This window comes from Oncorhynchus clarkii, chromosome 28 (assembly GCF_045791955.1).
Source record: "Oncorhynchus clarkii lewisi isolate Uvic-CL-2024 chromosome 28, UVic_Ocla_1.0, whole genome shotgun sequence".
NCBI lineage: Eukaryota > Metazoa > Chordata > Actinopteri > Salmoniformes > Salmonidae > Oncorhynchus > Oncorhynchus clarkii.
Genome location: NC_092174.1, coordinates 10,556,690 through 10,845,047, shown reverse-complemented (window position 1 = coordinate 10,845,047; position 288,358 = coordinate 10,556,690). Strand labels below are relative to the sequence as shown.

Here is a 288,358-nt window from a genome sequence, read left to right as displayed (position 1 = left end):
GCGATATTCCCCTGGCTGTGCCCAGGGTCCTCTCCCGTCTAGGATTTCCTCCCAAGTCCATTTCTCTAAATAGTGCTGCCTCTCCTGCTGCTGCTGCCTCTCCTGCTGCTGCCTGTTACCACACCGCTTGGTCCTACTGTGGTGGGTGGTTCTGTAATGGTTTTCTTCTGTAAACGAAGGATCGGACCAAAGCGCAGCAAGGTTAGAGTTCAACATGTTTAATAAAGACCATAAACGGGAACACTACAAAATACCAAAACAACAAATGTGAAAAACCGAAACAGTCCTATCTGGTGCATAGACACAAAGACAGAAGACAACCACCCACAAAACCCAACACAAAACATGCTACCTAAATATGATTACCAATCAGAGACAATGACTAACACCTGCCTCTGATTGAGAACCATATGAGGCCAAACATAGAAATGGGAAAACTAGACACACAACATAGAATGCCCACTCAGCTCATGTCCTGACCAACACTAAAACAAAGAAAACACAAAAGAACTATGGTTGGAACGTGACAGTCGCATTCTATGAGCGAAAATAATATCCTCTCAAAGCGCACTCAAATTGCGAGTGCCGCACAGAACAGAATTCATGCCCAGTCATTGTACAACATTCTTAATGCAGTTGCGGGAAAACACACCTCTGAAAAGAGGAAGATTACAGAGCTATTTAGTGTTACTACACTTATTTCTCAAATCCCCAAAATATGCAAACTGCACCATTTTAGAATCAGTGTTTTCTCTGGTATAATGGCGTTCACAAACATTGAATGTGCATTCCGCCACCTACTGTATGGGTAGTAAACTGTATAGAACCAGAGTTTATAGCAGCAGCAGCTGCAGCATTGGCACAATGGCGTTGAATGCGTAGTGGAGACCGGGGCTGAATGTACCAGGTAGGCCTACATAATATTCACGCTACATGATTCTTGGCTGAGTGCTGACTGGGAATACAGATATGCATCTGTTGGTCACAGATACCTTTAAAAAACTAAAGGTAGGGGTGTGGATCAGAAAAATAGTCTTGTGTGACCACCATTTGTCAGGCAGCGCGACACTTCTTTACATAGAGTTGATCAGGCTGTGCGAAGTTGCTGGATATTGGCCGGCACTGGAACACACTGTCGTACACGTCAATCCAGAGCATCCCAAACATGCTTAATGGCTGACATGTCTGGTGAGTATGAAAGCCATGGAAGAACTGGGACATTTTCAGCTACCAGGAATTGTGTTCAAATCCTTGCTACATGGGGCCGTGCATTATCATGCTGAAACATGAGGTGATGGCGGCGGCTGAATGGCATGACAATGGGCCTCAAGATCTCATCACAGTATCTCTGTGCATTCAAATTTCCATCTATAAAATGCAATTGTGTTCGTTGTCCATAGCTTAAACCTGCCCATACCATAACCCCACTGCCACCATGGGGCACTCTGTTCACAACGTTGACATCAGCCAACCGCTCGCCCACACGACACCATACACACTGTCTGCCATCTGCCAGGTACAATTGAAACCGGGATTCATCCGGGAAGAGCACACTTCTCCAGGTGCCAGTGGCGATCCAAGGTGAACATTTTTCCATTGAGGTCAGTTACTACGCTGAACTGCAGTCAGGTCCCTGGTGAGGACGACGAGCTGGCAGATGAGCTTCCCTAAGTGTTTCTGACAGTTTGTGCAGAAATTCTTCAGTTGTGCAAACCCACAGTTTCATCAGCTGCCCTGGTGGCTGGTCTCAAATGATCCCATAGGTGAAGAAGCCGGATGTGGAGGTCCTGGGCTGGTGTGGTTACACGTGGCCTGCGGTTGTGAGGCTGGTTTGACGTACTGCCAAATTCTCTAAAATTACATTGGAGGCAGCTTATAGTAGAGAAATAAACATTAAATTCTCTGGCGACAGCTCTGGTGCACATTCCTACAGTCAGCATGCTAATTGCACACTCCCTCAACTTGAAACATGTGATGCATTGTGTTGTGTGACAAAATTGCACATTTTAGAGTGGCCTTGTATTGTCCCCGGCCCAAGGTGTACCATAGTAATGATCAAACTGTTTAATCAGCTTGTTTATATGCCACACCTGTCAGGTGGATGGATTATCTTGGAAAAGGAGAAACGCTCACTGACAGGGATGTAAACAAATGTGTGCACAACATTTGAGAGAAATACTATTTTTGAGTTTATGGAACATTTCTGGGATTTTTTAAATTCAGCTGATGAAACACGAGACCAACATTTTACATGTTGCGTTTATATTGTGTTCAGTGTATGTAAGTATAGCCACTATGCTGCATCAGTTGAGCTGCAACAAGTGATAATGCTTATTGTTAAATATTACACCTGCCTGATAATATGGACCAATATGTTATTGGGCTCATTCCTTCATTTTGTCCTTTTTAAAAAAGTCACAGGAATTCACCTTCTCACAGTTATAATCTCCACAGACCGCCTGCCTGTATGCTGTGATATGTGCTTTTAGTATATTATATCAGTAACACTTTACTTAACCATGTCATTCCAGCTAACATAATTTGTCATAACCTGTCAGAATATGGTCACACCACCGTCATGACCCATATATTTACACCTGTTGAGACATATATTGTGTTATTTTATGGCAGAATATGACACCCGCAAAAAAAAGTGTCAAAACCCACATTTATTCAAATGTATTTTTTCACTACCAAGAAGTTTCCTTTCTTTCGAAAGTTTGTTTCTTAAATCCTTCGTTGTTGTAATGAATTCTCTAAAGTCATGTTTTTACACTTTATGACACTGTCAAGAAGCATTATGACCATCAGAATCGTATAAGCCAGATAGGCCTATCACGTACATGCCCTTATGTCAGTCATCCGTCAAAAAGAGGGTGTCTTGTCCTGCTCCTGAAATCTGCTCCTGTATTCATCCCAGTCATCAGCAACAGAGAATTGGTGTAGGTGCATGTCTGACATAACGTGTGCGCAATTACAATGACTATTTAATATGGTACATTTCAGAAAATGTTATATAACTTAAAAATACTGTTGACAAGTAGACTACGGTGTAATGGAATGTTGGTTTCTTTGGGAGGGGGGATAGTTTTTGGGGGGAGCAACTAAAGCTCATTCCCTGCGTTTCTAGCCATCTCTATTTAGAACAAAAAGTAAGCAAAAATGGCCACTGTCATCAAGCTAGGTAAGAGACCATTATTCAGTATGTTTAAGTGATTGATAAGACTGAACTAGATCAATGATAATTCAATAATCAACATTGGTGTTGGACCTTTAACAAATAGCCTTACAAATGAACAACTCTTACAAATAAGGTACAAAGACCTATGTGTTGATTATCTTTATTAAGACATCCTTTATATCAAATTTTAGCCACACCGCCCAGCCAGCCAGACCCGCATGCACGCCCGAACCCCACCAGTCTAGTCAAAAACTCAACTCTGTCCCCAAAAATGTCCTTCCCATTGTTTTTTTATGTCTCAAGAGAAAGGTTTGAAAAACAGAAGTTTAATAAAAACACACAAAAACAGTACATTCTCCATATAATTAATATCATATAGTGCTGTAAAGCTCTTTTTACTTACAAACAATGTAGCTGGGTCACCCCGTCCTGCCCCTAGGGGTCTACGGCCCTGCAGCGCCCCAACCCAACACACCCCACTCAACTTTAGGATATTGGTGTGTTAGGCCAAGGCCAGAGTGACAACCAACAGTACGGCAGACCCCCAGGGCCAGGACTGAGCAGCCCAGCAGGTAGGGATTGCCTAAATAGGTAATCAAATCTAGCGATACATAACTTGGCGGGTATGAGCATTGTGCCAGTAACCGAAAGGTTGCTGGATCGAATTCCCGAGCTGACAATGTAAAAATCTGTCATTCTGCCCCTGAGCAAGGCAGTTAACCCACTGTTCCCCGGGCGCCGAAGACGTGGATGCCGATAAAGGCAGCCCTCTGCACTTCTCTGATTCAGAGGAGTTGGATTGAATGCAGAAGACACATTTCAGTTGATTGAATTCAGTTGTACAACTGACTAGTTATCCCCCATTCCCCTTTCCCCCTTGACATTTATGCAGTCCATTGTGGGAGGATAACCAACCTTCCAGTTAATGGCAAAGCATTTCTTAGCTGTTATAAATACTACGTTACACAGTTTCTTCTGATAACAGTCTCCAGTATCAACATTTCCAAGCAAACAAAAACAGGGAGAAGGGTGAATCTGTAGACATGCTGAGATAAAACATACTCTTTGCCAGAATTCAGCCAGCCTTCACAAGATCATAACATACAAATATGTCCTCTTTTGTGTTTTACACTTCCAGCAGAATAACACAATGTCTGAGTGCAGGATTTCACTGGTTTCACTGGCATATGGTACATTCTATGGTCTTAAACTGCAGTAATTTATGTCTTATATCTTATATGAACATGATTGGGCATTCTATCATAGAGTATCTTTTCTTTCACTCAAGTATGACAATGATGTACTTTTCCCACCACTGCTGTATCATGTGTCAAGTAAAGTGGTACCATTATATGTCTTGGTAAATGTAATTGTACCGGCTTACATTTACCAAGACACCAGCAGAGAGCAGCAGCAACCCATTTCAATGTACAGTAAGTAGCCCTACAGTTTGTGATCTCAGAATAAGGCATTTGAGCCACTCCCTAGGCTACATGCTAAACATGTAGCTATACATAGTGAACTAGGCAGTTGTGACAGTACCCCCCCTTGACGCGTGGCTCCAGCCGGGGGGGCGACCCGGAGGACCTCGGGACGACCCGGAGGGAGAGGCGCAGGGCGATCCGGACGAAGACGGTGGAACTCCTGCAGCATTAAAGGGTCCAACACGTCCTCGACCGGAACCCAGCACCTCTCCTCCGGACCGTACCCCTCCCACTCCACGAGATACTGAAGGCGACGCCTCGAATCCAGTATGGAGCGGAGTACACCGAACAGAGTACACCGGGGCCCTCTCATCTCCAGAGGAGGTGGAGGAACCTCTCGCACCTCACTCCTGGAGTGGACCAGCCACCACCGGCCTGAGGAGAGACACATGGATCAAGGGGTTGATACGCTAATCGGGGGGAGGCTGTAACCTATAACAAACCTCAGTCACTCCTCAGGACTTTAAATGGCCCCACAAACCGTGGACCCAGCTTCCGGCAGGGCAGGCAAAGGGGCAGGTTTCAGGTCGAGAGCCAGACCCGGGCCTCACTGCGGTGGCGGTCCGCGTTCTCTTTTTGGCACAGCACGACCCGCTGAAGATGAACACGGACAGCTTCCCGTGTCTCCTCTGCATACCTGAACCAGTCGAGCAGGGGCCTCGGTCTGACTCTGATGCCACGGTGCCAGAACCGGCTGGTAGCCCAGTACGCACTGGAAGGGAGAGACATTAGTGGAGGAGTGGCAAAGCGAGTTCTGTGCCATCTCGGCCCAGGGCACGAACACCGCCCACTCCCCCTGCCGGTCCCCACTCCCACATCCTGGTTTACTCTCTCCACCTGCCCATTACTCTCGGGTGAAACCCTGAAGTAAGGCTGATCGAGACCCCCAGATGTTCCATGAATGCCTTCCAGACCCTAGACATGAATTGGGGACCTCTATCAAACACTATATCCTCAGGCACCCCGTAGTGCAGGAAGACGTGCGTAAACAAGGCCTCCGCAGTCTGTAGGGCCGTAGGGAGACCGGGCAGAGGGAGGAGAAGACAGGACTTCGAGAACCTATCCACAATGACCAGGATCACGGTGTTACCATGTGAGGGAGGGAGATCGGTTAGAAAATCCACCGACAGGTGCGACCAAGGCCGTTGTGAAACGGGTAAGGGGTGTAGCTTCCCTCTGGGCAGGTGCCTAGGAGCCTTACACTGGGCGCACACTGGGCAGGCGGAAACATAAACCCTCACGTCCTTAGCCAAGGTAGGCCACCAGTACCTCCCGCTCAAACAGCGCACTGTCCGACCGATCCCAGGATGACCAGACAAGGGTGAAGTGTGGGACCAATAGATCAACCGGTCACGAACAGCAGACTACAGATGCCCTGTGCATTGACTCAATCTCTGTGGCTATGAGTGGTAGCGGGTAACTATAACTCACATTGATCTGGTTCAGACCCAGATAGTCAATACACGGGCGCAGATCTCCCTCCTTCTCCTTCACAAAAAAATAATTTGAGGAGGCGTGTGAAGTGGATGACCGAATGTACCCCTGACGCAGTGATTCGGAGACATATGTTTCCATAGCCTCTGTCTCCGCCTGTGAGAGGGGATACATGTGACTCCTGGGAAGTGCAGCGTCTACCAGGAGATTTATCGCGCAATCGCCTCGTCGATGAGGTGATAATTGAGTCGCCTTCTTTTTGGAGAAGGCAAGAGCCAAATCGGCATATTCAGGGGGAATGCGCACAGTGGAGACCAGGTCTGGACTCTCCACTGTAGTGGCACCAACGGAAACCCCTAAATACCTCCCTGTGCACTCTCGCGACCACCCCGTGAGAGCCCTCTGTGGCCAAGAAACAGTGGGGTCATGACAAACTAACCAGGGTAGGCCTACCACTGGATACACAGGAGAGTCAATAAAGAAGAGACCAATTCTCTCCTTGTGACCCCCCTGCGTCACCATGCCCAGAGGAGTGGTGGCCTCCCTGATCAACCCTGACCCTAATGGTTGACTATCTAAGGCGTGAACGGGGAAAGGCACAGCCACGGGAACAATGGGGATCCCTAAACTATGGGCGAATTATCTATCTATAAAATTCCCAGCCACGCCTGAATCTACGAGCGCCTTATGCTGGGAATGCGGGGGAAAAAAGTTACATACACAAACATATGTGCGACAGAGGGCTCTGGGTGAGAATGGTGCCGGCTCACCTGGGGTGACGCCAGAGCGCCTTGCCCGATGCCCAGAGGAACCAACCCTGCACCGACCGGCAGTGTGACCTCTGCGGCCACAGATGGTGCACGAGTTGAAACCCCCTCCGGTCTCCCTGCGCACCGCCCCTCCCAGCTCCATGGGTATCGGAGAGGGGGTGCGGGGGGATGGAACCAACAGACCCCGATCTGAACGTCTGTAGGCAGCCAGCAGGTTATCCAGCCGGATGGACAGGTCCACCACCTGGTCAAACGTGAGTGTGGTGTCTCTGCAGGCCAACTCCCGTTGGATGTCCTCTCGCAGACTACAGCGATAATGGTCGATTAGGGCCCAGTCGTTCCATCCAGCGCCCGGCAGCCAGGGTCCAAAACTCCAGGGCGAACTCCTGGGCGCTCCTCGTCCCCTGCCTCAGATGGAATAGGCGTTCACCCGCTGCTCTACCCTCGGGCAGGTGGTCCTCAAACTGGTCCAACGCCGCAACTCCCTCTCTCCACACAGCGTTGGCCCACTCCAGGGCTTTCCCGGTGAGGCATGAGACGAGGTCCAGCTGCAAGAGGAACCCCTGGCAGTTTGCAGCTGTCCCATTGTATTCCTGGGGTAGGGAGAGACGAATCCCACTGGGACCAGGAGAAGGAGGGGCGCGTAGTGGAGACCCCGGCTGTGCTGGTGGAGGTGCTGGGAGAACTCCCTGTCTCTCCCAGCGGTCCATTGTCTGGACAACGCGGTCCATGGCGGTGCCAAGATGGTGGAGCATTGCTGCGTGCTCCCGGGTGCGCTCCTCCAACCCTATACCCGGGGTACCTGCTCATGCTACCTCTATAAATTTGGTCCAGTATTCTGTAAGGGGTGCGTACTGGCGGCAGAGAAGTCAGATGCATTCGAGCAAAAACGGTGTTTCCAACGGCTCAGTTTAATCATTTAAAATACACTGGAAAACAAAACAATCAAGAAATGGGAACATAACCTGACCCACACCAGCCATAACGTGCACAAGCACTTACAATAAACAATACCGAACAAGGACATGGGGGGAACAGAGGGTTAAATACACAACATGTAATTGATGGGATTGAAACCAGGTGTGTGGGAAGACAAGACAAAACAAATGGAAAATGAAAGGTGGATCAGCGATGGCTATAAGACCGGTGACGTTGACTGCTGTACGTCGCCCGAACAAGGAGGGGGACCGACTTCGGAGGAAGTCATGACAGCTAAGCTGTATATTACCTTAATTATTACATGTTTTGTCTTTACACGGTCAAATAACTCAAGCATAGATTGGTAACTTTTTCTAATTTCGACATACAGAAACTGGCCATGAGTAACTTGGTCAAAAAGAATGGCACTAATTGGCCAGTAGGGGGTTCTGTTATAAGCAGTCTCACTTAAACCCTCATATCCGTCACCCCGTTTTAATCTAGAGACCTGAAACTTTGTATGTAGGTGGTTTTCCTCATGGTGAAAAAATGTCCCTCAAGGACCCATAAGGTCCATCAGCATAGATTTTCCTCCACCTTGGAAATTTTGGAAAACGTTTCCGCTCATGAGCAATGAGTCCAAATGACACCAACTTCGGTATTAATTAAGTTTTAGAAAAACTAAGGGATTGGTTAAGAGATGGCTGAATTATTGATAAATCAGGAAATAATTTAAATCCTTTGTAAATCCACTCCACAATGGCCTATCAACTTGAAAAGTTTAGGATAATCACAGACATTACCACAATGAACCTTGTTAAGTTTGGCATTGATATCTTAAATTCACAATTCACTTTTTTGACGATGTAATGTTACTATGTAACGCTAATGCTTAAAATAATCCATAAAATATCTTCTTCTCATAGACTAAAAGTCAGATTCACTCCAAACATACAGGAACTCAAATCCTTCTGTTCACCTGATTTAGAATTCCTCACAATCAAATGTAGACCGCATTATCTACCAAGAGAATTCTCTTCGATTATAATCACAGCCGTATATATCCCCCCCCAAGCAGACACATCGTTGGCTCTGAATGAACTTTATTTGACTCTTTGCAAACTGGAAACCATTTATCCGGAGGCTGCATTCATTGTAGCTGGGGATTTTAACAAGGCTAATCTGAAAACAAGACTCCCCAAATTTTATCAGCATATCGATTGCGCAACCAGGGGTGGAAAGACCTTGGATCATTGTTACTCTAACTTCCGCGACGCATATAAGGCCCTGCCCCGCCCCCCTTTCGGAAAAGCTGACCACGACTCCATTTTGTTGATCCCTGCCTACAGACAGAAACTAAAACAAGAGGCTCCCACGCTGAGGTCTGTCCAACGCTGGTCCGACCAAGCTGACTCCACACTCCAAGACTGCTTCCATCACGTGGACTGGGACATGTTTCGTATTGCGTCAGACAACAACATTGACGAATACGCTGATTCGGTGTGCGAGTTCATTAGAACGTGCGTTGAAGATGTCGTTCCCATAGCAACGATTAAAACATTCCCTAACCAGAAACCGTGGATTGATGGCAGCATTCGTGTGAAACTGAAAGCGCGAACCACTGCTTTTAATCAGGGCAAGGTGTCTGGTAACATGACCGAATACAAACAGTGCAGCTATTCCCTCCGCAAGGCTATCAAACAAGCTAAGCGTCAGTACAGAGACAAAGTAGAATCTCAATTCAACGGCTCAGACACAAGAGGCATGTGGCAGGGTCTACAGTCAATCACGGACTACAGGAAGAAATCCAGCCCAGTCACGGACCAGGATGTCCTGCTCCCAGGCAGACTAAATAACTTTTTTGCCCGCTTTGAGGACAATACAGTGCCACTGACACGGCCTGCAACGAAAACTTGCGGTCTCTCCTTCACTGCAGCCGAGGTGAGTAAGACATTTAAACGTGTTAACCCTCGCAAGGCTGCAGGCCCAGACGGCATCCCCAGCCGCGCCCTCAGAGCATGCGCAGACCAGCTGGCCGGTGTGTTTACGGACATATTCAATCAATCCCTATACCAGTCTGCTGTTCCCACATGCTTCAAGAGGGCCACCATTGTTCCTGTTCCCAAGAAAGCTAAGGTAACTGAGCTAAACGACTACCGCCCCGTAGCACTCACTTCCGTCATCATGAAGTGCTTTGAGAGACTAGTCAAGGACCATATCACCTCCACCCTACCTGACACCCTAGACCCACTCCAATTTGCTTACCGCCCAAATAGGTCCACAGACGATGCAATCTCAACCACACTGCACACTGCCCTAACCCATCTGGACAAGAGGAATACCTATGTGAGAATGCTGTTCATTGACTACAGCTCGGCATTCAACACCATAGTACCCTCCAAGCTCGTCATCAAGCTCGAGACCCTGGGTCTCGACCCCGCCCTGTGCAACTGGGTACTGGACTTCCTGACGGGCCGCCCCCAGGTGGTGAGGGTAGGCAACAACATCTCCTCCCCGCTGATCCTCAACACTGGGGCCCCACAAGGGTGCGTTCTGAGCCCTCTCCTGTACTCCCTGTTCACCCACGACTGCGTGGCCACGCACGCCTCCAACTCAATCATCAAGTTTGCGGACGACACAACAGTGGTAGGCTTGATTACCAACAACGACGAGACGGCCTACAGGGAGGAGGTGAGGGCCCCTCGGAGTGTGGTGTCAGGAAAATAACCTCACACTCAACGTCAACAAAACTAAGGAGATGATTGTGGACTTCAGGAAACAGCAGAGGGAACACCCCCCTATCCACATCGATGGAACAGTAGTGGAGAGGGTAGCAAGTTTTAAGTTCCTCGGCATACACATCACAGACAAACTGAATTGGTCCACTCACACAGACAGCATTGTGAAGAAGGCGCAGCAGCGCCTCTTCAACCTCAGGAGGCTGAAGAAATTCGGCTTGTCACCAAAAGCACTCACAAACTTCTACAGATGCACAATCGAGAGCATCCTGGCGGGCTGTATCACCGCCTGGTACGGCAACTGCTCCGCCCTCAACCGTAAGGCTCTCCAGAGGGTAGTGAGGTCTGCACAACGCATCACCGGGGGCAAACTACCTGCCCTCCAGGACACCTACACCACCCGATGTCACAGGAAGGCCATAAAGATCATCAAGGACATCAACCACCCGAGCCACTGCCTGTTCACCCCGCTATCATCCAGAAGGCGAGGTCAGTACAGGTGCATCAAAGCTGGGACCGAGAGACTGAAAAACAGCTTCTATCTCAAGGCTATCAGACTGTTAAACAGCCACCACTAACATTGAGTGGCTGCTGCCAACACACTGACACTGACTCAACTCCAGCCACTTTAATAATGGGAATTGATGGGAAATGATGTAAATATATCACTAGCCACTTTAAACAATGCTACCTTATATAATGTTACTTACCCTACATTATTCATCTCATAGGCATACGTATATACTGTACTCTATATCATCGACTGTATCCTTATGTAATACATGTATCACTAGCCACTTTAACTATGCCACTTTGTTTACATACTCATCTCATATGTATATACTGTACTCGATACAATCTACTGTATCTGCCTATGCTGCTCTGTACCATCACTCATTCATATATCCTTATGTACATATTCTTTATCCCCTCACACTGTGTACAAGACAGTAGTTTTGGAATTGTTAGTTAGATTACTTGTTGGTTATTACTGCATTGTCGGAACTAGAAGCACAAGCATTTCGCTACACTCGCATTAACATCTGCTAACCATGTGTATGTGACAAATAAAAATTTGATTTGAAATTTGATTTGATTTGATTTGAAATTTGGTCTTTAGACTCATCACAATAGTCCTTAAAGAGTTTGAGAAAATAACGTTGATGCATTGAAAGATGGCCACACGATACCAGTAGATGCATATTAGCACACATGCTAATGTAACACTGGTGCTCAAAATCATCTGCAATCATCTTCACCTCATTAACCCTACATGAGATTCACTCCAGATATTGTGTTTAGACATTACATCAGTCTTTAATGGTTTTGAGAAAAAAGTAGCTGCATTCAAAAATGTCCACACTGTACCTATAAGTGCACATTAGCACATATGCTAATGTACAATTATTAAAAATGTTAACCATAATCCAGATTGACTCCAGATTTGGTATATACCCTACCGGTCAAACGTTTTAGAACATCTACTCATTCAAGGCTTTTTCTTTATTTTTTTACCATTTTCAACATTCTAGAGTAATTGTGAAGACATCAAAACTATGAAATAACACATATGGAATCATGCACTAACCAAAAAAGTGTTAAACAAATCAAAATATATTTGAGATTTGAGATTTTTCAAATAGCCACCCTTTGCCTTGATGACAGCATTGCACACGCTTGGCATTCTCTCAACCAGCTCATGAGGTGCACAGGCGTGCCTTCTTAAATGTTTATTTGTGGAATTTCTTTCCTTAATGCGTTTGAGACAATCAGTTGTGTTGTGACAAGGTGTGGGGGGGGGGGGGGGGGTATACAGAAGATAGCCTTATTTGGTAAAAGACCAAGTCCATATTATGTGAAGAACACCTCAAATAAGCAAAGAGAAATGACAGACCATCATTACTTTAAGACATGAATGTCAGTCAATCCGGAAAATTTCAAGAACTTCGAACGTTTCTTCAAGTGCAGTCGCAAAAACCATCAAAAGCTATGACGAAACTGGCTCTCATGAGGAACGCCACAGGAATGGAAGACCCAGAGTTACCTCTGCTGCAGATGATACATTTATTAGAGTTTCCAGCCTCAGAAATTGCAGCCCAAATAAATGCTTCACAGAGTTCAAATAACGGACACATCTCAACATCAACTGTTCAGAGGAGACTGTGTGAATCAGGCCTTCATAGTCCAATTGCTGCAAAGTTACCACTACTAAAGGACACCAATAAGAAAAAGAGACTTGATTGGGCCAAGAAACACGAGCAATGGACATTAGACTGGTGGAAATCTGTCCTTTGGTCTGATGAGTCAAAATTTGCGATTTTAGGCTCCAACCACTGTGTCTTTCTGAGACACAAAGTAGGTGAACGGATGATCTCAGCATGTGTGGTTCCCACCGTGAAGCATGGAGGAGGAGGTGTGATGGTGTGGGTTTGCTGGTGACACTGTCTGTGATTTATTTAGAATTCAAAACACACTTAACCAGCATGGCTACCACTGCATTCTGCAGCGATACACCATCCCATCTGGTTTGCACTTAGTGGGACTATCATTTGTTTTTCAACAGGACAATGACCCAACACACCTCCAGACTGTGTAAGGGCTATTTGACCAAGAACCAGAGTGATGGAGTGCTACATCAGATGACCTGGCCTCCACAATCCCCGGACCTCAACCCAATTGAGATGGTTTGGAATGAGTTGGACTGCAGAGTGAAGGAGAAGCAGCCAACAAGTTCTCAGCATCAAGACTGTTTGAAAAGCATTCCTCGTGAAGCTGGTTGAGAGAATGCCAAGAGTGTGCAAAGTTGTCATCAAGGAAATGGTGGCTACTTTGAAGAATCTAAAATCCAAAATATATTTTGATTTGTTTAACACTTTTTTGGTTGCTACATGATTCCATATGTGCCATTTTATTGTTTTGATGTCTTCACTATTATTCTACAATGTAGAAAATAGTAAAAATAAAGAAATACCCTTGAATTATTAGGTGTGTCCAAACTTTTGACTGGTACTTTATATATATGTTTTTTTTTTAAAGAAATCACCATCTCACAAACTGCATTGTGAAATATCTTCAGACTCATGAGAATGTTGAGTTGAATTTAAGAACGCTTAATGTCCAAATAATCAGTCAGTTCCTCATTGGTGGATGGAGACAGAATTTCCAACAAATCTGTGAACTCTATTTGACCTTTTTTTTTTTTTTACAGCAGCAGCCACCTATTATGAGTGAATTTAAAAGTAACTTCTGCCCACAGGTCTGAGTCAACATATGAGTCTATTTCCACTGATCAGAGTGTGAGCCATTGTGAATATATTAAGCTGCGTCATCATAAGAGGTTGTGTCAATATAACATGTCTTGGATGTACACACCCTGCTGGACGTACACACCCTGGCTACTGAACCATTGTTCCACTTGGTTGCCCATGTATATCTGCTACTCTGTGGCTTCAAAGTCCTGCAGTGATGGCAGGGACAGCCACACCCAGTTCAGCTAGAGTGACTATATTTTTTAGAACCTAACATAAGAAATTTGTTTTGCCAAAACGAGTTCACTATTGGAATCGGGTTCTTAAAAAAAAAAAAACATCCACGTTCCAATACCCTTACTAAGTATAACATTTAGAACACATTCATGCTAGTGTGAATTTCTTGGGTCAGAGTCAATGACTCCCTTGTCGTTGAAGCAGCTATGCCCAGTGAAGTGTCCACTCTGCTGATCCTGCTCCTCCCTGGCAGTGCCAGTTGGTGATGTGTAGAGATCATTGACCTATATGTGAAGACTCACCCAATGAGCACTCTACTGTGATTAATCAGTGCAGTGTCATGCTGCAGTCAAGCCTCCAGGAGGCCTTACTCCACGGGTCACAGGGGTCAACTATAGGACAGGGTGCTTGAAACGTTGATTTAAAAGAAGTCATTACTGTGTGTGTACCTCAGGGCCAGCCTTACCCTCCAAATGAAATATTAAAATATTGATCATTTATTTGATCGAGACGCACGCCCAAAGAAAGTTGCATCAATCTCAGATAAAGCTTCCGAGCGAGCGAAACAGCGCCCCTCTGTTTCTGTATGTGTAGACCATGTATCTAATGCTGTCTGGACCAAAAGAGCATGGCATGTCATAGTATTTCTGACCAGACAGCATCAGATACATGGGCTAACTATAGAGGCACTGTTTTGCTCACTCGGATGCTTTCTCATGGTGACATACAGTAGTTTCAGCAGAGAGCAAGAGGCGAAGTGAGAGGGTTCACTCTCAGCTAAATCTGATCTCTAGTGTCAGCCTCTTGCGAATTGGAAAGGAAGTTGGAGGATGCTTGCTTGCCCTGAAGTAAATGGATGTTTTTGCCAAAATTATATTTACTCTTGTCTAAATAAAAACAATCAAAGTACTTCACCAGAGAGCATGACTTAGCCACAGAGGATCATTGGTTTATTTATTTTTTAATTGCTGTGGTTTCTTTCAAATTACATGCGTATGCATATGCCTATTTGTGAATCCCGCAATTTGGGCAGCGCGCGTGGCAATTTGTCTAGCTGATTGAGTTGCGGCTGTGAGTGAAAAGCATCTAAAATATGAGTGAAGATAATGTGTCTTGAGCGTAATTAAAAATGTAGCAATAAGAAGGGGAGGGCTGTGTGGCGAAGAAATTGTGTCTCTCTCAAGAATGCACGCACCCAGCTCTCCAAAATGCGCTCAGCTGTCTCCCGCCAATTCTTGCCCATTCATTGTTTCATTGTGTGAATTGTTTGCCCTTTGATGGTTTCGTTTGTATCAATTCCCTATTATATATGTCACCAGTAGGCCTAGTAAATGTACCATTTAATAATGTTTTTATTTGGTTACATACATGTGTGTTAATGAATGTATTATTTACAGTCATATACCGTTCTCAATCTCATAGTGGAAACGTTGATTGCAGAGTTCACAACCTGCTACACGCGTGAGAAACAGGTTTTAGTTCATTTCATAACCATTAAGAGTTTTGTCAATCTTTTCGATGTCTTTTGTTTGGAGTGCTCCATGATCAATGAGCATGCTTCTGGTTTCTCTGTCCTGGTAACATTGAGGGAGCAAGCGGTCTGAGCATGCATAGAAGTAGACCTACCTGGCCTCCTGCATGCAAATGTGAGAAAGTGACCATTTGGAAATGTCTGATTGTCGTAACTCACCACGTCCACCACTAATAAAGTGAGCTTCCCAGTCATTTTTTCTTCACCTCACACATTGCTAACGAAGTCTGTTTTTTTAACATCCATTGCAAATGATATTTCCTCAGTATTTAAAAAAAAAACGTTCAAACACTCGGGGCCTCAATAATCACCAAGCCTCAGTATGAAAGAGCAAACTATTATAATCTAATGATCCCATATATCCAGTGGAAACATAAAAAAACAGCTGTCTGTCCCAAGCTTACTGGCAAAAGAAAATGAGGGCCCGGAACAGGCTAGTTGATACAATGTTGGAAGTTCGCTAGAGACAGTTTGGAGCTGGATCCAGCTGATGATTTGATACAATGTTGCACTTCACTAGCAATAACTCAAGTCAAGAAAGATAGAAAGAGACAGGCAGAGTGGAGAGATTGGCAGGCAGAGTGGAGAGAGTGGAGAGATTAATTAGATTGAAAGAACTGGAATTTTCATCAGGATATTCTCAACTGTTTTAATTGTCGGCTTTATGTATTTTACTTAGTTGACGATGGAAGTTATATGCCTACTGTTGCATTGGCCTATAGGCTATATTTGAGTTATGTGCGTTCATAGGCGGTCCAAGTGAAAAAACGTCCCTGCCTATGGATATCAAAGGCCCATCCAACTGATTTGTTCTGGCGCAGGCCCTTGTTCTGGCGCAGGCCCTGGTCTACCTAATATTGATATCTATTTGATAATAAAAACAAAAAAATTACCAGACATATTGAAGTTTTCTTTATATTCAAATCCCATTACCCGGCCATCCACAATAAGTAAACATTTTCCACCTCCTTGTCATGTATGTGAAAAGGCTTTTGAGATAAGATGCAAAAGGTCAACAGTTCAGTTGAAGAACATTCAAAACATTTTGGAACATTAAGGATTTCGTAAAAATTTCTCAAAAATTTTAGAAAAAGCTGTTGCGCAGCAACTCACTGCCTTCCTGAAGACAAACAATGTATACGAAACGCTTCAGTCTGGTTTTTCAACCCCATCATAGCACTGCACTTGTGAAGGTGGTAAATTACCTTTTAATTGCGTCAGACCGAGGCTCTGCATCTGTCCTCGTGCTCCTAGACCTTAGTGCTGCTTTTGATATCACCAATCACCACATTCTTTTGGAGGGATTGGAAACCCTGGTTTAGATCTTATCTGTCGGAAAGATATCAGTTTGTCTCTGTGGATGGTTTGGCCTCTGACAAATCAACTGTACATTTCGGTGTTCCTCAAGGCTCTGTTTTAGGACCACTATTGTTTTCACTATATATTTTACCTCTTGGTGATGTCATTCGGAAACATAATGTTAACTTTCACTGCTATGCGGACGACACCCAGCTGCACATTTAGATGAAAAATGGTGAAGCCCCAAAATTGCCCTCCCTGGAAGCCTGTGTTTCAGACATGAGGAAATGGATGGCGGCAAAATGTCTACTTTTAAACTCGGTCAAAACAGAGATGCTTGTTCTAGATCCCAAGAAACAAAGAGATCTTCTGTTGAATCTGACAATTAATCTTGTCAGGCCTGACCATAGAAAGCTGTTTATTCTCTATGTTGGTTGGGGCGTGATAGTGACTAGGGAGGGTCATCTAGGTGAATTGTATTTCTATGGTGGTCTGATATGGTTCCCAATCAGAGGCAGCTGTTTATCGTTGTCTCTGATTGGGGATCATATTTAGGTAGCCATTTCCGCTTCCGGCGACAGTTTCCAGTCCAGAGCTTCCGGTGACAGTTTCCAGTCCAGAGCTTCCGGCAACGTTTCACAGTCAGGAACCTCCAACGACGGTCTACAGTCCGGAACCTCCTGAGACGGTCTACGGTCCAGAACCTCCTGAGATGGTCTACGGTCTGGAGCCTTCAGCGACGGCCTGGGATCCTGACGTTCTGCGGTCCGAAGCATCCAGCGACGGTCTGTGGTCCGGAGCCTCCGGACTCCTTCAGCAGGGGTTCTCAGTCCAGATTCTCCTGCGACAATCCAGATTCTTCGGCGACGACCCACGGTCCGGACCTTCAGCCGACGACCCACAGTCCGGAGCTTCCTGCAACAATCCCCGCACCAGAGCCGCCATGGATAAAGACGTATCTGCGAGCGGAGTGGGTACTTCGCCCCGCACCGGAACTTTCTGTCCAAAAATGATGCAGAAAAATGTATCCATGTTTTTGTCACTTCTAGGTTAGACTACTGCAATGCTCTACTTTCCGGATACACGGATAAAACACTAAATGTACTACAGTTAGTGCTAAACACGGCTGCAGAATCTTGACTAGAACCAAAAATGTTATCATATTACTCCAGTGCTAGCCTCTCTATACTGGCTTCCTGTTAAGGCAAGGGCTGATTTCAAGGCTTTACTGCTAACCTACAAAGCATTACATGGGCTTGCTCCTACCTATCTTTCCGATTTGGTCCTGCAGTACATACCTACACATATGCTACGGTCACAAGACACAGGACTTCTTACTGTCCCTAGAATTTCTAAGCATACAGCTGGAGGCAGGGCTTTCTCCTATAGAGGTCCATTTTTATGGTATGGTCTGCCTATCCATGTGAGAGACGCAGACTCTGTCTCAACCTTTAAGTCTTTATTGAAGACTCATCTCTTCAGTAGGTCCTATGATTGAGTGTAGTCTGGCCCAGGAGTGTGAAGGTGAATGGAAAGGCACTGGAGCAACAAACCGCCCTTGCTGTCTCTGCCTGGCTTGTTCCCCTCTCTCCACTAGGATTCTCTGCCTCTAACCCTATTACAGGGGCTGAGTCACTGGCTTACTGGTGCTTTTCCATACCGTCCCTAGGAGGGGTGCGTCACTTGAGTGGGCTGAGTCACTGACGTGATCTTTCTGTCCGAGTTGGCGCCACCCCTTAGGTTGTGCCGTGAGGGAGATCTTCGTGGGCTATACTCTGCCTTGTCTCAGGATGGTAAATTGGTGGTTGAAGATATCCCTTTAGTGGTGTGGGGGCTGTGCTTTGGTAAAGTGGAGGGGGTTATATCCTGCCTGTTTGACCTTGTCTGGGGTATTGTCGGAGGGGGCCACAGTGTCACCGTGCTTCTACACCTGCATTGCTTGCTGTTTGGGGTTTTAGGCTGGGTTTCTGTACAGCACTTTGAGATATCAGCTGATGTACGAAGGGCTATATAAATAACATTTATTTGATTTGTCTCCCGACCCCTCCTGTCTCAGCCTTCAGTATTTATGCTGCAGTAGTTTTTGTGTCGGGGGGCTAAGGTTAGTCTGTTATATCTGGAGTATTTCTCCTGTCTTATCCGGTGTCCTGTGTGAATTGAATTATGCTCTCTCTAATTCTCTCTCTCTTTTTCTCTCTTTCTTTTTCTCTTTCTTTCTTTCTCTCAGAGGACCTGAGCCCTAGGACCATGCCTCAGGACTACCTGGCCTGACGACTCCTTGCTGTCCCCAGTCCACCTGGTCGTGCTGCTGCTCCAGTTTCAACTGTTCTGCCTGAAACCTTGATTAGCCAAATGATGTTCTCTTGGCACAATAAAGGCAAGCATTACAGTGTTTCTCATTTGTAATGGTATACACTGAGTACACCAAACATTAGAAACACCTTCCTAATATTGAGTTGCACCCAAAGAGCCAAAACAACAAAACATGTGCCACTGTATACTTTTTGAGCTCACTGTAGATGATAAAACACTAGCACATCAATGAAGGATCAACTATTAAGTAACATTTTCCAGAGTTTGATAAGTCTATTCAAGGTACATAACCAACAACCGCCTGGCCGGGTTTACTCAAACCCTTGTCTCACAATAGAAAGATAAAAACATTCCCGATTTCTTCATCGCGCTATGAGTTTGTTCAAATAATCCCTATTTATAGATCACGTAACCCCAAAAAGGAACCAGGGTCTTCTCCTTTTCTGGCTAAAATGACAGACAAGATTGTTCTCTCTCACTCTCAGTGAGAACATCACTGCTGTTGTTCAGTTACATTGGGTAACTGAACATCAGCCTCTGTTCCGAAGCTCTGTTCTGCAGAACTGATTTCGCAAGAGAGTGCAGCCATGGGAGTGGTACAGTCCAGTCATCTAATAATGGCTGTAATAGGCCTATTGGTAGTTGAGTTACAAGCAGTCCATGGTCAGCTGGTGCTGCAACAGAATGGTTTTATGTGGGCCTAAGTACAATAAATGGCTGTACAAATATAAGTACATTTGAAAGAAAAAATAGGACTTGCCAAATACATCGGAAATAGCTGAGACGGTGTCGCGATCAAGCAAAACCTAGATCTTTGTGACACATTGACCAGACTTTTTACACCTACTTGCAGAATGACGAGCGGAGAGACATAATTTATTCTCAGAGCAAACCTCCTTGCCAAAACAAAGATTTGAGTGCATCAGTGAATGTATTCCTATTAGTGTATTCGTGCATGTCCTTGTATGTCCATGTTTTTGTATGGTAAAGAAAAAAGTTTTTTATTGCTATCCAAACAAGTAAAAGATCTCATCAATGTCAACAACAAGCAAAAGGTCCTGATGTCCTGTTGAGAATGCTTTTAATGATGGAGACCACCTCTAACATTGTCAATACCAAGAGGACAGCCAAGTGCACCAGAAAACCAAGCTGAGAGTGTGGTTGAACCCTGACCTCTAAGCAACAAAATCCAGCATGCTCCTAAACAGGGGCACAATAACTAGGAAATTCTGAGTAGATTTCCACACGTCTGCTTCCATGATTCCTAGTACTTGCCCATTTTGGATCATTTACACCCAGAAGCTGTCCTGGCGTCTTGCTAAAGAGGGGTCTTGTTGATCAGTAAGATCGATGAGGGTCTCCTTTTCTGAGGTGGAGATTTGTAAAATTGTTTATGGCATTCAACAAGTCCAGGAGAGAGCATTTTTGTGTTGTCAAGGACTCAAACACTAAAAATGTTGCCGTAAAATTGACAAATAGGACTACTGTAGCTTTATACCTGTACAGCCTAAGGAAAATATACACAAGTTATTTTATTTTGAAAGCCACATTTGACCACTTTCTTGACTTAATCGGTCTTGCTTCGTAGTCTTTTAACAGTGAATATGGGGAAACCTCAACAAAAGAAGAAGGGTGAGTTGTTGATAGAGAAACTGTAAAGATACACACTGATTCAAAGAAATGACAGTCGGAGAATAAACTAGACACGGTGTGGACAGAAGGGGCCTGTAAGGGTATTTTGTTTATCCTCATAGCCACTCAGTTAATAGTTTTGATGACAAAATGTGAAAGAAAAACAAGATGTTAACCCTGAAAGAAGAACTGTCTTGCTGTTTTGTTTTGACTGGAACACAGTAAGTCATGCATTGTGCTGGCATTTTGGGGGTTCGGTCAGATTTGGCTTGCCGTTTCCATTGGGCTGTGGTTGAACGAGGGGAGCCTGTGGGTGAAGTTAAAGTAAGATCAGATTTTGTGTGTGTGTGTGTTTGTGTGTGTGTGTGTGTGTGTGTGTGTGTGTGTGTGTGTGTGTGTGTGTGTGTGTGTGTGTGTGTGTGTGTGTGTGTGTGTGTGTGTGTGTGTGTGTGTGTGTGTGTGTGTGTGTCTTTAGCCATTCACATTTGTGTGTGTGTGTGTGTGTGTGTGTTTCTTTAGCCATTCACATTTGTGTGGTTTGTGTGAGTGGGCCAGAGGAGGAACTTGTGATAGTGCCATGTTGTTTTTATAGAGATGTCTCAACACTGTGGAGGCTTCACAACAGGCTCCGCTCACTGGAGGATTCCAACCCCCCTGATCTACCTTTGTCTGCTTGATTTAGGGAGACTATTTTGATATACTGAATATAGCTAAATATTCTATGGTAAATTGGACAAGAATCCAAACTTGCTTAAGTTAAGTTAAGTTGCATGAGATTCAAAATGGACTGTGGGGGCTCACAGTCAAGAAGATTCTCTTGAAAACTTTCAATGCCGGATTCCCAGCCAAGATTAAGCCTAGTCCTGGATTTAACAGCACTTTCAATGGAGAATCTCCATTTAGCTTGCTTTTTAGTCTAGGAGTAGCAGGCTTAATCTGCGTCTGAGAAACCAAACCATCAAATAACTAACATATTGAACAGTAAAGTTTTTTTGAATAGGCTCTTTTGAACTGAAACACTGTCTTCTTGAAGATTCACATGTAGGGCATATGTGGTGTTGAAGCGACAGCCTTGCGCACGAAAAATACTATATTAATACATAGGAACAGCAGTCACATACTTTCTCACTATGCACATATGGGTTGAAGAACTTTAGCTTGAGCAGCAGAAATAGACTGGTGTTTCAGAGACGCAAGCCAAAGCCTACGTTTATTTCTATAGCATGTTTGAGAAAGTTGAAAGGAAAAAAAAAACACAAGCTGTTATCACAGCGATTCTTTGCAGCTATTTCAATCACGTGTTTTGCTAAGAGACTGTAGCGTATACCGTCAAGATCTCTGTATGGTGAAAAAAATGAAATACAAAAGAGCTTGGCTGACCTGCCACAGCAGCACTGATGGCGCTTGCTCGGCACTGTTGCTGGTTTCCTGTTCTGTCTCAAGAGAGTTTACACTCTCCAATTCCAAGGATAGATACACTACATCATCAAAAGTATGTGGACACCTGCTCGTCGAACATCTAATTCCAAAATCATGGCCATTAATGTGGAGTTGGTCCCCCCATTGCTGCTATAACAGCCTACACTCTTCTGGGAAGGCTTTCCACTAGATATTGGAACATTGCTGCGGGACCTGCTTCCATTCAGCCACAAAATCATTCATGAGGTTGGTAACCGATGTTGAGCGATTAGGCCTGGCTCGCAGTCGCCGTTCCAATTCATCCCAAAGATGTTCGATGGGGTTGAGGTTAGGGCCCTGTGCTGGCCAGTCCAGTTCTTCTCGACAAACCATTTCTGTATGGACCTTGCTTTGTTCACCGGCCCATTGTCAAGCTGAAACAGGAAAGTGCCTTCCCCAAACTGTTGCCACAAAGTTGGAAGCACAGAATCGTCTACAATGTCATTGTATGCTGTAGCGTTAAGATGATCCTTCACTGGAACTAAGGGGTCTAGCCCGAACCATGAAAATCAGCCCCAGACCATTATTCCTCCTCCACCAAACTTTACAGTTGGCACTATGCATTCGGGCAGGAAGCGTTCTGCTGGCATCCGCCAAACCCAGATTAGTCCGTCAAACTGCCAGATGGTGAAGCGTGATTCATCACTCCAAAGAACACATTTTCACTGTTCCAGAGTCCAATGGCAGCGAGTTTTACCCCACTCCAGCCAACGCTTGGCGTTGCGCATATGGTGATCTTAGTCTTGTGAAATGGAAACCCATTTCATGAAGCTCCCGACGAACAGTTATTTTGCTGAATTCGGTAGTGAGTGTTGGAACCGAGGACAGACCATTTTTACACGCTTCAGCACTAGTAGGTCCTGTGTGGCCTACCACTTCGTGGCTGAGCCGTTGTTACTCCTAGACGTTTCCACTTCACAATAACAGCCCTTACAGTTGACCATGACAGCTCTAGCAGGGCAGAAATTTGACGAACTGAGTTGTTGGAAAGCTGGAATGACGGTGCCATGTTGAAAGTCACTGAGCTCTTCAGTATGGGCCACTTTACTGCCAATATTTGTCTATGGAGATTGCATGGCTGTGTGTTCGATTTCCTACACCTGTCAGCAACGAGTGTGGCTGAAATAGCCGAATCCACTAATTTGATGGGCTTTCCACATACCTTAGGTAGTGTATCACTCTGCAACACTTTCTGTCAGTCTACTCTGTGTTTTCGTCAATGTAGTGTGATTCATATTGACTGTTAATAAGGACAGAAAGAGATTTGCGAAATTGTGCCCATTTCATTTTTTATATGGCTGACATGGTTGTTATTATAGACTAGACAGAGTGTGGGGCTTAGTGTATTTGATGCTCTGATCTTGTGTATTTTTTGTGCAATGCAGACACACCATGTTAAGTCTGCGCAAAAACAAAAAAAACTCTTTAGATTAAACAGATTTCACAGACCCGGGTTCAAATAGTAGTTGATATGTTTTCTTTCAAGTCTTTTGAGTGTTTGATTAAGTCTGTCTGGAGCGCCAGATGGGCGAGGTTTGCACCCGGGTCTATTCCGTTGGTTCCATTTCACCAGGCAAGCTCAATCAAGCCAACTAAATGATTTGAACCTAGGTCTGATATCAAATCCATAAAGGGAAACAATGAAGGCCACAATTGCCCTGCTCTGTGTGTAAGAGTAGGCATGGGTGGAACAAGTGACAGTCCTTCTGGCTCTAACAGTGGAAGCCCTCATGCACGTGAACTGGCACCTGTAGGAAGAGTGAAAAACAGGAGAGAAGACAACAATGGGCTATTCATTTCAGTCAAGATGCCTGGTCAATTAAGTACACAAATAGTACAGATAATGAATGGATATGAGATCCATTTAAAGGAATGTGTAGGACCTGTCTGAAATGACACAGCTTCTGTGTGGGCAGTGGCACTGTCACGGCTAAGGACGAGTCTAGCCAGGCTAGGTCTAATATTGGAAACATAATTACAAACGCACAGCCCCACCTTGAGCTGTAAATAGACAAACAGAGTCAAATTGGGATATGACTTGGAGCATGGTTTCTCTGTGGGAATTTTTAAATTATGATTCATTGGGAGTTGTTGGTAATGAAAGAGGATTTATAACCTTGCTATAGCACTAAATCAAATTGGTTAAAGCCATTTTATATGACTTGATTTTCAAACAAGGTAGGCCAATTGAAATAGGTGTACAAATGATTACAATAGACTTTGTGTCATGGCTATTAGCGATAAGGCCAAATAATCCATGTCTATCTGCTGAAAGTTGTGAAAAAAAATTGGACTTTCAGGAAGTTCTCAGTTAATTAAGGGTCATGACAGCCGCTATGTTCAGATGAGAGAGGAGGGGCGCTGTGAGCTGAGTCTATGTGAATAGTGTGTACAGTAAGGTCTCCATGCATTAGACATGAAATAACACATATTATATATGTTGGAAATGTGACTGAAGTCGTTTTGTTTCTTGACAAGTTTAATAATATAATAACTGTTAATGCCTCTATGTGTACGTGGTTGAGTGTCAAATGTTTTAGGGTAAAGAATGAAATTACTTTTTGTGGAGGAAATATGGTACGCAGAAGAGATGATCAATCAATTAAAGTTGCAATGTAGGCTGTGTGTCACGTTCTGACCATAGTTCTTTTGTGTTTTCCTTGCTTTAGTGTTGGTCAGGACGTGAGCTGGGTGGGCATTCTATGTTGTGTGTCTAGTTTGTCTATTTATATGTTTGGCCTGATATGGTTCTCAATCAGGGCAGGTGTTAGTCATTGTCTCTGATTGGGAACCATATTTAGGTAGCCTGTTTTGTGTTGGGTTTTGTGGGTGGTTGTTCCCTGTCTTTGTGTTTTATGCACCAGATAGGGCTGTTTCGGTTTTGCCACGTTTTGCAGTTTGTTCATGTTAAGTGTCTCTTATTAAAGAACCATGAACTTCAACCACGCTGCGTTTTGGTCCTCCTCTCCTTCCCAGGAAGAAAGCTGTTACAGAACCACCCACCAACACAGGACCAAGCGGTGTGGTGAAAAGCAGCAACAGCAGGAGAGGCAGCAGCAGCAACAGCAAGAGAGGCAGCACTATTTGGAAAAATGGACTTGGGAGGAGATCCTAGACGAGAAAGGACCCTGGGCACAGCCAAGAGAATATCGCCACCCTAAAGAAGAGCTGGAGGCAGCGAAGGCGGAGAGGCACTGGTATGAGGAGGCAGCACGGCGGCGTGGATGGAAGCCCGAGAGTCATCCCCAAAAATGTCTTGGGGGGGGCACACAGGAAGTGTGGCGAAGCCAGGTAGGAGGCCTGCGCCAACTTCCTGTGCTTACCGGAGGGCGAGAGAGACCGGGCAGGCACGGTGTTATGCTGTGGAGCGCACGGTGTCCCCAGTGCGGGTGCATAGCCCGGTGCGGTACATACCAGCTCCTCGGATCAGCCAGGCTAGAGTGGGCATCGAGCCAGGTGCCATGAAGCCGGCTCTACGCATCTGGTCTCCAGTGCGTCTCCTTGGGCCGGCGTACATGGCACCAGCCTTGCGCATGGTGTCCCCGGTTCGCCTGCACAGCCCAGACAAACAGAGTCAAATCAATATTCCACCTCGCCGCACTGGCAGGGCGACCGGGAGCATTCAACCAGGTAAGGTTGGGCAGGCTCGGTGCTCAAGCGCTCCAGTGCGCCTGCACGGTCCAGTCTATCCAGTACCACCTCCACATATCAGCCCTGCGGTGGCAGCTCCCCGCACTCGCCCTGAGGTGCATGTCCTCGTCCCAGTACCACCAGTGCCGGCACCACGCACCAGGCCTACAGTGCGCCTCGCCTGTCCAGAGCTGCTAGAGTCTCCCGCCTGTCCAGAGCTGCTAGAGTCTCCCGCCTGTCCAGAGCTGCTAGAGTCTCTGCCTGTCCAGAGCTGCTAGAGTCTCCCTCCTGTCCAGAGCTGCTAGAGTCTCCCGCCAGTCTGCAGGGAGCCGCCAGAGCCGCCAGTCTGCAGGGAGCCGCCAGAGCCGCCAGTCTGCAGGGAGCCGCCAGAGCCGCCAGTCTGCAGGGAGCCGCCAGAGCCGCCAGTCTGCAGGGAGCCGCCAGAGCTGCCAGTCAGCCAGGATCTTCCAGAGCTGCCAGTCAGCCAGGATCTTCCAGAGCCGCCAGTCAGCCAGGATCTTCCAGAGCCACCAGGATCTTCCAGAGCCGCCAGGATCCGCCAGAACCGCCAGTCAGCCAGGATCCGCCAGAGCCGCCAGCCAGCCAGGATCCGCCAGAGCCGCCAGCCAGCCAGGATCCGCCAGAGCCGCCAGTCAGCCAGGATCCGCCAGAGCCGCCAGTCAGCCAGGATCCGCCAGAGCCGCCAGTCAGCCACGATCCGCCAGAGCCGCCAGTCAGCCACGATCCGCCAGAGCCGCCATTCAGCAAGGATCCGCCAGAGTCGTCAGCCAGTCCGGAGCTGCCCTTCAGTCCAGAGCTGCCCTTCAGTCCAGAGCTGCCCCTCAGACCAGAGCTGCCCCTCAGTCCGGAGCTGCCCCTCAGTCCGGAGCTGCCCCTCAGTCCGGAGCTGCCCCTCAGTCCAGTGGGGCCATTTAGCAGGGTCGCCGTGTTTAGGAGGCGGACAATGAGGTGGACAAAGACTATGATGGAGTGGGGTCCACGTCCAGCACCAGAGCCACCACCGCGGACAGATGCCCACCCAGACCCTCCCCTATAGGTTTAGGTTGTGCGGTTGGAGTCCGCACCTTGGGGGGGGGGGGGGGGGGGGTACTGTCACGTTCTGACCATAGTTCTTTTGTGTTTTGCTTGTTTTAGTGTTGGTCAGGCCGTGAGCTGGGTGGGCATTCTATGTTGTGTGTCTAGTTTGTCTATTTCTATGTTTGGCCTGATATGGTTCTCAATCAGAGGCAGGTGTTAGTCATTGTCTCTGATTGTGAACCATATTTAGGTAGCCTGTTTTGTGTTGGGTTTTGTGGGTGGTTGTTCCCTGTCTTTGTGTTTTATGCACCAGATAGGGCTGTTTCGGTTTTGCCATGTTCATTGTTTTGTAGTTTGTTCATGTTGTGTCTCTTATTAAAGAACCATGAACTTCAACCACGCTGCGTTTTGGTCCTCCTCTCCTTCCCAGGAAGAAACCCGTTACACTGTGGGAAATCTTAGTTGTAACTCAAATTGCCCTGTCAAAATAAATATAATAATCTAAGAGCGGTTAAGCAATTTACCTTTCTCAAGTTGTTCTACAGGTACAACCAACAACGTTATTTCATGGCCGAGAAATCGATATCACTTTGCTTTCAGGCAATCTTGAACACAAAATTCCTCGTAATGGTTTCATTTGAAGCGTTCTGATGTCTGAAATAGGCAAAATTACAACATCTCAGTTCACTCCGACATTTGTTTCATCAGGGAGATCCTACTGAAATCATATTTGGGCCTCACCATACATTGGCATTTGAATATTAAGAGCTTGAGAGGAAATTTAGTTATTGACGTAGCCTTTTTCTGTTCAATGTTCTCTACCTATATAATACTCTAAATACGCCAATTTAATGTTAAATAATACAAGATAAAAAAAATAGCTCACACTATTCAAACCAATGAGGTTTCGGGAACTTTAAAGTCAATCTCAGAGTCATCTTTTTGCAGACAGAACCTTATATTTCCAAACTTTCGATATGATACATTTGGACGAAGTTATTGGATCAATCTGGATGAATGAGCCAGCACCTTAACTGACGAAGGCTCTTGTAAGGGATACCTCATGTCCGCTGCTACATGGAGTGCGTCATTAACGGGATATCATCGCCGGTGAGCTCTGATTGGAGGAGGTACCACAGGATCCGTTTACATCGACATGAGCCTTGTTGCATGGGCCATGCGGAAGGGAGGGTTGGGGGCTTAAAAGTCACAAATAGTCTAAATATTCCACATTATAGCCTAGTCAAGGGAAAGTTCCAGTAAGTTTATACCCATTTTAACCCGTCAACCACGGTAAAATATAAACCAAATACGATCATGTCATCTGATTCTGAACTAACGCAAATGTCACCTGCCATTAAAGGAAATAACTATGTGTTCTCTAAATGATATTTTAGAAAATATAATAAATTGTGGTTTACAATCACAAACGGAGACCGTGGGGGGCAGTGGTCCCTTTGGCCACCTGCCTCACATGCTCACAAAACCTTGTAAACGCGCATGTGCCTTTTCAACCAATGGTGTTCAAATCTTTCTGGAGATAAAATAGGCGGTGTGGACGGAGAGGATGTCATCACAAGTGACCAGGGACCTTGAGAGTCACGCAGCGAATAGTAACCATGCCGAGGTCATTTTTGGTGAAGAGTAAACGGGCACATAGCTACCACCAACCCCGATACCTGGATGATGAGTACATACAACTGGATACTAATGTATCCCTTATATGCGCAGGTGCGTCCATTTATGATGTTGCAGTGCTTTGAATAAATGTCATGCGTAATTGTTATCCATGAGCCTTTACGCACACAAGGAATAATTAGCCTACGTTTGTTTAAAAAAAAACGTACCTGTAATGATACGTTTCTCATTTCGCTAAATTCGCGTGGAATCTATTATGTTTCACTTTAGAATTCACAACTACAATATAAATCTGAGACGGATATTATGAGCTTGAATTAAGTTCTAATCTTTGCTTTCTCTGAGACTGTAGAGCGCAAACCGCAGGTTGAGGGGAGCTGTGACGCGCAGGATGCTCATAACCATGGCAAGCGCTCCCCCGAGTCCTATCTAGTGCGCACGGCTGACCGGTTATCCACCTCCCCGCTGAGCCACGAGGGCAACGTGTGCGACCGCTTCCCGGACTATGACTACTACTGGCGCCCTCCATCTCCATCTGCATCACAAAGTCTGTATTTACAATTTGTTCTGATGTCTATCTTTGCTCTGTCCTTGGTCACCATTACGCATGTGCGCAATGCATCTCCAAACATGGTTATCTGAGAATGTCCCTCAGCTTTTAATATTTATCACTTTTCATTCTGCCCCAATGGGTTTTACCTGCATATTAAAAGGGTGTATTATTGAGTCATTATTGGCTATTTTTTGTAAACAGTATATGGAAACGTGACGACTCATATAGTCCAAATATTTTCCAGATTCGGAACCATGTTTCACTCCGTCAGTAGACAACGCTCAACCTTTCGCCATTCCATTCCGTCCTTATGCATGGACTACCTACTCTGGTTCCAAGCTCAGGCACCTTGTGCAGCGAACATACCAACAGAATCTCTCCACAACTCTGGAGCCTGACACACAGATGGGTATCGATGGATCCGAGGATGGTGCCTCCAACTCCCCCATTTACGCACAGCGGGGCCCGCACACAGGATTTTACCGGGACTTTGGGTCTACGGTGTTCCCTACCTATAAAATGTGGGACTCCGACCAATTATACTCGGACCTCAAGGTCTCTAAGATCAAGTCTGAATCCGATCTCATCTGTTCCCGTATAGAGCCAAGCAGATCGTACAAATGCATTAAGTGTTGCAAGGTAAGCCTATCCATACTCCTCCACCATAATGCATACTAAGGTAAATTGTTCGATTTGAATGAGATGGTTTCCACTAATAAACACATTCGGCATCAATATGGTAGGCTATTAACTATGATCGCTTTCATCTTCTCCAAAAGGTCTTCTCGACACCGCACGGGTTGGAAGTTCACGTCCGTCGGTCGCACAGCGGAGCACGACCCTTCACCTGTGGAATGTGTTGGAAAACATTTGGGCACGCAGTGAGCTTGGAACAACATAAAGCCGTTCACTCACAGGTAATTAGGGCTCAAATGCCTCCGTATTTGCTAAAAAAAAAACAACGTGAACGAAACCTAAATTGTAGATGGCAACAAGTCGCACTCACATATACTTGACTTTCTCACATTTTACCCGATTCTCAGGAGAGGAGCTTCGACTGCAAAATCTGTTGCAAAAGCTTCAAGCGATCGTCCACGCTGTCCACGCACCTGCTCATCCACTCGGACACGCGCCCCTACCCCTGTCAGTACTGTGGTAAGAGATTCCATCAGAAGTCGGACATGAAGAAACACACCTTCATCCATACAGGTGAGAGATTACGCTCCCACCACACGTTCATTATTTAAAAAAATGATATACACGGTTTTGTATTAGCCAATTATTCAAAAGTAGTCAACCAAACAAAAAGTAAGTTAAGATATTAAGTTTCTAAGTCAGACAATTACGAGAAGAATAACAGCACATCAATATGGAGTGCTCAAATGGACACTTTCATAATGAAACTTGTTTGTTTACATTATCAGGTGAGAAACCGCACAAGTGCCAGGTATGCGGGAAGGCCTTCAGTCAGAGCTCCAACCTCATCACGCACAGCCGCAAGCACACGGGCTATAAACCGTTCTGCTGCGACCTCTGCGTCAAGGGATTCCAACGGAAAGTGGATCTGAGGAGGCACAAAGACACACAACATGGATTTAAATGAAAAACCGCGAACAGCAAAAATTGTGCTGGAGGATTGAGAAGAAACTAGGCTAATATGGAAGTAAATATGTCAAATTTCAGAGGAAGGATTAACGAATTAATTTTAATAGTATATGCAATTATGTCAATTTCAAAATACATTTATGCAATACTAGTTTTGTTATAGGCCAAATTGTCTTTAACATTTTACACAACACAAAATACATGATTTAGAAGTGTTGGTTGTGATGCCCAACTAGGCATATTTATATTTGTGCTTAATCTTTTGTTTTTTTCCCTGGCAGAAGAAAACGATTAAATGCAATACTACTCAGCAATTTCATGCTTAGTAGGCTATTTTTGAAAATGTCACGTTCTGACCATATTTCTTTTGTGTTTTCCTTGTTTTAGTGTTGGTGAGCTGGGTGGGCATTCTATGTTGTTTGTCTATTTCTATGTTTGGCCTGATATGGTTCTCAATCAGGGGCAGGTGTTAGTTATTGTCTCTGATTGGGAACCATATTTAGGTAGCCTGTTTTGTGGGTGGTTGTTCCCTGTCTTTTATGCACCAGATAGGGCTGTTTCGGTTTTGCCATGTTTATTGTTTTGTAGTTTGTTCATGTTGTGTCTCTTATTAAAGAACCATGAACTTCAACCACGCTGCGTTTTGGTCCTCCTCTCCTTCCCAGGAAGAAACCCGTTACACTGTGGGAAATCTTAGTTGTAACTCAAATTGCCCTGTCAAAAGAAATATAATAATCTAAGAGCGGTTAAGCAATTTCGGCTGTTGGGTATCGAGCATATGTTCCAACTTTACCTTTCTCAAGTTGTTCTACAGGTACAACCAACAACGTTATTTCATGGCCGAGAAATCGATATCACTTTGGTTTCAGGCAATCTTGAACACGAAATTCCTCGCAATGGTTTCATTTGAAGCGTTCTGATGTCTGAAATAGGCAAAATGACAACATCTCAGTTCACTCCGACATTTGTTTCATCAGGGAGATCCTACTGAAATCATATTTGGGCCTTGCCATACATTGGCATTTGAATATTAAGAGCTTGAGAGGACATTTAGTTATTGACTTAGCCTTTTTCTGTTCAATGTTCTCTACCTATATAATACTCTAAATACGCCAATTTAATGTTAAGTTAAAAAATAATACAAGATTAAAAAAAATAGCACACACTATTCAAACCAATGAGGTTTCGGGAACTTTAAAGTCAATCTGAGTCATCTTTTTGCAGATAGAACCTTATATTTCCAAGCTTTCGATATGATACATTTGGACGAAGTTATTGGATCAATCTGGATGAATGAGCCAGCACGTTAACTGACGAAGGCTCTTGTAAGGGATACCTCATGTCCGAATCTACAGGCTGCTACATGGAGTGCGTCATTAACGGGATATCATCGCCGGTGAGCTCTGATTGGAGGAGGTACCACAGGATCCGTTTACATCGACATGAGCCTTGTTGCGTGGGCCATGATGAAGGGAGGGTTGGGGCTTAAAAGTCACAAATAGTCTAAATATTCCACATGATAGCCTAGTCAAGGGAAAGTTCCAGTAAGTTTATACCCATTTTAACCCGTCAACCACGGTAAAATATAAACCAAATACGATCATGTCATCTGATTCTGAACTAACGCAAATGTCACCTGCCATTAAAGGAAATAACTATGTGTTCTCTCAATGATATTTTAGAAAATATAATAAATTGTGGTTTACAATCACAAACGGAGACCGTGGGGGGCAGTGGTCCCTTTGGCCACCTGCCTCACATGCTCACAAAACCTTGTAAACGCGCATGTGCCTTTTCAACCAATGGTGTTCAAATCTTTCTGGAGATAAAATAGGCGGTGTGGACGGAGAGGATGTCATCACAAGTGACCAGGGACCTTGAGAGTCACGCAGCGAATAGTAACCATGCCGAGGTCATTTTTGGTGAAGAGTAAACGGGCACATAGCTACCACCAACCCCGATACCTGGATGATGATTACATAAAACTGGATACTAATGTATCCCTTATATGCGCAGGTGCGTCCATTTATGATGTTGCAGTGCTTTGAATAAATGTCATGCGTAATTGTTATCCATGAGCCTTTACGCACACAAGGAATAATTAGCCTACGTTTGTTTAAAAAAAAAACGTACCTGTAATGATACGTTTCTCATTTCGCTAAATTCGCGTGGAATCTATTATGTTTCACTTTAGAATTCACAACTACAATAAATCTGAGACGGATATTATGAGCTTGAATTAAGTGCTAATCTTTGCTTTCTCTGAGACTGTAGAGCGCAAACCGCAGGTTGAGGGGAGCTGTGACGCGCAGGATGCTCATAACCATGGCAAGCGCTCCCCCGAGTCCTATCTAGTGCGCACGGCTGACCGGTTATCCACCTCCCCGCTGAGCCACGAGGGCAACGTGTGCGACCGCTTCCCGGACTATGACTACTACTGGCGCCCTCCATCTCCATCTGCATCACAAGGTCTGTATTTACAGTTTGTTGCGCAATGCATCTCCAAACATGGTTATCTGAGAATGTCCCTCAGCTTTTAATATTTATCACTTTTCATCCTGCCCCATGGGGTTTTACCTGCATATTAAAAGGGTGTATTATTGAGTCATTATTGGCTATTTTTTGTAAACAGTATATGGAAACGTGACGACTCATATAGTCCAAATATTTTCCAGATTCGGAACCATGTTTCACTCCGTCAGTAGACAACGCTCAACCTTTCGCCATTCCATTCCGTCCTTATGCATGGACTACCTACTCTGGTTCCAAGCTCAGGCACCTTGTGCAGCGAACATACCAACAGAATCTCTCCACAACTCTGGAGCCTGACACACAGATGGGTATCGATGGATCCGAGGATGGTGCCTCCAACTCCCCCATTTACGCACAGCGGGGCCCGCACACAGGATTTTACCGGGACTTTGGGTCTACGGTGTTCCCTACCTATAAAATGTGGGACTCCGACCAATTATACTCGGACCTCAAGGTCTCTAAGATCAAGTCTGAATCCGATCTCATCTGTTCCCGTATAGAGCCAAGCAGATCGTACAAATGCATTAAGTGTTGCAAGGTAAGCCTATCCATACTCCTCCACCATAATGCATACTAAGGTAAATTGTTCGATTTGAATGAGATGGTTTCCACTAATAAACACATTCGGCATCAATATGGTAGGCTATTAACTATGATCGCTTTCATCTTCTCCAAAAGGTCTTCTCGACACCGCACGGGTTGGAAGTTCACGTCCGTCGGTCGCACAGCGGAGCACGACCCTTCACCTGTGGAATGTGTTGGAAAACATTTGGGCACGCAGTGAGCTTGGAACAACATAAAGCCGTTCACTCACACGTAATTAGGGCTCAAATGCCTCCGTATTTGCTAAAAAAAAAAACAACGTGAACGAAACCTAAATTGTAGATGGCAACAAGTCGCACTCACATATACTTGACTTTCTCACATTTTACCCGATTCTCAGGAGAGGAGCTTCGACTGCAAAATCTGTTGCAAAAGCTTCAAGCGATCGTCCACGCTGTCCACGCACCTGCTCATCCACTCGGACACGCGCCCCTACCCCTGTCAGTACTGCGGTAAGAGATTCCATCAGAAGTCGGACATGAAGAAACACACCTTCATCCATACAGGTGAGAGATTACGCTCCCACCACACGTTCATTATTAAAAAAAAATGATATACACGGTTTTGTATTAGCCAATTATTCAAAAGTGGTCAACCAAACAAAAAGTAAGTTAAGATATTAAGTTTCTAAGTCAGACAATTACGAGAAGAATAACAGCACATCAATATGGAGAGCTCAAATGGACACTTGCATAATGAAACTTGTTTGTTTACATTATCAGGTGAGAAACCGCACAAGTGCCAGGTATGCGGGAAGGCCTTCAGTCAGAGCTCCAACCTCATCACGCACAGCCGCAAGCACACGGGCTATAAACCGTTCTGCTGCGACCTCTGCGTCAAGGGATTCCAACGGAAAGTGGATCTGAGGAGGCACAAAGACACACAACATGGATTTAAATGAAAAACCGCGAACAGCAAAAATTGTGCTGGAGGATTGAGAAGAAACCAGGCTAATATGGAAGTAAATGTCAAATTTCAGAGGAATGATTAACGAATACATTTTAATAGTATGTGCAATTATGTCAATTTCAAAATACATTTATGCAATACTAGTATTGTTATAGGCCAAATTGTCTTTAACATTTTACACAACACAAAATACATGATTTAGAAGTGTTGGTTGTGATGCCCAACTAGGCATATTTATATTTGTGCTTAATCTTTTGTTTTTTTCCCTGGCAGAAGAAAACGATTAAATGCAATACTACTCAGCAATTTCATGCTTAGTAGGCTATTTGTGAAAATGTCATATTAATCAATGCCCATTCTATTCCAGCTTAAATTATAACACTGTCACACTATTTTTAATGGCCCCTTATCTTTTGTAAAACATAAAGGCTTAAGTTCTAAAGTGCAGGATTCTAAACCAAACATGCTAAAATATATTCTTAATGAATAGTAGGCCTGTCAGTGAGTTGAATGAAGGTGGTGCAGTGGAATTGTCAATTGTTTAAACACATTCTTGAAATGAGCAAGGGGAAAAAAAATGAATATACTCACACCAACAAAATGAAAATTTTTACTCAAGGCCTACAAGCAAAATGCTTCAGAACTACTAGGCTTTATCTGTATGATCCTAAAATGTTTGAATCAAATACAATTATTCACGTTCATTTCCCATTCGTGTGCGCTACCTGGTCCAAACCAAATATTATCAGACACATGCTTTAACACACTTGGAACAAATGACATTTACACTGCCGTTAAGGAAGTTGGGAGAAACAGCATCACTTTTATTGCACCATCCTCTTACAGTTAGGCAACATAGTCGACAACACATGACGTTTTTAGACAGTAAAACCTGAGTGATTTTATTTGGTTGTATAGAGGCACAGGGTTAAACATTGGAGGCTTGTAAACTTTAAAGATTTGATTTAGACATTTACAGCATCAGATTCACTGTATCAAAAGATTCACTCAACTATGCACTAGTGTACGAATTTATGTTTGAAAACAAGCCTTGTCAGTGATACGGTATGCCTACACGGTCTTCATTTTAGGGAACTACAACATCAAGCACTGTACATTGCCCGAGAGAAGACAAGTCATTATTTGACTCTTAATTTTCAATAACAGAACACAATCAACCAACAAATAGAAAACCGAAAAAGCAACCAAAATAAATAAAAAGGATAACCGGACTGACTCCTCTTCCCCCACAGTTCTTATAATAGGGGACAATGTTGTCCAGAAGAAGAAGACTTTCATTGATTTGTCTGTCGTTTCTCTGTGTGCTCGTGTGGACAGAGCTCTGCGGTTCTGAGTAGCTGGACCAGGCTCTGCAGGTCCCGGTCCAGCAGTGGGAGCTCCTGCATCAGAGTAGAGAGGTAATCGACTGAGGCCGGCCTCTCCAGGGCCTCCCGCACCACTGGGGATACCTCTGATAACCTGCAAAACAAACAACACGGTCAGGGAAAAAAAACGAAGGCCTCTGTAGTAAAGAAGTAATAAGTACAAGAATTCTAGATGGCAGTAACGGCTAACTTGACCATTTTCAGAAATCTCATCAACAGCGAAATGCACGTTTTTCAAAGTTTAAGGGCACATTGACCAGAATTTGGGAGCGACTGGAAATCCACCGCATTGCCTTGTGAACAGGTATAATGCTTTACGGTGAGCTTATAGCGCAACGCAAGATGTGTTCATAAGAGTCTCTCTCGTAGGCGTCTTATTACGACCGCGTCTGAATGCTCAGGGCTAAGTAACAGAGATTGTGAGTCAGTCGAAACCAAACTGCGCCTGAGAGCAGCGCCACTTTCAAATCGTTGTGAGAGCCGTCAGTTTCGTCAGCATCTTACTCGATAGAGTGTGTTGCTTTACTAGTCAGCGACTACAGGACTGGATCAAGACCACTTTAGTAGATCAGGTAATATTAGATCGAGACGGCATATAAATCGAGACCTCTATAAAATCAAGGCTATAAAATCTCTCATCTCTGGGGGGGTGCACACAGTGGGTCTGCTAGGGATGGGGTGGAATGTTTCCCAGGGCTGGGGGGGGGGGGGGGGGGGGGGAATCAGGTGGATGAGGTAAGGCAGAGAGGTGTCTGTGTGTACACAAACGGGAGCAGCATGGAACTGTCCCAAACAGCGCCTGCTAACGCCCTGCCCGGGGAAGTGGCGCACACACACACACACACGCCATCTGGCACAGGGCACACAACGCAAGGGAACGCAAACACTGTAGATTGGAGATGCCACACACACAAACCATATACTGTATACCGTACTGTGTGTGTGTAAATATCAAAGACCACCATAAACATGCAGGCGCACACACGTAAACCTTTGCATTGCTGCATCTATGAGGGCCTGTGTATGCGTTTTTCAGAATAATGTACACATTCTCTGCATATGTTGATAAATGAAATCATACTTTTTAACAGGTTGACTTCCAGTTTGTTTGCGATCTATCAAAGAGGACATCCAAAATAACACACACACACACTTCTCTGCAGTGCACCCTGGGCACACACACACAGAGATAAATCCCTCTAGGTAGAGTTTGTTGAGAGGGTGTTCCTCCAGGGATTTCTCTCTCCCTCCCTGGTTTCCTCTGTACTGATCCTAGGCTCTCCAGCTGTTCCTGCAACAGGACAAACACGGAAGAAGCACTTACAAATGGAGGAGCACCACTGCAATCAGGGTCCACTCTGGGCCTTTGTGGATGATGTTGGTGTTTGTAAACCTGCCATGGAAATAAAAGAGACAATATAGTAAAATAAATAATCTATAAAACAGCACAGGTTTTGAGAAGCTGAAAGAAATGAGTACTGCCATTAGGCCTGACAACACTATGATTCTCCATTAAATAAAATAAAAACAAAGTCGAGAAATATCTGGCCTTTCCTTCAACTTGGCAGTCCAAATCACCAGTCCAACCATATGTCAGAGACAAAATCATACAGACAAAACAATTATAGTTGTTCGATATGACAGTTTGTTGTTGGAGCTCAGGGGGCCTGCAGGACTCAGGAGCTAGTGGTGAATTCCTGGAAACAGGCATCTCACTAAAGGTGTGACAAGTGGTATGCTATTCAAAAAGACAAAAACCTCTGAGCTAGAGGAAGTCAATAGCACTCGGCCAATCACTGCTTCCTGTTGACTGCAACTAAAAATCAGCCAATCCGACCCTAGTTAGTGCCCACGACAGGAACGGAGTTCATTTCTGGCCCGTTTGGAGCTCCCCAGAAAGTCCACGCAGTTCGTGGAAGCCTTGATACCACATAACTTCTCCATAAATACCATACTTACAGTGTCTCATAGTAGGAGTGCTGATCTAGGAACAGCCCCCCCCCCCCCTCCACCTGTCACATCATCTTATTCATTATGATCTAAAAGAGCAAAACTGATCCTAGATCAGCACTTCTACTTTGTTACGGTTTATGAATACATGCCCAGGTAAAATACTGACTGTACAACGTTCCAGTCTCCCAGACGCAGTCTGGGGACGTTGTAGAAGGTGTGTTAAAAAGGTCACACTGGCGCTGACCTGAAGGTTCTGACCAGCCTGTTGAGGTCACTGGAGACGTCAGTCATGGTGAGACGCAGAGGACCCACGATGTCTCTCAGGCTTCGGACCGCAAAGAGAAACAGACAGAACAACTTTGTTTACTTTCTTCATATGAGAAGACGCTAAGTTAAATTCGGCAAGTTTAAAGACTGAGCCAGTCCTCTTCAATGCTTCTGTAATATTGCTGTTTGTCAATTGTCAGCACATCGGGTGACCATATATTCATCGCAGAAACCCAGTTCTTTGCACTTTGAAAACCGTTGCAGTGTTTTTACACACACAAACACACACACACACACCCTTTAGTGAGCTTCTCCACTGTAATCCGTTTCTGGATGAGGTGCTGGGCATGGGAGTCAACCAACGGGAGTGCCCCACCCTGGTTCTGGAGAGGACAGGAATACAATGAGTGAGTGAGACAGACAGACACACAGAGACAGGGAGAGAGACAGGGCAACAGACAGGAGATAGTTTCATGTCACATCTCTCCAATGCTTATACAGAGTGCCCCCATCTGGACACTGGCAGTTGCTACAATACACTCCTGCCCCACTCACCTCTGAGTCTCCGCCTCTGGCATGTTGTTTCCCTGACACCCGCTGGACTTCCTTCGTCCCTTCGTAGAACTCCCTCACCCTCAGCCCCATCTCCTCTGTCTCCCTGCGTAGGGTGTCGTAGTCTGGGGCCGGGGCCAAGGGCCTTCCTGGACCCCCTTGGGAGTCAGTCTCACGTCCCTCCCCACCATCCTTCACAATGTCCTCCAAGTCATCTTCATCTAGCTCCTCTTCCTCCTCCTTCTTTGTTTCTATCAGTGTTTTACTAAAGTGGTCTGGGCCATATAGGAACTTCATAGTCTCCTCAGTCATCCATTCAGTGAAGGTCCTCCTTAGGCCTTCTAGAAGGTTCAGCCGGACCGAGACAGGTTTAGTCCCGGCTTCGTGGCCCTTGAGGAGCCCCCGGAGCCCCTGGGCTCCCCTTCTGCTCATGCCCACCTGGGTGATGTTGATGCCAGGCTGGGTGGGCTGTGCTGGGTCCCCCTGTGGACTGGGGTTTGGAGCTGGTGCTTGATTCTGTACACTGTAGGCTGTTAGTGCAGAAGACGTAGCTGTGGCTGGGTCTCGATCCTGTATTGTAACTTGGCTCAATAGCTCTGTAGCTTCCTCCATAGACTGGCCCTCTGGCGACCCTCTCTCTCCCAGGAAAGATTGCTGCTCACTCTGGTGGTTCGTATCTGTGGTGTGCTGTTGGCGTCCATCTGTCCCATTGCTTGGCTTCCTTTGTGCTTTCTGTGATTCTTCTGTATTCTCCTCCTTGTCTTCCGCCTCATTTGTTTGCATTTGCTTGGGCACCGTTGTGTCCTTCCCTCCCGACCTTCTCTCCCCGTCTTTCCCCTCTCCAGGTTCCCTACCCTCCCCTTCGGCGGTGCGCTTGGGCAGATCGCCCCAGTGCACCCTGGGTCCCCGTCGCTGGGAGACCACGCTTGAGACAAAGTCGTGTTCTGCGTCGCTGTCGTCGCTGTGGCCGGCTGTAGGGGAGCGCCTGGGGTCCTCTGGGGCCTCGGGGGACACGGAGTCCAAGGGAAGGGGGTTCTCCACATCATCCTCTCTGAGACGCCTCTCAGCCAGCCTCACCTCCTCTCCGGTGCTACCGCTAAACAGAGGGGGAGGGAATCCGGGGGAAGTCAGTCAGTCAAGCAAATCACTCAATCGATATATCAATGGTTCCGTAGTTAAAAAAAAAATTATGTTCACAGTCTGCGAATTACTGCATTTTTATGCACTAAATGATTGAGGAATGGATTTGATAAATAGATCGATACCTATCCATCCATCCAAACCTTCTAAATCAGTTGAATGACAGCTCCACATCGTATCAATTCATCCAGACTGAATGACATTGTGGGAAAAAGTTGTGTACTTACCCATCTCCTTTCTTCATTAATTTCACATCTGGGGGGCTGAAAATGACGAGAGGAGTTAACATTTAGGTCAAATTTGGACCTAAAGAAAAATGGCTGCCTACCTCAGCATATATACAGTGCCTTGCGAAAGTATTCGGCCCCCTTGAACTTTGCGACCTTTTGCCACATTTCAGGCTTCAAACATAAAGATATAAAACTGTATTTTTTTGTGAAGAATCAACAACAAGTGGGACACAATCATGAAGTGGAACGACATTTATTGGATATTTCAAACTTTTTTAACAAATCAAAAACTGAAAAATTGGGTGTGCAAAATTATTCAGCCCCCTTAAGTTAATACTTTGTAGCGCCACCTTTTGCTGCGATTACAGCTGTAAGTCGCTTGGGGTATGTCTATCAGTTTTGCACATCGAGAGACTGAAAATTTTTCCCATTCCTCCTTGCAAAACAGCTCGAGCTCAGTGAGGTTGGATGGAGAGCATTTGTGAACAGCAGTTTTCAGTTCTTTCCACAGATTCTCGATTGGATTCAGGTCTGGACTTTGACTTGGCCATTCTAACACCTGGATATGTTTATTTTTGAACCATTCCATTGTAGATTTTGCTTTATGTTTTGGATCATTGTCTTGTTGGAAGAGAAATCTCCGTCCCAGTCTCAGGTCTTTTGCAGACTCCATCAGGTTTTCTTCCAGAATGGTCCTGTATTTGGCTCCATCCATCTTCCCATCAATTTTAACCATCTTCCCTGTCCCTGCTGAAGAAAAGCAGGCCCAAACCATGATGCTGCCACCACCATGTTTGACAGTGGGGATGGTGTGTTCAGCTGTGTTGCTTTTACGCCAAACATACGTTTTGCATTGTTGCCAAAAAGTTCAATTTTGGTTTCATCTGACCAGAGCACCTTCTTCCACATGTTTGGTGTGTCTCCCAGGTGGCTTGTGGCAAACTTTAAACAACACTTTTTATGGATATCTTTAAGAAATGGCTTTCTTCTTGCCACTCTTCCATAAAGGCCAGATTTGTGCAATATACGACTGATTGTTGTCCTATGGACAGAGTCTCCCACCTCAGCTGTAGATCTCTGCAGTTCATCCAGAGTGATCATGGGCCTCTTGGCTGCATCTCTGATCAGTCTTCTCCTTGTATGAGCTGAAAGTTTAGAGGGACGGCCAGGTCTTGGAAGATTTGCAGTGGTCTGATTCTCCTTCCATTTCAATATTATCGCTTGCACAGTGCTCCTTGGGATGTTTAAAGCTTGGGAAATCCTTTTGTATCCAAATCTGGCTTTAAACTTCTTCACAACAGTATCTCAGACCTGCCTGGTGTGTTCCTTGTTCTTCATGATGCTCTCTGCGCTTTTAACAGACCTCTGAGACTATCACAGTGCATGTGCATTTATACGGAGACTTGATTACACACAGGTGGATTGTATTTATCATCATTAGTCATTTAGGTCAACATTGGATCATTCAGGGATCCTCACTGAACTTCTGGAGGGAGTTTGCTGCACTGAAAGTAAAGGGGCTGAATAATTTTGCACGCCCAATTTTTCAGTTTTTGATTTGTTAAAAAAGTTTGAAATATCCAATAAATGTCGTTCCACTTCATGATTGTGTCCCACTTGTTGTTGATTCTTCACAAAAAATACAGTTTTATATCTTTATGTTTGAAGCCTGAAATGTGGCAAAAGGTCGCAAAGTTCAAGGGGGCCGAATACTTTTGCAAGGCACTGTATATATATATATATATATATCAGTGCTGAAGTAAAACAGTGCAGGCTTACCTCTCGTGCTGCCTCAGCCACAGAGGGCTCTTTGATATCTGCAGCTCAAAGGACTTGGAGGCTTTGTAGCAGAAGTTACTGCAGAAGCTCTGGGTCAGAGGGGGAAAGGGCCGCGTTTCGGTCTTACGTCAGTCACGTTCTTTCGCAGTGCTGGGCACAACACAGCAAAGTATCTGACTCTGTGTCTGACTGAGCACTTACCTTGCGTTCCGTGATGTCATAGACTTTATTGGTTTTGGTGGAAATTTTGAACTGTTGAGTGGAGACCTAGTAAAAAAAACAAAACAATTATACCTTTTGACCAATCATGAACTGGAAGGCAAGTAAAAAGGTAAAGCCCTTTAGAAATACACAAATCCTTACCTTGCCCAGTTTGTTTGAACAGACAGGATAACCGCACAGCTTCACAATGGACCTCTCCTCAACTGTGTCTTTGTAATTGGCAGCAGTGATCAACCTTGCCTGCAAATCAGACATTGAAAGGAACATCATGAACACATGGCAGATGCCCCACACCACCTCAAAATAACAATGCCGTGCTCCTCCACCAACTGATATCTATGGACAGTGACTGAATCTTTTCACGAGGTCACAGATCCTCTTCTAATTTACAAGACTGGAACCGCTCCAACTCTGCGTGCTTCATTCATTCGCGGTCACCGTCTTACCCACGGCTCGCCCTGCAGCATTGACCATAGGAGGTAGACAGCGTATTGACCTCCATGGTACTCACACAGTCAACCAGGAAGTCGTCTGCTACGCTGTCCTCCAAGAGACGCTCCACCACCTGCAGAGCCCTCTTCTCCAGATCCAGCTTCTCTCTCAGGGTCTCCCTCACTGCCTCTCTCCTGGGGTTAGGGAGACAGGGGTTCTACGCGGTCAGCGCCACAGTCAGAGAGACGCATTGGGGGGGGGGGGGGGGTATGACCATATCAGAGACAAACACTGCTCACAAATGGGAGTCTAGCAACACTGGTAATGGTATTCAACCCCCAAAAATATGAAGACAACAGCAACCTTCATATGTTTGGGAACCACTGTCACATTGGCCTGAAATCCAGACCTGTTTTGCGCTAACATTCCACTCCTTGTACTCGTGTCATATTGACAAATTGCTTGGCATGACAAGGCGTGGTTTGTTCAGTGTCTTCATAAAGTACTCACACGCCCCCCCCCCCATGTTTTGTTGTGTTACAGCCTAAACGTAAAATAAGTACAATTGTGATTGTGTCCTGTCAAAGTGAAAATATGTTTTTAGAAATGTTTACAAATTAAAAGATGAAAATGTCTTGAGTCAATAAGTATTCCACCCCTTTGTTATCACAAGCCTAAATAAGTTCAGGAGTAAACATTTGCATAATAAATTAGATGGACTAACTGTGCAATAATAGTGTTTAACATGCTTTTTGAATGACTACCTCATCTCAGTACCCCAAACATACAATAATCTGTAAGGTCCCTCATTAGAGCAGTTCATTTCAAACACAGATTCAACCACAAAGACCAGGGAGGTTTTCCAATGCATCCACAAAAAAGGCACCTACTGGTTAATGGTTAAAAATTTAAAAAAGCAGACATTAAATATCTCTTTGAACACGGTGAAGTTATTAATTACACTTTGGATGGTGTATCAATACACCCAGTCACTACAAAGATACAGGCGTCCTTCCTAACTCAGTTGCCTGAGAGGAAGGAAACCGCTCAGGGATTTCACCATGAGGCCAATGGTGACTTTAAAACAGTTACAGAGTTTAATGGCTGTGAGAGGAGAGAACGGATGAACAACATTGTAGTTACTTCACAATACTAACCTAATTGACAGAGTGAAAAGGAAGCCTGTACAGAATAAAAATATTCCAAAACATGCAACCTGTTTGCAACAAGGCACTAAAGTAATACTGCAAAAAATGTGACAAAGCAATTAAGTTCTTGTCCTGAATACAAAGTGTTATGTTTGGGGCAAATCCAATACAACACATTACAGAGTACCACTTCATATTTTCAAGCATAGTGGTGGATGTATCATGTTATCGGTATGCTTGTCATCGGCAAGGACTAGGGACATTGCTGGATCTAGGGAATGATACCAAAACATGTCTGCATCATTGAAGGTCCCCAAGAACACAGTGGCCTCCATCATTCTTACATGGAAGAAGTTTGGAAGCACCAAGACTCTTCCTAGAGCTGTCAGCCCAGCCAAACTGAGCAATCGGGGAGAAGGGCCTTGGTCAGGGAGGTGACCAAGAACCCGATGGCCACTCTGACAGAGCTCCAGAGATCCTCTGTGGAGATGGGAGAACCTTCCAGAAGGACAACCATCTCTGCAGCACCCCACCAATCAGACATGTATGGTAAAGTGGCCAGACAGAAGCCACTCCTCAGTAAAAGGCACATGACAGCTCACTTGGAGTTTGCCAAAAGGCACCTAAAGGACTCTCAGACCATGTGAAACAAGACTCACTGGTCTGATGAAACCAAGATTGAACTCTTTGGCCTGAAAGCCAAGCCTCACGTCTGGAGGAAACCTGGCACCATCCCTACGGTGAAGCATGTTGGTGGAAGCATTATGCCGTGGGGATGTTTTTCAGGGACTGTGAGACTAGTCAGTATCGAGAGAAAGATTAACGCAGCAATGTACAGAGAGATCCTTGATGAAAACCTGATCCAGAGCGTACAGGACTTCAGACTGGGACGAAGGTTCAACTTCCAACAGGACAACGACCCTAAGCACACAGCAAAGACAACGCAGGAGTGACTTCGGGACAAGTCTCTGAAAGTCCTTGAGTGGCCCAGCCAGAGCCCGGACTTGAACCCGATCGAACATCTCTGGAGACCTGAAAATAGCTGTGCAGTGACAGACCTTGAGAGGATCTGCAGAGAAGAATATGAGAAACTCTCCAAATACAGGTGTGCCAAGCTTGTAGCATCATACCCAATAAGACTTGAGGCTGTAATCACTGCCAAAAGTGCCTCAACAAAGTACTGAGTAAAGGGTCTGAAAATGTATGTATGTGAATGTGATATTTCAGATGTGCAAACATTTCTAAAAAACTGTTTAACCATTATGGGGTATTGTGTGTAGATTGACGAGGGAAAAAAACAATTTAATACATTTTAGATTAAGGCTGTAACGTAACAAAATGTGGAAAAAGTCAAGGGGTCTGAATACTTTCTGAATGCACTGTAAATAACGAAAAGCAAAACATACAACAATCTCATGCTCACCCCTGATTGGAGGACCTCAACATTTTTTACACGTGTATATCAATTCCACCCGTCAGACAGCCACAGATCAACCCATCTTTCCCAGTAAATCATCATTCTACCATTTCCTTCTGCAATACATCCCTCCATTATATCACGGTGTCTCATTAGGGACTAGAACCTCCCCATCTGCAACATGTCTGCCCGAAATTGCCCCAAAAATCTATATTTTTTTTACCCAAGAGCACAATATCTCTTGTTGACTGACTGTGGTCGTTCAACTCCCCCAGCAATACAGTTTGCAGGTCCAACCACACCCTGATATTATGGCATAACAACCATTCCTGGACCTGACTCCAAAAACAAGCCAGCGATGGACAGTACCAAAAGAGATGCTCTATTGATTCTGGTTCCACAAGGCAGACTCTGCACCGGTCTGACTGTTGAACACCCCATATACTGAGCATTATTTTTGTAGTGAAAATGTCATATAATAGCTTAAAATGAAAAGAGTGAATTGATTCATCGGTTGTTGCTTTGTATATCAGTTCATAAACCTGATGCCATGGTATTGGGGCAACTATCTTGAATTTTATGTGGCAAAGTTGTTAACCCTCTAGACCGTAAGTGAAACTGATACATTTTACGATTTATATTAGTCATTTTAAGCCATTTATTTAAAAAAATATTGGTTGCAGACAAACTAATTAATTCCTTTTTCTAAGTAATTGCTTTTTCCATTTTTGTGGCAGCGATCAGTTGGTTATAATTTTGAATTGAGCATACATTTCCATACACCTGAATGAATTGGTTGCATGACATAATTCTACCCTAGTTGTTTACAATGTCATTCATAAACATGATACCTTTTTTATACATTCTCTCCAAGACAATTGGTTTATCCTTTATCCGTACATCGGAGTTTAGCCATATTATTTGCTGTAATACAGATTAGAGGTCGACCGATTAATCGGAATGGCCGATTAATTAGGTCCGATTTCAAGTTTTCATAACAATCGGAAATCAGGCAATAATAACCAGAGGTCGACCGATTATGATTTTTCAACGCCGATACCGATACCGATTATTGGAGGACCAAAAAAAGCTGATACCGATTAATCGGCCGATTTAAAAAATGTATATGTAATAATGACAATTACAACAATACTGAATGAACACTTATTTTAACTTAATATAATACATCAATAAAATCAATTTAGCCTCAAGTAAATAATGAAACATGTTCAATTTGGTTTAAATAATGCAAAAACAAAGTGTTGGAGAAGAAAGTAAAAGTGCAAAATGTTCTATGCAAGAAAGCTAACGTTTCAGTTCCTTGCTCAGAACATGAGAACTTATGAAAGCTGGTGGTTCCTTTTAACATGAGTCTTCAATATTCCCAGGTAAGAAGTTTTAGGTTGTAGTTATTATAGTGATTATAGGACTATTTCCCTCTATACCATTTGTATTTCATATACCTTTGACTATTAGATGTTCTTATAGGCACTTTAATATTGCCAGTGTAACAGTATAGCTTCCGTCCCTCTCCTCGCTCCTCCCTGGGCTCGAACGAGCAACACAACGACAACAGCCATCATCGAAGCAGTGTTACCCATGCAGAGCAAGGGGAACAACTACTAGAAGGCTCAGAGCGAGTGACGTTTAAAACGCTATTAGCACGCACTAACTAGCTAGCCATTTCACTTCGGTTACACCAGCCTCATCTCGGGAGTTGATAGGCTTGAAGTCATAAACAGAGCAATGCTTGACGCACAACGAAGAGCTGCTGGCAAAATGCATGAAAGTGCTGTTTGAATGAATGTTTACGCGCCTGCTTCTGCCTACCACAGCTCAGTCAGATACTTAGATACTTGTATGCTTGAATGCTCAGTCAGATTATATGCAACGCAGGACACGCTAGATAATATCTAGTAATATCAACAACCATGTGTAGTTAACTATTGATTATGATTGATTGTTTTTTATAAGATAAGTTTAATGCTAGCTAGCAACTTACCTTGGCTTACTGCATTTGCGTAACAGGCAGTCTCCTTGTGGAGTGCAATGAGAGAGAGGCAGTTCGTTATTGCGTTGGAGTAGTTAACTGTAAGGTTACAAGATTGGATCCCCCGAGCCGACAAGGTGAAAATCTGTCGTTCTGTCCCTGAACGAGGCAGTTAACCCACCGTTCCTAGGCCGTCATTGAAAATAATAATGTGTTCTTAACTGACTTGCCTAGTTAAATAAAGGTATAATTTTTTTATTTTTAAATAAATAAAATCGGCGCCCAAAAATACAGATTTCGGATTGTTATGAAAACTTGAAATCGGCCCTAATTAATCGGCCATTCCGATTAATCGGTCGACCTCTAATATTAACCAGGTGAAATTGTGTCACTTTTCTTGCGTTCATTGCACGCAGAGTCAGGGTATGTGCAACAGTTTGGGCCGCTTAGCTCATTGCGAACTAATTTGCCAGAATTTTACGTAATTATGACATAACATTGAAGGTTGTGCAATGTAATAGCAATATTTAGACTTAGGGATGCCATCCGTTAGATAAAATACGTAACGGTTCCGTATTTCACTGAAAGAATAAACGTTTTGTTTTCGAAATTATAGTTTCCGGATTCGACCATATTAATGACCCAAGGCTCGTATTTCTGTGTGTTATTATGTTATAATTAAGTCTATTTGATAGAGCAGTCTGACTGAGCGATGGTAGGCACCAGCATGCTCGTAAGCATTCATTCAAACAGCACTTTTGTGCGTTTTGCCAGCAGCTCTTCGCAATTTTTCACGCATTGAGCTGTTTATGACTTCAAGCCTATCAACTCCCAAGATTAGGCTGGTGTAACCAATGTGAAATGGCGGGGTGCGTGCTAATAGCGTTTCAAACGTCACTCACTCTGAGACTTGGAGCAGTTGTTCCCCTTGCTCTGCATGGGAAACGCTGCTTCGAGGGTGGCTGTTGTCGATGTGTTTCTGGTTCGAGCCCAGGCGAGGAGAGGGATGGAAGCTATACTGTTACACTGGCAATACTAAAGTGCCTATAAGAACATCCAATAGTCAAAGATATATGAAATACAAATCGTAGAGAGAGAAATAGTCCTATAATTCCTATAATAACTACAACCTAAAACTTCTTACCTGGGAATATTGAAGACTCAAGGAACTTAAACGTTAGCTTTCTTACATGGCACATATTGCACTTTTACTTTCTTCTCCAACACTTTGTTTTTGCATTATTTAAACCAAATTGAAAATGTTTCATTATTTATTGGAGGCTAAATTGATTTTATTGATGTATTATATTAAGGTAAAATAAGTGTTCATTCAGTATTGTTGTAATTGTATTGTTGTAAATTAATCGGTAGCGGCTTTTTTTTGGTCCTCCAATAAATCGCTATCGCCGTTGAAAAATCATAATTGGTCGACCTCTAATACAGATGCTGCCTCTTCTGGGAGTATAAAATTGGAATTCTAACCAACTCTGTATAGCTTCAATTCAAAATAAGGACAAACTGCCTCCTGAGTGGCGCAGCGGTCTAAGACCGGCCGGGCACCTGCAAGCTGACTTCGGTCACCAGCTGGACGGTGTTTCCTCCAACACATTGGTGCACATTGGTCTTCTGGGTTAAGTGATTAGTGTGTCAAGAAGCAGTGCGGCTTGGCAGGGTCGTGTTGCGGAGGACGCATGGCTCTCGACCTTCGCATCTCCCGAGTCCATAGAGGAGTTGCAGCGATGGGACAAGACTGTATCTACCAATTGGATATCACGAAAATTGGGGAGAAAAAGGGGTAAAAAGTACAAAAATAAAATCAAGAAGGGGAATTGCAATAGTGCTAAGCACAGGCAAAATCCTAAAGGAAAACCTGGTTCAGTCTACTTTCTAGCAGACACTGGGAACAAATTCACCTTCCAGATGGACTTTAACCTAAAACACAAGGTCAAATACACGCTGGAACACTTACCAAGATGACATTGAATGTCCTTCAGTGGCCTAGTTACAGTTTACATAAATCTGCTTGAAAATTGTTGTTTAGCAATTATCAACAACCAACTTGACAGAGCTTGAACAATTTTTTAAAGAATAATGTGCAAATATCATACAATCCAGGTGTGCAAAGCTCTTAGAGACTTACCCAGAAAGACTCACAGCTGTAATCGTTGCCAAAGGTGATTCTAATGTGTATTGACTCGGGGGTGGGAATACTTATATACAGATATTTCTGTATTTAACAATTGATAAAAATGTCAAAAAACAAACATGTTTTGACTTTGTCATTATGCAGTAGTGTGTAGATGATTTATAAGAAAAACATATTTAAATCAATTTTAAATTTAGGCTGTAACACAACAAAATGTGGAATAAGTCAAGGGGTATGAATACTTTCTGAAGGCACTGTAACTAGCATAAGAGACTGGTACTCAGGCTCACGTTAAATACCTTCTTGCTTCCTCTGCAGCGGCCTGTGCTTCTTTGACACTCTTCCCATCTGTCAAATAAGTAAAATTAGGTGTCAGTGCTCATATGAGGAAGTTGGCTGTATACTGTAATTTACCCATAAAAGTAACGTTAGCCAGTTAACGTTATGCTATGGTTGCATTTGCAGCTTGCTAGCTAAATTAGCTATAGCTACGTAAACACAACCGAAACGTTAGTTGAAAGAACGATAGCTTCGTTTCCATCACTTTTTGAGGACCCACAGAGACCCAACAATATCTAAACAGTGTTAATACCGGTCTGATGATATCTTATAAAAACAAACCCCTTTTGCCTGGTTTTGAAGAGCGAGCGACTCTTTTTCGTGGCTCGTTCTCCATGCTGGTAAAATGTTTTGTCACAGATAGAACAATGAGACAGATATTTCTCTGGATGTATAAATGTGAAGCATCCGGTTGGCGTTTCTACTAACTACCAAATATGGTAGTGAGTGGAAGTCCACTGGTGGGCAGTGGGAGACGATGGAACGAGATGGATTTTGGCCGGCATTCTGCAAATCTTCTCATCAACTAAACATTTGGTGTCAATACAGTTTTCGGTTCCCAAAACTAAAATCTGTTATGAACAGAACGGACTAAGTTTTGTAGACTTCACCCTTTGCAAAAGTGTTTTTTATTAAATCGCGCTGTTTAGGAGTGCAAAGGCGAATTGAGTTATTGCACACGCGCACTTCGGAGTAGGCGTTCCCTAACGGAAATATGCAGCTGTCACTAAAACATGCCGATTGGATATCGCTAGAGCGTGCTTGGCTCTGCCCTCCTCCTTGCTTGTTCTAGTATGCCCACTATGACTCATTTGTTCCCGTTGGAATCGACAAGCTGTGGTCTATCTTGGTTTAGTTATACAAATATTTGGTTTTGTGCTAATATTTACAATAAACCGACAGCAAGCATCAGAGTCAACGCAGCAAAAACACATGCGATTTATTCAGTCTCCGATTATTGAAATGCAAGTAACAATTCCCCAAATTAATTAAATCGAGTAATACTTTACCATGGAAATAAGCCTGTAGATCCTTTGTAGCTTTATGAAGCATTACAATAATTGAGGGATTTTACCATTCCTTCCTTGTTAATTTAGGATCTAAGACACTGTATCTCAGTCTCTTTCCCCATCACATGAGTGTTTAGCGATGTTGTCCAGAGATGTGTAAATCATGACTCTTGAGTCCCCGCTCAGGCAAATTAGTTCCAGTCGAGCGTTGTGTAAAATGACTTGTCTCACGCACCAGACTTCCTCCCCAGGCACGGATTCTCGGTATTGCCTATGTGCTCTGTGCAATAGCTTGAGGAAGAGATTAGTAAAGGACAAACCAACCTAACCCCCTTGCCATCGCTTTTTTTCTATTTTTCCTCTCTCTCTCTCTTTCCCTATCCATCTGCAAGCCATCCAGGATGACAACTATACGATTGAGGATTATGACGTTTTCCAGGTGGCTGGACGTACCTGTATAGAAAGGGGAGATAATGTTCAGGTTCTGAGTAGTAAAGCTGAAGAACACATCCAGGTACTTTCCGCAGGAGTTGGAGGCAAACTCATGGAAAACAGAACGGAAAACGCCGCACACTGCTGCATCATGCTCCCAGGTGATATTTATTTATAACACCGTTTCGACCCGTCGGTCTTGTTGAATTCCATGCTTATGTAAACTCTATAAATGAACCCCTTGGTGCTGTCTATCTTGGCCAGGACGCTCTTGAAAACGAGATTTTAAATCTCAATGAGCCCTTCCTGGTTAAATAAAATAATAATATTGTGAAACTGTTATACATTCTTTACCTCCTGTTTCAGGAAGTGATGTCACAGAGTATTGCCCCTATATATAGGACCTTCCACACCCACCTGGGAAACCTGGTGAAACAGGATGCCTGATGAAGACCTATGGGTCAAAACGTTGTTATAAATAAATATCACCTGGGAGCATGAGAAGCAGTGTGCAGCGTTTTCCTTTCTGTGTTCCAGGTTTTGCGTATTGTCATAGATGAGGAAAATAAGGTGAGCTGAAGATTGAACCAGACATCCATACCAGGTGTACACAAGATCAATACCAGGTGTATTTATTTGGATGTATTGTGCCGCTTCTCTGGTTGTGGAAAATCTTATAGTTTGGGCCCTGAGGTTTTCCTGACCACATGATTTGACCAGGGAAAACTCTGGGCCACAATTATGGTATGGGCTGGAACCTGCTGGGTCCTCTGTTTTAAGATTTTGTTGAAGAAAGAGGACAAGAATCTTAATCACGTCTCGCCATCCTCACACACCTACTGGAAGCCTGTCTACATGTTATAACCATTATAAGTTATTACTCCAAACACTGGTCTAATATTGTTTTTTAGGAAATAACATGTAAATGTTTGCTAGCCTGGCCCCAGATCTACTGTATTTGTGATGTATTCCCACCATAGGAGTTGGCAAGACAGTACAAACAGATCTGGGATACATGGCTTAAGATTTGAATAACTGCTTCATTATTGTCTGTGATTGGTCAGGTTTGCAGTCCCAATGAGCTGCTGGTTGGCTTGCTTGAGCAGGTGGAGAAGACCCTGACTCCGTCGCCGAGACAAGTCTTCCTCCTGCTGCAGCCTACTACAGAAAGGTGAGGAACGGGATGGATTGTCTGAATGGAACATCCTCCATGTTGTTTGATATTCTTGATGATCCTCTCCCATACCTTATTTCCTACCACTCTTTTAATCCACACATCCCTTACCCTACCCACTTTCTTACCTCTTTCCTACTGCAGCTATAATACCTTCCTCCTCACGTCCTCTCCTCTCTGACCAACCATCCTACCCTTTGCCCCTCTTCACACTTCCCTGTCTACTCCATCACTCTCTCCCACCCATTCCCCACCCTGACCCCTCTCTCTTACTGTCCCCACCTCTTCACCCTCCCCCTCTTCATTGTTTCGGCTGGGCAGCCCGGAAGGCCTCCTCGGTGGGCGTGGCTCTCGCCACCCTGCTGGGCCAGGTGGCCAGGCTGCCTGGGCCCCAGACCAAGGAACAGGAGGAAGACGACATGTTCGGCCCGTGCAGCTGCTGGTCGGCCCTCCTGGTCTTCTTCAGACCCTTTACGGGAGGCCGGGCCGAGCCGGCAGGCCGGTATTACCAACAGGACGCCCACGGTCAAAGAGGATGAGCTGAGGACAGAGACGCGTTCTATCTCCTAGAGATTAATGTACTTTGGTGTGAAAACTACAACTCAATCGCAGAACAACAGCGAAGGACCTTGTGAAGATGCTGGAGGAAACGGGTACAAAAGTATCTATATCCCCAGTAAAACGAGTCCTATATCGACATAACCTGAAAGGCTGCTCAGCAAGGAAGAAGCCACTGCTCCAAAACCGCCATAAAAAAGCCAGACCACGGTTTGCAACTGCACATGGGGACAAAGATCATACTTTTTGGAGAAATGTCCTCTGGTCTGATGAAACAAAAATAGAACTGTTTGGCCATAATAACCATTGTTATGTTTGGAGTAAAAAGGGTGAGGCTTGCAAGCCGAAGAACACCATCCCAACCGTGAAGCACGGGGGTGGCAGCATCATGTTGTGGGGGTGCTTTGCTGCAGGAGATCCTGGTGCACTTCACAAAATAGATGGCATCATGAGGCAGGAAATTTATGTGGATATATTGAAGCAACATCTCAAGACATCAGTTAAAGCTTGGTTGCAAATGAGTCTTCAAAATGGACAATGACCCCAAGCATACTTCCAAAGTTGTGACAAAATGGCTTAAGGACAACAAAGTCAAGGTATTGGAGTGGCCATCACAAAGCCCTGACCTCAATCCTATAGAAAATTTGTGGGCAGAACTGAAAAGGCATGTGCAAGCAAGGAGGCCTACAAACCTGACTCAGTTACACCAGCTCTGTCAGAAGGAATGGGCCAAAATTCACCCAACTTATTGTGGGAAGCTTGTGGAAGGCTACCTGAAACGTTTGACCCAAGTGAAACAATTGAAAGGCAATGCTACCAAATACTAATTGAGTGTATGTAAACTTCTGACCCACTGGGAATGTGATGAAATAAATAAATGCTGAAATAAATAATTCTCTCTTATATTATTCTGACATTTCACATTCTTAAAATAAAGTGGTGATCCTAACTGATCTAATACAGGGAATTTTTACTAGCATTAAATGTCAGGAATTGTGAAAAACTGAGTTTAAATGTATTTGGCTGAGGTGTATACTTCCGACTTCAACTGTATTTATGGCCTTGTGTTTTAGGTTATTGTCCTACTGAAAGGTGAATTTGTCTCGCAGTGTCGGTTGGAAAGCAGACTGAACCAGGTTTTCCTCTGTGCTTAGCTCCCTTTCCTTGTTATCCTAAAAAACTCCCTAGTCCTTGCCGATGACTCATAACATGATGAAGCAATCACCATGCTTGAAAATAGGAAGTGGTACTCAGTGATATGTTGTTGGATTTGTCCCAAACATAACGCTTTGTATTCAGGACCAAATTCAGTTCTTTGCCACATTTTTGGCCGTATTTTTAGTGCCTTATTGCAAACAGGATGCATATTCTGGAATATTGTTATTCTGTACAGGCTTCCTTCTTTTCACTCTGTCAGCTAGGTTAGCAATGTTGCTTCATCTTCAGCTTTCAATCACCACCATTAAACTCTAACTGTTTTAAAGTCACCATTGGCCTCATGGTGAGATCCCTGAGCGGTTTCCTTCCTCTCCGGCAACTGAGCTAGAAGGGACGCCTTTATCTTTGTAGTGACAGGGTGTGTTGATACGCCATCAAAAGTGTAATTAGTAAGTTCACCATGTTCAAAGGCATATTCCATGTCTGCTTTTTAAATGTTTTACCCATCTACCAATAAGTGCCCTTTCTTGTCGAGGCATTGAAATCTCCCTAGTCTTTGTGGTTGAATCTGTTTTAAAATGAACTGCTCAACTAAGGGACTTTACAGCTAATTCTGTGTGTGGGGTACAGAGATGTGAGAGTCATTCAAAAATCATGTTAAACACTTATTGCACACAGAGTGAGTCCATGTAACTTGTTAAGCATATTTTTTACTCCTGAACTTATGCTTTCCATAACAAAGGGGTTGAATAATTAGACTCGAGACATTTCAGCTTTTCATTACTAATTAACTTGTACAAATTTGAATATAAATATTCTCTGAAGACACTGTATGTATAAATCACAAGTCTGTCTTTCACTGTTTCTTAGATTCACATGGATGACATAGCTAAATAATTATTGTGGACAATAATATGCATTGACTTTACTAAATAACTATGGTGGATAATATTGTGAACAGTATACTTTGGGAAACAAGATGCATTATGACTATAAAAACAACTTTTTGTCAAAATGGAACTAAAAATAAGCTGGACTCAAACCTTCCACTATTAAATCATGTTATGTAATTATGAACTCAAACGTATTGATGTGAAAGTTGAATTGTATTTATGTTAACTATTTATGATTGTAAAATGTGAAAAATGTCAGATTTATTTGAAATAAATACAATTTAAGCAGGACGATGACAACTGGAATAAACCCATCAAACCAACTCTTGAAGTTTGTTGTCTATAAAAAAAAAAAGTTTCTCAAAATATTTTGCTCTATTTTTACTCTTAAGTGTAGAAACTATAAACGCAACATGGAACAATTTCAAATATTTTACTGAACAACAGTTCATAGAAGGAAATCAGTCTATTTAAATAAATTCATTAGGCCCTAATCTATGGATTTCACATGACCGGGTGGTCCACCCACTTGGGAGCCAGACGATCCCGCAGGTGAAGAAGCCGGATGTGGAGGTCCTGGGCTGGCGTGGTTACACATGGTCTGCGGTTGTGACGTCGGTTGGACATACTGACAAAATCTCTAAAATGATGTTGGAGGTGGCTTATAATAAAGAAATTAACATTTAATTCTCTGGCAACAGTTCTGTTGGATATTCCTGCAGTCAGCATGCCAATTGCATGCTCCCTCAAGTTGAGACATTTGTGGCGTTGCGTGACAAAACGGCACATTTTAGAGTGGCCTTTTTATTGTCCCCAGCACAAGGTGCACCTGTGTAATGATTATGCTGTTTAATCAGCTTCTGGATATGCCACACCTGTCAGGTGGATGGATTATCTTGGCAATGGAGAAACGCTTGGGATCGTAAGAGACCAGCCACCCGGACAGCTGATCAAACTGAGGAGTATATCTGTCTGTAACAAAGCTTGTTGTGGGGAAATACTCAATTTGATCGGGTGGGGCCTTGCTCCCATGTGGCTGGGCCTATGCCCTCTCAGGCCCACCATGGCCGCACCACTGCCCATTCATGTGAAATCCATAGATTAGGGCCTAATGAATTTATTTCAATTGACTGATTTCCTTATATGAACTGTAAAATAGTTGAAATTGTTGCATGATGAGCTTATACTTTTGTTCAGTATAGATTGGTAAGTTAGCGGCCAGCTACCTAAACTTGTAATTATGGACAGGGGACCCCCATTGATTTTCACTCAGATGTTTTGAGCCCCACCTGTTTAGCTAAAAAAAAAATATATATATATTTGCATGTTATTTTGACATTAATACGTGTCACATATAAGTTTGCAAACGATGTTTTAAAAAAAATGTTTTAATTTGTTAATAAAGTCATATACACACATGGTTTCTTTGTTGCTTTCTTTAGTGATAGAGCTCCAAAATGCAGGTGTTTCAGCATAGCTCAGTGCGTTTTGTGGTGGTGGGGCAGCCAACAGACAATACGGAGCGTAGGGGTTGGTAATGTTCTCTAGTTGCACCGCGATTGGCTCAGTGTTCTGTCACTCATGGGGATACTACGTCACTGCAAAATCTACGGGTAGAGCTCGAAAATTCATGCCCCTTGGGTGCTGCCATAGATTTACATTACAAGTGCCCATCCAAGAAGGCTCAAGGTCATTGGCCACAGATAAAATGTCAACATCATACTTTCAAAATCTTAGCTAGAGAGCTAGACAAGCAGTCATCATCATGAACCACGTCGACAATCTACTGGCAAATCCTTTTCATATCAAGAGAAATCATAGATTTGTTTTTTATTTTGTACCTTTATTGTACTAGGGAAGTCAGTTAAGAACAAAATCCTATTTACAATGACAGCCTAGGAACAGTGGGTGAACCGCCTTGTTCAGGGGCAGAACGACATATTTTTACTTTGTCAGCTTGAGGATTTGATCTAGCAACCTTTCAGTTACTGGCCCAACACTCTAACCACTCGGCTACCTGCGCCCCGTATCGGTTCTCATTGGCCATTGGAAATCAGAAATTCAACAATGAGTGGTTTGGAAGGAATCAGTGGATAACTGTAAGCGTTGCAAAGCAATCACTAGCCTGCTATTCAGTGAAGTCTGGGTTTAAGAGTCTATTTTCCAAGCTTAAAAGGATAAACATTCACATGCAACACCATGGGCCAGAAAATGTTAAATACATTTGCCATGCTGTCAATCCTGCATGACTTCTGCCATGTTCAAAACAACTGAAAAAATAGGAACAGGAAAATCTCAGACTTCAGTGAGTTCAAGACAACTGGGAACCCGGAAAAAACAAGCTCTGACTGGGAAAATAAGTTTTGAACAGTCATCCAACTCGGAATTCCAAGGGATATTGGGCTTCTTTTTAGAGCAACCTTTTCCCGGTTCCCAGTTGTCTTGAAAGCACCATAAATCCAGAGAATGCCGGACTTTTATTACAAAATTTGACCACAAGAATAACTGCCGCACCACTGCCCTGTTCAAGTGGGCACTGCACAACAAGGTGAGTCCAAAAATGTCTTATATGCTGCTGCAGAAATGATGTAATATGTGAAGGGGATATGTATACTGTGGTTAAGAAAGTAATACTAAGTATATGTTGTGTAGTAAGCTGTTAGTAGCCCATGTGCCTCACCCTAATAATTTGGTCCCTTTCCCCCTCATAACTTAGCCTACTGTTCTGACTTGGTGGTGCACATGTATCATATAGCCTGTTTTAGAGAAATGTCATCATCGAATATTGTAAGAGCTTTCACTGTCTTCTTATATGCCCCCTTTACTTATCCTACGGTTCTGACTTGGTGTACAGTGATAATTCTGTAAGAACGCCCCATGTTCTGAATTTTGCCACTGTATATTTCAAAGGTGCTGAAAGAATAGTTCTATTGACAACATCTGTCTTAGCTTGCTCATTAAAGTCTTCATTTAAATTACGTATAGCCTCTTATCGTTCCCTTATGCCATAGTTTGTACATCTCAATTGTCCGTAGAAACCACACTTGTTGCAAGTCAGCCATATCAGCTATGTTTTAAAAAAAGGCAGTAAATGAGAATGAATTAACTGTTTCGCTGCCAGACAAGGCTCCGCTGATGACCAGGTGTAGCAGTGGTAAGGATTCACTCCATTGTGCTGGAAAGAAAGCTCTGCTGTTGGGACAGGTTTATGTAGGCCTTAACAGTTTGTGGGCACCGTGTGTCACCGTCATAGTGCAATTAATGTATTGTTTAGTGTTGTGTAGTGGCTTTGCTGGCATGCATCAACAACAACAAAAAATAACATTTGAGTTTTCCCCACCAAGACTTATATGCTAAAATCACCACTGTGTACGAACAATCATGATCTGCCCAATTCTATACAACCATGAAAATAAAATTCAAAACCAAATAATTCCTTACTAACTTCTACCCCCCCAAAAAACAAAATACCACTCGCCAGCCCCCCTACCACATTAAACTTTACCCATATCATGTGGAAACACTCCACCCATAGGATTGTCCACGCACACGCGTTTTTAAGGTTTGATACTTTCCTAGATGTCAATATAAAAATGATAATATTTAGATATAATCCCCTCAGACTTCCTCTGAATAAATATTGTGTTTATTCAATTAAGTACATAGATATATAATACTTTTTTGACCACCTGCTAATGATGATTGAATGTTCTTACTCCTGAATGATAGAAACATTTTCAAATAGGATCAACAGTAAATCTAACAGTTCATCTCAAACAGCAAACAGTATAAATAAAGTATAACATACACAGTAACATGAAACATTGTCATGGAACCCGTCCATACAACTATAAACACTTCTAAAATAGTCCATCAAATATACCCATGAATGCATCCACTTCCTTGCTGTTGTCCTCTCCCTGGAGCCTGCAATGATGAGGAATCATGCTATCTATCAATGATATAAAGTTAATGCATAATCTGCTTACAAGTTGTATTGATAAAAAGTAAAGGAAATGAACTATTCTTTCGCTATAGTTCCTCCTTACCTTTTGCCAGTCGCATTGCCATTGTTTGGGGTAGTCGTCTTTGAGAAGAAATCAAACTGTCCTCCCAGCGGAGCCATGCTTTTATCAGTCTGTTTTGGGAAGGAGGGTGCTTTCACAGAGGGTTCACTGAATGTCCTCTGCAGATGGAAAATATTACTTTTCAAATGTGTTTGGAAACAAATGGGCTAAAACATTTAAAATCATGTGATTTGTGTAAAAAAAAAAAAAAAAATCATTCAATATCATAACAGAAGCCTTGGCTTTGTCGTCAGTTTAATTTTGATGTCAGATTCAGCATTGAGATGAAGTCAACTGAGTTGCTAGGGGTAGTTAGTAACTCACTGTGGCCTTGTTGTCAGAGTGGCTCCAGGGAGCAGAAGCCTGGAGGTTATGTGGTCTGACTGAGAGACTAGTAACTGCTATCTGAGGAATAACTGGGGAGGTTGACCTGGGACACACAAATAAAACATGACATTTTACATTGATAATAATTTGGTTTAGGACACATTTATCAAGTATTTACAGATATAGGATCTTAATTTGATCGCTGTGTTGCAGGAGAACTTTCCTGCAATGCAGGAAATGTAAAACTAGTAGTGTATTTGAGGATTAAAAAAGGCTTCCAAAGTTAGTCATTTCACTTTGAAATTTCAGATTTGATTTCCCCTTATGAAAAATGTATCAACTCTCCAAAAAAAATGCATTCATTATAAATCACATAATTCACATTTCCTGTTGCTGCAGGATTATTTTCCTGCTGTAGCAAACTGGCTCAAATTAAAATCCTACATCTGTACAACAGTACCAAGTTTCTACTTGCTGACATCTCTATAACCAGAAACTAGTTGGCATACAACCGGGAAATAACATCACTATCACATCCCATGCCAAATATAGCCTGCTGGCAAAGATCATATTTAATTCAGTGTAATGACAGTGGTTTGACATCTTGTGACACAGTGAAGTTTGGTACAAGTAGAACTCACCTGAGTGGGGCACTGGACACAGTGAAGCGGGGTTTGGGTTGTACATAAGTGGATGGTAGTGGTGTTGAGTGACCTGAAAACACGTGTCCATCATTTCATGATTAATTGAAGATCAGATCAAAATTACCAATCAAACTGTAATTGATGAACAGAGGGTTGGGGTCAATTCTATTTCAATTCGGTTAGTTCAGGAAGTAAAGTGAAATTCTGATTTCAATTCCAATTTTTCTTAATTCTTTTCAATGAGGAAGAATTGGAATGAATGTTTACTTCCTGAATTGACAGAATTTTAATTAAATTGACTCCAACCCTGGATGTTCTGTAGTAGAATACCTTTCAGCTTGTCACGGTCAATCCCCTGAGTGTTAGCTACAGTGGTGCATGATGTCTCACTGGCGTGAACTAAGTTGTCGTCGTCAAAATCATCCCATTCGTCTCCCAGGTCAAAGGTCACGCTGGGGGCGTGTGACGACGAGAGGAAGCCACTGTCATCGGTCAAGTCTACGATGGGACTCGGAGAGTAACTCCTGCTCTGGCTTTGGGGAGTGCTGTAACCGCTAGTCTGGCTTTGGGGGTTATTGTGACTCTGGGTTTCCTCCCTACTCTGGTTTTGAAGGGGAAAATGACTTTGGGGGTAACCCATGCTATGAGTTTGGTGGGTGCTGTGGCTCTGTGGGTAACCCGTGCTCTGGCTTTGAGTAGTGCTGTGGCTTTGGGAGTAACCCATGCCCTGGCTTTGGGGGGTGCTGTGGCTGAGTGACCCTCCGTTGTAGGCACTGGGTTTCCTCCACATTGAAGTGCCTGAAAACATAGATGTTGATTAATGTTGAGAGATGAGATGTTGATGTAAAATGTATGTCTGTTTGCAGTGTTTGAAGTAAGTAGTCTACTGGAAAATAATATGTGCATACAGTATTGAATCTACAAGGGAGTACGACTTGGAATCATAGGATATGATTGTAAAAATGTTTAAATATAGTATGACATAGTTTTAGTAACTGAGAAGTCCTACTTTGTGACTTTGTAGGGGTTTGAATAGGTGGTGGTTCCTCTTCTCCCATTGTCTGATATATGTCTTCCAGGTAGTCATTATACTCTGTAGAGAGATATCTTTTGAGTTACTCCTCTCAAGGGTCCATTAACTACCATTACTTTTCCACACTGCTGTATACTGGCAGCCCGCATGGCCCCTTTTTTGTCGATCAAGCCCCCCCCCCCCCCCCCAAAATGAATAATTAATAGAAATATGTTGAGAGTTAGAATACTAGAATACTAGTGGTGGAAAAGTACCCAATTGTCATACTTGAGTAAAAGTAAAGATCTCTTAAAATAAAATGACTCAATTAAAAGTGAAAGTCACCCAGTAAAATACTACTTGAGTAAAAGTCTAAAAGTATTTGGTTTTACATATACATGTACTTAAGTATCAAAAGTAAATGTAATTGCAAAAATATACTTAAGTATCAAAAGTAAAAGTATAAATCATTTCAAATTGCTTATATTAAGCAAGCCAGCTGGCACCATTATCACATGTTTTAATTGTACAGATAGCCAGGGGCACAATACAACACGCAGACATAAATTACAAACAAAGTTTAGTGAGTCGACCAGATCAGAGGCAGTGGTGATGACCAGGGATGTTCTCTTGATAACTGCGTGAATTGGACCATTTTCCTGTCCAGCTAAGCATTCATAATGTAATGACTGAGTACTTTTGGGTGTCAGGGAAATTGTATGTAGTAAAAAGTACATTCTTTTCATTAGGTATGTAGTGAAGTAAAAGTAGTCAAATATAAATAGTAAAGAGTTACAATAGTAGAATACACAAGGTGCAATTTTCGAAATTTGGTTGTGCATCAGCATCTTTTCTCTTGTTATGTCAGTCACTGAAAGCAAAGAAAATGTATACTGAACAAAAATATAAACACAACATGTAAATTGTTAGTTGCATTTTTCGTGAGCTGAAATAAAAGATCCCAGAAATGTTTCTCACATTTTGTGTGCACATTTTTTTAAACATCCCTGTTAGTGAGCATTTCTCCTTTGCCAAGATAATCCATCCACCTGACACTTGTGGCATATCAACAAGCTGATTAAACAGCATGATCATTACACAGGTGCAACTTGTGCTGGGGACAATAAAAGGCCACTAAAATGTGCAGTTTTGTCACAACACAATGCCACAGATGTCTCAAGTTTTGAGGGAGTGTGCAATTGGCATGCTGACTGCAGGAATGTCCACCAGAGCTGTTGGTAGAGAATTGAATGTTAATTTCTCTACCATAAGCCACCTTAAATGTTGTTTTACAGAATTTGGCAGTACGTCCAACTGGCCTCACAACCGCAGACCACCTGTAACCACGCCAGCCCAGGACCTCCATGGCAAAATGTGTAGGATTGCAGGAAATGAACTGTAAAACATATATTTTTTTATCTCACTGTCGAGTTGGGGGGCCACTAAAAAGCTAGGGCCAGCTCTGACTGCATGTGTGGGTATGGATGAGGGTACGCAGACACACGAGCCACTGCGGCCCCTTATGATGAGTTCAGATTTTTTGTGGCCCCCACTCCATCAAAGTTGCCCATCTCTTCTCTAGAGGGATTCTGATACTAAACCTACCATGGTCATAGTTCTCAAGATATGCCATCTCTTGGGGCGTTGCAAAGTCCTCAGCTGATTCCACACTCTGTTGTATTGTTGAAGCGCCATAATGATTACCTACAAACCTTCAAAACATTTTAAGAAAAGATGAGGAAAGTGTCAGATACAGTTTGCATTGGTAATCAATTAACTCTGGGCGGCAGGGTAGCCTAGTGGTTAGAGCGTTGGTTGCAAGTTCAAATCCCCAAGCTGACAAGGTACAAATCTGTTGTTCTGCCCCTGAACAAGGCAGTTAACCCACTGTTCCTAGGCCGTCATTGAAAATAAGAATTTGTTCTTAACTGACTTGCCTAGTTAAATAAGGTAAACACTTAAAAAATAAAAAAAACTCCAACCTGATGAACTGTATGTTTTGGATGTGGAAAAAGAGTGTATGTACCTGCAAGCAGCAGGTGTATAAGAAAATTGCTGAATGTTCGTAGCCCCAGTCCTACCACTCATTCTCATCTAAAGGAACAAGCAACAGGCAGACAAAACACAAATTCAGTTGACACATAAAACATTTAAAAAAGCTAAAACATGTCACGCCTTTGATTTCAATGCATGATTTATGCCAAAGTATGAATGAGTCTTGTGTGAGTCTCTTAAGTTAGAATTCAGCCCAAAGAGGTTATATTTTAAAGGACTGCTGCAGTTCTTGTCAGGTGTTCTCTCACTTTGAGGCGTTTGACTGGAGTCTCCGTCAGTGTATCACTCCTGGTCTTCAGGTCTTGGAGGTAGGAGGAGAAACTCGAATGCTGATTCATAGGTCTCTTCAGAACCACCGGCACTCCATTTTGACCTGGGAAACATAATTAGGATATGAAAATACAGCGTCTTCAGGAAGTTGACCCCTTGACCTTTTCTACATTGTGTGTTACAGCATGAATAAAAAAATTATTCATTTTACATTCTTTGTCACTGGCCTACACATAATAGCCCGTTATATCAAAGTGGAATAACTGTGTGTTTTTAGAAAAGTTTACTCAATACGTCAATAAGTATTAAACCCCTTTGTTACGGTAAGCCTAAACAAGTTCAGGTGTAAAAATGTGCTTAACAAGTCACATAATAAGTTGCATGGACTCACTCTGTGTGCAGTACGTGTTTAACATGACTGCTAAATGACTACCTCATCTCTGTACCCCACACATACAATTATGTGTAAGGTCCCTCAGTAGAGCAGTGAATTTAAAAAACAGATTCAACCACAAAGACCAGGAATGTTTTCCAATGCCTCACAAAGAAGGGCACCTATTGGTAGATGGGTAAAAATTGAAAAAAAGCAGACATTGAATATCCCTTTGAACATGGTGAAGTTATTATTTACACTTTGGATGGTGTATCAATACACCCAGTCACTACAAAGATACAGGCATCCTTCCTAACTCAGTTGCCGGAGAGGAAGGAAACCGCTCAGGGATTTCACCATGAGGCCAATGGTGACTTTTAAACAGTTACAGAGTTTAATGGCAGTGATAAGAGAGAACTGAGGATGGATCAACAATGTTGTAGTTTCTCTACAAAACTAACCTAATTGACAGAGTGAAAATAAGTAATCCTGTACAGAATACAAATATTCCAAAACATGCATTCTGTTTATGGCAAAGCAATTAAGTTCTTGTCCAGAATACAAAGTGTTATGTTTGGGGCAAAACCAATACAACACATTAGGGAGTACCTCTCTCCACATTTTCAAGCACAGTGGTGGCTGCATCATGTTATGGGTATGCTTGTAATCGTTAAGGACTAAGCACAGGCAAAATCCTAGAGGAAAACCTGGTTCAGTCTGCATTCCACTAGACACTGGGAGATTAATTTACCTTTCAGCAGGACAATAACCTACAACACAAGGCCAAATCTACACTGGAGCTGCTTACCAAGAAGACAGTGAATGTTCCTGAGTGGGCGAGTTGAAAATCTATGGCAATTTGACAGAGCTTGAAGAATTTTGAAAATAATACATGGGTAAATGTTGCACAATCCAGGTGTGAAAAGCTCTTAGAACTCACCCAGAAAGACCCACAGCTGTAATTTCCACCAAATGTGCTTCTACAAAGTATTAACTCAGCGGTGTGAACACTTCTGTATTTAACTTTAAATAAATTTGCAAAGATGTCTAAAAACATATTTTCACTGTCATTATGGGGTAGTGTGTGTAAATCGATGAGAAAAGTGTTTAAAAAAAATGAATGTAATCAATTTTGAATTCAGGCTGTAAAACAACAAAATGTGGAAAAAGTCATGGGGTATGAATACTTTCTGAAGGCACTGTACACTATAATACATTAATCAAACATTTTAACTATTCTAAGTGTCAATTGAGGAATGGAATGGACAGTTTTTGAGGACTAAAAACTTGACTCACAGCAGTCGTGGCCACACTGATCCTTGTTTTTGCAGAAGTGGTTACATTGTCTTTTGCCTGGAACTGGTTGTGAGGAACCGGAATTTCAGCGGGAAAAAAAAGATATTGCACATTTTATTTCAAAACAAAAACAAAAACAGTCCTGTGAGTCTGCAAGTACAACTTAGTAATAGCTCAAAGCATTCTAATGTTTGGTGTAAAATCAGCCTACCCTTTTCTGCGGATGTGGAGTTTCTCTTCTGTGCCGTAGCCTGTGTTTGCTGACCTGTTGGCTGTGTTCTCTGTGTTGCACCCTGTGATCTCTGAGCGTTAGCCTGTGCTATGTGCATCGTGTCATGTTGCTCAGGTGTGAATGATTCACCTCCGTACCTCTTTGGTCCAGAGTAGAAGGCACTAAACTTCTGCTGAATGTCCAACCCCACTGCAGAGAGGAAGATCTCAGAGTAGTTAATAGAAGGAGGTGTACAGTGCCTTGCGAAAGTATTCGGCCCCCTTGAACTTTGCGACCTTTTGCCACATTTCAGGCTTCAAACATAAAGATATAAAACTGTATTTTTTTGTGAAGAATCAACAACAAGTGGGACACAATCATGAAGTGGAACAACATTTATTGGATATTTCAAACTTTTTTAACAAATCAAAAATTATTCAGCCCCCTTAAGTTAATACTTTGTAGTGCCACCTTTTGCTGCGATTACAGCTGTAAGTCGCTTGGGGTATGTCTCTATCAGTTTTGCACATCGAGAGACTGAATTTTTTTTCCCATTCCTCCTTGCAAAACAGCTCGAGCTCAGTGAGGTTGGATGGAGAGCATTTGTGAACAGCAGTTTTCAGTTCTTTCCACAGATTCTCGATTGGATTCAGGTCTGGACTTTGACTTGGCCATTCTAACACCTGGATATGTTTATTTTTGAACCATTCCATTGTAGATTTTGCTTTATGTTTTGGATCATTGTCTTGTTGGAAGACAAATCTCCGTCCCAGTCTCAGGTCTTTTGCAGACTCCATCAGGTTTTCTTCCAGAATGGTCCTGTATTTGGCTCCATCCATCTTCCCATCAATTTTAACCATCTTCCCTGTCCCTGCTGAAGAAAAGCAGGCCCAAACCATGATGCTGCCACCACCATGTTTTTTTTTTTTTTTTTTTTTTTTGAATTTCACCCCTTTTTCTCCCCAATTTCGTAGTATCCAATTGTTGTAGTAGCTACTATCTTGTCTCATCGCTACAACTCCCGTACGGGCTCGGGAGAGACGAAGGTTGAAAGTCATGCGTCCTCCGATACACAACCAACCAAGCCGCTGCTTCTTTAACACAGCGCACATCCAACCCGGAAGCCAGCCGCACCAATGCGCCGGAGGAAACACCGTGCACCTGGCCACCTTGGCTAGCGTACACTGCGCCCAGCCCGCCACAGGAGTCGCTGGTGCGCAATGAGACAAGGACACCCCTACCGACCAAGCCCTCCCTAACCCGGGCGACGCTAGGCCAATTGTGCGTCGCCCCACGGACCTCCCGGTCGCGGCCGGTTACGACAGAGCCTGGGCGCGAACCCAGGACTCTGATGGCACAGCTGGCGCTGCAGTACAGCGCCCTTAACCACTGCGCCACCCGGGAGGCCGCCACCACCATGTTTGACAGTGGGGATGGTGTGTTCAGTGTGATGAGCTGTGTTGCTTTTACGCCAAACATAACGTTTTGCATTGTTGCCAAAAAGTTCAATTTTGGTTTCATCTGACCAGAGCACCTTCTTCCACATGTTTGGTGTGTCTCCCAGGTGGCTTGTGGCAAACTTTAAATGACACTTTTTATGGATTTCTTTAAGAAATGGCTTTCTTCTTGCCACTCTTCCATAAAGGCCAGATTTGTGCAATATACGACTGATTGTTGTCCTATGGACAGAGTCTCCCACCTCAGCTGTAGATCTCTGCAGTTCATCCAGAGTGATCATGGGCCTCTTGGCTGCATCTCTGATCAGTCTTCTCCTTGTATGAGCTGAAAGTTTAGAGGGACGGCCAGGTCTTGGTAGATTTGCAGTGGTCTGATACTCCTTCCATTTCAATATTATCGCTTGCACAGTGCTCCTTGGGATGTTTAAAGCTTGGGAAATCTTTTTGTATCCAAATCCGGCTTTAAACTTCTTCACAACAGTATCTCGGACCTGCCTGGTGTGCGCTTTTAACGGACCTCTGAGACTATCACAGTGCAGGTGCATTTATACGGAGACTTGATTACACACAGGTGGATTGTATTTATCATCATTAGTCATTTAGGTCAACATTGGATCATTCAGAGATCCTCACTGAACTTCTGGAGAGAGTTTGCTGCACTGAAAGTAAAGGGGCTGAATAATTTTGCACGCCCAATTTTTCATTTTTTGATTTGTTAAAAAAGTTTGAAATATCCAATAAATGTTGTTCCACTTCATGATTGTGTCCCACTTGTTGTTGATTCTTCACAAAAAAATACCGTTTTATATCTTTATGTTTGAAGCCTGAAACGTGGCAAAAGGACGCAAAGTTCAAGGGGGCCGAATACTTTCGCAAGGCACTGTATATTCTTACTTTTTACAATTATCACTGAAACAATTTAATTAGACTTAAACTGCCTTTTAGAAGTTTTATGTAGTTTGTACAAGTGTATTTTGAACAATAACAAACGTAAAATCCTGACAGTTAACTGCCTGACCGTATTCTGAGCTGATTAGATTCACGCTGATCTCCTCTCCTTTGAAGGCTTTCGCCACTTCGATCTTCTTTGACCAGTTTCCCGACTTCAACAGCATCAAGTCTCTGGATGAACACACAATACAGTCGCTCTCCCTTACATATTTCTTTCCCTTTCATGTTCTCCCTCTCTTCTGCTCTCTTTCCTTCACTGTTTTCCTTCTATAAGTGTATGACAGTAACATTTTACTTAAAGCCTGCAGGTACAATGCTTTATAACTTGTTATAAGCATGTATGACCCTTTAAAATGTTTTATAATACACGTTTAATATGTTCTGTCTCCACCTACAAGCTTTAGGTAAAGTGTGCCTCTATGCATGTGTGTATCAGGTCGTGTCTGTGTGTGACGACATTTCTGGAAATGCCAGTCCTAATCTTTACGTGAGTTTTTGCAGGAAGACCACGTTGTTGTCACAGTCCCCGATGATCATTGTGACATAGTGGTGGTCATGAGTGGTTCTCTTTGACAGTAGCTGTTCGTGGTTTTTCACATTCACGGTCACGACAATCTCTGCGGTGGCGATGTTGTATCTTGGAAGCTAAAACGTGAAAAATAAAAACGAAATTAAAGCTTGTGGGGAGATGTATTCATTGATGTTAAATGATACAAGTATGGAAAATATTCTGCTACGTCCTGCTACCAAATATTTCTACAACGATTCACCTTGATGACCATTTCCGTTCAAACTACAATTCCACCAAAGCAAAACATTTTTACCTGCTCCAAACTAACTTCATACTTGGGTAGATTGATGACAGCGTCTCTGATTTGGTTTCCAAACGGAGGATGTCTGTTGACAATCTAGAAAACATAAACGGACAACAAATATTTGCTTTTATTGTACGTGAAAGCACATTGTGACAACTGTCGATGTAAAAAGGTCTTTTAACTGACTGATTTGATCGAAAGCCGTGACACTGCATGTTGGTCTCAATGTCAATAAACCATTTGGAGATATCGAGACAACAGTGTTGTTTAATGACTTTTCTAGTTACAGTCATTCTCAGTTGATGCTATTCTCACCAGCTCCAGTTCCCTGGCGTTGGTCTGCTCTATCTTGTTGAAGGTGGTGAGCCCAGCGTTCACCATGGCCGTCGACAGAGACAACCCTGGATCAGATATCTGTGTTACCTGTGTTGTTACAGCCATATATATATAAAATGATATTATAAATAAAATCTCTGTTTTTAGCATCTCAATCTCAGTGTCATATGTCTATGGTTACAGCAATTTTCATGACTTTGATTTGTCTGGGAACAAAATCAGTTGGTCAATGGGTTTTTAAAAGGCTGCAGATGCGGCATCTGCATACCGACCATTTGATCTCAATCAGTTTGATGGCGATACGCATTTAGATCTTCTTGAGATACACCGTGTTGCTTCGAAGTAGCCTACAGTGTCGTTGCGAAGGATGTACAGTGAGCGAATTCCGGAGCAGATGGCGTTAACAAACTGTAGCTTAGCCGACCTGTGTATTTTCCTAGTATTGGCGCGCTTTTGAGTATTGGCCACATGAGAGAAAATGCTTACAGTGAAATGCTTCCAGTCTTCCAGTAATGTTACACTATGCTATTATGTTGGGTTCTGTTATGTAGAATACTATCTTTATGTGACCTTGCAGACATTGATTCGGCTTTGATCTAGCTTGACTAAACAAGCCCCATTCGCCTGAGTAGCCTGTTCTCTGTGCGTGAAGTAGAGAATATATAAATGTGCAGGAGGAGAAAAAAAAATGTCGGAACTGCAGCCACTCCATTTGTAAAAGGGGTGTCTGACAGTGGAGGCTGGTGAGGGGAGGAAAACTCAATGTCTGGAGCAGAGCGAAAGGACTGGCATCACACACGTGGAAACCGTGCGTTTGCTGTATTTGATACCATTCCATTATTCCGCGTCCAGCCATTACCACGAGCCCGTCCTCCCCAATTAAGGTGTCACCAACCTCCTGTGGTCTCGTAGCAACAGTAGGATAACCTACTACTGTTCTACAAGCATTGACAGTATTTTGCACACAGGTTCTGTATTCATTGACAGTATTCTATGTCTCCTTACCTATTTTCTCCAGCTGCTTTGAGACGTAAGGAGAGTCCTCCCACAGCTTGGCCCTGAAGCACTTGGCCAGTATCAGGGAGTTGAGTAGAGCAGAGAAGCCTGTCTTGGAGCGCTGGTTCAGGAACTCTGCCAAGCCTAATGTAGTTCAAAACACAGACATTATCTTACTGAAGAGTGTTTTTCAAGCGTTGTCTATCAAGGTTGTCTATCAAATGAGGCTCAATGCTAATCATCTATTGTTAATGTGAAGTGATTGATTACTTACATCTGCTGATTCGGACTCCATTTCTGAAGATTCTCCCTGTGTCCTGTGCAAGTCCAAACTCTTGGATTGGAATGGAGCCAAACTGGGCTTGAATCAAACTGAGGGGGAAGACCGGTAGAGAGACAGAAGGGATGAATCTCAAAGGTCTTTCCTTGATTCCTCATGTGCCTAATTCCTCGTCTCCGCCTCAAGACGCAAGGGAGGAAAAGACCCAAGGTTCAAGGAAAGACTTTTGAGATTCACCCAAAGAGAATACATGGCCTTCTCCAATGTCACCCTCCATTTTCTCATGCTGGTACACTGTAGGGGTCTCTGCTTGACCTACCAGTTCACCTTCATCTCTTTGTTTTTGATCTTTCCCTCCATGGGATACCTGGATAAACAAAAGCCCAGATATCAGCATTTACACCATCTTCAGGGCATTTGATTGGAATATCATGTATTGAATTCCACTAAAACCTGATAGTGATCCTGTTCTTGTCCTTGTTCAACGTGTTCAGGGTTCTCTTCTCGTTCACTCTCAGCTGCACGTCAGTGAACTCTCTGCCCTTCACCATCAATTCTATCTGTGTGAAGAAGACCCAGCTTCCATTTGAGTGGAATACAGAATCTACTCAACTCATCTATTCAAATTTCCTGTGTAACAAACAACACAAACGGCACAAACAACACAATACAGACACTCAATATAAACAGTGTATGTGCATAATTAGAGACTACTCAACTCATCTATTCATCTAGTGGTACTGTATACCTACCAGCTCAGGTAAGGTCTCAGTGCCTGTCACCTTGCTGAACTGCTTCATGGTGTCAAACGCAACACAGTACCTTGCCATCAGCCTGCCTGCCTCTGTACGGGATGAACACAATTACATGTCAAGGATATAACAGATTTCAGTTAATGGCTTTGGGATGCTGGAAAGCACATGCAAGTCTATGGGTCAAATGTCCCCTTCCCCTGACAAAATTCGAAATATGCCAAGATTAAGGAGACATCTATCTGTATCATTGAATAACACCAAACATGTACAGGGTTTGCACGTTGTTTTACACTTCTGACGATAAACAATGTAACAAACAGTAAATGGCCATAGTAGCCTCTTGAACCAAAATGGTCAGCCGCTCTCAACCTGTAGCTTTGATGTTAACATCCTCATCCATGGAGATCAGACCAATGGAGGCCAGGGAATTCAAGTTCTTCAGACAGAGCTCTGAAGCAGGATGGGGAGAGAGATTCTTCAGTCACACAAATGCTATCGTGATGGAGATATTCTGTCTTCTCAGATAAGAAGTCCATACAACAAAGACAAAAACAGCAATGCCACACCTTGCAATTTGGCTTCGATTCCACATCGGTCCAAGTCAGTGGAAAAGCCTGCATAAAAACGCACGGACAGTAAGTTGTTTTCTCCTCATGTACAGTACCAGTCAAGAGTGTGAAAAGCTGTCATCAAAGCAAAGGGTGGCTACTTAGGAATCACAAATATACAAAATATTTTCATTTGTTTAACACATTTTTTGGTTACTACATGATTCCATTTGTGTTATTTCATAGTGTTGATGTCTTCACTATTATTCTACAATGTAGAAAATAGTAAAAATAAAGAAAAACCCTTGAATGAGTAGGTGTGTCCAAACTTTTGACTGGTACTGTATATGTCCTCAGGTCTTTTGAGCAACTGTTTGACACTATGTTGTGAGATGTAAGCACAGGCTAATAACTGTAATGTAATAGACTAGCACCCATGCTAATGCTGTATCCATGCTGTACATTTGCTGGCTAATACTAATAGAGACCGGGGTCTGTCCAGTGTCTCTCCTTTTCCCTGACCATAGTGTCTGGGGTTCTTCAGAGCTCGGATGTAGAGGAAGCTGGAGCGGATCCAGTCCAGGGCCATGTTGACGTCTGAAATGGTGTGGAGGACAATCTCAGCGTTCAGGTGCTCCACCAGGTGGGTATGCAGGCTGAGTGGTCAAACAATAGGACATCACCATCACCATCCTCTACACAAGTATCATATACAGTTGAAGTCGGAAGTTTAGATACACCTTAGCCAAATACATCAGTTTTTCACAATTCCTGACATTTAATCTTAGTAAGAATTCCCTGTCTTAGGTCAGTTACGGTCACCACTTTATTTTAAGAATGTGAAATGTCAGAATAATAGTAGAGAGAATTATTTCTTTCAGCTTTTCTTTCTTTCATCACATTCTCAGTGGGTTAGAAGTTTACATACACTCAATTAGTGTTTGGTAGCATTGCCTTTAAATTGTTTAACTTGGGTCAAACATTTTGGGTAGCCCTCCACAAGCTTCCCACAATAAGTTTAGTGAATTTTGGCCCATTCCTCCTGACAGAGCTGATATAACTGAGTCAGGTTTGTAGGCCTCCTTGCTCGCACACGCTTTTTCAGTTCTGCCCACAAATTTTCTATGGGATTGAGGTCAGTGCTTTGTGATGGCCACTCCAATACCCTGACTTTGTTGTCCTTAAGCCATTTTTCCACAACTTTGGAAGTATGCTTGGGGTCATTGTCCATTTGGAAGAGCCATTTGCAACCAAGCTTGAACTTCCTGTCTGATGTCTTGAGATGTTGCTTCAAAATATCCACATAATTTTCCATCCTCATGATGCCATCGCTTTTTGTGAAGTGCACCAGTCCCTCCTGCAGCAAAGCACCCTCACAACATTATGCTATCACCCCCGTGCTTCATGGATGGGATGGTGTTCTTCGGCTTGCAAGCCTCCCCTTTTAATTCCAAACATAACGATGGTCATTATGGTCAAACAGTTCTATTTTTGTTTCATCAGACCAGAGGACATTTCTCCAAAAAGTATGATCTTTCTCCCCATGTGCAGTTGCAAACCCTAGTCTGGCTCTTTTATGGCGGTTTTGGAGCAGTGGCTTCTTCCTTGCTGAGTAGCCTTTCAAGTTATGTCGACATAGGACTCGTTTTACTGTGGATATAGATATTTTTTTACCCGTTTCCTCCAACATCTTCACAAGGTCCTTTGCTGTTGTTCTGGGATTGATTTGCACTTTTCGCACCAAAGTACATTCATCTCTAGGAGAACGCGTTTCCTTCCTGAGCAGTATGACGGCTGCGTGGTCCATGGTGTTTATACTTGCATACCATTGTTTGTACAGATGAACGTGGTACCTTCAGGCGTTTGGAAATAGCTCCCAAGGATGAACCAGACTTGTGGAGGTCTACAAATTTTTTTCTGAGGTCTTGTGTCACGACCGTCATATGAATAATTGGACCAAGGCGCAGCGTGAGTAGAGATCCACATTTTAATGATAGTGAAATTTCCAAAACAACAAAGATATAACGATCATACAAAACAATATCCCACATAGCAGGTGGGAAAAAGGACACACTAAGTATGATCCCCAATTAGAGGTAACGATATTCAGCTGCCTCTAATTGGGAACCATACACACACACACACCAACATAGAAATAGAATACCTAGTCACGCCCTGACCTAAAACACCATAGAGAACCCAGAGGGCTCTCCCAAAGGTGCGGACTCCGACCACAAAACCTGAAACTAGATGGGGAGGGTTAGGGTGGACAACTAGCGTCGGTGGCGGCTCGGGTGCGGGACGTAGCACCCGCTCAGACCGAGGATCCGGCCATAGAGCGGGACTGGACACCGTGCCCGGACTGGGCACCGGCGCAGAGGAAGACTCCGGCCATGGAGCGGGACTGGACGGGCACCGGCGCAGAGGAAGGCTCCGGCCATGGAGCGGGACTGGATGCCGTGCCTGGACTAAGCACCAGTGCAGAGGAAAGCTCCGGCCATGGAGCGGGACTGAACGCCATGCATGGACTGGGCATTGGCGCAGTGGAAGGCTCCGGCCATGGACCGTCACTGGAAGCTACGGGCCGTGAACTGTCGCTGGAAGCTCTGGACTGTGAACCGTCGCTGGAAGCTCTGGACTGTGAATCGTCGTTGGAAGCTCTGGACTGTGAACCGTCGTTGGAAGCTCTGGACTGTGAACCGTCGTTGGAAGCTCTGGACTGTGAACCGTCGTTGGAAGCTCTGGACTGTGAACCGTCGTTGGAAGCTCTGGACTGTGAACCGTTGCTGGAAGCTCTGGACTGTGAACCGTCGTTGGAAGCTCTGGACTGTGAACCGTCGTTGGAAGCTCTGGACTGTGAACCGTCGTTGGAAGTTCTGGACTGTGAACTGTCGCTGGAAGCTCTGGACTGTGAACCGTCGCTGGAAGCTCTGGACTGTGAACCATCGTTGGAAGCTCTGGACTGTGAACCGTCGTTGGAAGCTCTGGAGACTCCGGACTGTACACACGCACTGGTGGACGAGTGCGGGGAGCCGGCACAGGACATACCGGGCTGGGGAGGCGCACTGGAGGCCTGGTGCGTGGAGCTGGCACAGGTTGCACCGGACTGATGACACGCTCCTCAAAACACCTGCGCTGCAGCATAGTCCTAACCAACATCTCTCTCCGATATCCCTCCTCAAACTGCTCCATCGACTCCCAGACGGTCTCTGGCTCTCTCCTCGGCTCGGCCGACCGCACCTTGTGCCCCCCCAAAACAAATCTTGGGGTTGCCCTTGGGTTGTTTATGGCTGCGGACCCCGGCGTCGTCGCTGTCCTCCTTTACTCCTCGGCGACTCCCGCCAAGGAAGAGTCTCGCATCCACCTAATATCTCTTCCCATGACCAACTCTCCTTCACCTTCTGGGCAAGCTGCTTGGTCCTGTTTAGGTTGGATATTCTGTCACAACCGTCGTATGAATAATTGGACCAAGGCGAAGCATGAGTAGAGTTCCACATTTTAACGATAGTGAAACTTCCAAAACATCAAAGATATAACGATCGTGAAATACGTAGCGCACATAGGCACTCATACAAAACAATATCCCACATAGCAGGTGGGAAAAAGGACAGCTGCCTCTAATTGGGAACCATACACACACCAACATAGAAATATAATACCTAGAAACCCCCCTGACCTAAAACACCATAGAGAACCCTGAGGGCTCTCTATGGTCAGGGCATGACATCTTGGCTGATTTCTTTTGATTTTCCCATGACGTTAAGCAAAGAGGCACCGAGTTTGAAGGCAGGCCTTGAAATACATCCACAGGTAAACCTCCAATTGACTCAAATAATGTCAATTAGCCTATCAGAAGCTTCTAAAGCCATGATATTATTTTCCGGAATTTTCCAAGCTGTTTAAAGGCACCGTCAACTTAGTATATGTAAACCTCTGTTCCACTGGAATTGTGATACAGTGAATCATAAGTGAAATAATCTGTCTGTAAACAATTGTTGGAAAAATTACTTTTGTCATGCACAAAGTAGATGTCTTAACCGACTTGCCAAAACTATAGTTTGTTAACAAGAAATTTGTGGAGTGGTTGAAAAACGAGGTTTAATGACTCCAACCTAAGTGTATGCAAACTTTCGACTTCACCTGTAAATTCATTTAAAACAAAATTAAGTCAAATTAGGTTTTGGTGGTCTGTAAAAAGTAATGTCCCCATACCTGCTTTCGATGATTTCCGCTCCATTCATGAACTGCATGTACTTGTCTTTGGTTTGAGTCTTGGTCATGATCACTGCGGTCGCTGATGTATCAAACTAGAGAGGAGACATCGAAGGCAAAGCTGGAGATAGAGGTTATGCTTTTTGCGAGCGGTAGACAAACAGTTCACAAAGCAAATGAAAAGATGCTAAAAGGGCTGTTTTAAAACTGGGCACTTGTACAGTACACTGACGAGCTAAGCATGCTGGGAGTCTGGGGCTACTTGAGGGTTTGTCTGTGCTCCGTACCTGTGGCCGGCCTGCTCGGCCAATCATCTGCAGCATGTCGGCCTCGCTGTACTCCTCACAGGCGCCCCCGATGTAGTGCGTGGTGGACTTGATTACCACCAGGTGGGCTGGCAGGTTCACCCCCATCGCCAGAGTACTAGTTGTAACTGAGACATTTCCCCAATAACTTCACACAATATTTATTTGGTATTTCATATTACATAAACATGTGCCATGACAATGTTAAGGTCAATAATGTTTCTGATCCTGAAGTATGGAGGAAGATTGTCGGTGAAGGATGCACTAAATATAGGCTGAGATAACGAAAAGCTTTTCTATATTTAGCCACATCCACAGTATATTTTGACACTAATCTTTATTAAACCCACTCTACTGGCATGACTGTGACTGGTAACACATACGGTTGGCCTGTAATGGAGGATAGAAGGGTCGTTCCACAAATAGAGTACATTTTAAGTAGTGTAACTTCATATAAAAATAAAAAAAACTATTAATTTAATCTCATTTTAACATTCTCTCATAAAGAGCAGATGTTCAACTTCATAAAAAACATGCTTTCCCGTCTCAAGGGGTTAAATAAAAGGACTTCAGTAAGTGCCATGAAACTAACTGGGTTGACCGTAAACAGGGTTACAGTTTTCATCTTAAACCAGCCATAATCCCCTTGTGAAGCTTGTTGCGTGTAACAGTTAAACAAACAAAACAATCATTTTTAAAACTTTCTAGCCTATGGGAAGTGTTATTCTCTTATTCTCAGTTTTCCACCACAAAACACCAGAAAATTGCCAAAAAGAGTAGAACCAGCTTTGACTTATTCCACATTTTCCTGTGTTAAAGCCTGAATTCAAAATGGATTAAATATATGTTTTTTCCTCACCCATCTACACACAATACCCCATAATGAGAAAGTAAAACGTTTTTGAAATGTATGCAAATGTATTGAAAATTACATACATAAATATCTCATTTACATCATTATTTACAGCGCTGAGTGACTCACCTGTGACTCATTCTGGACAAGTCTCTAATAAGAGCTTTGCACACATGAATCTCCCAATGTCTGGCTAACAGCAATTCAACTCTGTAACTGTTTTAGCGTGGACTCTACTCATGGAACGACGCAGATACTCACACAGCACAGGCAGGTCTCCCATGTTGAAGGCCTCCTCGATTCGCTTCCTGTCTGACACGTCAACTCCGGCGTGGTGGAAACCAACTCCAAACAACACCAAGTCTGGAAAAGAGAAAACACTGGGCTAGTAATTTCACATTTCTAATGCAAAAATAGCTATATTCAAATCAATGAGCAATGTTTGCCTACATGGTACAGAAGAGAAGGAATATAAATGATTATAAATTCTCCACCGACCTCTGAGTTTTGAGTCCAGGAGAGAGTTTGCATAATTCACCAACCTGCAAACAGAGGATTCCATCAGATCAAACTAAACAGCAGGAAATGTGTATTGAATACCTGTACATCTCTAAATAATGAAAAGGGAAGTAGCTCAACCTTTGTTTGTGCTCAATACTCATGATGAACCTGGCATCCTTGGCCAGAACAGTGGCCGACTGCTGGACTCCTTTCCTTGTTGAACAAAACTGTTTAAAAAAATATTTTTTAAAATCCTATGTGTGAAATATTAACAATGACAATACTTACTGAAACGTATAAATATGGTACTGGTCAAGTCTACATTTCAGAGACCCAAAGAGAGTTCCTCACAACAAGTGTTGGTTTCTGGTCCGAGTAGGTCTGGATGATGTTGGCCATCTTGTAGTTGAGTGACAGGTCAAACTTGAACTCAGTCTGGTTGCTGTTGCAGGGGAAACCCAGCACTACTTTCCTCAGTTTCACCGGTCTGTGACTCTCATCCATCTCCAGACAAGTAGCAGGGTCTCTGTCGTCACACAGCCAGTCTGCTATCTGCCATGCCAAACCATTGAACCAGTAAGGAGAAGTAATTTCTTCAAATAAATGCTCCGTTTAATGATAATCAGTAACTAGCAATACTATTGAGCTCCCGCCTTTCCTATTTCCTTACTCTTTCTGAAGGAGACAGGACTGCGGACATAATAACAACATAACAAGACACGGAGATGCATGTGTCAGAATGGCAAATGATGAACAGAAAGGGAAAGAATGACTATAGTGAAGGAAGTCTCTTTAGAGTATTTGCATATGGCCAAAGTGTGACATCACCCCTCTTTGACCCTCAGCCACTTACATCTTTGGTATTGGGGATGGTGGCGGAGACGGCCACAAATCTCATGGATACATCCTCCTGAGGGTTCTCTGCTGCACGGTAGGCATGGACCGCCTTCATCCTGCTCACCACCACCTCTAGTGTGGCTCCGCGCATAGGGTCCTTCACCACGTGCACCTGGAAACACAGAGCCAAGATGGATTATATTTAGTTGTCAATCTAACACATGTATGACACAATAATAGACAGATATTAGAGGGCTTGCAGTTGACATACGATGCCTCCTGGCGGCCATTATTGGAAGACCACCGAATTAATTCCGTCAACAGACGAGTTGCTACCTCAATCTGCACGACAACAGTGCCTAAAACTAGTTGATTCATCACCACGGTCATTTTCTGTGGATTCGTTGGCTGCTCTAACAAGGCAGGAAAGACAACGGGGGAAAAATATGTTCCCCGCAATCATGAAACACAATTGGTTACGCCAATGAGATAAGACTCGAGAGCTGTCAGAAATGCGAAGAAACCTTTTTGCCCGTCAATACCTGAATCCAGACAGCTCTCAGTACAGGGTCTGCTACGATCATTTCATCACTGGTAAATCAAGTCTGACCAATTTCGAATTTAGTTTAGCTGTTATGCTATCCAGGTGTTAACAACACTAAGTTACCCAAAAGTAGCTAACTAGATAGCTTGTAGTCTAGCTATTAGCATGTGTAGAGTGAGTTTCACATTTTGGGGAAGCAATTTTTTCACCATAGAAAGGCAGCTTTATAACAAGGGATTGCATGCCTCTATCATTGCATTTGCAGACTATTGTAAGTATTCTATTCCTAATGTGATGAGTAGATTGGATAGTGATAATTTAGGCTATAAATAAACGCTTAGCACCGGGAAAAAATGTGGCCTTTGATATACATTTGATGCAATTCTTCTACACTTTATAGGACTGGAGACATTAGCAGAATAGTATTTGATACGATGGCCTACTCTACTGACAACAGATCAAGAAAAACGACCTTGTCTCGAATGCAACCATGTAATCTAGAATATGACACTAATTTGACAAAAGCTTGATCCCTTCTAGCCATGACCATGAAAAGGGGAGATGCAAATTGTAACACATATAGCTTGGAGGACAATTATTGACCAAAATAACTCCAAAATATTAATATGATAAACCAATGATATTTTGTTGAGAACTTTATTCATAAGAGGGAAAATGTGTGGACATTACATCATAGGACAGAGGCAGGCCTCAATGGGATAGGACAACCTGCCTTGTTGACTATTCGTTGTTCCATCCCAACAATAGATTTAATCTTTATGTGACACTAAAACACCTGAATGAATTAAACACAATCGAACAATTAAGAGCCTTGGTGGTATAGTTGACCTAAATAAGTGCTATTCTAACATCAGGGGTGCTTTTAATTGGTTTATGTACTACTGTAGGTTCACCAGCTGACCTCTTATCAAGACACCCACGTCGACTGGATTCCCACTGTGAAGATGAGCGGTGCTGCAGCAGCATCAGCGTCTACTACTTTAGGAAACATCGCTCAGTTATACGAGATGGTTGCCATATGCTGTGCTTTGGACAATTTCAATTAATCCTGTTGTGTCATTTGAGTAGAGCGCCTTCTCCTTGTCTTCATGACAAAAGTGCCTCCTTAGACCATGTGGATATATAAAATGTCCTTTGGAGCGTGTAAAATACTATTGTTTATGATATTGTAAACATACTGTACTTTAATAATAGGCTGTATTGTTGTATGGGTGAAATGAAAAGTGTTGTCATCTATGCTTTGACTAGCCCCATTGAATAAAAAATATTTCTTATAGCCCAACTATTTTCTTTCTTTTACAATTTAAACACATTTAGCAGCGACAATGCAATTGCTGTGTAGCCACTCAGACCTTCTGGGAGAAAAGTATCTGGTATTGAACTTGGTGGTAGTAGTTGTGTGTGTTTGAAGTGAAGGATCCCATTATCTGCTTCCACCGAGATTACAAGGGTTGGATTTGCACAATGGTTGGATTTGCACAGCACAAGGCATGTACAAAATTTAGTATAACTGATTAGCTTCATTCTTTGTCTACTGGTATTGTTTTTAAATTGAGAACAAAGAGCTGAACAATATGTAAACAATGTGTGAGTTAAGCTATTCTCTGCTTCAGATGCACAATGTCAAGGGGTGCATTACAAATGCCCATAAGGCTAATGCCATCATACTGTAGGCCAGTGGTTCCCAATTCCGGTCCTCGAGTACCCCCAACAGTAGTTTTTTGTTGCCCCGGACAAACACACCTATTTCAACTAATCATCAGGCCCTATGAATTTAATCAGGTAATTTTGTCCAGGATTAAAGCAAACATATGTGCCATTGGGGGTACTCAAGGACTGGAGTTGGGAAACCACTACTGTAGGCATATGGCTGCATTGGCACTGCATGCCATTATCAGCTAAAAAATGGGTTCACATATCCTGAAAAAATTATGACAATCAAATACAACTAATTGGAGAGCTTATGACTGAACAAAAAGGTACTGTTAATTTGAGAATACAACACAAACAACACAAATTAGAGACATAGTCCCCTCTTTATTGCAGGATTGGGATCTGTGATTAATCAACATCGACACTAGTTATTCTTGAATAATAGTTAACTTAACAATTAAAACTTTAAACACTTCAAAGAATCAATACTATTTAATATAATTTCAAAGTGTACAAGTAAGCTAACTCATATGTAAAGGTTTGACATTTTAGTAACACGCAGGCTATTGCTATTAAAGCATAATTTCAAGGGAACAAAAAAAAGTCAATACCAGAAGTGGCTAACCTCACTCAACTGACCCCTGATTTACTGGGTGAGCAGACTTGTTCCAGGCCAGCAATAGCACACTTGATTATTAACTAATTATGTTCGATACATTGATGCTGTGTTTATCGCTCTCTATCCTAGGCTGTTGTCCCCATATGCGTCAAGATGGCTACCATTGTCCCTGTACCAAAGGCAAAGATAACTGAACTAAATGACTACTCCCCCGTAGCACTCACTTCTATCATCATGAAGTGTTTTGAGAGACTAGTCAAGGATCATATCACCTCCACCTTACCTGTCACACTAGACCCACTTCAGTTTGCATACCGCCCCAACAGGTCCACAGACGACGCAATCGCCATCACACTGCCCTATCCCATCTGGACAAAAGGAATGGCTATGTAAGAATGCTGTTCATCGACAACAGCTCAACATTCAACACCATAGTACCCTCCAAGCTCATTATCAAGCTGGAGGCCCTGGGTCTCAACACCGCCCTGTGAATTGGATCCTGGACGTTCTGAGGGGCCGCCCCCAAGTGGGGAAAGTAGGAAACAACATCTCCACTTTGCTGACCCTCAACACTGGGGCCTCACAAGGGTGCGTGCTCAGCCCCCTCCTGTACTCCTTGTTCACCCACAACTGCGTGGACATGCACGCCTCCAACTCAATCATCAAGTTTGCAGACGACACAACAGTAGTGGGCTTGATCACCAACAACGAGACAGGCTACAGGGAGGAAGGAGGTGAAGGCACTCGGAGTGTGGTGTCAGGAAAACAACCTCTCACTCAACGTCAACAAAACAAAGGAGATGATCGTGGACTTCAGGAAACAGCAGAGGGAGGACCCCCCGATCCACATCGAAGGGACAGCAGTGAAGGTGGAAAGTTAAGTTCCTCGGCATATACATCACAGACAATCTGAAATGGTCCACCCACACAGACAATGTGGTGAAGAAGGCGCAAAAACGCTTCTTCAACCTCAGGAGGCTGAATAAATTTGGCTCGTCACCCAAAACCCTGACAAACTTTGACAGATGCACAATTGAGAGCATCCTGTCGGGCTGTATCACAACTGCACTGCCCTCAACCGCAAGGCTGTCCAGAGGGTGGTGCGGTCTGCATAACGCATCACCGGGGGCAAACTACCCGCCCTCCATGACACCTATAGGAAGGCCGAAAAGATCACCAAGGAAAACAACCACCCGAGCCACTGCCTGTTCACACCGCTACCCTCCGGAAGGCGAGGTCAGTACAGGTGCATCAAAGCTGGGACCGAGAGACTGAAAAACAGGTTCTATCTCAAGGCCATCAGACTGGTAAACAGCAATCACTACCTCAGAGAGGCTGCTGTCTACATCACTGACCACTTTAATAAATGGATCACTAGTCACTTCATACAATGCCACTTTAATAATGTTTACATATCTTACATTACTCATATCACATGTACACTACCGTTCAAAAGTTTGGGGTCACTTAGAAATGTCCTTGTTTTTGAAAGAAAAGCAAATTTTTTGTCCTTTAACATAACATCAAATTGATCAGAAATACAGTGTAGACATTGTTCATGTCAAAACAGAAGAAAGTTATTTGTTTCTAGCCATTTTGAGCCTGTAATCGAACCCACAAATGCTGATGCTCCAGATACTCAAGTAGTATTAGAGAAGGCCAGTTTTATTTATTCTTTAATCAAAAATTAGCCGTTTCCAGCTACAATAGTCATTTACAACATTAACAATGTCTACACTATTTCTGATCAATTTTAACAGACAAATGTGCTTTTCTTTAAAAACAAGGATATTTCTACGTGACCCCAAACTTTTGAACGGTAGTGTATATACTGTATTTTATACCGTCTATTGCACCTTGCCTATGCCGCTAGGCCACCGCTCATCCATATACTTACATGTACATATTCTCGTTCACCCTTTTAGATTTGTGTGTATTAGGTACTTGTTGGAGAATTGTTAACATCTGCTAACCATGTGTATGTGACAAATAAAATTGAATTTGAATCAGGTGTGTCAGTGTTGGGCTGAAACAGAAGCCTGCACACCCAGCAGGGTTGGCCTGCTCCAGTTGTAATAGGTTTATACATTGTGTGACAAATACTGTATTTTTGTTCACTAAATTTGCGAACATAGGTACACATATAATCCATGGTATACAAGAATGGCCCCTTATTCTCTTGGGACCATCTGCAGACAGGGTTTCACAGCTCTTTGTACCTGAGGACAGAAAACATTACAAAGTAACAGGGCGCATTATCCTCAAATTAGACAGCACTGAATATTATGTAGATATATCTATCTGTACTTAGTTTTTTTTAAGCTGGGGACTGGAACTGGAGAATACGTTCAAAAATGTCCTCCCACAAAGGTACCTGCCCTATCCAGAGTAGCCTACTCTCCATTCTCTGACAGCAGCGACAGATAGCTAATCCTATTCCATGGCTGTTGGCTAGTTACCTCGCTACAAATACATTTAGAGTTACAACAATAAATACATCACAATAGCTAGCTAACTAGATAATATGAAGTTAGCAAGCTGGTGACATTTAATTTTACTTAGCTAGCTATACAGTATGTCAACTTTTCTAACTAGCAAACATTACGTTAGCAGCTCAATTGAGTGACCCTGCACACTAAGTTTCTGGTGCAAGCTAGCTAATGATACATCGTTTTCGATCATTTTCAAAATAGATTTACTTACTTGAATAGGTTCTCCCACTGCCTCCGTTTTCTGGGTCCTTAGACAAACTAAATAATGGGCAATATTCCCAAAGTTTCCGGTGGTAGCAAAACGCAGCCAGCCATGTGGACGATTGGAGGACTTCCATCAGACTGACTTTGGTCTTCCAACATGACGCATCTGCAAGCCCTCTATAGATCACAATCTGTTAATAAAGAATGTTTCACTCTATCCAAGCTGTTTCAGAGTGTTATTTGGCCAAGTACTGAAAATAGTTGCAGTCCTACCGGAGGGAATTTTGAACCGAACATCAAATACTAAAAACGTATCTACTTGACCTCATCAATAAGGAAAAGCCGGACCAACTGCAGCAGGCAGTTATCCCTCCACTTCCTCGTCATGCTGTCCCATTTTTCCTGCGAGAAACAGAGAAATGTGTCTGTGCTTTATCATGAACTGGTTAATAAAGTGTTAACCTTTTCCTGCAGTGGGTTAAATCTAGGTCACACAGAGTCTTTCTTGGTAGCCTTAAACAAATCTACTTTGAAACAAAAGTATACACATCACACACATGGTTGTGGGCTTAAACAAACAAACACCTGTACCATGTCAGATATTGAGTTGAAATGTATTCCATTTTGAGCTCCCATCCCAATATTACACTTTAAATATACATCACAGAAGGACTGAAATATAACAAAACCATTTGACATAGAAACATCAGATTTGTATCTGTTTTTTTTTTTTTTTGACTAATTATGAAATTATGAAAAATATTAATAAGAATCCACCCATGAGGCCACTAGGTAATTTGACTGCAGGTCGTGAATTGTCTCGATACAACTGAATTTATCCATCCTCACATCACTAACAAACCCCTATTGCAACATGGAAATCACATCTGCTATGGTCATAGGATCAGCCACTTCATTGCGCTACATATTACACACAAATAAAAATGTCCGCAGTGACAGGCTATACTACATACAGTATACTGTACACTGGGATACGGTGTCACTCACAGGTGTGGTCATGATGATATTGGCGTCTTGAATCTCAAAGAAGTCATCGATCTCTGTGTCTCCAGTCAGCTCCTTGCAGCTCAGGCCCAGAGGCCCAAATTTGTTCTTCCAGTCCTCAAAGCGCTGGCTGCATAGAGCTTTGATGGGGGCCACTGAAGACGACAGAAGCATTCTCAATCAATGCAGCTCATCATACAGTTTTCATTTTATAAAATGTTATCAATTTACATTTTTAACACGTAGAATGTATTGGTGTAGTCAGGTCATAAATTACTTACATGTAAGCAACAAACCAGATATCAAGACTGCATTCAGGCTGTAGCATGAATCAGCTCTTAATGTGCTTTTTACCTAGTGCTTTTGAGAAGGATACTAAGTACTGTAATTGGAGGGCCTTACTGTACACAGCTTTGACGTTTCTCCAGGGCTCTGTGGTCTCCATCAGTAGGCGGATGATGGCCAACTCGAAAAGCACAGTCTTACCAGAGCCCGTAGGAGCACAAGCCACAAAGTTCTTACCCGTGTATAGAACCTGCAAAACATACATGGCTCATAAAAATGTCTCAAGGATACTGTTTTGCTGTTCTTAATTGGATGACAATTCGGAATGCTTACGTCATCTAGGGCTTTTGATTGAACGTAGTTGAAGTAAGGGAACTCTTTGAAGACCGATCTAAATTTAGCAGCTGTGTTCATTTGATTAAGGACACCCAACAAACAGCCCACAATTGTTCCTTAGATTTCATGTAGTCATCATCAAGCATGCATCAATCAAGTATTCATTAACTTTTCATTCCTTGTGTTATTACTGATGATAAAACAGATGCAAAAGGATACGGATTTCAGAGATTGGTCGGAGTATCCCAGGCCCAGAAGTACCTAATATGAAAACAAATCCATAGACATCTCATTTTACATTCGCACTGACAGTGGTAACCCAACCCCAGTCAAAATGGCAGATATTGTCCACCCCCTAGTGGTATTTTTCTGTCATTACAGCAAAGAGGGCATTGGGTAGCGCTCACCTCGTTTCACCTCATCAAGCTCTAACGAACAGTGACAGGCTGCAGCCATGACCATTACATCTGAGTACATTCTTCAGCTACAACACCTCATCATAGCAATATGTATATGATTTATATATATATAAACACAGACATGGTGTTGGGTTCAGTCTGTGCAGTACTACTTTGTATGTGAAGGGGTTGGGGTGTCATGGGGAGAACATGAGCCCTCTTGGTGCCCTTGTCCTGTGTCTTCTGTGGTGGTCCCAGGGCTGTAGGCGGGCCCAGATCGGTGAGGGGGCCGGAGCCTGCTGCCAACTGCTTTGCCAGCCGAGGCTCTGTCGCCATAGAAACCTGGTCGAAGGTTTGCTGCACTCTGGGTCGTGCCTGGTTGAGGCCTCTGATTGAGTTTGCACTGCTGTTCAACACCTGACCACTGGGAGGTTTGAACAAACTGTAACAACAAAGAGATTATTTAATTTATAGGTAGAGAGATCATAAGTGCTTACAGTGATATCCCACATATCATGATGTAACTAGTACAGCCATGTATTTGATAAAGAAGGTGCCATTTCAGAAGGGCTCTGACAGACGCCATTACATTTCAAAACAATAGTATCTGATGAAGACACATGATGGGGGACACTGACATTTACTATGTATTCTGAATGCACAGTATGCACCCTCATTAGTTTCACTTGAACGGCTTACCTTCTCCGTAGAGGTGGGCTTTGGCTGAACTCCAAAGGGAAATGTTTCTGCTCCAGTGCATGACCAGACTCATGTGGGGTTTTAGTTCGACCTCTAACCTTTGTGGTATCCTGGGATTTATTCATGAAGTCTTCCCGAGACCAAAGGGCACACCCGCCCTGTGCCTCAGGTTCTTTTCTTCCATCACTGGTATTCTGATTTAATTTGTTGTTCTTGGGAGTGAAACCATCACCGTCAGCTGCTCTTTTCAAAGGGGGAAGGAATTTGTTGGACTTCTGAGAGAAACCTGCATTGGAGATGGTCAGAAAGGGATTTGATAGACGACATGATAATGCAATGATTGACAGGAAGGGACATGACTTAAAACAAGACCCAGTTTAAGCCTAGTCTTGAACTAAAATTCATTTTCAAAATATAATTTTCATTGAAAGTGCATTTTAGTCCAGGACTCGGCTTAGTCCGGGTCCGGGAAACTGGCGCTTACAGTATTGACTGAATTTACTCAAATGATTTAATCACTTCAAATGCCACTTACTGAATGATGAAAGATCCTCTGCCTTTTTCTGGATGTCCTGAGTGTCTGGGATCTGGGAGAGGGACAGAGGGGGTTCCAACTGCCAAGAACTCTGCTCTTGACAAAGTGGCTTTCTGGAGACGGGAGGAGGGCAGGAAAAGGGTTCAGCTTAACATGGCTAGGAACTTTGCTCTTGCTAAATACAAATCTAGTGGGGCATGACTGTGGGATGCAGGTTGTTTCTTACGACTCACACTTTGTGGACAACTGGCCTCTCAAAGAAGAGGTTATCCAGGGACAAAGTGCAGTCTTCTGAGTCCAACATCTCATTAGGTCATGTAGGCCTATGCAACAGTCATCTGTAGAATTACAAAGTTAGACATAATCATGGTATACAGTGCAATCGGAAAGTATTCAGAGCAAAGGGTCTGAATATTTATGGGAATAAGGTATTTCTGCTTTTTCTAAAAATCTGTTTTCGCTTTGGCATTATGGGGTATTTAATCTGTTTTAGAATAAGGCTGTGATGGAACAAAATGTGGGAAAAGTCAAGGGGTCTGAACACTTTCTGAACACGCTGTATGCAGCAGACACCGACAGGCATTTCAGGGCACCAAGGAGACAGACAATGTTGCCACAACAGGAAAGTCTTTATAGGTACTGCCTAGGTTTGAAGCAACTGGGAGAGATTGTAAGAAAGGTAAAAAAAAAAAAATGCCAGTAGCCTGACTAGACCTCATAAAATATCTTAATTGTAAACATACTGTAAAGCCTAAATGTTTTTTGTGCAAAGGCCTACCCCAGATCAACGCAAGATGGCAGTCTATTGGTCAGGACTAGCAAATATCGTTACTAGTTACCACAGCCACAAAGTCATAAACCCCGCCTATTTCTACAATTTATCTTCTTAAAATTAGACTTTAAACCTAACCACACTGCGTTTGCTAATCCCTTATAAGGATATAAGACCAAAAAGCACATTTTTGTTTTCATTAATTTTTACTTTATTTGTACTTTGTGGCTGTGGTAACTAATGGAAAACCCCTAGCAAGCTAACGTTAGCTAACTAGGCAGGCAAGTTGGCTCACTTTCATGTCGTTAAGCGACTTATTTGACAAAATATAAATGTGTATTATATGACCATAAGAATGACAGCCTGTTAATTCGTATTATATTTCAAACTGACGGGTGGCGTGTAAATAGATAATTCAAGTAAGTAAAATCATTTTTAGCCTACCTGTTTCGGTGGGGGTACTACTACTAAGAACTAGTCTCGAGCCTAGACGCTGATGATACCCGCTCGAGGGAGAGCAATTATTTATATAACTAAACCAAGATAGACCACAGCCTGTCGTTTCCAACGGGAACTAATGAGTGATTGTGGGCAGAACAAGAAACGAGGTGGGCAGAGCAAAGCACGAGCTAGCGAGATCCTATTGGCGCGTTCTAGCTCATCTGCATATTTCCGTTAGGGACTCTTCCTCTGTGAAGTGCGCGTGTGCAATAATTCACCTCGCCTTTGCACCCCTTATAAACAGCGCGATTTTTAAAAACGTAATCCACCTTGTTCATAACATATTCTTGTTTTGGGAACAGAAAACTGTATTGAGATAAAATGTTTCATCGATGAGAAAATGTGCAGAATGTCGGCCAAAATGGGCTTCCTCTCACTACCATATTTGGTAAAGAGTGGAAACGCCAAGCGGACGCTTCACATTTATACATCCGGTGAAATATCTGTCTTATTGTTATATCTGTGGAGATAGGTTTGCCAGCTCAGATTGATCGGCAACTTAAAACATTATTACCATTTTTTCGTTTTAACACAAAAATAATGTATTGTAAAAATGTATTTCGAATCAAGCTGCTCGATAGACCGTTCGTTTATGTATTTGACAACCAGCTAAATATCTAAGCCATAGGCCTGCTGATCAATTGGTGTGCCGCGCGTTGCGGCTGCCTCTTGACACCAAAACGACTGGCAGGTTTCAAAACAACATGCATTGAGTGTTGGCTATACAAAGGTACATGAAGATTTTATGCGTTATTTGAATATCCTATATGACGATGAGTGAGGGAGGGGGGTAGAATTAGTGGAAATATTACAACGTTTAACAGGTAAGAGCTCACAACCGTAGCCTAGCTGACACGTTACTACACAGCGAGGATAAAGAGGCTGTGTAATTTGTCTTGATTGCCAGTCATCTTGTGCTACTATGACTGTTGGCTATAACTGTATCCTATCCGCAAGGTGTTCACAAACCCAAATGTGATCCAGACAGAGAAAAAAATATACACATTGAATGGAAATTACCATCTAACATGTCAATGTATTCGATTTTAATAAAATAACCATTTCAAACCGGCTATCAGTAGCGTCCACCCAATCTTCTACCTATAATAAACTAGGTAGATGATCATCAACTCGGGATTTTTCATGCCGCCTATCTGGGACAAACCACTTTCACTTGCGGGGGAAGCTTATCACGGTGACAAAAGGTTTATGAAAGATCACGGAAGTATAATGAAATGATTACTTACATTGTGAATGTTATATTATATCCCTAGTTCTACACTGGAAAAATGTTGTGCAATTAAAAGGTGCACTCATTAATGCATTTGTGTCGTTCTTGTATTCCCTCTCAAAAAAATGGTTTAACCTACGTAGACCAAGGAAAATGGCGACTGTGAAATGGATGGAAGACGAAAGTGAGCAATAATTCAATGCAACGATTAAAGTGCATATCGTTTGCATTTACACCGTTCAAAGGTAACGTTTCAAGTCTTCTCTAACAATATTGTCACCTCTCGGTATTGCTCAAAAATGTCCGGCGTTTTTTGTGTGGTTTTGGTGGAGGTTTTTGTTTTGGTATGGACTGGGTAAGGTTAGGGTATAACAAGCGTCCAACAACAGGAAGATTTAAAGAGAAGTAAAGCACATTTGGATCTTTATGGGGCTCGAGGAAGACCACGATTAGTTCGCTATGTTGGTGCTCGAGTGTAAAGGTTACGCTTTGCTTTGGCATAGCTGGGCTACAGTTCTGCAACGCATAGCTAGAAAGTTTACTATAGAATGCATAACTGTCAACTGCTCATCAACAACGTTACCCATCGGTCTTGAGTAAGGGGTGATCGATTAGCATTTTATTATAAGATATGTATTTTGACATTCATGCATTTATGGCTTACTTGACAGGTGTCCTTAAATAGGCATATTTAGCCCACTCATCGCTCACCTTGCTGTCGTTATGTACATGAAAAATTATATTTTTTTCTATTGAAAATGTATCTGTATAGATTGTTGTGGGGATTCAAACCCTCATGGGATGCTTACCAGGGGTGTATAGAGCCCCACAGTGTATAGAGCCCCATAAAACCTAGCGGGCAAAGAGGGAAATTGTTTTTCCACCTTTCATGGGGGATTTTAGAAACACTTAAAATAAGGTCTGTGTTTCGTGTAGGCTTACACTGGCGTGATGTTTTGATAACCATCTAAATCTCTCATGGACAAGGTGACTTATCAATATATTTGGGTCTATTTACTCTCAGATTCAAAATGCTCATTAGCATCAAAGAAGACATCATGCAAGACTACAGATCCCCTGCAAGCTCCTAGCTGAATCATTTCTCGCTGAAACCTTTGCTAAACAGGTATTGTGTCAAACTTGCACAAGACAATTCACAGCATTGTCAGTTTAAAGAAATCTTGCAAATGTATGAATTACTACTGTTACCAACCGGCTCGTAACCCTTAACATGGAGGGAGACAATGCGGAGGTAAAACTATATACAAGTAACAATGGTGTGTGTGTGTGTAGTCGGTAGTGTAAGTGAGTAGATGCGTACAACGATGGTGATAATGAGGGGTGCCAAAACAAACTAACACGAAGAAGCCCTAAAATGCTGCAACCAAAAATAAGCGTGTCTCCTCGGTGTATGGGGGGGAAAGGTGTATTTATCCCCGGGACACACCCGAGCCCAGAGGTGTTCCATTTCGCTGATGACCCTCCCAGCTCCGCACACCGACATCCTATTAAGAAAAATGACCAGAGAGAAAGAATTCGTCACTCCTCATAAAACCGGGGACCACCAATGACACTGGAACACCACACCAATCAAAAAACTAGAAATGTAAATATTCAACAACAAATATATATATATATATATATATATATATATATATATATATATATATATATATATATATATATATATATATATATATATATACCAACAAAATACTGCTCTAGTTAACCCTAACCCATCTGCCACAGCCAACCTTGTCCTCCCCAGACCTCAGCAACCTTTGTGCACAGGAAGCAACCTTAAAGAGGGGGAGGGGAAACGAGGACAACACAAAATAAGCAGTAGCTGGTCACGTAAATTACACGCATACGTCACAACTCTGGGACCACACGCAAAAGAAAATGCATGTCCACTGATCAATAGGACCAGACGCGTTCAGGAACAGTTTTGCACGAGAGAGAGCGTCAGCAACGGCATTATCAGACCCCCTGCTGTGCCACACATCGAGATGGAATTCCTGTAAATACAAACACCATCTCATTACCTCTGGTTAGGACACATCATAGACCTCAAGGTGAGAAGGTTATGGTCGGCGTAGACCACATTAGGTACAACACCCGACCTGATGTACACCTCAAAGTGTTGTAGCGCCCAAATGAGTGCTAGCACTTCTTTTTCCGCCACGGAGTAGTTCAACTGATAACAGTTAAACTTCTTAGTTTATTTTCAAACGGGCCTCTTAACACCGGACAAATCTGCTTGCAGCAGGACATGTGATTTGCAGAGGAATGAGAAATCCATGCGAGGAGTAACTAGCACTGGAGTTGGGGTAAGCAACCTCTGCGTCATCAAAAGCCTGCGACAGAGAGGAGACTATACTTAAACCCACTTAGCTTTCAGCAAATCTGTCAGGGGAGTGACTATGGTAGAAAAGTTCCTACTGAAACTATGATAATAACCAATCATTCCCAAGAAACGCATCAGTTGTAGAGGTTGGCGGTGGAAAGGCATCAATAGCTACCACTTTAGCCCGAACAGGACGCACCTCACCCTGTCCAATCACCTTACCAAGGAACGTAACTGTCACCTGAGCAAACTCCCACTTTGCCAAGTTGATAGTGAGGCGACCCACAGCCAGGCGGTCGAACAAGGCTTGAATACGGGACAGATGCTCCTAAAGTATCTGCATAAACCAATACATTGTCCAGATAAACAGTGCCCCCAACCAGACCGGAGACAACCCTATTCATAAGGCGCTGTAAAGTGGCAGGTGCGTTCCGCAGGCCGAAACTCATAACCAAATACGAGTACAGACCGAAGGGTGTAATAAAGGTAGAGATTTTGTGTGCCTTACGCGTCAGTGGCACCTGCTCACAAACTTTGCTACTCCGACCTGATCAACGCAGTCCTCCATCCGAGGAAGAGGAAATTAATTTTGCTTAGTGACACTATTTACCTTACGGTAGTCCGTACAAAATCTGTTTGTCCCATCCGGTTTACTGACCAAGATACAGGGAGAAGCTCAGCTGGAGAAGGAAGGCTCTGCAATATCACTCTCCAGCATGTACCTGATCTCAGCATCCAGACAACACTGTTTCTCTGAAGAAACTCTATAGAACCGCTGACGGATGAGGTCAGCATCCCCAATGCCAATATCGTGTTCTATCAAGTTTGTACGTGTCAGCGTTTTCAGAAAACAAAACTGGAAAACTCAGAATCAGACCGACCAACTCGTCTCGCCTATCAGCAGGTAGATGAGCGAGAAGGCTATCTAAAACATCCAGTTACTGAATTTTTCAATCTACCCTGCAGTATGCAATCGTAGAGACCAGGGACGACATCCTCACCATGCAAGGACATAGCATGACAAAAAGAAGAACCTAGCGATGTAAACGTACCGAACAAAAGCTTGCCACCGTTGGACTCTGGATCAGTGGAAAAACTTTCTCTGGAATGCTGTATCATGCTTCACGATGTGGCAGTCCAGTGGAAGAATCTGGGTTTGGCAGATGCCAGGAGAATGCTACCTGCCCCAATGCATAGTGCCAACTGTAAAGTTTGGCGGAGGAGGAATAATGGTCTGGGTCTGTTTTTCATGGTTCGTGCTGGGCCCCTTAGCTCCAGTAAAGGGAAATTTTAACGCCACAGCATACAATGACATTCTAGACGGTTCTGTGCTTCCAGCTTTGTGGCAACAGTTTGGGGAAGGCCATTTCCTGTTTCAGCATAACAATGCCCCTGTGCAGAAAGCGAGGTCCATACAGAAATGGTTTGTCTATAGGTGTGGAAGAACTTGACTGGCCAGCACAGAGCCCTGACCTCATCCCCATTGAATACCTTTGGGATGAATTGGAACTCTGATTGCTAGCCAGGCTTAATCGTCCAACATCAGTGCCCGACCTCACTAATGCTCTTGTGGCTGAACGGATCAAGCAAAGTTCCAACATCTGGTTGAAAACCTTCCCAGAAGAGTGGAGGCTGTTATAGCAGCAGAGGGGACCAACTCCATATTAATGCCCCTGATTTTGTTATGAGATGTGTGATGAGCAGGTGTCCACATACATTTGGTCATGTAGTGTATTATGAGAGTTGTTAAGCATATGTTTACTCCTGAATTTATTTAGGCTTGCCATAACAAAGGGGTTGAATACTTGGTCACTAAAGACATTTCAGATTTTAATTTTTAATTAAATTAATTTGTAAAAGTTTAGAAAAACATAATTCCACTTTAACATCATGGGGTATTTTGTGTAGGCCAGTGACGACGAAGTGCATTTTAATACATTTTTTTAAATTCACGCTGTAACACAACAAAATGTTGGAAAAGTCGAGGTTGAAAATACTTTCAGAAGGCACTATATATGAAATGTAATCCAACAAAATATCAAAAATTTCTGTAAACCAGTTATTTTATTTACAGCTAGGCTAAATAACAGTATATTTCTTCTCCATTGTGAAAGTGTTTACAAATGCAAAAGTGAGCCTTACCTACAAAAATATAAACTCAACATGCATCATATAAGGAAGTCAGCCAATTGAAATAAATTCATTAGGCCCTAATCTATGGATTTCACATGACTGGGAATACAGATATGGATCTGTTGGTCAAAGATACCTTTTTTTTAAAGGTAGTTGCGTGGATCAGAAAACCAGTCAGTATCTAGGTTGACCACCATTTACCTCATGCAACACGACCCATCTCCTTCACAGAGTTGATCAGGCTGTTGGTTGTGGCCTGTGGAATGTTGTCCCACTCCTCTTCAATGGCTGTTCGAAGTTGCTGGATATTGGCAGGAACTGGAACACGCTGTTGTACACGTTGATCCAGAGCATCCCAAATTTGCTCAATGGGTGACATGTCTGGTGAGTATACAGGCCATGGAAGAACTGGGACATTTTCAGCTTCTAGGAATTGTGTACAGATCCTTGCGACATGGGGCCATGCTGAAATATGAGGCGGATGAATGGCACGACAATGGGCCTCGTGATCTTGTCACGGCATCTGTGCATTTAAATTGCCATAGATAAAATGCAATTGTGTTTGTTGTCATTAGCTTATGCCTGCGCATACCGTAACCCCACTGCCACCATGGGGCACTCTGACATCAGCAAACGGCTCGCCTACCTGACGCCATACACTTGGTCTGCGGTTGTGAGGCCGGTTGGACGTACTGCCAAATTTTCTAACACGACATTGGAGGTGGCTTATGGTAGAGAAATTAACATTAAATTCTCTGGCAACAGCTCTGGTGGACATTCCTGCAATCTACATGCCAATTCCACACTCCTTTAAAGCTTGAGACATACGTGGCATTGTGTTTTGTGGCCTTTTATTGTCCCAAGCACAAGGTGCACCTATGTAATGATCATGCTGTTTAATAATTTTCTTGATATGCCACACTTGTCAGGTGGATGGATAATTTTGGCAAAGGAAAATTGCTCACTAACAGGGATGTAAACATTTTAGAGAAATAAGCTGTTTGTGTATATGGAACATTTCTGGGATATTTTATTTCAGCTCATTAAACACGGGACCAATAGTTTACATGTTACATTTTATACTTCTGTCAAAAGTCAAACGTTTGGGGACACCTACTAATTCAAGGGTTTTTCGTTATTACAATTTTCAAAAAATTTCTACGAATAATGAAATAACACATGAAATCATGTAGTAACCAAAAAAGTGTTAAACAAATCAAAATATATTTTAGATTCTTCAAAGTTGCCACCCTTTGTCTTGATGATAGCTTTGCACACTCTCTCAATGAAGCTGGTCTCTCAACCAGCTTCATGAGGAATGCTTTTCCAACAGTCTTGAAGGAGTTCCCACATATGCTGAGCACTTGTTGGCTGCTTTCCCTTCACTCTGCGGTCCAATTCATCCCAAACCATCTCAATTGGGTTGAGGCTGGGTGATTGTGGAGGCCAGGTCATTTGATACAGCACTCCATAACTCTCCTTCTTGGTCAAATAGCCCTTACACTGCCTGGAGGTATGTATTGGGTCATTTTCCTGTTGAAAAATAAATGATTGTGCAAACCAGTTGGGATGGCTTATTGCTGTAGAATGATGTGGTAGCCATGCTGGTTAAGTGTGCCATGAATTCTAAATAAATCACAGACAGTGTCACCAGCAAAGCACCATCACACCACCACCTCATGCCCCACGGTGTCCTTTAGTAGTGGCTTCTTTGCAGCAATTCGACCATGCCAAGTCTAGGTCTAAGAGGCTTTTAAACAGCTTCTACCCCCAAGCCATAAGACTCTTGAACATCTAATCAAATGGCTACCCAGACTATTTGCGTTGCCCCCCACCCCCTATTTTACGCTGCTGCCTCTCTGTTTATTATCTATTTATAGTCACTTTAACCCTACCTACATGTACATATTACCTCAATTACCTCGACTAACCGCTGCCCCCGCTAATTGACTTTGTACCGGTATCCCCTGTATATAGCCTCACTTGTTATTTTACTGCTGCTCTTTAATTATTTGTTTCATTTCTTATCTTTTTGGGGTATTTTTCTTACAAGCCGTTAACCAACAATGCAGTTGACCTGTCTAGAACCCTGTTCCACTAGCGGAACCCCTCGCAAACAGCCAATGAAATTGCAGGGCGCCAAATACAAATCAACAGAAATCTCATCAATCAAATTTCTCAAACATGCAAGTATTAGACACCATTTTAAAGATACAATTCTCGTTAATCCAGCCACAGTGTCTGATTTAAAAAATGCTTTACAGCGAAAGCTCCACAAACGATTGTTAGGTGACCACCAACTCACAGAAAAACCCAGCCATATTTCCAGCCAAAGAGAGGAGTCACAAAAAGCACAAATAGAGAGAAAATTCATCACTAACCTTTGATGATCTTCATCAGATGACACTCATAGGACTTCATGTTACACAATACATGTATGTTTTGTTCGGTAAAGTTCATATTTCTATCCAAAAATCTTATTTTACATTGGCGTGTTACGTTCAGTAATTCCAAAACATGCAGTGATATTGCAGAGAGCCACATGAATTCACAGAAATACTCATTATAAATGTTGATAAATTCAAGTGTTATGCATGGAACTTTAGATAAACTTCTCCTTAATGCAACCGCTGTGTCAGATTTCAAAAAAACTTTACGAAAAAAGCACAATCTGAGAACGGCGCTCAGAGCCTAAACCAGCCAGAGAAATATCCGCCATGTTGGGTAGTCAACATTATTCATAAATAGCATTATAAATATTTAATCAGAATGCACTCCCAGGAATCGCAGTTCCACAATAAATGCTTGTTTTGTTCGATAATGTCCATAATTTATGTCAATTTATGTCCAATAGCTTCTTTTGTTAGGGCGTTTGGTAAACAAATCCAAAATCGCGTTCAGGTCCAGTTGGACGAAAAGTTAAAAAAGTTATACTACAGGTCGAAGAAACTTGACAAACTAAGTATAGAATCAATCTTTAGGATGTTTTATCATAAATGTCCAATAATGTTCCAACCGGAGAAATCCGTTGTCTGTAGAAAAGCAATGTAACGAGAGATGCCTCTCATGTGAAAGCGCGTGACTGAGAACGCGGCTGCAGGCAGGCCCCTTAGTCAAACAGCTCCCATCCGGCCCCCCTTCACAGGAGCAGCCTGAACCATAGTTCTAAAGAAGGTTGACATCTAGTGGAAGCCAAAATAACCCATATCCCACTGTGTATTTGATAGGGGTGAGTTCAAAAACTACAAACCTCAGATTTCCCACTTCCTGTTTGGATTTTTTCTCAGGTGTTTGCCTGCCATATGAGTTATGTTATACTCACAGACATCATTCAAACAGTTTTAGAACTTCAGAGAGTTTTCTATCCAATACTAATAATAATATGCATATATTAGCATCTGGGACTGGGTAGGAGGCAGTTTACTCTGGGAACGCTATTCATCCAAAAGTGAAAATGCTGCCCCCTATCCCAAAGAAGTTTTAAGTAAGCAGTTCACTGTAATGTTTTCACCTGTTGTTTTCAGTGCATGTGACAATTTGATTTGATGAAAGACTGATTCACACAGTCTCCTCTGAACAGTTGATGTTGATGTGTCTGTTATTTGAACTCTGAAGCATTTATTGGGGCTGCAATCTGACACGGAACCCAAACCAGCTGCGCGCGTGCGCCATCGTGCATAAATTAATTTTGTCCCCCCCACACCAAACGCGATCACGACACACAGGTTAAAATATAAAAACTCTGAACCAATTATATTAATTTGGGGACAGGTTGAAATGCATTAAACATTTATGGCAATTTAGCTAGTTAGCTTGCACTTGCTAGCTAATTTGTCCTATTTAGCTAGCTTGCAGTTGCTAGCTAATTTGTCCTGGGATATAAACATTGAGTTATTGTACCTGAAATGCACAAGGTCCTCTACTCCGCCAATGAATCCACACATAAAACGGTCAACCGAATCGTCTCTAGTCATCTCTCTTCCTTCCAAGCTTTTTCTTCTCTTGACTTTATTGCGATTGGCAACTTTCATAAATTAGGTGCGTTACCGCCACCGACCTCGTTCATCTTTCAGTCACCCACGTGGGTATAACCAATGAGGAGATGGCACGTGGGTACCTGCTTCTATAAACCAATGAGGAGATTGGAGAGGCAGGACTTGCAGCGTGATCAAGGTCAGAAATAGAACTGATTTCTATTTTAGCCCTTGGCAACGCAGACTCTCGCGAGCAGTGTGGGTGCAATAATTGAATAACATAGATTTCTAAATGTATTTTGCAACGCTCGCCCACGCGACGCAGGCGGTTTGGTCAGCCTATGAGGTGCAGTTAACTCTAATGAACTTATCCTATGCAGCAGAGTGATCTCTGGGTCTCCCTTTCCTGTGGTGTTCCTCATGAGAGCCAGTTTCATCATAGCACTTGTTTGTTTTTGCAAAATTTGCTGGATTGACTGACAATGTCTTAAAGTAATGACGGACTGTAATTTCTCTTTGCTTATTTGAGCTGTTCTTGCCATAATATGGACTTGGTCTTTTACAAAATAGGGCTATCTTCTGTATACCACCCCTACCTTGTCACAACACAACTGATTGGTTCAAACGCATTAAGAAGGAAAGAAATTCCACAAATTAACTTTTAACATGGCACACCTGTTAATTGAAATGCATTCCAGGTGACTTCCTCATCAAATCAAATTGTATTGGTCACAAACACGTTTAGTAGATGTTATTGTAGGTGAACCAAAATGCTTGTGTTTCTATCTCCAAATGTGCAGTAATATCTAACAATTCACAACAATACACACAAATCTAAAAGTAAAACAATGGAATTAAGGAATATATAAATATTAGGATGAGCAATGTCGAGTGGCATTGACTAACATACAGTAGAATAGAATATAGTATATACATAGATGAGTAAAGCACATATGTAAACACTATTAAAGTGAATAGTGTTCCATTATTAAAGTAGCCAGTGATGTATATAGGGAAGAAGCTGGTTGAGAGAATGCAAAGTGTGCAACGCTGTCATCAATGCAAAGGGTGGCTACTTTGAAGAATCTTAAATATATTTTGATTGTTTAATACTGTTTTTGGTTACTACATGATTCCATATGTGTTATTTCATAGTTTTGATGTCTTCACTATCATTCTACAATGTAGAAAATAGTACAAATAAAGAACATCCCTTGAATGAGTTGGTGTGTCCAAAATGTTGACTGGTACTGTACATAAATACAATTGATCATATTTTGCAGCAGCTCTCAGAAGTAATGTTTTTTTTTGTTGCTGTGCACCAATAGCAGGCACCACTGGTGGTGGTAGAGAGTTCTTAAAGGAGAGGTACCATATTTGGCAAGTGTAGCCAGCTAGATGATTGATGGGCAAAGTAAACAACTTTCTGCTCTTTTTTCTTTTTTTTCTTTCCTAGAGTTCAGCTGCAGAAATGTCTGATCTGACTGGTATTGATGAAGAAGAGAAAGATGTGATTGACCCTTTAGATCTCTTTCAAGATCTAATGACAAATCAGACGCCCTTGTTTATAGAAACGTTGGACAGACCTCCGACTTCTCCTCTGAGAGAAAATAGTGTCCTTGATGATCTCTCAAACACAAATGTGTTGTCTGTGAATGGACCTTCTTCACACCAGGCCTTCGAATCAGATGAATTTAACAGCTTGGAGGAGGAAAAGAGTATTACTCAGTTGAAGACTGTGCAGGACATTGACACTACAGGGATATGGGGTTTCGATGTAGAATCTTCAGAGAACTCAATGGATAATTATGAGGATCCCCTGTGCTGGGACCCTCAGAGAGAATTCATGCAGTTTCTGTGGGACGACCACGATGATTCTCCTGTGGAGGAGCCACCAACGGCAGATCCTCCCCCAAACAGCCAAAGGAGGAGGAAACGCAAAATGGACATGGTGGTCATGGTAGATCCCTCAGAGGAACTGTTCTCTGATTTGAGCCTCAAGTCAACAAAGGACGTATTTGATGAGGATCTAGAAGACCCTGTTCCCATCAACAAAGTCCAATCCTTGAGAGAACGCTGCAAACCTCAATCACTGACAAGGAAGAAAGCACCGTATCCCAATGGAACTGTAGAGGCCATCAAGCAACTTATCTTCAACGCGCCTGCAAGAAATCCACATGAGACAAGAGTGGCTCACAGGCTTAAAACGCTGAAAGGGAAACCGCTCACTGACTCTTGTTCAGAGGAGGAGCCATTGTTTTTTCCTTGCACAAAGTGCAACATCAATTTCAAGGAGAAGAATCATTTGCACCGGCACATGAGGACTCACACAGATCCGCCCAGTCTGATCAACATTCCAAAGCCTTTTATATGCAGAGAGTGTGGACAGTCGTTCCGCTTTCGTAATTCTCTCCTTCGTCACATGACCATTCACCAGGAGAGAAGAGAGAGACTCATGGAGGAGATCAAGGGCATGAATGAATTGAAGGATGAGGGCACAGATGCAAGGCTACAGTGCCCCCAGTGCACTTTTGGAACAAATTGTCCAAATACATTTGTTCAACATGCCAAGACTCATGAGAAGGACAAGAGGTACTACGACTGTAAGAATTGTAACTATATGGCTGTGACTGTGTTGGAACTTGAGAGACACATGAACAAAGAACACAGTCTCTGTAAAAACCTCGACGAGCCAGATAAACCCAGAGTGTTTAGGTCAAAGGAAGATGATAAAACACCTCATTCCTACTCCTGTAACCATTGTTCTTATGGCACATCAAGCAAAAACATCTTCAAAAATCATCTTGAGATTCGTCATAATCAGACATACGAGGAGCATGACGTTTTCCAGAGTAGAGAAAGAAATGAGGATGCACAATCACCTTCTGAGAAGCACTTCCCCATTAGGAAACCCACAGTAGTAAATTCATTTGCTTCAGAGCTGACATCAAAATTATCTGTGAAAAAACTGGCTTTCAGAAAAAGAACAGATTTGCCTTGTGATTCAAATGACATTTCGGATCTTTTCAAAAAGGATAAGGTAGTTCACAGAGCGCAAAGAGGCTTCAAGTCTCAAACCACAGAGTCAAAACTTGACAAGTCAATAAATCATCTATTGTCTCGACAAAGACGTGCGAAGCAGAGGAATGAAAAAAATGATGTCACCACAGGTTTTTTTTTTGTCGAGGGCACAAATGGTGATCATGATTTAGGACGAACATTGTCAGGAATTTCAGAAAATCCAAATTCTTCTTCAAATGGCCACAAACATTTATTGGCATCTAAGTTGGAGAATAATATCTTAAATTCTGGCTGTGATTCCAGTTTAAGGGAAGGTAATAGTGCAGACCTCAACCGCAAGCATGTCTCTAAACTTGTCGTAGAAATGCCAGTTAGGAAAAAATCACCTTCCAAAAGAAAAATGTCCACCCCTTATCGCAATACCGTTGACCAGGATTCTTACTTCATTTTACCAAAACATTTGCAAAGCCAGAAAATGCAAAATATGGTGGAGGTGATGGAAGACGGTGATAATAATGATGTCTTCCAGTATAGTGATGGCACAGATGTCAACAATAAAATTCTCGCTAAAAGTGAAATCAAGCAAGAGAAACCGTACATTGGTAATTCCTTTAGCAGAGGAATGTCTATGAAAGGAGTCCTTGGAACCTCTGAAGACCTGTCTGATAAAGGTCAAGACAGGAATTATCGGCAGAAGCCTGTTGTCAAGGAAGAGTGCATAGAAACACAGGTTTTTGGAGAGAACCTTGCGCCCAACTCAGGGCCAGTAAGTGAACCCTTTTTAGATGCTGATTTGGAAGGGGGTGGGGAGCGGAAGACCTGTCCTTACTGTCCTGCAGAGTTCGAGTCGGGTGTGGGATTATCCAATCACGTGAGAGGGCATCTGCATAGAGTTGGACTGAATTACAATGCACGCCATGTGGTATCACGAGAGCAGGTGGCTTCTCAAGACAGGAAACCTCGCATCCGTCGAAAGATGGGTGCAATACGACTGAAAAAAGGTACTATTTTCCATTATCTTTTTCCTTTATTTTCCTAGATCTAAATAAATGTAGCATTGGGGAAAAAAATCCATAAATCCAGCCATAGAGAATAACATATCACCATCAAAAAAAAGTGGTTTATAACATGCACAATTAGAAGCATCAATCTATATAGATCAAGCGTGACTAAATTCGAGCCCAGTAACTTTGCTCACCGCATCCTCCTTCGATTGTCTCGTCTCGGGTGCCACGAAAAGCCCCCACCTGCTGATCTGCACGAAGTGTGTACGTGCCACTGGCAATGTACTTTGCTGGACATGCTAGCTGTTCTTGGTGGCGCATCATCACTTCAAACGCATTCCGTCGTGGTGTTATCGGTTGGCCTACTACTACTGGTAGTACCGGTAAAATGTAAGGTAAAATGTAAGTTATGAATCGCAAATAAACGTACAGCTGACACACTTTGATTTCATCAATAACATTTTACTATCAGCTTGCACTGCGTCTTTGCTGATGAATGCCCTGATCTCTGGCCAGTCAATTCATAAAATTACATTGTTCTATTAATCACTTCTAATAGATCTGAAAATGATGCAATAACCATGAATTTAACCGACTGTTTATAATGAGGGACGTCCCACGTTTAACCTGGACACATAAATAAACTCAGCAAAAAAAGAAACGTCCTCTCACTGTCAACTGTGTTTATTTTAAGCAAACTTAACCTGTGTAAATATTTGTATGAACACAACAAGATTCAACAACTGAGACATAAACTGAACAAGTTCCACAGACATGTGACTTACAGAAATAGAATGTGTCCCTGAACAAAGGTGAGTCAAAATCAAAAGTAACAGTCAGTATCTGGTGCAGCCAGCTGCATTAAGTACTGCAGTGCATCTCATCCTCATGGACTGCACCAGATTTGCCCATAGGCAACGTTGTTGCCAGTGATGTCTGGTGAGGACCTGCCTTAAATCAGGCCAACAAGCCCTCAGTCCAGCCTCTCTCAGCCTATTGCGGACAGTCTGAGCACTGATGGAGGGATTGTGCATTCCTGGTGTAACTCGGGCAGTTGTTGCCATCCTGTACCTGTCCCGCAGGTGTGATGTTCGGATGTACCGATCCTGTGCAGGTGTTACACGTGGTCTGCCACTGCGAGGACGATCAGCTGTCCGTCCTGTCTCCCTGTAGCTCTGTCTTAGGCGTCTCACAGTAGGGACATTGCAATTTATTGCCCTGGCCACATCTGCAGTCCTCATGCCTCCTTGCAGCATGCCTAAGGCACGTTCATGCAGATGAGCAGGGACCCTGGGCATCTTTCTTTTGGTGTTTTTCAGAGTCAGTAGAAAGGCCTCTAGTGTCCTAGGTTTTCATAAGTGTGACCTTAATTGCCTACCGTCTGTCAGCTGTTAGTGTCTTAACGACTGTTCCCTAGGTGCATGTTGATTAATTATTAATGGTTCATTGAACAAGCATGGGAAACAGTGTGTAAACCCTTTACAATGAAGATCTGAAGTTATTTGGATTTTTACGAATTATCTTTGAAAGACAGGGTCCTGAAAAAGGGAAGTTTCTTTTTTCTTTTTTTTTGCTGAGTTTATTTTCAGAGTAGCTTCCCCAACACCGCTAAATGTATTATTTTGCCCAAGTTTATCATAGGACATGAACAGAATGCATGAGTGATTCGTATTTCCTGCAACTTTCTGAAGAGGCAACGAGAATGCTCCTGTGTGTGTGTGTGTGTGTGTGTGCGCGCGCGCAGTACGCATGTCTAACACTTTGTATAGCCATTAGCGATGATGCTAATGAAGACAGTCTTCTGGTAGATTGATAGGCTTTCCCAAAAACCTTCTCAATTAAATGTTAACTACAAAGTAGCCTATGTTTACCTGGCAGATTTATATCAGGATTATTTTCATCAATCTAGTGGCTATTTGTTTTTCAAACTATCATCACATGTGCACTATAAAAACACAGCTTAAAAACAGTCTCTTGTTCATTGCACGCTTGAATTAAAGGGTAACTACACCCAAAAATACATTTCTACGATTTTTTGCAGCCCTCGAAAGTGGACTCCAATTTTGTTGTTTTTCTAGTAAAGTGTGATTTTGAGAGCGAAAACCTGAAAAAATGGGAAAACAGAAACCTGTAAAAACAAGAAATGGAATCGGACAAAAAATAAATAAGATTTTATAGGGCCCTACCTAATAATAATTTTAAATACAGTTAGGCTATGTTAAATCAGAAAGATATAATACTTAAGACTGATATAACCCTTTTTATTTGTTCATTTGAACCTTTAATACATTTTTCAAGATAATGTGGGCTATTTTCTTATTTTTTCATTTTTAATAAAATACATAATTTGAAGAACAAACATTGTGGCAATGCATATATTGCAGTAAAACTGTAAATAAGTGAATTTAAAGAGATTTTTTGAGGATTTTACATTTTGTGGTTGTGTCTTCCAAGTTGTTTCCGTGGGTCGCAAATAGCAAATTTAGCATGACACAAGCTGAATTAAATGTAAAAGGCATTGAAAATAAAAAGCGTGGGGTACACACGTTAACATTTCACAGAGATACACTTGTTTTTGTGAGATGTCTTTGAAAAATAACAGGAACATTGCATTAATATGAAAATACCACATCTTGTTTCAAAATCATCATCTAGCTTACCTTTTTATATATTGTTTTATGTCCTCCGGATTTGAGAAGAAAGATGATGAGTTCAACGGTGAACCTGTCTGTAGCCTTAATTCTCACACAGCATCCAGCCTAGCTGATGCCATGCTATTTTCCTGATATATGACCTCTTTTTTTCTCTGTTTTCCATTGATTTAAGCACCCTAATTTTGACCCTTCTATAAGGGTAAAAACTCCAATAAGTTTTTAATGGATTATGATAAGAGACATGAGGTTTGGACCATTTGTTTTCTTAGAGGATTATCTACACAATTAACATGTTATTTGAACCATTGTTCAAAAGATGCGTTTTTGATTGGACACCCTACACTACACTGAACAAAGAAATACATTTTGCTGTGTATTTTGGATGGAATCAAGACATTAGAATGTACCAGAGGCCACCAAAATAGAGCTCCTCCGGCAAAAACTCCTCGCCTCCCGGCACAGGGAACCTGGCTGGTTACTTATCACATTTGGCTAGCTACTCTATGTACTTGTGGAAAACATTACTCAATAATTTGTTTTTTTAATTTTGAATTGGGATGGGAACTAATTTCCTTGGCATACAAAGAATGTTTTGACCAATTATTTCTGTTGTTGCTATGTTTTCAGCACCCAAGTTTGGGTCTGAGGGCGCTCCTGTCCGATGGCACTCCTGTCCACTATGTGGGGACTCTTTTGATAATAAGACTGGGCTATCTAACCATGTTCGGGGCCATCTGAAACGGCTCGGAAAATCCATTGCCACGAAGTCCAAGTCCCCAATGTTGTTGCTCCGGGAGCTGATGCGTGACAAGAGAGAGTTCCAGAGAGCTCTGCAGATTCTGGGCAAGAAACGGATCCCCTCCCATTCCAGAATCCCCTCAAAGCAGGTCACCTCTAATCACCTGACACCCTCTAAACGGAATCCCATTCAGAACCTCTACAACAATGCCAAACCACTGGTGCCCATGTATATTCTATCAGGGGAAACATTGGATAAACAGGCAGAGACTAAGTTGGAGGTAAAGGGTTCACTCTCGAGTGCCTTGATAGGAATTCTGAAGAAGAGGAAGTGTCAGGAGGACTCAAAGTTGAGGACTTCATCTCAAACGGCAAGAAGCGCCCTGGCAGTTTCCTCCACCAGCGAGTACGGTAGAGGAGCACAAGTCAACTCAACACTCTCAAACTCTACATCGGGTGAGACCAAGGCTAAATGTAAAGTTTGGGATAAAGGGCTGTTAACCAAAGACAAAATGTTAGCATGAAAGATGTGAATGCCAAATGGATTACGTTTGCGTGCAAAACCATTCCTGATGTGGTCAAAAATGTGACCGATTTTCATTCAATATTGTTTCACAGAGAAAGGTGAATTCAACAGGAAGGTGTGTGTCCATTGCAAGGCAACCTTCCATAGCGGTGTTAGTCTGTCCAATCACTTGCGGGCATACGCAAAACGAAAGAGCACTGCCTTGCTGGAGGGAACAAGTAAGTGCCTTCGCATCATCAGCGGCACATGTTCACAAAGTAACATCACTACTGCACATTTCTTACAGCCTTACTACTGTACAGTGAACACAATGATTTCCTTAATGTCACTGCCTCACACAGACTCCCTGGTAAGTGCACACATGGTCACCAGTCAAGACTGAACTTACCTGAGCCTATTGCTCTTGCCCTGTTCTTAATGTTTCAGCGTATGACTGTAAACAAAGGAGGCAGAGATCAAGGCCTGGTTCCAAGAAGAAGATGTCCCCCACTATGCCACACGCACCTGAGGAGATGTATAGGCTAACCTGCAGGTACTCTGTACCTCATCTTATATGCCACAAAGTTTGACCACATACTGTATGCCATTGGTGGAAATGATTGTATTATTCATTTACATTTTTACTACTCAGATTTTAAATTGGGGCGAAGCTCTATTCAATGCATTATTTGTTGTGATGCTTTAAAAGGAATGTTAAGCTGACCAAAGATATTTGATTTCAAAGAGTTGGTTGAAGCTTCTACTGTCTTTGATGCCCACTTCTGAATGAGGGGGTCTTACTATGTTTGGATCCTCTGCAGATTCTGTGACCTGGTCTTCCAGGGCCCCTTGTCGGTCCAGGAGGACTGGATAAAGCATCTACAAAGGCACATTATGAACGCCAGTGTCCCCCACACAGGAGCAGGCATGAGGGAGGTCACCTCACTGCCCAGGAACCCGTCCTACCCCACCTCTGACAGACAGACCCCGTCACTGGCAACTCACACTGCCTCCTAAGCCAAGGTTTTTAAAAAGTATATATTTTGGTTCAGCTGAGTGTATGTGTTTGAACATTGGATGTTCCTTCAGTTTTATACAATTGAAGAAAAAAATGGCCACTATTACAACACACAATTTCAGGAGTTTGACTACCTAATCTCTTAAAACACATTTTTATTTTTTGGTATATTGTTACATTTTATCAGCATTTTAAATGTCCCATGTTAGGAATATGATTCCATGTGGGCTGACTGTTTTCTTTGTTTATGCAGTAATGTAGTGTGGAAGCCATTTCCAATAGAGACAACTCTTACCTCAGATTACTGAATTCTCTGTCCATTTGGTCCAGTTTGGGAGCACCCTTTCTCTGTATAATAATATATTGACATTTATGCTACACACGAAAATGGGACAAATACAATCCTCTTCTGTATTCAAATCATATTGCTACCATTTGTTTATGCGTGGAGGGGGTTCTGGGTAAAGAAAAATGGATAGTCATCAACTAATCCTCAGGCAGATTTCCTATCAATATCGGTAAGTATGGCGTGTGAGTTAATCACAGAACATAAGGTTCAAAACATGGATGGATTTTTTTTTTGGGGGGGGGGGGGGGGGTGAGAGTCACAAACAGCAGTTATCTGCATATTAACTCAAACTCCTAAATTAATAGGGTTTATCAGTCACAGTTTGTGTTCTCGATAATGCAGTCACAGTGTGGATTGTTGCTGCCTTCCATGAGTAACTCACCTGTATTTAATGTTTTGAAATAATTTGTTTAAATGTATATCATACCGATATTATGCTGAATTTTTTTTTGATGTTCTAAATAAAACTATGGTTTTGTCATCTGGATTGACCTGTTGGTGTTTTCTTTAGCAGTTGCCAACTGTTGTACTGAACAAAAATATAAATGCGTGTTGGTCCCATGTTTCATGAGCTGAATAAAAGATCCCACAAGTGTTCCATACACCAGCGGTGTGAAGTGCTTAAGTATAAACTACTTTAAAAAGTACTACTTAAGCAGACTCACTAAACACAAATGCTTCGTTTGTAAATTGGGAGTGTGCCTCTGGCTATATACGTCTGGTTTGCTTAATATAAAGAATGAAATGATTTATACTTTTACTTTTGGTACTTAAGTATATTTTAGCAATTACATTTACTTTTGATACTTACTGTAAGTATATTTAAAACCCAATACTTTGACTTTTACTCGAGTTGTATTTTACTGGTTGACTTTCACTTGCATCATTTACTATTATGATTAAACATCATTACACAGGTGCACCTAAAAGGCCACTGCAGTTTAACACACCACAATGCCATGGATGCCTCAAGTTTTGAGGGAGAATGAAATTGGCATGTTGACTGCAGGAATGTCCACCAGAGCTGTTGCCAGATATTTGAATGTTCATTTCTCTACCATAAGCTGTTTTAGAAAATTTGCCAGTACATTCAACCTGCCTCACAACCTCAGACCATGTGTAACCACGCCAGCCCAGGACCTCCACATCTGGCTTCTTCCCCTGCTGGATTGTCTGAGGGGACGGGGTGCTGAGGACTATTTCTGTCTGTAATAAAGCCCTTTTTGTTGGGAAAACTCATTCTGATTGGCTGGGCCTGTCCCTCCAGTGGGTGGGACTATGCCCTCCCAAGCTCACCCATGGCTGCGCCCCTGCCCAGTCATAGATTAGGGCCTAATTTATTTATTTAAACTGACTGATTATCCTATATGAACTGTAATTCAGCAAAATCTTTGAAATTGTTGCATGCTGAGTTTACATTTTTTCAGTGTAGTTTGTCTATGGCTGCGTTACAGGTAGACTTGGCTATGTGACATAGATGCAGAAAGTGAACAGCATAGTGGGTCGATTTCTGCAACAGCTAAGAGCGTTGAGGCTCAACTTCTCAGCTGCTTTTGTCCCATGCACAGAAGTCTTGCATTTCACTCATCTCAATAGCTGCGATGCTAGTCGTGGCAATTTCGCTGTCTACATTCAACACAGGCAGCCCTATTCTTTTGCCCAATTATTGGATAAGTATCTGATTGGTCAAAATACCAATTAGTGCAGCGTTTTGGTTTTAGCCCTAACACTACACAGCTGATTGAAATGATCCAATTTTGATGATTAGTTGATTATTTGAATCAGCTGTGTAGTGCTAGGGCAAAAACCAAGGACCAAGTTACTCAGATGTTTTTTTTTTGTCAAGTTTAAGGAGCTCCTTTAGCACCTCGGACTCAATGACCGCCTGCAGGGAGAAACTTTGTAGTGGGGGAAAAAGAGAGAGGAGCATCGGGGCTAGTCGCATTAGAAGGGGTGGGAGGTGAAAACGTTGGATGGGCAAGGAGGCATGGTTGAGTCAAATAGGAATCCTGACTTTATGAAGTGGTGATTATAAAGCTCAGTCATGTGCTTCTTGTCAGTAACAACCACATCATCAACTTTAAGGGACATGGGCAGCTGTGAGGAGGAGGGTTTATTCTCCAGGTCTTTAACCGTTTTCCAGAACTTCTTGGGGTTAGACCCAGAGAGAGAGAACTGCTCCTTAAAGTAACTAACTTTGGCCTTCCGGATAGCCCAAGTGCACTTATTTGTCATTTGTCTGAACAAGAGCCAGTCAGCCTGAGTATGTGTGTGCTGAGCCTTTCGCCAAATGCAATTCTTGAGGTGGAGTAACTCTGCAAGACCACGGTCGAACCTGGGACTGAACCTGTTTTTAATTCTCATTTTCTTTATGGGGGTGTGTTTGTTAACAATATCACTGAAAATATAAAAAAAGAAGGTCCAAGCCTCCTCGACAGAGGAGATCAAGCTGATTCTATACCAATTTACAGAAGCCAGGTCATGAAGAAAGGCTTGCTCATGAAAGTCTTTTAGCAAGCGTCTATGACAAATCAGGACAAGTCGTTTCACTGAGTAGTCATTACGTACACAGGCTATAAAACAGTAATCATTAAGGTCATTACAGAAAACACCAGACTGATACCTATCAGGATTATTTGTGAGGATAACATTGAGGAGAGTAGACTTTTCTGGGGTTTTGGAATCATACCTTGTGGGATTGGTAATAATCTGAGAAAGATTGATAGAGTCCCATTGCTTTAGGACTTGTTAAGGTGGTTTAAGCATGTCCCAGCTTAGGTCACCTAGCAGGACAAATTCAGATTTAGTTTAAGGGGCCAGGAGAGAGTTTAGCGCAGGTACAGGTCGGTGCTGATTATAGTTTACGTTAGCTAACTGGCCATTCATAATAATACAGTGCCTTGCGAAAGTATTCGGCCCCCTTGAACTTTGCGACCTTTTGCCACATTTCAGGCTTCAAACATAAAGATATAAAACTGTATTTTTTTGTGAAGAATCAACAACAAGTGGGACACAATCATGAAGTGGAACGACATTTATTGGATATTTCAAACTTTTTTAACAAATCAAAAACTGAAAAATTGGGCGTGCAAAATTATTCAGCCCCCTTAAGTTAATACTTTGTAGCGCCACCTTTTTCTGCGATTACAGCTGTAAGTCGCTTGGAGTATGTCTCTATCAGTTTTGCACATCGAGAGACTTACATTTTGTCCCATTTCTCCTTGCAAAACAGCTCGAGCTCAGTGAGGTTGGATGGAGAGCATTTGTGAACAGCAGTTTTCAGTTCTTTCCACAGATTCTCGATTGGATTCAGGTCTGGACTTTGACTTGGCCATTCTAACACCTGGATATGTTTATTTTTGAACCATTCCATTGTAGATTTTGCTTTATGTTTTGGATCATTGTCTTGTTGGAAGACAAATCTCCGTCCCAGTCTCAGGTCTTTTGCAGACTCCATCAGGTTTTCTTCCAGAATGGTCCTGTATTTGGCTCCATCCATCTTCCCATCAATTTTAACCATCTTCCCTGTCCCTGCAGAAGAAAAGCAGGCCCAAACCATGATGCTGCCACCAACATGTTTGATAGTGGGGATGGTGTGTTCAGCTGTGTTGCTTTTACGCCAAACATAACGTTTTGCATTGTTGCCAAAAAGTTCAATTTTGGTTTCATCTGACCAGAGCACCTTCTTCCACATGTTTGGTGTGTCTCCCAGGTGGCTTGTGGCAAACTTTAAACAACACTTTTTATGGATATCTTTAAGAAATGGCTTTCTTCTTGCCACTCTTCCATAAAGGCCAGGTTTGTGCAATATACTTATTGCACACTTATGTTACAATATCAAACTCAGGGTTTATTTGATAAACACACGGTAATGGGGGGAGCAAGAAAAGGGGCTGAGCTGGACCCAAGGAAAGAAACAAATATGCAAAAACACCCCTAAGCTAGACTAACTAACCAACCAAAAAATATTGTGTTTTTAAAAAAGTTTACCTACGGGTAGTGTATGCCCATGGGCGACACACTTACTGAAATCTATGAAGAACAGCGATCTACCAACATGGCATTACAAAGTTACATTACAAAGAGATTGAGCTCTAGAATGGGGAAGGAACTGTGATAGGGTAGGAAACCTGATTGGGGAGTGATGATTTTCTGTGAGGGGAGAAGGAGAGAAAAGAAACACACACACACAGGATTTGGCCCGACAGTCTGTGTTCCCCGCTTGTGCTGTCACTCGTGCTCAGGCACTACAAGAGGGTGACGTGATAGATTTGTCGAACACTGTTCTGTTCAAAGAGGTTGATCAAGAGGATGGATTGTGTGATACCTCTGAGAAGGATCACCTCTGGGGATGGTAATGAGACCCGTAACATAACTCATGTAAATTATAATTGTGACGAAGTAAAAGTGTGAACGTAATAACCAGGACAACTGAAATCTACCGTCAAACTCAAGGTTTATTTGATAAACACACGGTAATGGGGGGAGTGTTAGGATACAGGTATCCTGGGGCTGTGCTGGACCCAAGGTCCCTACCCTATCACAGTTCCTTCCCCATGGTTTAAAAACCCCATCATTTGTTTGCTCTAGAGCTCAATCTCTTTGTAATGCCATGGTGGTAGATCTCTGTTTTTTATAGATTTCAGGAGCTCAATCTCTTTGTAATGCCATGTTGGTAGATCGTTGTTCTTCATAGATTTCAGTAGCTCAATCTCTCTGTAAATGCCATGTATGTAATCTAACCTCTTGTTGTGTCTTAACCTCTTTTGTTTGAGCACCTCCATATCACTTTGTCATCTCCTGTGAGTATTGTTTTTGCTTATGGTGTTTGCTGGTGGGAAAAGGGGAAACCAAGACAAGTCGCCCATGGGCATACACTACCCGTAGGTAAACTTTGTTAAAGACACTAGTTAGAACTGAGCGGACCACCCACTGTATTTTTTGGTTGGTTAGTTAGCTGTTGTTAAAGTAGGCTAGTCTAGCTTAGGGGTGTTTTTGCATATTTATTGTTTCTTTCCTTGGGTCCAGCTCAGCCCCTTTTCCTGCTCCCCCCATTACCGTGTGTTTATAAATAAACCCTGAGTTTGACGGTATTATTTCAGTTGTCGTGGTTATTTCGTTCACTTTTACTTTGTCACTATTATAATTTACATGAGTTATGTTACGGGTCTCATTACCATCCCCCCTAGACTGTCGGGCCAAAAGGGATTCGTAACATAAGTGTGTTGCTTGTTGTCCTATGGACAGAGTCTCCCACCTCAGCTGTAGATCTCTGCAGTTCATCCAGAGTGATCATGGGCCTCTTGGCTGCATCTCTGATCAGTCTTCTCCTTGTATGAGCTGAAAGTTTAGAGGGACGGCCAGGTCTTGGTAGATTTGCAGTGGTCTGATACTCCTTCCATTTCAATATTATCGCTTGCACAGTGCTCCTTGGGATGTTTAAAGCTTGGGAAATATTTTTGTATCCAAATCCGGCTTTAAACTTCTTCACAACAGTATCTCGGACCTGATGGTGTGTTCCTTGTTCTTCATGATGCTCTCTGCGCTTTTAACGGACCACTGAGACTATGACAGTGCAGGTGCATTTATACGGAGACTTGATTACACACAGGTGGATTGTATTTATCATCATTAGTCATTTAGGTCAACATTGGATCATTCAGAGATCCTCACTGAACTTCTGGAGAGTTTGCTGCACTGAAAGTAAAGGGGCTGAATCATTTTGCACGCCCAATTTTTCAGTTTTTGATTTGTTAAAAAAGTTTGAAATATCCAATAAATGTCGTTCCACTTCATGATTGTGTCCCACTTGTTGTTGATTCTTCACAAAAAAATACAGTTTTATATCTTTATGTTTGAAGCCTGCAATGTGGCAAGGTCGCAAAGTTCAAGGGGGGCGAATACTTTCGCAAGGCACTGTACAAGATTTGGTTACATATACTGTACCTGCTATGAACTATTGAAAATGACAAATACATATGTAATAATAAACAACTACCTTAGCTCATCTGGCTCCTCAGCAGGTGCATCCTTTCCATGACGGGCAGCCTCACTGTAACACAGAAAAATACATTACAGTTGATTATTGACTCTCCCTGACAAGTTGTTTAATAAACTAGTAGTTAGCTAGTTTAGGGGTAAGCTACGCTAGATAGGCCTACCTTGCAGCTTTTCTGATGATGGTCTTCCTGCCAGGTTTTGGGGTGGACATCCAGGTGAACACAGAGTCGGCACAACCTGCACCTTTAGCATCCGTTTCCCACTTATGGTCTTTAAAAAGGAGTCCACAACAGTGTTTTGAACACACTTTGGTTGTTGTCAATTAACTCTGTAGGGAAATATTGATCCAGTTTAGTTATCAAGCATTATAACTTGCTATATTGGTTAGTGATGCAAAAATAGGTACTAAGTTAACCAATGTTAGTTTCTCAATTCTAACTGGTGGCTGTGTTGTTAGCCTGGCTGGACAGTAGATATCTAGCTAACTAGCTAAGCTAACTAGCAACATTAAATTCAAAAATCTTAACTTACCTTATAATGTGGCCTGACAACTCGCTTTATTTTCACCACTCATTGGTGTCGGGTTTTGCAGTCTTTGGGGAAACTGTGAAAAGTTAATTCTCTGCATGACTTGCTCCTTTTGTAGGAGTTACATCCAGGGACACAGCAGTATGACTTTTGACTATGTTGCCTAGGTTTCCGGCCTCTGTTTCCCACCCTGGTCCTCATTTTCATTTAGCCGGAAGTGACATGTCGTGTGAATTGAGGCAATCTCCATTTTAAAGTAGTCCATTTTCTTTTTCACGATTGGCTGATCCCTCCCGATGACCCACTTGGACATGACTCCAACAGGGTCACCAGGAGGGATCAGCCAGTGAAATTGGAAGTCCCACCCAGCTGACTACATTAAAATGGTGGAAGCCCTCAATAGTGCTGTACATGTTACAATGGCCTTATGGCCACTAGAGGCCTCTATCATTCTCTATGGGTGGATGGGAGCAGCATATCTGTGGCTTGCTTTTAATGCCATTATTAGCTACAATAAAGTGTAACCGGGTGCAGCAGCAAGCAAATGTCCAACAAAGTGCTGGAGTTTTTTGCCATCATCCTTGAAAGGAGATGAAGAAAGTCACACAAAAAACTCAACTTGACTATGATATTTAATTACCAAAGTACTGGCAAGATAGTGTTCTCAGCAAAGCCTGAATTGATCTCATCTGCCCTGTTGTCAGAGTTACAGGCAATAACTTTGAGATTGTATTTCAAAAGATGCTTTTTTAATTCAAATTTCCTTATTGTTTTGGCATGACATCATCCTTAAAGATGTGTACATTGTACCTTTGCTTGATCAAGGAAATTCAGTTAATGTAATATGTAATATATATATATATATATATATATATTAGAAGTGGTGTACAATATCACAGTCTCACAAAGTAAGGCATAGGGCTGTTGTAGAATCTGTCAGTCCGAGATGAATCGGGTAGATCTGCCACTGACATGGCCTCTCATCTGAGGCAGACATTTGTTGTCATCCTGGGATTTTGCAAGCTTCTGTGCAAAGGACTCCAGGGACTGCAAGGCCAGGTTGCACATCGTTGGCTCTTCTCAAGTTGGTTGTGTTGGTGGGCTGTGAGACCTGGGTGCCATAAATAATGTCCAATTACCATTGAGAAATGCGTTGAAACAGAGAGTGACAAGAACTGGAAAATTGTATCTAAAATCTAGTTTTATTGTGCCATAAATTAACGGACTTTGAGCGTATGATCAGTAATTTGGTATGGTGGCAAATGTGAACAGTTCATGTACAGTACAGAAATACATAGACAAAAAGCAATAACAATCTTTGTCCCATTGTTCTCTCCCTTTTGTCAAACCTCATCCCTTTTCAATCACACATCTTAAAACAAAACAAAAATTAGGTTTTGTATGGTCTGTGATAGGCGAGTGTAATCCATAGAAAACATTCAACAATCTATGAGAAAAGCAAATATTGTTTATGCAAAGTACTCCCAATTTCAAGCGTAATCCCCAAGAGGAGGTAAAAGTTCAGACTCTATCTTTTATTCCCCCGGTGAACTTAGTATGATCACATAGGCAAGACTGTGCCGAAGCAGTTCTAAACAGTTCCCAGTAGACTGAGGATCCCCCCCCCACTTATCAACACACGACAACTGTCACTCCGCTGACAGACCAATGTCTCGGCTGCAGGACACAAATGAATGAAACGTTATTTAAACAAAAGTGAATTACTACTGAAAGGAGAGCATTTGTTCTCTCATTGAATGGTGATGTGAATAATGACAGTGAATGTTTAGGCAAACATGCTGTTTGGGCCTTTCTTATTAAAGCCCTCACTGAGAAATAGCAGCAGTTAAGGTTGAAAAGCTATTGCCCATGGTTAACATTATACCTGAGTAGCTAATACAATATATATTAATAAGTCAGAAATTCAATTCCCATCAACAATATTATGCGATAATACCCTAGGAAGCAACTGAAAGCGTTTTTAAAATCCTGAACATTCTTAAATATTTGAACAAAAATACTACTTTGAAACGATAAATGCAAAACGTCATTACGTGATTATAGTAGTCTGCATTCTTACTTTAAGTTAAAAGGGTCAAGGAACAAGCCATATTGTGAAATGTATAATCAATAAAACGTGGTTCAATACCCTGTGAAAGTAACAACCACTTCCGCTTTACTTCCGGGTCATGTCCCCATATCTTTTCAATGGGCTTGAAGTTATATAATCAAATTCGTGAAAACAGGGTCCTTTAAGAAATACATCAAATCATATTCATGTTATGGATGAATTCACTTCTGCCAGATGCCTTTTATGAAATATTTGGCTTGAAGACCATTGTGCCAGGTTTTTGCCCAAAAGTTCAAAAACTGCTACTTCCTGGTGAACAATATCTTAATTTCATGGCGTATTGCTTCAGTGAGTTATAATATACATTTCAGTTAGTCACTGTACTGTAAGGGTTTAAAATATCAGAGATTATAAGCTATAAACCACTCGCAAAGGACACATTGGTCTCCCGACTGATGCTCTCCTTTACTTCTATGGGTAAAGTGTCAAAAAGATGGTCCTCGACAATGAGGCAGTTTTTACGTAGAAGGCGACAGTTCCCCAGTAGCGAGGGAAGGCGGTCCAGACTGTTTCCCCTCAGCTCCAGCTGAGCGAGCTGCACCAACTGACCCACTGTCTCAGGCAGGGTGATGAGGCCATTGTTGCTCAGACACAGGACCTTCAGCTTGGTGCACCTGAACAGCTGCTTGGGCAGCACCTCCACCTTATTTGCATTAATGGCGAAGTGCTGGAGGTTCTGCAGGAGACCCACGTCCGGCGGGATCACTGTGATGGAGTTCTGACTGACGTCCAGGTACCTCAGCTTGGGGAGGTGGAACAGCGCCGGGGGGAGCATCTCCAGTTTGTTGTGCGAAAGGTGAAGTGACTCCAAACACTTGACTTGGCCTATGGAGGCTGGAATGGTGATGATTTTGTTGTGCCACAGTTTGAGGCAGGTCAACCTCTTGAGGTGCTGAAAGCTGATGATCTCCTCAATGGTGCGAATGTTGTTGGATTTGAGATCCAGCTCTTGAAGGTTGGTTAAGCTGAAAATAGCATGGGGGATCCTCTCCAGCTCACAGTTGTGCAACTCCAGATCGGCAAGGTTAGTCATCTTCTTGAGGCTGTTCAGTACCAGTAGTTTAGTACCATCATTGTGCACCACCAGTTTGATCAGGTGTGGGGACAGCTCAGTTAGACTTGAAGGCATCTTGGTGAGGTTGCTCTTCAGATACAATGTCTTTAGATGTTTTAAATCTCGCATGGACTCTAGTCCTATCATTTTGTTGTGTTCTGAGCTTAAATTCCCTACCAAGTTAAGCTCCCTCAAACTTCTCAACAAATAAACCCATGTGGGGATCTCAGCGACATCTGTGAACTTGACATGAAGGCAGCGGAGGTGGTCACGGAGAAAGACAAAGGCTGTCTGCTCAACTTTGGCAGGGCAGTGGCAGAGGTGCAGCTCATGCATACTGGTCATTTGGGAAATCTTTGCCGAAAACCTGACCTCAGGAATTAGTTCTAGTTTAAGTATTTCCAGGTCGGTGAGATCAAACACTGCATTGGGGAGACCAGAGAGCATGAAGAGGTGGAGCTCCTGCTGGTCTTGGGCATTTCGGGTCACAAGCTGTCTGAGCTTCTCAAATGTCCACTCGTGGTTCAGACTGATCTCCCTCAGCTTGTTCTCGCTGACCTCTGAGAGGAAGACACCAAATCGTTTGGAATACAGCTGGTCGTACTGATCGACCATGTGTAGGAGGAACGCAAAATCGTTCTTCACGTCAGGAATGTCACTGAAGCTACTCTCCTCTCTGACTTTCTCAAATGAGTACTCTTTAAGGGGGCGCCTGAAAAGCCAGTGGAGGGAATACAAGCAGACCATCCCATAGATCAATATGAGGGCCATGTAGCTGAGGAGGAGCTTTCTCAGCATGAACGCCATGTTGTGGGTACAAAAGAACTTCTTATATCCGGTTAAGTGTTTGATATCGGGCTCACATTTGTGGCGAAACTCGATGGCAGCCATAAAGGTTGACGTATATGACAGAATCAAAATGAACTTGACCGTTTTGACCACGGTCTGAGCTACGTAGAGCTTGTAGATGAAATCGCTGTCCTCCACATGGGCACGGAATTTTCTCACCTTCTCAAAAAGAGCCTTGGCCTGCTCTCCATCCTTCTTGTCCAGGATAGTCATACTTGGTGCCTCAGCAACATGCGTATCTGCTGAGAACTTGACTCCTGTATTCCCAAGCATAGGAGTAGATGTGTTGGGAGCATTTTCGTCTTTATTTTCCTGTGATAACTCTCTCGGTGCTGAAGTGGTGCCAGTCAGTCTCTGCTTGTTCTCCTCAGAATCCTCACAGGCTGTCTCGGACAAAGCCTTTGTAGTCCATGGAGACTCAAAGCACCGTCCGAGAATGGACACAAAGTGTTCAATCTTTGAGCTTGTCTTGGGGTATTTGAACCAGAAGTTACTACTAACCATAAGCACAAGGGTGTGGATGAGGGTGAGGTACGGGAAGTACTTTGAGTACCAGGGCAAGGCAACATGGTAACACATTTGGTTGACAAAGATGTACTGCTGATAATCTAAGTTGGTTCGGATCCCTGTGGGCTCAGGTTGCTGCATTTTGCTCTCTCGCTTCACAACGATGGGCTGGGCGTTGTGGATCTTGTGTACTGCACTGTCTGGTAGATCTTTAGTGGGCATTGGTGTAGCAAGCACTGTCGTCATACTAACTGCTGATGAGGTGGTTTCTTGCTGACATTGGGTTGTGCAAGAGTTTGGCCCTGCCGCCGCCTCCTCCGCTTCTTCCAGGCAGGGAAGGCACGCCACCTGGTCCTTTGTGATCTGCATCGTCATGGCGAAGATGGACAACATGAGCATGACCACCCCCAGGTAGTCCATGAAGACGTCCCACCATGGTTTTAGGATGCGGTAGGTCGGCTGGGTGTCATTCAGCGATGCTAACTCAGTGATGGTAAACATTCCTGCAATGGAAGAAGACCGGGCATTTAGCTAGTATGGAAAGCACTTCTTTCTCAAGCAATCTAATTAGAAATAAATAAAACAAGCACTTCAAATGTGTGTTTTTGTTTGGAATCAAATCGATTTTTTGTTGGTAAATGTTTGTACTTGGTATGGTTATAAAGGTTAAAAAGGTAATAAAGGTTGACAGCATTATGTTTTAGAACTAAATTGAATGGCTCTCCATGACAAAATGGCATATAAAACACAAAACGGCATGAGTAATGACATTGGCATATTACTCTCTTTCATGCATCTCTATAGAGAATTTGAAAACATCTGATGACAAAGCTTAGAGTCTACATCTGGGCCAGACTAGTTATGACATGTGGAAACTGGAATGGCAAAGGTTCCTCTAATGTTAGTCTACAGACTATTGCAAGTCATTGAGCAGATTATAATACTGGTGTGCCCTTTTAAGAAGCAATGGTAATTGTGCCCAGATTCAACATGTGGGAGCACTTCCTTCTCTGAGCCTTTTCCCCCATGGTAAAAAAAAATACATGTTTAAAATTGTTTTATGACAGTGAATATACATTGCCCAAACTAGGTAGCCTAGATAATGATCACTACTCTTAATATTTATAACTGTTACAACACTATTAAGAGTTATTTTATGGCAAACACTTTTCCTGACCAGTACTCTAAAACAAATATGGTACGCTTTACCAACCAATTAAACGTGATGAAATTTGGTTTCATTCATAATTTCCTTTCATAGTTGAACTAAAGAATGACAGTAATATCAATACATATTTTGATATTATAAGGCTAGTAGCCTATAGGCTATATTTATAACTATAGAATAATATGAATCAAAAATACTTTAAGGTGACATCCCAGTAAGACGAAGCCATCATTAAAGACGTTTTGCATATCATAAAAGCAGAAGATCTGTAGGTGAGAGCGTGTGGTTGACCGTAGAGACAGCCCTGGTCTAAAAAAAGAGAAGAGCAGAGAGACCAGTTGTGGAATACACCTAGGCTACTGATCGAACATATCATTTAATTTAGGAAATATAAACCATTAGACACATGTTAAACTCTTGAGATTCTTCTAGAGATCTTGCGCATTCATTTTCCTGTTGCTGTCTGACTCTGAGGTCAGGTGACTTGCTGTAACGTGGGGTAAACTTAAACTGTAACTCAACTGCAGCATGTGCCCAGAGTTAAACATTTACAGTGCGTTCCTTAACAATTTATATTATCTTGCCACTTGCGATAGCCTAAATAAACTACCCTGGGATAACTGCACAGTATGACAATCAACATCAAACAAATATAAATTAGGATTTTACAGTTTTTACAGCGTGATAAATGCGAGAAAGAAATATCATACTTACTATCTTGTTTGACGTTATCTCTTATCAATTTGATTTCCGGCACTACATTCCACTTTTATGGTCAAGACAGTTCCTTCCGACGGTTCAGATCAAATAATTAAACCATCATCTATGGAATAACGCTTGTGACCAAGAATATTATGTTCGTGACAGTGCGAATGTCAGCACCATTCTCAATACCCGCGGTTCTGCATTGGCTACCTGATAAACACTAGCTACGTGAATAATATGCGCAGAACGTCTGCCTCCGTACACATGTAATTCAAAGTAAAGGATAGTCCAACTTTAACATTAAAGTACTATTACCGGCGTTTATGAGATGGTGGATGCCACAGATCAACGTCCTAAAGACACAACGTGCTTCTCTCAGATGCCACCAAATTCGAGATAGGCCTAATAATGAAAACTAGGGCACCACCTACTCTACTACGACTTGATCGAATGTTTCTCCCGCGTGAACATTCTGTTACAATATAACTCATTCGGAAACTTTGAACTGTAACCATCTGTTCAGTAACTATGTAGCAATTACTACTTTTCAGTCTGTAAATGAATACATTGTATCCGGCACATCATATCTGCTGCCCCAGTAACAATCCTTGCGAGCTCTCGTCCTGTCTGTCTGTAGTTAGGCTAGATAGCCAGCCTAATTGTGAAATATGAATACGTTAGGAATCTAGAACCCTTTTGGTGTAACTCGCTATCGACTGAAGTCATGCTGGATTTCCAGCTATGTCTGGATTTGGTTGCTTGCTTGCACCGGTGCACTGCACACTGTTGAGGAAGTGTCTCTTGAGTATGGTACAGGTTCCAACCGGTCCAGGCTAGATCATGTAAAAAGAGTGGGCTACCCTCCTCTCAACCCTTGTACTCTCAGAGGAAGTGAATAAAAACAAGTCCATGGAGTGCCAGGCAGGGGCGGACTGGGACAAAAATTCATACCTGGCATTTTAGCCACACCACCAGTCACCGGTGAAACATAGTCCTACTCCTTTTTTGACCAGCTCATGTTTAAAAGACATACAACATGTAAAAACATCACTGGAGATACAACTCCAAAGTGTTATTTGATATTACATATAGAGCCAACATATTAAGGAACTGTATCTTTCTGTTTAGTGAATAAATGCCTAATAGATTACATTTGGCTCAATATACCTTTTAAAAGCCTAACTACTTATATTGAAAAGATAAATTCCTGGATTTCATATATGTCCCCCCTATCCTTATGGGGCTTCCGAGTTGCACGGTAGTCTAAGGCACTGCCTCTTAGTGCAAGAGGCATCACTGTAGTCCCTGGTTCACATCCAGCTGTGATTGGGAGTCCCATAGGGCAGTGCGCACACAATTGGCCCAGCATCACCAGTCATTGTAAATTAGATTTTGTTCTTAACTGACCTGCCTAGTTAAATAAAGGTTAAATTGACATTTTAAATAATATACAGCCAAAATATTACAACTGGAAGTTGTAATATTAGCTCACTCATTAATATCTTAATCGAAATTACGGATTGCCTCTTATCTGCTCGTCGTTTCCTTATGCCATAGTTTGTATATCTCAATTGACAGTAGAAACCACATTTGTTTAAGCAAGTCAGCCATATCAGCTATGTTTTTTAAGGCTGAATGAACTGTTTCACTGCCAGACAAGGCTCTGCTGATAGCCAGGTGTAGCTGTGGTAAGGATTCACTCCATGGTGCTGAAAAGAAAGCTCTGCTTTTGGGGCAGCTTTATGTAGGTCATAACAGTTTGTGGGCACCGTTTGTCACCATTATAATGCAATTTATGTATTGTTAACTGTTTTTATGTGTAGTGGCTTTGCTGGCATGCATCTAAAAACAGTTTTTTGAGTTTGCCCCACCAGGATTTACTAAAATTGCCACTGAGTACCTGTTAAAAAAATAGTAAGCAGCTCAGGTCATGTAGGAAAAAAACAGGGAGGCAGCGCACAGATGTACTTCCAGTTGTAATATTTTGGCTCTATATTATATATTCAACAGTAATTAACCCTTAGGATATATATATATTTTTTCAACCTTTATTTAACTAGTCAAGTCAGTTAAGAACAAATTCTTATTTACAATTATGGCCTACCAGGGAACAGTGTGTTAACTGCCTTGTTCAGGGCCAGAACGATAGATTTTTACCTTGTCAGTTCGGGGATTCAATCAGAACTCTTGAAATGTACTGCAACAGAATTCAGAACATGGGCCGTTCTTACAGTATTCTCCCTGTACACCACGTCAGAACCATAGGATAAATGAAGGGGGCATGTTATGCCTAGTGAAATAAAGGTTAAATAAAATCAAATTAAAATATATGCAGACAATGAAATCTCTTACAATGTTCAATGATTACATTTCTCTAAAACAGGCTATAGGCTATATGTGCACTACCAAGTCAGAACAGTAGGCTAAATTATGAGACCAAATTATGACCAAATTATTAGGGTGAGGCACATGGGCTACAAACAGCTTACTACACAACATACATTTAGTATTACTTTCTTAGCTACAGTGTACATATCTCCCTGGCATAACATAATTTATGCAGCAGCATAAAATACATTTTTGGACTCACCTTGTGGTGCTGTGCTCACTTGAACAGGAAAGTGGTGCAGGAAAGGGGTCCTTCTTGTGGGCAAATTTTGTCATCAAACTTTGTCATCAAAGTCTGGCATTCTCTGGATTTATGGTGCTTTCAAGAACACTTTGATGAATCATGATGTCAGTGATCTTGAGGTCGTAGCTCTAGAAAGAGGCCCGGGTTCCCGACTTGGAATTCCGAATTGAATGTCAGTTCAAAACGTATTTTCCCAGTCAGAGCTCGTTTTTTCCCCGAGTTCCCAGTTGTATAGAACGCTGCAGAAGTCATGCTGGATTGACAGCATGGCCAATGTATTCAACCTTTTCTGGCCTATGGTGTGTTGCGAGTTCATTTTTATCCTTTTATGCTTGGAAAAGAGAACCTTAAACCACACACCCTCTCCACTGAATAGTAGGCTAACGATTGCTTTGCAAAGCTTGCAGTTAGCCACTGATTCCTACCAACATATCGTTGTTGAATTTGCGATTTCCAACTTGTTGTGTAATGTTTATGTCCAATGGCCGATGAGCACCGATATGTTTTAGCTATAATTTCTCTTCATATGACAAGGAATAAAAAGGATTTGCCAGTAGATTGTCGTAGATTTGCCAGTTCACCACATTCTTTTGGAGAGATTGGAAACCCAAATTGGTCTACACGAACAAGTTCTGGCCTGGTTTTGATCTTATCTGTCGGAAAGATATCAGTTTGTCTCTGTGAATAGTTTGTCCTCTGACAAATCAACTGTAAATTTCGGTGTTCCTCAAGGTTCCGTTTTAGGACCACTATTGTTTTCACTATATATTTTACCTCTTGGGGATGTTATTCGAAAACATAATGTTAACTTTCACTGGTATGCGAATGACACACAGCTGTACATTTCAATTAAACATGGTGAAGCCCCAAAATTGCCCTTGCTAGAAGAATGTGTTTCAGACATAAGGAAGTGGATGGCTGCAAACTTTCTACTTTTAAACTCGGACAAAACAGAGATGCTTGTTCTAGGTCCCAAGAAACAAAGAGATCTTCTGTTGAATCTGACAATTAATCTTAATGGTTGTACAGTCGTCTCAAATAAAACTGTGAAGGACCTCGGCGTTACTCTGGACCCTGATCTCTCTTTTGAAGAACATATCAAGACCATTTCAAGGACAGCTTTTTTCCATCTACGTAACATTGCAAAAATCAGAAACTTTCTGTCCAAAAATGATGCAGAAAAATTAATCCATGCTTTTGTCACTTCTAGGTTAGACTACTGCAATGCTCTACTTTCCGGCTTCCCGGATAAAGCACTAAATAAACTTCAGTTAGTGCTAAATACGGCTGCTAGAATCCTGACTAGAACCAAAAAATTTGATCATATTACTCCAGTGCTAGCCTCTCTACACTGGCTTCCTGTCAAAGCAAGGGCTGATTTCAAGGTTTTACTGCTAACCTACAAAGCATTACATGGGCTTGCTCCTACCTATCTCTCTGATTTGGTCCTGCCGTACATACCTACACGTACGCTACGGTCACAAGACGCAGGCCTCCTAATTGTCCCTAGAATTTCTAAGCAAACAGCTGGAGGCAGGGCTTTCTCCTATAGAGCTCCATTTTTATGGAACGGTCTGCCTACCCATGTCAGAGACGCAAACTCGGTCTCAACCTTTAAGTCTCTACTGAAGACTCATCTCTTCAGTGGGTCATATGATTGAGTGTAGTCTGGCCCAGGAGTGGGAGGGTGAACGGAAAGGCTCTGGAGCAACGAACCGCCCTTGCTGTCTCTGCCTGGCCGGTTCCCCTCTTTCCACTGGGATTCTCTGCCTCTAACCCTATTACAGGGGCTGAGTCACTGGCTTACTGGGGCTCTCTCATGCCGTCCCTGGAGGGGGTGCGTCACCTGAGTGGGTTGAGTCACTGATGTGGTCATCCTGTCTGGGTTGGCGCCCCCCCCCCCCCCCCTTGGGTTGTGCCGTGGCGGAGGTCTTTGTGGGCTATACTCAGCCTTGTCTCAGGATGGTAAGTTGGTGGTTGAAGATATCCCTCTAGTGGTGTGGGGGCTGTGCTTTGGCAAAGTGGGTGGGGTTATATCCTTCCTGTTTGGCCCTGTCCGGGGGTGTCCTCGGAGTGGGCCACAGTGTCTCCTGACCCCTCCTGTCTCAGCCTCCAGTATTTATGCTGCAGTAGTAGTTTATGTGTCGGGGGGCTAGGGTCAGTTTGTTATATCTGGAGTACTTCTCCTGTCCTATTCGGTGTCCTGTGTGAATCTAGGTGTGCGTTCTCTAATTCTCTCCTTCTCTCTTTCTCTCTCTCGGAGGACCTGAGCCCTAGGACCATGCCCCAGGACTACCTGACACGATGACTCCTTGCTGTCCCCAGTCCACCTGGCTGTGCTGCTGCTCCAGTTTCAACTGTTCTGCCTTAATATTATTCGACCATGCTGGTCATTTATGAACATTTGAACATCTTGGCCATGTTCTGTTATAATCTCCACCCGGCACAGCTAGAAGAGGACTGGCCATCCCACATATGCTCTCTCTAATTCTCTCTTTCTTTCTCTCTCTCGGAGGACCTGAGCCCTAGGACCATGCCCCAGGAATACCTGACATGATGACTCCTTGCTGTCCCCAGTCCACCTGACTGTGCTGCTGCTCCAGTTTCAACTGTTCTGCCTTTTTATTATTCGACCATGCTGGTCATTTATGAACATTTGAACATCTTGACCATGTTTTGTTATAATCTCCACCCGGCACAGCCAGAAGAGGACTGGCCACCCCACATAGCCTGGTTCCTCTCTAGGTTTCTTCCTAGGTTTTGGCCTTTCTAGGGAGTTTTTCCTAGCCACCGTGCTTCTACACCTGCATTGCTTGCTGTTTGGGGTTTTAGGCTGGGTTTCTGTACAGCACTTTGAGATATCAGCTGATGTACGAAGGGCTATATAAATACATTTGATTTGATTTGACTTGATTCATGATGATGACTGCTTGCTAGCTAAGATTTTGAAAGTATGATGTTGACATGATCAGTCCAATCAAAGCTACGGTAGATATAATATGATTTGACGTCATTTTGTCTGTGGCCCGTGACCTTGAGCCTTCTTGAAGGAGCACTTCTAATTTTAAATCTATGGCAGCACCCAAGGGGCTTGAATTTTCGAGCTCTCGCCATTTTTTTGCGGTTTTGCAGGTGACGTAGTGTCCCCATGAGTAACAGAACACTGAGCCAATCATGGCGCAACTAGAGAACATTACCAACCCCTACGCTCCGTATTTTCCGCTGGCTGCCCCACCAACACCACAGAAAGCATCCTTAGTGCACCAGCTCACAAGATCATCCTCGGCCTCCCATGGCTCCAATGCCATAACCCTACCATCTCATGGTTGAGGATGAAAATCACAGACTGGGCACCCGAATACCGGAGGACCTACTTTCCCATCCCCGGTGGTTCTATGTCGGTTGAGAGTCCTGTGGTTGCTCCTCAGCCCAACATCCCGGAGGTATACCAGGACCTGCGGGAGGTAATATGCAACCGACCTGCTTGCAGGCTCTGCCCTCGCGCAGACACATCTACCCTCTGTCGGTGGCTGAAACCAAGGCCATGGAGGAGTACATCCATGAAGCGCTCCAACAGGGACTCATCCGCATGTCCACCTCTCCTGCATCTGCAGGCTTCTTTTTCGTGTCAAAGAAGGATGGAGGATTACGCCCATCTATTGATTACAGAGCTGCGGAGTGCATACAATCTCATCCGCATCCGGGAGGGGGATGAATGGAAAGCTTTCAGCATGATATCTGGTCACTATGAGTACTTGGTGATGCCTTTTGGCTAAGCCAATGCTCTCTGTGTTCCAGGCATTCGTTAACGAGGTGTTCCGGGACATGCTCGGACGCCAGGTGGTTGTGTATATCGACAACATCCTGGCCTACTCTGCTACCTTGGAGGATCACATCGCTCACGTCCGAGTAGTTCTGGAATGCCTCCTGGCCAAACAACTATATGTCAAGGCAGTGGTGCCAATTTCATCAGGAAGCTGTTTCCTTTCTAGGCTACCAGATCAGGCTGCAAGGAGTGATGATGGACGTTAAGAAGGTAGATGTTGTCAGGTCATGGCCAGTCCCAACCGCCATAAAGGGGTTACAGCGGTTTTTGGGGTTTGCCAACTTCTACCACCATTTCATCAGGAACTTTAGCTCCATCGCCTCTCCTCTCATCTCTCTCCTCAAGGGTGGTCCCCATAGGTTGGTGTGGAGTCCAGCAGCTGACAAGGCCTTCCGCCTACTGAAGGGGCGTTTCACCTCCGCCCCATTGCTCAAACACCCTGATCCGACGCTACCCTTTGTGGTGGAGGTGGACGCTTCAGAGGTGGGTGTGGGGGCTGTCCTGTCTCAGTGACAAGGTAATCCACAGAAATTGTATTTTTGTACATATTACTTAAGAAATTAAGAAATAATCCCCTGGAGAGAAATTATGACGTCGGCGATCGAGAGCTCCTGGCAGTGAAGTTGGCATTAGAGGAGTGTAGACACAGGTTGGAGGGTGCCAAGGACCCATTCGTCATACTCACCGACCATCAGAACCTGGAGTACATACGGACAGCGAGGCGGCTGAACCCGTGCCAAGCAAGGTGGGCCCTTTTCTTTACTAGATTTGACTTCACGCTGACCCAAAGCTAATGCCCTGTCCCATCTCTACGATTCAGGAGGGGGTCCTGAATGCACCCATAATTTCTCCCTCTCGGGTCATAGCCCTTGTGGTCTGGGACGTGTGGTTCAGGCGCGCAGAAGTGTGAAGCGATGACCACGTGAGACTCCAGTGCGCCGTCCACTGTCAGAAGGAGCAGACGGATCGCCACCGCAGTAAGACTCCCTTGTTCCATCTTGGTGATCGTGCATGGCTCTCCACCAGGAACCTCCCACTCTGCCTGCCCTGCAAGAAGCTGAGCCCCCGGTTTGTGGGGCTGTTCAAGGTTCTCCGGAGGGTCAACAAGATGACGTATAGATTACAGCTCCCCAGTGACTATCTTACCTTCCTTTCATGTCTCCCTTCTCAGGCTGGTGGTTCCTGGTCCCCTGGCTGAGTCTCTCTCTCTCCTTCTGTTTGTCATAGAATGATGCCGGGACTAGTTTATGAAGATAGATTTCCAGCGTTGTGCTTCGTTTGACAGTGCCGCGTGACAGGCCTTTCAGCAAATGAAATAGACAGGATATAGGCAGGGCTTTCCAGCCTGCAGTGGCTATGTAATGTAATTTGACACCAGGGTCAGTCATTACTACAGCTCATAAGACCCACTTGCTGGCTGAAGAAACTGATATTCAGAAGAAAATAAACATTTAAAATACACAGTCCCTGAATTGACCTTTAACAGATATTATTTAGCAAATATTATGCATTAATTCAGTGTTTCATTTTAATACATAATGACTTGTATTTTATAAAAAGCAGTAGCACTGTATTTAATGTCTAATAGATGGCTATTGACGTATGTGTCATAAAATCCAATCGAATGACTTTTTAGACTATTGCTAGTTAGTGCCTGTCATATGCATTTCCCTGAATCCCCTCTTCCCTGAATTGAGCCTAAGTGTTAATTAGCCTACTATTTCACACGATATACAGCCACAATATTAACTGGCAGCAGTAGGCTAAGTCTGTGTCAGTGTGTCTCTTTTTTTCTGTTTTCTCCCTACCTCGACTGTCTTCTGCAGCAGCAGCTGGTCTGTCGGTGCTAAACCTAGCATAATTTCTCAGCGCAGACAAGGTCATAGCTCTTGGACCAGCAGAACCAGAAAAAAAAAGATAAAAAGTGGGTTACAAAAGTGGGAGTCAGAGCTGGTCTCTCTGCTGATGCACGTTTGAATTTGAATGTGAATTTTTGCACCACCTTAGCTCAGCCTATCAGAAAACTGGGCCAGCCCATCTTGGTAGGTGGGGAGGGGCAACCATTGCCCAATGATCAGACATACTCAAATATATTATTATGACAGAGAAATTGTAACGACAACAAAAAATCTGCATATAAAAAATTGTGTCCCTTAAACTTTTTCTTACATTTGTATTGTTATTGTTTATTACAGGGGCGCAACTTTTGTTTTAGAAGTGTGGGGACATAACAAAACAAAAAAATTGTCGGATAAAAACAGCCTAATCGATGCTCGGAGGCGTCCGCATGGTCCTAAAGCACACTGTTGCCTCGTTTTGTATCACATTCCAATGATAAAACTGGGGGGGACAAAAATGCAATTTCAGAATGTGGGGGATACTGTTATAACATAACAAAGAGAGAATTCTACAGTGACCTGAGATGGATTGTGATTAACAAACAGCAGAGAACTGATGCCAGAACTGTATATAGTGGCAGACACACAGAAGAGACATTTTACACTATAAGCTAGTGGCAAAGCCTATACATTTTTGAGATACCCCTACCCAAGGTAGAACAAAACAAAAATATTTATTCACATCTCTAATGTCTCCCATTTACAAAATGGATTTGCAAAAGTGGTTAAGTTGATCGATATTGTGATACACCCCTTACCTCTAGAAGTGCAGAATAATTTGCGGCTTTAAGGGGGGGATGGGCCAGAAACTCATGAAACCCGATATTGCAAGCTCTGAAATAGACAGTTGTCTGTCCCACATACACAAACAAACAGCATTGGGATACCTTAATGCTTCTTGGAAATATAGACCTGTAAACACAGAGATTCAATAGGTGGAAATAGCAACTATTAATAATTGTGTAGGCTTAACATTTTAGTAGCTGATTTATTGACAGCTTTCCAAGTCAAATGTGCTCTTATTCAGTGTTGTATGGTCCTGCCTGACAAAAATACAGTGACACATCTTTTGATGTTTTGGCTATTGTAATCGGGAGGGGGCATTGAAAGAGAGCGTTAAATTTGGGCGACAAAACATTGAATTGCTCATTTTCAACTTGAGGCTTATTTGAGCGAGAATAGAAATTGTGTAATGGTTAGGTTGTTTACAAATGAACTGACATAAAGTGGACGACTTTGTGCACGTTGTCAAAGAGATAGAAGACTCATCGTGGATATAACCTGTTTTAGCATATGGACCAATATGGCTGTCATACTACCATTTGATGGAGGTCAAATCACATGTAAATATGAATTTTTGTAGATGAGAAGCATTTTTAATCATGCCCATAAAAACTGTTTTGGTGTAAATACATTTTTATTCTGAATCCATTATGGCCAACATAATTACACCCGTGCCAGCATATAAATTGCCCCGGTTAATTTAGTATTGTGTTATTCTGTCTTTCAAAATGTTTCATACGGCTCTTGGTTTAACTAGGACTATGAGTGGTACCGCCATGCCACTGTTGTGTTTGAATAGCTGAAGCCAACTAGTTGTTCAATGTGTGTTCATGTTTTTTTTTAGGATACAAGCAAATAGCAGAGTAACCAAGTTACAGGAAAGCAACCTGTAATACAACAGTCAGCCACTCTAGTAGCGTATACAGTATGTACAGCTCTAACATCTCCCCTCTTTTCCCCACTGAAACTAAGTGTGCCAGGTGAATTCTAAGTCTTTGAGGTGAGCAAGACATGAGTGTGTCCTAACAGGTCCGAGGAGACACAGTAGCCAGTAGTGGTTGTAGTTCAGGTGCCTTACCAGGTCGCACAGTTAACTGGTCATTCTGGGCAAGCTGCAGCGAACAAGGGCAGTATCCTTCCTGTATGACTGACGGGGTATTCAGGGCTGTGTGGTGATCAGTTTCCATTTCTACAACGGTTGAGTGCAGGCACTCAGCAGGTGCAGCTTGCATGCCAACGAGACCCATTTACTAAGTGGAATGTTATCTTAGCCTGAATTATGCACGGGATACACCAGTAGTGGAATGGTTGGTTGTCTGGTTGTGAAGGAGAGAATGTGAAAGGGCTGTCACAAACAGACCTGCCCTTGGATCTTTCCAACACCTAATGGACTTGTGTTTTTTTTAATGCTGAATGTGGTAAAAAGTTGTGGTGTTCACATGCTACATATTCCTGTATAATCATTTTTAAGTCAGGTAGGATGATTATTTGGGCGATATTTACGGTGGGTAGCTAGCTGGCTGTGATTACTGTCTGGGGCAGGCCCAGCAGGAGATAAGGAGAGTGACAGAACCTGTGAGGGTGACCTAGAGGTTACTTAGAGTGTAGGTCATAGACCATGATTATGAGAGACGTGGCACAGCTCCACACATATACATTTGAAGATGATCCCTGGGCATCGATGGAAAGTAAAGGGGTTGCAGAGGTGGCGTAACCGATCGAGCATGGTGCACAAAGGCCACTCATCACAGTCAATCCCCACCATACACGATCACATACAGCAGCTTTGTTTATGTTTGACCATCCTCAGGGGCCTTTTGCTCGTCAATGACTGTCAGGTTGTGTTGGTTTATTGTAGTGATGCGCTTGTCATCATGTGTAGTTGCGTCCAACCTATACCAATAGGTCACCAAGTCAACAACTCCAGGACAGACAGTCAGGATCGTGGAAATTATTATTTTGTCATTTTTAAAAATGTGCCTATTCAACGCAAACAGCGTAAGAGTGCACCGGAACATCGCAATGCGCATTACAAATGCAGTGAGCCAGAGGAAGGTAATGTTGAATTCAGGCAGCCGTACTGGACTAGCAGTGAATCAAAGCTTACTTCTAAATAATGAGGTTACTTAAGAGCCCAATCCTGGAGGCACAAGTTATACCACAGTTGGTGGTACTGCAAGTTGCAGTGCTAGGTAGTGTGTCCAGAGTTCTCTTTCCTTGATCCTCAAAGGCTCGTGACTTGGAATGCATGGTGTTGCCAAAGCAATCTGCTGCCTTTTCTACAGTATATCTAGACAATGGTGTGTGAGTGTAATTATGGTAGGCCTATTGGATTCCTAACATAGTTGAATTACACAAAAATAGTATGAAGTACACAAGTACGGTACACACATCTAAAAGATGTCTCTCATTTAAATATACAGGAAACCATATTGGATTTGGGATGCCATAATGGATTTGGAATCAAATCTGTGGGGGGCTAATGTAATTGCAAGAGGCTGAACATATTACATCCACAGAGAAACCTTTGACTGTCTCAGACCACTTGTGTAACTGTATGTATTTTTGTCAGGCACAGTCGTACAGCACTGAATGAGAGATCATTTTGACTTGAAAGGCTGTCTACCAAAAAATGTAAGCTTACAGTCTTGAACTCAGGTGCATCCTTTTCCATTGATCATTCTTGAGACGTTTCCACAACTTGATTGGAGTCCACCTGCGGTAATTTCAATTGATTGGACATGATTTGGAAAGGCACACACCTGTCTATATATGGTCCCACAGTTGACAGTGCATGTCAGTGCAAAAACCAAGCCATGAGGTTGAAGGAATAGTCCGTAGAGCCCCCTGAGACAGGATTGTATCGAGGCACAGATCTGGGGAAGGGTGCCAAAACATTTCTGCATCATTGAAGGTCCCCAAGAACACAGTGGCCTCCATCATTCTTAAATGGAAGAAGTTTGGAACCGTCAAGATGATGGCCGCCCATCCAAACTGAGCAATCAGGGGAGAAAGGCCTTGATCAGGGAGGTGACCAAGAACCCGATGACCTCTAGAGTTTCTCTGTGGAGATGGGAGAACCAGAGCGGGGGTGAAGGTTCACCTTCCAACAGGACAACAACCCTAAGCACACAGCAAAGACAACGCAGGAGTGGCTTCGGGACAAGTCACTGAATGGCCTTGAGTGGCCCAGCCAGAGCCCGGACTTGAACCCAATAGCTGACTACTTGTATTTCAATTTTTGCAATATCAGAGCATGCAATATTGGGTTACATGAGCTGTAGCTTGTAATGAGGAGCAACCAGACGTTGCACTTGACACATTTATGAAATTGCTTATTCCAGTTATTAATAAGCAAGTACCCATTAAGAAAATGACTGTAAAAACTGTTAAATCCCCTTTTTCAATGTATTTTTATTTATCCGTTATTTTATCAGGTAAGTTGACTGAGAACACGTTCTTTTACAGCAACGACCTGGGGAATAGTTATAGGGGAGAGGAGGGGGATGAATGGAAACTTGGACCCTTGGATTGAAAAACTGTATGGTTGAGAGGGATGAGGAAAAAGGCATGGCATATATGTCTGGCACCCCAACTGATTGGCAAATGTACTGCAAATTAAGAAATCATGTGACTAAACAAAATTAAAATAAACTATACTATGAATCAAAGATAAATGATATAAATAATGGTAGTAAAAAGCTTTGGACTACTTTAAATTACATTTTTGGGAAAAAGCCAACTCTTGGAGGGAAGTTAAAGTCATTCCTCTACCCAAAAATGGTAAAGCCCCCTTTACTAGCTCATGTAGCTGACCAATCAGCCTGTTACCAACCCTTTGTAAACTTCTGGGAAAAATGGTGTTTGACCAGATACAATGCTATTTTACAGTAGACAAATTGACAACAGACTTTCAGTATGCTTATAGGGAAGGACACTCAACAAGCACAGCACTTACACAAATGACTGATGATTGGCTGAGAGAAAATGATCAAATGAATGTGGGGGGCTGTCTTGCTAGACTTCACTGCAACTTTTGACATTATCGATCATAGTCTGCTGCTGGAAAAACTTATGTGTAATGGATTTACACCCCCTGCTATAATGTGGATAAAAAGTTACTTGTCTAACAGAAACATAGAGGGTGTCCTTTAATGGAAGCCCTCAAACATAAACCATGTAGAATCAGGAATTCCCCAGGGTAGCTGTTTATGCCCCTTGCTTTTTTCAATCTTCACTAACGACATACTTTGAGGAAAGCCATTGTGTCTATGTACAGTGCCTTGCGAAAGTATTCGGCCCCCTTGAACTTTGCGACCTTTTGCCACATTTCAGGCTTCAAACATAAAGATATAAAACTGTATTTTTTTGTGAAGAATCAACAACAAGTGGGACACAATCATGAAGTGGAACGACATTTATTGGATATTTCAAACTTTTTTAACAAATCAAAAACTGAAAAATTGGGCGTGCAAAATTATTCAGCCCCTTTACTTTCAGTGCAGCAAACTCTCTCCAGAAGTTCAGTGAGGATCTCTGAATGATCCAATGTTGACCTAAATGACTAATGATGATAAATACAATCCACCTGTGTGTAATCAAGTCTCCGTATAAATGCACCTGCACTGTGATAGTCTCAGAGGTCAGTTAAAAGTGCAGAGAGCATCATGAAGAACAAGGAACACACCAGGCAGGTCCGAGATACTGTTGTGAAGAAGTTTAAAGCCGGATTTGGATACAAAAAGATTTCCCAAGCTTTAAACATCCCAAGGAGCACTGTGCAAGCGATAATATTGAAATGGAAGGAGTATCAGACCACTGCAAATCTACCAAGACCTGGCCGTCCCTCTAAACTTTCAGCTCATACAAGGAGAAGACTGATCAGAGATGCAGCCAAGAGGCCCATGATCACTCTGGATGAACTGCAGAGATCTACAGCTGAGGTGGGAGACTCTGTCCATAGGACAACAATCAGTCGTATATTGCACAAATCTGGCCTTTATGGAAGAGTGGCAAGAAGAAAGCCATTTCTTAAAGAAATCCATAAAAAGTGTAATTTAAAGTTTGCCACAAGCCACCTGGGAGACACACCAAACATGTGGAAGAAGGTGCTCTGGTCAGATGAAACCAAAATTGAACTTTTTGGCAACAATGCAAAACGTTATGTTTGGTGTAAAAGCAACACAGCTGAACACACCATCCCCACTGTCAAACATGGTGGTGGCAGCATCATGGTTTGGGCCTGCTTTTCTTCAGCAGGGACAGGGAAGATGGTTAAAATTGATGGGAAGATGGATGGAGCCAAATACAGGACCATTCTGGAAGAAAACCTGATGGAGTCTGCAAAAGACCTGAGACTGGGACGGATATTTGTCTTCCAACAAGACAATGATCCAAAACATAAAGCAAAATCTACAATGGAATGGTTCAAAAGATAAACATATCCAGGTGTTAGAATGGCCAAGTCAAAGTCCAGACCTGAATCCAATCGAGAATCTGTGGAAAGAACTGAAAACTGCTGTTCACAAATGCTCTCCATCCAACCTCACTGAGCTCGAGCTGTTTTGCAAGGAGGAATGGGAAAAAATGTCAGTCTCTCGATGTGCAAAACTGATAGAGACATACCCCAAGCGACTTACAGCTGTAATCGCAGCAAAAGGTGGCGCTACAAAGTATTAACTTAAGGGGGCTGAATAATTTTGCACGCCCAATTTTTCAGTTTTTGATTTGTTAAAAAAGTTTGAAATATCCAATAAATGTCGTTCCACTTCATGATTGTGTTCCACTTGTTGTTGATTCTTCACAAAAAAATACAGTTTTATATCTTTATGTTTGAAGCCTGAAATGTGGCAAAAGGTCGCAAAGTTCAAGGGGGCCGAATACTTTTGCAAGGCACTGTATATGGATGACTCAACACTATACCGTTAGCTACTACAGTGACTGAAATGACTGCAACACTTAACAAAGAGCTGTAGTTAGTTTCGGAATGGGTAGCAAGGAATAAGTTTGTCCTAAATATTTCCAAAATTAAAAGCATTGTACTTCGGACAAATAATTCACTAAACCCTAAACATCAACTACATCTCGTAATGAATAATGTGGAAATTGAGCAAGTTGAGGTGTCATGGTCAAACAAGCACAAGAACTCACTACTGTAATGGTCCAGGTTACAAAGTGGCTCAGTGACTCGTGTTTGCATCTCAATGTGAAAAAAACTGTTTGCATGTTCTTCACAAAGAGGGCAACAGATGCTACTGAGACAGATGTCTATGTGTCAGGGGAGAAGATCCAGGTGGTATCCGATTTTAAGTGCCTTGGCATCATACTTGATTCCAACCTCTCTTTTAAAAAGCATGTGAAAAAGGTAATTCAAATAACCAAATTCAACCTAGCTAATTTCCGATTTATACGAAATTGTTTGACTACAGAGGTAGCAAAACTGTACTTCAAATCTATGATACTCCCCCACTTAACATACTGCTTGACTAGTTGGGCCCAAGCTTGCTGTACAACATTAAAACCTATTCAGTCTGTCTACAAACAGGCTCTCAAAGTGCTTGATAGGAAGCCCAATAGCCATCATCATTGTCACATCCTTAGAAAGCATGAGCTCTTGAGTTGGGAAAATCTTGTGCAATACACCGACGCATGTCTTGTATTCAAGATCCTTAATGGCCTGGCTCCCCCTCCACTCAATATTTTTGTTAAACAGAAAACCCAGACATATGGCAGCAGATCCACAAGGTCTGCCATGAGAGGTGACTGTATAGTTCCCCTAAGGAAAAGCACCTTTAGTAAATCTGCATTCTCTGTGAGAGCTTCCCATGTCTGGAATACACTGCCATCAGACACACATAACTGCACCACATATCACACTTTCACAAAATGCTTGAAGACATGGCTAAAGGTCAATCAGATTTGTGAACATGGTCCCTAGCTGTGTGTTGCCGCTTTCCATGTTGTCTGTTGTCTGTAGCTTGTGAGGTGTGGAAACACTTTGTTACTTTTATTAATTTTGTCTTGCTGCTTTTTGTTTTATGTTGCTCTGTCTGTATGCTGCGTCTTGCTTGTCCTATGTTGCTCTGTCTGTATGCTATGTCTTGCTTGTCCTATGTTGCTATGTCTTGCTTGTTCTATGTTGCTATTGTCTATATTGTAATTTTTTTTAATAACCTGCCCAGGGACTGCGGTTGAAAATTAGCCGGCTGGCTAAAACCGGCACTTTTACTGAAACGTTGATTAATGTGCACTGTCCCTGTAAAAATAAAAATAAACTCAAACTCAAACTCATATTGATACAACAGCAGCTAAGATGGGGAGAAGTCTGTCCATAATAAAGTGCTGCTCTGCCTTCTTAACATCACTGTCAACAAGGCAGGTCCTACAGGCCCTAGTTTTGTTGCACCTAGACTACTGTTCGATATTGTGGTCAGGTGCCACAAAGAGGGACTTGGGAAAATTGCAGTTGGCTCAGAACAGGGCAGCACGGCTGGCCCTTAAAAGTACATGGAGAGTGTTCACTGCTCATGCCAGCAAGCAAGCTAAAGGTTGCATTCCCCCGCTCAGACGTTGCATGCATTAACCAATGGTCAATGGTCGTCCGTCATTAACTGACAGATTGCTATAACATATGATGTGGTTGGGCAAAGATGCGCCCAATCAGATGGCTCTGCAGTGCATCTGTGTGACCTCATTCACCCAAAAAGGCTCAACCAATCACCCAATGCAACTCATGAATAATAATGACTTTGCCTCTGGCTTTCTTACAAAAGGAAATTTTGCATACAGGGTTGTGGTCATGGTCACAACAATGGAGAATCGGTGGAGCTGTTGTGTAATGAGGACCGGCCCCCAGGGACAGCAGCAGACGTACGGACGTACCCACCACATGTTCTTAGCAACCAGGTCATGTGTTGACAAAGAGCTGAACACATAGTAAATTACTCAAAAGCTTGAGATCCCTCCTTCCCTTACCAAAGAAAATCTCATATTACAACAACCTTCACCCATCAGCCCTTGAGGAACACCTGAGGCAATCATAACAGTTAATGATTTTATGTGCTGTCTGGAAAGTGCATACATCATAACTACCTAATTAGTAGCCTAGTCCCTCCTGAATTTGCATGAACTTCCCAGATGAAAACATAATCTCAGACACACCTCTTTCCATGACAATTGATGACTAGTAAGCACGACATGTCCCCAATCCCAGTATACCAGATTGTAATATTATAAGTAATAATTCCAAGTGACTACAGCTACAGCCTTATATTCACAGGTTACTGATATGTCTGTGCATTTTCACGTCTGAATCAGTAATCATGGCTGATAAAGAATGTCAGCAGCCTGGGGTGGCTCAGGTGGGGAACAGTCAGTTGATGTAGGCTGATGTAAGAACCAATGGAGGCTGCTGAGGGGAGGACGGCACATAATAATGGCTGGAATGCAATATAATGGCTGGAATGGAGTGAATGGAATAGTTTCAAAACACATTATGTCTTTGGTACCATTCCATTTACTCCATTCCGGACATTATCATGAGTCATCCTGGCCTCAGCAGTCTGCAATGATAAGAACATGTAAATCAAATCAAATTGTGTTTGTCACATGCGCCGAATACAGCAGGTGTAGACCTTACAGTGAAATGCTTACTTACAAGCCCAAACCAACAATGCAGTTGAAATATATATATAATAAACTTACAAATAAATATAAGAATAAGAAATAAAAGTAACAAATCATTAAAGAGCAGCAGTAAAATAACAATAGCGAGGCCATATACAGAGGGTACCGGTACAGAGTCAATGTGCGGGGGCACCGGTTAGTCAAGGTAATTGAGGTAATATGTACATGTAGGTAGAGTTATTAAAGTGACTATGCATAGATAATAACAGAGAGTAGCAGCAGTGTAAAAAAGGTGGGTGGGTGGGGGGTGGGGGGGGGGGGGGGGATGCAAATAGTCTGGGTAGCCATTTGATTAGATGTTCAGGAGTCTTATCTCTTGTGGGTAGAAGCGGTTAAGAAGCCTCTTGGACCTAGACTTGGCGCTCCGGTACCACTTGCCATGTACTGTCTAGCTGTATGGTGTTCTGTGGGACTCATTGAGAGTGTTGTTTGTGTTTATCAGTGCAGATGAGATAATAACCATTGTGCTCAGATGGGACTCAGGGACTCACACCACACAGTGCTGGCAGCATTACCCACAGTTGGATGAGATTGCTCACCAGGATGACGCATCACCATTAGTGTGACATCATCACTAGTGTGTCACTAATGTGTCACTAGTGTGTTGCTTGCATCAACCAATGGTTGCGTGCCACGTCATTGACTGTGTCATCGACTGACAGATTGCTATAACATATGCCACGTGGTTGATCGTGACAAGAACGTGAACAATGTGATGTGGTCAGCTGACACGTAAAATACGTATCTAGGCGTCCTGGTGTTGTAAGATCTGGCAGATCTTGCTTTTCCTTTGAGAATCTCAGATATTCAGAGGAACGAATCTTTACATAATTGATATAGATTCATTCTGTACGTTAATTCATCATGAGACTTGAGTACAATAATGATGTGATTTAGTATTTAGCATTTGAAAGCCTGAAAGAGCCTTTAATAATGGCCGTGTCTGACATTTTGGGATTTAGCTCCACCTGCTGTTGTCTTACAGGTGAAAGGAGAATAATTCTATTCACCTCCTACTAGTCTTCAATGTCATTGGACATCGTGCAATTGAATAAAATATGTGCTGCTGACAAGGCTTGTTTATTTATGGCAATGTAATTCATTAACCAATGTGATCCAAACAGCTCAAGGTGCATGCCACAGTCATTGTAATACAGTCATAAATGATTTGTGAAACGTTTGATTTCTCTTTAAATTCTCTGTCGTCCAACCAGAGATTTTGAGGTCAATAGTACAGGGGTTGTGTCGGTGAGAGAGAATCAAGGCAATACAGTCCGAGACTAGCACGAGGATAGGGACACAGGCTGGCACACAGAGACAATGCCGCCTCTGACAGCTTCATAGACAGGCCTGTCTGCTACGGCTCCTACAAAGTGAGACTGCTGTATTGGCTGCTCAGAGTTGAGTCAGTTTGTTGAATGGGGTTAAGTAAGGTTATGTCACTACCATTGCTGTTTGAGCACGTTTTCCAATGATGTTTTCCCATGTAGGCAACACGGTACACATAACCCAGCATGTAAGTGCTTTTTTTCTTTAGTGGCTGGCAAGTGGAAATATTAATCTCTGATGGAAACAGGGCTGGGGGATTTGTTCCAGCTGCCCAGCTTGAAGAGGTGTTGGCTAGTATTCATTGCAAAAATAACCCAGCATAATAAGATGACTTTTTCTTTATAAAGTTTGAGAGACACAAACACACAAAAATCCACAAGTTTGTTTAAATGGTTTCGCCTTTTGGTTACACTTGATTATCTTTATTCACTTCCATGTTATGCTCAGGGAGTAAATTTGATCAATTTTGAAGTGTCAAAAGCATTGATCTGTGACAGTATATCATACTTTTGCAAGTAGCCTATTTCCAGTCCTCATATTTTAATCGCTTTTTTAAGTTTGAACCTTTTGCCCTTCCGTCATCATTTAACCACGTGGGCCGAAAAAAATACATATATAAAAGGTAGAAGAAGCCATTGTTCGCGTTATAAAGAAGTAGCTAGCGAACATGGCATCAACAAGCCGGTGTGTACAATATGTATCCCAAGCTGTTTTCTCTGTTTTGCATCAGTGTCTTTTCATATGGGAAAGTGAAAGTTATTGATCAATGGGTGGTGATGGCGATTAACACGGAGAGACGCTTGTTTCTAAGTGTTTTCCATCATAGCCGCCGGAATGTCCATTACTGACTTTTAGCTAACCTTCGCTAGCCTACCAAAAACACTAACGTTATCAAATCACAATTTTACACATTGTCTCGATCGTATATCATGTCAACTTGATCATATTGTTTGTAAACATCCGTTATAACGTTAGGTAGCGCAACATGGTATCTAACTTCCAAATCATGATGCAAACGCGAGTGTCAATAAGCAATGCTTTTAGGGATGGGTGATGTCGCAACTTCGCAAGGTGATGTTGTCTGGCCAGCTCAGCTGTCTAAATCCAATTTGCTAGCTACATTAATGTATTTACAGTAGCCGAGTGTCAACGGACACCTAGACAGTGATTTAATCATGAGAAGTCATTCAGCCATTGAATAGAAAATTGTCACAAGGACACGGCAAGTTGATTGGGTTGTTTAACCAGCAATTTATTTCACTGGCTGTCTCAAAATATCTTGTTTTCACTTTTCATTCACTAGCCAAAGGTTGCCACCAAGTCCGTTAGCTAAATGTTATGTTTTGGTATTGTAGAACCGAATTGGTGTCGAGGATGATTTTCGGAAACGCTGGAAGCCCATTTTTTGGGTCCCATTGTCCAACGTTTTTTGGCCATATCACCACAGAATCATAATTTAGTTTGGAAACTCATTTACATTATGTTGACACAATCGCTGCAGTGGCTTTCTGTATTAGTCTTGTAGTATGCCTACTCCCCAGTCCATTTATCTTGCTATGCATATACATATTCGATCAATAAACAAGTAACATAATGACTGGTGTTGATGCTTGTGAACAGTTACTGTTGTAAACCAGGCAGCCATAATTGCTTTTGCAACATTGTATGTCATTTTCAGAAGTGCCTTTTGTTTTTATATTATTAAAGGTAAATATGATCCTCATATTTCTCATATTAAAGGAAAGACAGTCTGGCATGCTTCACAATTTGTGTACAATTTTAAACGGCCTATAAGATTTTCCTATCATTATCATAATTTGCCAACAAACTAAACAACATACTTCCTCACCTTGAGCAGTGTCAATCGGCTTTATCAACTGTGCAGTGTTCACTGAAGTGTATAGAGTTAAGTAATACCATGTCCTTGGCAGTAAACCAGCATTATGGAGATAAGTACAATCACACCCAGTGGTGGGTTATCTCTCACTAGGCAGGGTCAAAGGTAAGAGGTCACTTGTTGGCTGACCTCTGGGATCTATTCTTTACTTGCAGTGGAGACGGCCTGGCCCTTCCTAAGGTGCAGTGCCCCAACCACCCAGACGCCATGCTGGTGGAAGACTACAGAGCAGGGGATATGATCTGCCCCGAGTGTGGCCTTGTAGTGGGTGAGTGATAGGCTGCACACACATAGCATATGATTTACTATCCTTGCGGGGACCTAAAATGTATTTCCATTCAAAATCCTGTGTTCCCTAACCCTAACCTTAAGCCCTAAACATAACCCTTATTGTAAACCTAAACCTAACCCATAAGCTTAAAATAGCCTTTGTCGCCATTGGGATGTGGGAAATGACCCCATGAGAGAGAATTATCCTTGTTTTACTATCCTTGTGGGGACTGTTGGGGATTTCCGGTACCCATGAGGATAGTAATACACGTATGCACGCACGCACGCACGCACACACACCCGTCAACAGACTGTCACAAAGCCTTATCTGTATGGAGGAGGTCTTTGCAGTAGGTAAATAGCGCAACATAACATACACAGAGGCCTTATGTGCTTTATTTTCTCTAATTTGCTTTCTTATAACCGACAAGGACTTTTGAACATCGGATCAGCAGTTACCCCAATTCCGGCTTCAACTGTGACTCATCTGCCCTGGGCTCTTTCTGTAATTCTGACCCAATTTTCAGGGGGAACCCAAGAGAAATTGCCAGTGTTAGATGCATGTCAGGGGAAATCCTGGCGAGATTAAGGTGAAAGGAAAACCGGCTACCTCTTCCCTTCATTCTATTGGCCAAATGATAATAAGATGGATGACCTCCGATCACGGCTTTGCTACCAACGGGACTCTCGAACCTGCAATATTCTCAGCTTTTTTCCCTCGAATCTGCAATATTTTCTGCTTTTTTAAAACATTGCTTTCGGACATGACCCCCCCATGGCTATCCAATTCGATGGATTCTCCATTAACCGAGCGGACAGGACAGTAGAGTCAGGGAAATCGAGAGGGGAGCGATGAGCCTCTTAATCAACAACAAATGGTGTTCTGACTCGAGCTCAGTGGTAGTCTCGACCCATTGTTCACAAGTCTTGGAATACCTGATTGTCAAATGCCGACCTTCTACCTCCCGAGGGAGTTTTCAGCTGTTATCGTGACTGTTGTATAAATTCCACCTCAGGACATGAAATCTAACAAGCTGGCACTTAACCAACTGTACGAGGCTGTAAACAAGCAAGAAAACTTACATCCGGAAGCTGGCTGCCTTGTTAATTCCGCGTCATTAAGACGTGTGATGCCCAACTTCCATCAACATGTCTCCTTTGCCACTAGGGGCGATAGTCCTAGACCACTGTTACTCTACCCACAAGCAAGCATACAAGGCCCTCCCTCGTTCGCGATTCGGGCAAGTCAGATCATGACTCCTGCTTCCTTTTTGCAAGCAGAAGCTCAAACAATACCCGTGACTCGTTCCATTGAGAAATGGTCATCAGAATCAGAGATTATGCTACAGGATTGCTTTGCAAGCGCTGATTGGAATATGTTCCGATACTCCGCCTATAACATCGATGAGCTAATCACCTCTGTCACTGGCTTCATAAGGAAATGCATTGGCGACATCCCAACAGTGTAGGGTCGCTGCTTCCCCAATCAAAAGTCCCTGGAGTAACACAGAGGTTGGCGTTAAACTAAAGGACAGGGCTACTGCACATAGAGCCATCGCAGACAACCCTGATGCTACGGCTGAGGACAAGAACAAGTGCAAGAAGTCCCCTACGACCTCCGTAGAGTCGTCAAACGATCAAAAGGACAATATAGGAATAAAGTGGAATCAGATTACACAGGCTCCGTCGCATGTGGCAGGGGCTACAGACCGTTACGGATTACAAAGGAAGACCCAGACGTGATCTGCCCAACGATGCCTCTCTACTAGACAAGCTCAACGCATTGTATGCATGCTTCAATAATAACAACACCATACCGTGCGTGAGAGTCCCCACCGAACCAGAGGACTGGGGGATCTCACTCTCTGAGGCCGACGTAAGGTCTTTAATCAAGTCAACACTCGCAAGGCTGTGGGGCCGGATGGTATTCCAGGGTGCTTTCTCAGAGCATATGCAGATCAGCTGGCAGACATATTCACAGTAATTTTCAACCTCTCCTTGTCCCAGTCTGTAATCCCCACATGTTTTAAGATGGCCACCATCATTCCTGTTCCCAAGATCTCTAAGGCTTCATGCCACAATGACTACCGCTCTGTAGCACTCACATCTGTAATCATGAATTGCTTTGAAAGGCTGGTAATGGCACACAATAACTCGATCATCCCAGACACCCTAGACCCTCTCCAATTTGCATACCGCCCGAACATATCCATAGACGACGCAATCTCAATTGCACTCCACACTGCCCTCACCCACCTAAATAAGAGGAATACCTACTTGAGAATGCTGTTCATTGACTACAGCTCAGCGTTCAACGCTATTGTCCCCTCCAAGCTCGTCACCAAGCTTAGGACCCTGGGACTGAACACCTCCCTCTGCAACTGGATCCTGGACTTCCTGACCGGCCGACTCCAGATAGTGAGGGTAGGCAACATCACGGCCGCCACACTGACCCTCAACACCCCCTGTTCACCCACGACTGCGACTCCGACATCAAGTTTGCTGATGACACGACAGTGGTAGGCCTGATCACTGGTGGCGGGAGGTGGTCAGTGACCTGGCAGTGTGGTGCCGGGACAACAAACTCTCCTTCAACGTCATACTGATAACAAGTTCAAACAGGTGCCATTAATACAGGTAACGAGTGGAGGACAGAGGAGCCTCTTAAAGAAGAAGTTACAGGTCTGTGAGAGCCAGAAATCTTGCTTGTTTGTAGGTGACCAAATACTTATTTTCCACCATAATTTGCAAATAAATTCATTAAAAATCCTACAATGTGATTTTCTGGATTTTTTTTCTTCTCATTTTGTCTGTCATAGTTGAAGTGTACCTATAATGAAAATTACAGGCCTCTCTCATCTTTTTAAGTGGGACAACTTGCACAATTGGTGGCTGACTAAATACTTTTTTGCCCCACTGTATCTACCTCTATCACTCCAGTATTCCTACACGTTGTTTGTTCTACATGGTATTGGAACTGACCTTGTATATAGCGCTTACTTTCTCGTTGTCTTATTTATTTTCTTTATTTCTTGTGTGTTTTTGTTCTTCCTCGTGTTATTTGTTAGTACTACATTGATATTGATCGCTGGATTGTTGGGTTTAGAAAGGCATTTCACTGTACTTGTGCCCGTGACATTAAAACTCGAAACTTCTGGGCCTACACTTCTACAGACACAGTCCTAACCTCTAGTTCAGGGGAATGATGTGTTTGTACTGTTGTTTGTGATGTGACTTGAGCAGCAGGGCCCTTACAGATGTCCTCCAGCGATTTTTGAATTGTTCATGTTGAAAAGATATATCCCAAGTATAAATACAGTAAAGTACACACACGAAAGGGTAAAAAAAAAGAAATTGGGAGCAGAGGGGGACTAAAGACCTGTCACATAGCTAGAGTGCATAATACCAGGAAATGATAGAAACATAACATCATGTCAAAGATGCAATAGAATCAAATCTGTCCACGCCTCCCTTAGACGGCCTTGGAAAAGCCACCCTAGTTAGAGCAACAGATTGCATTACAGGGCTCTATCTGAACGTAACAGTCCTATGGGACTCCCATTTTGAGTCCCATTCGGAAAGTATTCAGACCCCGTTATAGCCTTTTTTCTCAAATGGATTAAATTGTTCCCCCCACTCTCATCAATCTACACACAATACCCCATAATGACAAAGCAAAGACATGTTTTTAGATTTTTTGCAAATGTATAAAAAAAAAATGGAAATATTACAGTTACACAAGTATTCAGACCCTTTACTCAGTACTTTGTTGAAGCACCTTTGGCAGCGATTACAGCCTACAGAGTCTTCTTGGGTATGACGCTACAAGCTTGGCATACCTGTATTTGGGGAGTTTCTCCCATTCTTCTCTGACACTCTGTCAGGTTTGATGGGGAGCATCACTGCACAGCTATTTTCAGGTCTCTCCAGAGATGTTCGACCAGGATCAAGTTCCTGGCTTTGGCTGGGCGACTCAAGGACATTCAGACTTGTCCCGAAGCCACTCCTGCGTTGTCTTGGCTGTGTGCTTAGGGTCGTTAACCTTTATTTAACTTGGCAAGTCAGTTAAGAACAAATTCTTATTTTACAATGACTGCCAAACCCTCCCCTAACCTGGATGACGCTGGGCCAATTGTGCACCACCCTATGGGATTCCCGATCATGGCCGGTTGTGATACAGCCCAGGATCAAACAAGGGTCTGTACTGACGCCTCTAGCACTGAGATGCAGTGTCTTAGACCGCTGCACCACTCGGGAGCTTGGGTTTTCATCAAGGATCTCTCTGTACTTTGGTCCTTTCATCTTTCCCTCGATCCTGACTAGACTCCCAGTACTTGCCGCTGAAAAACATCCCGGCAGCATGACGCTGCCACAGCCATGCTTCATCGTAGGGATGGTGCCAGGTTTCCTCCAGAAGTGACGCTTGGCATTCAGGCTAACGAGTTCAATCTTGGTTTCATCAGACCAGAGTATCTTGTTTCTCATGGTCTGAGAATCCTTTAGGTGCCTTTTGGAAAATTCTTGTGCCTTTTACTGAGGAGTGTCTTCCGTCTGGCCACTCTACCATAAATGCCTGATTGGTGGAGTGCTGCCGAGATGGTTGTCCTTCTGGAAGGTTCTCCCATCTCCACAGAGGAAGCCTAGAGCTCTGTAAGAGTGACCATTGTGTTCTTGGTCACCTCCCTGACCAAATCAAATCAAATCAAATCAAATTTATTTATATAGCCCTTCGTACATCAGCTGATATCTCAAAGTGCTGTACAGAAACCCAGCCTAAAACCCCAAACAGCAAGCAATGCAGGTGTAGAAGCACGGTGGCTAGGAAAAACTCCCTAGAAAGGCCAAAACCTAGGAAGAAACCTAGAGAGGAACCAGGCTATGTGGGGTGGCCAGTCCTCTTCTGGCTGTGCCGGGTGGAGATTATAACAAAACATGGTCAAGATGTTCAAATGTTCATAAATGACCAGCATGGTCGAATAATAATAAGGCAGAATAGTTGAAACTGGAGCAGCAGTACTGTCAGGTGGACTGGGGACAGCAAGGAGTCATCATGTCAGGTATTCCTGGGGCATGGTCCTAGGGCTCAGGTCCTCCGAGAGAGAGAAAGAAAGAGAGAATTAGAGAGAGCATATGTGGGATTGCCAGTCCTCTTCTGGCTGTGCCGGGTGGAGATTATAACAGAACATGGCCAAGATGTTCAAATGTTCATAAATGACCAGCATGGTCGAATAATAATAAGGCAGAACAGTTGAAACTGGAGCAGCAGCACAGCCAGGTGGACTGGGGACAGCAAGGAGTCATCATGTCAGGTAGTCCTGGGGCATGGTCCTAGGGCTCAGGTCCTCCGAGAGAGAGAAAGAGAGAAGGAGAGAATTAGAGAACGCACACTTAGATTCACACAGGATACCGAATAGGACAGGAGAAGTACTCCAGATATAACAAACTGACCCTAGCCCCCCGACACATAAACTACTGCAGCATAAATACTGGAGGCTGAGACAGGAGGGGTCAGGAGACACTGTGGCCCCATCCGAGGACACCCCCGGACAGGGCCAAACAGGAAGGATATAACCCCACCCACTTTGCCAAAGCACAGCCCCCACACCACTAGAGGGATATCTTCAACCACCAACTTACCATCCTGAGACAAGGCTGAGTATAGCCCACAAAGACCTCCGCCACGGCACAACCCAAGGGGGGGGGGGGCGCCAACCCAGACAGGATGACCACATCAGTGACTCAACCCACTCAGGTGACGCACCCCCTCCAGGGACGGCATGAGAGAGCCCCAGTAAGCCAGTGACTCAGCCCCTGTAATAGGGTTAGAGGCAGAGAATCCCAGTGGAAAGAGGGGAACCGGCCAGGCAGAGACAGCAAGGGCGGTTCGTTGCTCCAGAGCCTTTCCGTTCACCCTCCCACTCCTGGGCCAGACTACACTCAATCATATGACCCACTGAAGAGATGAGTCTTCAGTAGAGACTTAAAGGTTGAGACCGAGTTTGCGTCTCTGACATGGGTAGGCAGACCGTTCCATAAAAATGGAGCTCTATAGGAGAAAGCCCTGCCTCCAGCTGTTTGCTTAGAAATTCTAGGGACAATTAGGAGGCCTGCGTCTTGTGACCGTAGCGTACGTGTAGGTATGTACGGCAGGACCAAATCAGAGAGATAGGTAGGAGCAAGCCCATGTAATGCTTTGTAGGTTAGCAGTAAAACCTTGAAATCAGCCCTTGCTTTGACAGGAAGCCAGTGTAGAGAGGCTAGCACTGGAGTAATATGATCAAATTTTTTGGTTCTAGTCAGGATTCTAGCAGCCGTTCCTGAAAGATAAAAACAATTGGACATTTTTGCGGACCTGTAAACAGATCGCTTGAATTCAGTGATGTTTTGCATTTTCTTTATCCCGAACAGATGGTGCATTCGGGAAAGTATTCAGACCCCTTCCCTTTTGCCACATTTTGTTACGTTTCAGACGTATTCTAAAATTGATAAAATAAAAACAAATCCTAATCTACACTGAATTATAAGTGAAATTATCTGTCTGTAAACAATTGTTGGACAAATTACTTTTTGGACAAATTACTTTTGTCATGCACAAAGTACATGTCCTAACCGACTTGCCAAAACTATAGTTTGTTTACAAGAAATTTGTGGAGTGGTTGAAAAATGAGTTTTAATGACTCCAACCTAAGTGTATGTAAACTTCCGATTTCAACTGTAGTTACTATTCTTATTTACATTTATGGCCCTGGTCCCAGTGTCACTGGATACCGCTTCCCTTCCTAATATTGAATATCCTCTTCTCTTTTTGTCACAAAAGGAAAGACTTAAATAAACAAAATAATGCTTCCACCAAGTTATTTTATTTAACAAGGCAAGTCAGTTAAGAACAAATGGCCTACCAGAAGGAAAAAGGCCTCCAGCAGGGGGTGGGATTAAAAATAAAATAAAAATATAGTACAAAACGCACATCACGACGAGAGACACCACAACACTACACAAAGAGAGACCTAAGACAACAACATAGCATGGCAGCAGCACATGAAAACACAGCATGGTAGCAACACAACATGGTAGCAATACAACATGGTAGCAGCCCAACACATGGTACAAACATTATTTTGCACAGACAACAGCACAAAGGGCAGGAAAGTAGGGACAACAATACATCACGCTATTATGCTATGGTGGTGAAATCAATACAGTGGGTGCTTGATGTTTATCACTTTTACCTCCTTTATGTTTTCATTTAAGTGCTCAAGGAGATAAAGTAAGGTAAATGTGGAAAGGAAGTTGTTTAAACGTATTTGAGTTTAGCCCCATGTAGATTTTTTATTTATTTATTTAACCTTTTTTTAATTAGGCAAGTCGGTTAAGAACAAATTCTTATTTACAATGACGGCCTACCCTGGCCAAACCCTAACAAGGACGACGCTGGGCCAATTGTGCGCCGCCCTATGGGACTCCCAATCACGGCCGGTTGTGATACAGCCTGGAATCGAACTAGGGTCTGTAGTGACGCCTCTAGCACTTAGACCGCTGCGCCACTGGGGAGCCCAGTAATGTGTGTGGTTTCCCAGGTGACAGGGTGATTGACGTCGGCTCAGAGTGGAGGACCTTCACCAATGAGAAAGCCACCAAAGACCCGTCTAGAGTGGGCGACGCCCAGAACCCACTCCTCAACGGGGGAGACTTGACCACCATGATCAGCAAGGTAAGTACACACATTGGCCATCTTACTTGGCGCCACAACTGGCACAGAGGCCCTGCCACCCAGCTATTCACCACTTACAGAGAAAGATGCTTAAATTTTTTTTATGTTTGTGGTCTTAGTGGTGCCAGACAAAGAAATTCAATGAAAATAAAATGTCTGCTCCTCTTTTTTTGTGTGATATGGCCTTCACCAGGTTGCAAAGGTTTCCATAAGATACTTAATTGTCGTAAGATTTACCAGGTAGTAAGTCTATATCACTAATGGTTCGAACAATTCTGTTGTCACCATAGGGAACAGGCGCGGCTAGTTTTGACGAGTTCGGCAACTCCAAGTACCAGAACCGGCGGACCATGAGCAGTTCAGACCGTGCCATGCTAAACGCCTTCAAAGAGATTACCACCATGGCCGACCGGATCAACCTACCAAGGAACATCATAGTGAGTCCCGTTCTCTCTTCTACTTTCAGTTGTTTAGCTTTTGTGGAACCTAGTAGCTAGCTAGCTAACTGATTCATCTATTTCCAAAACTCAAGTTCTTTAGCAGGTTTTCTCTGAACTTAACTATATGATTGTTCACAGCAAACTGAGGGTAAATGTTGTCTTTGACCCACAGGACCGAACAAATAACTTATTTAAGCAAGTGTACGAACAGAAGAGCCTGAAGGGGCGGGCCAACGACGCCATCGCATCAGCCTGCCTTTACATCGCCTGCAGACAAGAGGGCGTGCCTCGGACGTTTAAAGGTGAGCTCCTCTAAAGAGGATGTTTAGAGCATGGAATTACATATCGAATCATCTATATCATCTATGGTTTTAAGATCATATTAGCATGTTCCAAGCAACGTCTTAGAGTGAGTGCTTGTGCTGGTTGTTTCGGTTGCTACAAATCTTAAATCAAGACTTCACGGTTATGAAATATACCTGGAATCGTGTTCATTAGGCACCAAACAGAGGAAAACTGACTGAAACAGGGATTTCTATTTTCGTTTTCAAATGTTCTCTCTTGCATGTCTTATTAAAACGTCCCGGAAGGTTTCACTAATGACTCCCTTGTTGTCATCCATGCCCCGCAGAGATCTGCGCCGTGTCCCGCATCTCCAAGAAGGAGATCGGCCGCTGCTTCAAGCTGATCCTCAAGGCCCTGGAGACCAGCGTGGACCTCATCACCACCGGAGACTTCATGTCCCGCTTCTGCTCCAACCTGGGCCTGCCGAAGCAGGTGCAGATGGCGGCCACCTACATCGCCCGGAAGGCCGTGGAGCAGGACCTGGTGCCCGGCAGGAGCCCCATCTCTGTGGCCGCCGCCGCCATCTACATGGCCTCCCAGGCCTCCGCTGAGAAGAAGACCCAGAAAGGTGAGGTTGTGGGTGGGAGGATGGTGGAGATAGTGGTGGTGGTTGTCTTTTTAAGGTCTTCTTGATGGGCTGAATCTGAACTATTTGTGTTTGTCTATAAACTTTAAAACACGGTTCAGTACATTTCAGGCACGAACAACAGCACAACAGTGTGCCGTTTGTGGTCCACACGTGTATTTCTGACTTGAGAGCTCACACAAACTGTTTCTGAATGTTGGGGAACTCATATTTCTGAGAACACAATTATCACCAATGGTCTGAAGACTTAAAGCACCAGTAGTCATTTCTGCAAATCCTCTTCCTTTTTGGACAGAGATTGGAGACATCGCCGGTGTGGCAGACGTCACAATCAGACAGTCGTACCGACTCATCTACCCCCGTGCAGCTGACCTCTTCCCCCCGGACTTCAAATTCGACACCCCTGTGGACAAACTGCCCCAGCTGTGAAGACCCACTCGCCCCGATGACACTTTAAAAGGTTATTTTTCTAGTTTTTAATCTATTAGCAATTTTTTTCCCCTTTGTTAATTAACTTAAGACTTCAGGCCATTGTGAAGGCACTTTTTGCAGGAATACAGACAAGTACAGGACACACATTCCAATACTTTAAAAAAAAGAGATTGCAAACTGTACTTACAGTATTTCATTTGAGTGTATATATACTGTATATATGTCCAAGTGGGAAAATGTAATTGGTGCTTGCAATATTAGGCTGGTTTCATACTATATACATTTTCTTTTGTAGGAAATGCAGGTTCTATTTTGTTAGCTTGTATTAAGTAAATCAAACGCTTTTCTGAAAAGCGTGTTGAAAACCTCATGCATTGATTAACATTAAACTTTGTTTACAGAATTGAGATTTTTTCTGTGTGTTGACTAATACTGCTTATGTACCATTTGGAGTGTTAAGAAACTTTTCTGGGGCCTCCCGGGTGGCGCAGTGGTTAAGGGCGCTGTACTGCAGCGCCAGCTGTGCCATCACAACCGTAACCGGCCGCGACCGGGAGGTCCGTGGGGCGACGCACAATTGGCCTAGCGTCGCCCGGGTTAGGGAGGGCTTGGTCAATAGGGGTGTCCTTGTCTCATCGCGCACCAGCGACTCCTGTGGCGGGCTGGGCGCAGTGTACGCTAGCCAAGGTGGCCAGGTGCACGGTGTTTCCTCCGGCGCATTGGTGCGGCTGGCTTCCGGGTTGGATGTGCGCTGTGTTAAAGAAGCAGCGGCTTGGTTGGTTGTGTATCGGAGGACGCATGACTTTCAACCTTCGTCTCTCCCGAGCCCGTACGGGAGTTGTAGCGATGAGACAAGATAGTAGCTACTACAACAATTGGATACTACGAAATTGGGGAGAAAAAGGGGTAAAATTAAAAAAAATAAAAGAAACTTTTCTGTATTACTAAGCTGAAGTTCCAGTACATTGAGTACATTGATCAGTACCTCTCTGGACTTCGAGGACAGCCCAAGTTCATATAGTTTCAGCTAGTCTCGTTCCCACTGCCTGGTGTACAGTTGTGGGCCTAGCATAGCAAATAAAGCAAGCGTTCAACACACCATTGCATCTTAAAAAAAATAACATATTTTAAGGGAGTCAAAGGTCATCTGGCTTTCATTACATCACGTATTTGCAAAGTTGAACATGACTGAAGGTTACACTGTAGCTTAATAAGGGGAACTTGCTTTAAATGCTTCTCCTGGATTAATCAAGATAAATTAGTGCCAACTACTTTTCTGCCAGAGGTGTAGATACTTATAAGACAGATCACATTTTAGTTATCCACTTACCTTGACTTCAAAGGATCATGCACTGAACAAAAATATAAATGCAACATGTAAAGTGTTGATCCCATGAGCTGAAATAAAAAATTCCAGAAATGTTCCATTATTTCTCTCAAATTTTGTGCACAAATGTTTATATCCCTGTTAGTGAGCATTTCTCATTTTGCCAAGATAATCCATCCACCTAACAGGGTGTCAAGAAGCTGATTAAACAGCATGATCGTTACACAGGTGCACCTTGTGCTGGTGGCAATAAAAGGGTGCTGAGGAGTATTTCTGTCTAATAAAGCCCCTTTGTTGGGAAAAACAAATTCTGATTGGCTGGGCCTGGCTCCCCTATGCTCTCCCAGGCCCACCCATGCCTGCACCCCTGCCCAGTCGTGAAATCCATAGATTAGGGCCTAATTAATTTATTTCAATTGACTGATTTCCTTATGAATTGTAACTCAGTAATATCTTTGAAATTGTTGGATATTGCATTTATATTTTTGTTCAGTATAATTCCATGCTATTTCTCAAAAGCCAGACCCAGCTTGGTCTGAGTTGTAATCCTTGTTTATACCTGGCGCTAATATGTATCCTTTGTCCTGATCTTGTCCACATTCTCATTGTGCCCATATTTTCACATGGTTGAAGCCTATTAAAATGTGTATCATATTCGTCCGCTGACAAGTTCCTGGTTCATCCCTGTATGCAAATGATTTAACAGCTATTCTTTCAAAATAATATTTGTTTAAAGAGATATTGACGCCATAAGTCGATGGTGCATCCTGTCAATGTTTTTAGAAGACTAATTATTTAAATGTTTTCACCATCTACACTTGTAAGATATCAAGGCACAATACATGCCTGACTACCTCTGGGGGTGGCAAGGAACATCACAATCTGATCAAAATGTGTCTTAATCATCTACACCCCCATCTGAAAATGTGGGCACAATCAGAATGGATGACAAGACAAAGGATGCATGTTAGAACCAGGTATAAAAGAGGCTATAGAGAATGGTAGAGGCCTCTAGTGGCCAAAAGGCTGTTTATGCATGGACAGCGCCATTTTAACATAGTCAACTGTGTGGGAGCTCCTATGGTTATGGGTTGTAGCCTGAAAGGCGCTGCCTTATGCTGTCACATACGCTATAAAATGGCACAGATGAGTCCTCTATGGTCTGAGTTCAGTAAGATATATATACTCTCTGGGACATGGATGGACAGTGGATTGCCATAGTATGTTGATGGCCAGTTTCTACAGGATATTCTTAAAGCGAAGACAGCAGAGTTGTGTGAGTGATGTGCTGACACCAATGGAATACGACATGCAAAGGAAGTAGCACCACTCTAACGGCGGTTTAATTTGTGCATTCATGATATGGCGACAAACGACAACTGCAAAATGCTTCTATACACCAGCTTCAACAGTCTTGTGTAACTTCAATGTGGTGTACCATTAAAAAAAAGGTTTGTATGTCTGTAACATGCTCAAACAGCCCAAACAGCCCCCCCCCCCCAAAAAAAACTGTACAATCTTTTTTCATAATTACGCTAAACATAGATAATTAAAAAATATCTTGATAAAATTAGTACGTTCAGCTTAATTGTGTGTACACATATATATATATAAAATATACCCTGCCCTCCCTTGTAGTGATTAATTTACATATTGTCTGCACAAACTGGCTCTGAGCTTAGTTTACACTCCAGAGTAAAGTTTCCCCTAGGATTAGGTCCCCTTTACCCAATCCTAACTTTAACCAAGAGGCAACTTCACCCATCACGGTTTTCCATAGTCCCACTGTCAGGCCTGGAGGGATGGGTTTTGGTAATCAGCTGTACTGTATCAGTCACTTCAGATCCACCATTTGACCATGTCCAATCATTGCAGGCTGCGAGATCTCCTTGCTCTTGTATCTCCTTCAGTTAAGAGAATGATTGCAGTATCGAGGTTGGGATCAATTCCATTTCAACTCGGTCAATTCGGGGAGTGAATGGAAAGTCAACAGAAATACTAAATTCACTCTCGGCTTCGATTGGAATGGAACTGACAAACTCTGTAAGAAATGCTAGCGGAATCGATTCTGCCCTCAAGAGTACAACATTGCTAGCTGAACACATAGTTACCCATCTAGAATTAGATCTAGGGGGCTGTACATATCAAGGGTCTCAGAGTAGGAGTGCTGATTCTGGATCAGGTCCCATATAAAGTGATTTGGAATCCTAAAGGCAAAACTGATCCTAAATCGGCACTTTACTCCGAGACGCTTGATACATATGGCCACTGCTTTTTTGGGTGCTAGGAATCCACCAGAAGGAGCCATGTCAGGATAGGTCTCCGTAGTGTGTGTGTGTGTGCTCCTTACAAACGACCACGTTTAAAACGGTGGCGTTTCCTTTGATTTGTGGTATGCTGTGTAGTCTAGAACGGTTCCACCGCAATAATGATAGTGTATTTCAACAACCATACAGCACTACAGAAAGAAACCCTTAAAAACGGTACAGTTTTAACGCTCATGTAAAACTGGCATGGGCACAGTACACGAGGTACACGAGTTTCTGTAATACCACGAGGACTAACACTGGACGCACTGCTTTTGTGTCATGATCATCCATTTAAAAAGAAACGTTTCCTGGGCTCTATTCTTAGACGTAGCTGTAGCTCTAAGCTTGGGTAGAAAAACAGGAAGATTAAGGCATCTTTAAATAAGAAATAAAAAAAAACAGCTGGGGGAGAGAAAGACCAGGATAAACCAAAAAGGAGACCTTCCTTGGGTTTCAAGTGACGAGGCAGTAGTAGTCAAGATGTTTGTTGTCTTTAACCTTAAGTGGCGGTTCAGAGATAAAATGCTCAAAGCGCTCATAATTCCGATATACAACATGGCACACGTGTTAACCCTTACAGAGAGATATGTCATTTAGTTATGGCAGTGGGCTTGCGAAAGGACTTGTTAAAAATACAGAGGAATACTATTCTGTACATGATCAAAAAAAAAACGTAACAATCATGTTATTCAATATCACGGCTATATAGCCGGCATTTCCTTTGACAGAGTTCACTTGACAACATTCTCAGTGGTCAGACAATAGACATGACATGCGCTGGAGGCCTCACTCCTCTTTTTCCCCTTGAAGTTTCTAAAGAGAAGAAAAATGTTGCTCTCTTCCTGTTAAAGAATAACCTCGGGGGTTCAGTTGTGGGTGGGGTTCTTTATTTGGCAGTGCGCCGTTTGTTCCCGTCTTGCGATGTTGGTTTGGAAAAGAGGTGTTTTAAAAATGGTGAGCTACAGTCAGTCAGCGCTGTGTTGGTTGGTTCACAGTGTGTGTTTGTTCAACACATTTGGAGGAGGGAGAAGAGGGGAGAAGGGGGGGCTAACACCAGTCTGCGATGTAGTCAAAGTCAGAGAACATGTCCTGCTCGTCCCCGCTGAGCGCCCTAGGTTCTCTGGGTGGGGTCAGGATGGGCGCTTCTGAGGTAAATTCGTCATCGAAGTTGCTGACGTCGTTGGAGTCCTGGATGGTCGGGACAAATGGAGGCTTAACCTTCTTGGCCAGTAGTCCGTTCCAATCCATATTCTGGGGGGGAAATGGGTGAGGAAATAGTGCATTTTTGTCATCTCTCGGGATAGACTTGTACTGTATCATCTACCTCATGAGAAAAACTGTTTGCGACAATAACCAAGATTAGGCAAGTCTCATGAACAGGAAACTTCATATGTCATTTTGTGGTATCCACATTTCCTAAAATTGTGGCTGTGTTTAGAATGTTGAGAGACATTAAATATGAGAAAGTAGAACATTCTTTACTTACTCTGAAGAACAGATGTTTTTTGACTTCCTCTGCGTCTCGCTCTCCTGCCCCCAGACGTCTTTCTGGACTCCTCCTCAAAAGCTACAAACAAAAAGAGCATTAGAAAGTAGAATAAACATTGAAGCTGTAATTCAATGACGCAACGGGCTTTTGTTTCTTCTCATTTCACACTTTCCGATTTCTGATAGCAGTAGTTTGAGGTGTTGTGTTTAATTAGGATCAATTTGAAGGGATCCGGAACCCACCCTTCTCATGACGGAGATAGCCTCCGTTGAGAGGAACCTTGGGTAGCGGACTTCATCGTTGACGATGCTGTCAAACACCTCCTCTTCATCATCTCCAGGGAATGGAGACTGGGGCAGGAAAAAAAGTTTTTTTTCCCCACATACAGTCAATGACATATAATATATATATATATATATATATATACATGGAATGTACTGACCAGACCAGCTATGTATATAATGTTAGAAAGGTAATGACAATTGTGATAAAGGCAAAAAAAATGTTTTTATAATCTTCTCAATTCAATGCCAAGATTCTAAAATGTTCTGTTCTCAGAGCTGACAAAGTATTGACCAGTCATAACACTGAGTAGGTATCCATGTGACAGGTGTGAAGGTGAGACCCACTTACCTCTCCAACCAGCATCTCAAAGATGAGGACCCCCAGACCCCACCAGTCCACAGCACGCGTGTACGACGTCTCCGTCAGAACCTCGGGGGCCAGGAACTCTGGCGTGCCACAGAACGTACTGGTGCGGTCCCTGAACCCCATTCCTGCCAGAATACACATAACCATAACATGTTCAGTACAGAAACTTTACACCCAGACATGTAAATGATATATATATATATCGTTTTTTTGGGGTACTTTTTTTTACCCCCATTTCTACCCAATTTCATCATATAGTTACATTCTTGTCCCATCGCAGCAACTCCCGTACGGACACGGAAGAGGCGAAGGTCGAGAGCCATGTGTCCTCCAAAACACGACTCTGCCAAGCTGCACTGCTTCTTGACACACTAATCGCTTAACCCGGAAGGCAGCCGCACCTGTACGGTGTTTTGGAGGAAACACTGGCAACTGAAGTCAGCGTGCATGCGCCCGGCAGCCACAAGGAGTTGCTAGAGCGCAATGGGACAAGGACATCCCGGCCGGCAAAACCCTCCCCTAACCCGGACAGCACTGGGCCAATTGTGTGCCGCCTCATGGGTCTCCCGATTGAACCCGGATCTGTAGTGAGGCCTCTAGCGTTGCGATGCAGTGCCTTAGACTGCTGCACCAGTCGGGAGCCACCAGGCATGTACGTTTGACACCAACATTCGGTTCCGATCAGCAGAGGCCTTAGTTAGAGTTAAGGTTTTGACTGAGTCACCATTGACATTGACATTCAATGGTGATGGAAAAGTGACATTAAGTTGAGGTTGTGTTTGTCCCACTTACCCTCTTTGCAAAGGCCAAAGTCAGCAATTTTTACATAGCCCTCAGTGTCCAATAGCAGATTGTCAAGCTTCAGATCTCTGAAAGTGAAACAGAATCATGAGAATCACCATCGATATATGTTACATCAGAGCATATATTCACCCAGTGAATGGAAATATTCTTACCTGTACACAATCTCATGTTCATGTAAAAACTGTAATCCCAATACGACACAAGCTGCATAAAATCTACCAAAGACAAGAAAAAAATAAAACAGTTGGAGTCAGCAAAGAATCAGAGAAATCAGGAGAGAATCCACTTTGTAATATATAAACTTTTATAATATGATGAAGAATACAAGACACTGGATATGTGGGTGAGCACTTAAGACACTAGTTCAAAGCCAACAGCATTATTGGTGGGGGGCGACTGAAGATAATCTCGGTGCAGCAGCAAAACTTCAACGTTCACAAAGAAAGTGAGCCTTTAACCCCCCCCCCCCCCAAAAAAACAAAAGTGCAAGTCAAGTCATTTTACAAATGCAAGTCATGATTTTATGGGTTGCTTTGCATAATATTTGTATATTGAGTAAGGCGCACTGTAGCAAAAACTTTTACAAAAGGAAAATGAAAATCAGTGTTCTTATTGGACAAAGTCCAGGTAGCTCCTCCCTGTGTCGCTCTGCATCAAAAAGTTGTCTGCCTAATGAACAGGGCGGCAGGTAGCCAAGTGGTTAAGAGCGTCGGGCCAGTAACCAAATATAAAAATAAAAAAAAGAGGTAAACAATCTGACAATGTCACCTAAGTCACTCTGAAAAAGAGCATCTGCTAAATGACTGAAATGTAAATGAACAGGACCCTGGTGTCACTCACATGGCCCTGGGCTCGGAGAAGACGTCAGCGTGGATGTGCATCATCAGGTCTCCCCCAGCAGCGTACTCCATGACGAAGCACACATGCTCCTGCGTCTGGAAGCAGGCGAAGAGGTTGACCAGGAACGGATGGCGCACGCTGTTCACCGTTTCAAAGATACGTTTCTCACACATCAGACTAGGGGAGGAAGTCAGAGAAACAAAGACGTAAGCCCCTGATACCTGAGCAAGGCTCTTCTTAGATTACAAAAGGAATTCAATGCTACTCAAATCCCCTGTGTAAATCAATTCCTGAAATGAAAATGCATAATATACAATAAGTCATTTACCCAGACGCTTTTATCCTAATGCGACCCACAGTCATGCGTGCACACATTTGATACGTATAGGTGCCACATGGAATCGAACGCACTATCCTGGCGTTGAAAGAGCCATGCTCTACCAACTGAGCTTACAGAGGACCAGAAAATAAATCAGCCCAAACTCTTAGTCAGAAAGCTAAGCTAATACCTTATTGGCCAGGTGGAAACCGTCAAACTGTTATAGGAGCAATAAATATAAATCACTCTGCCATTACATGATTGCTAAAATGTTCGCCTAATTTCAGTTTAGGTGACAAAACAAGCAAAGAATCATTATATAATTTTAATAACCAAAAATATCGTACTTCCGGCTGTTTGAAGCTGATGTACAACTTACTACAGCAGTACATTTCTGTTACTAACCCCAACCGGGCCTAAAAATAAAATCTGTCCGTTTGCATCAGAGAAAATGTCTTCCAACTCAGTCTCTAGAAACATTTGATGGATTTTTCCAGGAACATATTTGAGAGGACACATTGAATTTCTGACATTCGTTGAAGGCTGTTAGAAAATACACGAGGGTTCTGTATGTAACACAAGGAAACTGACTATCCATAATTTTTTTTAAAAAAAACACAAAAAGAACACAAAAATACTCCTATATTACTACTAATCATACTGTCAGAGTATGTCAGAGTATTTCCGGCTGTTTGAAGGTGATGTCCAAAACCCGAAAGCCGTAGTCAACTCTGAAATGAATAACAGGGTTGAACAAAGCTAAACCTGTTACGCTCAGCAAACAGTTAAAAAGGCATCAGTATCAGGCCTAATTGGTTTAAGTGCTCAGGTTGAGCCCCTTACCTGTCCACCTCATCACGAGCCACAATGTCTCCTTTCTTCAGGGCTTTGATGGCAAACATCTCTCCCGTGCTTTTATACTCGGCTAACAATACCTGTGTGGAGTGGGGGAAGAGAGGAGACATTTTAGGAAAGCTAGGTTTTTTTCCCCTCTTCAGAAACAGCTAATTTCTCTAGAAGGGCTGTAAAAAAAAGGATAGAGAAATGGGTTGGGTGTGTACTATGTACCTTTCCGAAATGACCACGACCAAGGACTGCAACACATTTGAAGTCTTTGAGACTAAACTGAAATTGTTCTTCTTCCCTGGAAATGGAGGTAGATATCATATTACATGGAAAAATACAAACTATTGCTTTCAATAAGCCCCCAAGGAAATCATACACATTCTCGTGTAAGCTGGGCGAAACACACTGCCCCAATACATTGACTGTAACCAATCAAAAACCGATTAAAAGCAAGTCATGCATGCATCTGAGTTTCTCCCCAAACAGCATTGGAGTCGCAGATATTCAGCCTATTTGAGAGGACCGGTTTTAAGAGAGGCACAGAATCACTGATCTTGATCACATACGGACTAGTTATTTGGGACGCAAGGTGATTTGTAGATGAGTGATTCTGCGCAGTCCAACGTAGTCGTTGCAACGTAGTCGTTCTCCCAAACATGCACGTTGTTAAGTGAGCCCTACCTTATCTCTGTGTCATTCTGTATGGCTGTGAGCTCCAGGTCTGGAGGCTGGATCTCCGGCTCTACTACATTGTCTCGTCTGTCTAGGTCCAACGACTTCACCGCTATGCTGTTCCTCTTGTTCAGGAAGTCAAACGATGCCAGTGCATCCTGCAAAGGTAGAACTCACTTCTTAGGAGGATGGGGCAGTGGGGTTGTGTTCAGTATGGCAAACTGTAGCAAAACGCTTTGCAATGGAAAATGTTCAGGTTCAGTACATCCCCCGTTTAGCATTTGTATTGTTATTTTACTGAACACGATTCAAGTTTCCATTGACAGTTGTTTCAAGTTTTAATTCACTTGAACTGGGATGACCATTACCAAATATGACTATGTGTCACTACTTCCTCTAAATCGGGCATCTCCGTGGTAACCCCATGTCCGTACCTGTACTTCCTCCTTGTCGGGCAGTTTGTTGTCCTGTGCCAGTGGTTCTCTGGTGCCCGCGGGTAAAGGGTAGTGCTTGGGTCCCGAGGTGGGCTCTTTGTCAAAGTCCAGCTTGGTCACCAACGGGTCACTAATGTCACTGGAAGGGAAGGTGCCACATCTTAATTACAGAGGAATACAGTGACTTGCAAAATTATTCAGACCCCTTCACATAGTGGGATTCAAATGTATTTCTCATTTTTTTGTCAACAAATAACACAAAATACTTGAATGTAAAATTGGAAGAAATGTTAAATAGTCATTGCATAAGTATTTGGCTCCCTGAGCTAATACATGTTAGATCCACATTTAACATTGATTACAGCTGCGAGTCTTCTTGGGTAAGTCTATAAAGAGCATATTTGTGCATAATTCTTATCAAAATAGATTTTCAGGCAGATGTAAGTCAAAACTGTAACTTGTCCACTCGGGAACATTCACGGTCTTCTTGGAAAGCAACTCCACTGTATATTTGGCCTTGTGTTGTAGGTTATTGTCCTGCTGAAAGATTAATTCCTCCCCCAGTCTCTGGAATAAAGCAGACTGAACAAGGTTTTTGCCTGTGCTTAGCGCCATCCCGTTTCTTTTCATCCTGAAAAAGTCCCCAGTATTTGCCAATGTCAAGCATACCCACACCATGATGCAGCCACCACCAACGCTAGAAAATAGCAGTTACTCAGTGATGTGTTGTGTTTGCCCATAAATAAGGCTTTGCATTTAAGCCAAAAAGTGTATTCCTTTGCTGTGTTTTTGTTGCAGTATTATTTTAGCGGCTTATTGTATACAATACATGTTTTGGAATATTTTTATTGTGTATATTTGTATTCTTCTTTTCACTCTCTCATTTAGATCATTATTGTGGAGTCACTACAATGTTGTTGATCCTACATTTTCTTCCGTCACAGCCATTTAACTCTGTATCTGTTTTAAAATCACCAATGGCCTCATGGTAACATCCCTGAGCAGTTTCATTCCTGTCCTGCGGCTCAGTTCAGAAGGACGACTGTATCGTTGATGTTTCTGGGTGGTGTAATACATAATCCACTGCAAAATTATTAACTTGCTTAAAGAGATATTAAAATGTCAGATTTGTTATTGTTACCCATCTACCAATCACTGCCCTTCTTTATGAGGCTTCTCGAAAAGCTCCCTGGTCTTTGTGGTTTAATCTTTGCTTGAAAGATTAAAATACTGTTTACATTGTAGTCATTTACCAGACGCTCTTATCCAGAACGACTTACAGTGGTGAGTTAATACATTTTCAAACTGGTCCCCCGTGGGAATCGAACCCACAACCATGCATTTTAATCCCACTTTTGTAACAAAATGTGAAGAAATCCAAGGGGTCTGAATACTTTTGCAAGGCACTGTATATGTTTGCATGTGGGATAAAGACTTTAAGAAGGCATGTGACAGTGTGTGTGTGGCCCAGGTTGCCAAGCGCAGTCTGTTGTGCGTGTTTATGTGCATGTTTGTGTCTATGTGTGTGATCGTTCACGCCTGTTCTATATATACCTGGTGGGTGTTGGAGAATCCGGAAGACTGCTGGGCCCGATCTCAGGCACCTGTGGGCTGTAGGAGTTAGTGCTGACTGTAGGTATGGCCCTTCTGACCAGGCGGCCCCAGGTGGCGATGTTGATGTTCATCTGAGGAGCACGCAGGAACGTCTTCCCTGAGGAAAGAATCCAGGACAGGTAAGTGACACACTAACCTCAAGACCCGTCACAAAGCCGGACGGGGAACACTAATCCTCACAACACCCCTACAGGGCATGACCTTATGAACCCGGGTGACCATGGAGATAATCACCTCACCACTATTTGATTACCTATATTTAGTGTAAAAGACCTAATTAAACCATCCAAAGTGGACAACAAAAACTGAAGACAACTGTATGATTTCTCAGAGTAGAGTGAAATGGATGTATGTGTTCCATAAAAACATATAACGTTTCTTTCTGTTTGGGCCAAGGTTATTCTAGTAAACTAAAAGTAGTCATGAAAAAAATGATTTAGTAATCTAATATACAATTATTAACAAACCTGTCTGAAAAACTAAAACTACACTGAAAACTATTACCTTCGACTCCAAAACGAACAAAAATAAAAACCATTATGAATTATGTTATGTTTTTTCCCCCCTCGGCTTTGGCAAAACATTCTAAAGGGGTTTCACAAGCTAATGAATCTGGCAGGTAAATGCTTCCAGGAGATGGTGATGTTTCACTATCACTAGCTATCAAGGGGGGAAAAAATCTGCTGGGTAGATAACTTGATTCTTCTTACATGTACTACTAAAGTTAAAAAGCATTGGATTGGTGTAAACCCCCATACCTCATTGGTGTAAACCCCCATACCTCATTGGTGTAAACATGGGCAAGAGAAAGCTTCCTTCCTCCACATTTTGCACCAGTCCCTGTGTTAATCCTTTTAAATCCAAGTCACATTGAGATTGAATTTATCATTTCAACCTCACCTGACCGTGGCTACGTTCAGATGCCAAACATTCTCAAACATTGCAGATTGAAATGCCATGAATAAAGCTGATGTGATTCCTTATTCTACATGTCAAAGAGACAGGTTTGTTCTACATAGAAACAGCCTATCGGAACGTTCCAAAACGTTGCGTTCTGCTGAGCGCACCCCTTGTGTATACTCTACGAAAGTGGCGTAATTTACCAGGAAGTAGCCTTGTAATTTTTAAACTTTTGTAGGCTTTTTGAATAGTTTTCAAAAAGCGCAAAAAACGCAGACATTTTAATCTCAATATCAAATCATTTCTGGGTAAGGAACCTTAATTGTTTTAAATTAAAATTGTAAAAATAAGCAATTTATCAAGAATTTAGATTATTCCAATTGCAGAGTGTGGAAATATATATTTTTTAAACACACGAGAAAATCATGTTTTTGACTGCACTTGGGCCGTTAATAAAAGGCATCTTGGCAGAAGAGAATTCATCCACAAACATGAAAATAATTTGATATACAGTGCATTCGAAAAGTATTCAGACCCGTTGACTTTTTCCACATTTTGTTAGGTTACAGCCAAAATATTGTCTTGGCACTCTACGGACAATTCCTTTGACCTCATGGCTTGGTTTTTGTTCTGACATGCTCGGTTAAATGTAGACAGGTGTGTGACTCAATTTAAAGTCTCATAGTAAAGGGTCTGAATACTTGTTTGTTTTGTGTATTTTTTACCCCCTTTTCTCGTCAATTTCGTGATATCCAATTGGTAATTACACTCTCGTCCCATCGCTGCAACTCCCATACGGACTCGGGAGAAGCGAAGGTCGAGAGCCATGCGTCCTCCGAAACACAACACTGCCAAGCCACGCTGCTTCTTGACACACCATACAACTGGCGACCAAAGTCAGCGTGCATGCGCCCAGCCCGCCACAAGGAGTCGCTCGAGAGAGCGTGATGGGAAAAGGACATCCCGGCTGGCCAAACCCTCCCCTAAACAGGATGAAGCTGGGCCAATTGTGCGCTGCCTCATGGGTCTCCCGGTCACGGCCGGCTGCGACACAGCCTGGGATTGAACCAGGGTCTGTAGTGACACCTCTAGCACTGCGACGCTGCGCCACTCGGGAGGCGAAAGGGTCTGAATACTTATGTATATAAGTGATCTGTTTTTTTATTTTTAATACATTTGCTAACATTTCTAAAATCTGTTTTTGCTTTGTCATTATGGGCTATTGTGTGTAGATTGTTGAATTTAATACATTTTAGAAGAAAGCTGTAACGTAATAAAATGTGGAAAAAGTCAAGTGGTCTGAATACTTTCCGAAGGCACTGTATATCTCAAAATGACCGCGTTTTCACAAATGATGATATAATCATCAAGCCCATTCAAAAGATTAGTTGACAGGAACCGGAAGTATGAAGACGTCACTTGCACATTGTATTATTGCCCCCTAGTTGGAAGAAGTGACTTCCCAAAAAACCAAAACACTATACAACACAAATTCTTCCTAGCCTCCCAGGCATGCTTTCTGTCCCTAAAACTAAATAACATAAAAACAAAATATAAACACATTTTTTATACAACTTTAACTAAATAGAAACAAGCAAATCAGGTCTGAAAACTAACTGAAATGAACACAGAATTTGAAAGAAAATAGAAATAAATAGAATAGAAATAAAAACTAATATAATAAAAACGAATGCTTCCTGTTGAATATCAAACAAAATGTAATCTACTTTGGGCCCTATGATATATATATTTTTCTTCAGAAAACAATGATTTACCTTGCTGCTTTGAGAATATCTTTTTTTGTCTCTGCAGTTTGGGTCGCCTCTCAATGACAGGGTTGAAAAATGTGACCTGAACAAAAAGCAATAGTTAGGCCTACCAAGTAAACAGTCTTCATCATAGGAGGGTATCGATAACTGGGTCATGTTCATTAGGGCGAGCAATGGAACACATTTTAAACCGCTAGCACCGAAAACAAAGATGGAACATTTCTTAATTGTACAGGTCCAGAGGTAGTCCCTCCCTGTTTCAGTCTGCTCTGAACACAACCCTGGTGTAGTGTTAAAGTGTGCTACCTCTGCAAACAGGGTTCCCTGGGGCTCGAGGTAGAGGCACATGCCGTGACGCTGGTTGTCCAGGAAGTCCTCAAGTCGCAGGAACTTGACGGCACAAAGCGAGCGCCAGTCTCTCCAGTACACCGAAATCTCCAGCTCACGAGACTGCAGGTCAAACAACGCGCACAAGGTTAAGCACACGCATATGCAAGCAGGGTTAAAACCCATGTGACATTTTCATGGTGCAAATAGATCTGTGCAGACAAATACCATCAACCTCATTAGAATGTGGCAGCGTGATTGAATTTAAACCTTTCTTCAACAATGTGCATTAGTAGAAGGCGATTAGTTAACTCGTCGGGTAAACTGAGCAATGCATAAATAGTAGTCTCCGTAAAACACATTGTTGTTGAAAATACCCAAATTGAAATTGCGCTGCCAGATGAGTTTTTGCTATATTTTTTTCACACAGATCTGCGCTCTTTTCCATCAAGAAAATTTGCCCATAGTAGTTAGCAATCACAATAAGTGAGAAAAAAAAACGCACACAACTAGGGTATTTAAAAAAGACAAAAGTATACCATCTTACTAATCAAAAGAACAGAAAAAGTACGTCTGTCTGTGTGGCATACCCTGTCTAGCTCCAGTGTAAACTTCTGATCCCATGACTGGTTACTGACAGGTCTCCAGCTGGTCTGTCCCACCACTGTGTTGTCCAACTTCAGCACAGCACTGATCTCATCTGGAGAGGAACACAAAGATGAAATATCATTTCCGGTCAAAAATCGACACGTTACAGTATTGTTCATACATACATTGTTCAAATGGCATTCCAATTAAATGAACATGGTGTTCTTTCTTTAGGATAAACTACATAGAGTGCTGTGGCTCTGTCTATTTATAGTTTTGCTACAATCCATACTCTTAAGCCGAGGGGATGATGGCAGGGGAAAATCAGTCACTGGACAGGTTTCAGGTTTCTCTAATGTGTTTTTTTTGTTGTTGTCAAGTATGCATATAGCTGCGTCAGTAATGGGCCCTGGTCAGAAATAGTGCACTATATATGGAATAGTTTGCCATTTCAGAAGCAACAACACTGACTAAAAACATACAACAATTTCAAAAACTACTGAGTTAGTTTATATAAGGAAATCAGTCAATTTAAATACATGTATTAGATTCAGAACATCCCAAACATGCTCAATAGGTGACATGTCTGGTGAGTATGCAGGCAATGGAAGAACTGGGACATTTTCAGCTTCCAGGAATTGTGTATGGGGCTCTGCATTATCATGCTGAAACATGAGATAAATGGCACGACAATGGGCCTCAGGATCTCGTCACGGTATCTCTTTGCGTTGAAATTGCCATCGATAAAGTGCAATTGTTTTCGTTGTCCGTAGCTTATGCCTGCCTATACCATAACACCACCGCCACCATGGGGCACTCTGTTCACAACGTTGACATCAGCTAACCGGTCACCCACTCAACGCCATACATGCCATCTACCCGGTAGAGTTAAAACCGGGATTCATCCATTCAGAGCACACTTCTCCAGGTGGCCATCAAAGGTGAGCATTTGCCCACTAAAGTTGGTTACGTTGACAAACTGCAGTCAAGTGAACGATAGTAGGATAGACTGCTGGTGTTAGAAGACTCACAAGAGAGATCTTCACTCTTTGAGAGGTTCCGTGCACTGGCGCCTCGGTTGCGGTTCCCCCGGCTCATGAAGGAGGAGCGGGTCTCGCTGGGGCTCCAGCCAGGCAGTGGCACGGAACCGGCTTTTGAACGACCTGGAACGTTCTCAAGCAGGTCCTGGCAGCCCATGAGCCTGACGTCTAATGTGCCTGGGGAAGACAAGATATTTTGAGGAGATGGGCAAAGCACAGTACTACAGAAATACTGTCCAAGATCTACCAACTTAGAACCATTTTTATGAGTACCACTTCAGCGAGGCAGCGGCACCCATGACGGCGTGCGTGCAACACCCACACTGCTCAAATCATAGGCAAACACACATTTTTTAACCTGATAATGATGTTAGCAGACTGCCTCTGTAGAAATGGTAGATTATTAGACTGACGGGTACCTGGTAATTGGCTGATTTTCAGTAGCTAACTAGAAAAACGTTTAAAAATGGACAAACAGGGCTCTGCCTAGGATTAAGGTGGTGCTGATGTAGGCCTAAGGTTAGGTAGGGGAAAGGTCCAGAGGGGGATAGTCAACCCTTAAATTATATCAAACAATTTAGCCGACACAGAAGTCTTGTGTTTGAGCCTAAATTTAATTGAGGTGGCATCAATGGGGTTACATTTCAGGGTAACGATTATTCTAATGAATAGGTGTCTTTATGTGGATAGTCTAGTGAAAATGTAAATTGGCTGCTGAAATTGTGTTTGGGGAGAAAATTCTAAATAATTCAATTACCGGATGCAATGTAGTAGTCTAGTTTACAGTAGGCTATTTGGAATATGAAACAACTGAAATAGGCCAAATGAGCTCCATCTCTGACCTCATCCATCAAGTTAGGTCTGACTACTAGGCTGCCATTCATTCAACATGCCTCGTCATCATCACTGACTACTATCACATCGTTAGCAGCCTACTGTTGACATACAACCACATCAAGAGGACAGATTAAGAATAGATTTAAGAATGGATGAATTAACATAGGCTACTAATCTTTAAACAGTCTAACATAACTTTCTGTGAAGGATGGTAGTAGTGGAACAGCTCTCTCTGCCATGTCGGTTTCATCCACGCAGCAATACGCACTGAACTACCTCACCATCGCGCCGTTCCCTTGCTCGTCAAGGCGCTCGCGCCTACTACCGTTGCGACGATCAAAGGATGTGCGGGCAAGAAAGTGCTCTTGCTTAGTTGACTAAACAACGCAGTAGCTAACTACCTTCATTGTAATGACGCCTTAGCTAAGGAGCGAACTATGAAATAATAGTGGTTATGTGCGCGACAGTCGCATACAACTTTGGAAAATGTATTTGGCAAACAGTTTGTTCTCCACTTTCCCTACCCCTTTTTCCTCACACATCAGTGGTATCAACGGACGAGGTAGAGAGCTGCCAACCAGCTCAAGGGAGGAAAATAGTTCCAGAGACAGATGAGGAATGAACTAACTTGACCAGACCCAGCTGCTATTGCATTCATGTCTATGGGAGAGCTACCCCCTTAAGTAAACAGGCACATATTTTTTTCCCCCAACAATAAACAATGATCTCTCTTAATTTATCCACCATCTTTGATAGGACAACAACTACAGGGGTTGGTCCGGAGTGGAGAGTTAGAGATTTTGTCAAGTCAAGTCCTCTGATTGGATCAGCGCCAACTTCAAAACCACAAAACCACAATGTGCCAACAACGACGAGACGGCCTACAGGGAGGACGTGAGGGCCCTCGGAGTGTGGTGTCAGGAAAATAACCTCACACTCAACGTCAACAAAACTAAGGAGATGATTGTGGACTTCAGGAAACAGCAGAGGGAACACCCCCCTATCCACATCGATGGAACAGTAGTGGAGAGGGTAGCAAGTTTTAAGTTCCTCGGCATACACATCACAGACAAACTGAATTGGTCCACTCACACAGACAGCATCGTGAAGAAGGCGCAGCAGCGCCTCTTCAACCTCAGGAGGCTGAAGAAATTCGGCTTGTCACCAAAAGCACTCACAAACTTCTACAGATGCACAATCGAGAGCATCCTGGCGGGCTGTATCACCGCCTGGTATGGCAACTGCACCGCCCTCAACCGTAAGGCTCTCCAGAGGGTAGTGAGGTCTGCACAACGCATCACCGGGGGCAAACTACCTGCCCTCCAGGACACCTACACCACCCGATGTCACAGGAAGGCCATAAAGATCATCAAGGACATCAACCACCCGAGCCACTGCCTGTTCACCCCGCTATCATCCAGAAGGCGAGGTCAGTACAGGTGCATCAAAGCTGGGGCCGAGAGACTGAAAAACAGCTTCTATCTCAAGGCCATCAGACTGTTAAACAGCCACCACTAACACTGAGTGGCTGCTGCCAACACACTGACACTGACTCAACTCCAGCCACTTTAATAATGGGAATTGATGGGAAATGATGTAAATATATCACTAGCCACTTTAAACAATGCTACCTTATATAATGTTACTTACCCTACATTATTCATCTCATATGCATACGTATATACTGTACTCTATATCATCGACTGTATCCTTATGCAATACATGTATCACTAGCCACTTTAAACTATGCCACTTTGTTTACATACTCATCTCATTTGTACATACTGTACTCGATACCATCTACTGTATCTTGCCTATGCTGCTCTGTACCATCACTCATTCATATATCCTTATGTACATATTCTTTATCCCCTTACACTGTGTACAAGACAGTAGTTTTGGAATTGTTAGATTACTTGTTATTACTGCATTGTCGGAACTAGAAGCACAAGCATTTCGCTACACTCGCATTAACATCTGCTAACCATGTGTATGTGACAAACAAAATTTGATTTGATTTGATTAGAAGCCTATTTTAGGGTTGTTTTTCGTACCAGCGTGCTTTGACCTTGAAATTGCGTCCATGGTACGCAAAATGCGTGCAGGTTGGCAGGTCTGCTGTCTTGATATATTGGTAACGGCATACTTTTTTAAAAGACTGAAATCCAGATGCCAGTATGTAAAACGCTAGAACTTGAACTTCGTGTGAACAACTAAAGTTTTTTGCACAAATCTTCCATTGACATTAATACATGATTAACAGTATCGTAACATTAAGCACGCATATCCCAAGTTAACATTCAAACCTAAATTTAGAGAGGTTTACAGCATGAAAATAGTGACCACTGCTGTGGGATATCGGCCCGTTACCTGTGAGCGCGGCGGGTTTGGCCACGGTACTGTACTGGTTCTGGGTGGAGATGATGCTGGAGCGCGGGCTGAGGGTGGGCGAGGCCATGAGGGAAAGCTCCTCCACTATGCTGCTGCTGCGAGGGTGGTTTTTGGGCAGCTCGCTCAGCCTCTCCTCCAGGGAGTACTTAAGCAGGTCCAGCTTCTGACTGGACTCGTTGAAGCGGGCCTGGGCCTGGGGAGAACAGCAAGGTCAAAGGTCAAAACAGGAAAACCTTCAGTAGGCACAAAACGGGTGAAAGCTCTGAAATGGTGCTCCCCATACTTGTTTTTACAGAGCATGATCCAGGAAAAACACGTTAACAAACAGAAAAGGTATTTTTAATCCTTGAGTTCATCCCAGCCATTTTGAAACTGTTTGCTCCCATTTTGGGTATAAGTTCGTTGAGCAGTGAGTTGTCTAACAGTTTAGCAATAGCTTCAGAATACCTTTTTTGGTCTAATTGTTCTTGGGGCCAGGGTAGGAGTGTTGACCTAGGATCAGTTGAGCCTTTAAGATCATAATTATATAGACGGGGGGGGGGGGGGGGATCCTAGATCAGCACTCTTACTCATGTATGGCTTTGGTCTGTACCTCTGAGTGTGCCCTCTTCTCTGTGACCTTGCCAGAGCCCAGGAGCTTCATGACATTCTTGGCACCCTCGGCCACGGCTGACTCTATCCTGGCGTGGTGACACAGCTCCTCCACCCGTAGGTCCAACGGGCTGATGATGGGCTTGGCTGGAGAAAGAGGACGTTCAGTCTATCAGCACATTTTCGGCGTTCAATTTCAGCAGAATCGCTCATCTTGATCACATAATGAATAGTTATTTCGGAAGGAAGGTCATTTGTAGATCAGCAATTCTGCGTAGTTCGACTGCAATGTAGTCGTTCTCAAATAAACACTGTGTGTCCATATGCGTCAAAGGGGATTACACAGGACAGGAGAGGCCAAGGACTCAATGAGTCACAGGCAGGTGTGTGTGTGTGTGTCTCTCTCACCCATGACGTCGTTGTTGTCAAAGCTCAACTCGCTGGCCTGGCTGCCTTTGAGGATCTGCATCCTGATGAACTCGATCTTTGTTTTGCTGTCCTGGAGCATCTGTTGAGCGGTCGCTAACAATTTCCGGTCCTGTTAGAAAAATTTAAACACACACTATCACTAATAGGTATACACATCTAGCATACAGACTAACTGTCCACATCTAGCATACAGGCTAACTGTCCACATCTAGCATACAGGCTAACTGTCCATATCTAGCATACAGGCTAACTGTCCACATCTAGCATACAGGCTAACTGTCCACATCTAGCATACAGGCTAACTGTCCACATCTAGTATACTGCCTAACTGTCCGCATCTAGCATATAGGGTAACTAACAGCTTTATGGGAAAACATGGATAAAATAACAACACACTTGACCTAAATTCCACATCTACAAAAGTAGCCCATTTCTCTTCAAATCACAACTTTAATTGGAGCAACATTTTTCACCGTGCGGATGGAAAAAGTTATTCACTACAGATTATAGTAGAATGTCATTGTGTTATCAGTGACCTTCGAAGCATGCACACACTGGTCCGTGGAGTAAACTAGTCAACTCCACCCAGAATTCCTCTGGCGGCGGCGCATGCTATGCCGGTGTAGCGGGCAGGAAAGGCTTCCGTCTGACAGGCATTTCCTGGCTGACATCAGGCACTGCTATTTCCCACAGGATGGTGCCAATCTCTACAAGCGCTCTGGCAGGGGACCATTGACCGGGGGTTGCCAACATTCCACACCTTATTATACAGCGGTTAGCTCACACAGGGTCAGCTATGGCTGATTTTAGCACTGGGGTCGCCAAAATTCTAAACTTTAGGGATGGGGAACTTTGATGGGGGTGAGGGCCACAACAAAAACATCTCAAATCATCATGAGTGGCTCGCGGGTCTGTGTACCCTCATCCATACCCACACATGCAGTCAGAGCTGGCCCTAGCTTTTTGAGGGCTCTAATTGAAAGTAAAGTGTTTAAAGTTAATTTCCTGCAATTCTACACATTTTGCCATAGACATAGAGAAAATGTTGCTGTTTTAAAGCAAGTTTGCTGCAATTCTACACATTTTGCCATAGACATAGAGAAAATGTTGCTGTTTTAAAGCAAGTTTGCTGCAATTCTACAAATTTTTCCACGTGGCGGAGAGAGGATTTTGCAATTGTATAACTCATTTCCTGTAATTCTGACATAGGTTAGATAGCTGGCTAGACTAACTTAGCGATCAAAAATGTTTTAGCTGACATGGGCCAACTGAGTGACTGTCAGTGACTGTCAGTGACGCATAACCAGAGAAACTGCTGATGCATTGTACTATTCTAAATCTCTCAACTGTAAGTTGAGGCTCGGACTGAGAACTTATTTTTTTATGCAATGTTTTGGGGGGAAATTGATCGCCGGGCCTACAAAAGGGGGTGGCCCGCGGGCCCAGTGGCATCATTAGACCTGGGCTTCCAGGTCTAATATGAGTTTCCATAACCACACACCACTTGCGCTTTGCAGTATAAAAATATATACTGACATTTTAATGATAAAAAAAAATAATAATCTATATACTGCGCTAGGCAGTAGGCACTGCAAGAAGCCCCTGGAGTGACTGGTCGAGGTATCCCAACGCAGTGGACCGCTCACGTCCCTTGACCCCTTTTCCCACCCCTACAGCACCGGTTAGATGTCACTGTCATCACTAAGCAAAACGCTTGTCACTCAGTCAGAGTCTGGATATTCTGAACTACTCCCGAAACAGTGGCAAAAAAAAAGAAGGTTTGGGCAGCAGTGAATGAGGTAGAGAGGTCAGGACAACTAGAAAGTCAAAGTAGAGCAGCAGAGTTAGCCACGGGTTTGTGCAGGGTTGGTGGCAACTAACTAGGTAGTCTACCTCAGCATAAGGGTTGGCTACATAAATAAATATATGTGAGAGCGAGAGAGAGAGAGAGTATACAAAGCGTTATGTTTGGGGCAAACACAACACGTCACCACTCTTTATATTTTTAAGAATGTTGGTGGCTGCATCATGTTATGTTTTTCTTTTTAGGTTAAAAAGAAACCATATAGAGCTAAGCACGGGCAGTCTGCATTTCAACAGACACTGGGAGACGAATTCACCTTTCAGCAAGAGAATAACCTAAAACACATTCCTGGGTGGCCTAGTTACAGTTTTGACTAAAATTGGCTTGAAAATCTATGGCAAGATTTGAAAAAGAATGTCTAGCAATGATCAACAATCAACTAGACAGAAAATGTGATATTTTGAGGACAATTTTGAGGACAATTTGAGGATAATTGGGCAAATATTGTACAATCCAGGTGTGCAAAGAGTCTTACCCAGGAAGCTGTAGTCGCTGCCAAAGGTGATTCTAACATATATTGACTCAGGGGGGTTGAATACTTATCTAAATAAAGATAGTGTTATATTTTCCATTAATACAAAAAATATATAATTTCTTCCACTTTGACAGAGTATTTGGTGTACATTGTTGACAAAAAAAAATGACAGTTAAATCCCACTTTGTAACATAACAAAATGTGGAAAAAGTCAAGGGGTGTGAATACATTCTAAAGGCACTGTATCTGGCATTACACTCTGAACTCTGATATTCTATTTGTAGGACGCATTCTGTGCTCAGTCATTCATTTCAAGAGAGGAAGTAGTGATTACACAGGGAAACAATCTGTTCGCGCCTCTCTTTTATAGCTCAATGGGGGATACACTCTTCGTCAGAAGTTTTTTGTTTACAGATCTACACAATGGCCTATTTTGGGATCAAAATAGCTAACGTCGCTGAAAAGTGACGAGTTTGCATTCCTGCATATTTAGAATGGTGGCAACTGAGCTCAAATATTTTGAATGGCTTTTGTGGTCTCTTAAGCTTTGGAAAAACACTACCTGATTATTTACAAGAATGGTCAAGTGAACAAGAGACTGCAGGGAGGGACTACCTGCACTTGACCAATAAGACACTCATTTAAAAAAAGAAAGAAAGTTGAGAGCCCAAATTAACATGTCCCCTGAGTTCACTACTGAAAATGGCTTTGTGAAAGTCAAAAGGTTAGAGGGCGTACCTTAGAGGAGCCATTGGAGTACATCTGGATCATGTTCTCCGCCCCCTGCTTGACCTTTAGCTCAATGTCGTTCTGCTTCTTCAGGGCGGCCAGGCGGCTGCTGCTGGTGCACATCCTTATCTCGCTGGCCGGGGTGTCCGGGGTCAAAGGGCAATCTAAAAACAAGGTAGAAGATCAGAAGGGAAGATTTGAAGCTGGGCTATTACAACTTTAAAAAGTGATTCTCTGATACTTTTGTATACTTTTAGCAAGGGATGCACGACATATCGGTGAACATATTGGAATCAGACGATATTAGCTAAAAATGCCAACATCGGTATTGGCCCGATGTCTCGTTTAATGCCGATGTGAAAAAACAATGTCAAAGTGCATACCTACAGTGGGGACAACAAGTATTTGATACACTGCCGATTTTGCAGGTTTTCCTACTTACAAAGCATGTAGAGGTCTGTCATTTTTTATCATAGGTACACTTCAACTGTGAGAGACGGAATCTAAAACGAAAATCCAGAAAATCACATTGTATGATTTTTAAGTAATTCATTTGCATTTGATTGCATGACATAAGTATTTGATACATCAGAAAAGCAGAACTTAATATTTGGTACAGAAACCTTTGTTTGCAATTACAGAGATCATATGTTTCCTGTAGTTCTTGACCAGGTCTGCACACACTGCAGCAGGGATTTTGGCCCACTCCTCCATACAGACCTTCTCCAGATCCTTCAGGTTTCAGGGCTGTCGCTGGGCAATACAGACTTTCAGCTCCCTCCAAAGATTTTCTATTGGGTTCAGGTCTGAAGACTGGCTAGGCCACTCCAGGACCTTGAGATGCTTCTTACGGAGCCACTCCTTAGTTGCCCTGGCTGTGTGTTTCGGGTCGATTTCATGCTGGAAGACCCAGCCATGACCCATCTTCAATACTCTTGAGATCTCCAAGATCTCGCGATACACGGCCCCATCCATCCTCCCCTCAATACGGTGCAGTCGTCCTGTCCCCTTTGCAGAAAAGCATCCCCAAAGAATGATGTTTCCACCTCCATGCTTCACGGTTGGGATGGTGTTCTTGGGGTTGTACTCATCCTTCTTCTTCCTCCAAACACGGCGAGTGGAGTTTAGACCAAAAAGCTCTATTTTTGTCTCATCAGACCACATGATCTTCTCCCATTCCTCCTCTGGATCATCCAGATGGTCATTGGCAAACTTCAGACGGGCCCGGACATGCGCTGGCTTGAGCAGGGGGACCTTGCGTGCGCTGCAGGATTGTAATCCATGACGGCGTAGTGTGTTACTAATGGTTTTCTTTGAAACTGTGGTCCCAGCTCTCTTCAGGTTATTGACAAGGTCCTGCCATGTAGTTCTGGGCTGATCCCTCACATTCCTCATGATCAGTGATGCCCCACGAGGTGAGATCTTGCATGGATTGACCGTCATCTTGAACTTCTTCCATTTTCTAATAATTGCTCCAACAGTTGTTGCCTTCTCACCAAGCTGCTTGCCTATTGTCCTGTAGCCCATCCCAGCCTTGTGCAGGTCTACAATTTTAGCCCTGATGTCCTTACACAGCTCTCTGGTCTTGGCCATTGTGGAGAGGTTGGAGTCTTTAATACAGGTCTAATACAGGTCTTTAATACAGGTAACAGGTGTCTTTAATACAGGCAATGAGTGGAGAACAGGAGGGCTTCTTAAAGAAAAACTAACAGGTCTGTGAGAGCCGGAATTCTTACTGGTTGGTAGGTGATCAAATACTTATGTTGTGCAATAAAATGCAAATTGATTACTTAAAAATCATACAATGTGATTTTCTGGATTTTTAAGTTCCGTCTCTCACAGATGAAATGTACCTATGATAACAATTACAGACCTCTACATGCTTTGTTTTCTTGCACAATTGGTGGCTGACTAAATACAGTGGGGCAAAAAAGTATTTAGTCAGTCACCAATTGTGCAAGTTCTCCCACTTAAAAAGAATAGAGAGGCCTGTAATTTTCATCATAGATACACTTCAACTATGACAGACAAAATGAGAAAAAAAAAAAAAAATCCCATTGTAAGATTTTTAATGAATTTATTTGCAAATTATGGTGGAAAATACGTTTTTGGTCACCTACAAACAAGCAATATTTCTGGCTCTCACAGACCTGTAACTTCTTCTTTAAGAGGCTCCTCTGTCCTCCACTCATTACCTGTATTAATGGCACCTGTTTGAACTTGTTATCAGTATAAAAGACACCTGTCCACAACCTCAAACAGACACACTCCAAACTCCACTATGGCCAAGATGAAAGAGCTGCCAAAGGACACCAGAAACAAAATTGTAGACCTGCACCAGGCTGGGAAGACTGAATCTGCAATAGGTAAGCAGCTTGGTTTGAAGAAATCAACTGTGGGGGCAATTATTAGGAAATGGAAGACATACAAGACCCATTGATAATCTCCCTCGATCTGGGGCTCCACGCAAGATCTCACCTAGTGGGGTCAAAATTATCACAAGAACGGTGAGCAAAAATCCCAGAACCACACGGGGGGACCTAGTGAATGACCTGCAGAGAGCTGGGACCAAAGTAACAAAGCCTACCATCAGTAACACACTACGCCGCCAGGGACTCAAATCCTGCAGTGCCAGACGTGTCCCCCTGCTTAAGCCAGTACATGTCCAGGCCCGTCTGAAGTTTGCTAGAGAGCATTTGGATGATCCAGAAGAAGATTGGGAGAACGTCATATGGTCAGATGAAACCAAAATAGAACTTTTTGGTAAAAACTCAACTCGTCGTGTTTGGAGGACAAAGAATGCTGAGTTGCATCCAAAGAACACCATACCTGCTGTGAAGCATGGGGGTGGAAACATCATGCTTTTTGGCTGTTTTTCTGCAAAGGGACCAGGATGACTGATCCGTGTAAAGGAAAGAATGAATGGGGCCATATATCGTGAGATTGAATGAAAACCTCCTTCCATCAGCAAGGGCATTGAAGATGAAACGTGGCTGGGTCTTTCAGCATGACAATGATCCCAAACACACCGCTCGGGCAACGAAGGAGTGGCTTCGTAAGAAGCATTTCAAGGCCCTGGAGTGGCCTAGCCAGTCTCCAGATCTCAACCCCATAGAAAATCTTTGGAGGGAGTTGAAAGTCCGTGTTGCCCAGCAACAGCCCCAAAACATCACTGCTCTAGAGGAGATCTGCATGGAGGAATGGGCCAAAATACCAGCAACAGTGTGTGAAAACCTTGTGAAGACTTACAGAAAACGTTTGACCTCTGTCATTGCCAACAAAGGGTATTATTGACCAAATACTTATTTTCCACCATAATTTGCAAATAAATTCATTAAAAATCCTACAACGTGATTTTCAGGATTTCTTTTTTCATTTTGTCTGTCATGGTTGAAGTGTACCTATGATGAAAATTACAGGCCTCTCTCATCTTTTTATGTGGGAGAACTTGCACAATTGGTGGCTGACTAAATACTTTTTTGCCCCACTGTACTTTTTTGCCCCACTGTATATAACGTAGGTACATGAAGTAATGATGCCACGTAAAATTTTGCGCTACACGTGCAACACAGCATTCCTAACCTAGCACACAATGTCTGCTGTGTGGATTGAGCAGTCAACAAGTCGAGCAGTCATTTGAAAGAGTAAAAAACTTTGAGATAATGGAATTCATTGCCCTTGACAATCAACTGTTCTCTGTCGTGAGTGATGTTGATTTTCGCGACTGGTCGAGCACCGGTACACACTAACGTTACCAAGTGCGCTATCGTTCAGATGTTGCCCTACCAGAGTTACACAGTAATAGCGTCACTGCTATTAGCGTCACCGAACGCCGTTTGGGTCTTTGCGTGTCAAAAAAGATACAAGTCAAATAACACTATTTGACATGTTAAATAAGCTTTTAATTTTACATGTCAAATAACACAGTTCTATTAGAATGTTGTGTGTTCTGAATTTGCACCTGCAAGCGATGTGCCACCACTACTATCAGTAGCACTGTCAAAGCTGTACAAAAAAGTCTGCAAACAAGCAAACACCGGCCATGAACGATGTGTTTACAATACCACGTTGGTAATAAAGCATTATTTGTTTGACTGCAACTTCTGGGGTAGCTAGCTAGCTAGCTTTAGCTTGGTCCCTAGCTAGCACCAATATAACCATCCTGAAAACAATAACCAGTAGAAACTGCAGTAATTTTCACTATTCTTAGCAATGATTTAGGAATCCTTGTGAGTAAGTATTAGCTAGGTAGCCACTTGTTGTTCGCCTATTGAAATTGCGCTTCAGTTCATGAAAATAAATAGCTAGTCAACTACTTAACCCTGTTGCCCAAAGCTAAAGTTATAAGTAGCCAGCTAACATCATCTGACTAGTGAGGCTCGACCGCACCGGGTTATGTGATGTGAAGTTAGCCACAATAAGGATTAGGCACAATAGTGGAATTTGCGGTTTGCCTTCAAAATAAAAGTACCTCTTTGAAAGTGATGCAGAATGTTACAATTGTTGGAATCATACCATATTTAGACTAGATAATGTTAAACAAGGTTGGAATCTGAAGAAATTAAATGGGGCATCAGTCTACTCTGTGACACCCACAGAACACAACTGAAGAGTTTACGCAAATATTAGCGTTGTAGCTCTTATCGCGAGACTGTGACTCTGTAAAATCACCTCCCCAGTTAGCCGATTGTTGGTATTGACATTCATATTGCACTGTACAGCTTTACCTAAGGATTGGGGATCAATGAAATGGGATAACAGTCTACTCAATACCCAATATATTTTTCCCAACGTCCTCCTCAGAGTTATCAGTCTCCAAAACATCCACGCAGTATTGTTTTCCCTCTGGAATAGTGTTCAATACACATAGGTTGACAATAAATGTGGCTCAATTCACAGTTGTTTCAGAGTCCCCCAACAAGAGCTACGATGCTAATGTTCTCTGGGTGTCACGGAGTAGACCGATACCCCATGTCATTGATACGCAATCCATAGGTAAGGCTGTACAGTGAAATAAGGATGCCCCCAATGTAATTCTGAAGTCTAATACATCCAGTGTGAATTCAACAGATTTGTCAAATTATTATCTTTTGTCGATTTTATATGACAACATTCCAACCTCATTTAGTATGATCTATTCAATTATGTCATAATTCTACTATTTGTATTCATTTGCATCACTGTCAATTACATACTTTTATTTTGAAGGCTAACCAAAGTCCACTTATGTGGCTAATCCTTATTGTGGCTAGCTTCACATAGATGGTCCGACCACCATTAATCAAATAAGAACTGTCTAATAAATTAGGGTTATTTTAGATGATGACACCGAGCTATATAGTTAGCTAGCTAACGATAGCTACTGAAATGGACTATGTCGTTTTGCTATGTTTTTGGGGAAGAACATTGATTGCATCCATGAGCTATCTAGCTTTTTTTTAATGACCAGCACTGTAGGTGCGCGAGACAACTTACCAGCATCATAGCATACATATCGATGAATTGTTATGACATATGAAATACAAGTGATAGTGTAATCAATGTGTAATAACTATGTAAAAAATGTATTAACGCATTAATGTATTATGGAATGTGCAGTCATAGTCAGGTCCTGATTGGTCAACAAGCTTATTTGACACGTCAAATAGTGGCAAAGACCCAAACGGAGTTTCATAGAAATCATGGTTGAGAATGAAACAACTGAACAAATGAACAACAAAACAGCACAGCAAATAACTGAAATAAATAGGTTTTGATTATGTTTTACTGGTAATGGGGACATACTTAAATGCCAACAAAATAACTTTTTGGTCAGTATGGTGTGTGTGTGTGTAACCTTTATTTAACTAAGCAAGTCTGTTAAGAACAAATTCTAATTTACAATCATGGCCTACCCCAGCCAAACCCGGATGACGCTGGGCAAATTGTGCACTGCCCTATGGGACTCCCAATCACGGGCGGATGTGATACAGCCTGGATTCGAACCCAAGATGGCAGTGACGCCTCTTGCACTGAGATGCAGTGCCTTAGACCGCTGCGTCTGTGTGTGTGTTAACTATTTAACTGTACTAGAATGCTTAAAAGGCTACTACATTTTTTAAATATCAGTTATCGGTATCGGGTTTTTTGACAAGGAAAATATTGGATATTGGTAGCGGCCAAAAATGCCATATCGGTGATCACTACTTTTAGCCAGTAATTCTGAAAGTAGTGGTCACGAGACTTAAGTGGGCCCCGAAAATGGCGTGACTTGACTTTAACATTAATCTGAAGTCTGTTATTTTTCTAATTAACTAGTTGTTGACTTAGTTGTTACCCTATTAAATGAATCATGTAACAATTAACTCATTAGGATCTGGGGCACCACAGAGTTACCATCTCCCGAATTAAACTCTAAAAAAAGGTCTTTACCTATCACATCTATAAACTGTCAACTTATTAATCACAACCTCATATCATATCATCATTCTGAACAGTCGTAACCTTGCATCTGCAAAAACCTGAGCCTTACTTATGATTACTACACAAATACTACACAAATTAGTTGAATTATTTATTTACTAGCTAATTAAAATGGGTACACAGGATAAACATACACGCTGCACCGGTTATTGACTGGAGACGTAATATGCTGAAAACAGGTCCCTAGCGGAATGACAACAGCATGGATGCTTGTTAAAGAAGAGATGGAGAGGGAGAGAGAGGGACACGAGACACTTAACATTGCCACATTCAGAAACTACTTTCACCTACAATAACCATATACTTTGCACACGAACCACCGCCCGCTTTGAGCAAGATATCATGAATGTATTTATGTGAAATGCTTTTGTTCGCCAGGGATCTCTCGGTGACCGGAGCAGCCTTGGAAAGGGGGCTGTGCCTTTTTGAGGCACGCTTGTAAGGATCTGATTGTCTGAAATGGTTCTAACAACTCTTCTACTTTTGTCCTTCTTTGTAGTTGTCCGGTATACAGTGACTTGTCTTGTAATCCTGAACAGAGTTGATTTTCCTTCCATTCGCTCTTGAAGATGCTTCTTTGAAGATAGGCTAGACAGCCGTATCGATGGTTCCCTAATGGGTTGATGAGAGTAGCGTAATACGATGGTTTGAGCAGAGTAACAGGATGGTCCTACTTAAATCTGATTTAGAAGATAGCTAATCAGCCGTTCCAGTGAGGTGAGTTTGTCTCCACCTCGTGTTGAGAAGTTCAAACCATTCTAAACGCGCAGCTGCAGCTTCACGCTTTTCTGGTGCAATGTGTTTTTTTCTTAACCCATCATTTATACATTTTGCTCTGCTGTGTGTGAATCTTGCTAGCTGTCACTCAAATGGTGAGGGGGGTGAAGCTCATTGAAAATTGCACTGCACAGTTTCCAGGAAAAACAGTCGCTTTCAAGCTAGGGATTTCAATTTGTGTAAAAACAGAAGGCCTGTCGGTATGAAAACTATTGGAGATGAATTCTTGTTTTTACACTTTCAGGTGATGGGCCTAATTGGTTTTACTTTTGCCCCAGCTAACAAACAGGACTCCAATAATCAACTAAAAATCAATTAGTTTAATCAGCTGCGTTTTCTAAGGATGGGGGGAAAAAGTGACACCACTTCGGCCCCCAACGACTGGAGTTGCCCACCCCTAATATGAGGAAGTGACAAAATGCCTTAAAGCATTGGGATTTGTTTTGAACTACAGAAGTTAGGGGAACCCGCCGTGGCAGTCTCCGGAGTAAAACAAGCATGAACTTGCTGAAAACTACATGTGACGGTACTGTAAATGCAAATACGACATGCCTGTTTATGGTATGACTGAGAGGCCCTTTTTGCTCAATGCCTCCGATGTCGCTCATGGTGTTTCGTCACAGTTGTGAGAGCAGTTAAAGTCGGGGTCTTATTCATCAGGCACAAAACAGAAGAAAATTGCTACGGAAAATGAAGCGTTTTGTGCTGGACGACTTCAGGTAGTCCCTCCGTGTTTTTTGTAAGGGTTTTGCTACGGTGAACCCAAATTAACACCACCCAGGAGCTCCATACTCTCCTCCTGCCCAAGGAGCTGTTGGGTCTCCAGCTGAGTGTGCAACCCACTCACTCACAAAAACAAAAGTGTATAATTTCAGTCAAGCTGCGGTGCTGAGGCATGAGCTCACTGATTTTTCGTGCCTGGGCTCGAATGGCTGCTGAGCGGAACACCTCCTCTATACCCCAAAGAGAGCCGCGGGAACACTCGCTTCATCACACACGTGGGAAAAAACCTGCCTGACTGGCTTTTCCTGGCTCTTACTGTTGGCTCGTGACAGTTTGAGGGCTAAATTTCATATTTCTGGTAAAATTAAAAATGAGCAATAACAGGTCCAAACAAAAGCTTAGAAAGTGGAATTGACTTGACCCCATAGCATCACATCCCCCCCCTGCAACGCTACATTGAAATGGCACCACAGCTGACAAGCTCTAGGCCTATACCAATCAACAGCACTAACCAGTTAGCATTCAATTATCACACACCTTAATGAGAAGTGCATCCTGTTAAACATTGGGGTCTCTGCAGAATCTTTAAAACACCTCAGGTGTCACAGATTCATTCAAACACAGCCTAATGATTCATTTAATCATCCATTAAGCTGGCAGCGAATCTCTGTGGTTGCTTTAAATAGGGGAGATGAAAGAAGAGTACGTCAGGTTGCTCTAGGCAACACCAGTCATAAAGTCTGATGCTAATGAGAATGATTACGGGTCCGCAAGGTTCCTCAGAAAATATGACTGAACTGTGTTCAACATCAGATAGACGGAATGTCAGCAGATGCAAATGTAGATGGTGGATACTCAGCCATGTTGTGTGTGTGTGTATAGAATGTATTGCAGTCACCATTGCAGTCCCAACTGACATTTGATCATCAGTGTGTGTATTGCAGTCACTAAAGCAGTCCAGACTGACATTTGATCATCTGTGTGTGCGCGCATCTCGTGTGCATCTGAGTGTGTATCCACGCGTGTGCCTGTGAACCAGGGCTTCCCTCCAGAGGAGAGGGGTTTGGTCGAGGGTCAGGACCAGTCAACGGCCTCCTCCTCTCCACAGCCCATGCTGGGCCGGCCGACAAGTGCTGAGTCACTGAATAGCAAGCAGGGTGATGTCACTCCTGGAGCGCTGACAGGGGAACACTCCCCAAGACAAATGCCTGATCCCAGGTCAGCCACAGATAGGGGAGCCCTCGACATACACTATATATACACAAAAGTATGTGGACACCCCTTCAAATTAGTGGATTCGGCTATTTCAGCCACACCTGTTGCTGACAGGTGTATAAAATTGAGCACACAGCCATGCAATCTCCATAGACAAAGACTGACAGTAGAATGGCCTTACTTTCAACGTGGCACCGTCATTGGTGCCTTTCCAACAAATCAGTTTGTCAAATTTCTGCCCTGCTAGAGTTGCCACGGTTAACTGTAAGTGCTAGTATTGTGAAGTGGGAACGTTAAGGAGCGACAATGGCTCAACCACAAAGTGGTAGGCCACACAAGCTTACAGAATGGGACCGCCGAGTGCTGAAACGCGTATTGCGTAAAAATGATCTGTCCTCGGTTACAACACTCACTATCGAGTTCCAAACTGCCTCTGGAATCAAAGTCAGCAAAAGAACTGTTCGTCGGGAGCTTCATGAAATGTGTTTCCATGGCCGAGCAGCCGCACACAAGCCTAATATCACCATGCGCAATGCCAAGCGTCGGCTGGAGTGGTGTAAAGCTCGCCTCCATTGGACTCTGGAGCAGTGGAAACACGTTCTCTTGAGTGATGAATCACGCTTCACTATCTGGCAGTCTGACGGACAAATCTGGGTTTGGCGGATGGCAGGGGAGCACTACCTGCCCCAATGCATAGTGCAAGTTTGGTGGAGGAGGTATAATGTTTTTCATGGTTCGGGGTAGGCCCCTTAGTTCTAGTGAAGGGAAACCTTAACGCTACAGCATAAAATAACATTCTAGACGATTCTGTGCTTCCAACTTTGTGGAAGGTCCTTTCCTGTTTCAACATGACAATGCCCCCGTGCACAAAGCAAGGTCCATACAGAAATGGTTTGTCGAGATCGGTGTGGAAGAACTTGACTGGTCTGCACAGAGCCCTGACCTCAACCCCATCGAACACCGTAGGGATGAATTGGAACGCCAACTGCGAGCCAGGCCTTTATCGCCCAACATCAGTGCGTGGCCTCAATAATGCCCTTGTGGCTGAATGGAAGCAGGTCCCTGCAGCAATGTACCAACATCTAGCAGAAAGCATTCCCAGAAGAGTGGAGGCTGTTATAGAAGGGGGGACCAACTCCATATTAATGACCATGATTTTGAATGGAGATGTAACAACGAGCAGGTGTCCACATACTTTTGGTCATGTAATGTATACAGTGACAGCGTGCCATTTAACAACTGACCCAAGACCTGTTTAATGGTTTTATAATTCTGCTGGTTATGTTGGGAGTGAAGGGGGAGCTGATCTGACATCAGTTATCAAGAGCAGACATTAACCAGAATTTGGCTGCTGAGGAGATGACCTGAGGTCAGTTCCTAGTTCCAAGACGCCTTGTGACATTCCATTGGCCATGAGTCAGCTAACAAAAGCCCTTTCTCATCAGATAAGGGTTCAATGAGTCAGGCTAAATTTGTTCCCACTTAAGACTAATATTACATAGAGAACCCCCCCCCCCCAATTTTGAATGTCTAGTAGAATATGCAATAGCAGCAGAGAAACCCATTCCTTCTCTCCTTACCCATTATCAATTTGAGAAACTATTCCCTGCCCATCCACTGTAACAACACAATAATGCATTTCCCCAGTTCCAGTAACACGGTAAAAAACAAACATTGTCGCGCACAAATTCACAGCAGCAGGTTCCAACAGCCTCGAAAGTAACTAATGGAGGCAATAACACAATAAGGAATTTGGGATGTATCAGTGTCAGCTCCTAGAAGATGACTCACCACAATAGAGTGCATTCATTGTGTGTAGGTCCTATTTGTGCATTCTGTGCATTTGTCATGCATTGTGTGGACTTGTGTTGGTGCTGTCAAATGAGTAATTATGTGCTGTATCACGTATTGAGTGTCCTTGTACCAAGAAATACCACAGCTGAAGTAGGCCTGGGCGATACTGCCAAAATATCATATCACTATATTTTTGGGATTTGACATTATGCTGGTATTATGTTTTGCTAAATTTGCTTTAGAAGTAGTGCATGAGCCTAGGGTGGCAACACATTCAGTACATTGTGTTTTCAAACGGGGCATTCTGATTGTTTTATACTTTTCAATCAAACTTCAACCCACATTTCCCCCCCAGCATTTTCAATTTCTGCACTCATTTGAGATCATTTCCACACTGCCACGTAGGGCTGCACAATATGGGCAAAAAAAAGAAATTGAGGCCTTATTTTTAACCAAATATCGCAATTGCAATTTGACTTGAGATTTAGAGCAAAACAATTGGGTGAACTGTAGGGATCATGGAAATATAATGATTATTATAATTCTATAGTTAGAATATAATAACGGCCACTTTGAATACAGTGTTGTTTGACATGAAAACAAATGAAAAAGCCAGGGAGGTGTTATTAAGAACCAAAGTGTTGGTCACCGTTTCCTAGGGGACCTTTTAACCTTTGGCTACATTCAATGTTGTCTTAGCAACTTCATGTAGCTACCATTTTCATGCTTCCTCTTTTCCTCTTTGATTTTGAATATAATGTTGCACAGAAAACATGCCGATTTAGGCCTCCACCATCACTAGCATCAGGCTTTATTAACTAGCTGCGATTCTCTGACATATATTAGAGTGCTAGCCCACTAACAAGCGATTAGCATTAACGGATAAAAACTATTTACCTTTTTTATTCAATGTTTTTTATTTTATCGGGGGTAGATCAGATGTAATGTTGCAGATAGATTGTAGTTTCCATCAATGTAATTGTCTGCATCATTTCCATCATGCTGCATGTACTGCATTGACCATGCAGACTGAACAAGCGGTCTCCTGGTCGAGCAACACTAACTGAGCTCCTTGATTGATTGGCGCGGGGCTTGGTCTGTGTGGAAAGCCTCGTGGAGAGAGAGAGCGAGAGGATATAGACAACTCAAATAGCGGAGTAAACTATAAAAACGGACGCTACACACGGCGGAGTAGCGTGTCACATTTAACAAACCAAACATTGAAATACCTCTATACACTGTAGCAAAATACAGTATACCGCCCAGCCCTAAACTAAAAGTAAATTTGGGTACTGTATTCCACTCAATTCACTTCTCACCATGAATCAGTGGACCATACAGTCCCTAGCAGTTTGTTAGGGTCATTAACCACAATGTGAACTGAAACAGGACTGTGGAGGGAAGGGGGGGGGGGGGGGGGGGGGGGGGCATTTAAATCAGTGCATACACCTCATATCAGTTTCACATTCAAAATTCTCCGGTTTTTCAGAAATTTCTGTTGAAGGATTCCTGGAATCTGGAGAAAATAAGCAGGGAGGAAATCCTTTAACTAGGTATACTCTAACTGGGATTTCTGATCAACCTGGAAAAGCTTCCAGAGTTTTGCAACCTTAATTCCTCCCATGCCCAGTGAACAAGAGCCATACCTAGCAGTTCATCGGGGTCCTTGACCACGATGTGGGCATTGAGCTCCTGGAGCTCCTGGTGGAGCTCCTCCACCTTCTTGTTGGACTTCTTCAGCATGTTGTCCACGTAGGCCAGGCTTTTCTTGTCTGTGGTGACCTTGCGCAAGTTCTCCGCGCCCTCCTTGATTTTCAGCTCCTTGCGAATCTCGCGGCGGATCTGCTCCTTGATCTCGTCCAGCTTCTGCTGCACCATGGTGTCCGACAGGTCCAGATTGTGGCCCAGGCCCAGCCGCTCCGACACCAGCTGGCCTCTGGCATCACCCTGGGGGACAACAGAGAAGAGAGAGAGTGGGGGTTAGAATGGATGCACTGGAATGAGAATGGTAGTATAGACGGAGTCAAGACCGGAGCCCTAGACTGAGACTGCATTTATGTAGTCTCTCAACTATTCTCAAGAGATCAAGACTACATTTCTAGTTAGTACCACCTGAAGCCGAACTTCATCTTGAAGTAGTGGTTAGGTTGTAAGCCCCTAACCACTGATAAGGGGTCAGATATTTTTTCATCCCACCTTGGCCTTTTGGTAGGGTAATCTGACCCTAGATCTGTGGTTAGGAGCAGTCTCACTCCCACCAAACCTCTGACAGTTTTTTGGTCAGCTGACTCAATGGCTAGGATCTATTATATTTTAACAAGAACTAAAAGATGGAACACAGGTCATTGGGCAACCTTTGCCACTTAATCACACGTGGTGATATGAAAGGACTGGATAGGATGATTACATTGCAATATTGTCATAGCTCTGTGACCAGGCTAGGTGAAATGTTCACCATTGCTGGCCAGGACTTTTTCTTGACCACATGATCCGACTAGGGAAATTAGGCTATTGTGAGCCCAAATTAAAGGCTGTGGAAAAACATCTGGGCCCCATACCTACCCAATCCTTTCAGATCTACATAAGTGACTAGGGGTTAGGAGCTTGGAGTTGTTTTGGAATCGGGCATTAGTATGGGCCTTGACCTGCATCAGTCTTAACTGGGGAAGGATTAGAGCTCTGTGAGTCTTCTTGAATGGAATTACAATGAAAGGTCAACCTACAAGTGCATTCGGAAAGTATTCAGACCCCTTCACCTTTTCCACATTTTGTTATATTACAGCCTTCTTCTAAATGGATTAAATTGATTTCCCCCCCCCCCCATCAACATACACAAAATACCCCATAACGACAAAGAAAAAACAGGGTTTTCAAAATTTGTTGAAAATGTATAACAAATAAAAAAACAGATATCACATTTACATGAGTATTCAGACCCTTTACTCAATACTATGACAGCGATTACAGCCTCGAGTTTTCTTGGTTATGACGCCACAAGCTTGGTACACCTTTATTTGGAAAGTTTCTCCCATTCTTTTCTGTAGATCCTCTCAAACACTGTCAGGTTGGATGGTGAGAGTCACTGCACAGTTATTTCAGGTCTCTCCAGAGATGTTCGATCAGTTTCAAGTCTGGGCTCTGGCTGGGCCACTCAAAGACATTCAGAGGCTTGTCCCGAAGCCATTCCTTCGTTGTCTTGGCTTTATGCTTAGGGCAAATGTCCTGAGCAGGTTTTCATCAAGGATCTCTCAATACTTTACTCCGTTCATCTTTCCCTCAAGCCTGACTAGTCTCCCAGTTCCTCCTGCTGAAAACCATCCCCACAGCATGGTGCTGCCACCACCATGCTTCACCATAGGGATGGTGCCAGGTTTCCTCCAGACTTGACGCTTGGCATTCAGGCCAAAGAGCTTCCTCTCCTTTAGGTGCGTTTTGGCAAACTCCAAGCGACTGTCATGTGCCTTTCACTGAGAAGTGGCTTCCGTATAGCCACTCTACCATAAAGGCCTGATTGGTGGGGTTCTGCAGAGATAGTTGTCCTTCTGGAAGGTTCTCCCATCTCCAGAGGAACTCTGGAGCTCTGTCAGAGTGACAGGACCTTATATAGACAGATTGATGAGGAAAATGTTTTATTTAATACATTTTAGAATAAGGCTGTAACGTAACAACATTTGGAAAAAGCCAGGGGGTCTGAATACTTCCGAATGCACTGTATATGGAGTCAGGAGGTCCCTCCAGCAACATAGACCCACCCAATTGGGAGCCAGGTCCACCCACTGGGGAGCCATGCCCAGCCAATCAGAATGAGTTTTTCCCCACAAAAGGACGTTATTTCAGACATAAATACTCCTTAGTACTTTTTATTGTCCCCAACAAAAGGTGCACCTGTGTAATGATCATGCTGTCAGGTGGATGGATTATCTTGGCAAAGGAGAAATGCTCAGTAACCGGGATGTACGCAAATTTGTGCTCAAAACTTTAGAGAAATACACTTTTTGTGCGTATGGTACATTTCTGGGATCTTTTATTTCAGCTCATGAAAAATAGGACCAACACTTTACACTTTATATGTTTGTTCAGTATATTTTAGACCTACAGTGGGAGGAACAAGTATTTGATAACCTGCAAAATCGGCAGTGTTTCCTACTTACAAAGCATGTAGAGGTCTGTAATTTTTATCATAGGTACACTTCAACTGTGAGAGACGGAATCTATAACAAAAATCCAGAAAATCACATTGTATGATTTTTAAGTAATTAATTTGCATTTTATTGCATGGCATAAGTATTTGATACATCAGAAAAGCAGAACTTAATATTTTGTAATTTTGCAATTACAGAGATCATACGTTTCCTGTAGTTCTTGACCAGGTTTGCACACACTGCAGCAGGGATTTTGGCCCACACATTTTATAATAGAAGCCAGTAGGTCCTTTATATCGGTAGGGCTGAAAGTCAGTAGTATCATATGAAACGGTACTACGTTATTCTAAAATGTTGGTATCATAAGTATCATGACGTTTTGGTAACATGATATTACCGTGGTACCGGTATACCGTGCAACACTAGCAAAATGTAATTAACATTATGGAATTAAGCTGTTGTTTCATATGAATGGAGCTGTTGTAGACACTGGAAGGGGAGCGCAGGAAAATAGCCTCAATTAGCATTGCTACTTTAGCTAGCTAGTCGCAACAAAATGGAATATAACGTTGCAGTTCGGAATGACATAATTTCATATATACAACAGCTAAAGACTTGCATCACTATACTGAGAGCTTTACCATTTCCAAAAGGATGTGTTAGGGTGTTTTTGGAGCCTTTGCTAAAAAAAATATGTTGGGGGCCCCCATACTACAAAACAAGGATGAGGAAGATGTTTGCTGTACGTTTCTCTAAAATGTGAAATCACAAAAACGGTGTCTGGAATCTTCTATAACATGCCACTTAAATTAAAAAGGAAAGATTTGGTTGTACAAAAATAAAAAACTTCTTTAAAAAAACAAATATCTTTCAACTATCTGGATATCCCCAAAAATATTATTCAAATACTGAAATCATTTCAAATGCCCATCCCTATATTTGACTATTCCTACACAAATCTATGTTCCTTACCATCACATCATCAATTTCCATCAACCTTGTCTCCATTACATCTGCAACAGAAGACCGTCCATGCATGTTTTGAAGTTCTGCTTTGTTCTTCCTCTCATCACAATAACATAGGTAAAGTTCTCTCTTTTCTAAAACAGTTATCCTCTACAACAGCAACATGTCTGGGTGACTCAAAAGCAAAAGTCAGTTGGACGCATACTCTCTCTGTCCAACCCTTCCCACTCTCAAAGACAGACAGACACACACACACACACACACACACACAAACCGTCTGAGGGAACAAAATCCTGCTTAGCCTTGCGCTCTGTGAGGTCACAGGAGACGAGAATGGGACCTAATCTCACTCCGGGGAGAGAGTTGAATCTTAAAATAAACATTGGTAAAAAAAAAAACGCCAGCGGTCCAATGGCCTCCCCCATGGAGCGACGTGTGAGGGAGTAGGAGGTGGCTTTGCAGTTGTGTACAGCTACATGTAAATGGCTTTTTGTAAGGTTAAGATTGGGAGCCTGGGAAAGAGTTCGTAACGTAATTTTTTTGCCAAGGTCGTTTCCCCAACGCCGTCTACAGCTTTAAGTACTGTTAATTGTTCAGTATATGGCTAATGAAAGAATCTAATCCACTACTTTGGTGGTGCAAGCAAGCACCGTGTTTCAACCAAGAGCCAATGGAATAACATAGAGCTATTGTATTTGTGTCAAATTAGCCAACATTTATTTTGCCTAATTGATATGCTCTGATTGACCCAGTTAGAGTAAAAGAAAAATAGGCTTAGTGTGTGTTTGACAGAGTGCACGGTAGTTCCCTGTTTTGGCTGGCTAGTGGCTAAAACTTCTCTATCTTTAACGCCACCCTCTCCTCCCATAAAGGTGCTTTACAGAGGAAATATGCAATGCCTAGGCCTATAGTACATTCCAGTCCAGAGGGAGACAGGCTCCGCCTCCTTGTATGACTCATAGGTAAACAACTCAACTCCTAGAAGAGGTAAAAAGACAGCTCAACCTAATTGGTTTTTCTGTAACTCTGTTTGACTAGGCTACCCCTGAACACAATACAAAGACACAGACCAACCTTATTCTTCCCTCTAAGCAACAAAATAGCTAAGAAAATCTAACTGACCGAGGAGAACACTGAAATTGGACAGGCTTGCATAGGAGTTTTTAAACATCACAAATGATAAAATATTGTGTCCTTATTCCTTAATATGTTAGATTAGCCTATTTCTCATGCACCTAAAACAATGTCACCTTAAAACATGCAGCGAAACCAAAGCTAACATAAAAAGTATGAATTTTCACTATAAGCAGGCTAAATAGTCTTCAGCTCAAATGCCAACAAAAGCTCAATTAAATTTGAGGGACAATGGAAAAGTTGGTCAGGCAGACATTCATTTATGCCAAGTCTGACTTTAGAAACCAAGACTATTGGGATTATGGTACCTGTTTATATTTTTTTATTTTTTAAATCCTGACTAACCTTGAACACCATTCAACCTTTACACAAATTATTACCCGAAACCAGCTTCAACACATTTGGTTTGGTAGCTGCCTTTAAAACAGAAATGGCACATCAGGTCAACAACCTCACCTCCAGGCCAGACTAAAGCATTTAAAAGACTGCAGTGCTTGGAAATGACGGTCCATCACAAATACATCGATGACAGATGTAATTACAACCCTGGTCAGTTTAGAGAGATTCTCTGGTACTTTTGTATATTAATTTTTAGCCAGTAGTTCTCAAAGTAGCCAAAAGTGGTCCATGATAAATACATATGTCATCACAGTACCAGTTAAAAGCTAGGATACACCTACTCATTAAAGGGTTTTTCTTAATTTGGACTATTTTCTAAATTGTAGAATAATAGTGAAGAAATCAAAACTATGAAATAACACAACCACAAAAAGTGTTAAACAAACCCAAATATATTTTTCATTCTTCAAAGAAGTCACCCTTTTGGCTTGACAGCTTTGCACATGCTTGGCTTTCTCTCAACCAGCTTCACATGGAATTATTTTCCAACAGTCTTGAAGGAGTTCCCACATATGCTGAGCACTTGATGGCTGCTTTTCCTTCACTCTGCGGTCCAACTCATCCCAAACCATCTCAATTGGGTTGAGGTTGGGTGATTGTGGAGGCCAGGTCATCTGATGCAGCCCTCCATCCCTCTCCTTCTTGGTCAAATAGTCCTTACACAGCCTGGAGGTGTGTTAGGTCATTGCCCTGATGAAAAACAAATAGTCATCCCATCATCTGGTTCTCACTTAGTGGGACTGTGTATCACTGCAGAATGCTGTGGAAGCCATGCTGGTTAAGTGTGCCTTGAATTCTAAATAAATCACTGATAGTGTCACCAGCAAAGCACCCCCACACCATCCCACCTCCTCCTCCATGCTTCACGGTGGGAACCACACATGCGGAGGTCATCCGTTCACCTACTCTGCGTCTCACAAAGGCACGGCGGTTGGAACCAAAAATCCAAAAAAGTTGGACTCATCAGACAAAAGGACAGATTTCCCCCAGTCTAATGTCCATTGCCCAAGCAAGTCTCCTCTTCTTATTGGTGTCCTTTAGTAATGGTTGCTTTGCAGCAATTCGACCATGAAGGCCTGATTCACACAGTCTCCTCTGAAGAGTTGATGTTGACATGTGTCTGTTACTTTAAGCATTTATTTGGGCTGAAATCTGAGGTGCAATTAACTCTAACGAACTTATCATCTGCAGCAGAGGTAACTCTGGGTCTTCCTTTCCTGTGCCGGTCCTGAGAGTCGGTTTCATCATAGCGCTTGATGGTTTTTGCCACTGCATTGACTGACCTTCATGTCTTAAAGTAATGATGGACTGTTAATTGAAATCAAATCAAATTGTATTTGTCACATGCGTCGAATACAAAATGTGTAGACCTTACAGTGAAATGCTTACTTACAAGCCCATAGCCAACAATGCAGTTAAGGGAGAAAAAACTTTCAAAGAAATAAAAGTAACAAATAATTAAAGAGCAGCAGTAAAATAACAATAGCGAGGACATACAGTTGAAGTCGGAAGTTTACATACAACTTAGCCAAATACATTTAAACTCAGTTTTCCACAATTCCTGACACTTAATCCTAGTAAAAAATTCCCTGTCTTCGGTCAGATAGGATCACCATTTTATTTTAAGAATGTGAAATGTCAGAATAATAGTAGAGAATTATTTATTTCAGCTTTTATTCCTTTCATCACATTCCCAGTGGGTCAGAAGTTTACATACACTCAATTGGTATTCGATAGCATTGCCTTTAAAATCGTTTAACTTGGGTCAAATGTTTCAGTTAGCCTTCCACAAGCTTCACAGAATAAGTTGGGTGAATTTTCACCCATTCCTCCTGACAGAGCTTGTGTAACTGAGTCAGGTTTGTAGGACTCTTTGCTCGCACACATTTTCTATAGGATTGAGGTCAGGGCTTTGTGATGGCCACTCCAATACCTTGACTTTGTTGTCCTTAAGCCATTTTGCCACAACTTTGGATGTATGCTTGGGGTCATTGTCCATTTGGAAGACCCATTTGCAACCAAGCTTTAACTGATGTCTTGAGATGTTAATTCAATATATCCACATAATTTTCCTTCTCATGATGCCATCTATTTTGTGAAGTGCACCAGTCCCTACTGCAGCAAAGTACCCCACAACATGATGCCGCCACCCCCGTGCTTCATTGTTGGGATGGTGTTCTTCGGCTTACAAGCCTCCCCCTTTTTCCTCCAAACATAACAATGGTCATTATGGCCTAACAATTTTATTTTTGTTTCATCAGACCAGAGGACATTTCTCCTCAAAGTACGATCTTTGTCCCCCGTGTGCAGTTGCAAACTGTAGTCTGGCTTGTTTATGGTGGTTTTGGAGCAGTGGCTTCTTCCTTGCTGAGCGGCCTTGCAGGTTATGTCGATATAGGACTCGTTTTACTGTGGATATAGATACTTTCGTACCCATTTCCTCCAGAATCTTCACAAGGTCCTCTGCTGTTGTTCTGGGATTGATTTGTACATTTCGCACCAAAGTACGTTCATCTCTAGGAGACAGAACGCGTCTCCTTCCTGAGTGGTATGACGGCTGCCTAGTCCCATGGTGTTTATACTGTTTGTTTGTACAGATGAATGTGGTACCTTCAAGCATTTGGAAATTGCTCCAAAGGATGAACCAGACTTGTGGAGGTCTACAATTTATTTTCTGAGGTCTTGGATGATTTCTTTTGATCTTCCCATGATGTCAAGCAAAGAGGCACTGAGTTTGAAGGTATACCTCCATTTGACTCAAATTATGTCAATTAGCCTATCAGAAGCTTCTAAAGCCATGACATAATTTTCTGGAATTTTCTAAGCTGTTTAAAGGCACAGTCAACTTAGTGTATGTAAACTTCTGACCCACTGGAATTGTGATACAGTGAATTTTAAGTGAAATAATCTGTCTGTAAACAATTGTTGGAAAAATGACTTGTGTCATGCACAAAGTAGATGTCCTAACCGACTTGCCAAAACTAGAGTTTGTTAACAAGAAATTTGTGGAGTGGTTGAAAAATGAGTTTTAATGACTCCAACCTAAGTGTATGTCAATTTCAGACTTCAACTGTATACAGGGGTACCAGTACACAGTCAATGTGGGGGGGTTACTGGTTAGTCGAGGTAATATGTACATGTAGGTACAGTTATTAAAATGACTATGCATAGATAATAACAGAGTAGCAGCAGTGTAAAGGGGGGACAAATAGTCTGGAAAGCAATTTGATTAGATGTTCAGGAGTCTTAAGGCTTGGGGGTAGAACCTGTTAAGAAGCCTGGATGGCAGGAAGCTTGGCCCCAGTTATGTACTCGGCCGTACGCACTACCCTCTGTCGTGCCTTGCGGTCCTTTGGCCTTGCAGTTGCCATACCAGGCAGTGATTCAACCAGTCACAGGATGCTCTCGATGGTGCGGCTGTAGAACCTTTTGAGGATCTGAGGACCAATACCAAATATTTTCAGTCTCCTGAGAGAGAATAGGTGTTGACGTGCCCTCTTCACGACTGTCTTGGTGTGCTTGGACCATGTTAGTTTGTTGGTGATGTGGACACCAAGGATCTTGAAGCTCTCAACCTGCTCTACTACAGCCCCGTCGATGAGAATGGGGGCTTGCTCGATCCTCCTTTTTCTGTAGTCCACAATCATCTCCTTTGTCTTGATCATGGTGAGGGAAGAGGATGTTGTCCTGGCACCACATGGCCAGGTCTCTGACCTCCTCCCTATCGGCTGTCTCGTCGTTGTCGGTGATCAGGCCTACCACTGTTGTGTCATCTGCAAACTTAATGATGGTGTTGGAGTCGTGCCTGGCCGTGCAGTCATGAGTGAACAGGGAGTACAGGACGGGACTGAGCACGCACCCCTGAGGGGCCCCGTGTTGAGGATCAGCGTGGCAGATGTGCTGTTACCTACCCTTACCACCTGGGGGCGGCCCGTCAGAAAATCCAGGATCCAGTTGCAGAGGGAGGTGTTTAGTCCCAGGGTCCTTAGCTTAGTAATGAGCTTTGAGGGCACTATGAAGCTGGTTGAGAGACTGCCAAGAATGTGCAAACCTGTCATCAAGGAAAAAGCTGGCTACTTTGAAGAATCTAAAATATATTTTGATTTGTTTGACACTTTTTTGGTTACTACATGATTCCATAGTTTTGATGTCTTCACTATTATTCTACAATGTAGAAAATAGTTTACAAAAAAAGAAAAACCCTTGAATGAGTAGGTGTGTCCAAACTTTTGACTGGTACTGTATGTGCAGATATGCACACCACGTCATTGCTCTCTCTCTGCTGTGTGCGCATCTTGCTAGCTGTCACTCAAATGGCGAGGGGCTGAGGCTCATTGCCTGAAACTCTAATTGCTTGGGGGCTGGCCCAAGTGGGGGAACATTTTGGGAAAATGGCACCGCACAGCTTCTAGAAAACATCTGCTTTCCAACTAGGGAATTCATGGCTAATTGAGGTAAGACAGCAATTCTGCTTATTGACTATATACATATGAACTACACACTGACACATTAAGCCCAAAGCAGGAGGTTTAAAAAATACGTACTTGTCATCAAGGTTCCGGTACATGTCTAACTGGATGTGTTGCTTTTACATCACAAGCCAAATTCTGCAGTGATACCTGGGAACAGTGCATGGTTTGCCTGTCTCTCTTGGCAGGATTACGACAAGACACAAACTACTGATGAGCAAGAGGTTGTGGGCCATAGTTTATTGGCAATAACACAACTTCGTCACTCCTACACATGCACTAGTTACAGTGCATTCGGAAAGTATTCAGACCCCTTGACTTTTTCCACATTTTGTTACGTTACAGCCTTATTCTAAAATTGATTCAATGGGGGGGTTCCCCCTCATCATACAATAACCCATAATGACAAAGCAAAAACTGTTTTTGAAATTTTTGCAAATGTATAAAAATAAATAAATATCACATTTACATAAGTATTCAGACCCTTTACTCAGTACTTTATTGAAGAACCTTTGGCAGTGATTACATCCAAGAAGATTCGAGGCTATGACGCTACAAGCTTGGCAAACCTGTATTTGGGAATATTTCTCCCATAGATCCTCAAGCTCTGTCAGGTTGGATTGGGAGCATTGCAGCACAGCTATTTTCAGGTCTCTTCGATCGGGTTCAAGTCCGGGCTCTGGCCGGGCCACTCAAGGACTTGTCCCGAAGCCACTCCTGTTTTGTCTTGGCTGTGTGCTTAGGGTTGTTGTCCTGTTGGAAGGTGAATCTTCGCCCCAGTCTGAGGTCCTGAGCGCTCTGGAGCAGGTTTTCATCAAGGATCTCTCTGTACATTGTTCCGTTCATCTTCGCCTTCGACTAGTCTCCCAGTACCTGCCGCTGAAAAACATCCCCACGCTGCCACCATGCTTCACCGTAGGGATGGCGCCAGGTTTCCTCCAAACGTGATACTTGGCATTCAGGCCAGAGTTCAATCTTGGTTTCATCAGACCAGAGAATATTGTTTCTCATGGTCTGAGAGTCCTTTAGGTGCCTTTTGAGTGTTAATGAGCCATTTGTACATTTTTCTCTCAGCTTTTGTTATTTTCTCTGGATTGGCGAGAGACCATTTCATTTGAGTGCTTTTATTGTCAATGTCATATGTTTGCTATCATTGGGCCACTATTGAACCCAAAGTGCCCCCAAATCCATTGTTTTGCTGCTGTAACTCATTAACTTGTTGCATTTCTCCAAACCAAGGGTGATGTTGAACATGTTTTATTCATGACAGATTATTTTTTTAATCCCAGATTATTTTCATTTCTTTATATTCCCCTTAGGATCATAAATTGCAATCCATTTTCATGTATTTTTCTATGGTTATTATGTAAGACTAACTTTACCTAACCCATGCGTGCACTGCTAACTGCTGGTGCTGCTAATGCCAGTTCCCGTTCTTCTATTGATGGCCTACTAACACAGACACTGATCAGATCACACTCTACCATAAAGGCCTGATTCTTGGAATTCTGAAGAGAAGGGAGATACTTCAGAAGGACAAGCAATCTCCACAGAGGAACTCTGGAACTCAGTCAGAGTGACAATTGGGTTCCTGGTCACCTGCCTGACTAATGCCCTTCTCCGCCGATTGCTAAATTTGGCTGGGCAGCCAGCTCTAGGAAGAGTCTTGGTGGTTCCAAACTTCTTCCATTTAAGAATGATGGAGGCCACTGTGTTCTTGGGGACCTTCAATGCTGCAATTTTTTGGGGGGTACCCCTCCCCAGATCTGTGCCTCGACACAATCCTGTCCCAGAGCTCTATGGACAATTCCTTTGACTTCATGGATTGGTTTCTGCTCTGACATGCACTGTCAACTATGGGACCCTATATAGACAGGTGTGCCTTCCAAATCATGCCCAATCAATTGAATTTACCACAGGTGGACTCCAATCAAGTTGTAGAAACATTTCAAGGATGATCAATGGAAACAGGATGGACCTGAGCTCAATTTAGAGTATTATAGCAAAGCATCTGAATATTTATGTAAATAAAGGAATATATATATAAAATTAATTGCTTTGTCATTATGGGGTATTTTGTGTAGATTGATTATTATTTATTTTTCATTATATATATTATTTTTTTGAATAAGGCTGTAACAACAAAATGTGGAAAAAGTCAAGGGGTCTGAATACCTTTCCGAATAGACTATTTTGTTTAGTGGCCGATAGCAGCATAATTAACTTGACAAACACAAGAGCCTTCCACTCACTGTCCAAACAATCTCAGCCGTCACCCATTTAAGAATACGAGTCTTGTGAAATCATGTCTGCAAAGATTAGTCTGCATTCATGGGTGCTGCTGGGCGGGTACAAATAAGGTTCCAAACAGTGTACCAGCTTCAATCTAATTATAGAAACCGCAAACAAAGGCAACATTTTCACAGGTTAATGTCCTCAAATGTAAATGTTTAGGAGAGAGTTAAGTTATGTTTGGTACCATACAAAGCTACTAAATTGCATGGTCAGATAACATCATTATTGTTCAAGGCTACATTGTTGTTTGATGGACAAGTATACATTTTTTTCCGATACAAATTGACAGGTGACGTCACCCCAGTGACAGCAGTGGTGACCACAACCTTTCTTCTGACTAATTTGTTACAGTTCAGAGGCGAAAAATAGATTGAAACATGAAACATAAATGATTTTCAGTCAGCCACCTGTGAGGTTTCTAACTGTTGCATTGTATGATTAGCTACAAATTCAAGCATGTTTAAGGGAATGCTTAGCTAACATTTAGGATTTGCATGCCTATACTTGAAACATTATTTTCAACTACGTTAAATCTAGGCTTCAACCAAGTAAAACATGTTTCTTTTAATAGACACCTTTGGGCTTTACCACGCGCCCAATTGACTCAAGTGTCACTGTTTACAAAAGAGTTTAAAATGGAACATTACTTTTACCGTCTCGGTTTAAAATGGGATATGAAATGGAAAATGTTCTCCCAATTCGTTCTAAACAATGTTGTTTACCAAAATGTAAAAAAACAAACATTGTACTATCATAATATATTTTAAAATTTATTTTAGGACATTTCAATAATCTACAGCAGATTAATTCAGTAGTTCAGATGTTGCGTGCTCAAGTGCACAATAATGCAAAACTGGATTTTTTTCCCCTTCTAATTGTTTTCCAGGCCTCAATCCATAATTCCCAGTCCTTCGGGAAAGGGTGGATAAATCCCTCAGAAATTTATAAAACTCAAGATTTGAACCTACTGCGAATGTTCGATAGAATAAAGTTAGTCTACTAAATTGGAAACCGCGCATTACAACTTTACGCCTTTATTGTAACAGTTGTCAACTTTTCCTACCTGCACGGAATCGGCGGCCATCTTGGCTTTCGACTTTTGAATCAAACTCTACGGAGAGAGGGGAGGTGGAACTCCAAAAACAGCCTTGTTTTGAGTTTCCCTCTCGTGCGACAAAAATAACTTATTCGGTGACCAAACCATCGGTCATCTTGGAAATACTTGACTTTCCATGCCTTTCTTTGAATCCTTGTGTCTTTTTTCGCTTAGGCCAAGGCACGAAAAGTTGTTCTATAGTCCACATAAGTGAAGCAGCACCATAAATCTGTCCCACTGCTTTGGGAGAGAGCAGCGGTGGTTTGTGTGGAAATACATCAGCGTCCGCCCATAGGAGCTATGCACTCGCTCAACCCATAGCCCACTCTCGCGGCCAGATTATAGTCACACTCTCTCACGTGATCATACATTTCACATACAGACGAACCCCGCAATTTTTTACGGAATAGTTTGACAATTCTAGCACTAGGTTAAAACGATTAAGATTATGAGCAGGAGGTTATACTATGATATAGTAGCTGAAAATAGTGAAGGAAACTTCAATGACATCATCTTCCTAATTTATTATAGGATACCAAATATAAAAAGCGGCAGTAGTGTAGTGATAGCCTACAGGGGTTCCCAAACTTTTTAACTCAGGGCCCCCCTATTTCTATTGGCACAAGCACTGTTCGTGATACAAGCTGTTCACACCCCTCTTGTTGGTGGAGATCATTTTGCAGGTTTAAAGTTTATTTCCTGCAATTCTACACATTTTGTCATGGGGCCCAAAGAAAATGTAGCAGTTTTAAATAAAATGTTCTTGCAATCCTATACATTTTGCCATGTCTAATGTGTATTCATGTGATATTTGAGTGACAAAAAAATGACAACAATATCTATGGGCTAAAAAAAAACTACATGAAAGCGTTAGCTGATCTGAATATTTCTGACAGGTAACCAACATGACAAGATTAACTGATGATGCTCTACCCAATTTCGAATTACTGGATTACTGGCGTAATACATTGTAATAGTACAGTAGTAGTAGTGGCAGAGAATAACTATCCTGATTGTAACCAAATCTGTCCAGTTGCTGCCGCCAATCTAAAATAGCTGTCAACTGACTGCACTTGATACCAATGGCACCACGCTGTCCATGTGCAGGCAGGTCTTCTACAGATATGGCCCCAACAAGATAAAGAATCAAGTCATGTCCATTATACAATAGATGTCTGTGTGTTAAGTTCTGGACATGTGCGCCCTGTTCAATAATATCTGTCACAACCTGTGAGACACTGGGATGTTGGTCTGGCCCCAGTGTATTATATAAGGCTGTGCTGAACTCTACCTATCACTTAGGTGAGACGTCATGCATAGACGTCAATGGAATGTGGGAGAGTGTTCCATAGTGTGTGCCCATTACCCAAAATAAACTTTTCTGAACACAGCCCTAAGCTTCTGATAACCTGAAATGTGATCTTTTCAATCCAACAATACTACAGTAGTTCATTGGTTTGGTGTGGTAATAGGTTGGTTTCAAGTGTTGGGTAGTAACTAAACTCAGCAAAAAAAGAAACGTCCCTTTTTCAGGACCCTGTCTTTCAAAGATAATTCCTAAAAATTCAAATAACTTCACAGATCTTCATTGTAAAGAGTTTAAACACTGTTTCCCATGCTTGTTCAATGAACCATAAACAATGAATTAACATGCAGCTGTGGAATGGTCGTTAAGACACTAACAGCTTACAGACGGTAGGCAATTAAGGTAACAGTTATGAAAACTTAGGACACTAAAGAGGCCTTTCTACTGACTCTGAAAAACACCACAAGAAAGATGCCCAGGGTCCCTGCTCATCTGCGTGAATGTGACTTAGGCATGCTGCAAGGAGGCATGAGGACTGCAGATGTGGCCAGGGCAATACATTGCAATGTCTGTACTGTGAGACGCCTAAGACAGTGTTACAGGGAGGCAGGATGGACAGCTGATCCTCCTCGCAGTGGCAGACCACGTGTAACAACACCTGCACAGGATCGGTACATCCGAACATCACACTTGTGGGACAGGTAGAGGATGGCAACAACAACTGCCTGAGTTACACCAGGAACGCACAGTCCCTCCATCAGTGCTCAGACTGTCCGCAATAGGCTGAGAGAGGCTGGACTGAGGGCTTGTAGACCTGTTGTAAGGCAAGTCCTCACCAGACCCACCGTCGTTGGACCAGACAGGACTGGCAAAATGTGCTCTTCACTAACGAGTCGTGGTTTTGTCTCACCAGGGGTGATGGTCGGATTCACGTTTATCTTCGAAGGAATGAGCATTACACCGAGGCCTGTACTCTAGAGTGGGATCGATTTGGAGGTGGAAGGTCCGTCATGGTCTGGGGCGGTGTGTCACAGCATCATCGGACTGAGTTTGTTATCAATGCAGGCAAACTCAACGCTGTGCTTTACAGGGAAGACATCCTCCTCCCTCATATGGTACCCTTCCTGCAGGCTCATCCTGACATGACCCTCCAGCATGACAATGCCACCAGCTATACTGCTTTTTCTGTATGTGATTTTCTGCAAGACAGGAATGTCAGTGTTCTGCCATGGTCAGCGAAGAGCCCGCATCTCAATCCCATTGAGCACGTTGGATCGGCGGGTGAGGGCATTTCCCCCCAGAAATGTCTGGGAACTTGCAGGTGCTTTGTAGGGAGAGTGGGGTAACATCTCCCAGCAAGAACTGGCAAATCTGGTGCAGTCCATGAGGAGGAGATGCACTGCAGTACTTAATGCAGCTGGTGGCCACACCAGATACCGACTGTTACTTTTGATTTTGATCCCCCCTTTGTTCAGGGACATATTATTCAATTTCTGTTAGTCACATGTCTGTGGAACTTGTTCAGTTCATGTCTCAGTTGTTGAATCTTGTTATGTTCATACAAATATTTACACATGTTAAGTTTGGTGAAAATAAACGCAGTTGATAGTTAGGGGATGTTTCTTTTCTTGCTGAGTTTACATATATTTTGAGTAATTTAACTACATCAAATCTTGGTAGTGTTTTCAGTAGTTAATTACTTGTTTTGCCATGTAGCGGTGTAGCTAACTACTGGAACTACACATTAGGCAACTTTTTTTGCAAAAGTAAAATAAAATATGGGTGAAGTAGGCAATAATGATTTATTTCCGGCTTCACACCTCCGTAATTCTCACTTGAAACATTGTTTTTGTGTTTAACAGGCTAAATTACACACTGTTAACATTTGACCCCAGAGTGATCTGTCTTGCAATTTGTAGTCTGTGAGATTTCAGATTTCATTTTTCACAAAGTAGTTTGGATGTAGTGAACTACTTTTTCAAAGTAACTTTATTTACGTAAACTATATATATATTAAGGGTAGCAGTTAGTGTAGCTTAACTTCTTCCAGTGTAATGTAATTGGTAGCTCGGTAAACTATATTTTAAGAGTAGCTTCCCCAACACTTTTGGTTTCCTGCTTCTGTACCGTCACCAGTGCATAAGAAAGTTGTTACACTATATAGCCTTCATTACAGGTCCTGGATCAGTTTGGTCATTTTACAGATGAAGAGATCCAATCTCATGAAGTAGGTCTCAGATCAGTCTGGGAGGGCTTGGACAGAGGGCCAGGGAAACCCTTTTTATAGGGTCACAGTGACAAGTCCAGGACGTTGTTGTAGGCTGGCTATCTAATGACAGGATTAATAGGAGATTGGTTCAGTAATTGATGACGAGCATGAGATTACCAAGGCCTGGCTGGGTAAAGCTTGGTGAGACACCGATTCAACAGTGTGCACCAGGCAGCCCTGGGACTGTGACTTACCCTTTTCTTCGAACAGAGAAGTTGATGTGTACTTGTTGCCATTATTTTCCTCAGTTTGGAAACCCCTCATGTCATTTGGTCTCAATCTGCTTTTTCAGGAAGAGGTTTCACCTAGCCTGATCCATGTCTTTTAATTGGCTGCTTCCATGACACACACACACACACACACACACATCACCACGGACTGGATAATGTCACCCATAGATGTCTCCACTCCAGGCGGGTGAAGACACAAATTAGCCAATGAGCTCCCTCTATAGTACAGAGAGAACAGCAGCCAACAATGTCGATCAATGTACTAACAAATAATTACATAAAAAGCATGCAGTAATGGGCAATTCATTTTTTTTTAAAGACGACAACAAGAACATGGGAATGACAAAATGATAACAAAAACATGGTGAGGTTAACAATCCAACAGATACTACACAGAGAGAGAGAACCTGTCTTTGCAGTGATTTGGGTTGGTTAGGGAGGAAGGGAAAATAGGCTGAGTGACCAAAACTAGAGGAGTAGTCTCTGTATAACATAGACCTTAAAGGGGCACTTCACCACTTGAACCTCACATTCATTATACAGTATATACAGTTGAAGTCGGAAGATTACATACACCTTAGCCAAATACATTTAAACTCAGTTTTACACAATTCCTGACTTGACTTTTCAAAATTCCCTGTCTTAGGTCAGTTAGGATCACCACTTTATTTTAAGACTGAAATGTCAGAATAATAGTAGAGAATTATTTATTTCAGCTTTTATTTCTTTCATCAAATTCCCAGTGGATCAGAAGTTTACATACACTCAATTAGTATTTCGTAGCATTGCCGTTAAATTGTTTAACTTGGGTCAAACGTTTTGGGCATCCTTCCACAAGCTTGCCACAATAAGTTGGGTGAATTTTGGCCCATTCCTCCTGACAGAGCTTGTGTAACTGAGTCAGGTTGGTAAGACTCCTTGCTCGCACATGCTTTTTCAGTTCTGTCCACACATTTTCTATAGGATTGAGGTCAGGGCTTTTTTGATGGCCACTCCAATACCTCGACTTTGTTGTCCTTAAGCCATTTTGCCACAACTTTGGAAGAATGCTTGGGGTCATTGTCCATTTGGAAGACCCATTTGCAACCAAGCTTTAACTTCCAGACTGATGTCTTAAGATGTTGCTTCAATATATCCACATCATTTTCCTACCTCATGATGCCATCTATTTTGTGAAGTGCACCAGTCCCTCCTGCAGCAAAGTACCCCACAACATGATGCCGCCACCCCCGTGCTTCATTGTTGGGATGGTGTTCTTCGGCTTACAAGCCTCCCCCTTTTTCCTCCAAACATAACAATGGTCATTATGGGCAAACAGTTCAATTTCTGTTTCATCAGACCAGAGGACATTTCTCCAAAAAAGTATGATCTTTGTCCCCATGTGCAGTTGCAAACCATAATCTGTCTTTTTTATGACGGTTTTGGAGCAGTGGCTTCTTCCTTGCTGAGCGGCCTTTCAGGTTATGTCGATATAGGACTCGTTTTACTGTGGATTTAGATACTTTTGTACCGGTTTACTCAAGCATCTTCACAAGGTCCTTTGCTGTTGTTCTGAGATTGATTTGCACTTTTCGCACCAAAGTATGTTCATCTCTAGGAGACAGAATGCGTCTCCTTCCTGAGCGATATGACGGCTGCGTTGTCCCATGGTGTTTATACTTATCCAGAGTTCTTATTCACCACACCAGTGTCTGTGAAATCAGCATGTTTCTACAAAAAGATGACAGAGAATGACTCCTGATGATGTCACATGGTGAAGTGCCCCTTTAATAACGTGAGAACACAAGCTATGTTTAGTTTTGTACTGCCTGCCTACCATCCCAACATCATAATTTACCTCAGGAGATTCAATCTCTCTTTTATAATCCACTGTGGGAAAAAAAAAAAAAACTTTTATTTTTTGTACTTCTGCTGTCTCAAAGTCTGGGCTAAGGCTTGATTAATTAACGGCTGTTCTAGTGCTCCGGCACTGCAGTCACTGTGGCTGGGCTGAGTTACAGAGATGATCTGATCAGTGTCTGTATTATTAGGCCATCAATAGAAGAACAGGAACTGGCATTAGCAGCACCAGCAGTTAGCAGTGCACGCATGGGTTAGGTAAAGTTAGTCTTACATGATAACCATAGAAACATAAATGACAATGGATTGCAATCTATGATCCTAAGGGGAATATAAAAGAAATGAAAATAATCTGTGATAAAAAATAAAAAAAATCTGTCATAAAATAAAAAATGGTCAATGTCACACTTTGTTTGGAGAAATGCAACAAGTCAATGAGTTTACAGCAGCAAAACAATGGATTTGGGGGCACTTTGGGTTCAATAGTGGCCCAATGATAGAAAACATATGATATATTGACAATAAAAGCACTCAAATGAAATGGTCTCTTGCCAATCTAGAGAAAATAACAAAAGCTGAGAGAAAAATGTACAAATGGCTCGCTCATTAGCCAAATCTGAAGTCCTCTTAAAATAAAATAACCGTTTGAGCTAGATGTATTGAAATTAGTAATATGTACAGCAGCTGAATTGTCTTCTTCCATAGTTTAATTACATCATGTGTAAACACTTCACATTCCACCTAGCAATAATCCAACTGGGTCAAAGAGTCTGAAAACAAGTAAATAAGTACAGTATAAAACACTGAATAGTAGTACCACAGTCGTGAACAGGGTGTATCAGTCACCCAAGTCTATGGAGGCCACAGAATTTTGATTTTGTAAAAACGTCTTCAATTCATATAGATAAACTCCAAGATAACATTGTAGTCGACTTTTAATTTTAGACGGTTACATCATTTGAACACGTAAAAAGTGGGACGACAATGTTCCCATAGACGATGACAGTAAAGTAGAATGAAAATACAAATAAAATGCAAACAAACAGAACAAGCCAATAAAAACCCGCCCTCTGGACGGAAAATACAAATCATGTGACCAGAAGTAAACGGACATGGCCAGCTGCCAAGTAGACTCATCTCCTGCCATGTGTCTGTCAAGCAAATCACTCCTGTGAACTTTCACCTGGAAGGAGAAAGGTAGTCCTGGAACTTAGATGCTGGTGGGAACATGCCCTATTGGCACTCTCGCACCAGGAAGAGGCAGCTTCCTGGTTCTGTCGGCTACTATGGAGGCGGAGGAGTCAGTGAAGCGGGCGACATTCAGAAACTGCTAACAACGTCTAACACAGACAGTTCCACAGATCCACTGATGATCTTAGGTTTTCCTCCTCTCCTCTGTCCTCTCCCCAGTGTGTGTGACTACGGCATGAAGCCTTGAGGAATGGTCCATCTTTCATGTGCACTAGTTAGTTTTTGGGGTAGATCTTCTCGTAGAAGAAGTTCTGAGCCAGCAGGTAGAGTTCCCCGTCCTTCTCCCGGACGGCGTGAGCCCGGACAAACTGGAACTGCTCCAGGGCAAACTCGTAGAACTCGTTTTCCATCTTCCAGATGGCGGACTGCTGCAGCTTGGCGCTGGATTCCTTGGTGGGCGGCTTCTTTTCACTTGTCTTCCTCAGGTGGGATTTCTTCCCTGTTGGGTAAGGGGCATATAGTTTTTAGTTAAAGATGGTATGTAGAAATTGTCCAATATAATGAGCTGTTAGAGCTGTGAAAAAAAGTGAGAATTGGTCTCTCATAGAGCAGCAACAAGTGAAAATGTGTTTTTTTGTTTATACACTTAAAATCACCTCTCCTGTGACAAAAAGGTACATCTACTGTACGTGCTTCAAAAGCAGGTACGTCATCATTCTACATACGATCGGCTGACACAAACATTTTTAAAAAAAAGCTGGAAATAGTCTTAAATCAATCTCACTTTTGCGATAAATAGTCCTGAATAAAGTCCTATTCTAAAACGTCCTCTCAGTAGGAAGTAGGCATTGGTAGCGTACCCGTTTTGTAGAGCTCGGTGGCGCCCCTGAAGAAGCGCGGCAGCGCCGCCTCAAGCATCATCACAAAGTCCTCCAGCTCCTCAGTCACCCCCACCAGCAGGTACTCATTGACCAGGTTATACTTGGCCTGCTCCAAGGCCCAGTGGCTGCCCACGTTCCTATGGGGGGGGGGGGAGATTGATTGACTGTCTATAAAATGTATTTAGACAGCCCTTTTTAGCACCGGCTGTACCTGAGATGTTCAGATTTACGTATAGGATGATTTCACGTTGGATACATTGGCAGCTCCGAGCTGAATTGCAGTATACAGCACGAGTATGGGAAAACAAATACAAAACATCTATAAACTGCGTTTACAATCAAGCAAATGGGCTAGTCACGCATTCTCGACATTGGGCAGAAAGAGAGATGATGTAAATGTAAATGATACAGATCACAAGAGAGGAAAAGCATGCAATAGTATGTATTTATTTATTTTACCTTTATTTAACTAGGCAAGTCAGTTAAGAACAAATTCTTATTTTCAATGACGGCCTAGGAACACTGGGTTAACTGCCTGTTCAGGGGCAGAACGACACATTTGTACCTTGTCAGCTCGGGGGTTTGAACTTGCAACCTTCCGGTTACTAGTCCAACACTCTAACCACTAGGCCACCCTGGCAGGTATAATGGAGGTTAAAGGGGTTCAACTGTCCATATCCCAGCCCATTAAAGAAATTTGTTATAGGTTAAGAATGCAGGGTATGGATGTCACGTAAGGAGGGGTACATACCAGCATTCGGAGTAGTGACCACAGAAAAAGGGAATCTGCAGCCACAGCTTTTCCGGGGCGCAGTCGGAGCCACCCGCCGACACGCACTCATCAAAGGTCTGAATCACATCAACGAAAAATGTAATGTACCATTACCTATGGAAGCGTGTTTTACAGTTCAAATACATTGTATATATTACTGCTAATAAATAAAATAATTCTAAGTGGAACCTTAAAGACGGAATCCGCATTAGGCGGAAACAGTCCTACTGTCCGCCCCAGCACCTTTGTTATCGTTTTTGTTTTGTGGACGAAGTGGAGGGGAGGTGCATCGAGCAGTAGGCAGGGGGGCAAAAAAAACAATGGCAGTAGATATTCCGCTGTTCTCCCGCGCACGCAAAGATGCACTGTGGGACTGACCTTCTTATCCCCTTGTTTCCGGCGCCGCAGGCCGGGCCGGTAGTCGTCCCCAAAACGCAGGAAGTAGTAGTAGGACACCAGGCGCTCGATGGGGTCGCGGATCACATTGATGTAGACAGGCTTCTTCTTTACTCCAAACCTGCGTCAAAACAGAGAGCTCGTGTTAGAATACAATTGTATCGTGATGTCCGACCCGAATATTACACATATATTGTCTAAGATGACCTATGAACAGACAATGTCTTAATATCGCGGGCCTGTTCAATAAGAGATGGTGTTGTCATGTGTAAGGACTTCCGTCGAGCATAGAGATGCTAGAAATTGCATGTCTAAAATGACCTATGAACACGTCACAAGTTGCAAAATCTAGGCCCTGTTCAATAGGACAGTGTTGCCTTCAATTTGCCATTACGACAGCCCTTTTCATATGATTTAAAGCCGCATCCCTTCGATAGAACCCAACTCTTATCTTTGACCGTCTGAATGTTGCGCAATAGTGATGTGGTATTCTATAAGGCCACAAGGGGGAGACTGCAGCAAAAGTCTATCTGGTAGGATGTGTGCTGTAGTGTGAGGGGTTCTCACTTTGTAAAGTCCAGGAAGGAGACGTGGCCGTGGTAGAACGCCGGCTTCATCTCCCCCCACTCTGTCACGTTCTTCACAAACCGCACCTGAGCAGGTGGACAACGGCAATTAATACATGACATGTGCCTATGTGCCTATCCCCCTCCTCAATCTCTCCCTCCCTCGCTTCCACTCTCCCCTCGCATTCACACTTGCCGATTTTTTAAAGTGACACCAGCTGCCACTCGTCGCCCACTGTTTACATGCTGCCAGAATTATAATGTAGCAATGTTTTGACCTCTGGAAGAGTGAGAGAGGTATAGAGTCACTCTATAGCTCTCTCTCTCACTCTTCCAGAGAGGTCAAAACATTGCTACATTCAAATTCTGGCAGCATGTAAACAGTGGGCGACGAGTGGCAGCTGGTGTCACTTTAAATAGAAAAAAAATCGGCGTATGGCCTCATTGCAACGGTTGGAATGGATCATGGAAGAAACCATGTGTGTGGAGCCTTTATATTCATTCCATTCCAGCCATTACAAAGAGCTACTCCTCTGAGCTCTCCCTCCATCAGCATCCACTATGTAATATTTTCCTCCAATCAGCTACATATAGAGGGACGTTAAACCCTTGACCCTTCTGACCTCACTCGCTCACCTGGTCCTGCATGGACATGACCGGGTTGTTCTTGGTGGTGTTGATGTGCAGCACGTGGTAACGGTTCTTGCCACACAGGTCGTAGGCAATGTTGGTGAAGGAGGTGCTGGCCGTCTTGGGCACGCGGTTGTAGATGACCACCACGTCCTCACTGCCGGCCGCCGAGGGGGCCTCCCGCTCCCGCAGGCCTTCCTGCGTGTGCCTCTCCTCAATCTCGTGCACTTCGTGCCTGGCGATGGCCCGCTCTGCCCAGAAGAAGAGGAGTTAAAGGGTTAGTCCCCCATATTATAGACTATTTTTTAACTTAAAAAAATGTATGCCAAACAAAAACCATCGACTTCAAAGTTTTACTAGAAGAACGGTGCAGATGCAAAGTCTGGCAACAGAATTTTGGTAAAATCTCGTATTTCAAAAACTCTTAAAATATCTGCTCAAAATGAAAGATTCACAGATGTCTGCAGAAAGAATGGTGTGTCGGCTATGACGTGACACCTTGAGTTTAAAAAAAAATTATTATATTTTGGTTATTGAACCACAGTAAGTGAAGTGAATTTACACGCGGTAGAATAATTGTTTTAATTGAATTTCATCTTCGGGCCCTGATCTGTACTACACAGAAATGCATAATTCTGGATATGAATGTCATTCTCTTCAGGGTGATGTGTCCAAAATTTGCTACACACACACACACACACACACACACACACACACAAAAAAAAGTAGAAATATGCAAAATCGTCCTTTGCATATTTGGGTATTATTACACACACTTGCTATTTTAAAATGAGCTCCATCAACAAACAAGGCCAAATTCGGTTGGCCTGCATCGGATCAAATCTGAACAAATATTTTTTATTCATTTAGCAGATGCTCTTATCTAGAGCGACTTACAGGAGCAATTAGGGTTAAGTGCCTTGCTCAAGGGCACATCAACAGAGCCTTGTCGGCTCTGGGATTCAAACCAGCAACCTTTCAGTTACTGGCCCAACGCTCTAACCGCTAGGCTCCTTGCTACCCAATCATAGACGTACGTCTATGTTTCACAAGTTTGAACATCAAAGTAGAGCTTGGTAGAGTACAATATAGCACAAAACTGTACAGTACAGTCAAGCAGAGTATAATTCAGTACATTATACTGCCCTACCAAGCAAAAAAGGCAGTAACTGCTCATTTGGTCGAAAATGAACGAGTCCTTTTTGCTACATTAAATACATGCTTCATCATGTGGACAGATATCCTGCCTCTATTTTATTGTGTTTTTGAGAAAATCATTGACGTCTACGTTTAGGCCAAATGAAGACCGGTCCAGATGTCTGTGGACGTTGAAATCAAGGCCAGGGTAGAATGATAAAATGTCAACGTCCACAGAAGTCTTGTGCTCAGTGGGTCGTCACCAGACGACAGAAAGAAAACAGCCATGAGCTGAGCATAACAGTATGCCAGTGGAAGGGAAGACCGTAGCAGGTGACCCAACTGTGGTTTGTGACTACGATTTCCCATTGTATCATATTTAATTGCAGAAATTCCGTTACAGATTTTTCTGAAATTCTGTTACCAATTTGGTAACAGAATTAAGTGTTAATCACTTCATTCAAAATGAATATCAGTTAAAACACTAACTAATAGATAGGGTCTACCTTTCATTATCCTCCCTAATGAGGGAATGAAATGAGAAAATATCTAAAAGACATGGGCAGGGGTCTTCACTTCAACATTGTGTATTGATGTATTTCCAATAGAGTTTAAGACTTTCTGGTAGATGTTTTCTTTGAAAATAAATCAAAGCCTTTCCTTATTTCCTAATTTGTAGGACATGTATATGCGCCTTAATTCCTCAAAAATGTAGACACTTCGATTTCATTTAACACCCAATTGTATATGCTCCTATAAAACGTCACGTTGGTGCCCATGGGTCATTTCACAAGGAAATGACCAGTAGCAAAATATATATACAGTGCCTTGCGAAAGTATTCGGCCCCCTTGAACTTTGCGACCTTTTGCCACATTTCAGGCTTCAAACATAAAGATATAAAACCATATTTTTTTGTGAAGAATCAACAACAAGTGGGACACAATCATGAAGTGGAACAACATTTATTGGATATTTCAAACTTTTTTAACAAATCAAAAACTGAAAAAATGGGCGTGCAAAATTATTCAGCCCCCTTAAGTTAATACTTTGTAGTGCCACCTTTTGCTGCGATTACAGCTGTAAGTCGCTTGGGGTATGTCTCTATCAGTTTTGCACATCGAGAGACTGACATTTTTTCCCATTCCTCCTTGCAAAACAGCTCGAGCTCAGTGAGGTTGGATGGAGAGCATTTGTGAACAGCAGTTTTCAGTTCTTTCCACAGATTCTCGATTGGATTCAGGTCTGGACTTTGACTTGGCCATTCTAACACCTGGATATGTTTATTTTTGAACCGTTCCATTGTAGATTTTGCTTTATGTTTTGGATCATTGTCTTGTTGGAAGACAAATCTCCGTCCCAGTCTCAGGTCTTTTGCAGACTCCATCAGGTTTTCTTCCAGAATGGTCCTGTATTTGGCTCCATCCATCTTCCCATCAATTTTAACCATCTTCCCTGTCCCTGCTGAAGAAAAGCAGGCCCAAACCATGATGCTGCCACCACCATGTTTGACAGTGGGCATGGTGTGTTCAGGGGGATGAGCTGTGCTGCTTTTACGCCAAACATAACGTTTTGCATTGTTGCCAAAAAGTTCAATTTTGGTTTCATCTGACCAGAGCACCTTCTTCCACATGTTTGGTGTGTCTCCCAGGTGGCTTGTGGCAAACTTTAAACGACACTTTTTATGGATCTCTTTAAGAAATGGCTTTCTTCTTGCCACTCTTCCATAAAGGCCAGATTTGTGCAATATACGACTGATTGTTGTCCTATGGACAGAGTCTCCCACCTCAGCTGTAGATCTCTGCAGTTCATCCAGAGTGATCATGGGCCTCTTGGCTGCATCTCTGATCAGTCTTCTCCTTGTATGAGCTGAAAGTTTAGAGGGACGGCCAGGTCTTGGTAGATTTGCAGTGGTCTGATACTCCTTCCATTTCAATATTATCGCTTGCACAGTGCTCCTTGGGATGTTTAAAGCTTGGGAAATCTTTTTGTATCCAAATCCGGCTTTAAACTTCTTCACAACAGTATCTCGGACCTGCCTGGTGTGTTCCTTGTTCTTCATGATGCTCTCTGCGCTTTTGACGGACCTCTGAGACTATCACAGTGCAGGTGCATTTATACGGAGACTTGATTACACACAGGTGGATTGTATTTATCATCATTAGTCATTTAGGTCAACATTGGATCATTCAGAGATCCTCACTGGACTTCTGGAGAGAGTTTGCTGCACTGAAAGTAAAGGGGCTGAATAATTTTGCACGCCCAATTTTTCAGTTTTTGATTTGTTAAAAAAGTTTGAAATATCCAATAAATGTCGTTCCACTTCATGATTGTGTCCCACTTGTTGTTGATTCTTCACAAAAAAATAAAGTTTTATATATTTATGTTTGAAGCCTGAAATGTGGCAAAAGGTCGCAAAGTTCAAGGGGGCCGAATACTTTCACAAGGCACTGTATATATATATATATATATATATATATATATTTTTTTTTTTTAACTCTACGGGTCCATAGGACACTTTCTATTTAGGTAAACTATCCCTTTAAAAAGGGACTTCAGCACCTACTATAAAAACAATTGTGTGACTAAAACAAAAATAGGCTTCTGTGTCAAATCAGTCTCAGATTGACTGGTGGTGACAATGGCTCAGATCTGTGCTGGAACACAAAAAAAACACTCCAGCACCTAATACTCGTGGGAACGCAGAGCCAAGTCGAGCCCAGGTCATGCCTATCCATGTAGACACGCTGGCACCTGGTAGAGGGGAAATTAAGATGTAATCTGTGATCACTCTGCTTCCCCCCCCTTCCCAGGCATCTGCTTATATCCCACTGATCAAAGCTAGCGCTAACCAACCGCGCTAACAACTGGTGCTAGCCACGATACTGGGCTGTGACAGGTGGCTGTCTATGGTCGTCTGTCATCATGACCATCGATAAACATGGTCATGAGTAACACCCAAAATAGCTAAGTGACACACACACCCCCCACCTAAAGCACATAGCCATAAAAGAGCTGTTATCGGACCGTTACAATTTCATAAATCAGGGCCCGTATCCACAATAGGAGTGCTGATCTAAGATCAGTTTAGCCTTGTGGATCAAAATGTATGTGATTATATGGACAGTTGGGTAGCTGATCCTAGATCAGCACTCTCACTCGGAGATGCTATGTGTGCGGATTTGAACCCAGAGCTCTAGGCCTAAAACAGGGGTCAACAAAAAGCAGTCCGCGGGCCAAAACCATCCAGTGTGACATTTTTGGGACCACCAAAGTTGTCAATTTATTTTATAATTTTTTGGGGGGGGTAAAAGCACAGGAATTATCAGGAATTCAACCCCCACCGAAAAATAAAATGACAGTGCCTTCAGAAACTATTCATACCCCTTGACTTATTCCACATTGTGTGTTACAGCCTAAATTCAAAATGTATTTGATTTTCTCACCCACCTATACACAATACCCCATAATGACAACGTGAAAACATGGTTTAGACATTTTTGCAATTTTATTGAAAATGCAGAAATCAGCTGTCTTTCTGGGTAAGAGCTTTGCACACCTGGATTGTGCAATATTTGCACATTATAATTTGTCAATTATTTAAGTGCTGTGAAGTTGGTTGTTGATCCTTGCTAGACAGCCATTTTCAAGCCTTACCATATATTTTCAAGACGATTTAAGTCAAAATTTAACTAGGCGACTGAGGAACATTCAATGTTGTCTTGGTAAGCAACTCCAGTGCATATTTGGCCTTGTGTTTTAGGTTATTGTCCTGCTGAAAAGTGAATTAATCTCCCAGTGTTTGTTGGAAAGCAGACTGAACCAGGTTTCGCTCTAGGATTTTGCCTGTGCTTAGCTCCATTCTGTTAATTTTTGTATCCTGAAAAACTCCCAAGTCCTTGCCGATGACAAGCATACCCATAACATGACGCAGCCACCACCATGCTTGAAAATACAAAAGAGTAGTACTCAGTGATGTGTTGGATTTGCTCCAAACATAATGCTTTGTATTCAGGTCATGAAGCTCATTTCTTGGAGTTTTACTTTAGTGCATTATTGCAAACAGGATGCATGTTTGGGTATTTTTTTAAATACTGTACAGGCTGTCTTCTTTTTGCTCTGTCAACGGTGTTTGTTTTATGGAGTAACTACAATGTGGTTGATACATCCTCAGTTTTCTGTAACGGTTGTAAAGTCACCATTGACCTCGTGGTGAAATCCCAGAGTGGTTTCCTTCCTCTCTGGCAGTGAAGTTAGACATCCTTCCTATCTTTGTAGTGACTGGGAGTATTGATACACCATCCAAAGTGTAATTATTAACTCCACCATGCTCAAAGGGATAGTCAATGTCACATTTTTTTTACCAATAGGTGCCCTTCTTTGTGAGGCATTGAAAAAAAACTCCCTGTTCTTTGTGGTTGAATCTGTTTGAAATGTACTGCTCAACTCAGGAATATGTATGTGTGGGGTACAGAGGTTGTTATTCAATTTTTTGTTGTTAAAAATCACTATTATTGCATATTGCGTGAGTCCATGCAACTTATGACACATTTTTACTCCCAAACTTATATAGGCTTACCATAACAAAGGGGTTGAATATTTGACTGAAGATACTAGTGTTCATTTGTAATTATACTGTACAAAAACAAAAGGAAACCATTTCAATGATTTTACTGACAGTTACAGTTCATATAAAAAGGAAATCAGTCAATTGAAATTAAGTCATTAGGCCCTAATCTATGGATTTTACATGACTGGGCTTAAGCCCACCCATTGGGGAGCCAGGCCCAGCCAATCAGAATTAGTTTTTCTAAACAAAAGGGCTTTATTACAGACAAACACTCTTCAGTTTCATCAGCTGTCCGTCCGGGTGGCTGGTCTCATGATCCCGCAGGTGAAGAAGCCGTATGTGGAGGTCCTGGGCTGGCATGGTTACACGTGGTCTTTGGTTGTGAGGCTGGTTGGACGTACTGCCAAATTCTCTAAAAACGACATTGGAGACAATTTCTCTACAATAAACTAACATTAAATTCTCTGGCAACAACTCTGGTGGGCATTCTTGCAGTCAGCATGCCAACTGCACGCTCCCTCAAAACATCTGTGGCATTGTGTTTCGTGACAAAACCGCACATTTTAGTGGCTTTTTATTGTGCCCAGCACAAGTTGCACCTGTGTAATGCTCATGCTGTTTAATCAGCTTCTTGATATGCCACACCAGTCAGGGGGATGGATTATCTTGGCAAGGGAGAAATGCTCAATAACAGCGATATAAAACAAATTTGTGCACAAAATGAGAGAAATAAGATTTGTGCGTGTGGTACATTTCTGGGATCTTCTATTTCAGCTCTTGAAACCAACACTTCACATGTTGCGTTTATATTCTTGTTCCGTATAATTGGAGAAAAATTGTAAAAACATAATTACACTTTGACATTATGGGTATTGTGTGTAGGCCAGTGGCAACCTCATTTTAAATCACGCTGTAACACAACAAAAATGTGGCAAAAGCCAAGGGGTGCGAACACTCTCTGACGGCACTGTATGTGATCGTGTCACAATGTAATCAAAAGCATGAAATGATTGAAAATAACAAACAATTTATTTTTGGGCTTAGTTGTGATCAATTTGCAGTGTGCACATTTTTCAAATTATGTTCGGCTCACCCGCCGCTCTGAATAAAAATGGTCCGCGGGCTGAATCTAAATCTAGTTACCTACCACAGGCCTGAGCCGATTCCCATGGCATGTCCTAATATTGGAGACTACTCACCCTCTAACAACTGAATCAAGATCAGCTCTCCCTAGCACTAAAGCATAATGAGCCGAACTTAAAAAACAGGCCTCAAACCAAAAGGGCATGGTGTTCAGTACCAACAACAAAGCACGAGTTACAGCCTTGTTGTAGTCCATGGTGTTGAACAAGCTTTGGGTAGAAACCCACTGTATCGGAGCAGAGGGCGCCAGACACTTTAGCTAATGGTCGACTCTGAGGTAATTTAATTACTGGACAAAGGCCCGCTCTTAAAAGAATAATCACTCTAGCCACACAGTGCGCTTCCATTCAGTTCCCATTTCCAGTTGGTTCCCCCTCGTCTCCATATAATTCCAGCTAATTAATGACCTATGGCGGCAACACAGTCTTAAAAACACTAAACCAATACCTATTATTCTGAACACATTCTAAAACACCGGCCGAGAACGCAATAGGCTATTTACTACAATTTCAAGCTTAATTTGAATTTTCAAATCAGTCATACTCGGCGGGAAATCCGCAAATGACAGTTTGTCATATATTAAAAAACAGGGACGATTAGCGTTTCTCCAGGCAGCTCATACATCCATCATACTCCACGGCTATTCATCCTTGTTAGCCCCCCGAGCCAAAGTCTAGGCAAAGGGGTAATAGAGATTGGCTATCGCCAGCCTGAGAGGTAGATGCCTTGTATTGTTCTGCTTCAATAGCGCTGGATTGCAAAATCAATGGAGTATGACAAGGAGGCGATCTAGGTTGCAGCTGTTAAAAAAAATGTCCCCACCAACATTAGCTTTGCCCTGTGTTTCCTGGTGGATAATTAGGAGTGTGACACAAATTCTCGCTCACGCCGCACATGCATTATTTGTTTACCCGTAGTACATATACAGCCAGGAGTGAATAAAAGTGTGTGATTAGTTGAGGCGCAAGATGAGAGAAACGCTCAGTTTCTATTAAAGACCTGCATAGACATTATTCATGAAATGTCAAGCATATTGTATGAGGGACCCGTGTGCTTTCTTTACACAGCAACTAGAAATTTACAGGAGCCTGATCAACTAAATGCTTCAAATGACTGTAGAGAACTCCCGTTTCAAACAAATGCATGACAAAACACAGACCAATAAAAACATCAGAATCTTGCAGCGTTTGTGAAGAAATGACAGTAAGTGAATGAGTTAAAGCAATTAAATTGTAAGTGCTCTTTTTTAGGCCAGATTACCCTAGCTGCTAGCTGGGGGGGATTTTCCTGGCTTGGAGACAACTGCAGCTTTGATGGCCCATGAAAGCTCTCATTCACGTCTAGCCTGGCAGTGGAGGTCTAGACATCTGAGAGAGTCAAGGCAGTAAACGAGAAACTACAAAAATCGGCTGGCTTGTACAGCCGAGCCCAAGCAAGTGCAGATATTTCTCTGGTGTCAGAGTTGAGGTGGCAACCGTGTAACCAAGCGCTCAGATGCCCCATTTCCACATGCCAATACAAATCTGGTATGTGGAAGTAGCCTATTTCTTGGTGGAAAGGCATCTTGTTAAGCGGCCTATTTTCCTCATGGGAGTTCACACAGGCCTCTACTGTCAGTGAAGCGAGACAAAACAAACAATCTGTTGTCAGCAGACAAAACCATGCCCTTTTCAGTTAGAGAAGGGCAGAAGGCAACCCCTTTTCAGGCAGTTGAGGGAGGTTGTTGTTTGGGGAAAAAACAAGGTATTGTGATGGTATGATTCTAGCCTTATGACGGGGTAAAACGATTTGGTTTTTAAAAAGGTTACATTACATGTCGGGATATTATTTTTGACTATGTCGCAATATTTTTGCGCCAGTTGGCTGTGCCAATATTTTTCATCCTACAGCTTGTTCTCCATCTTCTTTTTAAAATGGTAAGACAATCTGTTGTCAGCACTTTTATTTCCATGAATGTTCAAAGCTCATTTTCTCATGGCTCTCATCCCTCTGCTGCAGACATGCAGTGAGCAATACATGTATAGAACATCGAATCGCAATATTGACATGCCTTCATGTTTAAAACAAAAAAACAAAAACAGATTTGCAATACATATTGTATCGCACCTACGTACAGTTGAAGTCAGAAGTTCACATACACCTTGGCCAAATACATTTAAACTAAGTTTCACAATTCCTGACATTTAAATCCTAGTAAAAATTCCCCGTCTTAGGTCAGTTAGGATCATCACCATTTTAAGAATGTGAAATGTCAGAAAAATAGGAGAGAATTATTTAAACTTTTATTTCTTTCATCACATTCCCAGTGGGTCAGAAGTTTACATGCTACCAAACACTAATTGTGTGTATTGCCTTTAAAATTGTTTCACTCGGGTGAAACATTTTGGGTAGCCTTCCACAAGCTTCCTACAATAGGTTGGGTGAATTGTCACTTATTTCTCCTGACAGAGCTTGTGTAACTGAGTCCGGTTCAGGCATTCTTGCTCGCACATGCTTTTTCAGGTCTGCCCACAAATTTTCTAGAGGATTGAGGTCAGGACTTTGTGATATCCACCCCCATACCTTGACGTTGTTGTCCTTAAGCCATTTTGCCACAACTTTGGAAGTAGCTTGGGGTCATGGTCCATTTGGAAGACCAATTTGCGACCAAGCTTTAACTGATGTCTTGAGATGTTGCTTCAATATATCCACATCATTTTCCTTCTCATGATGCCATATATTTTGTGAAGCGTACCAGTCCCTCATGCAGCAAAGCACCCCCACAATATGATACTACCACTCCCACGCTTCACGATTGGGATGGTGCTCTACGGCTTGCAAGCTTCCAACTTTTTTTCCCCAAACGTAACGGTGGTCATTACGGCCAAACAGTTCCATTTTTGTTTCATCAGACCAGAGGACATTTCTCCAAAAAGTACGATGTGCAGTTGCAAACCATAGTCTGGCTTGTTTATGGCGGTTTTGGAGCAGTGGCTTCTTCTTTGCTGAGCAGCCTTTCAGGTTATGTCGATATAGGACTTGTTTTACTGTGGATATAGATACTTTTGTACCCGTTTCCTCCAGCATCTTTACAAGGACCTTCTCTGTTCTGGGATTGAGTCGAATGTATTTTGGTGAAAAAGTGCATCTCTAGGAGAAAGAACACGTCTCCTTCCTGAGCAGGATGACAGCTGCGTGGTCCCATTTATACTTGCGTACTATTGTTTGTACAGATGAACGTGGTACCTTCAGGCGTTTGGAAATTGCTCCCAAGGATGAACCAGACTTGTGGAGGTCTACAATTATTTTGAGGTCTTGGCTGATTTCTTTTGATTTTCCCATGATGTCAAGCAAAGAGGCACTAAGTTTGAAGGTAGGCCTTGAAATACATCCACAGGTACACCTCCAATTGACTCAAATTATGTCAATTAGCTTATCAGAAGCTTTAAAGCCATGACATCATTTTCTGGTATTTGCCAAGCTGTTTAAAGGCACAGTCAACTTCTGACCCACTGGATTTGTGATACAGTGAATTATAATTGAAATAATCTGTCTGTAAAGAATTGTTGGAAAAATGTACTTGTGTCATGCATAAAGTAGATGTCCTAACAGACTTGCCAAAACTATAGTTTGTTAACAAGAAATTTGTGGAGTGGTTGAAAAAAAAAAGAGCCTTTTAATGACGCCAACCTAAGTATGTAAACTTCCGACATCAACTGTATCATGACAATATCGTATGGTCCCTGGCAATTCCCCGGACAATTTACAGTATCATTACGGGTATTCACAATGGAGATCGTTCAACCTAGCTGGCCTTAAAATCTGTTAGAAAAGATGGAGACCTTAAGATGAGCATCACTAGCAGTCTGTTCTTTAGCCAACTCCTCTTTGTGTTAGGCCTAAGTCTTCCATCTAGTTCAGTGTTTCTCAACCTCCGGTCCGTGGGATGCTGCAGATCACATCCCTGAGATGGTTCTGCTAATTTAGTCAGCTCTAGTCTACATAGAGTAAGCAGCCCACCAAGGAAGAAAAAAAAAAAAAAAAAAAGACAGCTTGCTGCCAGCACTTGACTCAAGAGCTTGCCAGTCCCTAGTACAAAGAAGAAAAAATAATAATAATTGAGAATGATAAACAAGTTCATTGTGTTTCTTAACCACTGGTTAGGCTGTGGCCCAACACTGGTCTCTAGGATACTAGTTCCTCAGATGGTTAGCGTAGCAGACAAGGATTTCATCCGTTCTTAAATGCTAGTTTTAATTTAAGCGATCCTCAAAAAATTTTTTAAAAAAGGAAGTACCATAGCATGCAAGCATGTCTAGAGTCTACAGTACATAAAAGTATGGTACCAGGCTACTGTATCACTGCAAGCTTAACAGACACTTCTAAGGGTACAAATCATAGTTGACAGTATGAGCTTACCTTGTCAGTTTAGGGGGGGGGGGGGAAAGAAAAAAAAAGCTTCCATCACATCAACCCACCCAAAAAAAACTGTCAGTTACACAAGAATATAGAGCAATTTACACAGACGGCAGGCCACAGACAGCAGGCCAATTCAATGCCTTAATGGTTGCTCTGTGGAGTGGACAATTGATTTGACTGGATCTCTTGGCAGGACTCATCATTAACTAAGCAGGGGAATATCTTCTCAATAACAGCAGAGATTTGTCCATGGCCACCACCGCTTAAGAGATGGTAAGGCAAACTGATCATGTGGGAAACCACACTAGTGTCCGCAGTCCAAATAGGTTTTTTAAACCGCAGAAGAAGAAAAAGAACAGTTTATAACAAATGCAGCTGTACAGTGCCATGGAAAAATATTTGCACCCTTTCTGATTCTCAATTTATACATAAAAAAAATAAAATAAAAAATAACAGTTTTTGAACACTGAATGTTATCAGATCTTAAACCAAAACCTAATATTAGATAAATGGAACCAGAGTGAACATTAACGTAATTATTTATCAACATTAATAAGGTCATGCAACACCCAAAGTCTGTGCGAAAAGTAAATTGTCCCTTACACTCAACTGGTTGTGCCACCTTTAGCTCCAATGTCTGTAACCAAACACTTCCTGTAGTTGATGAGACAGCCTACAGGGGAGGTCAGTGCCGGGACAACAATCTCCCCCTCAAAGTCAGACCATGGAGCCAATTGTGGACTACAGGAAACGGGGGGCGAGTACACCCCGTCCACGGGGCTGCAGTGGAGCAGGTTGTGAGCTATAAGTTCCTCTGTTTCCAAATCACTAAGGACTTTAAAAACAAAAACGTTTAAAAAAAAATAACAAAAAACGGTACACTCAGTCGTGAAGGCGCGACAGCACCTCGTCCCCCTCAGGAAGTTGAAAAGTTCTGGCATAGGTCCACAATTCCTTAAAAAGTTGCACCATTGAGAGCATCTTGATTGGCTGCTTGGTATGGCAACAGTACTGCCCTCAAATCGCATGGCGCTACAGAGGGTGGTGAGCACAGCCCAGTACATCACTGGGGCCAAGCTCCCTGCAATCCAGGCCCTCTACATTGGACGGTTTGAAAGGAAGACCCGGAAAAGCCATAGTCTGTTCTCTCTAATCCGCACGGCAAGCGGTATCAGGCTCCTGAACAGCTTCTATCCCCAAGCCATTTAACTTCTTGCCGGGATAAGCCTTTTAGATCTCCCGTGCCCATGGCGGCAAGTTTAGGAGTGGCAGTAAGTCTGTCTATTTTAATAAATCCATTGAATATACATCACAATGAAATCCGTTATTACATTTGTTATAGGCAGGTCCTAAGAAATATAAAAGACTAATAAAAAAAATATTTTTTCGAAAGAATCGAACGGCATATTGAGATGAATTTTTGGCCTGTGCAGCTTATAGGGTACATGGCTGTGCCATACACATGAACTCAAGTTGTTTTGTTCATAAAAACAGAAGACACATTTAGCCTATCCTGATCAGTCAACACACATACTGTATAATTTTCTAGTAGGCCATATGAAATAACAGAAAATACAAAATAAACATTTTCCAACACAACGCCGTCATATAAATGTGAGATTTAAAAAAATAAATAATGATTTAAAAAAAAAAAAACAGTTTGTCTTGCCCTCACGCCGCTTTGTTAGGGAGACAGCGCAGGGTCTTACATTGAGAGCATCTTCATGATACCGATTGCTATTTTCAATGTCTATTTTCAAAAGCACACCCGTGTCCCGTGTTCATACTACACAACCTCCACAGGCTTTTGAGAGTTTGATACACTACACGTGTCAAACACATTCCAAGGAGGGTTGAGTGTCTGCAAGTCTTTTCTCTTCCCTTGTACTTGATGAATTAAGGTCACTAATTAGTAAGGAACTCCCCACACCTGGATGTCTAGGGCTTAACTGAAAGGAAAAAACAAAACCTGCAGACACTAGGCCTCCATGGAATGAATTTGACACCCCTGCTATACACGCCTGAGCAAAACAAAGACCCGTACTTGATTTAGGCTACATTAAAGCATGTTAAGACGTATCTGATCAGTGATAGATGAGCAAATGTACAAACGCCACTTACTTGCCCAGATAGAGAATTAACCAGATATACAGCTGGAGATTCAGTGAATCAAAAATCACACTGATTGTGTAAGACGAGTCACACAACCGTGTCAGGAGTAGTGGATCATTTCTCTTCACTAACCAGGCGTTTAGTAGGCCCAGCCAAGGCCTACTATCAGAACATTTTTGCCAGCAAGTTATGATCAGTGCTAACAAATGAGCCAACGAGACAAGATGATCATGCGCAGCACTCACCTTGTCGAACACTTCCACAGCCTAATTGTAGCCTAACCCGTTTCCATTTGGATATATATCGATTTTTACTAGACGAGTCCCCACGCTTGCCTCAAAGCAGCGCGAAAAAGGTGCTGAAATAGTTGGCCACACGCGCGGGTAAGCTATTAAGTCAAATGTATTATAACAAGTTTCAGCAAGCAACAATGATGCCTTCAATTGCATTAGCCTACTTTATCATAATATTTGTCAATCAGTGATATTTAGTCACACAGTCATTCTTTATGGATCCATCCAGTTGTGGTTAAGAACACAGTGCATGTAGTAGCCAAGTTGAAGATAGTTACTATCCTAGGATGTATTTTTAAACCTACGCTGCCTAGCAACCATTAAGAGCTCGAGAGTAGTGCACATAGATGCAAAGCAGGGTTCTATCATATATCCTGACACTTAGTCAACCTTTTGCACTGTACTTTGCCTTCGGAAAGTATTCAGACCCCTTGACTTTTTCCACATTTTGTTATGGTAAAGCCTTATTCTGAAATTGATTTTTTTTTTTAAATAAAATTTAAGTGTGCAATCTACACACGATACCCCATAATGACAAAGCAAAAAACAGGTTTTTAGAAACTTGATAATTTATAGAAATAAACTAAAATGTGACATTTACATAGGTACTCTTTACTCAGTACTTTAGAGCACCTTTGGCATCGTTTACAGCCTTGAGTCTTTTTGGGTATGATGATATCAGTTTGGCACAGCTGTATTTGGAGAGTTCCTCTCATTCTTCTCTGAAGATCCTCTAAAGCTCTGTCAGGTTTAATGGGGAGCGTCATTGCATTGCTATTTTCAGGTCTCTCCAGAGATGTTCGATCGGGTTTAAGTCCGGGCTCTGGCTGGGCCACTCAGACATTCAGAGACTTGCCCTGAAGCCACTCCTGCGTTGTCTTGGCTGTGCGCCTACAGTCATCCTACTGGAAGGTGAACCTTCTCCCCAGTCTGAGGTCCTGAGTGCTCTACAGCAGGGTTTCATCAAGGATGTCTGTACTTTGCTCCGTTCATCTTGCCTTCAATCCTGACTAGCCTCCCAGTCCCTGCAGCTGAAAGACACCCCCCCCCCAGCACAATGCTGCCACCATGCTTCGCCGTAGGGACAGTGCCAGGTTTCCTCCAGATGTGACGCTTGGCATTCAGGCCAAAAAGTTCAATCTTTGTTTCCAGAGAAGCTTGTTTCTCATGGTCCGAGAGTCTCTAGGTGCCTTTTGGCAAACTTCAAGCGGGCTGTCATGTGCCTTTTACAGAGGAATGGTTTCCGTCTGGCCACTCTTCCATAAAGGCCTGATTGGTGGAGTGCTGCAGAGATGGTTGTCCTTCTGAAAGGTTCTCCCATCTCCACAGAGGAGCTCTTGGTCACCTCCCTGACCAAGGCCCTTCACCTCCAATTGCTCAGTTTGGCTGGGCAGCCAGCTCTAGGAAGAGTCTTAGTGGTTCCATACTTCTTCCATTTAAGAATGGAGGAAACTGTTCTTCGCACCCTTCCTCAGAGCTGTGCAGACACAATCCTGTCTCCGAGATCTACAGACAATTCCATTGGCCCACTGTGCCATAAAGAAATTCTTTAACTCAACAACACTTGTGGATTTTCAAGCATCAACTGCTTGTTTCAAGTCCTGCCACAACATCTTAGTTTAGGTCTGGACTTTGACTAGGCCATTCCAATTTTTTTGAATGGTTGCTTTTCAGCCATTCTGACGTAAACTTGCTTGTGTGTTTTGGATCATTGTCTTGCTGCAATACTCGGCTGGACTTCAGCTCACAAACGGATGACCCGACATTCTTATTAGAATGATCTGCATACAGAGCAGAATTCAGGGATCCGTCAATGATGGCAAGTCATCCAGATCCTAAGGCAGGAAAGCATCCCCAAACCGTCACACTACCACCTAGGGATGGTCATGAGTGAGAGTACTCAAAACCAACATCAAAACTTCATTTTTAAAATATAAAAAGGAGCAATCAGTTGCTACATAACTTTAATTTCTAAGCCAAAAAATGTATGTCAAATCAAATTTTATTTGTCACATACACATGGTTAGCGGATGTTAATGCGAGTGTAGCGAAATGCTTGTGCTTCTAGTTCCGACAATGCAGTAATAACCAACAAGTAATCTAGCGTGTAAGGGGATAAAGAATATGTACATAAAGATATTTGAATGAGTGATGGTACAGAGTGGCATAGGCAAGATACAGTAGATGGTATTGAGTGCAGTATATACATATGAGATGAGTATGTAAACAAAGTGGCTAGTGATACATGTATTACATAAAGATGCAGTAGATGATAGAGTACAGTATATACGTATACATATGAGATTAATAATGTAGGGTATGTAAACATTATATTAGGTAGCATTGTTTAAAGTGGCTAGTGATATATTTTACATCATTTCCCATCAATTCCCATTATTAAAGTGGCTGGAGTTGAGTCAGTGGCTGCTGCCAACACACTCAATGTTAGTGGTGGATGTTTAACAGTCTGATGGCCTTGAGATAGAAGCTGTTTTTCAGTCTCTCGGTCCCAGCTTTGATGCACCTGTACTGACCTCGCCTTCTGGATGATAGCGGGGTGAACAGGCAGTGGCTCGGGTGGTTGTTGTCCTTGATGATCTTTACGACCTTCCTGTAACATCGGGTGGTGTAGGTGTCCTGGAGGGCAGGTAGTTTGCCCCCGGTGATGCGTTTGTGCAGACCTCACTACCCTCTGGAGAGCCTTACGGTTGTGGGCGGAGCGGTTGCCGTACCAGGCGCTGATACAGCCCGACAGGATGCTCTCGATTGTGCATCTGTAGAAGTTTGTGAGTGCTTTAGGTGACAAGCCAAATTTCTTCAGCCTCCTGAGGTTGAAGAGGCGCTGCTGCGCCTTCCTCACGATGCTGTCTGTGTGGGTGGACCAATTCAGTTTGTCTGTGATGTGTACGCCGAGGAACTTAAAACTTACTACCCTCTCCACTACTGTTCCATCGATGTGGATAGGGGGGTGTTCCCTCGACTTCAGGAAACAGCACACAATCATCTCCTTACTTTTGTTGACGTTGAGTGTGAGGTTATTTTCCTGACACCACACTCCGAGGGCCCTCACCTCCTCCCTGTAGGCCGTCTCGTCGTTGTTGGTAATCAAGCCTACCACTGTTGTGTCGTCCGCAAACTTGATGATTGAGTTGGAGGCGTGCGTGGCCACGCAGTCGTGGGTGAACAGGGAGTACAGGAGTGGGCTCAGAACGCACCCTTGTGGGGCCCCAGTGTTGAGGATCAGCGGGTGTTGCCTACCCTCACCACCTGGGGGCGGCCCGTCAGGAAGTCCAGTACCCAGTTGCACAGGGCGGGGTCGAGACCCAGGGTCTCGAGCTTGATGACGAGCTTGGAGGGCACTATGGTGTTAAATACCGAGCTGTAGTCGATGAACAGCAGTCTCACATAGGTATTCCTCTTGTCCAGATGTGTTAGGGCAGTGTGCAGTGTGGTTGAGATTGCATCGTCTGTGGACCTATTTGGGCGGTAAGCAAATTGGAGTGGGTCTAGGGTGTCAGGTAGGGTGGAGGTGATATGGTCCTTGACTAGTCTCTCAAAGCACTTCATGATGATGGAAGTGAGTGCTAGCTTTCTTGGGAACAGGAATAATGGGGGCCCTCTTGAAGCATGTGGGAACAGACTGGGATAGGGATTGATTGAATATGTCCGTAAACACACCAGCCAGCTGGTCTGCGCATGCTCTGAGGGCGCGGCTGGGGATGCCGTCTGGGCCTGCAGCCTTTCGAGGGTTGACACGTTTAAATGTTTTCCTCACATCGGCTGCAGTGAAGGAGAGGCCGCATGTTTTGGTTGCGGGCCGTGTCAGTGGCACTGTATTGTCCTCAAAGCGGGCAAAAAAGTAATTTAGTCTGCCTGGGAGCAAGACATCCTGGTCCGTGACGGGGCTGGTTTTCTTTTTGTAATCCGTGATTGACTGTAGACCCTGCCACATACCTCGTGTCTGAGCCGTTGAATTGAGATTCTACTTTGTCTCTATACTGACGCTTAGCTTGTTTGATTGCCTTGCGGAGGGAAGAGTTACACTGTTTGTATTGGTCATGTTTCCGGTCACCTTGCCCTGATTAAAAGCAGTGGTTTGCGCTTTCAGTTTCACGCGAATGCTGCCATCAATCCACGGTTTCTGGTTTGGGAATGTTTTAATCGTTGCTATGGGAACGACATCTTCAACGCATGTTCTAATCAACTCGCTCACCGAATCAGCGTATTCGTCAATGTTGTTTGATGCAATACGAAACATATCCCAGTCCACGTGATGGAAGCAGTCTTGGAGTGTGGAATCAGATTGGTCGGACCAGCGTTGAACAGACCTCAGCGCGGGAGATTCTTGTTTTAGTTTCTGTCTGTAGGCAGGGATCAACAAAATAGAGTCGTGGTCAGCTTTTCCGAAAGGAGAGCGGGGCAGGGCCTTATATGCGTCGCGGAAGTTAGAAATCCAAGGTTTTTACAGCCCTGGTTGCGCAATCGATATGCTGATACAATTTAGGGAGTCTTGTTTTCAGATTAGCCTTGTTAAAATCCCCAGCTACAATGAATGCAGCCTCAGGATATATGGATTCCAGTTTGCAAAGAGTCAAATAAAGTTTGTTCAGAGCCATCGATGTGTCTGCTTGGGGGGGGGAATAATCTATGGGTACATAACTTTTAAATGCCTCAAGCTTAGTTCAACTGTCGTACACAAACAGAACCCAAAATATAAGCTTGGTTTCACTCCATGTTTGTAAACAAACACTTTATAGCCTCAAAACATGGCTAAAACTTATTTTGATATCATGGATGGTCAGTCCTTGCATCCATGGCTCAGTCTATGAATTTGAGAGGGTCCTCTCCAGCCCCATCCCTCAGTTTTACTGAACCAGGGAGGCAGCGTTGCTATCGTTTCTACTGCCGTTTGCCGCTTATATAGGATTTATTTTTTATAAAAATGTAAAACTATTTGGTGGACTGTGCTTTGTGGCTCTGAACGGGCAAGTGAAATAGTCTTGAAGACGATGTTCATTTGCTTTGACTCTATTCTCCCATTTGTACATTTGGGCACAACCAAGCTGAGCACCAAACCGTTCTTCTCCCCAAATTCCCTTTCCCCTCAGTGTCTGGTTCACTCAATTGCATTCCTACCACTCCCTCCACACAAGTCTATTTTTCCTCTTAAGCTACTTTGCGATCTGCTAGTGCAGACCGGTTCCACACTGAACATATGCAAGAAGATTATTTTTTTTAACTAAGTGTATTTTCATCAGAAGCATATGCCTACCCAACAGATGTCGTGGCTGTAATTCATCAACATGCAGTGTTCAATGTGGGATTGTTCATCCATTTAAAAAAAAAAAAAATACAAAAAATCCAAAACAGGAAGAATACACTAAATGTCTGTATATTGAAAATAAAAAGTTTTTAGTTTGTAACCCTGAAAAACATGGTCTTACAACTCGCCAAACTGAGCCACGTCTCAAAATTATCCCTGAGAATAACTGTTCCAGGCACGAGTTGTGCATCACGTCGCACTGGCAACTTTTTTCATTTGTAAAAAAATATTCTGTTATGTTTTTTTTTATTACTATAAAATAGGCGTGTCTTGACTGTGAGAAGGGCTCGTCTGCTAAATTAACAAAACTATGCCATTGCACAGACATAGGCTTCTACAAGAAAGCGCAACGGCTGAGGTTACTGCCTTTTTGAAGATCGTGTTCCACCATATAATATAACGGTTTCAATAAATTAATCTTAAAATGGCACTTGCTTTTTTTAATTCACTGAATATACTGGACATGGGGGCAATTTAGCAATTAGGATTTGTTATCTGTAATAGTTATGATAAATTAGGCATTGTTGCGATCTCTTGCCTAGTTCAAAATAAACACATGAAGTGTAGCGAAGCTGAAAGACCCCAGACTTTCTTCATATGCACAGTTTATTTCTCGCAAAGTTGTTAGTGAGCATTTCTCCTTTGCCAAGAAAATCCATCCACCTTCAGGTGTGGCATATCAAGGAGTTGATTAAACAGCATGGTCATTACACAGGTGCACCTTGTGCTGGGGACCACAGTGCCACTCTAAGATGTGCAGTTGTCACACAACAATGCCACAGATGTCTCAAGTTGAGGGAGCATGCAATTGGCATGCTGACTGCAGGAATGTTCACCAGAGCGGTTGCCAGAGAATGTAATGTTTGTTTATTGCAGAGAAAGTGTCTCCAACGTCATTTTAGAGAATTTGACAGTACATCCAACCGGCCTCACAACCACAGACCACACCAGCCCAAGAGCTCCACATCCTGCGGGATGGTCAAAGACTAGCCATCCAGACAGCTGAGGAAACTGTGGGTTTGCACAACTGAATAATTTCTGCACAAACGGTCTCAAGGAAGCTCATCTGTGTGCTCGTCATCCTCACCAGGGTCTTGACCGGACTACAGCTCAGCGTCGTAACCGACTTCAGTGGGAAAATGCTCACCTTAGATCACCACTGGCACAGTGGAGAAGTGTGCTCTTCACAGATGAATACCGGTTTCAACTGTACCGGGCAGATAGCAAACCCGCACAACGCCATACATGCTGATGTCGACGTTGTCAGAGTGCCCCGTGATGGAGTGGTGTCATTCAACCGCCACCGTCACCTCATGTTTCAGCATGTTAATGTATAGCCCCATGTCACAAGGATCTGTCACAAGGATCTGTACACAATTCCTGGAAGCTGTCCAGTTCTTCTATGGCCTGCATACTCAGACATGTCACCCATTGAGCATGTTTGGGATGCTCTGGATCATGTAAGGCAGAATGCTCCAGTTCCCGCAACCATTGAAGAGTGGAACAACATTCCATAGGTCACTATCAATTGCCTGATCAACTCTATGCGAAAGAGATGTTGTGCTGCATGAAGCAAATGGTGGTTATACCAGATACTGACCGTTTCTCTGATCCATGCCCTAACTTTTTTTAAAGGTATCTGTGACCAACAAGATGCATATCTGTATTCCCAGTCATGTGAAATCCATAGATTAGGGCCTAATGCATGTATTTAAAATTTGACTGATTTCTTTACATGAACTGTAACTCAGTAAAATCTTTGAAATTGTTGCAAGTTGCGCGAGAGAGAGAGAGATATAACTTCAGTCTGGATAAACGCACCAAATTTTTCCCAGCACAGGCCTCGTGTTCTAAATAAAAAAAATCCCTTTTGGGTATGGGCAACAAAAAAAATTAATGCGAGTACTCAAACAGTCAAAATGTCAAATGCACATCCTTATTACCACCACAATGCTTGAATGTCATTCTTACTGTGGAATTCAGTGTTTGGTTTTTCACCGTGATTCATGTCGTCCAAAAAAATGGATTCAAGCCAAAAAGTGCCTAGGGGCACCTGTAAAGACTCCTGGAAGAATGTTCTATAGACAGATGAGTCAAAGAGAAACTTTTTGGACGACATGGTTCCCATTATGTCTGGCAAAAAAACAAAAACACTGCATTCCACAGTAAGAACCTCATACCAATCGTCAAGCATGGTGGTTTTGGTTAAACCAGACTGAACACTGCACACTATTGTGAAGTGAAACAATGACAAGCGTCCCATTTAGTCTGGTTTAACCAGGCTACATGAATAGCAGCAGCAGCAGCTAATGAATTGACAGAGATCATTCAGGAACATCTTGAGTGTTCCAACTGGCCTTTCTATGACACAACACTTCTGTGGTAAGAGGCTGTCCCTAGGCAGTTTCGTGACAATGTACCAGACTGGCAGCACTCACAGTACACTGCAATTCTGAGGAGAAAGTCTGCCAGAGCAGTAGAGAAACTCAGTTCGCCCTAGAGCTGAGTGGGATTCAGTTGCTGTATAGAAGGTGGAAATTAAATGCAAGGCAGGAGGAAAGCAGTGGAACAGTTCTGCCAGACTGCCTTATCCTACTATTCTCTGATAAAATTGGTTGTAAAACGCTGCAGACATGTCTCTCCCCTCCTTTTGTTAAGGCTTACGATGAGTGCTACCAGGGGTTTAACTATTTTTGTGTTGAGATGAAAATGTAATCCCCCCCCCCTTTTGATATAAACTCTGAAACGGGAGATAGAAGTCTGAAATTGGGAGAGACCTATCCAAAGGCTGTTTGGCCACAGGGGATTATAATCTTGCACTGCGGTAGCATCCCAGACTCCAGAAAAAAAAAAAAAAAAAAAAGCCATTTATGGTTATTGACTAGCAAAGGAAGGTCTCCGCTGAAAAGTAATACGATTAAGCCGTTATGACAGTGCCGGTCTACAGAAGCTGTTGTTTCAGCTGGGTCTCTCATAGAGATGTTGAGCAGTGTTATAAAAAGGGACAGTCACCCGCCTCGAATAAACGACACCTGCTCCCCCCCTCATGCTTAACCACACCGGCCCCGCGTCGCTCGTCAATCCCCTTGGAAACCGACAAGGGAACAACATGCGCGCGAGGAGAGCGGTCTCAACTACACTCCGGGTTGCGAAACAGTTCACAGCACCGTGATTAGCATGTCAGTCATCGGGTCGCAACTGTGCACAAAATGTAGCGCAGAACTTCACGGGAAGACATTCTTCTTTAATGTTGAAGCCAATGCCCATAAATACACCAATCAGGGCCCTAACTGCTCGAGACTAGGGCCATTAGCACTCTGCCTACAACAAATCCATTCCTGACACCTACATTTCCACAAATCGGATCCAATCCATTAGGCACTCAAGTGGCATGTTTCAGACTGGTGAGGGTGAGACACTTAGAGATGTACAGTAGCCACTCTGTAGTGACTGCCAGCCAATTAACATGACTCAGGCCTTTTTATAACCCCGGGAGGCTAAAAACGGCTCCATGGTGTCAAAAGGAGTCGGAGTGCGCTGGATAATGGCGATAAAGAGAGCGAGCAAGCACAGAGTTGAACTTGGAGAGAGGAGTCAAGTTTGCCACTCCTCAATTAACCTACTAACGAGGCTAAATTAAATGATCCAACCAGGCCTCGACCAGAGCCATACATTTGCATACACAGATCTGGCCTAGACTATACAAAAAGGCTATATTTTCGGACTCTTGATACCTGTGTGTAATTGACTGTTGGCGCCAATGATCGAGTTGGTGTTAGAGTAACAGTTTGTGTTATGCAACCTCACTTCAGTTACAATGTGATAAAAACAATTCAATCAAGCTCTGGCCAACCAACCACACTCACTGGCTATAACATTACTTGGTGACTAACTTAGCTCATTGCTCCTCAGGGAACATATGGGGACCATAGTGGAGACGGGTGTAGGAGTTAAACTTCGATACAGAGCCTAGTTAGTGACATGGGACATGAGGTGACAGGTTTATAAACAGCGTTTCTATTTATGAGGCTCTCAGCAAGCATAGCATGACTCCCCTCTAGAGTTACGGCCATTGGGGAAAGCATCCAGTCAGCCCCCCCCCCCCCCCCCCCCCCACGTGCTAATGCACTTTACGTTTCTACAAAATATCTGTGCCAACCTTACCTGGCATAAGAGGACGCTAAGAATATGTTACCAGATAACACCGATGACACTAGCCACAGGATACACAGATCGTTAAAAGCAGAGCTACCAAGCCACTAACAATATGCCTGGAAGACAATCTAAATAATAGGAAAAGTGATTCAACCTCTGAATAAAGTAACAAGATTTGAATGACACAGGGAGCAAAAAGCAGATCAGAAAATAAGTTGTGAATGGGTCATATGAGTGTGCAATAAAAAAATAAAAAAACTTGTTTCTCAATGTAGACAGAAGAAATGCCTCAGAACCTGGTTAGACAGCCAGGGGTGTCCATCATGTCGCCCTGCCTCAAACCATTTGACTATGCAACACATAGTGCAGTGCTCCAGTGTACAGAGACTTTTGATCTGTGGACGGAACAATCAGACGTATTGCCAAGTCAACAAATTATTGGAGTGCGCCGTAACGCTGGCCTACTAGGCAGAGTTCCTCTGTTCTGTGTCTGTGTTCTTTTGCACATCTTAATCCCTTCTTTTTATTGGCCAGTCTAAGATATGGCTTTTTCTTTGCAACTCTGCCTAGAAGGACAGCATCCCAGACTCGCCTTGTCACTGTTGACGTGTGCAAAGCTGTCAAGACAAAAGGGTGGTCATTTGAAGAATCTCAAAAATAATTTGATTTGTTTCACACTTTTGGTAACTACATGATTCCATGTGTTATGTCATAGTTTTCCTGTCTTCCTTATTATTCTACATGTAGAAAATAGTAAAAATAAAGAAAACCCTTGAATGAGTAGGTGTTCTCTGTCAGAGTGACCATTGGGTTCTTTGTCACCTCCCTGACCAAGGCCCTTCTCCTCCGATTGCTCAGCTTGGCCTGGCGGCCAGCTCTAGGAAGAGTTGATGGTTCCAAACTTCTCCCATTTAAGAATGGAGCCCTTCAACATAGCAGAAATTCTTTGGTATCCTTCCCCAGATCTGTGCCTCGACACAATCCTGTCTTGGAGCTCTACTGACAATTGCGTCGACGTCATGCTTTGTTTTAGCTCTGACATGCACTGTCAACTGTGGGACCTTATATAGACAGACGCCTGCCTTGCCAAATCCTAACCAATCACTTGAATTTACCACAGGTGGACTCCAATCAAGTTGTAGAAACATCTCAAGGATGATCAATGGAAACAGGATGCACCGGAGCTTAATTTCAAGTCTCATAGCAAAGGGTCTGAATACTTATGTAAATATGTCATTTCTAAAAACCTGTTTTCACTTTGTCATTATGGGCTATTGTCTGTAGATTGATGATTTTTATTTAGTTAATCCATTATAGAATAAGGTTGTAACGTAACAAAATGAGGAAAAAGTCAAGGGGTCTGAATTCTTTCCGAAAGCACTGTATATTATGACTACATTGTGACGTTTGTTTGGTTTTGGACATAGGCCGTTTGGGTTTTAGCTGTTTGGGGGGGACACACAATTTTTCCCTCGAGGCAAGCCGAAGTCGGTAGCCGAAGCCCCCTCGTCGGCGATTGGTCAACAGTAGGGTTTGAGCAATGAAGTGCCTGTCGTTAATAAATGAGACGAGAGGCTCGGACTCGGGGGAACAGAAATGGAGTTCCTGGAGATGTCGGAAACAAGAGGGTGGTTAGGAATAGTGCAGTATTATGAGGAGACGTGTACTTGGAAAAAGGAGAGGGTGAGAAGGTCTAAGAGAGGAGGGTGAGCTTCAGTCAGGTAAGAATGGTGGAAAAAAGGGAGATGGTTTGTTAAAGAAGGGAAGAAAGTGTAAGCAGAGGGTGCTGAAGACAGGAGGAGAAATGGAAGTGAATGAGGGGGAAGTATCGGAGGTGGTATGTGTGGTGAAGTTAATCGGAGACCGAGTCTTGCACCGAGGGTCAGGATAAAGATGAGTCTGACAGTAGGAGTGAAGTTTATGGAAAAAGTGGACTCTTGCCTGAGCCATTTGTGGTTTCACGGTGGGAGTCTTTTTTCAAATTGATTTAAAAATAAGTTGGGTACTGTGGAATCGGTGAAGGTAACCAGAATGGGTTGTGATAATTGTTAATGTTTCTGCTGGTCAGAGGGAGAAGGCGCTCGGAGTAAAACAAAATGGGGGCAAGACAAGTGAATTGTTTCACTCTCAAGAAAAGGGTGCCAATGAAAGGGGTGATAACTGGGGTAGCAGTAAATATAAAACTTGACCAGTTGAACTGAAAGATTCCCAGTGTATGTGATGCGACGCAGAAAGAGTGGCGAGAGTGGGGAAACAGAAGAGCCGTTGTCTGTTCTTTTGACTTTTGAAATCGAGTCTTTGCCCGCCAAAGTGAAGCTAGGATATAGACAGTTTAAGTCGGAAGTTCCTAACTATGTGTTGGAGTCATTAAACTCGTTTTCAACCACTCCGCAAATTTCTTGTTACAAACTATAGTTTTGGCAAGTCGGTAAGGACTTCTACTTCGTGCATTACAAGTCATTTTTCCAACAATTGTTTACAGACAGATTTCACTATCACAATTCCAGTGGGTCAGAAGTTTGCATACACCAAGTTGACAGTGCCTTTAAAACAACTTGGGAAATTCCAGAAAATGATGTCATGGCTTTAGAAGCTTCCGATAAGCTAATTGACATCATTTGAGTCAATTGGAGGTGTACCTGTGGATGCATTATCAAGGCCTACCTTCAAACTCAGTGCCTCTTTGCTTGACATCGGAAAATCAAAAAAAATCAGCCAAGATCTTAGAAAACAAAATTGTAGACTTCCACAAGGCTGGTTCATCCTTGGGAGCAATTTCCAAATGCCTGAAGGTACTACGTTCATCTGTACAAACAATAGTACGCAAGTATAAACACCATGGGACCACGCAGCAATCATACCGCTCAGGAAGGAGACGCATTCTGTCTCCTAGAGATTAATGTACTTTGGTGAAAAAGTGCAAATCAATCCCAGAACAACAACAAAGGTCCGTGTGAAGATGCTGGAGGAAACAGGTACAAAAGTATCGACATAACCCGAAAGGCCGCTCAACAAGGAAGCCATTGCTCCAAAACCTCCATAAAAAAGCCAGACTACGGCTTGCAACTGCACATGGGGACAAAGATCGTACTTTTTGGAGAAATGTCCTCTGGTCTGATGAAATAAAAATAGAACGGTTTGGCCATAATGACCATTGTTACGTTTAGAGGAAAAAGGTGGAGGCTTGCAAGCCGAAGAACATCATCCCAACCGTGAAGCACGGTAGTGGCAGCATCATGTTGTAGGGGTGATTTGCTGGTGCACTTCACAAAATAGATGGCATCATGAGGAAAATTATGTGGATATATTAAAGCAACATCTCAAGACATCAGTCAGGAAGTTAAAGCTTGGTCGCAAATGGGTCTTCCAAATGGACAATGACCCCAAGCATACTTCCAAAGTTGTGGCAAAATGGCTTAAGGACAACAAAGTCAAGGTATTGGAGTGCCCAATCACAGAGCCCTGACCTCAATCCTATAGAACGTTTGTGGGCAGAACTAAAAAAGCATGTGCGAGCAAGGAGGCATACAAACCTGACTCAGTTACACCAGCTCTGTCAGGAGGAATGGGACAAAATTCACCCAACTTATTGTGGGAAGCTTGGGGAAGGCTACCCGAAACGTTTGACCCAAGTTAAACAATTTAAAGCCAATGCTACCAAATACTATTTGAGTGCATGTAATCTTCTGACCCACTGGGAATGTGATGAAAGAAATAAAAACTGAAATAAAAATGATTATTCTGACATGTCACATTGTTAAAATAAAAGTTGTGATCCTAACTGACCTACAACAAATGAATTTTTACTAGGATTAAGTATCAGGAGTTGTGAAAAACTGAGTTTAAATGTTTTGTTGAAGGTGTATGTAAACTTCCGGCTTCAACTGTATATACACACACACCATCATTGAGTTACGTATCGCAAGGCTTCACGATGTCAATGTAACCTAGCCCTTGATCGTGACTAATTTCCATTACATATAAGAGTCATTGGACGAAGGCGTCTTCTGTAGTTTAAGAGCTGCGACGCATGGTATGAACAAACACGCATCACTTGTGGTACGGTTTTGGAAGCATAAGGACCTTATCTTTCATATCAGCTAGAAATAATTTTCAAATCAAATGTTTAATAGATACACACCTTTAAAGAGTTAAGGTTGCCAAACGACCATATTTCAGCGCTTGTTTACGTGACAAACAGATGGAAGACCTAATGGACTACCTGTGCTAATTACCTGTATGTTAACTAGACAGACATCACAAATGCATTGTCACTGAAAAATACTGTCAGCTGCAACTGTTAACAGTGTACAGTAAGTGTGTATTTTAAATTTGTTTAATGATTTTGATGGGATATTAAAAGTAGAGGGCTATATGTTTCCAGAACCGTACAGCAATTGAGAAGCAGTTCGGCCAAATACTCCATTTGAAATGTGTTTTGGCTCCCAGAGCCAATTCACACTTTAAACAGAATATGTAAGGTCCTTGGACTGAGTAACCTTAGGCTCCTTTAGTCCAATATTGGGCTAAATGTAACCATGACTGCGTCCGGACATCAGTGCAGTTTAGTGTAAACAGCGTAAGTGTATGGTCGGTATCTTCTGGCAAAAACACAATCCGACTGTACATTGGATATGTAAATAGATACACTCACACCTGGGTTTGCCCTCAAAATGCCAGTTTGTCACCTCACAGGCAGAATTGTCACAAGATAACCCTAAATTGACAACCATGCTGACAAACGCTTAGCAATGATTCAAGCCCTATTGGAAGTCAGACTAATTTTCCTTGTTGTATTACCGGCTGCGTGCAGCATGATTAACGTGGATAGTTAGAACGCAGTCTTACCTAGCTTCACCCGAGACTCCTCCAGCTTCTGGATTTGGTTCTCCAAGAAGAACATGGCCACTGCGAATGCCAAAAGCGCCAGAAGCTGAAACTTTGGCGGCATCATGATCCTTAGAAGCCCCATCAAACAATCCAGTGAGAACAGGTCATTCCTTGTTTAGAAAATACAACATAAAAGGAAGTGGAACGTTGTCAATCACAGCGCGAATTTGTGTCTGTGTATGGCCCTGTGCATTTGAATTGTTCTTGTCCAGTGTTTACATCCCTGGTTGTTCAGTAGGGAACACACTCAGATCCCAATTATTTGTTTCATATGATAATGTACTCTCATAAAAGAGAACTGCATGAAACCTCAATATCGTCTTGACGTTGTGATGCCCCCCCCTCACAAGGGTGTCAACAGAAACGGCCTTGTGTTCCTCCGTGTCTGCGATTCTTCCTCTCTAGAGCTGTGTCCCGTTCAGTTCACTCTGCACGCCTATCTTCGTCGGATGATTTATATTAGTTACAAAATCCCTATTGGTGGAACCAACAGTCCACTAAACTGGATAGGCTTTTCATTGGTCAACAGTCAAGTCTGTTGTAACGGGATTGGACACATTTTAAACAGTTCTTGAATTTGGCTACAGGGGGCGGTGTCCACGTGCGAATGGAATGTAACTGTGTCTGATCAAAGAAGAAAAGTCAAAGGTGCCTTTCTGTTAGCCATATGAAAAGAGGAAGACAAATGACAAATTACAACTTTTAGACAGATAATGATAAAAAATCAGATCTTATTATTGCGAATATAAAATCACAGTGTGTTGAATGTAAAGAGAACCCAAAAAGCGTGTATATTGCAATTTACAGGACATCAGGCAGTTGGCAGTACTACTTCCTACATTTAATGGGTCCTCAATTTCCTTCCCTAACAAAGCACTCTCCAAAATGTCTGGGGAGGTGTATCTCCTGTGGCTTCTTTCTCTCATACAAACGGTAGGTTTATCAATAAAAATATCCACACGTATACATAGCACAGCGTTTATCGGATGGCAGATTTTATTTTGTTACACTCGATTTATACCCACTGTTTTGCCGCGACAGTGTAGTTATGAATGACGTGGCTTATCAAAATCGCACCGGTTTACTAAAGTTGATTCGTTCACCAGCTAACGTTAGCTACAAATGACAAGACATCTCAAACGTTAACCCTTACATACTGCACTTTAACGCAAACCCGATTTAACGCGAGTTGTGATAGATGAAAGACTGAAGTGACAAAGGGAAGAGCCAACCACGGCGAGACCGTCAGCAGCTGAGATTATGCAAACATTCTACCTAGCTAACCTCATTGTTGTACTTCTGTGAAGATGAACGCGATAATTTAAACGGGTTACATGCACACGACCCAATGATGTGTATATAAATTAATGTTTATGAACGGAATTTCCACAACACTACTTTGTGTTAGTAATGGATGCTCAATGAAAGGAACTGTCCTGATTTGTCGTAGAAGCTTGCTAAAAAACTTGAGCAAGCCTTCCTTCATGAACTGGTCTCTGTAAAATGGTATAGAATCAGCTTGATCCCCTCTGTCGAAGACACTTGGACCTTTTTTGAAATTTTCAGTGGTATTGTTAACAAACACGCCCCCATCAAGAAAATGAGAATTAAAAACAGGTTAAGCACCTGGTTCGACCGTGATCTTGCAGAGTTACTCCACCTCAAGAATTGCATTTGGTGAAAGGCTCAGCACACACATACTCAGGCTGACTGGCTCTCGTTTAGGCAAATGAGAAATAAGTGCACTCAGGCTGTCCGGAAGGCCAAAGTTAGTTACTTTAAGTGGATAAATATTAAAGACCTGGAGAATAAACCCTCCTCAGTTGCCCATGTCCCTTAAAGTTGATGTGGTTGTTACTGACACGACGCACATGGCTGAGCTCTTTAATCACCACTTCATTAAGTCAGGATTCCTATTTGACTCAGCCATGCCTTCTTGCCTGTCCAACATTTCCTCATCTCCCACCCCTTCTAATGTGACTAGCCACGATGCTCCTCCCTCTATTTCCCCTGCCCCTCTACAAAGTTTCTCCCTGCAGGTGTTCACTGAGTCCAAGGTGCTGAAGGAGCTCCTGAAACTTGACCCCAAAACAACATCTGGGTCACATGGTTTAGACCCTTTCTTCTTTAAAACCTCTTATGGGCAGGTATTCAAAATACAGAAATAGTCCAATTAAACATTCATAAAAATACAAGTGTTATACATCAATTTAAAGATTATCTTCTTGTTAATCCAGCCTTTGTGTCAGATTTCAAAAAGGCTTTACGGCGAAAGCATACCATGCGATTATCTGAGGACAGTGCTCCGCTTACAAAAGCATAGAAACATTTTAAAACCAAGTAAAGGTATTAATCCTCGGGTTGTCTATTGTCTAAGTAATCGATAATATTTCAACCAGACAATAGCGTCTTCAATAGAAAGGAAAAACAACAAACGGCACGCAATCGGGTCACACGCTCAAAACGGCTCTGGTTCAATCTAGAGTCCACTGAAAGAATGGTCTCATTCTTCCTCATTATTCAGAATACAAGCCTGAAACAATGTCTAAATACTGTTGATATCTAGTGGAAGCCATAGGAACTGCAATTTGGGTCCAATCCAAATGCATACTGAATTTAATAGTAAAGTACCCACATCAATAATATCCCACTTCCTGGATGGATTTTCCTCAGGTTTTCACTTGCCATATCAGTTCTGTTATACTCACAGACATTATTTTAACAGTTTTGGAAACCTTGAAGTGTTTTCTATCCAATACTACCATGCATATGCATATCCTAGCTTCTGGGCCTGAGTAACAGGCAGTTTACATTGTGCACCTCATTCATCCAAAATTCTAAATACTGCCACCTACCCAAGAGAGGTTAATGTTGCTGTCTCTATCATCGCCAAGCCTATCTCAGACCTTTTTAACTTGTCTCCTCTCTGGGGAGGTTCCCATTGCTTGGAAGGCAGCCACAGTTTGTCATTTATTTAAAGGGGGAGATCAAGCTGATCCTAACTGTTATTGGCCTATTTCTATTTTGCCCTGTTTATCAAAAGCGTTGGAAAAACTTAAAAATAGTAAACTGACTGGCTTTCTTGATGTCTATAGTATTCTCTCTGTTATGCAATCTGGTTTCCACTCAGGTTATGGATGTGTTAGTGCAATCTTCTAGGTCCTCAATGATGTCACCATTGTCCTTTGATTCTAAGAAATGTTGTGCTGCTATTTTTATTGACTTGGCCAAAGCTTTTGATACAGTAGACCATTCCATTCTTGTGGGCCGGCTAAGGAGTATTGGTGTCTCTCTGAGGGGTCTTTGGTCTGGTTTGCTTACTACCTCTTTCAAAGAGTGCAGTGTATAAAGTAAGAACATCTGCTGTCTCAGCCACTGCCTGTCACCAAGGGAGTACCCCAAGGCGCAATCCTAGGCCCCACACTCTTCTCAATTTACATCAACAACAAAGTTCAGGCAGTAGGACGCTCTCTCATCCATTTATTTGCAGATGATGCAGTCTTATACTCAGCTGGCCCCTCCCCAGATTTTGGGATAAATACTCTACAACAAAGCTTTCTTAGTGTCCAACATGCCTTTTCTGCCCTTAACCTTGTTCTGAACACCTCCAAAACAAAGGTCATGTGGTCTGGTAAGAAGAATACCTCTCTCCCTGCAGGTGTGATTATTACCTCTGAGGGTTCTGAGCTCAAGGTAATCAACTCCTACAAGTACTTGGGAGTATGGCTAGACAGTACACTGTCCTTCGCTCAGCACATATCAAGCTGCAGGCTTAAGTTAAATCTAGACTTTGTTTCCTCTGTCGTAATTGCTCCTCTTTCAACTCAACTGACAAACTAACCCTGATTCAGATGACCATGCTAGATTACGGAGACGTAATTTATAGATCGGCAGGTAAGGGTGCTCTCGAGTAGATGCTGTGAAATTGTTTGATTACTTGTTAGATATTACTGCATGGTCGGAACTAGAAGCACAAACATTTCGCTACTCTCGCATTAACATCTGCTAACCATGTGTATGTGAACAATAAAATTTGATTTGATTTACCATTCGGCCATCAGATTTGCCACCAATGCCCCTTATAGGGCACATCACTGCACTCTATACTCCTCTGTAAACTGGTCATCTCTGTATACCTGTTGCAAGACCCACTAGTTGTTGCTTATTTCTAAACACTCTTAGGCCTCACTCCCCCCTATCTGAGATATCTACTGCAGCCCTCATCCTCCACGTATAACACCTAGTCTGCCAGTCACATTCTGTTGAAGGTCCCCAAAGCACACACATCCCTGGGTTGCTCGTCTTTTCAGTTCGCTGCAGCTAGCGACTGGAACGAGCTGCAACAAACACTCAAACTGGACAGTTATCTCAATCTCTTCATTCAAAGACTCAATCATGGACACTCTTACTGACAGCTGTAGCTGCTTTGCGTGATGTATTGTTGTCTCTACCTTCTTGCCCTTTGTGCTGTTGTCTGTGCCCAATAATGTTTGTACCCTGTTTTGTGCTGCTACCATGTTGTGTTGCTGCCTCTCTCTTTATGTTGTTGTCTCGCTTGTCGTGATGTGTGTTTTGTCCATTATTTATTAGGTTGTTTTTTTTATCCCAGCCCCCATCACCGCAGGAGGCCTTTTGGTAGGCCTATCCATTGTAAATAAGAATTTGTTCTTAACTGACTTACCTAGTTAAATAAATAAAAAATACATGTGAGATTCCTCCACATTACTGATTGGTATGCCAACCCATACTCTATATTGTGACACTGTTGTGGCTAACTGGAGATGTACTTAGGAATAAGTGATGTGACAACCAATCCAATGTTTCCCATTGTCTCCTGCTCAGCTGTCGGCATATGGAGCCAACTTGTCCTCAGAGTCATGCAGAGAGCTGGGCTTTTCCAGCAACCTCCTGTGCAGCTCCTGTGACCTGCTGGGGGAGTTCAGCCTGAGCTCGATCCAGCCTGTCTGCAAACAGTGCTGCCAGCAGGAGGTCCATATGGAGTCCAGGAAGGTAAGACATTAGGCTGCATTTAGACTATCTATGGGTATATCAATTGTTGTTTCTGTCCATTCATCTGCACTTATTGGAAAATCATTTTCAGGTGAAAATAATGTGCTGGAAGCTCATCAATAGCCTGAGTTTCACCTGGTCAGTCCTTGATTTTTTTTTTTTGGGGGGGGGGGCATTTAGTTGTTACAAAGTGGGATTAAGATGGACTTAGTTGTTTTTTTTGTCAATGATCTACACAAAATACTCTGTCAAAGTTGAAGACCAATTCGAGCATTTAAAAAAAAAAAAAAAAAGATAAATAACTATCTTGTATTCAACCCCCTGAGTCAATACATGTTAGAATCACCTTTGGCAGCTGTGACTAAGTCTGGTTAAGGCTCTAAGAGCTTTCCACACCTGGATTGTGCAGCATTTGCCCATTTATTAGTTTCTATTTTTTTTTCAAGCTCTGTTGAATTGGTTGTTGATCATTGCTAGACAACCATTTTCAAGTCTTGCTATAGATTTTCAAGCAGATTTAAGTCAAAACGTTAACTCGGACACTCAGGAACATTCACTGTCTTCTTGGTAAGCAACTCCAGTGTAGATTTGCCCTTGTGTTTTAGGTTATTGACCTGCTGAAAGGTCAAAATCAAATTGTGTTAGTCACATGCACCGAATACAACAGATGCATTCCAGATGACCTTACAGTGAAATGCTTACTTACAAGCCCCTAATCAACAATGCAGTTTACAAAATAAGAATAAGAAATAAAAGTTACAAGTAGTTAAAGAGCAGCAGTAAAATAACAATAGCGAGACTACACAGGGGGTACCAGTACAGAGTCAATGTGCGGGGGCACCTGTTAGACTAGTTAATTGAGGTAATATGTACATGAAGGAAGAGTTATTAAAGTGAGTGTGCATAGATAACAGAGAGTAGCAGTGGTGGAAAATAATGTGGGGGTGCATTTGATTAGATGTTCAGGAGTCTTAAGGTTTGGGGGTAGAAGCTGTTAAGAAACCTTTTGGACCTAGACTTAACGCTCCGGTACCTCTTGCCGTGCGGTAGCAGAGAGAACAGTCTATGACTAGGGTGGCTGGAGTCTTTGAGAATTTTTAGGGCCTTCCTCTGACACCACCTGTTATTGAGGTCTTGGATGGCAGGAAGCTTGGCCCCAGTGATGTACTGGGCCGTACGCACTACCCTCTGTTGTGCCTTTTGGTCGGAGGCCACGCAGTTGTCCTGCCAGCTTCACGACTGTCATGGTGTGCTTGGACCATTCTAGTTTGTTGTTGATGTGGACACCAAAGAACTTGAACGTCTCAACATGCTCCACTGCAGCCCCGTCGATGAGAATGGGGGTGTGCTCGGTTCTCTTTTTTGTCTCCTTTGGATCACGTTGAGGGAGAGGTTATTGTCCTGGCACCACACGGCCAGGTCTCTGACTTCCTCCCTATAGACTGTCTTGTTGTTGTCAGTGATCAGGCCTACCACTGTTGTTATCGGCAAATGTAATGATGGTTTTGGAGTTGTGCCTGGCCGTGCAGTCATGAGTGAACAGGGAGTACAGTAGGGGGCTGAGCACGCACCCCTGAGGGGCCCCTGTGTTGAGGATCAGCGTGGCGGATGTGTTGTTACCTACCCTTACCACCTGAGGGCGACCCGTCAGGAAGTCTAGGATCCAGTTGCAGAGGGAGGTGTTTAGTCCCAGGGTCCTTATCTTATTGATGAGCTTTGAGGGCACTATGGTGTTGAACGCTGAGCTGTAGTCAATGAATAGCATTGAAATCATCTCCCAGTGTCTGGTGGAAAGCCGACTGAACCAGGGTTTTGCCTGTGCTTAGCTTCATTCCATTTTATTTATTTCTATCCTGAAAAACTCCCCAGTCCTTAACGATTGCATACCAATAACATGATGCAGCCACCATTATGCTTGAAAATATATAGAGTGGTACTCAGTAATGTATTAGATTTGCCCCAAACATAACACTTTGTATTCCGGATTTGTTTTTAAATGTTTGCAGTGTTACGTTAGCTTTTTGTTGTAATCAGGATGCATGTTTTGGAATATTTGTCTTCTGTACAGGCTTCCTTTTCACTCTGTCAATTAGGTTAGTATTGTGTAGTAACTACAATGTTGTTGCTCCATTCTCAGTTTTCTCATATCACAACCATTAAACTCTGTAACTGTTTTGAAGTCCCCATTTGCGTCATGGTGAAATCCCTGAGTGGTTTCCTTCCTCTCCGGCAATTGTGTTAGGAAGGACCCCTATATCTTTGTAGTGACCGGGTGTATAGGTACACCATATACAGTGTAAGAACTTCACCATGCTCAAAGGGATATTAAATGTCTACTTTTCTTTGCAAGACATTGGAAACCTCCCTGATGTTTGTGATTGAATCTGTCTTTGATATGTACTGCTCAACTGAGGGACCTTACAATTATCTGTATGTGTGGGGTATAGAGATGAGGTAGTCATTCAGTCATTGTAAACACTATTGAACATAGTGAGTCCATGTGACTTGTAAGCAAATATTTACTCCTGAACTTATTTAGGCTTTCCATAACAAAAGGGGTTAAATACTTAATGACTCAAGACATTTCAGATTTTCTTTATTAATTGTAAAAATGTTGAAATACGTAATTCTACTTTGACATTATGGGGTATTGTGTATCTGTGTAGGCCAGTGACCAAAAAAACTACATTTTAATTCATTTTAAATTCAGGCAGTAACACAACATTTTGAAATAGTCAAGGTGTGAATACTTTCTGAATTCACTGTATATCAGCACATACCTGGCTCCACGATTGGGCAAAAGGGGGCGTAGCTCCCTCAGTTGAAACTTGTGCCCCCTCAGGTCCCTGTAGAAAAAAAGTTTCAATGATTGAGTGACAGGTTAGCGACGAGAATACAGAATTTGTGCCGTCAGCACAATGGACAGAGCGCCCCACGATGTGTGTAGGGGTGCTATGGAAAGCCACTGGGGCATAGAGTTTCTGTTAGCAGGTAATTGTTGGCTTTTGGCCAATAAAATAAATTGTCTGGGGCTGCTCTGCTGCTGAGGAGAGAGCGAAAGCGAGAGAGGAGCCTTTGCCTAGGCTAGTGTTGATTGCAAAGATGGAGCCCGTTTTCGTTGAAGTGAAACAAAAGTTAGAGTATGCGTATAGTGAAAAGCCTACAAGGCAGGGCTCCAGACTACAACCCTTTAGTCCCGTTTTGCGACCTTTTGACAACCAATTAATTGGTTGCATTTGTGTTTGCTGTACATTCACCTCACTAAAAACGGCCTATTTTTTTTTCCCGGAGGCTAAAACCATGATTTAGTCAAACAGTAAACTACTTTATCGTCATGATTCCTGTAATGAAAGTGTCTGCCTGCCCATGTACCTGTTTCGCCGGAGCCTGCTGCTGTGTCGAGAGAGTCACACTCATTTCCCAGAGAGACAAATGCTCCTTAAGTGTTATGATTGAGTAACATTTTATAATCCAATTGTTGGGGAAACGCAGGTATCCTCTTGTCACAGCTGGAAAGAGGATGCTCTCAGCTTTCTGTAGGTTTACTTTTAATTTCCCAGCTCTTAGTTGGATAGCAAATGTACTGTTAGATTCATTCATTGCTACTGTGTGTGGGTTTTATCTTTTAATTTGTGATCTACAGTGTATTCGGAAAGTATAGTACCACCAAGAGATTCAGTTATATGGATTTTTGTCCATATTGCTCAGCCCTTTTTATTATTAGTTTGCTGTAGTCTGTGATTGCTGGGAAGATAATCTTTGGGTCTTTTCACCATTATCAGCTGACCAGCGGAGGCTTCTCAGAGGAATTTCCTAACAATTGTGAAAACATTTAAAGTCATCCTTTTTAGATAAAACTATACCAAATATATTCACTACACCAAATAATTGATTAAAACACACTTTTTTTGCAATGGTCTACTAGAGGTAGACCGATTAATCGGAATGGCTGATTAATTCGGGCCGATTTTCAAGTTTCAATAATCGGAAATCTGTATTTTTGGACACAGGTATAGCCGATTTAAATATATATATATTTAATATTTTACACACCGTTTATTTAACTGGGCAAGTCAGTTAAGATCTAATTCTTATTTTCAATGATGGCCTAGGAACGGTGATTTTTACCTTGTCAGCTCGGGGATTCAATCTTGCAACCTTACGGTTAACCTCTCTAGGGTATGTGGGACGCTAGCGTCCCATCTGGCCAACATCCAGTGAGGTTGCAGAGCCAAATTCAATTACAGAAATGCTCATTATAAAAATTCAGAAAGCAAAACATATTTTACATAATCTTTAAACCTAACTTCTTGTTAAACCAACCACAGTGTCATATTTATAAAATGCTTTTCGGCGAAAGCATACCTAGCCCAGAACATACATAGCCCAGTTGACAAATTATTACAAACAGTAACCGGCCAAGCAGAAGCGTTACAAAACTCAGAAATACAGATAAAATTAATCAATTACCTTTGATGATCTTCATATGGTGGCAATCAGAAGATATTAATTTACTCAATAAATGTTCCTTTTGTTCGATGAAGTATCTTTATATCCAAAAACCTTAGCGCGTTTTCTTCAGTAATCCACAGGCTCAAACGCAGTCAAAACAATCAGACGACAAAATCCAAATTGTATCTGTAAAGTTCATAGAAACATGTCAAATTATGTTTATATTCAATCCTCAGGTTGTTTTTTAGCCTAAATGATCTATAATATTTCAACCGGACAATAACGTCGTCAACATAAAAGGTAAACAGGAAATGCACATGCGCATGAAAAAGCTCTGCGACACGGTAGGGTCCACTCGTTCAGACTGGTCTTACTCCCTCATTTATAAGAATACAAGCCTGAAACGATTTCTAAAGACTGTTGATATCTAGATGAAGGCATAGGAACTGCAAATGGAGTCCTAAGTCAATGGATACTGTAATGGCATTGAATAGAAAAATAAAACACTTCCTGAATGGATTTTTCTCGGGTTTTCGCCTGCTAAATCAGTTCTGTAATACTCACAGACACTATTTTAACCGTTTTGGAAACTTTAGTGTTTTCTATCCAAATCTACCAGTAATATGCATATCATATCTTCTGGGCCCGAGTAGCAGGCCGTTTAATTTGGGCATGCTTTTCATCCAAAATTCCGAATGCTGCCCCCTACCCTAGAGAGGTTAACTAGTCCAGCGCTCTGCCTCTCTTTGCACTTCACGAGGAGCCTGCCTATTACCCGAATGCAGTAAGAAGCCAAGGTAAGTTGCTAGCTAGCATTAAACTTATCTTATAAAAATAATCATAATCACTAGTTAACTACACATGGTTGATGATATTACTAGTTTATTTAGCGTGTCCTGCGTTGCATATAATCGATGCGGTGCGCATTCGTAAAAAAGGTACCTAAACATCAATGCCTTTCTTAATCATACACAAGTATGTATATATATATATATATATATTTTTTTTAAACCTGCATATTTAGTTAATATTTTCTGCTAACATGAATTTCTTTGTGTCACTTCTCTTGCAACAGAGTCGGGGTATATGCAGCAGTTTGGGCCGCCTGGCTCTTTGCGAACTGTGTGAATACTATTTCTTCCTAACAAAGACAGCCAACTTCGCCAAACGGGGGATGATTTAACAAAAGCGCATTTGCGAAAAAAGCACAATCGTTGCACCTGTACCTTACCATAAACATCCATGCCTTTCTTAAAATCAATACACAGAAGTATATATTTTTAAACCTGCATATTTAGCTAAAATAAATCCAGGTTAACAGGCAATATTAACCAGGTAAAATTGTGTCACTTCTCTTGCGTTCATTGCACGCAGAGTCAGGGTATATGCAACCGTTTGGGCCGCCTGGCTCGTTGCAAACTAATTTGCCAGAATTTTACGTAATTATGACATAACATTGAAGGTTGTGCAATGTAACAGGATTATTTAGATTTATGAGATGATAGTTTCTGGAATCGACCATATTAATGACCTAAGGCTCGTATTTCTGTGTGTTATTATGTTATAATTAAGTCTATGATTTGATAGAGCAGTCTGACTGAGCGATGGTAGGCACCAGCAGGCTCTTAAGTATTCATTCAAACAGCACTTTCGTGTGTTTTGCCAGCAGCTCTGCTGTTTATGACTTCAAGCCTATCAACTCCCGAGATTAGTTAACGGGGTGCGTGCTAATAGCGTTTCAAATGTCACTCGCTCTGAGACTTGGAGTAGTTGTTCCCCTTGCTCTGCATGGGTAACGCTGCTTCGAGGGTGGCTGTTGTCGATGTGTTCCTCGTTCGAGCCCAGGTAGGAGCGAGGAGAGGGGCGGAAGCTATACTGTTACACTGGCAATACTAAAGTGCCTATAAGAACATCCAATAGTTAAAGGTATATGAAATACAAATGGTATAGAGGGAAATAGTCCTATAATCACTATAATAACTACAACCTAAAACTTCTTACCTGGGAATATTGAAGACTCATGTTAAAAGGAACCACCAGCTTTCATGTTCTCATGTTCTGAGCAAGGAACTGAAACGTTAACTTTCTTACATAGAACATTTTGCACTTTTACTTTCTTCTCTAACACGTTGTTTTTGCATTATTTAAACCAAATTGAACATGTTTCATTATTTATTTGAGGCTAAATTGATTTTATTGATTTATTATATTAAGTTAAAATAAGTGTTCATTCAGTATTGTTGTAATTGTCATTGTTACAAAAAATATTTTTTGTCAGATTAATCGGCATCGGCTTTTTTATGGTCCTCCAATAATCGGTATCGTCATTGAAAACCCATTATCGGTTGACCTCTAGTCTACAGTAACCTCCGCGGCACTCTGTAGGGTATCACCGTGGTGTAGCCGGAGGACAGCTAGCTTCTGTTCTCCTTCGGGTATATTGACTCTAATACAAAACCTAGGAGGATCAATCATGGTTCTCACCCCCTTCCATAGACTTGCACAGTAATTATGACAACTTCCGGAGGACATCCTCCAACCTCAGAGCTCTTGCAGGATGAACTGACATGTTGTCCACCCAATCAAAGGATCAGAGAATTAATCTAGTGTTGAAAGCATAAGCTACAGCTAGTTAGCACTGCATAAAATGTAGTGAGTAGTTGACTCAGAAAGCAAGAGAGACTATAGTTGGAAAGTTTTGAACAAATTAATTTAGAGATTAGAAAAAAAAAATATATATATATATATATATACTTTTTGCTAGTGAATGCAGCTAGCTAGTTTTGCCTACTCAAACACCAGAATCAGACAGGGGGATGCTAGTCAAGGAAGCTTTTGGTTTTATAAATATATTGCCACCGTTGCCCGCGGGTTTAAAATGCTGTAGCGGGTTTACTAACGTCTTCTAGTATGTTGACTATGACATGACAACAATGTAGGCTGTGTGTAGCAGTTAGCGGTTATGATATACAGGTTTGGCTTGGAAAGTTGGTTTTGTCTGGTCACAGAAAGCTGATGTGCTGTGCACTGATGTCCACAAGTGACAGCAAAAGGTGAGAAGAGGAGGATGCGTAGATAGTTGTGAGAAGGCATTATATACAACGAGCAAAGTGATCTTGGTGTTTTTTATGTGGCTGCTATGAAAGTGAACTGTGTTTTGCGTGTGATCGGGTGAATTCATTCTGCCGATTTTGTTCAAAAACTTTGCTTGAACGGAAGCAAACGAAACCGGGATAAACATTTTTCGAATTGAAACTCTCATTTGCAACTGTTGGACGAATGATTTACACCCTAGATCAGCTAGATGCAGGCGAGAGTGCAAGGTGTATTAAATGTGTCACTGTCACTTTGATTACTCAAAATTCTCTCAATCTATGTTGTGTCATGACTGTCCTGTGAGGATCACAATGGGTCAGATCAGCTTGGCAAAGGTTGACAATAACCGGACCTTCTCACCCACAGAAGAGGGGAGGAGGGAGCTGTTGGGAGTTTTGACACCTCACGCCCTGTTGTAAATTTAAGTAGAAGAAGACTTTCTTTCCCGCTTCAGTATTTAACCCAAGGAATGTTCTTTGTTAAGACTTTTCCCGCCGAAACTCTAACATGGTAAACCGTGAATAATGGAACAATCATTGGAAGACTATGGAGCTATGGAAAAAAAATCTAATATTGGTTTTCATTTTGTGATGTCCTTAACTGTATGAACAAAATACTTTATCTTGGAAAGTATATCCCCTTTATCTGTCAAGTTTCCATCCAATACGTTGTACATATGATATGAAAATGATGAAAGTATTTTTGTTAAGATTGAATCTATTATACCTCCTAAAATCACATTCCTATCTCCTATAAACTGTACATAAGTAAGTAGCAAAGCCCCGACAAAGGAACCGTCCCATACGCTTCAAACTATCCCATCATACTACGAGTCTCAAATCACCATATTCGCCGACTATCATCATCAATGGGAACACGGTTGTGTTGTGACAAGGTAGGGGTGGTATACAGAAGAGAGCCCTATTTGGTAAAAGACCAAGTCCATATTATGTTAAGATCAGCTCAAATAAGCAAAGAGAAACGACAGTCCATCATTACTTTAAGTCATGAAGATTTGAAAGACCAGAACATTGAAAGTTTCTTCAAGTGCAGTCGCAAAAACCATCAAGTGCTATGATGAAACTGGCTCTCATGAGGACCGCCACAGGAAAGGAAGACCCAGAGTTACCTCTGCTGCAGAGGGTAAGTTCATTAGTTACCAGCCTCCAGAAATTGCAGACCAATTAAATGTTCAAGTAAAAGACACATCTCAACATCAACTGTTCAGAGGAGACTGTGTGAATCAGGCCTTCATGGTCGAATTGCTTCAAAGAAACCCCTACTAAAAGACACCAATAAGAAGAGACTTGCTTTGGCCAAGAAACACGAGCAATGGGCATTAGACCGGTGGAAATCGGTCCTTATGGTCTGATGAGTCCAAATTTGACATTTTTTGTTCCAACATCCATGTCTTTGTGAGATGCAGAGTAGGTGAACGGATGATCTCCGCATGTGTGGTTCCCACCATGAAGCACGGAGGAGGTGTGATGGTGTGGGGGTGCTTTGCTGTTGACATTGTCAGTGATTTATTCAGAATTCAAGGCACACTTAACCAGCATGGCTACCACAGCATTCTGCAGCGATACTCCCATCTGGTTTGAGCTTAGTATGGCTATCATTTGTTTTTCAACGGGACAATGACCCAACACACCTCTCGGCTGTGTAAGGGCTATTTGACCAAAGTATGGAGTGCTGGAGTGCTGAATCAGATGACCTGGCCTCCTCAATCACCCGACCTCAACCCAATTGAGATGGTTTGGCATGAGTTGGGCCGCAGAGTGAAGGAAAAGCAGCCAACAAGTGCTCAGCATATGTGGGAACTCTGTTGGAAAAGCATTCCAGGTGAAGCAGGTTGAAAGAATGCGAAGAGTGTACAAAGCTGTCATCAAGGCAAAGGGTGAAGATTCTCAGTTCTCAAATATATTTAGATTTGTTTAACACTTTTTTTTTGTTACTACATGGTTTTATATGTATAATTTCATAGTTTTGATGTCTTCACTGTTTTTCGACAATGTATAAAATAGTCAAAATAAAGAAACCCTTGAATGAGTAGATGTGTACTGTGGGTGTGTGTGGTTCATTTTCGTGTCAGCCAGGTAGGCTATACTCATGTAAAGATAAGCAATGTGCTTAATATTAGGACAGTTGAGAAATAAATATAGTAGGCATAGCTTATAGAAAGCTGATGGGATCCTCTTTCTAATAGAGGCCATTTAACTCGGTTTTCTCACGCAATTGCTTAGCCTATAGAATTGTTGTGTAACATGACCTCGTGGACTCTCTTTTACATGATATTTGCTTTGATGTCAGAGTGATTAGAGAGACAATAGTGATGAGTAGCAGGTTTGGTAGGCTACTAATGACCATCCGCATCAGAGCTTGCAGAAGCCTAATTACCGTGACTAAACGGACACGTTGAATTTGACTGCCATCATGACTCGTGACCGCCGGTGTGGCAGTAATACGGTCACTTTTGAACAGCCCTACTCCCTCATCTTAAACGGCAACGACCGCCACTGCAGCTTACGTGCCCCAGTGTTTGAAACTTGGTAAAATGTTGCAGTTAAAGCAGTATCACCACACTACCAACTCTCTATTCTTAACAAGCCTTCGACTACTCAAATAGACTAAAAGCTGATTCAGGTGGTGGAGTACAAAACAACTGTCATTTCTGCTTGATTAAACAATGCCCACGTGCTGTGGTATCCTAGCAACACTACTTAGGAGAGCAAGCCTACAGAGAGCAGTGTGAGGCAGCAGCACACCTCACGTCACTTCTTGATTATTACCTCAGTCCTGTGATGTATAATTATATGCCACTTGGCAAACACTTTTCCTAAAGTGACTTACAGTAAGTGCATATGTTTATACCCTGTATGGGAACCTTCAAGAGCGCCACCCTCTTGTCAACTGTGCCACAAAGGACAACATGTACTGTAAGGCTGTGGTTGCCATTTTCCATGTTGAGCTAAAAACATCACATTTCTGCCCCTCTTCTTAATCCGTAGGAGACCTGGGAGATGGCACTACTACATTCTGCTGCATTATTAATATTTGCGAACTGACTTTGTTTTAATGAGCCTCGGTGAGCATAGAGGACATTTTGTCAATCAAATCTCTCTGTTTGCCCAGAAAATATCCTTCAGTTGCACCTACGGCCCTGCTGCCTCTCTGCCGGCTAATATTACTGTCGCTCCAGTTCCATTAGTGGAGCAAGCCAGCAATGGCCTTTTGGGTTTTGGCCCATTCTAATGAGTTTTTACTCAAAGCGTTTTAGAAAATGCTCCAAAAAATGGGCATGACATTAGGGATGGGCATGGTTATTTCAATATGGTACTACTACTATGGTACTTCCACTTATACCATGGTATAGTCTGACTCATGAAAATGTACCATGGTTTTAGCCTTGAAGTATGGTGGTACTGCCATGCACAACAATAATAATGTTATTGCTTAATTTATAACATGGTAGTTGTGGATCATGGAAATTCCATGGTTTTAACCTGCATTATACATTCTGCCATGGTAATGCACAATTATGAAAAATGGTACCAATAATTATCATATGGTACCATCTTTTATTAATTGTGCGTTACCAAAGCACAATGGCAGTATAATGCATTAAATAAATAACCCCCCCCCCCAGGTCAAAAGGGTTGGTATTGTATTGATTAATTTATATAATAGTATGGGCACATTTCTGATGAAGTCAGAGGCTGTTGTTGGTCCTAGTTTGTCTGTAACATCAAAGAAAAAGGGCAATAGTTTCTGTGAAAAAGGGGTAGTAATTTCTGTATTAATAGTACTGTTTTTGCTCATGTTTGGGTTTCCTGTGAAGGGAGGGAGAAACCAAATTTTTGGGCAGTTTGTAATTTACAGTATTTATAGTCAAGGGGTGTTGTGCTTGTTTTGGCCCGCAGAGGGAGCCGCTCCCTCTAGTCGTTGCATCACACGCTAACCTGCCTCGTAAGTGAGCCAGTTGAATGAGAGCCAACTTAAAATTGTGTTGAAGAAAGAAGCACCAGATAACCTATTTCCTCACGGACCCTTGTAAGCGCAGAACGGAACACAGCTACATTCAATCCTCGCGCCTTTACATCGCTCAAGACCGTGTACCTCTAGATAAAATAATTTAAAGGTTATGCCCAATATTACGGAACTGTTTTTTCTTTCTGCCGTGGATTTGTGCGCGTGGACCATTTTTTTTACTTTTTATTTTTTTATTGAACTAGACAAGTCAGTTAACCTCTCTAGGGTACGTGGGACGGTAGCGTCCCACCTCGTCAACAGCCAGTGAAACTGCAGAGCGCCAAATTCAAAACAGAAATCCCATAATTAAAATTCCTCAAACATACATCTATTTTACACCATTTTAAAGATACACTTGTTGTAAATCCAGCCACAGTGTCCGATTTCAAAAAGGCTTTACGACGAAAGCAAACCAAACGATTGTTAGGTGAGTGCCTATTCACAGAATAACAGCCATTTTTTCCAGCCAAAGAGAGGATTCACAAAAAGCAGAAATGTAGATAAAATTAATCACTAACCTTTGATCTTCATCAGATGACACTCATAGGACTTCATGTTACACAATACATGTATGTTTTGTTCGGTAAAGTTCATATTTATATCCAAAAATCTGAGTTTACATTGGCGCGTTGTGGTCAGAAATGCATCGTCTCAAACAAACATCCGGTGAAAGTGCAGAGAGCCACATAAAATGACAGAAATGCTCATCATAAACATTGATAAACTATATACAAGTGTTTTCATGGAAATATAGATAAACTTCTCCTTAATGCAACCGCTGTGTCAGATTTCAAAAACGCTTTACGGCGAAAGCACACTTTGCGATTATGTTAGCTAGCCACAGAAACGCATACAGCCACTTTCCAGCCAAGGATTGTCACAAAAGTCAGAAATGGCATTACAATTAATCCCATACCTTTGATGATCTTCATCCGGTGGCACTCCCAGGTCTCCATGTTAGACGATAAATGTTTGTTTTGTTCGATAATGTCCCTCTTTATGAGCAAAAACCTCCTTTTTGTGCGAACGTTTTGTCCGTAATCTGAATGCAGACGGCGCGTGCACTAATTCCAGGACAACGTTTTTAAAGTACAATAAAAGTTACTTGAAACATGCCAAACGATGTTTAAAATCAATCCTCCAGTTGTTTTTGTCATAAATAAATAATTAATAATATTTCAACCGGACAAAAGCTTCGTCAATAGGAAAGGAGAAACAGGAAAGCCGCGTTCACGATCAGGGCGCATGGCTGATGAATGGACATTTTCACTGGTCACTGATTGAAAGTGCTGTATCGCCCTCATTTTTCAGAGTAAAAGCCTGAAACAATGCCTAGAGACTGGCCACATGTAGAGGAAGGCACAGAGCTCGTGAACTGGGTCCTATATAGTTTATTTATATTGAATGCCTATACTGTATAGGCATTCAATAGAAAAGTACCCACATCAAAAATATCGCCTGCCATATCAGTTCTGTCATACTCACAGACATTAATTTAACAGTTTTGGAAACTTTAGTGTTTTCTATCCAAATCTACTAATTATATGCATATCCTATATTCTGGGACTGAGTAGCAGACAGTTTAATTTGGGCATGCTTTTCATCCAAAATTCCCGAATGCTGCCCCCTACCCTAGTGAAGTGAAGAACAAATTCTTATTTACAATTATGACCTACCAAAAGGCCTCCTGCGGGGACGGGGGCTGGGATAAAAAATCTAATAAAAATATAGGACAAAACGCACATCACGATAAGAGAGCCAACACAACACTACATAGAAACCTAAGATGACAAAGCATAGCATGGCAGGAACACATGACAACACAGTATGGTAGCAACACAACATGATGACAACATGGTAGCAACACAACATGATGACAACATGGTAGCAACACAACATGGTAGCAGCACAAAACATGGTACAAACATTATTGGGCACAGACAACAGCACAAAGGGCAAGAAGAGAGACAACAACACATCACGCAAAGCAGCGACAATTGTCAGTAAGAGTGTCCATGATTGAGTCTTTGAATGAAGCGATTGAGATAAAACTGTCCAGTTTGTATGTTGTTTGCAGCTCATTCCAGTCGCTAGCTGCAGCGAACTGAAAAGACGAGCCACCCGGGGATGTGTGTGCTTTGGGGACCTTTAACAGAATGTGACTGGCAGAGCGTGTGGAGGATGAGAGCTGCAGTACGTATCTCAGATAAGGGGCAGTGAGGCCTAAGAGGGTTTTATAAATAAGCTTCTACCAGTGGGTCTTGCGACGGTTATACAGAGATGCCGAGTTTACAGAGGAGTATAAAGTGCAGTGATGTGTCTTATAAGGAGCATTGGTGGCAAATTTGATGGCTGAATGGTAAAGAACATCTAGCTGCTCGAGAGCACCCTTACCTGCCGATCTATAAGTTACGTCTTCGTAATTTAGCATGGGTAGGATGGTCATCTGAATCAGGGTTAGTTTGGCAGCTGTGGTGAAAAAGGACGATTACGATTTAGATTTAACTTTAGCCTGCAGCTTTGATATGTGCTGAGAGGACAGTGTACTATCTAGCCATACTGCCAAGTACTTGTAGGAGGTGACTACCTCAAGCTCTAAGCCCTCAGAGGTAGTAATCACACCTGTGGGGAGAGAGGTATTCTTCTTACCAGACCACATTACCTTTTTTTTTTTAGGTGTTCAGAACAAAGTTAAGGGCAGAGAAAGTTTATTGGACACTAAGAAAGTTCTGTTGTAGAGCATTTAACCCAAAATCTGGGGAGGGGCCAGCTGAGTAGAAGACTGTATCTGCATATAAATGGATGAGAGCCTCCTACTGCCTGAGTTATGTTGTTGATGTAAATTGAGAGGTGTGGGGCCTAGGATCGAGCCTTGGGGTACTCCCTTGGTGACAGGCAGTGGCTGAGACAGCAGATGTTCTGTCTTTATACGCTGCACTCTTTGAGAGAGGTAGTTAGCAAACCAGACCAAAGACCCCTCAGAGAGACACCAATACTCCGTAGCCGGCCCACAAGAATCGAATGGTCTACCGCAGGGGTGCCCAACCAGTCGATCACGAGATGATTATACATTTACTCAAATTCAGCCACACAAATCAATGCCTATAATCTTTCTGTTTTAATGTTCGACAGTCCTCCATTCACAGCAATGTCTGACAAGTCAGGTGATTTACATAAAATATGACCATTCTCGGCCCACTTATTGACGTATGCAGAGTTAGCGTGTGTCAAGTGCCCCCTCCCAACTCCAAGTTCAGGTCACTGTGATGCCAGGCAGGTAGCTAGCTAACTTTGTATCCAGATGTGTTCTTAAGTTGTGTGGTCAAAAGAAGCAATAATGAGTGAAGGGAAGGATACAAAAAAACTGAAAACTTATCATTTCCACAAGGAATGAGTGGAGGATAATTTTTTTTATGTCAAACTCAAAATGTGTGTGCCTCATCTGCCATAATAGCATCGCTATCCCAAAGAAAGGTAACAGAACGACATTTTAAAACCACACACAAAAGCCCAGGAAAGTGATTTTCCAGCAAAGACTGAATTACGATTAAGAAAGGTACAAGAACAAAACAATCAACTGGCAGCGCAGAAGTCCGTTTTCACAAGTCCTGTGACCAAAGGGAAGGAGGCAACCATAGCATCTTGTCGGGTTCTTTCTAAGCATAAAAAATTGTTCAAAGATGGGGAGATGATCAAGGAAGCAGTTATTGAGGCTACAGACTCGCTGTTTGGGGATTTTAAGAATAAGACTGAAATTACGGCCGCCATCAATGACATTCAATTGTCCAGAAATACGGTGACAAGAAGATGGGGGAATAGCGAAGAACCTCAAGGATCAACTGAAGAAGGATATTGACAACTGCGAGTGTTATTCCCCCCAGTTTGATGAGTCCATGGATATGGTAGATGTGGCACAGTTATGCATTTTTATCAGAATGTTATTTGACAACATGAGAACAAAGGGAGGAACTACTCGCCATTTTGCCACTGAAAGGACATACAAGGGGCGAAGATATTTGTTAACAAATTCCAACTGCCCTTTTGTCAGCTTGTCTCCATTACTACCGATGGGGCACCCACTATGGTAGGTTGGTTCGTTGCATTGTGCAAACGAGATGATTCTTTCCCGGACTTTCTTAGTTTTCCCTGCGTAATCCATCAGCAAGCTTTGTGCGGGAAGATGTTAAACATGAACGAGGTGATGGATGTAGCGATGAAGATTGTGTTTTATTCGAGCAAAAGGCCTCCAGCGGAGGCTAATTCCGCGCTCACTTCCGAAGAGACTGAAGCGGAGCACACAGGCCTGCTGCTGCACATGGATGTGTGCGGTGGCTGAGCCGAGGTACATTTTTAGGGGGATTCAGTGAGTTGTTGCCTGAAATCGATGAGTTTCTCAAGTTCTCCAATGCAGAATATGCACAGCTAGAGGACACACGGTGGCTTCTGGGTTTAGCTTTTCTCGCTGACCTAACTTGCATGCTTTAATGAATTGAACGTAGAGCTGCAAGGAAAAGGCAAACGTGTAATCATCATGATCAGCTCTGTGAAACACTTTTAAATGCGAACTACAACTGCTCACAAGAAAGCTGCAACGTAAGGACCTGAACTTTCAACACATGCATTCAGAACTTGAGCGTCAGGGCAAGGATACAGCTTGACAGTGCACGTTAACTGGAAGTCCCAGAGCATCTCATCTGAGTTTGACAGTCGTTTCACTGACTTTGCGTCACGTGAGTCTATTGCCACTTAAAATGTGCTTGCCGTTTGGCACAGACATAAGTGTGGAAGTCATTGCCTCAAATGGGATCACTTTTTCAGTTGGACACAGCTATAGCAGAAACTGAAATTCTCACCCTTCAAAATGACATTCAGCTGAAATCCAGGGTAACCACTGAGATGAAGGAAGAGTTCTGGGAGCTACTGCTAGAGGAGAAGTATCCCAACATAAGAAGATGTGCTCTCAACCTACCTCTGTGAGTCTGCATTTTCTCATATGAAGATCAAGTCCAAGTCCAGTTCTACTATGACTGATGACCACCTTGTGGCCTGCAGGAGACCTGCAACAAGCTGCTACAGCCCTGACTATGAAAAACTACTTGCCTCCACCCAATGCCAAAAGTCACACTAAGGTAGGAAATGAAATTAGTTAGCACTTACCAGAGATAATACTGTAGACATCAAGAAAGCCAGTCAGTTAATTATCAAAAGTGTTGGAAAAACTTGTCAATAAACAGGACAAAATAGAAATAGGCCTATAACAGTTAGGATCAGCTTGATCTCCCCCTTTTTAAATAAAGGACGAACCGTGGCTGCCTTCCAAGCAATGGGAACCTCCCCAGAGAGGAAAGGCCGGTTAAAAAGGTCAGAGATAAGCTTGTTGACGATCTGGGCAGAAACCATCTGACCCAAATGTTATTTTTTGAGGTCAATTTTAAGGAGCTCCTTTAGCACCACCTTGGACTCAGTGACCGCCTGCAGGGAGAAACTTTGTATCGGGGCATGGGAAGAAAAGGGAGGAGCATCGGGGCTAGTCGCATAAGAAGGTGTGGGAGATGAGGAAATGTTGGGCGGGCAAGGAGGCATGGCTGAGTCACATAGGAATCCTGACTTAATGAAGTGGTGATTTAAAGAGCTCAGCCATGCTCTTCTTGTCAGGAACAACCACATCAACTTTAAGGGCCGTGGGCAGCTAAGCCGCTATTTTTTTGGAAAGATAACAAATTACATTTTTAGCTGGTCATGTTACCCAGCCTAGTCAGTGGTAGCTAGCTAGGTACACATTTTGGATGGTACAGGAACTGGAAAAGGAATAGGCTACTCAAAGAGCTACCTACCTGCTTCAAAGGTAGGCTGCATATATGTGTGTGTGTGTGTGTGAGAGGGAGTAAGAGAGAGCAAGGGTGTGGGAGGGAGAGTGTGTAGGCCTATGTTTGTAAAGTTATTTGAACAGTACAGAAGGTTAGTGTGTTCATAACATTGTTGGACAAGTTATGTTTATTTGTTTATTTTCCCTATAGTCACATTTAGAATGCCTGAAGCTTTAAGTACTGATGACGTTTCAACGCGTGCACACACCTTTAAGAACATTGATAGGGACTAGGCCTACTTAAACATTGGGGGACATTTTAAAGCTGCAATATGTAACTTTTTGGGCGACCTGACCCAATTCACATAGAAATGTGTTACAGATCTGTCATTCTCATTGAAAGCAAGTCTAAGAAGCGGTAGATCTGTGCTTCCTGTCCTTAAGTTTAGTTTTTGCGTCTTTTACTTACGGTTTTGTACACAAGCTTCAAACAGCTGAAAATACAATTCTTGGTTACTGAAAATATATTTAACAGTAGTTTAGGTGGTACAATGATTCTCTACACTATACATTGCTATTTGAAATTATTCGAAATTTCGCTGCCAGGAAATGGCAGAGGGATTTCTGCATATTGCACCTTTTTAATAGCTGTATGTTAGGGATGTTTGTGTTTTATGGTGAAAATGCTATAAAAAAAAATCTGATGTAGATCATTTTGTTTTCACCCCTTACAATCAAAGCATAGTATGCCTGTAACTCAATGCCGTGCTTTTTAAATAGAATAATCTTTCTTTAGTGTCAAATTTGAGCAAACTTTTTTTATTTTGAATGATTTACTAATACTTTCCAAGTGGGAAACTCAGCCCTCGTCTTTCTACAACAAGTTTCCAACTCTGAAATGTTTGTCTGAGTTCCGACTTGTCTTGAAGGACTGATCTCTTGTATGTCGTCACTTATAAACTTGACGCTCTTAAAGTGTAAAATGTTCAATGTAATGCATCTCAATAGGTAGTATGTCGAACCCTAATGACAAACTTTTTTTTTAAATCATTTTTGCTTTTTGTAACAAACATGTCTTTACAGGGTTAAATATTAGTTTACAGGGCACATGTGATTTCAAACGTAGCTAAAAATGTATATAGGCCAAATCTCAATCAATTTAGAAATCCTATTTTCTGGTGCTCCTAAACATTTTTGTGCGCCTAACTTTTTAAAGTTGTGAGCACCAATTCTACCAATGGAAAATGTTAATTTAGAGCCCTGTCTGTGTCCAAGCCTTAGTCGATATGCACCCATAATCAACAAAACTGTGACTTCCTCCCATGCAGTGTGTTGTGAGAATACATTTTGCTGTCCTGGCTTAAGGAAAAGGAAGCTTGCTGGTGTAATTTAATTTGTGTTCCCAGTAACAGCGTGCCTGTGAAATACTGCTGTGACACTCCAATTTCCGCTAAGTTATTGTGTTTTGGTGTGGAGCTTTGATTACCAGCGGGCCACAAAGCTGCCATCCGTCAGAACCCTTCCATATGCAGAGGCTCAGTTTAATGACCCTGATGAAGAGCCTGTCTACCACGTTTATGAATCAGACTGCCCAGAATCACATTATCCCAACTCACCGCCAGGAGCTTCACTGTGGGTGGGCATCAGTGTATATAAAAATGAAAAGTCAGGAAGGTAGTTGGATTGTTTATTGGCCAAAGGATTGTGAAGATAAATCTCAGCATTGGTTTAGGACAAAGGTGCTCCAATTCTCGAGGGCCGTAGTCCTGCTGTTTTTTCTTTGTTCTTCGTTTCTCCCTGGCAATTAGTGAATAAATTAATATCGTTGACTGACCAGTGATTGCTAGTTACCACGCCGTATTCAAGTATGTTTAAAAAGGCAAGGAGGAGAACTAGCTTGTGGCCCTTGATGTCTGGGGTCATTATGCTGGTTTTAGTGATGAGCTGATATATTAGTCAAGTTTCTTAATTTTTATTTTTATTGATGTGAGCTGAGCTCCCAGGTCTTAGTCTTCCTCCAGTAGAACAACATGGACATCCTGAGCCGCACCCTGACCAATCGCACACTACAGGACTTAACACAGTGCTTTCCCCTCCACAGCTCTACCCTGGGGCCATCCTGGAAGTGTGTGGATGAAAATTGGGGAGGTTCCCTCAAGTCCAAGGTGAGTTGTGTCAACATGTTGTCGCAGGACCACCCATCTTGTAACTCTTGTTGGTGTCCGTTGTTATCTTGGTGTCCGTTTGCTGTGAAGGGTCTGTTATTGTAGCCTCGGAGCTCTCTGCCTTACGGCACCGTTTGTGCCTCGGACAGCTGTACGCTCGCGTTCACAACTGTGGTCCCTTTTAACTTGATTACCCGAATAATGTTTTCCCAACGGTTTCTGTTTACAAGCTTTGTGCAAAAAAAATAAAAATAGAACTGTCCATCAATTGATTAATTCATTAGACCTTTTGATATTGTTGACCTTTTTTGTCCACAGCTTTTGTCAGGTCTGACAAGCCGAAGATGTTCAAGGGTCTTCAAATTAAGGTACAACAAGAATTGTAGATACTCTTGCCTGTTGCGTACAATTCATTAGTTGAGTTAAATACAATAAAGAAGTGGTTGTTTCTCCGGCGGCTTTTTATACAACTTTGGAATGAAAATAACCACATTGTCTTGAACATAATCTCCTGTCATTATGGAATGAACCCTATGCCGCACCATGATGTTTCAATATTACACCGTATAGGGAGTTTTTATTATCTTATAGGCATTACAATGGCTACTTTGTTTGGCTGTAGTCCTGATAGTCCTGTGTTTTTTGTGGGGTTTTTTTCAGTATGTGAGAGGCGCAGACCCTATACTAAAGCTGCTGGACGATAACGGGAACATTGCTGAAGAACTCAGCATCCTCAAGTGGAACACAGATAGTGTGGAAGAATTCCTGAGCGAGAAGTTGGAAGTATATAATACCGATTTGTAGTACTCATCAACATTTTTTTTGGTGCACTGTTTTTGGATTTTATTGTTTAAAGGTACTGCACTATTGTATTTTTTTTTTGTAGAACCTGAAAATCATGAACTTCGTCCGTAGACTTTGAACTGACATTATGTGCCAGGATGTTAAACGGCTGTTTTATAGATTTGTAAAGTACCTGAACTTACCTGCAAAATACCTGGCATTAACATCAAAATTATTGGAATGAAGTAGCCAAAGAAAGACTAAAGATGTTCACTGCTTGTTACCTTTTTTGTTCTCCCATCTGTCAGTTGTCTCTGTGGTTTAAAAAAAATATTACTTGTGGGATCTTTGGGTGGGAGGGTGGGGTCCAAGTCGTTCGCTTCATGCAGATGTTTCGGGGAGGAACACATTAGTGAAGGCCTCACAGCAAACCACATTTTGGGATGTGAGACCCGATGTCCCTGTGTGTCACTCTGGGCATCTTGCAGTGGAGAGAGACTGGATTCCCCAGTGTGTGATTTAGAATTGGGGAGAGAAAAACACTGCAATGAATAAAATGTCTCCATGTTATTTTTTTTATGGGTTGTGTCATCTGTTCGAGCACACGCTGCATTTAATTAATTGTGCTGTGTTGCATATTTCTGGTAGTCTGACACTCACGAAAACCAAATGTCTGACATGGGAGGGTAGCTTTGATTTGCCAAAAGGTGTAACATTCCTGCCATCTAGTGGAAGAAAATAGTATCACATGTTGATAATTTCCAGGTACGGTATGAGTACAATCTACTACTCAGTTTAACTCAATGTTATGGTAGGCCATTTGAAATGCAGAAAATACGCTTTTGATACATAGAGGGGTTTTAAAAATTGATTTGGTTCATTACATTGTACAAATGAAAGCTTCATCAATAAACCAAGCTTGAAACGAATGGTTATTGCCAGTATAAACATGGAGCCCACTTTCAACCACAACAGAACACATTTTTAAATAACATGTATGAAAACTCTTCTATTGAATCTAGCACTAAATTCGAGCAACATTTAAAGACCTACCCCTATCCTTAATGCAGAATATAACAAGAATTATACATTTTTGGTTGTCTCTTTTCCCAGCCTTTTGCATGGTGGTGATTATTGACTGGCCTGTTGTGGGGGGGTGGGGGGGGGGCTTTGTAAGTCTTCACAAAATGAAAGCTCTAAATCTTTCCTAATTTTCTAGGTTAACGTTGACTTGTCTGGTTGCAGTCCTCTGAAGGCCATACACTTCGGAATCCCACCCAATAACAGAAAGCTGCACCTGTCCAGGCAACAAAGAGGGCGGGGCCAAACGTGGCACAGAGAAGAAGCACAGTCAGGAATTAACTCGCCTGTCTATAGCGATACCCTGACTCACCTGTCTATACCAAAACCCTGACCAAATATGGAAATACAGATACACGACATCCACTCTTACCTCTGCATCATATTCCCTCCCATCCCCTTTCCAATCCCTCCTCCGTAGTTGGGGTTGTAGGCGGTCATCATGAAACTGGCCACTATCGGGTTGGCATAGATGGACACTCCAGCAATGGCACAAATACCTGAGAGGAGAATTCATCCGATCAGTGGCAATAGGCGTGTTTAACAAAGGCACGCTGCTAAAATTGGAATTGTACATTTATTTTAACAATTGATGTAGTGAGGACTTGGGTGGTTACACATAAATCGCCAAAGAAATTCAGAGAGAGATAGAAATAACTAATTGAATTGCTGTTCTCCAAGCAACATGCATTGATAAATAAACCTTTCTTGTCCCCCTACCTGCAATGATGAACGTGACCCCTGCAGTAAGGGTCATCTTGGCTTTGGAGGAATCCTCCATGCTGCCCATTTTATAGCACTTGAGTGAGAACAGGGCTATCATCGCCCCAATAACACCCAGGACTATGCCCACTACCGTCAGTGCCCTCACTGCCTGAAATGTACCTGGAAGACCACACAAATCACACCAGATTAACAATAACAAGCTGCGATATCTTCCTCAGAACAGAAACATAATTTAGTCAGTGAATATGGTCAACTATGTATATTACTGAATATGAGCCACATAAATGTAGGAGTTGACCAGTCAAATTGCTAGGGATCAAGGTTCCAATATGAATAACACGCTGAAATGTATTCTGTTGGGATTTGAATCTGATTCTCTGTTATGTGTTTTGCCTGTGATAGTGGTGTTGATAGTTGGCTCTACTACACATTGATGGTGAGTGAATTCCCCCAACCTTACAATGTAAATCAGTTGGAAAAGGCTTTAAATGCTGTCTACACACGCAGCCCAATTTGGATCTATTGCCCAATTACTGGCAAAAGAGCTGATCTTCTCATTGGTCAAAAGACCAATTTGTGGGGAAACATGAGAATTGGGCTGCCTGTGTAAACGGGCATAAATCCCAAGAAATTTACCTGAGAAGCCCAGGATTCTGTAGAGGGGCCGGCACTCGGTGAAGCCTGAGGTGCCCGTCTCACAATTCTGCCACAGTCCCTTGTAAGTGTAGACCGAAGTCACCACATGCCCCTGGCGGTCCTTGACGCTCCAGTTGTTCATCCCCGTGGCAACGATGATGGCGGCAACGCCTATCAGGCCAGGACAAATCCACCAGTCTGGAGTGCTGTGGCCATACTCTCCGCCTGCTATAGAGGTCTAGAAATCCTGGATGACAGGAAGCTTGGCCCCAGTGATGTACTGGGCCATACGCACTACCCTCTGTAGTGCCTTGCGGTCGGAGGCCGAGCAGCTGCCACACCAGGCCGTGATGCAACCAATCAGGATGCGCTCGATGGTGCTGCTGTAGAACCTTTTGAGGATCTGAGGACCCATGCCAAATCTTTTCAGTCTCCTGAGGGCGAATAGGTTTTGTCGTGCCCTCTTCACTACTATCTTGGTGTGCTTGAACCATGTTCATTTGTTGCTGATGTGGACAACAAGGAACTTCAAGCTCTCAACCCGCTCCTCCACTACAGCCCCGTCGATGAGAAAGGGGGCGTGCTTGGTCCTCCTTTTCCTGTAGTCCACAATCATCTTTGTCTTGATCGTGTTAAGGGAGAGGTTGTTGTCCTGGCACCACACGGCCAGGTCTCTAACCTCTTCCCTATAGGCTGTCTCGTCGTTGTCGGTGATCAGGCCTACCACTGTTGTGTCATCGGCAAACTTAATGATGGTGTTGGAGTTCAGGCCAAAGAGTTCAGTCTTTGTTTCATCAGACCAGAGCATCTTGTTTCTCATGGTCTGAGTGTCCTTTAGGTGCCTTTTGGGAAACTCCAAGCAGGCTGTCATGTGCCTATTACGGAGGAGTGGCTTCCGTCTGGCCACTCTACCATAAAGGCCTGATTGGTGGAGTGCTGCAGAGATGGTTATCCTTCTGGAAGATTCTCCCATCTCCACAGAGGAAATCTGGAGCTCTGTCAGAGTGACCATCGGGTTCGTGGTCACCTCCCTGACCAAGGCCCTTCTCCCCTGATTCCTCAGTTTGGCCAGGCGGCCAGCTTTAGGAAGAATCTTGGTGGTTCCAAACTTCTTCCATTTAAGAATGATGGAAGCCACTGTGTTTATGGGGACTATCAATGATGCAGAAATCTTTTGGTACCCTTCCTCAGATCTGTGCCTCGACACAATACTGTCTCGGAGCTCTAGGGACAGTTCCTTCGACCTCATGACTTGGTTTTTGCTCCAACATGCACTGTCAACTGTGGGACCTTATATAGACAGGTGTGTGCCTTTCCAAATCATGTCCAATCAATTGAATTTACCACAGGTGGACACAAGAGTGTTAGTGAGGTCGGGCACTGATGTTGGGCAATTAGGCCTGGCTCGCAGTCGGCGTTCCAATTAATCTCAAAGGTGTTCGATAGGGTTGAGGTCAGGGCTCTGTGCAGGCCAGTCAAGTTCTTCCACGCCGATCTCAACAAACCATTTCTGTATGGACCTCGATTTGTGCACAGGGGCATTGTCATGGTTAAACAGGAGAGGGCCTTCCCAAAACAGAATCGTCTAGAATGACATTGTATGCTGTGGCGTTAAGATTTCGCTTCACTGGAACTAAGAGGCCTAGCCGGAACCATGAAAAACAGCCCCAGACCATTATTCCTCTTCCACCAAACTTTACAGTTGGCACTATGCATTGGGGCAGGTAGCAGTCTCCTGGCAACCGCCAAACCCAGATTCGTCCGTCAGACTGCCAGATGGTGAAGCGTACGGACTCGTCGGAATAGGACTATGCATGTGTGAAGCAACACAACCGATTGTGAATAGAAGCAATATTAACGTTAGTGTAAAGTATTCATAGGTTGCATCCCCGTGCAAGTAGCTAGCAATGCTAAAGTTGGCTAGCTAAACTCCGGTGTCCTCCCCTCAATCTAAGATAGCTAGCTAACGCTAATCTGAATCTAATGTCAATCTGACAACACAAAATGATGACAAAAAGGTTTTCCTACTAATAATTTGCGTCCTTTAGAAATATAATTGTATTTCCAAGACACTGTAATGCAATTTTGATTAAATGTCCATCAGCACCATCTGGCAATGCATTATTGTGACGAATCGTTCAACCCATGAATAGCTTTTTTTTAACTAGCTAGTAGGATTGACATGACCTATTGCTGCAGGCTGCAATTTCGTCTTGGCGTGAACGTGCAGAGGAGTATGAATTGCACGAGACTAATGGACATTCATTTTGCACAATTCATATTTCGCATGGGACTGGTATGGACCTTTCATAATATTGTTTTGAATTGTAGAAATTAAAAGCAATTCTCAGCGCATCCCTGTTACTGGCAGGACATCTTTCAGTTGTCCAGGGGGCTCATTTGGACTCATGCTGATTTGTTAGCGATTCACTTAAACGCCTGCACCATTGGGCGACCAAAGAGCTGTTGATATAGGTGATATTGTATTGGTATTTGTAACCCCTATAAATGCACAACGGTGAATCACCGGCTAAGCGCAGCCTCGGCACCACACTCTGGTTCACATTATCAAAGACCCAGGTTCAAACATTTATTGTCTGGCTAGTTATGGTTAGCTAAACAAATAACACAGTGGGTGATAATCATAAGACTAAACAGAAATATGGTGGAGCACAGTCCCATCCTATCTTTACACCACCAAATTGAAAAACTTTGTTCTGGAAACACCTTTTGTTCCTACGCTTTAGGCCCAGATAACGAAATTGAAAGTTCAAAGTTGGCTGCACCTTGGGGGGCTGTCGCCACTGCCTGCCTAGCTTATTTAGTACCGATGCGCAGAGATGAATTTGGTCCCAGCCATGAATCAGGGGAGTCCGTTTGCACTACTCCAAACATTCACCCTAAACTCTAAGAAAACATATCTAAAAAAGTATTCTTTTTTTTTTAAAGAATTGCTGCTCCAAATTGTGTTGAGGCAAAAATATCACATGACGCAATTGCTAGAGTGAGCTCCCCTCGACCTTGACTTCTTGGAGTTCATATGATCCCAAGAGTATGAAGTGTTAAGTTCCATCGCAAGTCAAATTGAGATTCCCCTGGAAGTGCCCTTAGTGAGTTACATCGTTTGGTCACCAATTTCAATCAAGCTGCAGAAGAACACACTGTTGTTGAATTTGAGGAGACTACGTATCCCGACTCCTTTGCTTGTCCTTGCCCGTCCCATGTACTGCAAAGCTGTTGTATCCTTAAAAACAGTACACAGGCGCATGACAGAATGGGGACTCTCGTGAGAGCATTGTATAGCCCAGAGGTTCCCAAACTTGGGCTCGCGACCCCATTTGGGGTCACCTGATATGAAAATGTATATTGTCTTTGTATCACAAAATCCTTGTAAGGCGGTTAACCTCTTTATCCTACCCCCTCCTTTTTCGAACATTCTGTTAAAAATCGCGCAACTTTTCAGCGTCCTGCTACTCATGCCAGGAATATAGTATATGCATATGATTAGTATGTGTGGATAGAAAACACTCTGAAGTTTCTAAAACTGGTTAAATCACGGCGACTATAACAGAGCGCGTGTTTCATCGAAAAGCGCAAGAAAAACTGGTCACTGAAATCTGAAAAAAGTATCCATGCGCCCCTTTCATGGATTATTTAAAGGAAACCAAATTTAATATGGAGACGGATGCAATTCCTACAGCTTCCACACGATGTCGCCAAAAACGTCATTTTCATTGACAAAAATCCATTGAGACATTACGAATAGATCCTTGATTCCATCCAGCGTACCTCAATCGATTTTGGAAGATTGAAAAATGGACACTGTTTTCTTTTGTAGCTGCTATTGAATACAGATCGCCCAGTGATCAATTTGATCGCTTATTAACGTTTACAAATACCTAAAGTTGGGTTATAAAAGTAGGTTGAAGTTTTTTGTCAAAGAATATAGGCAACTTATATAATTTTTAAACATGACGTTGCGTGTTGGAAGAGAGCTTTTTTCGTGATGCAGACAGGCCATACAAATGGATATTTTGGGCATTCATGGACGGATTTAATCGGGAAAAAGACCAATTTGTGATGTTTATGGGACATATAGGAGTGCCAACAAAGAATATCATCAAAGGTAATGAATGTTTTATATTTTATTTCTGCGTTTTTGTGTAGCGCCGGCTACGCTAATTCTTTTGTTTACGTCGCCTTCAGGCATTTTGGGGTGTTGCATGCTATCAGATAATAGCTTCTCATGCTTTCGCCGAAAAGCATTTTAAAAATCTGACTTGTTGGCTAGATTCACAACGAGTGTAGCTTTAATTCAATACCCTACATGTATATTTTAATGAACGTTTGAGTTTTAACGAGTACATTTAGCATTTAGCGTAGCGCATTTGCATTTCCAGGTGCCTACTTGAGACGCAGGCGTCTCAAGTAGGAGCAAGAAGTTTAACCTTAAAAAAAAATTTGAAATGAAAATTATTCAAATCTAAAAGATCAAATTCAATCAGAGAGTGCCCTTAGATCATGGGAAAAGGCCGCACTTGACCATTGCACTTGAATCATTCCCACGGTGAATGGCTAGGCCTGTTACGCTATGAAAGAAACCACACACACTATTGCAGAGACTTTGATGTTACCGTCCGCAATTGATATGGTGAAAACATTGTGTGGGGAAGCTGAGGCACGGAAACTCACATCAATACCTTTGTCAGATAACACTGTTAAACAAAGAATGTATGCTATTGCTAGCAATCAAGAGGAAACTAACTGAGTGATTTCCCCAGCTTACGCTCTCCAGATGGAAGTTAGCTGTGAGGGCCAAGATGCAGTCTAGTCACAGAGCATTTCGTATTATTCTGAACGTATATCCGAGACATTTTGTATGGTACGTAGTAATTTGTGGATGCCCATCACCCATTTCATATGATATGTTAAGAATTTGCGAAATGTACAAAATGTTATAAAATTGGAAAATGTACAATATATTATGAATTTCCAAAACGTATGATATGTTCAGAATTCTAACTAGGTGGCTAAGGTTAGCTATGCTAAGGGTTAGGCTTAAGGTTAGGGTTAAGTTTAGGAATGAGGTTAAAGCTTAGGTTAAGTTTAGGGGAAGGGTTATCTAACATGCTACGTAGTTGCAAAGTAGCTAAAAAGTAGTAAGTAGTTGAAAAGGTGCTAATTAGCTCAAATGCAAAAGTTGTCCATGAAGAGATTTGAACTCGCAACCTTTAGGTTGCTAGACATTCGCGTTATATGCCCACCCAACATACCACCCTACTTTTTGCATTAAGTAACCACCTGTCTTATGTAACCATAGCAAAACGTGACATACTGTATCATAGTTATGAATGTGTCTCTGTCTGCCATATGGATGCATTATATGATACACCTGTCACACCCTGATCTGTTTCACCAGTCCTTGTGATTGTCTCCACCCCCTCCAGGTGTCGCTTATTTTTCCTAGTGTATTTATCCCTGTGTTTCCTGTCTCTCTGTGCCAGTTGGTCTTGTATGTTTTTAAGTCAACCAGTGTGTTTTCCTGTGCTCATTTTCTATTCTCTTTTTGCTAGTCCTCCCGGTTTTGACCCTTGCCTGTTTTCTGGACTCCATTCCCGCCTGCCTGACCATTCTGCCCGCCCTGACCTCGAGCCTTTCTGCCCTTCGGTACCCCCTGGAGTCTGAACTGGTTTTGACCTTTTGCCTGTACACAACCATTATTTTGCCTGTACACAACCATTATTTTGCCTGTACACGACCATTCTTTTGCCTAACCATTTTTGGATTTATTAAACTTCAAAGACTCCAACCATCTGCCTCCTGTGTTTGCATCTGGGTCTTGCCTTGTGCCTTTATAGTACAAAGTGGCATTGACAGACCCAGCAGACTTGGACCAGCTCCGCCACGCTGTCTCCCTGCATTGGGAGACATGAGGAGCTGTTACAGGACCTTCTGGAAGGGCTCCGTTCCTTGACGGAACACCACAACCAAGGGTTTAAGGCTATAATGGAGCAAATCAGGGAGTTAGCTCAGAGGCAGCCTGCCACCTCTGAGAAACCAACCAGTAACCTTTTCCCTATTTGTGGTGAGTTTGTACGGGCTCCCCGAGAACCCCACTTACCTCCTCTGGAGCGATATTCTGGGGATCCTGGTCCCTGCCAGGGTTTTCCTTTTCAGTGCTCTCTTATTTTTGAGCTTCAGCCATCTTCGTTTCCTTCAGACAGATCGAAGATAGGGTATATTATCACTCTAATGCCGGGAAGGGTGCTGTCCTGGGCTACGGCAGTTTGGGAGCAACAATCCACCATTTGTTGTCATCTGGAGGATTTCATGGCAAAGGTGAGGAAGGTATTCAAGTCTCCTGTATCCGGGAGAGAGGCGGCCAGTAAACTTCTTGAATTACGTCAAAACTCCTGTAGTGTGGCAGACTACGTGGCTAATTTTCACACGTTGGCCGCCGAGAGTGCCTGGAATCCGGAGTTTCTTTTCGATACCTTTCTTCGTGGATTATCTGAGGTGGTAAAATATCAGCTAGCTGCTCGGGAATTGCCGGAGGACCTCGACTCCCTCATCGCCCTAACCATTAGAATTGTTGTGAGAGGAGGTCTGTCCTCGGGCACACTCGTTAATCTGCTATGGCTCACTCACCTTCAAAGGAATCCGGAAGTTCCCGAAGGCAGTTTTTCAGAGAGGATCCGAAGCCACCCGAGTTCCCTCGTGAATCATCAACGACGGGTGAGTTGGATACTCCTGAGCCTATGCAATTGGGAAGAGGTAGGTTATTGGTTGGGGAATGCTCGCTGAGTTCTAACTGTTGTCTGTGCTGTGGAGGGGAAGTACATTATATAGCTACCTGGCCTGTAAGGAATCCCTGGTCTCTGGTGGGTACAAGTACTCTGGTGAGCCAGACTGGGAGTTTCCTAATTCCCATCACCCGCAAACCTTTTTTTGTGCTTTTGCTGTGGGTTGACCAATCTAAGTCTCTCCGTGTGCTCATTGACTCTGGGGCTGATGAAAGTTTTATGGATGCTACGAGCCCATTCCAGGACCCGGTTCACATGGATGCTAGGGCACTGGACGGCCGCTCAATAGGTGGAGTCATCCATAGTACTGTGCCCGTTGATATACGGGTTTCAGGTAACCACAGTGAGACCATACAGTTCCTCCTCATTGCATCTCCCCATGTTCCTGTTGTTTTGGTATTTTCCTGGCTCCAAAAACACAACCCTGTTATTGACTGGACCACAAGCTCCATCCTGGGTTGGAGCCCATTTTGCCATTCCCACTGTCTTCAAGCAGCACAGCTTTCCCAGAGATGTCTTCCACAGGACGTTAGCAAGGCTTGGGATGTTTCTGCCATTCCCACTGAATACCATGACCTCCTTAAAGTTTTCAGTAAGGCACGTGCTACTTCCCCCTCACCGTCCTTATGATTGTGCCATTGATCTTCTCCCAGGCACCACACCACCTCGGGGTCAGCTATATTCTCTATCTGGTCTGGAGACCAAGGCTATGGAGGAGTACATAGAGGAGTCTCTGGCTACTGGGGCTGTCTCTCCGTCTGCATCTCCTGCTGGCGCAGGGTTTTTCTTTGTGGAGAAGCAGGACAAGACCCTGCGTCCGTGCATTGACTACCGGGGATTGAATGACATTACTGTTAAAAATGGTTACCCCCCCTACCACTCTTCTCCTCGACTTTTGAACCTCTCCAGGGGGCCACCATTTTTTCCCAAGCTGGACATTCGGAATGCCTACCACCTGGTTCGGATACGCAAAGGGGATGAGTGGATGACAGCCTTCAACACAGACAGCGGACATTATGAGTACCAGGTCATGCCGGACTCACCAACGCCCCAGCTGTCTTCCAGGCTTTGGTAAACGGTGTTTTCCGGGACATGCTAAACCGTTATGTGTTTGTCTACCTTGACGACATCCTGTTTTTTTTCTTGGTCTGCCCAAGAGCATGTTCTTCATGTTAGGCAGGTCCTTCAGCGCCTCCTGTAGAACCAATTGTTTGTGAAAGCCAAGAAGTGTAAGTTCCACCGCTCTTCTATCGTCTTTCTGGGATATGTCATTGCTGAGGGTAATGTCCAGATGGACCCTGGAAAGGTGAATGCAGTGGCTTCAACCTACGTCCAGGGTGCAGTTGCAATGTTTCCTAGGTTTTGAAAGCTTCTACCGCCATTTAATTCAGGGTTACAACACCCTGGCGGCCCCCCTCTCGGCACTCACCTCTCCCAAAGTACCGTTCACATGGTCTTCAGCTGTCGACAAAGCCTTTGTAGACCTGAAGCATCGGTTCAGAACAGACGAAAAAGAGCTAGGCCTACACCAACAGATACGCAGCCACATGACAGCAACAGGACATCAGCTAGATCCAACAACAATGACCCAACACCTGATCAAGAAGATCATGTATGGGTTTTGTCAATGATTAAGAGGTACTTACCATGGTTATGGGAGGTCTTTGAATTTTTTAGATATATTTTTTTACAGGCCAGATCTTTTTTTACAGATCAGTCCCCAGAAAGGGAAGGCCTACTGGCAATGCATGCTATGAGCTATTAGCTGCAAGAATACCGCCCACTAGATTCTTAAAGACATTAAAGCAGATTATGTCACTAAGGGCTCGATTCAATCCACATTGCCAATTTGAGCCGACATACAGCGTTTACCGTGAATGCGGGAACATTCCCTTTAAAATTCAATCTTTATAGTGCTGAACTTTGGCAATACGGATTGAATTGAGCCCTAAGGCTGGATTTCAATCAAAGACACTTGTTATCAAGTTTACTGTACATGCGGATTGCCTTTAATCCGCTTGTCGTCCCCTTATGCCATAGTTTGTACATCTCGATTGTCATTAGAAACCACATTTGTTTAAGCAAGTCAGCCATATCAGCTATGTTTTTTTAAAGATAGTAAATGAGGCTGAATGAACTGTTTTGGTGCCAGACAAGGCTCCGCTGATAGCCAGGTGTAGCAGTGGTAAACTGTTGGGACTGCTGCAGGGGCAGCTTTATGGAGGCCCGTTTTAGTCACCGTTTTAGTGCAATTAATATATTGTTTAGTGTTGAGTTGTGTAGTGGCTTTGTTGGCATGCATCCCGCATTTTTTTTCTTGCCCTACCAAGATTTACATGCTAAAATCACCACTGCGCAAGATCAACCAGTATCGGATCTACTATTGTTGGACTACCGACCTATGTTGGTCTCCCTGTTTTCCGTGGCCTTTCTCCGCTGGAGATCTGTTGGCGGATTGGATTGTCTGACTGACCGACTGACTCCAACTTTTTTGCATATGGTATTTCATTTGTTTTAGTGTGATTTATACCGTGTTGGTTTATGTGTTCAGTTGTAGTTGAAGATTACTGAGATATCCGATACTCTTTATTGTTTGTGGAGCTGGAGTTTATTGCAATCTTATTGTGCTGATTGAGACCGGTTTCATGCATCACATTATGGAAGGACAATTTTGTGACTGAGGTGACTTGGGTTCGCTGCACTGATTTACCGGGCTGAATTTTTTTTTTATCCCGGGCTGGATTTTTATTCTATTTTTAGGTATGGGACACTTACCAGTGAACCAAGGTTGTTATTATTTTGGGGCTGTTGTTGTTATTATAATGATTGTGTGATTATTGTGATAATACAACAAACGTTTTGAAGTTATTTCCAATGTTTTAAAGGTTTATGAAAATTGCATTTCCATACTGACTTTTACATGAGTACTTTGTATTGGTTTTGACTTGACGGACCAGACGGGACTCATTCCCTCACAAACAAAAAAGGAGAAATCAATATTTTCTCTGGTAGGCACAACCTACCTGGCACCCCTAACAAACAATAACCTCAAGTTGAAACTGTTACAACATTCTAATCGGAACTAGGGTCCTCAGAAATGTCCGATTTGCTAATTCATTGAATGTGGCAAGTGTAGAACTACAATCATCAGTTAGCAGCTCGAACATTTGTGAGTTTCCTAGTTCCCGACTAGCATGTGAACGCAGTATTACTATGGAGTACTGTTCATTGGTAGTTTTCGATCAGTTTAGTGTCTTATTTCTGCTTCAATTTAAATTAATTATTATTGTTATGATGACAGTATGGGTAACAAGGGTAAATACACTTTATGTAACTGTGAACATAATTCTCACTCTTACATACTGTAGCTTCTGTTTACTGTTTATTTGTGAAATGAATCCCTTTGTATTCTTTTAATGCTCAGGTTCAATAAAACACGACAAATGAAAAAAGTTGCCTTTATACACTGAGTGTACAGAACATTATGAACACCTGCTCTTTCCATGATCTGGATCTGGACACTAGATTGACCAGGAGAATCCAGGGGAAAGCTATGATCCTTTGTTGATGTCACTTGTTAAATCCACTTCAATCAGTGTAGATGAAGGGGAGGAAACAGGTTAACGAAGGAATTTTAAGCCTTGCGATAATTGAGACAAGGATTGTGTATGTGTGCCATTCAGAGGGTGTGGGCAAGACAAAATATTTAAGTGCCTTTGAACAGGGTTTGGTAGCAGGTGACAGGCGCACCGGTTTGTGTCAAGAACTGCAACACCGTTGGGTTTTTCATGCTCGAATAGTGGTATATGGTGTAGGGTTAGTTGGTGGTGCAATTTTTTTCCTATCCCCTACTTTTTAAATTTTGTATCACAAAATGTAAAGTGATTGACCACACACTGCCGCACAGTAGGTGGCGGCATGCACAAACAAAATCGCCATGGCACCAAAGAAGAAGAAGAACACTTCACAACAGCTCTGCCAGAAATAGAACAATGAGCCAGATATTTCACCGGATGTATAAATGTGAAGCATCCGGTTGGCGTTTCCACTCACTACCAAATATGGTGATGAGAGGAAGCCCATTGGCCGGCAGTGTGAGAAGATGGAGCAAGATGGATTTTGGCTGACATTCTGCACATTTTCTCATCAACGAAACATTTGATCGCCATATACCGTTCTCTTTTTCCAAAACTAGTATCTGTAATACACAGAGTGGACTGCGTTTTGTAGACTTCACTCTTTGCTAAAGTTTTAAAAAATGGCATTGTTTCGAGGAGTGCAAAGGCAAATTGAGTTACTGCACACGCCCACTTCACATAGGAGTTCCCTAACGGAAATGTGCAAATAAATGCTAGAACGCGCCAATAGGATCTCACTAGCTCTTGCTGGGCTCTGCCCACCTCTTTACTTGTTTTGCCCACTACGATTAATTTGCTCCCATTGGAAACGATAGGCTCTGGTGGAGCTGTAGCGTGCGCTTGACAGGAGGAAGTTGAGAAGGCGAAAGCAGAAGTGTTGCTTGAAGATGAAAGCGTCTCGAGTACAGTTAGTGTGAAAGATGATTGGACAACAGTGAAGTCAAAGTATGGAACAAAAACAGGTATTTGTTGTGGAAAATGAGTCTGATGAATCGTAGCTGGATGGAGTATGTTTTTTGGATAAGGATGTTCATTTGGGAAACCATTTTAAAGTCACACGGATGGTGGAGAAGGCGTTGGGAAAAGTGGATGCAGTCAAAGTAACCAGGAGTGGTATGGTGTTTTATCATGTGTATCTAAAGAGCAAAAGGAGTGTGCATTGTGGCGCGAAGTTATCGACCCTTGAAGTGGACAGCTTTGATTTTCGGAGCTTGGCAAAGGTAAAAGGTGATACCTCTGGCATCCCGTTAGAGATTGATAATCAATATCTTAGGCAAAACATTCCAGGGGTAGTTAATGCATGTCGCTTGACCCCTATGGAGAATGGGAAAAAAGGAGCAAAGTTGATCTGTAACCCAAAAGGCCTGTGTGCATCTGGTAACATCTGGTGATTTTACCATCCCATCGGATCCTCTGAATAAATTGAGATTGAGGAAATAAAATGCTTAATTACTCGGCGTACCGCCCGAGTTCTGTTTGGCACGTACCCAGATAGGAAGGCAAGCTTCAGTGAGTGGGAAGATCACACAGCATGTAGCCTCCGCAGTGGCGACCCGTCATTCAGGACAGGTGGGGCTTTTTGAGCACCATAATTAAAATGTTTGGACTTGCCTGTTTTGCATGTTATGTTGGTATTAATACGAGTCACATATCAGTTTTAGTAAAGCAGCTCCAAAATGCATGTTTCAGCTTAGCTCATTGCTTTCCGTGGTAACGGGGCAAGCCAGCAGAAAATAAGAGCATTGCACCGTGATTGGCTCAGTGTTCTGTCACTCCTTGGGACACTACGTCATCGCCAAGTCTATGTCCTTAGTGAGGGTAGACATCGAACATTTAAGCCCTTTGGATCCTGCCATAGAGTTACATTATAAGTGCCCTTCCAAGAAGGCTCAAGGTCATTGGCCACAGATAAAATGAAGTCAAATCACGTTATATGTACAGTAGCTTTGATTGGACTGATCATGTCAACGTCTTACTTTCAAAATCTTAGCTAGCAGTCATCATTGTGAATCTACTGGCACATCCTTTTTAATCATTGTCATATGAAGAGAAATAATGAAGAGAAATTATAGATAAAACATATTGGTGCTCATCTGCCATTGGACATAAACATTACACAACAAGTTGGACATCGCAAATTCAACAATGAGTGGTTTGGAAGGAATCGGTGACAGTGGCTAACTGCAAGCATTGCAACTGGGAAGTTGGGAATAAATGAGCTCAACTCGGAATTGTAAATCCGTCCTCTTTCTCAAAATCTGCCCACGATGGACCGTCGCGCCACCTTCCTGTTCAAGTGAGCACATCACAAAAAGGAAAATTCTTATATGCTGCTGCATACATTATGTAATATGCCAGGGAGATATGTATACTGTAGGTAAGAAAGTAATACTAAGTGTATGTTGTGTAGTAAGCTGTTAGTAACCCATGTGTCCCACCCTAATAAGTTGGTATATTTTCACCTCTTAATTTAGCCTACTGTTCTGACTTGGTGGTGCACATGTAGCCTAAAACCTGTTTTTGAGAAATGTAATCATTGAATATTGTAAGAGCTTTCATTGTTTGCTTGTATGCCCCCTTTATTTATCCTACGGTTCTGACTAGGTGTACTGAGAGTACACTGTAAGAACGGCCCATGTTCTGAATTCTGTCACTGTACATTTCAAAAGTGCTGAACAAATAGTTATATTGACTATGTCCGTCCTAGCTTTCTTATTAACATCTTAATCGAAATTGTGGATTGCCTCTTATCTGCTTGTCGTCCCCTTATGCCATATTTTGTACATCTCAATAGTCAGTAGAAACCACATTTGTTTATGCAAGTCAGCCATATTAGCTATGTTTTTTAAAAAGTAAATGAGGTTGAATGAACTGTTTTGCTGCCAGACAAGGCTCCGCTGATAGCCAGGTGTAGCAGTTGTAAGGTGTTGGGACTGCTTTTGGGACAGCTTTATGTAGGCCCTAACAGTTTGTGGGCACCGTTTGTCACCGTTATAGTGACATTAATGTATTGATTAGTGTTGTGTTATGAAGTGGCTTTGCTGGAAGTCCATGCAGTCCATGCTGTCATACTTCTAGCCCGTCACAGAGCAGAACAGAGCTAAAGATTTGGATAACTAACCCAAGACACAGATAGAACAATGAGACAGATATTTCACCAGACGCAGAAATGGGAAGCATCCGGTTGGGGTTTCCACTATGGTAGTGAGTGGCCAGCAGTGGGAGAAGATGGAACGAGATGGATTTTGGCTGACATTCTGATCATTTACTCATCAAGGACACATTTGATCTCAATACAGTTTTCTGTTCCTAAAACCACAATCTGTTACAAACAAAGTTGACTACGTTTTGTAGACTTTACCCTTTGCCAAAGTTTTTAGAAGGAGTGCAAAGGCGAATTGAGTTATTGCATATCCGCACTTCACTGAGTAGGCGTTCCCCAACGGAAATATGCAAAAACATGCTAGAACAACCAATACGATCTCGCTAGCGTGTGCTTGGCTCTGCCCATCTCTTTGCTTGTTCTGCCCATTCTGGCTTAGTTTTTCCCATTTGAAACGACAGGCTGTGGTCTATCTTGGTTTAGTTAAAAAAATCTTTGCCCAAGATAGACCAGAGCCCTTCTTCTTCTTTGGTATAATCACATTTGCAACATTTATATGTGCATTCCGCCACCTACTGTACAGGTGATTAATAAAGATCTCAATAAGGAAATAATGCGGGATGAAAAAATAAACAATAAATATATATAAAACAAATTCCATACAAACTATCAATAACGAAATGTCAATTAAACTAAATCAGCCTGCTTTTCAGTTCTAATCAAGTCCCTACACAGGCTCAGAAGGATCTTGTGAGGGCGGGACATTTTCTGGCGACAGTAGTCCTTGCAGTGCCTCTGCAGTGCCTCTGCAGTGAAGTCTTGGAGGCCCAAAATCTTATCAAAGCTTCTTTGAATTTTTGGACACTTGTGCAGTACAATTAATAATGGTGGCTATAAATATTACAAACCCACCTCCACAATAAGTGTATCCAGATATAGGGGCGCAACTTTGGTTTTAGAAGTGGGGGGGAGGGGGAAATAACTTTTTTTAATGTTTGGGCATCTCAAGCTAATTTCCTGCATTTCTACACAATCTAATATGACTCATGACCCTTCTAGCAGTTTCTATTTAGAACAAAAAGTAAGCAAAAATGCCCACAGTCATCAAGCTAGGTAAGAGATCATTATTAAATATGTTTAAGTGATTGATAAGACTGAACTAGATCAATGATAATTCAATAATCAATATTGTGTTAAACCTGTAACCAATAGCCTAACAAATGAACTGGAGGTCGAAGGATTATGATTTTCCCACGCCGATACTGATACCGATTATTGGAGGACCCAAAAAAATCAGATACCGATTAATTGGCCAATTTTTATATATATTTGTAATGGATCTTGTCCTCCTCTTCTGAGGAGGAGTATCGAGAAGGATCAGAGAACCAATGCGCAGCGTGGTAAGTGTCCATAATGTTTAATCAAACCCAACAGAACACTGGAACAAAACAATAAACGTAAATAAACAAAACAGTCCCGTGTGGTAACAAACACTGACACGGAAGACAAACACCCACAACTCAAAAGTGAAACCAGGCTACAACCCGACTCGTGGGAAGTGACAAAGAGCTCTTATAGAACCAAGGCACAATTATTAATGCGGGATAGATTTAAAATGTCTTGCACTAAATGTAGTGCTGCTTGAAAGTGAAAGGTGTCGGCTAAGCGGAGCGATGCTTTCCTTTTTAAATGGCAGAGTGGTTAAGGGCGTGAGAGTGCTCCCCAGTTGGATTAGCTTCAAATTCACTCCAGGTCATTTCTTATCCTCCTTGGTGAGCGTTCGGTTGGGGCACTTGACATCAGAGCGAACGAAAGCGTCACAACTCTTGACCATGATTCATGACTTTCAAACTAGCACAACTGATATCAACGTTATACTAACCCATAGTTGATTTAATATCCACCACAAATTAATTGAACTCCTCATATAAAAAAAAAAATATTAAAAAAAAAGTTGGTTGTGAATATGATATTGATCTTTCTCATGAACGCTATCAGTTTTGTGATAGGTCATCCTTCACCAACTCCATCATTTATGAACTACGGCATTTGAAACAGGGACCTACCAAGGGATAAGGAAAAGAGACACATGTTTTACATACAGAGTGACTTGTCCTCTTTTGTTGCAATACAGTTGTTTCAATTGCTAACATGCATAGGTCAAAACTGAAGTGACATTGTCAAAACTCTTCACACAGTCAGCGAACAATCACAGACTGGTTTGCTGCATATCCCAGGATGTCAGTACTATACTTGCCTCCATACTCCCCCTTCCTAAACCCCATAGAAGAGTGACCGCCATCCATATGTCCTTAGTGTGTGTGTGTGAGAGAGAGAGAGACAGACAGAGAGAGAGATAGACAGAGAGAGAGAGAGACCAAGGAGGGCCTACAGCAGCATCTAGATCTTCTGCACAGATTATGCCAGACCTGGGCCATGACAGTAAATCTCAGTAAGACCAAAATAATGGTGTTCCAAAAAAGGTCCAGTGGCCAGGAATACAAATTCCATCTAGACACCGTTGTCCTAGAGCAAACAAAAAAACGATACATACCTTGGCCTTATATCAGTGCCACAGGTAATTACCACAAAGCTGTGAGCGATCTGAGAGACAAGCCAAGAAGGGCATTCTATGCCATCAAAAGGAACATAACATTCGACATACCATTTAGGATCTGGCTAAAAATACTTGAATCAGTTATAGAACCCATTGCCCTTTATGGTTGTGAGGTCTCATCAAGAATTCACAAAATGGGACAAACACTAAATTGAGACTCTGCATGCAGAATTCTGCAAAAATATCCTCTGTGTACAACATAGAACACCAAATAATGCATGAAGAGCAGAATTAGGCCGATACCTGCTAATTATCAAAATGCAGAAAAGAGACGTTAAATTCTACAACCACCTAAAAGAAAGCGATTCCCAAACCTTCCATAACAAAGCCATCACCTACAGAGAGATGAACCTGGAGAAGAGTCCCCTAAGCAAGCTGGTCCTGGGGCTCTGTTCACAAACACACCCCACAGAGCCCCTGGACAGCAACACAATTAGACCCAACCAAATCATGAGAAAACAAAAGGATAATTACTTGACACATTGGAAAGAATGATCCAAAAAACAGAGCAAACTAGAATGTTATTTGTCACTAAACAGAGAGTACACAGTGGCAGAATACCTGACCACTGTGACTGACCCAAACTTAAGGAAAGCTTTGACTATGTACAGACTCAGTGAGCATAGCCTTGCTGTTGAGATAGGCCGCCGTAGGCAGACTTGGCTCTCAAGAGAAGAAACACTGCCCACAAAATGAGGTGGAAACTGAGCTGCACTTCCTAACCTCCTGCCCACTGTATGACCATATTAGAGACACATATTTCCCTCAGATTACTCAGATCCACAGAGAATTTGAAAACAATCCCGATTTTGATAAACTCCCATATCTACTGGGTGAAATACCACAAACAGTGTGCCATCACAGCAGCAAGATTTGTGACCTGTTGCCACAAGGAAAGGTCAACCAGTGAAGAACAAACACCATTGTAAATACAACCCATAGAAATGCTTATTTATTTTCCCTTTTGTACTTTAACCATTTGTACATAGTTACAACACTGTATATATACATAATATGACATTTGTAATGTCTTTATTATTTTGTAACTTCTGAGTGTAATGTTTACTGTTCATTTTATTGTTTATTTCCCTGTTGACAGAGCCATTGTGCCCGTTTCTGAGGTGGGCTGGATAGAGCTCAGCAATACACAACACAGGCAAAAGATAAGGGACTGGAAAATCTTGGTAATCCTCCTCTTTATCAAAACGTTCCTTATGAATGTGCCTCGTTGTTGTGTTTCTCTGAAGCATATTTCTTGCATTTCCCTCTGATTCCATAGTAAACACTGAGCAATGATGACCAAGACATGAGACATGATAAAAAACACTAAGACACGACAGAAAGCCAATCTGAAAACAAACCCCAATGGCATGATTGGAGAAGCATCTAGATTTAGTGCAAGTTGGAGAAGCATACCAAGAAAAATCAATGCACGCATTGAGGTTAGTGCTGACAATAACATGACATGTGCTTCTACATTTGCATTGCGTGCTGTTTATGGTTTTAGGCTGGGTTTCTGTAAAGCATTTTGTGACATCGGCAGATGTAAAATGGTCTTTAAAAATACATTTGTTTGATTTATTGATTGATTGATTGATTGATTGATGTAAGGTGTAAAGGACCAGCAGCAGGCATTTACCAAGCAAAAAGGGAGTAACTGCTCATAGCGTGGAACTGAGAAAAATGGCTTTTTATATACCTTGGTTTCACAGTAACTTTATGCAGTTACTGCTAACATGACCCCCATTTTCTCAAAAACACAATAAAATAGAGGCAGGATATCTGTCCACGTGATGAAGCATGTATTTAAGGTTGCAAAAATGACATGAACTCATTTTCGACCAAATGAGCAGTTACTGCCTTTTTGCTTGGTAGGGCAGATTAGGCCTACAGGTCATTTGTTTCACTGCACACGATTGCAGTACTGAAGAAGGCCAGAAGAGATCAGTTATAACAACAGTCATTCATTGGGCTATAATTCAGCAAGTAAGCTGTAAAAAAATGTTTTATCAACATTTGCAAATAGGTAAACGTGAGGTTAGATCCATCCCTGTGTTATTTCTGAGACTAGACATTTATTTTCAAGTGTCATTAGGCCTACTTTCAGTCTTAGAGGTCAGGGCTGGCAACATAATCAGTAAAGCAACCTCTAAAAATACATTCCAGATCAAGATGAATTCATGGACAGACGATGTAAATGTTAGAGGGAATAAATGTTTATGATAATTGTCCTTGCTACAAACATACCGAAAATTTTGAACAAAATGTGAGGACTACGGTGGCAAAAGATTTGAACCTGGGACCTCTGGCACCCAAAACTGCAATCATACCCCTAGACCAACAAACCGCTTAGAATGTCTGCAGATTTCGATATATTACTACATACCAAACGTCAAGACGTCCAAAACATGAAACTTTTTGTATGGAATGAATTTGTAGCCATCGATTTTGTCAAAACATTTATCCGGATGTTGGCGAAAACTAAACGACTTGGAAAATACAGACTTTCCTTTTTTATTATGGAGAAAACCCTGGCTTTACATACCTACATTTCACCCAACCCAACTTGCCTTAATATCTTGTCAAAACAATGTTTGGTGCACAAATTCGACAGCGGAAAGTTTCACGAGCACAGAAGTTGTTGATTCATTTCCTCATTAGCCAGCTTGTAACGCTGGCTATATAAGATGAGATACTTAAGGACACCTGAGCAGTGTTCAAATACCCATACTGTATACTACTTAACGAGTATATACGACTGGTTGTTTCGGGGCGGCAGGTAGCCTAGTGGTTCGAGCCTAGCGTCAGTAACTGAAAGGTTGCTGGATCGAGGCCTAGAGCGGACGAAGTTTAAACCCTGTCGTTCTGCCCTTGAGCAAGGCAGATAATAACCCACTGCTCCCTGGATAGTGGAGACTATCAAAAAAAAAAACATTTTTTTTTAACATGCGCACTCTCAAATGTTTTTTTTTAATTGTAAGCCTGCTACACACGCACGCACGCACACTACACGATACATTTATTAAACATAAGAATGAGTGTGAGTTTTTTGTCACAACCCGACTCGTGGGAAGTGACAAAGAGCTCTTATAGAACCAAGGCACAATTAATAATGCGGGATAGATTTAAAATGTCTTGCACTAAATGTAGTGCTGCTTGAAAGTGAAAGGTGTCGGCTAAGCGGAGCGATGCTTTCCTTTTTAAATGGCAGAGTGGTTAAGGGCGTGAGAGTGCTCCCCAGTTGGATTAGCTTCAAATTCACTCCAGGTCATTTCTTATCCTCCTTGGTGAGCGTTCGGTTGGGGCACTTGACATCAGAGCGAACGAAAGCGTCACAACTCTTGACCATGATTCATGACTTTCAAACTAGCACAACTGATATCAACGTTATACTAACCCATAGTTGATTTAATATCCACCACAAATTAATTGAACTCCTCATATAAAAAAAAAAATATTAAAAAAAAAGTTGGTTGTGAATATGATATTGATCTTTCTCATGAACGCTATCAGTTTTGTGATAGGTCATCCTTCACCAACTCCATCATTTATGAACTACGGCATTTGAAACAGGGACCTACCAAGGGATAAGGAAAAGAGACACATGTTTTACATACAGAGTGACTTGTCCTCTTTTGTTGCAATACAGTTGTTTCAATTGCTAACATGCATAGGTCAAAACTGAAGTGACATTGTCAAAACTCTTCACACAGTCAGCGAACAATCACAGACTGGTTTGCTGCATATCCCAGGATGTCAGTACTATACTTGCCTCCATACTCCCCCTTCCTAAACCCCATAGAAGAGTGACCGCCATCCATATGTCCTTAGTGTGTGTGTGTGAGAGAGAGAGAGACAGACAGAGAGAGAGATAGACAGAGAGAGAGAGAGACCAAGGAGGGCCTACAGCAGCATCTAGATCTTCTGCACAGATTATGCCAGACCTGGGCCATGACAGTAAATCTCAGTAAGACCAAAATAATGGTGTTCCAAAAAAGGTCCAGTGGCCAGGAATACAAATTCCATCTAGACACCGTTGTCCTAGAGCAAACAAAAAAACGATACATACCTTGGCCTTATATCAGTGCCACAGGTAATTACCACAAAGCTGTGAGCGATCTGAGAGACAAGCCAAGAAGGGCATTCTATGCCATCAAAAGGAACATAACATTCGACATACCATTTAGGATCTGGCTAAAAATACTTGAATCAGTTATAGAACCCATTGCCCTTTATGGTTGTGAGGTCTCATCAAGAATTCACAAAATGGGACAAACACTAAATTGAGACTCTGCATGCAGAATTCTGCAAAAATATCCTCTGTGTACAACATAGAACACCAAATAATGCATGAAGAGCAGAATTAGGCCGATACCTGCTAATTATCAAAATGCAGAAAAGAGACGTTAAATTCTACAACCACCTAAAAGAAAGCGATTCCCAAACCTTCCATAACAAAGCCATCACCTACAGAGAGATGAACCTGGAGAAGAGTCCCCTAAGCAAGCTGGTCCTGGGGCTCTGTTCACAAACACACCCCACAGAGCCCCTGGACAGCAACACAATTAGACCCAACCAAATCATGAGAAAACAAAAGGATAATTACTTGACACATTGGAAAGAATGATCCAAAAAACAGAGCAAACTAGAATGTTATTTGTCACTAAACAGAGAGTACACAGTGGCAGAATACCTGACCACTGTGACTGACCCAAACTTAAGGAAAGCTTTGACTATGTACAGACTCAGTGAGCATAGCCTTGCTGTTGAGATAGGCCGCCGTAGGCAGACTTGGCTCTCAAGAGAAGAAACACTGCCCACAAAATGAGGTGGAAACTGAGCTGCACTTCCTAACCTCCTGCCCACTGTATGACCATATTAGAGACACATATTTCCCTCAGATTACTCAGATCCACAGAGAATTTGAAAACAATCCCGATTTTGATAAACTCCCATATCTACTGGGTGAAATACCACAAACAGTGTGCCATCACAGCAGCAAGATTTGTGACCTGTTGCCACAAGGAAAGGTCAACCAGTGAAGAACAAACACCATTGTAAATACAACCCATAGAAATGCTTATTTATTTTCCCTTTTGTACTTTAACCATTTGTACATAGTTACAACACTGTATATATACATAATATGACATTTGTAATGTCTTTATTATTTTGTAACTTCTGAGTGTAATGTTTACTGTTCATTTTATTGTTTATTTCCCTGTTGACAGAGCCATTGTGCCCGTTTCTGAGGTGGGCTGGATAGAGCTCAGCAATACACAACACAGGCAAAAGATAAGGGACTGGAAAATCTTGGTAATCCTCCTCTTTATCAAAACGTTCCTTATGAATGTGCCTCGTTGTTGTGTTTCTCTGAAGCATATTTCTTGCATTTCCCTCTGATTCCATAGTAAACACTGAGCAATGATGACCAAGACATGAGACATGATAAAAAACACTAAGACACGACAGAAAGCCAATCTGAAAACAAACCCCAATGGCATGATTGGAGAAGCATCTAGATTTAGTGCAAGGTGGAGAAGCATACCAAGAAAAATCAATGCACGCATTGAGGTTAGTGCTGACAATAACATGACATGTGCTTCTACATTTGCATTGCGTGCTGTTTATGGTTTTAGGCTGGGTTTCTGTAAAGCATTTTGTGACATCGGCAGATGTAAAATGGTCTTTAAAAATACATTTGTTTGATTTATTGATTGATTGATTGATTGATTGATTGATTGATGTAAGGTGTAAAGGACCAGCAGCAGGCATTTACCAAGCAAAAAGGGAGTAACTGCTCATAGCGTGGAACTGAGAAAAATGGCTTTTTATATACCTTGGTTTCACAGTAACTTTATGCAGTTACTGCTAACATGACCCCCATTTTCTCAAAAACACAATAAAATAGAGGCAGGATATCTGTCCTCGTGATGAAGCATGTATTTAAGGTTGCAAAAATGACATGAACTCATTTTCGACCAAATGAGCAGTTACTGCCTTTTTGCTTGGTAGGGCAGATTAGGCCTACAGGTCATTTGTTTCACTGCACACGATTGCAGTACTGAAGAAGGCCAGAAGAGATCAGTTATAACAACAGTCATTCATTGGGCTATAATTCAGCAAGTAAGCTGTAAAAAAATGTTTTATCAACATTTGCAAATAGGTAAACGTGAGGTTAGATCCATCCCTGTGTTATTTCTGAGACTAGACATTTATTTTCAAGTGTCATTAGGCCTACTTTCAGTCTTAGAGGTCAGGGCTGGCAACATAATCAGTAAAGCAACCTCTAAAAATACATTCCAGATCAAGATGAATTCATGGACAGACGATGTAAATGTTAGAGGGAATAAATGTTTATGATAATTGTCCTTGCTACAAACATACCGAAAATTTTGAACAAAATGTGAGGACTACGGTGGCAAAAGATTTGAACCTGGGACCTCTGGCACCCAAAACTGCAATCATACCCCTAGACCAACAAACCGCTTAGAATGTCTGCAGATTTCGATATATTACTACATACCAAACGTCAAGACGTCCAAAACATGAAACTTTTTGTATGGAATGAATTTGTAGCCATCGATTTTGTCAAAACATTTATCCGGATGTTGGCGAAAACTAAACGACTTGGAAAATACAGACTTTCCTTTTTTATTATGGAGAAAACCCTGGCTTTACATACCTACATTTCACCCAACCCAACT

General features: G+C 42.6%; 9 protein-coding genes and 2 pseudogenes across 15 annotated transcripts; 5 read left to right on the top strand and 6 right to left on the bottom strand.

Annotated features, from left to right (window-relative positions):
* Positions 1–28,530: 28,530 nt before the first annotated feature.
* LOC139387188 (zinc finger protein Gfi-1-like) lies at positions 28,531–30,927 on the top strand. The gene is made up of 6 exons (XM_071133253.1): positions 28,531–28,642; positions 28,902–29,096; positions 29,347–29,741; positions 29,882–30,019; positions 30,146–30,311; positions 30,527–30,927. Exons 1-6 carry the CDS (start codon positions 28,531–28,533, stop codon positions 30,703–30,705), a joined length of 1,185 nt encoding a protein of 394 aa, XP_070989354.1. The 3' UTR covers positions 30,706–30,927.
* Positions 30,928–32,611: 1,684 nt separating this feature from the next.
* LOC139387191 (zinc finger protein Gfi-1-like) lies at positions 32,612–34,743 on the top strand. Its single transcript, XM_071133258.1, has 6 exons — positions 32,612–32,723; positions 32,982–33,176; positions 33,383–33,777; positions 33,918–34,055; positions 34,183–34,348; positions 34,565–34,743. Exons 1-6 carry the CDS (start codon positions 32,612–32,614, stop codon positions 34,741–34,743), a joined length of 1,185 nt encoding a protein of 394 aa, XP_070989359.1.
* Positions 34,744–35,554: 811 nt separating this feature from the next.
* LOC139386592 (RNA polymerase II associated protein 2) lies at positions 35,555–68,056 on the bottom strand. Its single transcript, XM_071132271.1, is given in 17 exon segments — positions 35,555–36,230; positions 37,461–37,529; positions 38,334–38,414; positions 38,654–38,739; positions 38,912–40,004; positions 40,276–40,311; positions 42,058–42,146; positions 42,259–42,324; positions 42,421–42,519; positions 42,791–42,905; positions 49,712–49,760; positions 62,632–62,738; positions 63,053–63,120; positions 63,330–63,454; positions 65,021–65,083; positions 65,232–65,441; positions 67,707–68,056. Coding segments are annotated over 17 exon segments (2,811 nt in total). The 5' UTR covers positions 67,978–68,056; the 3' UTR covers positions 35,555–36,046.
* A 4-nt stretch (positions 68,057–68,060) lies between these two features.
* LOC139386591 (helicase for meiosis 1) lies at positions 68,061–88,201 on the bottom strand. The gene is made up of 28 exons (XM_071132270.1): positions 88,085–88,201; positions 87,102–87,206; positions 86,869–86,981; positions 86,334–86,619; positions 85,808–86,076; positions 85,456–85,497; positions 85,234–85,304; positions 85,018–85,150; positions 84,619–84,770; positions 83,935–84,012; positions 78,094–78,249; positions 77,592–77,792; positions 77,379–77,467; positions 77,238–77,281; positions 77,001–77,102; positions 75,869–76,014; positions 75,582–75,676; positions 71,892–72,025; positions 71,388–71,435; positions 71,191–71,271; positions 70,819–70,910; positions 70,520–70,626; positions 70,386–70,433; positions 70,061–70,158; positions 69,796–69,930; positions 68,770–68,855; positions 68,464–68,547; positions 68,061–68,284 (listed from the first exon to the last, which is right to left on the bottom strand). The coding sequence occupies exons 2-28, from the start codon at positions 87,170–87,172 to the stop codon at positions 68,123–68,125; spliced, it is 3,123 nt and encodes a 1,040-aa protein (XP_070988371.1). The 5' UTR covers positions 87,173–87,206; positions 88,085–88,201; the 3' UTR covers positions 68,061–68,122.
* Positions 88,202–88,787: 586 nt separating this feature from the next.
* Positions 88,788–107,602, top strand: LOC139387033 (zinc finger protein 644-like). 4 transcript variants are annotated; one of them, XM_071133003.1, is made up of 7 exons: positions 88,788–88,871; positions 90,397–90,498; positions 99,283–101,848; positions 105,133–105,699; positions 105,862–105,987; positions 106,196–106,301; positions 106,570–107,602. In XM_071133003.1, the coding sequence occupies exons 3-7, from the start codon at positions 99,298–99,300 to the stop codon at positions 106,763–106,765; spliced, it is 3,546 nt and encodes a 1,181-aa protein (XP_070989104.1). In that variant the 5' UTR covers positions 88,788–88,871; positions 90,397–90,498; positions 99,283–99,297; the 3' UTR covers positions 106,766–107,602. The 4 variants fall into 4 exon arrangements, with proteins under 4 accessions (XP_070989104.1, XP_070989102.1, XP_070989103.1 ...); XM_071133001.1 differs by lacking the exon at positions 88,788–88,871 and adding an exon at positions 89,500–89,617; XM_071133002.1 differs by lacking the exons at positions 88,788–88,871; positions 90,397–90,498 and adding an exon at positions 89,505–89,617.
* A 7,038-nt stretch (positions 107,603–114,640) lies between these two features.
* Positions 114,641–120,938, bottom strand: LOC139387106 (volume-regulated anion channel subunit LRRC8D-like). 3 transcript variants are annotated; one of them, XR_011629127.1, is made up of 3 exons: positions 120,067–120,842; positions 115,793–118,687; positions 114,641–114,754 (listed from the first exon to the last, which is right to left on the bottom strand). XR_011629127.1 is itself a non-coding variant. In XM_071133113.1 (2 exons), exon 2 carries the CDS (start codon positions 118,683–118,685, stop codon positions 116,130–116,132), a length of 2,556 nt encoding a protein of 851 aa, XP_070989214.1. In that variant the 5' UTR covers positions 118,686–118,687; positions 120,067–120,938; the 3' UTR covers positions 114,827–116,129. The 3 variants fall into 3 exon arrangements, 2 of the variants coding, with proteins under 2 accessions (XP_070989214.1, XP_070989215.1); XM_071133113.1 differs by lacking the exon at positions 114,641–114,754 and having other exon boundaries at positions 114,827–118,687; positions 120,067–120,938; XM_071133114.1 differs by lacking the exon at positions 114,641–114,754 and having other exon boundaries at positions 114,827–118,687; positions 120,373–120,842.
* An 18,867-nt stretch (positions 120,939–139,805) lies between these two features.
* Positions 139,806–151,298, top strand: LOC139387068 (transcription initiation factor IIB-like). The gene is made up of 7 exons (XM_071133053.1): positions 139,806–139,894; positions 141,263–141,375; positions 148,955–149,088; positions 149,379–149,525; positions 149,701–149,830; positions 150,160–150,441; positions 150,755–151,298. The coding sequence occupies exons 1-7, from the start codon at positions 139,878–139,880 to the stop codon at positions 150,886–150,888; spliced, it is 957 nt and encodes a 318-aa protein (XP_070989154.1). The 5' UTR covers positions 139,806–139,877; the 3' UTR covers positions 150,889–151,298.
* A 2,234-nt stretch (positions 151,299–153,532) lies between these two features.
* LOC139386558 (serine/threonine-protein kinase N2-like) lies at positions 153,533–199,957 on the bottom strand. Of its 2 annotated transcripts, none has more exons than XM_071132208.1 (22): positions 199,576–199,957; positions 186,754–187,054; positions 174,146–174,300; positions 171,048–171,177; positions 170,641–170,786; positions 170,028–170,241; positions 166,812–166,997; positions 165,783–165,892; positions 165,172–165,315; positions 164,872–164,947; positions 162,137–162,293; positions 160,583–160,721; positions 160,158–160,306; positions 159,699–159,774; positions 159,474–159,565; positions 158,312–158,488; positions 157,624–157,686; positions 157,460–157,536; positions 156,650–156,792; positions 156,259–156,366; positions 156,014–156,094; positions 153,533–155,778 (listed from the first exon to the last, which is right to left on the bottom strand). In XM_071132208.1, exons 1-22 carry the CDS (start codon positions 199,594–199,596, stop codon positions 155,575–155,577), a joined length of 2,949 nt encoding a protein of 982 aa, XP_070988309.1. In that variant the 5' UTR covers positions 199,597–199,957; the 3' UTR covers positions 153,533–155,574. The 2 variants fall into 2 exon arrangements, with proteins under 2 accessions (XP_070988309.1, XP_070988308.1); XM_071132207.1 differs by lacking the exon at positions 199,576–199,957 and adding an exon at positions 190,222–190,457.
* A 5,980-nt stretch (positions 199,958–205,937) lies between these two features.
* On the bottom strand, positions 205,938–238,137 carry LOC139386857 (heparan sulfate 2-O-sulfotransferase 1-like). Its single transcript, XM_071132717.1, has 7 exons — positions 237,666–238,137; positions 209,695–209,939; positions 209,060–209,145; positions 208,475–208,613; positions 208,076–208,173; positions 207,304–207,461; positions 205,938–206,942 (listed from the first exon to the last, which is right to left on the bottom strand). Exons 1-7 carry the CDS (start codon positions 237,787–237,789, stop codon positions 206,719–206,721), a joined length of 1,074 nt encoding a protein of 357 aa, XP_070988818.1. The 5' UTR covers positions 237,790–238,137; the 3' UTR covers positions 205,938–206,718.
* Positions 238,138–238,572: 435 nt separating this feature from the next.
* On the top strand, positions 238,573–263,360 carry LOC139386859 (selenoprotein F-like; annotated as a pseudogene).
* Positions 263,361–263,902: 542 nt separating this feature from the next.
* On the bottom strand, positions 263,903–265,706 carry LOC139386858 (claudin-18-like; annotated as a pseudogene).
* Positions 265,707–288,358: the final 22,652 nt, after the last annotated feature.

Excerpts from the sequence above, each read along its gene's own strand:
- LOC139387068 (XM_071133053.1), top strand. Across the intron at positions 141,376-148,954 it reads CGAGTGTGGCCTTGTAGTGG|GTGACAGGGTGATTGACGTC; the intron begins GTGAGTGATAGG and ends GTGGTTTCCCAG. Across the intron at positions 149,089-149,378 it reads TGACCACCATGATCAGCAAG|GGAACAGGCGCGGCTAGTTT; the intron begins GTAAGTACACAC and ends TTGTCACCATAG.
- LOC139387033 (XM_071133003.1), top strand. The coding sequence starts at position 99,298 with ATGTCTGATCTGACTGGTATTGATGAAGAAGAGAAAGATGTGATTGAC. Across the intron at positions 105,700-105,861 it reads ACTCTCAAACTCTACATCGG|AGAAAGGTGAATTCAACAGG; the intron begins GTGAGACCAAGG and ends ATTGTTTCACAG. Across the intron at positions 106,302-106,569 it reads ATGTATAGGCTAACCTGCAG|ATTCTGTGACCTGGTCTTCC; the intron begins GTACTCTGTACC and ends GATCCTCTGCAG.
- LOC139386857 (XM_071132717.1), bottom strand. The coding sequence starts at position 237,789 with ATGGGGCTTCTAAGGATCATGATGCCGCCAAAGTTTCAGCTTCTGGCG. Across the intron at positions 209,940-237,665 it reads GGAGTCTCGGGTGAAGCTAG|AGCGGGCCATCGCCAGGCAC; the intron begins GTAAGACTGCGT and ends TCTTCTGGGCAG. Across the intron at positions 208,174-208,474 it reads GGAAACAAGGGGATAAGAAG|ACCTTTGATGAGTGCGTGTC; the intron begins GTCAGTCCCACA and ends GATGTGATTCAG.
- LOC139387191 (XM_071133258.1), top strand. The coding sequence starts at position 32,612 with ATGCCGAGGTCATTTTTGGTGAAGAGTAAACGGGCACATAGCTACCAC. Across the intron at positions 33,177-33,382 it reads ATCTCCATCTGCATCACAAG|ATTCGGAACCATGTTTCACT; the intron begins GTCTGTATTTAC and ends AATATTTTCCAG. Across the intron at positions 34,349-34,564 it reads ACACACCTTCATCCATACAG|GTGAGAAACCGCACAAGTGC; the intron begins GTGAGAGATTAC and ends TTACATTATCAG.
- LOC139386591 (XM_071132270.1), bottom strand. The coding sequence starts at position 87,172 with ATGTTGGACTCAGAAGACTGCACTTTGTCCCTGGATAACCTCTTCTTT. Across the intron at positions 86,077-86,333 it reads AGCCCACCTCTACGGAGAAG|TTTGTTCAAACCTCCCAGTG; the intron begins GTAAGCCGTTCA and ends TTGTTGTTACAG. Across the intron at positions 77,103-77,237 it reads CCTGGACTCAAAACTCAGAG|ACTTGGTGTTGTTTGGAGTT; the intron begins GTCGGTGGAGAA and ends TCTCTTTTCCAG.
- LOC139386558 (XM_071132207.1), bottom strand. The coding sequence starts at position 190,287 with ATGCATGGACGGTCTTCTGTTGCAGATGTAATGGAGACAAGGTTGATG. Across the intron at positions 174,301-186,753 it reads GGACCCCGATGAACTGCTAG|ATTGCCCTTTGACCCCGGAC; the intron begins GTATGGCTCTTG and ends CCTTGTTTTTAG. Across the intron at positions 170,242-170,640 it reads AGAAGAGGGCACACTCAGAG|GCCCAGGCCCGCTTCAACGA; the intron begins GTACAGACCAAA and ends TGTTCTCCCCAG.
- LOC139387106 (XM_071133113.1), bottom strand. The coding sequence starts at position 118,685 with ATGTTTACCATCACTGAGTTAGCATCGCTGAATGACACCCAGCCGACC.
- LOC139387188 (XM_071133253.1), top strand. The coding sequence starts at position 28,531 with ATGCCGAGGTCATTTTTGGTGAAGAGTAAACGGGCACATAGCTACCAC. Across the intron at positions 29,742-29,881 it reads AATGCATTAAGTGTTGCAAG|GTCTTCTCGACACCGCACGG; the intron begins GTAAGCCTATCC and ends CTTCTCCAAAAG. Across the intron at positions 30,020-30,145 it reads ATAAAGCCGTTCACTCACAG|GAGAGGAGCTTCGACTGCAA; the intron begins GTAATTAGGGCT and ends CCCGATTCTCAG.